The 274714-nt window shown below is 59.4% G+C and overlaps 19 protein-coding genes across 35 annotated transcripts in view; 9 read left to right on the top strand and 10 right to left on the bottom strand.

The window, feature by feature from the left end:
• The first annotated feature begins 142906 nt into the window (after positions 1-142906).
• Positions 142907-144724, top strand: LOC146764925 (zinc finger HIT domain-containing protein 2-like). The gene has a single exon (XM_085564017.1). The coding sequence runs from the start codon at positions 143090-143092 to the stop codon at positions 144275-144277; it is 1188 nt and encodes a 395-aa protein (XP_085420143.1). The 5' UTR covers positions 142907-143089; the 3' UTR covers positions 144278-144724.
• A 339-nt stretch (positions 144725-145063) lies between these two features.
• LOC116184685 (delta(14)-sterol reductase TM7SF2-like) lies at positions 145064-149351 on the bottom strand. Its single transcript, XM_085564018.1, has 10 exons — positions 149297-149351; positions 148720-148898; positions 148311-148350; positions 147958-148122; positions 147530-147627; positions 146907-147020; positions 146397-146559; positions 146062-146142; positions 145858-145980; positions 145064-145519 (listed from the first exon to the last, which is right to left on the bottom strand). The coding sequence occupies exons 1-10, from the start codon at positions 149349-149351 to the stop codon at positions 145365-145367; spliced, it is 1173 nt and encodes a 390-aa protein (XP_085420144.1). The 3' UTR covers positions 145064-145364.
• Positions 149352-149586: 235 nt separating this feature from the next.
• Positions 149587-151942, bottom strand: LOC144248420 (sororin-like). 2 transcript variants are annotated; one of them, XM_085564019.1, is made up of 5 exons: positions 151863-151942; positions 151519-151598; positions 151258-151287; positions 150878-151147; positions 149587-149964 (listed from the first exon to the last, which is right to left on the bottom strand). In XM_085564019.1, exons 1-5 carry the CDS (start codon positions 151909-151911, stop codon positions 149884-149886), a joined length of 510 nt encoding a protein of 169 aa, XP_085420145.1. In that variant the 5' UTR covers positions 151912-151942; the 3' UTR covers positions 149587-149883. The 2 variants fall into 2 exon arrangements, with proteins under 2 accessions (XP_085420145.1, XP_085420146.1); XM_085564020.1 differs by lacking the exon at positions 151258-151287.
• LOC146764924 (zinc finger protein-like 1) lies at positions 151914-154993 on the top strand. Its single transcript, XM_085564021.1, has 8 exons — positions 151914-152039; positions 152299-152406; positions 152626-152737; positions 153225-153418; positions 153521-153584; positions 154088-154177; positions 154260-154368; positions 154753-154993. Exons 2-8 carry the CDS (start codon positions 152305-152307, stop codon positions 154919-154921), a joined length of 840 nt encoding a protein of 279 aa, XP_085420147.1. The 5' UTR covers positions 151914-152039; positions 152299-152304; the 3' UTR covers positions 154922-154993.
• Positions 154994-155312: 319 nt separating this feature from the next.
• LOC146764923 (EGF-containing fibulin-like extracellular matrix protein 2) lies at positions 155313-161240 on the bottom strand. 4 transcript variants are annotated; one of them, XM_085564013.1, is made up of 11 exons: positions 161167-161239; positions 160837-160933; positions 160593-160641; positions 159565-159804; positions 159275-159394; positions 158478-158594; positions 158252-158371; positions 157188-157301; positions 156734-156866; positions 156341-156524; positions 155313-155778 (listed from the first exon to the last, which is right to left on the bottom strand). In XM_085564013.1, the coding sequence occupies exons 2-11, from the start codon at positions 160927-160929 to the stop codon at positions 155533-155535; spliced, it is 1416 nt and encodes a 471-aa protein (XP_085420139.1). In that variant the 5' UTR covers positions 160930-160933; positions 161167-161239; the 3' UTR covers positions 155313-155532. The 4 variants fall into 4 exon arrangements, with proteins under 4 accessions (XP_085420139.1, XP_085420141.1, XP_085420140.1 ...); XM_085564015.1 differs by lacking the exon at positions 159275-159394 and having other exon boundaries at positions 161167-161240; XM_085564014.1 differs by lacking the exon at positions 157188-157301.
• A 278-nt stretch (positions 161241-161518) lies between these two features.
• LOC110480980 (acidic fibroblast growth factor intracellular-binding protein) lies at positions 161519-169150 on the bottom strand. The gene is made up of 11 exons (XM_085563666.1): positions 169082-169150; positions 168266-168352; positions 167742-167940; positions 166344-166470; positions 165877-165977; positions 165142-165275; positions 164249-164357; positions 163327-163390; positions 162850-162936; positions 162658-162755; positions 161519-162409 (listed from the first exon to the last, which is right to left on the bottom strand). Exons 2-11 carry the CDS (start codon positions 168348-168350, stop codon positions 162340-162342), a joined length of 1074 nt encoding a protein of 357 aa, XP_085419792.1. The 5' UTR covers positions 168351-168352; positions 169082-169150; the 3' UTR covers positions 161519-162339.
• A 2523-nt stretch (positions 169151-171673) lies between these two features.
• LOC144248421 (autophagy-related protein 2 homolog A-like) lies at positions 171674-189381 on the bottom strand. The gene is made up of 24 exons (XM_085563665.1): positions 189151-189381; positions 188591-188792; positions 188035-188122; positions 187606-187702; positions 186912-187054; positions 186228-186394; positions 185312-185460; positions 184733-184862; positions 183492-183646; positions 182592-182672; positions 181922-182028; positions 181193-181282; positions 180258-180328; positions 179693-179772; positions 179247-179459; positions 177476-177673; positions 176806-177002; positions 176384-176483; positions 175418-175606; positions 173735-173842; positions 172935-173229; positions 172412-172481; positions 172148-172230; positions 171674-171795 (listed from the first exon to the last, which is right to left on the bottom strand). Exons 1-23 carry the CDS (start codon positions 189379-189381, stop codon positions 172209-172211), a joined length of 3183 nt encoding a protein of 1060 aa, XP_085419791.1. The 3' UTR covers positions 171674-171795; positions 172148-172208.
• LOC146764922 (autophagy-related protein 2 homolog A-like) lies at positions 189382-197082 on the bottom strand. Its single transcript, XM_085563664.1, has 14 exons — positions 196804-197082; positions 196328-196478; positions 195984-196103; positions 195492-195597; positions 194794-194908; positions 194545-194643; positions 193594-193690; positions 192669-192797; positions 192140-192222; positions 191863-191911; positions 190824-191004; positions 190310-190439; positions 189519-189632; positions 189382-189450 (listed from the first exon to the last, which is right to left on the bottom strand). Exons 1-14 carry the CDS (start codon positions 197080-197082, stop codon positions 189382-189384), a joined length of 1722 nt encoding a protein of 573 aa, XP_085419790.1.
• A 716-nt stretch (positions 197083-197798) lies between these two features.
• Positions 197799-201827, top strand: LOC110480983 (ARF like GTPase 2). 6 transcript variants are annotated; one of them, XM_085564004.1, is made up of 7 exons: positions 197799-197877; positions 198989-199095; positions 199869-200031; positions 200473-200553; positions 200869-201067; positions 201181-201231; positions 201352-201827. In XM_085564004.1, exons 1-5 carry the CDS (start codon positions 197813-197815, stop codon positions 201008-201010), a joined length of 558 nt encoding a protein of 185 aa, XP_085420130.1. In that variant the 5' UTR covers positions 197799-197812; the 3' UTR covers positions 201011-201067; positions 201181-201231; positions 201352-201827. The 6 variants fall into 6 exon arrangements, with proteins under 6 accessions (XP_085420130.1, XP_085420132.1, XP_085420133.1 ...); XM_085564006.1 differs by having other exon boundaries at positions 198989-199099; positions 200869-200952; positions 201107-201231; XM_085564007.1 differs by lacking the exon at positions 201352-201827 and having other exon boundaries at positions 198989-199099; positions 200869-201076; positions 201190-201283.
• Positions 201828-201978: 151 nt separating this feature from the next.
• Positions 201979-205082, bottom strand: LOC110480997 (uncharacterized). Its single transcript, XM_085563663.1, has 6 exons — positions 204889-205082; positions 203431-204217; positions 203303-203331; positions 203114-203164; positions 202581-202647; positions 201979-202208 (listed from the first exon to the last, which is right to left on the bottom strand). Exons 1-6 carry the CDS (start codon positions 205080-205082, stop codon positions 202104-202106), a joined length of 1233 nt encoding a protein of 410 aa, XP_085419789.1. The 3' UTR covers positions 201979-202103.
• A 2119-nt stretch (positions 205083-207201) lies between these two features.
• On the top strand, positions 207202-210438 carry LOC146764921 (uncharacterized). The gene is made up of 4 exons (XM_085563680.1): positions 207202-207684; positions 208616-208729; positions 208844-209028; positions 210026-210438. The coding sequence occupies exons 2-4, from the start codon at positions 208630-208632 to the stop codon at positions 210146-210148; spliced, it is 408 nt and encodes a 135-aa protein (XP_085419806.1). The 5' UTR covers positions 207202-207684; positions 208616-208629; the 3' UTR covers positions 210149-210438.
• Positions 210439-212058: 1620 nt separating this feature from the next.
• LOC146764920 (protein phosphatase 1 regulatory subunit 14B-like) lies at positions 212059-215195 on the top strand. The gene is made up of 4 exons (XM_085563617.1): positions 212059-212274; positions 213404-213487; positions 214196-214228; positions 214820-215195. Exons 1-4 carry the CDS (start codon positions 212059-212061, stop codon positions 214886-214888), a joined length of 402 nt encoding a protein of 133 aa, XP_085419743.1. The 3' UTR covers positions 214889-215195.
• Positions 215196-215250: 55 nt separating this feature from the next.
• Positions 215251-219144, bottom strand: LOC144247942 (peptidyl-prolyl cis-trans isomerase FKBP2). Of its 2 annotated transcripts, XM_077789692.2 has the most exons (6): positions 219115-219144; positions 217696-217842; positions 216716-216828; positions 216225-216271; positions 215863-215898; positions 215251-215464 (listed from the first exon to the last, which is right to left on the bottom strand). In XM_077789692.2, exons 1-6 carry the CDS (start codon positions 219124-219126, stop codon positions 215403-215405), a joined length of 417 nt encoding a protein of 138 aa, XP_077645818.1. In that variant the 5' UTR covers positions 219127-219144; the 3' UTR covers positions 215251-215402. The 2 variants fall into 2 exon arrangements, with proteins under 2 accessions (XP_077645818.1, XP_085419742.1); XM_085563616.1 differs by lacking the exon at positions 216225-216271.
• A 75-nt stretch (positions 219145-219219) lies between these two features.
• LOC144247963 (dnaJ homolog subfamily C member 4-like) lies at positions 219220-223668 on the top strand. Its single transcript, XM_085563615.1, has 7 exons — positions 219220-219255; positions 219914-219957; positions 220522-220615; positions 221473-221603; positions 222173-222385; positions 223106-223186; positions 223584-223668. The coding sequence occupies exons 1-7, from the start codon at positions 219229-219231 to the stop codon at positions 223666-223668; spliced, it is 675 nt and encodes a 224-aa protein (XP_085419741.1). The 5' UTR covers positions 219220-219228.
• A 489-nt stretch (positions 223669-224157) lies between these two features.
• On the top strand, positions 224158-228378 carry LOC116184683 (large ribosomal subunit protein uL11m). 6 transcript variants are annotated; one of them, XM_085563611.1, is made up of 5 exons: positions 224158-224269; positions 224418-224513; positions 224600-224693; positions 226193-226317; positions 227796-228378. In XM_085563611.1, exons 1-5 carry the CDS (start codon positions 224198-224200, stop codon positions 228045-228047), a joined length of 639 nt encoding a protein of 212 aa, XP_085419737.1. In that variant the 5' UTR covers positions 224158-224197; the 3' UTR covers positions 228048-228378. The 6 variants fall into 6 exon arrangements, with proteins under 6 accessions (XP_085419737.1, XP_085419738.1, XP_085419740.1 ...); XM_085563614.1 differs by having other exon boundaries at positions 224164-224335; positions 227537-227968; XM_085563610.1 differs by having other exon boundaries at positions 224165-224335; positions 227796-228065.
• A 2477-nt stretch (positions 228379-230855) lies between these two features.
• LOC146764919 (uncharacterized) lies at positions 230856-238794 on the top strand. The gene is made up of 8 exons (XM_085563745.1): positions 230856-231046; positions 232753-232904; positions 233000-233102; positions 233652-233898; positions 233974-234083; positions 234402-234534; positions 234901-236978; positions 237663-238794. Exons 1-8 carry the CDS (start codon positions 230872-230874, stop codon positions 237689-237691), a joined length of 3027 nt encoding a protein of 1008 aa, XP_085419871.1. The 5' UTR covers positions 230856-230871; the 3' UTR covers positions 237692-238794.
• A 471-nt stretch (positions 238795-239265) lies between these two features.
• LOC146764918 (uncharacterized) lies at positions 239266-244201 on the top strand. Its single transcript, XM_085563866.1, has 2 exons — positions 239266-242625; positions 242967-244201. The coding sequence occupies exons 1-2, from the start codon at positions 240673-240675 to the stop codon at positions 243156-243158; spliced, it is 2145 nt and encodes a 714-aa protein (XP_085419992.1). The 5' UTR covers positions 239266-240672; the 3' UTR covers positions 243159-244201.
• A 1972-nt stretch (positions 244202-246173) lies between these two features.
• On the bottom strand, positions 246174-268145 carry LOC146764917 (neuroblast differentiation-associated protein AHNAK-like). The gene is made up of 5 exons (XM_085563865.1): positions 268097-268145; positions 264403-264489; positions 263573-263726; positions 262644-262810; positions 246174-262001 (listed from the first exon to the last, which is right to left on the bottom strand). The coding sequence occupies exons 3-5, from the start codon at positions 263724-263726 to the stop codon at positions 246189-246191; spliced, it is 16134 nt and encodes a 5377-aa protein (XP_085419991.1). The 5' UTR covers positions 264403-264489; positions 268097-268145; the 3' UTR covers positions 246174-246188.
• Positions 268146-273738: 5593 nt separating this feature from the next.
• LOC146764916 (elongation factor 1-gamma-like) overlaps positions 273739-274714 on the bottom strand; it is a 13482-nt gene continuing 12506 nt past the window's right edge. Inside the window, exon 11 of one of the 2 annotated variants that reach the window (XM_085563749.1) lies at positions 273739-274647. In XM_085563749.1, coding sequence (XP_085419875.1) covers positions 274507-274647 — 141 coding nt within the window. In that variant the 3' untranslated portion in view covers positions 273739-274506. Of the gene's footprint in view, positions 274666-274714 lie in introns of both variants that reach the window. The other variant, XM_085563748.1, reaches the window with a different exon arrangement.

The raw sequence follows: 274714 nt of genomic DNA, 5'->3' as shown, positions 1-274714 counted from the left end.
AAATGGAAAAAGGATGTGCCCAGGGGCCCTTGGCCCTGACTGCAAAAAATCCTTTTATCGAAGGATGGACCCCACACCGAAGTTTTGCCCACCTCAAACTTGTGCTGCCCTGATAGACCCAAGGCAGCCCTACAAACTGACATCAGGAACCTGGACTGCTGAGTTTTCTTTCCCAGGGAAAATGGAAAAAGGATGTGCCCAGGGGCCCTTGGCCCTGACTGCAAAAAATCCTTATATCGAAGGATGGACCCCACACCGAAGTTGTGCCCACCTCAAACTTGTGCTGCACTGATAGACCCAAGGGAGCCCTACAAACTGACATCAGGAACCTGGACTGCTGAGTTTTCTTTCCCAGGGAAAATGGAAAAAGGATGTGCCCAGGGGCCCCTAGCCCTGGGCAGGGACCTCACTGCAAGAAATCCTTATATCGAAGGATGGACCCCACACCGAAGTTGTCCCCACCTCAAACTTGTGCTGCACTGATAGACCCAAGGGAGCCCTACAAACTGACATCAGGAACCTGGACTGCTGAGTTTTCTTTCCCAGGGAAAATGGAAAAAGGATGTGCCCAGTGGCTCCTGGCCCTAACTGCAAAGAATCCTTATATCGAAGGATGGACCCCACACCGAAGATGTCCCCACCTCAAACTTGTGCTGCCCTGATAGACCCAAGGGAGCCCTACAAACTGACATCAGCAACCTGGACTGCTGAGTTTTCTTTCCCAGGGAAAATGGAAAAAGGATGTGCCCGGGGGCCCCTGGCCCTGGGCCCCTGGCCCTGACTGCAAAAAATCCTTATATCGAAGGATGGACCCCACACCGAAGTTGTCCCCACCTCAAACTTGTGCTGCCCTGATACACCCAAGGGAGCCCTACAAACTGACATCAAGAACCTGGACTGCTGAGTTTTCTTTCCCAGGGTAAATGGAAAAAGGAGGTGCCCGGGGGCCCCTGGCCCTGACTGCAAAGAATCCTTATATCGAAGGATGCACCCCACACCAAAGTTGTCCCCACCTCAAACTTGTGCTGCCCTGATAGACCCAAGGGAGCCCTACAAACTGATATCAGGAACCTGGACTGCTGAGTTTTCTTTCCCAGGGAAAATGGCCAAAAGATGCGCCATGGGGCCCCTGGCCCTGACTGCAAAAAATCCTTATATCGAAGGATGGACCCCACACCGAAGTTGTCCCCACCTCAAACTTGTGCTGCCCTCATACACCACAGGGAGCCCTACAAACTGACATCAGGAGCCTGGACTGCTGAGTTTTCTTTCCCAGGGAAAATGGAAAAAGGATGTGCCCAGGGGCCCCTAGCCCTGGGCAGGGACCTCACTGCAAGAAATCCTTATATCGAAGGATGGACCCCACACCGAAGTTGTCCCCACCTCAAACTTGTGCTGCCCTGATAGACCCAAGGGTGCCCTACAAACTGACATCCGGAACCTGGACTGCTAAGTTTTCTTTCCCAGGGAAAATGTAAAAAGGATGTGCCTGGGGGCCCCTGGCCCTGACTGCAAAGAATCCTTATATCGAAGGATGGACCCCACACCGAAGATGTCCCCACCTCAAACTTGTGCTGCCCTGATAGACCCAAGGGAGCCCTACCAACTGACATCAGGAACCTGGACTGCTGAGTTTTCTTTCCCAGGGAAAATGGAAAAAGGATGTGCCCAGGGGCCCCTGGTCCTGGGCCCCTGGCCCTGACTGCAAAAAATCCTTATATCGAAGGATGGACCCCACACCGATGTTGTCCCCACCTCAAACTTGTGCTGCCCTGATACATCCAAGGGAGCCCTACAAACTGACATCAGGAACCTGGACTGCTGAGTTTTCTTTCCCAGGGAAAATGGAAAAAGGATGTGCCCAGGAGCCCCTGCCCCTGACTGCAAAAAATCCTTATATCGAAGGATGGAGCCCACACCGAAGTTGTGCCCACCTCAAACTTGTGCTGCCCTGATAGACCCAAGGGAGCCCTACAAACTGACATCAGCAACCTGGACTGCTGAGTTTTCTTTCCCAGGGAAAATGGAAAAAGGATGTGCCCAGGGGCCCTTGGCCCTGACTGCAAAAAATCCTTATATCGAAGGATGGACCCCACACCGAAGTTGTCCCCACCTCAAACTTGTGCTGCCCTGATAGACCCAAGGGAGCCCTACAAACTGACATCAGGAACCTGGACTGCTGAGTTTTCTTTCCCAGGGAAAATGGAAAAAGGATGTGCCCAGGAGCCCCTGGCCCTGACTGCAAAAAATCCTTATATCGAAGGATGGACCCCACACCGAAGTTGTCCCCACCTCAAACTTGTGCTGCCCTGATAGACCCAAGGGAGCCCTACAAACTGACATCCGGAACCTGGACTGCTGAGTTTTCTTTCCCAGGGAAAATGGAAAACGGATGTGCCCAGGGGCCCCTGGCCAGGACTGCAAAAAATCCTTATATCGAAGGACGGACCCCACACCGAAGTTGTCCCCACTTCAAACTTGTGCTGCCCTGATAGACCCAATGGAGCCCTACAAACTGACATCAGGAACCTGGACTGCTGAGTTTTCTTTCCCAGGGAAAATGGAAAAAGGATGTGCCCAGGGGCCCCTGCCCCTGACTGCAAAGAATCCTTATATCGAAGGATGGACCCCACACCGAAGTTGTCCCCACCTCAAACTTGTGCTGCCCTGATAGACCCAAGGGAGCCCTACAAACTGACATCAGGAACCTGGACTGCTGAGTTTTCTTTCCCAGGGAAAATGGAAAAAGGATGTGCCCAGGGGCCCCTGGCCCTGGGCCCCTGCCCCTGACTGCAAAAAATCCTTATATCGAAGAATGGACCCCACACCGAAGTTGTCCCCACCTCAAACTTGTGCTGCCCTGATACATCCAAGGGAGCCCTTCAAACTGACATCAGGAACCTGGACTGCTGAGTTTTCTTTCCCAGGGAAAATGGAAAAAGGATGTGCCCGGGGGCCCCTGGCCCTGACTGCAAAAAATCCTTATATCGAAGGATGGACCCCACACCGAAGTTGTGCCCACCTCAAACTTGTCCTGCCCTGATAGACCCAAGGCAGCCCTAAAAACTGGCATCAGGAACCTGGACTGCTGAGTTTTCTTTCCCAGGGAAAATGGAAAAAGGATGGGCCCAGGGGCCCCTGGCCCTGGGCAGGGGCCTCACTGCAAAAAATCCTTATATCGAAGGATGGACCCCACACCGAAGCTGTCCCCACCTCAAACTTGTGCTGCCCTGATAGACCCAAGGCAGCCCTACAAACTGACATCAGGAACCTGGACTGCTGAGTTTTCTTTCCCAGGGAAAATGGAAAAAGGATGGGCCCGGGGGCCCCTGGCCCTTGGACGCTGGCCCTGACTGCAAAAAATCCTTATATCGAAGAATGGATCCCACACCGAAGTTGTCCCCACCTCAAACTTGTGCTGCCCTGATAGACCCAAGGGAGCCCTACAAACTGACATCAGGAACCTGGACTGCTGAGTTTTCTTTCCCAGGGAAAATGGAAAAAGGATGTGCCCAGGGGCTCCTGGCCCTGACTACAAAGAATCCTTATATCGAAGGATGGACCCCACACCGAAGATGTCCCCACCTCAAACTTGTGCTGCCCTGATAGACCCAAGGGAGCCCTACAAACTGACATCAGGAACCTGGACTGCTGAGTTTTCTTTCCCAGGGAAAATGGGAATAGGATGTGCCCGGGGGCCCCTGGCCCTGGGCTGGGTCCTCACTGCAAAGAATCCTTATATCGAAGGATGGACCCCACTCCAAAGTTGTCCCCACCTCAAACTTGTGCTGCCCTGATAGACCCAAGGGAGCCCTACAAACTGACATCAGGAACCTGGACTGCTGAGTTTTCTTTCCCAGGGAAAATGGAAAAAGGATGTGCCCAGCGGCTCCTGGCCCTGACTGCAAAGAATCCTTATATCGAAGGATGCACCCCACACCGAAGATGTCCCCACCTCAAACTTGTGCTGCCCTGATAGACCCAAGGCAGCCCTACAAACTGACATCAGGAACCTGGACTGCTGAGTTTTCTTTCCCAGGGAAAATGGAAAAAGGATGTGCCCAGGGGCCCCTGGCCCTGGGCCCCTGGCCCTGACTGCAAAAAATCCTTATATCAAAGGATGGACCCCACACCGAAGTTGTCCCCACCTCAAACTTGTGCTGCCCTGATACATCCAAGGGAGCCCTACAAACTGACATCAGGAACCTGGACTGCTGAGTTTTCTTTCCCAGGGAAAATGGAAAAAGGATGTGCCCAGGGGCCCCTGCCCCTGACTGCAAAAAATCCTTATATCGAAGGATGGACCCCACACCGAAGTTGTCCCCACCTCAAACTTGTGCTGCCCTGATAGACCCAAGGGAGCCCTACAAACTGACATCCGGAACCTGGACTGCTGAGTTTTCTTTCCCAGGGAAAATGGAAAAAGGAGGTGCCCAGGGGCCCCTGGCCCTGACTGCAAAAAATCCTTATATCGAAGGATGGACCCCACACTGAAGTTGTCCCCACCTCAAACTTGTGCTGCCATGATAGACCCAAGGGAGCCCTACAAACTGACATCAGGAACCTGGACTGCTGAGTTTTCTTTCCCAGGGAAAATTGAAAAAGGATGTGCCCAGGGGCCCCTGGCCCTGGGCAGGGGCCTCACTGCAAAAAATCCTTATATCGAAGGATGCACCCCACCCCAAAGTTGTGCCCACCTCAAACTTGTGCTGCCCTGATAGACCCAAGGGAGCCCTACAAACTGACATCAGGAACCTGGACTGCTGAGTTTTCTTTCCCAGGGAAAATGGCCAAAAGATGCGCCCGGGGGCCCCTGGCCCTGACTGCAAAGAATCCTTATATCGAAGGATGGACCCCACTCCAAAGTTGTCCCCACCTCAAACTTGTGCTGCCCTGATAGACCCAAGGCAGCCCTACAAACTGACATCAGGAACCTGGACTGCTGAGTTTTCTTTCCCAGGGAAAATGGAAAAAGGATGTGCCCAGGGGCCTCTTGCCCTGGGCTGGGACCTCACTGCAAAGAATCCTTATATTGAAGGATGGACCCCACACCGAAGTTGTCCCCACCTCAAACTTGTGCTGCCCTGATAGACCCAAGGGAGCCCTACAAACTGACATCCGGAACCTGGACTGCTAAGTTTTCTTTCCCAGGGAAAATGGAAAAAGGATGTGCCCAGGGGCCCCTGGCCCTGACTGCAAAGAATCCTTATATCGAAGGATGCACCCCACCCCAAAGTTGTCCCCACCTCAAACTTGTGCTGCCCTGATAGACCCAAGGCAGCCCTACAAACTGACATCAGGAACCTGGACTGCTGAGTTTTCTTTCCCAGGGAAAATGGAAAAAGGATGTGCCCAGGGGCCCCTGGCCCTGGGCCCCTGGCCCTGACTGCAAAAAATCCTTATATCGAAGGATGGACCCCACACCGAAGTTGTCCCCACCTCAAACTTGTGCTGCCCTGATACATCCAAGGGAGCCCTACAAACTGACATCAGGAACCTGGACTGCTGAGTTTTCTTTCCCAGGGAAAATGGAAAAAGGATGTGCCCAGGGGCCCCTGGCCCTGACTGCAAAAAATCCTTATATCGAAGGATGGACCCCACACCGAAGTTGTCCCCACCTCAAACTTGTGCTGCCCTGATACACCCAAGGGAGCCCTACAAACTGACATCAGGAACCTGGACTGCTGAGTTTTCTTTCCCAGGGAAAATGGAAAAAGGATGTGCCTGGGGGCCCCTGGCCCTGACTGCAAAGAATCCTTATATCGAAGGATGGACCCCACACCGAAGATGTCCCCACCTCAAACTTGTGCTGCCCTGATAGACCCAAGGGAGCCCTACCAACTGACATCAGGAACCTGGACTGCTGAGTTTTCTTTCCCAGGGAAAATGGAAAAAGGATGTGCCCAGGGGCCCCTGGCCCTGGGCCGCTGGCCCTGACTGCAAAAAATCCTTATATCGAAGGATGGACCCCACACCGATGTTGTCCCCACCTCAAACTTGTGCTGCCCTGATACATCCAAGGGAGCCCTACAAACTGACATCAGGAACCTGGACTGCTGAGTTTTCTTTCCCAGGGAAAATGGAAAAAGGATGTGCCCAGGGGCCCCTGGCCCTGGGCCCCTGGCCCTGACTGCAAAAAATCCTTATATCGAAGGATGGACCCCACACCGAAGTTGTCCCCACCTCAAACTTGTGCTGCCCTGATACATCCAAGGGAGCCCTTCAAACTGACATCAGGAACCTGGACTGCTGAGTTTTCTTTCCCAGGGAAAATGGAAAACGGATGTGCTCAGGGGCCCCTGGGCAGGGACCTCACTGCAAAAAATCCTTATATCGAAGGATGGACCCCACACCGAAGTTGTCCCCACCTCAAACTTGTGCTGCCCTGATAGACCCAAGGGAGCCCTACCAAGTGACATCAGGAACCTGGACTGCTGAGTTTTCTTTCCCAGGGAAAATGGAAAAAGGATGTGCCCGGGGGCCCCTGGCCCTGACTGCAAAAAATCCTTATATCGAAGGATGGACCCCACACCGAAGTTGTCCCCACCTCAAACTTGTCCTGCCCTGATAGACCCAAGGCAGCCCTAAAAACTGGCATCAGGAACCTGGACTGCTGAGTTTTCTTTCCCAGGGAAAATGGAAAAAGGATGTGCCCAGGGGCCCCTGGACCTGGGCAGGGGCCTCACTGCAAAAAATCCTTATATCGAAGGATGGACCCCACACCGAAGCTGTCCCCACCTCAAACTTGTGCTGCCCTGATAGACCCAAGGCAGCCCTACAAACTGACATCAGGAATCTGGATCGCTGAGTTTTCTTTCCCAGGGAAAATGGAAAAAGGATGTGCCCGGGGGCCCCTGGCCCTGGGACGCTGGCCCTGACTGCAAAAAATCCTTATATCGAAGGATGGATCCTACACCGAAGTTGTCCCCACCTCAAACTTGTGCTGCCCTGATAGACCCAAGGGAGCCCTACAAACTGACATCAAGAACCTGGACTGCTGAGTTTTCTTTCCCAGGTAAAATGGAAAAAGGATGTGCCCGGGGGCCCCTGGCCCTAACTGCAAAAAATCCTTATATCGAAGGATGGACCCCACACCGAAGTTCTGCCCACTTCATACTTGTGCTGCCCTGATAGACCCAAGGGAGCCCTACAAACTGACATCAGGAACCTGGACTGCTGAGTTTTCTTTCCCAGGGAAAATGGAAAAAGGATGTGCCCAGCGGCCCCTGGCCATGACTGCAAAGAATCCTTATATCGAAGGATGGACCCCACACCGAAGTTGTCCCCACCTCAAACTTGTGCTGCCCTGATAGACTCAAGGGAGCCCTACAAACTGACATCAGGAACCTGGACTGCTGAGTTTTCTTTCCCAGGGAAAATGGAAAAAGGATGTGCCCAGGGGCCCCTGGCCCAAACTGCAAAGAATCCTTATATCGAAGGATGGACCCCACACCGAAGTTGTCCCCACCTCAAACTTGTGCTGCCCTGATAGACCCAAGAGAGCCCTACAAACTGACATCAGCAACCTGGACTGCTGAGTTTTCTTTCCCAGGGAAAATGGAAAAAGGTTGTGCCCAGCGGCTCCTGGCCCTGACTGCAAAGAATCCTTATATCGAAGGATGGACCCCACACCGAAGTTGTGCCCACCTCAAACTTGTGCTGCCCTGATAGACCCAAGGGAGCCCTACAAACTGACATCAGGAACCTGGACTGCTGAGTTTTCTTTCCCAGGGAAAATGGAAAAAGGATGTGCCCAGGGGCCCCTGGCCCTGGGCCCCTGGCCCTGACTGCAAAAAATCCTTATATCGAAGGATGGACCCCACACTGAAGTTGTCCCCACCTCAAACTTGTGCTGCCCTGATACACCCAAGGGAGCCCTACAAACTGACATCAAGAACCTGGACTGCTGAGTTTTCTTTCCCAGAGAAAATGGAAAAAGGATGTGCCCGGGGGCCCCTGGCCCTGACTGCAAAAATTCCTTATATCGAAGGATGGACCCCACACCAAAGTTGTCCCCACCTCAAACTTGTGCTGCCCTGATAGACCCAATGGAGCCCTACAAACTGACATCAGGAACCTGGACTGCTGAGTTTTCTTTCCCAGGGAAAATGGAAAAAGGATGTGCCCAGGGGCCCCTGGCCCTGACTGCAAAGAATCCTTATATCGAAGGATGCACCCCACACCGAAGTTGTGCCCACCTCAAACTTGTGCTGCCCTGATAGACCCAAGGGAGCCCTACAAACTGACATCAGGAACCTGGACTGCTGAGTTTTCTTTCCCAGGGAAAATGGAAAACGGTTGTGCCCAGGGGCCCCTGGCCCTGACTGCAAAAATTCCTTATATCGAAGGATGGACCCCACACCGAAGTTGTCCCCACCTCAAACTTGTGCTGCCCTGATAGACCCAAGGGAGCCCTACAAACTGACATCAGGAACCTGGACTGCTGAGTTTTCTTTCCCAGGGAAAATGGAAAAAGGATGTGCCCAGGGGCCCCTGGCCCTGGGCAGGGCCCTCACTGCAAAAAATCCTTATATCGAAGGATGGAGCCCACACCGAAGTTGTCCCCACCTCAAACTTGTGCTGCCCTGATAGACCCAAGGGAGCCCTACAAACTGACATCAGGAACCTGGACTGCTGAGTTTTCTTTCCCAGGGAAAATGGCCAAAAGATGCGCCCAGGGGCCCCTGGCCCTGACTGCAAAAAATCCTTATATCGAAGGATGGACCCCACACCGAAGTTGTCCCCACCTCAAACTTGTGCTGCCCTGATAGACCCAAGGGAGCCCTACAAACTGACATCAGGAACCTGGACTGCTGAGTTTTCTTTCCCAGGGAAAATGGAAAAAGGATGTGCCCAGGGGCCCTTGGCCCTGACTGCAAAAAATCCTTTTATCGAAGGATGGACCCCACACCGAAGTTTTGCCCACCTCAAACTTGTGCTGCCCTGATAGACCCAAGGCAGCCCTACAAACTGACATCAGGAACCTGGACTGCTGAGTTTTCTTTCCCAGGGAAAATGGAAAAAGGATGTGCCCAGGGGCCCTTGGCCCTGACTGCAAAAAATCCTTATATCGAAGGATGGACCCCACACCGAAGTTGTGCCCACCTCAAACTTGTGCTGCCCTGATAGACCCAAGGGAGCCCTACAAACTGACATCAGGAACCTGGACTGCTGAGTTTTCTTTCCCAGGGAAAATGGAAAAAGGATGTGCCCAGGGGCCCCTAGCCCTGGGCAGGGACCTCACTGCAAGAAATCCTTATATCGAAGGATGGACCCCACACCGAAGTTGTCCCCACCTCAAACTTGTGCTGCCCTGATAGACCCAAGGGAGCCCTACAAACTGACATCAGGAACCTGGACTGCTGAGTTTTCTTTCCCAGGGAAAATGGAAAAAGGATGTGCCCAGGGGCCCCTGGCCCTGACTGCAAAGAATCCTTATATCGAAGGATGCACCCCACACCGAAGTTGTGCCCACCTCAAACTTGTGCTGCCCTGATAGACCCAAGGGAGCCCTACAAACTGACATCAGGAACCTGGACTGCTGAGTTTTCTTTCCCAGGGAAAATGGAAAAAGGATGTGCCCAGGGGCCCCTGGCCCTGACTGCAAAGAATCCTTATATCGAAGGATGCACCCCACACCGAAGTTGTGCCCACCTCAAACTTGTGCTGCCCTGATAGACCCAAGGGAGCCCTACAAACTGACATCAGGAACCTGGACTGCTGAGTTTTCTTTCCCAGGGAAAATGGAAAAAGGATGTGCCCAGGGGCCCCTGGCCCTGACTGCAAAAATTCCTTATATCGAAGGATGGACCCCACACCGAAGTTGTCCCCACCTCAAACTTGTGCTGCCCTGATAGACCCAAGGGAGCCCTACAAACTGACATCAGGAACCTGGACTGCTGAGTTTTCTTTCCCAGGGAAAATGGAAAAAGGATGTGCCCAGGGGCCCCTGGCCCTGGGCAGGGGCCTCACTGCAAAAAATCCTTATATCGAAGGATGGAGCCCACACCGAAGTTGTCCCCACCTCAAACTTGTGCTGCCCTGATAGACCCAAGGGAGCCCTACAAACTGACATCAGGAACCTGGACTGCTGAGTTTTCTTTCCCAGGGAAAATGGAAAAAGGATGTGCCCAGGGGCCCTTGGCCCTGACTGCAAAAAATCCTTTTATCGAAGGATGGACCCCACACCGAAGTTTTGCCCACCTCAAACTTGTGCTGCCCTGATAGACCCAAGGCAGCCCTACAAACTGACATCAGGAACCTGGACTGCTGAGTTTTCTTTCCCAGGGAAAATGGAAAAAGGATGTGCCCAGGGGCCCTTGGCCCTGACTGCAAAAAATCCTTATATCGAAGGATGGACCCCACACCGAAGTTGTGCCCACCTCAAACTTGTGCTGCCCTGATAGACCCAAGGGAGCCCTACAAACTGACATCAGGAACCTGGACTGCTGAGTTTTCTTTCCCAGGGAAAATGGAAAAAGGATGTGCCCCGCGGCTCCTGGCCCTAACTGCAAAGAATCCTTATATCGAAGGATGGACCCCACACCGAAGATGTCCCCACCTCAAACTTGTGCTGCCCTGATAGACCCAAGGGAGCCCTACAAACTGACATCAGCAACCTGGACTGCTGAGTTTTCTTTCCCAGGGAAAATGGAAAAAGGATGTGCCCAGGGGCCCCTGGCCCTGGGCCCCTGGCCCTGACTGCAAAAAATCCTTATATCGAAGGATGGACCCCACACCGAAGTTGTCCCCACCTCAAACTTGTGCTGCCCTGATAGACCCAAGGGAGCCCTACAAACTGACATCAAGAACCTGGACTGCTGAGTTTTCTTTCCCAGGGAAAATGGAAAAAGGAGGTGCCCGGGGGCCCCTGGCCCTGACTGCAAAGAATCCTTATATCGAAGGATGGACCCCACACCGAAGTTGTCCCCACCTCAAACTTGTGCTGCCCTGATACACCCAAGGGAGCCCTACAAACTGACATCAGGAACCTGGACTGCTGAGTTTTCTTTCCCAGGGAAAATGGAAAAAGGATGTGCCCAGGGGCCCCTGGCCCTGGGCCCCTGGCCCTGACTGCAAAAAATCCTTATATCGAAGGATGGACCCCACACCGAAGTTGTCCCCACCTCAAACTTGTCCTGCCCTGATAGACCCAAGGCAGCCCTAAAAACTGGCATCAGGAACCTGGACTGCTGAGTTTTCTTTCCCAGGGAAAATGGAAAAAGGATGTGCCCAGGGGCCCCTGGACCTGGGCAGGGGCCTCACTGCAAAAAATCCTTATATCGAAGGATGGACCCCACACCGAAGCTGTCCCCACCTCAAACTTGTGCTGCCCTGATAGACCCAAGGCAGCCCTACAAACTGACATCAGGAATCTGGATCGCTGAGTTTTCTTTCCCAGGGAAAATGGAAAAAGGATGTGCCCGGGGGCCCCTGGCCCTGGGACGCTGGCCCTGACTGCAAAAAATCCTTATATAGAAGGATGGATCCCACACCGAAGTTGTCCCCACCTCAAACTTGTGCTGCCCTGATAGACCCAAGGGAGCCCTACAAACTGACATCAAGAACCTGGACTGCTGAGTTTTCTTTCCCAGGTAAAATGGAAAAAGGATGTGCCCGGGGGCCCCTGGCCCTAACTGCAAAAAATCCTTATATCGAAGGATGGACCCCACACCGAAGTTCTGCCCACTTCAAACTTCTGCTGCCCTGATAGACCCAAGGGAGCCCTACAAACTGACATCAGGAACCTGGACTGCTGAGTTTTCTTTCCCAGGGAAAATGGAAAAAGGATGTGCCCAGCGGCCCCTGGCCATGACTGCAAAGAATCCTTATATCGAAGGATGGACCCCACACCGAAGTTGTCCCCACCTCAAACTTGTGCTGCCCTGATAGACTCAAGGGAGCCCTACAAACTGACATCAGGAACCTGGACTGCTGAGTTTTCTTTCCCAGGGAAAATGGAAAAAGGATGTGCCCAGGGGCCCCTGGCCCAAACTGCAAAGAATCCTTATATCGAAGGATGGACCCCACACCGAAGTTGTCCCCACCTCAAACTTGTGCTGCCCTGATAGACCCAAGGGAGCCCTACAAACTGACATCAGCAACCTGGACTGCTGAGTTTTCTTTCCCAGGGAAAATGGAAAAAGGTTGTGCCCAGCGGCTCCTGGCCCTGACTGCAAAGAATCCTTATATCGAAGGATGGACCCCACACCGAAGTTGTGCCCACCTCAAACTTGTGCTGCCCTGATAGACCCAAGGGAGCCCTACAAACTGACATCAGGAACCTGGACTGCTGAGTTTTCTTTCCCAGGGAAAATGGAAAAAGGATGTGCCCAGGGGCCCCTGGCCCTGGGCCCCTGGCCCTGACTGCAAAAAATCCTTATATCGAAGGATGGACCCCACACTGAAGTTGTCCCCACCTCAAACTTGTGCTGCCCTGATAGACCCAAGGGAGCCCTACAAACTGACATCAGGAACCTGGACTGCTGAGTTTTCTTTCCCAGGGAAAATGGAAAAAGGATGTGCCCAGGGGCCCCTGGCCCTGGGCCCCTGCCCCTGACTGCAAAAAATCCTTATATCGAAGGATGGACCCCACACTGAAGTTGTCCCCACCTCAAACTTGTGCTGCCCTGATACACCCAAGGGAGCCCTACAAACTGACATCAAGAACCTGGACTGCTGAGTTTTCTTTCCCAGAGAAAATGGAAAAAGGATGTGCCCAGGGGCCCCTGGCCCTGACTGCAAAAAATCCTTATATCGAAGGATGGACCCCACACCAAAGTTGTCCCCACCTCAAACTTGTGCTGCCCTGATAGACCCAATGGAGCCCTACAAACTGACATCAGGAACCTGGACTGCTGAGTTTTCTTTCCCAGGGAAAATGGAAAAAGGATGTGCCCAGGGGCCCCTGGCCCTGACTGCAAAGAATCCTTATATCGAAGGATGCACCCCACACCGAAGTTGTGCCCACCTCAAACTTGTGCTGCCCTGATAGACCCAAGGGAGCCCTACAAACTGACATCAGGAACCTGGACTGCTGAGTTTTCTTTCCCAGGGAAAATGGAAAACGGATGTGCCCAGGGGCCCCTGGCCCTGACTGCAAAAATTCCTTATATCGAAGGATGGACCCCACACCGAAGTTGTGCCCACCTCAAACTTGTGCTGCCCTGATAGACCCAAGGGAGCCCTACAAACTGACATCAGGAACCTGGACTGCTGAGTTTTCTTTCCCAGGGAAAATGGAAAAAGGATGTGCCCAGGGGCCCCTGGCCCTGGGCAGGGGCCTCACTGCAAAAAATCCTTATATCGAAGGATGGAGCCCACACCGAAGTTGTCCCCACCTCAAACTTGTGCTGCCCTGATACACCCAAGGGAGCCCTACAAACTGACATCAGGAACCTGGACTGCTGAGTTTTCTTTCCCAGGGAAAATGGCCAAAAGATGCGCCCAGGGGCCCCTGGCCCTGACTGCAAAAAATCCTTATATCGAAGGATGGACCCCACACCGAAGTTGTCCCCACCTCAAACTTGTGCTGCCCTGATAGACCCAAGGGAGCCCTACAAACTGACATCAGGAACCTGGACTGCTGAGTTTTCTTTCCCAGGGAAAATGGAAAAAGGATGTGCCCAGGGGCCCTTGGCCCTGACTGCAAAAAATCCATTTATCGAAGGATGGACCCCACACCGAAGTTTTGCCCACCTCAAACTTGTGCTGCCCTGATAGACCCAAGGCAGCCCTACAAACTGACATCAGGAACCTGGACTGCTGAGTTTTCTTTCCCAGGGAAAATGGAAAAAGGATGTGCCCAGGGGCCCCTGGCCCTGACTGCAAAAAATCCTTATATCGAAGGATGGACCCCACACCGAAGTTGTGCCCACCTCAAACTTGTGCTGCCCTGATAGACCCAAGGGAGCCCTACAAACTGACATCAGGAACCTGGACTGCTGAGTTTTCTTTCCCAGGGAAAATGGAAAAAGGATGTGCCCAGGGGCCCCTAGCCCTGGGCAGGGACCTCACTGCAAGAAATCCTTATATCGAAGGATGGACCCCACACCGAAGTTGTGCCCACCTCAAACTTGTGCTGCCCTGATAGACCCAAGGGAGCCCTACAAACTGACATCAGGAACCTGGACTGCTGAGTTTTCTTTCCCAGGGAAAATGGAAAAAGGATGTGCCCAGGGGCCCCTGGCCCTGACTGCAAAGAATCCTTATATCGAAGGATGGACACCACACCGAAGTTGTCCCCACCTCAAACTTGTGCTGCCCTGATAGACCCAAGGGAGCCCTACAAACTGACATCAGGAACCTGGACTGCTGAGTTTTCTTTCCCAGGGAAAATGGAAAAAGGATGTGCCCAGGGGCCCCTGGCCCTGACTGCAAAGAATCCTTATATCGAAGGATGCACCCCACACCGAAGTTGTGCCCACCTCAAACTTGTGCTGCCCTGATAGACCCAAGGGAGCCCTACAAACTGACATCAGGAACCTGGACTGCTGAGTTTTCTTTCCCAGGGAAAATGGAAAAAGGATGTGCCCAGGGGCCCCTGGCCCTGACTGCAAAGAATCCTTATATCGAAGGATGCACCCCACACCGAAGTTGTGCCCACCTCAAACTTGTGCTGCCCTGATAGACCCAAGGGAGCCCTACAAACTGACATCAGGAACCTGGACTGCTGAGTTTTCTTTCCCAGGGAAAATGGAAAAAGGATGTGCCCAGGGGCCCCTGGCCCTGACTGCAAAAATTCCTTATATCGAAGGATGGACCCCACACCGAAGTTGTCCCCACCTCAAACTTGTGCTGCCCTGATACATCCAAGGGAGCCCTACAAACTGACATCAGGAACCTGGACTGCTGAGTTTTCTTTCCCAGGGAAAATGGAAAAAGGTTGTGCCCAGGGGCCCCTGGCCCTGGGCAGGGGCCTCACTGCAAAAAATCCTTATATCGAAGGATGGAGCCCACACCGAAGTTGTCCCCACCTCAAACTTGTGCTGCCCTGATAGACCCAAGGGAGCCCTACAAACTGACATCAGGAACCTGGACTGCTGAGTTTTCTTTCCCAGGGAAAATGGAAAAAGGATGTGCCCAGGGGCCCTTGGCCCTGACTGCAAAAAATCCTTTTATCGAAGGATGGACCCCACACCGAAGTTTTGCCCACCTCAAACTTGTGCTGCCCTGATAGACCCAAGGCAGCCCTACAAACTGACATCAGGAACCTGGACTGCTGAGTTTTCTTTCCCAGGGAAAATGGAAAAAGGATGTGCCCAGGGGCCCTTGGCCCTGACTGCAAAAAATCCTTATATCGAAGGATGGACCCCACACCGAAGTTGTGCCCACCTCAAACTTGTGCTGCCCTGATAGACCCAAGGGAGCCCTACAAACTGACATCAGGAACCTGGACTGCTGAGTTTTCTTTCCCAGGGAAAATGGAAAAAGGATGTGCCCAGGGGCCCCTAGCCCTGGGCAGGGACCTCACTGCAAGAAATCCTTATATCGAAGGATGGACCCCACACCGAAGTTGTCCCCACCTCAAACTTGTGCTGCACTGATAGACCCAAGGGAGCCCTACAAACTGACATCAGGAACCTGGACTGCTGAGTTTTCTTTCCCAGGGAAAATGGAAAAAGGATGTGCCCAGTGGCTCCTGGCCCTAACTGCAAAGAATCCTTATATCGAAGGATGGACCCCACACCGAAGATGTCCCCACCTCAAACTTGTGCTGCCCTGATAGACCCAAGGGAGCCCTACAAACTGACATCAGCAACCTGGACTGCTGAGTTTTCTTTCCCAGGGAAAATGGAAAAAGGATGTGCCCAGGGGCCCTTGGCCCTGACTGCAAAAAATCCTTTTATCGAAGGATGGACCCCACACCGAAGTTTTGCCCACCTCAAACTTGTGCTGCCCTGATAGACCCAAGGCAGCCCTACAAACTGACATCAGGAACCTGGACTGCTGAGTTTTCTTTCCCAGGGAAAATGGAAAAAGGATGTGCCCAGGGGCCCCTAGCCCTGGGCAGGGACCTCACTGCAAGAAATCCTTATATCGAAGGATGGACCCCACACCGAAGTTGTGCCCACCTCAAACTTGTGCTGCCCTGATAGACCCAAGGGAGCCCTACAAACTGACATCAGGAACCTGGACTGCTGAGTTTTCTTTCCCAGGGAAAATGGAAAAAGGATGTGCCCAGGGGCCCCTGGCCCTGACTGCAAAGAATCCTTATATCGAAGGATGGACACCACACCGAAGTTGTCCCCACCTCAAACTTGTGCTGCCCTGATAGACCCAAGGGAGCCCTAGAAACTGACATCAGGAACCTGGACTGCTGAGTTTTCTTTCCCAGGGAAAATGGAAAAAGGATGTGCCCAGGGGCCCCTGGCCCTGACTGCAAAGAATCCTTATATCGAAGGATGCACCCCACACCGAAGTTGTGCCCACCTCAAACTTGTGCTGCCCTGATAGACCCAAGGGAGCCCTACAAACTGACATCAGGAACCTGGACTGCTGAGTTTTCTTTCCCAGGGAAAATGGAAAAAGGATGTGCCCAGGGGCCCCTGGCCCTGACTGCAAAGAATCCTTATATCGAAGGATGCACCCCACACCGAAGTTGTGCCCACCTCAAACTTGTGCTGCCCTGATAGACCCAAGGGAGCCCTACAAACTGACATCAGGAACCTGGACTGCTGAGTTTTCTTTCCCAGGGAAAATGGAAAAAGGATGTGCCCAGGGGCCCCTGGCCCTGACTGCAAAAATTCCTTATATCGAAGGATGGACCCCACACCGAAGTTGTCCCCACCTCAAACTTGTGCTGCCCTGATAGACCCAAGGGAGCCCTACAAACTGACATCAGGAACCTGGACTGCTGAGTTTTCTTTCCCAGGGAAAATGGAAAAAGGATGTGCCCAGGGGCCCCTGGCCCTGGGCAGGGGCCTCACTGCAAAAAATCCTTATATCGAAGGATGGAGCCCACACCGAAGTTGTCCCCACCTCAAACTTGTGCTGCCCTGATAGACCCAAGGGAGCCCTACAAACTGACATCAGGAACCTGGACTGCTGAGTTTTCTTTCCCAGGGAAAATGGAAAAAGGATGTGCCCAGGGGCCCTTGGCCCTGACTGCAAAAAATCCTTTTATCGAAGGATGGACCCCACACCGAAGTTTTGCCCACCTCAAACTTGTGCTGCCCTGATAGACCCAAGGCAGCCCTACAAACTGACATCAGGAACCTGGACTGCTGAGTTTTCTTTCCCAGGGAAAATGGAAAAAGGATGTGCCCAGGGGCCCTTGGCCCTGACTGCAAAAAATCCTTATATCGAAGGATGGACCCCACACCGAAGTTGTGCCCACCTCAAACTTGTGCTGCCCTGATAGACCCAAGGGAGCCCTACAAACTGACATCAGGAACCTGGACTGCTGAGTTTTCTTTCCCAGGGAAAATGGAAAAAGGATGTGCCCAGGGGCCCCTAGCCCTGGGCAGGGACCTCACTGCAAGAAATCCTTATATCGAAGGATGGACCCCACACCGAAGTTGTCCCCATCTCAAACTTGTGCTGCACTGATAGACCCAAGGGAGCCCTACAAACTGACATCAGGAACCTGGACTGCTGAGTTTTCTTTCCCAGGGAAAATGGAAAAAGGATGTGCCCAGCGGCTCCTGGCCCTAACTGCAAAGAATCCTTATATCGAAGGATGGACCCCACACCGAAGATGTCCCCACCTCAAACTTGTGCTGCCCTGATAGACCCAAGGGAGCCCTACAAACTGACATCAGCAACCTGGACTGCTGAGTTTTCTTTCCCAGGGAAAATGGAAAAAGGATGTGCCCAGGGGCCCCTGGCCCTGGGCCCCTGGCCCTGACTGCAAAAAATCCTTATATCGAAGGATGGACCCCACACCGAAGTTGTCCCCACCTCAAACTTGTGCTGCCCTGATACACCCAAGGGAGCCCTACAAACTGACATCAAGAACCTGGACTGCTGAGTTTTCTTTCCCAGGGTAAATGGAAAAAGGAGGTGCCCGGGGGCCCCTGGCCCTGACTGCAAAGAATCCTTATATCGAAGGATGGACCCCACACCGAAGTTGTCCCCACCTCAAACTTGTGCTGCCCTGATACACCCAAGGGAGCCCTACAAACTGACATCAGGAACCTGGACTGCTGAGTTTTCTTTCCCAGGGAAAATGGAAAAAGGATGTGCCCAGGGGCCCCTGGCCCTGGGCCCCTGGCCCTGACTGCAAAAAATCCTTATATCGAAGGATGGACCCCACACCGAAGTTGTCCCCACCTCAAACTTGTGCTGCCCTGATAGACCCAAGGGAGCCCTACAAACTGACATCAGGAACCTGGACTGCTGAGTTTTCTTTCCCAGGGAAAATGGAAAAAGGATGTGCCCAGGGGCCCCAGGCCCTAACTGCAAAAAATCCTTATATTGAAGGATGGACCCCACACCGAAGTTGTCCCCACCTCAAACTTGTGCTGCCCTGATAGACCCAAGGGAGCCCTACAAACTGACATCAGGAACCTGGACTGCTGAGTTTTCTTTCCCAGAGAAAATGGAAAAAGGATGTGCCCGGGGGCCCCTGGCCCTGACTGCAAAAAATCCTTATATCGAAGGATGGACCCCACACCGATATTGTCCCCACCTCAAACTTGTGCTGCCCTGATACACCCAAGGGAGCCCTACAAACTGACATCAGGAACCTGGACTGCTGAGTTTTCTTTCCCAGGGAAAATGGAAAAAGGATGTGCCCAGGGGCCCCTGGCCCTAACTGCAAAGAATCCTTATATCGAAGGATGGACCCCACACCGAAGATGTCCCCACCTCAAACTTGTGCTGCCCTGATAGACCCAAGGGAGCCCTACAAACTGACATCAGGAACCTGGACTGCTGAGTTTTCTTTCCCAGGGAAAATGGAAAAAGGATGTGCCCAGTGGCTCCTGGCCCTAACTGCAAAGAATCCTTATATCGAAGGATGGACCCCACACCGAAGATGTCCCCACCTCAAACTTGTGCTGCCCTGATAGACCCAAGGGAGCCCTACAAACTGACATCAGCAACCTGGACTGCTGAGTTTTCTTTCCCAGGGAAAATGGAAAAAGGATGTGCCCAGGGGCCCTTGGCCCTGACTGCAAAAAATCCTTTTATCGAAGGATGGACCCCACACCGAAGTTTTGCCCACCTCAAACTTGTGCTGCCCTGATAGACCCAAGGCAGCCCTACAAACTGACATCAGGAACCTGGACTGCTGAGTTTTCTTTCCCAGGGAAAATGGAAAAAGGATGTGCCCAGGGGCCCTTGGCCCTGACTGCAAAAAATCCTTATATCGAAGGATGGACCCCACACCGAAGTTGTGCCCACCTCAAACTTGTGCTGCCCTGATAGACCCAAGGGAGCCCTACAAACTGACATCAGGAACCTGGACTGCTGAGTTTTCTTTCCCAGGGAAAATGGAAAAAGGATGTGCCCAGGGGCCCCTAGCCCTGGGCAGGGACCTCACTGCAAGAAATCCTTATATCGAAGGATGGACCCCACACCGAAGTTGTGCCCACCTCAAACTTGTGCTGCCCTGATAGACCCAAGGGAGCCCTACAAACTGACATCAGGAACCTGGACTGCTAAGTTTTCTTTCCCAGGGAAAATGGAAAAAGGATGTGCCCAGGGGCCCCTGGCCCTGACTGCAAAGAATCCTTATATCGAAGGATGGACACCACACCGAAGTTGTCCCCACCTCAAACTTGTGCTGCCCTGATAGACCCAAGGGAGCCCTACAAACTGACATCAGGAACCTGGACTGCTGAGTTTTCTTTCCCAGGGAAAATGGAAAAAGGATGTGCCCAGGGGCCCCTGCCCCTGACTGCAAAGAATCCTTATATCGAAGGATGCACCCCACACCGAAGTTGTGCCCACCTCAAACTTGTGCTGCCCTGATAGACCCAAGGGAGCCCTACAAACTGACATCAGGAACCTGGACTGCTGAGTTTTCTTTCCCAGGGAAAATGGAAAAAGGATGTGCCCAGGGGCCCCTGGCCCTGACTGCAAAGAATCCTTATATCGAAGGATGCACCCCACACCGAAGTTGTGCCCACCTCAAACTTGTGCTGCCCTGATAGACCCAAGGGAGCCCTACAAACTGACATCAGGAACCTGGACTGCTGAGTTTTCTTTCCCAGGGAAAATGGAAAAAGGATGTGCCCAGGGGCCCCTGGCCCTGACTGCAAAAATTCCTTATATCGAAGGATGGACCCCACACCGAAGTTGTCCCCACCTCAAACTTGTGCTGCCCTGATAGACCCAAGGGAGCCCTACAAACTGACATCAGGAACCTGGACTGCTGAGTTTTCTTTCCCAGGGAAAATGGAAAAAGGATGTGCCCAGGGGCCCCTGGCCCTGGGCAGGGGCCTCACTGCAAAAAATCCTTATATCGAAGGATGGAGCCCACACCGAAGTTGTCCCCACCTCAAACTTGTGCTGCCCTGATAGACCCAAGGGAGCCCTACAAACTGACATCAGGAACCTGGACTGCTGAGTTTTCTTTCCCAGGGAAAATGGAAAAAGGATGTGCCCAGGGGCCCTTGGCCCTGACTGCAAAAAATCCTTTTATCGAAGGATGGACCCCACACCGAAGTTTTGCCCACCTCAAACTTGTGCTGCCCTGATAGACCCAAGGCAGCCCTACAAACTGACATCAGGAACCTGGACTGCTGAGTTTTCTTTCCCAGGGAAAATGGAAAAAGGATGTGCCCAGGGGCCCTTGGCCCTGACTGCAAAAAATCCTTATATCGAAGGATGGACCCCACACCGAAGTTGTGCCCACCTCAAACTTGTGCTGCCCTGATAGACCCAAGGGAGCCCTACAAACTGACATCAGGAACCTGGACTGCTGAGTTTTCTTTCCCAGGGAAAATGGAAAAAGGATGTGCCCAGGGGCCCCTAGCCCTGGGCAGGGACCTCACTGCAAGAAATCCTTATATCGAAGGATGGACCCCACACCGAAGTTGTCCCCACCTCAAACTTGTGCTGCACTGATAGACCCAAGGGAGCCCTACAAACTGACATCAGGAACCTGGACTGCTGAGTTTTCTTTCCCAGGGAAAATGGAAAAAGGATGTGCCCAGTGGCTCCTGGCCCTAACTGCAAAGAATCCTTATATCGAAGGATGGACCCCACACCGAAGTTGTCCCCACCTCAAACTTGTGCTGCCCTGATAGACCCAAGGGAGCCCTACAAACTGACATCAGCAACCTGGACTGCTGAGTTTTCTTTCCCAGGGAAAATGGAAAAAGGATGTGCCCAGGGGCCCCTGGCCCTGGGCCCCTGGCCCTGACGGCAAAAATTCCTTATATCGAAGGATGGACCCCACACCGAAGTTGTCCCCACCTCAAACTTGTGCTGCCCTGATAGACCCAAGGGAGCCCTACAAACTGACATCAGGAACCTGGACTGCTGAGTTTTCTTTCCCAGGGAAAATGGAAAAAGGATGTGCCCAGGGGCCCCTGGCCCTGGGCAGGGGCCTCACTGCAAAAAATCCTTATATCGAAGGATGCACCCCACACCAAAGTTGTCCCCACCTCAAACTTGTGCTGCCCTGATAGACCCAAGGGAGCCCTACAAACTGATATCAGGAACCTGGACTGCTGAGTTTTCTTTCCCAGGGAAAATGGCCAAAAGATGCGCCCAGGGGCCCCTGGCCCTGACTGCAAAAAATCCTTATATCGAAGGATGGACCCCACACCGAAGTTGTCCCCACCTCAAACTTGTGCTGCCCTGATAGACCCAAGGGAGCCCTACAAACTGACATCAGGAACCTGGACTGCTGAGTTTTCTTTCCCAGGGAAAATGGAAAAAGGTTGTGCCCAGGGGCCCTTGGCCCTGACTGCAAAAAATCCTTATATCGAAGGATGGACCCCACATCCAAGTTGTGCCCACCTCAAACTTGTGCTGCCCTGATAGACCCAAGGGAGCCCTACAAACTGACATCAGGAGCCTGGACTGCTGAGTTTTCTTTCCCAGGGAAAATGGAAAAAGGATGTGCCCAGGGGCCCCTAGCCCTGGGCAGGGACCTCACTGCAAGAAATCCTTATATCGAAGGATGGACCCCACACCGAAGTTGTCCCCACCTCAAACTTGTGCTGCCCTGATAGACCCAAGGGTGCCCTACAAACTGACATCCGGAACCTGGACTGCTAAGTTTTCTTTCCCAGGGAAAATGTAAAAAGGATGTGCCTGGGGGCCCCTGGCCCTGACTGCAAAGAATCCTTATATCGAAGGATGGACCCCACACCGATGTTGTCCCCACCTCAAACTTGTGCTGCCCTGATACATCCAAGGGAGCCCTACAAACTGACATCAGGAACCTGGACTGCTGAGTTTTCTTTCCCAGGGAAAATGGAAAAAGGATGTGCCCAGGAGCCCCTGCCCCTGACTGCAAAAAATCCTTATATCGAAGGATGGAGCCCACACCGAAGTTGTGCCCACCTCAAACTTGTGCTGCCCTGATAGACCCAAGGGAGCCCTACAAACTGACATCAGCAACCTGGACTGCTGAGTTTTCTTTCCCAGGGAAAATGGAAAAAGGATGTGCCCAGGGGCCCTTGGCCCTGACTGCAAAAAATCCTTATATCGAAGGATGGACCCCACACCGAAGTTGTGCCCACCTCAAACTTGTGCTGCCCTGATAGACCCAAGGGAGCCCTACAAACTGACATCAGGAACCTGGACTGCTGAGTTTTCTTTCCCAGGGAAAATGGAAAAAGGATGTGCCCAGGAGCCCCTGGCCCTGACTGCAAAAAATCCTTATATCGAAGGATGGACCCCACACCGAAGTTGTCCCCACCTCAAACTTGTGCTGCCCTGATAGACCCAAGGGAGCCCTACAAACTGACATCCGGAACCTGGACTGCTGAGTTTTCTTTCCCAGGGAAAATGGAAAACGGATGTGCCCAGGGGCCCCTGGCCAGGACTGCAAAAAATCCTTATATCGAAGGACGGACCCCACACCGAAGTTGTCCCCACTTCAAACTTGTGCTGCCCTGATAGACCCAATGGAGCCCTACAAACTGACATCAGGAACCTGGACTGCTGAGTTTTCTTTCCCAGGGAAAATGGAAAAAGGATGTGCCCAGGGGCCCCTGCCCCTGACTGCAAAGAATCCTTATATCGAAGGATGGACCCCACACCGAAGTTGTCCCCACCTCAAACTTGTGCTGCCCTGATAGACCCAAGGCAGCCCTACAAACTGACATCAGGAACCTGGACTGCTGAGTTTTCTTTCCCAGGGAAAATGGAAAAAGGATGTGCCCAGGGGCCCCTGGCCCTGGGCCCCTGCCCCTGACTGCAAAAAATCCTTATATCGAAGAATGGACCCCACACCGAAGTTGTCCCCACCTCAAACTTGTGCTGCCCTGATACATCCAAGGGAGCCCTTCAAACTGACATCAGGAACCTGGACTGCTGAGTTTTCTTTCCCAGGGAAAATGGAAAAAGGATGTGCCCGGGGGCCCCTGGCCCTGACTGCAAAAAATCCTTGTATCGAAGGATGGACCCCACACCGAAGTTGTGCCCACCTCAAACTTGTCCTGCCCTGATAGACCCAAGGCAGCCCTAAAAACTGGCATCAGGAACCTGGACTGCTGAGTTTTCTTTCCCAGGGAAAATGGAAAAAGGATGGGCCCAGGGGCCCCTGGCCCTGGGCAGGGGCCTCACTGCAAAAAATCCTTATATCGAAGGATGGACCCCACACCGAAGCTGTCCCCACCTCAAACTTGTGCTGCCCTGATAGACCCAAGGCAGCCCTACAAACTGACATCAGGAACCTGGACTGCTGAGTTTTCTTTCCCAGGGAAAATGGAAAAAGGATGTGCCCAGGGGCTCCTGGCCCTGACTACAAAGAATCCTTATATCGAAGGATGGACCCCACACCGAAGATGTCCCCACCTCAAACTTGTGCTGCCCTGATAGACCCAAGGGAGCCCTACAAACTGACATCAGGAACCTGGACTGCTGAGTTTTCTTTCCCAGGGAAAATGGGAATAGGATGTGCCCGGGGGCCCCTGGCCCTGGGCTGGGTCCTCACTGCAAAGAATCCTTATATCGAAGGATGGACCCCACTCCAAAGTTGTCCCCACCTCAAACTTGTGCTGCCCTGATAGACCCAAGGGAGCCCTACAAACTGACATCAGGAACCTGGACTGCTGAGTTTTCTTTCCCAGGGAAAATGGAAAAAGGATGTGCCCAGCGGCTCCTGGCCCTGACTGCAAAGAATCCTTATATCGAAGGATGGAGCCCACACCGAAGATGTCCCCACCTCAAACTTGTGCTGCCCTGATAGACCCAAGGCAGCCCTACAAACTGACATCAGGAACCTGGACTGCTGAGTTTTCTTTCCCAGGGAAAATGGAAAAAGGATGTGCCCAGGGGCCCCTGGCCCTGGGCTCCTGGCCCTGACTGCAAAAAATCCTTATATCAAAGGATGGACCCCACACCGAAGTTGTCCCCACCTCAAACTTGTGCTGCCCTGATACATCCAAGGGAGCCCTACAAACTGACATCAGGAACCTGGACTGCTGAGTTTTCTTTCCCAGGGAAAATGGAAAAAGGATGTGCCCAGGGGCCCCTGCCCCTGACTGCAAAAAATCCTTATATCGAAGGATGGACCCCACACCGAAGTTGTCCCCACCTCAAACTTGTGCTGCCCTGATAGACCCAAGGGAGCCCTACAAACTGACATCCGGAACCTGGACTGCTGAGTTTTCTTTCCCAGGGAAAATGGAAAAAGGAGGTGCCCAGGGGCCCCTGGCCCTGACTGCAAAAAATCCTTATATCGAAGGATGGACCCCACACCGAAGTTGTCCCCACCTCAAACTTGTGCTGCCATGATAGACCCAAGGGAGCCCTACAAACTGACATCAGGAACCTGGACTGCTGAGTTTTCTTTCCCAGGGAAAATTGAAAAAGGATGTGCCCAGGGGCCCCTGGCCCTGGGCAGGGGCCTCACTGCAAAAAATCCTTATATCGAAGGATGCACCCCACCCCAAAGTTGTGCCCACCTCAAACTTGTGCTGCCCTGATAGACCCAAGGGAGCCCTACAAACTGACATCAGGAACCTGGACTGCTGAGTTTTCTTTCCCAGGGAAAATGGCCAAAAGATGCGCCCGGGGGCCCCTGGCACTGACTGCAAAGAATCCTTATATCGAAGGATGGACCCCACTCCAAAGTTGTCCCCACCTCAAACTTGTGCTGCCCTGATAGACCCAAGGCAGCCCTACAAACTGACATCAGGAACCTGGACTGCTGAGTTTTCTTCCCAAGGGAAAATGGAAAAAGGATGTGCCCAGGGGCCTCTTGCCCTGGGCTGGGACCTCACTGCAAAGAATCCTTATATTGAAGGATGGACCCCACACCGAAGTTGTCCCCACCTCAAACTTGTGCTGCCCTGATAGACCCAAGGGAGCCCTACAAACTGACATCCGGAACCTGGACTGCTAAGTTTTCTTTCCCAGGGAAAATGGAAAAAGGATGTGCCCAGGGGCCCTTGGCCCTGACTGCAAAGAATCCTTATATCGAAGGATGCACCCCACCCCAAAGTTGTCCCCACCTCAAACTTGTGCTGCCCTGATAGACCCAAGGCAGCCCTACAAACTGACATCAGGAACCTGGACTGCTGAGTTTTCTTTCCCAGGGAAAATGGAAAAAGGATGTGCCCAGGGGCCCCTGGCCCTGGGCCCCTGGCCCTGACTGCAAAAAATCCTTATATCGAAGGATGGACCCCACACCGAAGTTGTCCCCACCTCAAACTTGTGCTGCCCTGATACATCCAAGGGAGCCCTACAAACTGACATCAGGAACCTGGACTGCTGAGTTTTCTTTCCCAGGGAAAATGGAAAAAGGATGTGCCCAGGGGCCCCTGGCCCTGACTGCAAAAAATCCTTATATCGAAGGATGGACCCCACACCGAAGTTGTCCCCACCTCAAACTTGTGCTGCCCTGATACACCCAAGGGAGCCCTACAAACTGACATCAGGAACCTGGACTGCTGAGTTTTCTTTCCCAGGGAAAATGGAAAAAGGATGTGCTCAGGGGCCCCTGGGCAGGGACCTCACTGCAAAAAATCCTTATATCGAAGGATGGACCCCACACCGAAGTTGTCCCCACCTCAAACTTGTGCTGCCCTGATAGACCCAAGGGAGCCCTACAAACTGACATCAGGAACCTGGACTGCTGAGTTTTCTTTCCCAGGGAAAATGGAAAAAGGGGGTGCCCGGGGGCCCCTGGCCCTGACTGCAAGAAATCCTTATATCGAAGGATGGACCCCACACCGAAGTTGTCCCCACCTCAAACTTGTGCTGCCCTGATAGACCCAAGGCAGCCCTACAAACTGACATCAGGAACCTGGACTGCTGAGTTTTCTTTCCCAGGGAAAATGGAAAAAGGATGTGCCCAGGGGCCCCTGGCTCTGGGCAGGGGCCTCACTGCAAAAAATCCTTATATCGAAGGATGGACCCCACACCGAAGCTGTCCCCACCTCAAACTTGTGCTGCCCTGATAGACCCAAGGGAGCCCTACAAACTGACATCAGGAACCTGGACTGCTGAGTTTTCTTTCCCAGGTAAAATGGAAAAAGGATGTGCCCGGGGGCCCCTGGCCCTAACTGCAAAAAATCCTTATATCGAAGGATGGACCCCACACCGAAGTTCTGCCCACTTAAAACTTGTGCTGCCCTGATAGACCCAAGGGAGCCCTACAAACTGACATCAAGAACCTGGACTGCTGAGTTTTCTTTCCCAGGGTAAATGGAAAAAGGAGGTGCCCAGGGGCCCCTGGCCCTGACTGCAAAAAATCTTTATATCGAAGGATGGACCCCACACCGAAGTTGTCCCCAACTCAAACTTGTGCTGCCCTGATACATCCAAGGGAGCCCTACAAACTGACATCAGGAACCTGGACTGCTGAGTTTTCTTTCCCAGGGAAAATGGGAAAAGGATGTGCCCGGGGGCCCCTGGCCCTGGGCTGGGACCTAACTGCAAAGAATCCTTATATCGAAGGATGGACCCCACTCCAAAGTTGTCCCCACCTCAAACTTGTGCTGCCCTGATAGACCCAAGGGAGCCCTACAAACTGACATCAGCAACCTGGACTGCTGAGTTTTCTTTCCCAGGGAAAATGGAAAAAGGATGTGCCCAGCGGCTCCTGGCCCTGACTGCAAAGAATCCTTATATCGAAGGATGGACCCCACACCGAAGATGTCCCCACCTCAAACTTGTGCTGCCCTGATAGACCCAAGGGAGCCCTACAAACTGACATCAGGAACCTGGACTGCTGAGTTTTCTTTCCCAGGGAAAATGGAAAAAGGATGTGCCCAGGGGCCCCTGGCCCTGACTGCAAAAAATCCTTATATCGAAGGATGGACCCCACACCGAAGTTGTCCCCACCTCAAACTTGTGCTGCCCTGATAGACCCAAGGGAGCCCTACAAACTGACATCAGGAACCTGGACTGCTGAGTTTTCTTTCCCAGGGAAAATGGAAAAAGGATGTGCTCAGGGGCCCCTGGGCAGGGACCTCACTGCAAAGAATCCTTATATCGAAGGATGGACCCCACACCGAAGTTGTCCCCACCTCAAACTTGTGCTGCCCTGATAGACCCAAGGGAGCCCTACAAACTGACATCAGGAACCTGGACTGCTGAGTTTTCTTTCCCAGGGAAAATGGAAAAAGGGGGTGCCCGGGGGCCCCTGGCCCTGACTGCAAAAAATCCTTATATCGAAGGATGGACCCCACACCAAAGTTGTCCCCACCTCAAACTTGTGCTGCCCTGATACATCCAAGGGAGCCCTACAAACTGACATCAGGAACCTGGACTGCTGAGTTTTCTTTCCCAGGGAAAATGGAAAAAGGATGTGCCCAGGGGCCCCTGGCTCTGGGCAGGGGCCTCACTGCAAAAAATCCTTATATCGAAGGATGGACCCCACACCGAAGCTGTCCCCACCTCAAACTTGTGCTGCCCTGATAGACCCAAGGGAGCCCTACAAACTGACATCAGGAACCTGGACTGCTGAGTTTTCTTTCCCAGGTAAAATGGAAAAAGGATGTGCCCGGGGGCCCCTGGCCCTAACTGCAAAAAATCCTTATATCGAAGGATGGACCCCACACCGAAGTTCTGCCCACTTAAAACTTGTGCTGCCCTGATAGACCCAAGGGAGCCCTACAAACTGACATCAAGAACCTGGACTGCTGAGTTTTCTTTCCCAGGGTAAATGGAAAAAGGAGGTGCCCAGGGGCCCCTGGCCCTGACTGCAAAAAATCTTTATATCGAAGGATGGACCCCACACCGAAGTTGTCCCCAACTCAAACTTGTGCTGCCCTGATACATCCAAGGGAGCCCTACAAACTGACATCAGGAACCTGGACTGCTGAGTTTTCTTTCCCAGGGAAAATGGGAAAAGGATGTGCCCGGGGGCCCCTGGCCCTGGGCTGGGACCTCACTGCAAAGAATCCTTATATCGAAGGATGGACCCCACTCCAAAGTTGTCCCCACCTCAAACTTGTGCTGCCCTGATAGACCCAAGGGAGCCCTACAAACTGACATCAGCAACCTGGACTGCTGAGTTTTCTTTCCCAGGGAAAATGGAAAAAGGATGTGCCCAGGGGCCCCTGGCTCTGGGCAGGGGCCTCACTGCAAAAAATCCTTATATCGAAGGATGGACCCCACACCGAAGCTGTCCCCACCTCAAACTTGTGCTGCCCTGATAGACCCAAGGGAGCCCTACAAACTGACATCAGGAACCTGGACTGCTGAGTTTTCTTTCCCAGGTAAAATGGAAAAAGGATGTGCCCGGGGGCCCCTGGCCCTAACTGCAAAAAATCCTTATATCGAAGGATGGACCCCACACCGAAGTTCTGCCCACTTAAAACTTGTGCTGCCCTGATAGACCCAAGGGAGCCCTACAAACTGACATCAAGAACCTGGACTGCTGAGTTTTCTTTCCCAGGGTAAATGGAAAAAGGAGGTGCCCAGGGGCCCCTGGCCCTGACTGCAAAAAATCTTTATATCGAAGGATGGACCCCACACCGAAGTTGTCCCCAACTCAAACTTGTGCTGCCCTGATACATCCAAGGGAGCCCTACAAACTGACATCAGGAACCTGGACTGCTGAGTTTTCTTTCCCAGGGAAAATGGGAAAAGGATGTGCCCGGGGGCCCCTGGCCCTGGGCTGGGACCTCACTGCAAAGAATCCTTATATCGAAGGATGGACCCCACTCCAAAGTTGTCCCCACCTCAAACTTGTGCTGCCCTGATAGACCCAAGGGAGCCCTACAAACTGACATCAGCAACCTGGACTGCTGAGTTTTCTTTCCCAGGGAAAATGGAAAAAGGATGTGCCCAGCGGCTCCTGGCCCTGACTGCAAAGAATCCTTATATCGAAGGATGGACCCCACACCGAAGTTGTCCCCACCTCAAACTTGTGCTGCCCTGATACACCCAAGGGAGCCCTACAAACTGACATCAGGAACCTGGACTGCTGAGTTTTCTTTCCCAGGGAAAATGGAAAAAGGATGTGCTCAGGGGCCCCTGGGCAGGGACCTCACTGCAAAAAATCCTTATATCGAAGGATGGACCCCACACCGAAGTTGTCCCCACCTCAAACTTGTGCTGCCCTGATAGACCCAAGGGAGCCCTACAAACTGACATCAGGAACCTGGACTGCTGAGTTTTCTTTCCCAGGGAAAATGGAAAAAGGGGGTGCCCGGGGGCCCCTGGCCCTGACTGCAAGAAATCCTTATATCGAAGGATGGACCCCACACCGAAGTTGTCCCCACCTCAAACTTGTGCTGCCCTGATAGACCCAAGGCAGCCCTACAAACTGACATCAGGAACCTGGACTGCTGAGTTTTCTTTCCCAGGGAAAATGGAAAAAGGATGTGCCCAGGGGCCCCTGGCTCTGGGCAGGGGCCTCACTGCAAAAAATCCTTATATCGAAGGATGGACCCCACACCGAAGCTGTCCCCACCTCAAACTTGTGCTGCCCTGATAGACCCAAGGGAGCCCTACAAACTGACATCAGCAACCTGGACTGCTGAGTTTTCTTTCCCAGGGAAAATGGAAAAAGGATGTGCCCAGGGGCCCCTGGCCCTGACTGCAAAGAATCCTTATATCGAAGGATGCACCCCACCCCAAAGTTGTCCCCACCTCAAACTTGTGCTGCCCTGATAGACCCAAGGCAGCCCTACAAACTGACATCAGGAACCTGGACTGCTGAGTTTTCTTTCCCAGGGAAAATGGAAAAAGGATGTGTCCAGGGGCCCCTGGCCCTGACTGCAAAAAATCCTTATATCGAAGGATGGACCCCACACCGAAGTTGTCCCCACCTCAAACTTGTGCTGCCCTGATACATCCAAGGGAGCCCTACAAACTGACATCAGGAACCTGGACTGCTGAGTTTTCTTTCCCAGGGAAAATGGAAAAAGGATGTGCTCAGGGGCCCCTGGGCAGGGACCTCACTGCAAAAAATCCTTATATCGAAGGATGGACCCCACACCGAAGTTGTCCCCACCTCAAACTTGTGCTGCCCTGATAGACCCAAGGGAGCCCTACAAACTGACATCAGGAACCTGGACTGCTGAGTTTTCTTTCCCAGGGAAAATGGAAAAAGGGGGTGCCCGGGGGCCCCTGGCCCTGACTGCAAAAAATCCTTATATCGAAGGATGGACCCCACACCGAAGTTGTCCCCACCTCAAAATTGTGCTGCCCTGATACATCCAAGGCAGCCCTACAAACTGACATCAGGAACCTGGACTGCTGAGTTTTCTTTCCCAGGGAAAAAGGAAAAAGGATGTGCCCAGGGGCCCCTGGCTCTGGGCAGGGGCCTCACTGCAAAAAATCCTTATATCGAAGGATGGACCCCACACCGAAGCTGTCCCCACCTCAAACTTGTGCTGCCCTGATAGACCCAAGGGAGCCCTACAAACTGACATCAGGAACCTGGACTGCTGAGTTTTCTTTCCCAGGGAAAATGGGAAAAGGATGTGCCCGGGGGCCCCTGGCCCTGGGCTGGGACCTCACTGCAAAGAATCCTTATATCGAAGGATGGACCCCACTCCAAAGTTGTCCCCACCTCAAACTTGTGCTGCCCTGATAGACCCAAGGGAGCCCTACAAACTGACATCAGCAACCTGGACTGCTGAGTTTTCTTTCCCAGGGAAAATGGAAAAAGGATGTGCCCAGCGGCTCCTGGCCCTGACTGCAAAGAATCCTTATATCGAAGGATGGACCCCACACCGAAGATGTCCCCACCTCAAACTTGTGCTGCCCTGATAGACCCAAGGGAGCCCTACAAACTGACATCAGGAACCTGGACTGCTGAGTTTTCTTTCCCAGGGAAAATGGAAAAAGGATGTGCCCAGGGGCCCCTGGCCCTGGGCCCCTGGCCCTGACTGCAAAAAATCCTTATATCGAAGGATGGACCCCACACCGAAGTTGTCCCCACCTCAAACTTGTGCTGCCCTGATAGACCCAAGGCAGCCCTACAAACTGACATCAGGAACCTGGACTGCTGAGTTTTCTTTCCCAGGGAAAATGGAAAAAGGATGTGCCCAGGGGCCTCTGGCCCTGGGCTGGGACCTCACTGCAAAGAATCCTTATATCGAAGGATGGACCCCACACCGAAGTTGTCCCCACCTCAAACTTGTGCTGCCCTGATAGACCCAAGGGAGCCCTACAAACTGACATCAGGAACCTGGACTGCTAAGTTTTCTTTCCCAGGGAAAATGGAAAAAGGATGTGCCCAGGGGCCCCTGGCCCTGACTGCAAAGAATCCTTATATCGAAGGATGCACCCCACCCCAAAGTTGTCCCCACCTCAAACTTGTGCTGCCCTGATAGACCCAAGGCAGCCCTACAAACTGACATCAGGAACCTGGACTGCTGAGTTTTCTTTCCCAGGGAAAATGGAAAAAGGATGTGTCCAGGGGCCCCTGGCCCTGACTGCAAAAAATCCTTATATCGAAGGATGGACCCCACACCGAAGTTGTCCCCACCTCAAACTTGTGCTGCCCTGATACATCCAAGGGAGCCCTACAAACTGACATCAGGAACCTGGACTGATGAGTTTTCTTTCCCAGGGAAAATGGAAAAAGGATGTGCCCAGGGGCCCCTGGCCCTGACTGCAAAAAATCCTTATATCGAAGGATGGACCCCACACCGAAGTTGTCCCCACCTCAGACTTGTGCTGCCCTGATAGACCCAAGGGAGCCCTACAAACTGACATCAGGAACCTGGACTGCTGAGTTTTCTTTCCCAGGGAAAATGGAAAAAGGGGGTGCCCGGGGGCCCCTGGCCCTGACTGCAAAAAATCCTTATATCGAAGGATGGACCCCACACCGAAGTTGTCCCCACCTCAAAATTGTGCTGCCCTGATAGACCCAAGGCAGCCCTACAAACTGACATCAGGAACCTGGACTGCTGAGTTTTCTTTCCCAGGGAAAAAGGAAAAAGGATGTGCCCAGGGGCCCCTGGCTCTGGGCAGGGGCCTCACTGCAAAAAATCCTTATATCGAAGGATGGACCCCACACCGAAGCTGTCCCCACCTCAAACTTGTGCTGCCCTGATAGACCCAAGGGAGCCCTACAAACTGACATCAGGAACCTGGACTGCTGAGTTTTCTTTCCCAGGTAAAATGGAAAAAGGATGTGCCCGGGGGCCCCTGGCCCTAACTGCAAAAAATCCTTATATCGAAGGATGGACCCCACACCGAAGTTGTCCCCACCTCAAACTTGTGCTGCCCTGATAGACCCAAGGGAGCCCTACAAACTGACATCAAGAACCTGGACTGCTGAGTTTTCTTTCCCAGGGAAAATGGAAAAAGGATGTGCCCAGGGGCCCCTGGCCCTGACTGCAAAAAATCCTTATATCGAAGGATGGACCCCACACCGAAGATGTCCCCACCTCAAACTTGTGCTTCCCTGATAGACCCAAGGGAGCCCTACAAACTGACATCAGGAACCTGGACTGCTGAGTTTTCTTTCCCAGGGAAAATGGAAAAAGGATGTGCCCAGGGGCCCCTGGCCCTGACTGCAAAAAATCCTTATATCGAAGGATGGACCCCACACCGAAGTTGTCCCCACCTCAAACTTGTGCTGCCCTGATAGACCCAAGGGAGCCCTACAAACTGACATCAGGAACCTGGACTGCTGAGTTTTCTTTCCCAGGGAAAATGGAAAAAGGATGTGCCCAGGGGCCCCTGGCCCTGGGCCCCTGGCCCTGACTGCAAAAAATCCTTATATCGAAGGATGGACCCCACACCGAAGTTGTCCCCACCTCAAACTTGTGCTGCCCTGATACATCCAAGGGAGCCCTACAAACTGACATCAGGAACCTGGACTGCTGAGTTTTCTTTCCCAGGGAAAATGGAAAAAGGATGTGCCCAGGGGCCCCTGGCCCTGACTGCAAAAAATCCTTATATCGAAGGATGGACCCCACACCGAAGTTGTCCCCACCTCAAACTTGTGCTGCCCTGATACACCCAAGGGAGCCCTACAAACTGACATCAGGAACCTGGACTGCTGAGTTTTCTTTCCCAGGGAAAATGGAAAAAGGGTGTGCTCAGGGGCCCCTGGGCAGGGACCTCACTGCAAAAAATCCTTATATCGAAGGATGGACCCCACACCGAAGTTGTCCCCACCTCAAACTTGTGCTGCCCTGATAGACCCAAGGCAGCCCTACAAACTGACATCAGGAACCTGGACTGCTGAGTTTTCTTTCCCAGGGAAAATGGAAAAAGGATGTGCCCAGGGGCCCCTGGCTCTGGGCAGGGGCCTCACTGCAAAAATTCCTTATATCGAAGGATGGACCCCACACCGAAGATGTCCCCACCTCAAACTTGTGCTGCCCTGATAGACCCAAGGGAGCCCTACAAACTGACATCAGGAACCTGGACTGCTGAGTTTTCTTTCCCAGGTAAAATGGAAAAAGGATGTGCCCGGGGGCCCCTGGCCCTAACTGCAAAAAATCCTTATATCGAAGGATGGACCCCACACCGAAGTTCTGCCCACTTCAAACTTGTGCTGCCCTGATAGACCCAAGGGAGCCCTACAAACTGACATCAAGAACCTGGACTGCTGAGTTTTCTTTCCCAGGGTAAATGGAAAAAGGAGGTGCCCGGGGGCCGCACGCCCTGACTACAAAGAATCCTTATATCGAAGGATGGACCCCACACCGAAGATGTCCCCACCTCAAACTTGTGCTGCCCTGATAGACCCAAGGGAGCCCTACAAACTGACATCAGGAACCTGGACTGCTGAGTTTTCTTTCCCAGGGAAAATGGGAATAGGATGTGCCCGGGGGCCCCTGGCCCTGACTGCAAAAAATCTTTATATCGAAGGATGGACCCCACACCGAAGATGTCCCCACCTCAAACTTGTGCTGCCCTGATAGACCCAAGGGAGCCCTACAAACTGACATCAGGAACCTGGACTGCTGAGTTTTCTTTCCCAGGGAAAATGGGAAAAGGATGTGCCCGGGGGCCCCTGGCCCTGGGCTGGGACCTCACTGCAAAAAATCCTTATATCGAAGGATGGACCCCACTCCAAAGTTGTCCCCACCTCAAACTTGTGCTGCCCTGATAGACCCAAGGGAGCCCTAGAAACTGACATCAGGAACCTGGACTGCTGAGTTTTCTTTCCCAGGGAAAATGGAAAAAGGATGTGCCCAGGGGCCCCTGGCCCTGGGCCCCTGGCCCTGACTGCAAAGAATCCTTATATCGAAGGATGGACCCCACACCGAAGTTGTCCCCACCTCAAACTTGTGCTGCCCTGATACACCCAAGGGAGCCCTACAAACTGACATCAGGAACCTGGACTGCTGAGTTTTCTTTCCCAGGGAAAATGGAAAAAGGATGTGCCCAGGGGCCCCTGGCCCTGACTGCAAAAAATCCTTATATCGAAGGATGGACCCCACACCGAAGATGTCCCCACCTCAAACTTGTGCTGCCCTGATAGACCCAAGGGAGCCCTACAAACTGACATCAGGAACCTGGACTGCTGAGTTTTCTTTCCCAGGGAAAATGGAAAAAGGATGTGCCCAGGGGCCCCTGGCCCTGGGCAGGGGCCTCACTGCAAAAAATCCTTATATCGAAGGATGGACCCCACACCGAAGCTGTCCCCACCTCAAACTTGTGCTGCCCTGATAGACCCAAGGGAGCCCTACAAACTGACATCAGGAACCTGGACTGCTGAGTTTTCTTTCCCAGGGAAAATGGAAAAAGGATGTGCCCAGGGGCCCCTGGCCCTGGGCCCCTGGCCCTGACTGCAAAAAATCCTTATATCAAAGGATGGACCCCACACCGAAGTTGTCCCCACCTCAAACTTGTGCTGCCCTGATACACCCAAGGGAGCCCTACAAACTGACATCAGGAACCTGGACTGCTGAGTTTTCTTTCCCAGGGAAAATGGAAAAAGGATGTGCCCAGGGGCCCCTGGGCAGGGACCTCACTGCAAAAAATCCTTATATCGAAGGATGGACCCCACACCGAAGTTGTCCCCACCTCAAACTTGTGCTGCCCTGATAGACCCAAGGGAGCCCTACAAACTGACATCAGGAACCTGGACTGCTGAGTTTTCTTTCCCAGGGAAAATGGAAAAAGGGGGTGCCCGGGGGCCCCTGGCCCTGACTGCAAAAAATCCTTATATCGAAGGATGGACCCCACACCGAAGTTGTCCCCACCTCAAACTTGTGCTGCCCTGATAGACCCAAGGCAGCCCTACAAACTGACATCAGGAACCTGGACTGCTGAGTTTTCTTTCCCAGGGAAAATGGAAAAAGGATGTGCCCAGGGGCCCCTGGCTCTGGGCAGGGGCCTCACTGCAAAAAATCCTTATATCGAAGGATGGACCCCACACCGAAGCTGTCCCCACCTCAAACTTGTGCTGCCCTGATAGACCCAAGGCAGCCCTACAAACTGACATCAGGAACCTGGACTGCTGAGTTTTCTTTCCCAGGTAAAATGGAAAAAGGATGTGCCCGGGGGCCCCTGGCCCTAACTGCAAAAAATCCTTATATCGAAGGATGGACCCCACACCGAAGTTCTGCCCACTTCAAACTTGTGCTGCCCTGATAGACCCAAGGGAGCCCTACAAACTGACATCAAGAACCTGGACTGCTGAGTTTTCTTTCCCAGGGTAAATGGAAAAAGGAGGTGCCCGGGGGCCCCTGGCCCTGACTGCAAAGAATCCTTATATCGAAGGATGGACCCCACACCGAAGTTGTCCCCACCTCAAACTTGTGCTGCCCTGATAGACCCAAGGGAGCCCTACAAACTGACATCAGGAACCTGGACTGCTGAGTTTTCTTTCCCAGGGAAAATGGAAAAAGGATGTGCCCAGGGGCCCCTGGCCCTGACTGCAAAAAATCCTTATATCGAAGGATGGACCCCACACCGAAGTTGTCCCCAACTCAAACTTGTGCTGCCCTGATACATCCAAGGGAGCCCTACAAACTGACATCAGCAACCTGGACTGCTGAGTTTTCTTTCCCAGGGAAAATGGAAAATGGATGTGCCCAGCGGCTCCTGGCCCTGACTGCAAAGAATCCTTATATCGAAGGATGGACCCCACACCGAAGATGTCCCCACCTCAAACTTGTGCTGCCCTGATAGACCCAAGGGAGCCCTACAAACTGACATCAGGAACCTGGACTGCTGAGTTTTCTTTCCCAGGGAAAATGGAAAAAGGATGTGCCCAGGGGCCCCTGGCCCTGGGCCCCTGGCCCTGACTGCAAAAAATCCTTATATCGAAGGATGGACCCCACACCGAAGTTGTCCCCACCTCAAACTTGTGCTGCCCTGATAGACCCAAGGGAGCCCTACAAACTGACATCAGGAACCTGGACTGCTGAGTTTTCTTTCCCAGGTAAAATGGAAAAAGGATGTGCCCGGGGGCCCCTGGCCCTAACTGCAAAAAATCCTTATATCGAAGGATGGACCCCACACCGAAGTTGTCCCCACCTCAAACTTGTGCTGCCCTGATAGACCCAAGGGAGCCCTACAAACTGACATCAAGAACCTGGACTGCTGAGTTTTCTTTCCCAGGGAAAATGGAAAAAGGATGTGCCCGGGGGCCCCTGGCCCTGACTGCAAAGAATCCTTATATCGAAGGATGGACCCCACTCCAAAGTTGTCCCCACCTCAAACTTGTGCTGCCCTGATACACCCAAGGGAGCCCTACAAACTGACATCAGGAACCTGGACTGCTGAGTTTTCTTTCCCAGGGAAAATGGAAAAAGGATGTGCCCAGGGGCCCCTGGCCCTGACTGCAAAAAATCCTTATATCGAAGGATGGACCCCACACCGAAGATGTCCCCACCTCAAACTTGTGCTGCCCTGATAGACCCAAGGGAGCCCTACAAACTGACATCAGGAACCTGGACTGCTGAGTTTTCTTTCCCAGGGAAAATGGAAAAAGGAGGTGCCCAGGGGCCCCTGGCCCTGACTGCAAAAAATCCTTATATCGAAGGATGGACCCCACACCGAATTTGTCCCCACCTCAAACTTGTGCTGCCCTGATAGACCCAAGGGAGCCCTACAAACTGACATCAGGAACCTGGACTGCTGAGTTTTCTTTCCCAGGGAAAATGGAAAAAGGATGTGCCCAGGGGCCCCTGGCCCTGGGCACCTGGCCCTGACTGCAAAAAATCCTTATATCGAAGGATGGACCCCACACCGAAGTTGTCCCCACCTCAAACTTGTGCTGCCCTGATACATCCAAGGGAGCCCTACAAACTGACATCAGGAACCTGGACTGCTGAGTTTTCTTTCCCAGGGAAAATGGAAAAAGGATGTGCCCAGGGGCCCCTGGCTCTGGGCAGGGGCCTCACTGCAAAAAATCCTTATATCGAAGGATGGACCCCACACCGAAGCTGTCCCCACCTCAAACTTGTGCTGCCCTGATAGACCCAAGGCAGCCCTACAAACTGACATCAGGAACCTGGACTGCTGAGTTTTCTTTCCCAGGTAAAATGGAAAAAGGATGTGCCCGGGGGCCCCTGGCCCTAACTGCAAAAAATCCTTATATCGAAGGATGGACCCCACACCGAAGTTCTGCCCACTTCAAACTTGTGCTGCCCTGATAGACCCAAGGGAGCCCTACAAACTGACATCAAGAACCTGGACTGCTGAGTTTTCTTTCCCAGGGTAAATGGAAAAAGGAGGTGCCCGGGGGCCCCTGGCCCTGACTGCAAAGAATCCTTATATCGAAGGATGGACCCCACACCGAAGTTGTCCCCACCTCAAACTTGTGCTGCCCTGATACACCCAAGGGAGCCCTACAAACGGACGTCAGGAACCTGGACTGCTGAGTTTTCTTTCCCAGGGAAAATGGAAAAAGGATGTGCCCAGGGGCCCCTGGCCCTGACTGCAAAAAATCTTTATATCGAAGGATGCACCCCACACCGAAGTTGTCCCCAACTCAAACTTGTGCTGCCCTGATACATCCAAGGGAGCCCTACAAACTGACATCAGGAACCTGGACTGCTGAGTTTTCTTTCCCAGGTAAAATGGAAAAAGGATGTGCCCGGGGGCCCCTGGCCCTGGGCTGGGACCTCACTGCAAAGAATCCTTATATCGAAGGATGGACCCCACTCCAAAGTTGTCCCCACCTCAAACTTGTGCTGCCCTGATAGACCCAAGGGAGCCCTACAAACTGACATCAGCAACCTGGACTGCTGAGTTTTCTTTCCCAGGGAAAATGGAAAAAGGATGTGCCCAGGGGCCCCTGGCCCTGACTGCAAAGAATCCTTATATCGAAGGATGGACCCCACACCGAAGATGTCCCCACCTCAAACTTGTGCTGCCCTGATAGACCCAAGGGAGCCCTACAAACTGACATCAGGAACCTGGACTGCTGAGTTTTCTTTCCCAGGTAAAATGGAAAAAGGATGTGCCCAGGGGCCCCTGGCCCTGGGCCTCTGGCCCTGACTGCAAAAAATCCTTATATCGAAGGATGGACCCCACACCGAAGTTGTCCCCACCTCAAACTTGTGCTGCCCTGATAGACCCAAGGGAGCCCTACAAACTGACATCAGGAACCTGGACTGCTGAGTTTTCTTTCCCAGGTAAAATGGAAAAAGGATGTGCCCGGGGGCCCCTGGCCCTAACTGCAAAAAATCCTTATATCGAAGGATGGACCCCACACCGAAGTTGTCCCCACCTCAAACTTGTGCTGCCCTGATAGACCCAAGGGAGCCCTACAAACTGACATCAGGAACCTGGACTGCTGACTTTTCTTTCCCAGGGAAAATGGAAAAAGGATGTGCCCGGGGGCCCCTGGCCCTGACTGCAAAGAATCCTTATATCGAAGGATGGACCCCACACCGAAGATGTCCCCACCTCAAACTTGTGCTGCCCTGATACACCCAAGGGAGCCCTACAAACTGACATCAGGAACCTGGACTGCTGAGTTTTCTTTCCCAGGGAAAATGGAAAAAGGATGTGCCCAGGGGCCTCTGGCCCTGGGCTGGGACCTCACTGCAAAGAATCCTTATATCGAAGGATGGACCCCACACCGAAGTTGTCCCCACCTCAAACTTGTGCTGCCCTGATAGACCCAAGGGAGCCCTACAAACTGACATCAGGAACCTGGACTGCTAAGTTTTCTTTCCCAGGGAAAATGGAAAAAGGATGTGCCCAGGGGCCCCTGGCCCTGACTGCAAAGAATCCTTATATCGAAGGATGCACCCCACCCCAAAGTTGTCCCCACCTCAAACTTGTGCTGCCCTGATAGACCCAAGGCAGCCCTACAAACTGACATCAGGAACCTGGACTGCTGAGTTTTCTTTCCCAGGGAAAATGGAAAAAGGATGTGTCCAGGGGCCCCTGGCCCTGACTGCAAAAAATCCTTATATCGAAGGATGGACCCCACACCGAAGTTGTCCCCACCTCAAACTTGTGCTGCCCTGATACATCCAAGGGAGCCCTACAAACTGACATCAGGAACCTGGACTGCTGAGTTTTCTTTCCCAGGGAAAATGGAAAAAGGATGTGCCCAGGGGCCCCTGGCTCTGGGCAGGGGCCTCACTGCAAAAAATCCTTATATCGAAGGATGGACCCCACACCGAAGCTGTCCCCACCTCAAACTTGTGCTGCCCTGATAGACCCAAGGCAGCCCTACAAACTGACATCAGGAACCTGGACTGCTGAGTTTTCTTTCCCAGGGAAAATGGAAAAAGGATGTGCCCAGGGGCCCCTGGCCCTAACTGCAAAAAATCCTTATATCGAAGGATGGACCCCACACCGAAGTTGTCCCCACCTCAAACTTGTGCTGCCCTGATAGACCCAAGGGAGCCCTACAAACTGACATCAAGAACCTGGACTGCTGAGTTTTCTTTCCCAGGGAAAATGGAAAAAGGATGTGCCCAGGGGCCCCTGGCCCTGACTGCAAAAAATCCTTATATCGAAGGATGGACCCCACACCGAAGTTGTCCCCACCTCAAACTTGTGCTGCCCTGATAGACCCAAGGGAGCCCTACAAACTGACATCAGCAACCTGGACTGCTGAGTTTTCTTTCCCAGGGAAAATGGAAAAAGGAGGTGCCCAGGGGCCCCTGGCCCTGACTGCAAAAAATCCTTATATCGAAGGATGGAGCCCACACCGAAGTTGTCCCCACCTCAAACTTGTGCTGCCCTGATAGACCCAAGGGAGCCCTACAAACTGACATCAGGAACCTGGACTGCTGAGTTTTCTTTCCCAGGGAAAATGGAAAAAGGATGTGCCCAGGGGCCCCTGGCCCTGGGCCCCTGGCCCTGACTGCAAAAAATCCTTATATCGAAGGATGGACCCCACACCGAAGTTGTCCCCACCTCAAACTTGTGCTGCCCTGATACATCCAAGGGAGCCCTACAAACTGACATCAGGAACCTGGACTGCTGAGTTTTCTTTCCCAGGGAAAATGGAAAAAGGATGTGCCCAGGGGCCCCTGGCCCTGACTGCAAAAAATCCTTATATCGAAGGATGGACCCCACACCGAAGTTGTCCCCACCTCAAACTTGTGCTGCCCTGATACACCCAAGGGAGCCCTACAAACTGACATCAGGAACCTGGACTGCTGAGTTTTCTTTCCCAGGTAAAATGGAAAAAGGATGTGCCCGGGGGCCCCTGGCCCTAACTGCAAAAAATCCTTATATCGAAGGATGGACCCTACACCGAAGTAGTCCCCACCTCAAACTTGTGCTGCCCTGATAGACCCAAGGGAGCCCTACAAACTGACATCAAGAACCTGGACTGCTGAGTTTTCTTTCCCAGGGAAAATGGAAAAAGGATGTGCCCAGGGGCCCCTGGCCCTGACTGCAAAAAATCCTTATATCGAAGGATGGACCCCACACCGAAGATGTCCCCACCTCAAACTTGTGCTGCCCTGATAGACCCAAGGGAGCCCTACAAACTGACATCAGGAACCTGGACTGCTGAGTATTCTTTCCCAGGGAAAATGGAAAAAGGAGGTGCCCAGGGGCCCCTGGCCCTGACTGCAAAAAATCCTTATATCGAAGGATGGACCCCACACCGAAGTTGTCCCCACCTCAAACTTGTGCTGCCCTGATAGACCCAAGGGAGCCCTACAAACTGACATCAGGAACCTGGACTGCTGAGTTTTCTTTCCCAGGGAAAATGGAAAAAGGATGTGCCCAGGGGCCCCTGGCCCTGGGCCCCTGGCCCTGACTGCAAAAAATCCTTATATCGAAGGATGGACCCCACACCGAAGTTGTCCCCACCTCAAACTTGTGCTGCCCTGATACATCCAAGGGAGCCCTACAAACTGACATCAGGAACCTGGACTGCTGAGTTTTCTTTCCCAGGGAAAATGGAAAAAGGATGTGCCCAGGGGCCCCTGGCCCTGACTGCAAAAAATCCTTATATCGAAGGATGGACCCCACACCGAAGTTGTCCCCACCTCAAACTTGTGCTGCCCTGATACACCCAAGGGAGCCCTACAAACTGACATCAGGAACCTGGACTGCTGAGTTTTCTTTCCCAGGGAAAATGGAAAAAGGGTGTGCTCAGGGGCCCCTGGGCAGGGACCTCACTGCAAAAAATCCTTATATCGAAGGATGGACCCCACACCGAAGTTGTCCCCACCTCAAACTTGTGCTGCCCTGATAGACCCAAGGGAGCCCTACAAACTGACATCAGGAACCTGGACTGCTGAGTTTTCTTTCCCAGGGAAAATGGAAAAAGGGTGTGCCCGGGGGCCCCTGGCCCTGACTGCAAAAAATCCTTATATCGAAGGATGGACCCCACACCGAAGTTGTCCCCACCTCAAACTTGTGCTGCCCTGATAGACCCAAGGCAGCCCTACAAACTGACATCAGGAACCTGGACTGCTGAGTTTTCTTTCCCAGGGAAAATGGAAAAAGGATGTGCCCAGGGGCCCCTGGCTCTGGGCAGGGGCCTCACTGCAAAAAATCCTTATATCGAAGGATGGACCCCACACCGAAGCTGTCCCCACCTCAAACTTGTGCTGCCCTGATAGACCCAAGGCAGCCCTACAAACTGACATCAGGAACCTGGACTGCTGAGTTTTCTTTCCCAGGTAAAATGGAAAAAGGATGTGCCCGGGGGCCCCTGGCCCTAACTGCAAAAAATCCTTATATCGAAGGATGGACCCCACACCGAAGTTCTGCCCACTTCAAACTTGTGCTGCCCTGATAGACCCAAGGGAGCCCTACAAACTGACATCAGGAACCTGGACTGCTGAGTTTTCTTTCCCAGGGAAAATGGAAAAAGGAGGTGCCCGGGGGCCCCTGGCCCTGACTGCAAAGAATCCTTATATCGAAGGATGGACCCCACACCGAAGTTGTCCCCACCTCAAACTTGTGCTGCCCTGATACACCCAAGGGAGCCCTACAAACTGACATCAGGAACCTGGACTGCTGAGTTTTCTTTCCCAGGGAAAATGGAAAAAGGATGTGCCCAGGGGCCCCTGGCCCTGACTGCAAAAAATCTTTATATCGAAGGATGCACCCCACACCGAAGTTGTCCCCAACTCAAACTTGTGCTGCCCTGATACATCCAAGGGAGCCCTACAAACTGACATCAGGAACCTGGACTGCTGAGTTTTCTTTCCCAGGGAAAATGGGAAAAGGATGTGCCCGGGGGCCCCTGGCCCTGGGCTGGGACCTCACTGCAAAGAATCCTTATATCGAAGGATGGACCCCACTCCAAAGTTGTCCCCACCTCAAACTTGTGCTGCCCTGATAGACCCAAGGGAGCCCTACAAACTGACATCAGCAACCAGGACTGCTGAGTTTTCTTTCCCAGGGAAAATGGAAAAAGGATGTGCCCAGCGGCTCCTGGCCCTGACTGCAAAGAATCCTTATATCGAAGGATGGACCCCACACCGAAGATGTCCCCACCTCAAACTTGTGCTGCCCTGATAGACCCAAGGGAGCCCTAGAAACTGACATCAGGAACCTGGACTGCTGAGTTTTCTTTCCCAGGGAAAATGGAAAAAGGATGTGCCCAGGGGCCCCTGGCCCTGGGCCCCTGGCCCTGACTGCAAAGAATCCTTATATCGAAGGATGGACCCCACACCGAAGTTGTCCCCACCTCAAACTTGTGCTGCCCTGATACACCCAAGGGAGCCCTACAAACTGACATCAGGAACCTGGACTGCTGAGTTTTCTTTCCCAGGTAAAATGGAAAAAGGATGTGCCCGGGGGCCCCTGGCCCTAACTGCAAAAAATCCTTATATCGAAGGATGGACCCCACACCGAAGTTGTCCCCACCTCAAACTTGTGCTGCCCTGATAGACCCAAGGGAGCCCTACAAACTGACATCAGCAACCTGGACTGCTGAGTTTTCTTTCCCAGGGAAAATGGAAAAAGGATGTGCCCAGGGGCCCCTGGCCCTGACTGCAAAAAATCCTTATATCGAAGGATGGACCCCACACCGAAGTTGTCCCCACCTCAAACTTGTCCTGCCCTGATAGACCCAAGGCAGCCCTAAAAACTGGCATCAGGAACCTGGACTGCTGAGTTTTCTTTCCCAGGGAAAATGGAAAAAGGATGGGCCCAGGGGCCCCTGGCCCTGGGCAGGGGCCTCACTGCAAAAAATCCTTATATCGAAGGATGGACCCCACACCGAAGCTGTCCCCACCTCAAACTTGTGCTGCCCTGATAGACCCAAGGCAGCCCTACAAACTGACATCAGGAACCTGGACTGCTGAGTTTTCTTTCCCAGGGAAAATGGAAAAAGGATGTGCCCGGGGGCCCCTGGCCCTGGGACGCTGGCCCTGACTGCAAAAAATCCTTATATCGAAGGATGGATCCCACACCGAAGTTGTCCCCACCTCAAACTTGTGCTGCCCTGATACACCCAAGGGAGCCCTACAAACTGACATCAAGAACCTGGACTGCTGAGTTTTCTTTCCCAGGGAAAATGGAAAAAGGATGTGCCCAGGGGCTCCTGGCCCTGACTACAAAGAATCCTTATATCGAAGGATGGACCCCACACCGAAGATGTCCCCACCTCAAACTTGTGCTGCCCTGATAGACCCAAGGGAGCCCTACAAACTGACATCAGGAACCTGGACTGCTGAGTTTTCTTTCCCAGGGAAAATGGAAAAAGGATGTGCCCAGGGGCCCCTGGCCCTGACTGCAAAAAATCCTTATATCGAAGGATGGACCCCACACCGAAGATGTCCCCACCTCAAACTTGTGCTGCCCTGATAGACCCAAGGGAGCCCTACAAACTGACATCAGGAACCTGGACTGCTGAGTTTTCTTTCCCAGGGAAAATGGAAAAAGGATGTGCCCGGGGGCCCCTGGCCCTGACTGCAAAAAATCCTTATATCGAAGGATGGACCCCACACCGAAGTTGTCCCCACCTCAAACTTGTCCTGCCCTGATAGACCCAAGGCAGCCCTACAAACTGGCATCAGGAACCTGGACTGCTGAGTTTTCTTTCCCAGGGAAAATGGAAAAAGGATGGGCCCAGGGGCCCCTGGCCCTGGGCAGGGGCCTCACTGCAAAAAATCCTTATATCGAAGGATGGACCCCACACCGAAGCTGTCCCCACCTCAAACTTGTGCTGCCCTGATAGACCCAAGGCAGCCCTACAAACTGACATCAGGAACCTGGACTGCTGAGTTTTCTTTCCCAGGGAAAATGGAAAAAGGATGTGCCCGGGGGCCCCTGGCCCTGGGCTGGGTCCTCACTACAAAGAATCCTTATATCGAAGGATGGACCCCACTCCAAAGTTGTCCCCACCTCAAACTTGTGCTGCCCTGATAGACCCAAGGGAGCCCTACAAACTGACATCAGGAACCTGGACTGCTGAGTTTTCTTTCCCAGGGAAAATGGAAAAAGGATGTGCCCAGCGGCTCCTGGCCCTGACTGCAAAGAATCCTTATATCGAAGGATGGACCCCACACCGAAGATGTCCCCACCTCAAACTTGTGCTGCCCTGATAGACCCAAGGGAGCCCTACAAACTGACATCAGGAACCTGGACTGCTGAGTTTTCTTTCCCAGGGAAAATGGAAAAAGGATGTGCCCAGGGGCCCCTGGCCCTGGGCCCCTGGCCCTGACTGCAAAAAATCCTTATATCAAAGGATGGACCCCACACCGAAGTTGTCCCCACCTCAAACTTGTGCTGCCCTGATAGACCCAAGGGAGCCCTACAAACTGACATCAGGAACCTGGACTGCTGAGTTTTCTTTCCCAGGGAAAATGGAAAAAGGGGGTGCCCGGGGGCCCCTGGCCCTGACTGCAAAAAATCCTTATATCGAAGGATGGACCCCACACCGAAGTTGTCCCCACCTCAAACTTGTGCTGCCCTGATAGACCCAAGGCAGCCCTACAAACTGACATCAGGAACCTGGACTGCTGAGTTTTCTTTCCCAGGGAAAATGGAAAAAGGATGTGCCCAGGGGCCCCTGGCTCTGGGCAGGGGCCTCACTGCAAAAAATCCTTATATCGAAGGATGGACCCCACACCGAAGCTGTCCCCACCTCAAACTTGTGCTGCCCTGATAGACCCAAGGCAGCCCTACAAACTGACATCAGGAACCTGGACTGCTGAGTTTTCTTTCCCAGGTAAAATGGAAAAAGGATGTGCCCGGGGGCCCCTGGCCCTAACTGCAAAAAATCCTTATATCGAAGGATGGACCCCACACCGAAGTTGTCCCCACCTCAAACTTGTGCTGCCCTGATAGACCGAAGGCAGCCCTACAAACTGACATCAGGAACCTGGACTGCTGAGTTTTCTTTCCCAGGGAAAATGGAAAAAGGATGTGCCCAGGGGCCCCTGGCTCTGGGCAGGGGCCTCACTGCAAAAAATCCTTATATCGAAGGATGGACCCCACACCGAAGCTGTCCCCACCTCAAACTTGTGCTGCCCTGATAGACCCAAGGCAGCCCTACAAACTGACATCAAGAACCTGGACTGCTGAGTTTTCTTTCCCAGGGAAAATGGAAAAAGGATGTGCCCGGGGGCCCCTGGCCCTGACTGCAAAGAATCCTTATATCGAAGGATGGACCCCACTCCAAAGTTGTCCCCACCTCAAACTTGTGCTGCCCTGATACACCCAAGGGAGCCCTACAAACTGACATCAGGAACCTGGACTGCTGAGTTTTCTTTCCCAGGGAAAATGGAAAAAGGATGTGCCCAGGGGCCCCTGGCCCTGACTGCAAAAAATCCTTATATCGAAGGATGGACCCCACACCGAAGATGTCCCCACCTCAAACTTGTGCTGCCCTGATAGACCCAAGGGAGCCCTACAAACTGACATCAGGAACCTGGACTGCTGAGTTTTCTTTCCCAGGGAAAATGGAAAAAGGAGGTGCCCAGGGGCCCCTGGCCCTGACTGCAAAAAATCCTTATATCGAAGGATGGAGCCCACACCGAAGTTGTCCCCACCTCAAACTTGTGCTGCCCTGATAGACCCAAGGGAGCCCTACAAACTGACATCAGGAACCTGGACTGCTGAGTTTTCTTTCCCAGGGAAAATGGAAAAAGGATGTGCCCAGGGGCCCCTGGCCCTGGGCCCCTGGCCCTGACTGCAAAAAATCCTTATATCGAAGGATGGACCCCACACCGAAGTTGTCCCCACCTCAAACTTGTGCTGCCCTGATATATCCAAGGGAGCCCTACAAACTGACATCAGGAACCTGGACTGCTGAGTTTTCTTTCCCAGGGAAAATGGAAAAAGGATGTGCCCAGGGGCCCCTGTCCCTGACTGCAAAAAATCCTTATATCGAAGGATGGACCCCACACCGAAGTTGTCCCCACCTCAAACTTGTGCTGCGCCGATACACCCAAGGGAGCCCTACAAACTGACATCAGGAACCTGGACTGCTGAGTTTTCTTTCCCAGGGAAAATGGAAAAAGGATGTGCTCAGGGGCCCCTGGGCAGGGACCTCACTGCAAAAAATCCTTATATCGAAGGATGGACCCCACACCGAAGCTGTCCCCACCTCAAACTTGTGCTGCCCTGATAGACCCAAGGCAGCCCTACAAACTGACATCAGGAACCTGGACTGCTGAGTTTTCTTTCCCAGGTAAAATGGAAAAAGGATGTGCCCGGGGGCCCCTGGCCCTAACTGCAAAAAATCCTTATATCGAAGGATGGACCCCACACCGAAGTTCTGCCCACTTCAAACTTGTGCTGCCCTGATAGACCCAAGGGAGCCCTACAAACTGACATCAGGAACCTGGACTGCTGAGTTTTCTTTCCCAGGGTAAATGGAAAAAGGAGGTGCCCGGGGGCCCCTGGCCCTGACTGCAAAGAATCCTTATATCGAAGGATGGACCCCACACCGAAGTTGTCCCCACCTCAAACTTGTGCTGCCCTGATACACCCAAGGGAGCCCTACAAACGGACGTCAGGAACCTGGACTGCTGAGTTTTCTTTCCCAGGGAAAATGGAAAAAGGATGTGCCCAGGGGCCCCTGGCCCTGACTGCAAAAAATCTTTATATCGAAGGATGCACCCCACACCGAAGTTGTCCCCAACTCAAACTTGTGCTGCCCTGATACATCCAAGGGAGCCCTACAAACTGACATCAGGAACCTGGACTGCTGAGTTTTCTTTCCCAGGGAAAATGGAAAAAGGATGTGCCCGGGGGCCCCTGGCCCTAACTGCAAAAAATCCTTATATCGAAGGATGGACCCCACACCGAAGTTGTCCCCACCTCAAACTTGTGCTGCCCTGATAGACCCAAGGGAGCCCTACAAACTGACATCAAGAACCTGGACTGCTGAGTTTTCTTTCCCAGGGTAAATGGAAAAAGGAGGTGCCCGGGAGCCCCTGGCCCTGACTGCAAAAAATCCTTATATCGAAGGATGGACCCCACACCGAAGTTGTCCCCACCTCAAACTTGTGCTGCCCTGATACACCCAAGGGAGCCCTACAAACGGACGTCAGGAACCTGGACTGCTGAGTTTTCTTTCCCAGGGAAAATGGAAAAAGGATGTGCCCAGGGGCCCCTGGCCCTGACTGCAAAAAATCTTTATATCGAAGGATGCACCCCACACCGAAGTTGTCCCCAACTCAAACTTGTGCTGCCCTGATACATCCAAGGGAGCCCTACAAACTGACATCAGGAACCTGGACTGCTGAGTTTTCTTTCCCAGGTAAAATGGAAAAAGGATGTGCCCGGGGGCCCCTGGCCCTAACTGCAAAAAATCCTTATATCGAAGGATGGACCCCACACCGAAGTTGTCCCCACCTCAAACTTGTGCTGCCCTGATAGACCCAAGGGAGCCCTACAAACTGACAACAGGAACCTGGACTGCTGAGTTTTCTTTCCCAGGGAAAATGGAAAAAGAATGTGCCCGGGGGCCCCTGGCCCTGACTGCAAAGAATCCTTATATCGAAGGATGGACCCCACACCGAAGTTGTCCCCACCTCAAACTTGTGCTGCCCTGATACACCCAAGGGAGCCCTACAAACTGACATCAGGAACCTGGACTGCTGAGTTTTCTTTCCCAGGGAAAATGGAAAAAGGAGGTGCCCAGGGGCCCCTGGCCCTGACTGCAAAAAATCTTTATATCGAAGGATGGACCCCACACCGAAGTTGTCCCCACCTCAAACTTGTGCTGCCCTGATAGACCCAAGGGAGCCCTACAAACTGACATCAGGAACCTGGACTGCTGAGTTTTCTTTCCCAGGGAAAATTGAAAAAGGATGTGCCCAGGGGCCCCTGGCCCTGGGCAGGGGCCTCACTGCTAAAAATCCTTATATGGAAGGATGCACCCCACACCAAAGTTGTGCCCACGTCAAACTTGTGCTGCCCTGATAGACCCAAGGGAGCCCTACAAACTGACATCAGGAACCTGGACTGCTGAGTTTTCTTTCCCAGGGAAAATGGAAAAAGGGTGTGCCTGGGGGCCCCTGGCCCTGACTGCAAAGAATCCTTATATCGAAGGATGGCGCCCAGACCGAAGTTGTCCCCACCTCAAACTTGTGCTGCCCTGATAGACCCAAGGGAGCCCTACAAACTGACATCAAGAACCTGGACTGCTGAGTTTTCTTTCCCAGGGAAAATGGAAAAAGAATGTGCCCGGGGGCCCCTGGCCCTGACTGCAAAGAATCCTTATATCGAAGGATGGACCCCACACCGAAGTTGTCCCCACCTCAAACTTGTGCTGCCCTGATACACCCAAGGGAGCCCTACAAACTGACATCAGGAACCTGGACTGCTGAGTTTTCTTTCCCAGGGAAAATGGAAAAAGGAGGTGCCCAGGGGCCCCTGGCCCTGACTGCAAAAAATCTTTATATCGAAGGATGGACCCCACACCGAAGTTGTCCCCACCTCAAACTTGTGCTGCCCTGATAGACCCAAGGGAGCCCTACAAACTGACATCAGGAACCTGGACTGCTGAGTTTTCTTTCCCAGGGAAAATTGAAAAAGGATGTGCCCAGGGGCCCCTGGCCCTGGGCAGGGGCCTCACTGCTAAAAATCCTTATATGGAAGGATGCACCCCACACCAAAGTTGTGCCCACGTCAAACTTGTGCTGCCCTGATAGACCCAAGGGAGCCCTACAAACTGACATCAGGAACCTGGACTGCTGAGTTTTCTTTCCCAGGGAAAATGGAAAAAGGGTGTGCCTGGGGGCCCCTGGCCCTGACTGCAAAGAATCCTTATATCGAAGGATGGCGCCCAGACCGAAGTTGTCCCCACCTCAAACTTGTGCTGCCCTGATAGACCCAAGGGAGCCCTACAAACTGACATCAAGAACCTGGACTGCTGAGTTTTCTTTCCCAGGGTAAATGGAAAAAGGATGTGCCCAGGGGCCCCTGGCCCTGGGCCCCTGGCCCTGACTGCAAAAAATCCTTATATCGAAGGATGCACCCCACACCGAAATTGTGCCCACCTCAAACTTGTGCTGCCTTGATAGACCCAAGGGAGCCCTACAAACTGACATCAGGAACCTGGACTGCTGAGTTTTCTTTCCCAGGGAAAATGGAAAAAGGAGGTGCCCAGGGGCCCCTGGCCCTGACTGCAAAAAATCTTTATATCGAAGGATGGACCCCACACCGAAGTTGTCCCCACCTCAAACTTGTGCTGCCCTGATAGACCCAAGGGAGCCCTACAAACTGACATCAGGAACCTGGACTGCTGAGTTTTCTTTCCCAGGGAAAATTGAAAAAGGATGTGCCCAGGGGCCCCTGGCCCTGGGCAGGGGCCTCACTGCTAAAAATCCTTATATGGAAGGATGCACCCCACACCAAAGTTGTGCCCACGTCAAACTTGTGCTGCCCTGATAGACCCAAGGGAGCCCTACAAACTGACATCAGGAACCTGGACTGCTGAGTTTTCTTTCCCAGGGAAAATGGAAAAAGGGTGTGCCTGGGGGCCCCTGGCCCTGACTGCAAAAAATCCTTATATCGAAGGATGGCGCCCAGACCGAAGTTGTCCCCACCTCAAACTTGTGCTGCCCTGATAGACCCAAGGGAGCCCTACAAACTGACATCAAGAACCTGGACTGCTGAGTTTTCTTTCCCAGGGTAAATGGAAAAAGGATGTGCCCAGGGGCCCCTGGCCCTGGGCCCCTGGCCCTGACTGCAAAAAATCTTTATATCGAAGGATGCACCCCACACCGAAATTGTGCCCACCTCAAACTTGTGCTGCCTTGATAGACCCAAGGGAGCCCTACAAACTGACATCAGGAACCTGGACTGCTGAGTTTTCTTTCCCAGGGAAAATGGAAAAAGGATGTGCCCAGGGGCCCCTGGACCTGGGCAGGGACCTCACTGCAAAGAATCCTTATATCGAAGGATGGACCCCACACCGAAGTTGTCCCCACCTCAAACTTGTGCTGCCCTGATAGACCCAAGGGAGCCCTACAAACTGACATCAGGAACCTGGACTGCTGAGTTTTCTTTCCCAGGGAAAATGGAAAAAGGAGGTGCCCAGGGGCTACTGGCCCTGACTGCAAAAAATCCTTATATCGAAGGATGGACCCCACACCGAAGTTGTCCCCACCTCAAACTTGTGCTGCCATGATAGACCCAAGGGAGCCCTACAAACTGACATCAGGAACCTGGACTGCTGAGTTTTCTTTCCCAGGGAAAATGGAAAAAGGATGTGCCCAGGGGCCCCTGGCTCTGGGCAGGGGCCTCACTGCAAAAAATCCTTATATCGAAGGATGGACCCCACACCGAAGCTGTCCCCACCTCAAACTTGTGCTGCCCTGATAGACCCAAGGCAGCCCTACAAACTGACATCAGGAACCTGGACTGCTGAGTTTTCTTTCCCAGGTAAAATGGAAAAAGGATGTGCCCGGGGGCCCCTGGCCCTAACTGCAAAAAATCCTTATATCGAAGGATGGACCCCACACCGAAGTTGTCCCCACCTCAAACTTGTGCTGCCCTGATACACCCAAGGGAGCCCTACAAACTGACATCAAGAACCTGGACTGCTGAGTTTTCTTTCCCAGGGTAAATGGAAAAAGGAGGTGCCCGGGGGCCCCTGGCCCTGACTGCAAAGAATCCTTATATCGAAGGATGGACCCCACACCGAAGTTGTCCCCACCTCAAACTTGTGCTGCCCTGATACACCCAAGGGAGCCCTACAAACTGACATCAGGAACCTGGACTGCTGAGTTTTCTTTCCCAGGGAAAATGGAAAAAGGATGTGCCCAGGGGCCCCTGGCCCTGACTGCAAAAAATCTTTATATCGAAGGATGCACCCCACACCGAAGTTGTCCCCAACTCAAACTTGTGCTGCCCTGATACATCCAAGGGAGCCCTACAAACTGACATCAGGAACCTGGACTGCTGAGTTTTCTTTCCCAGGGAAAATGGGAAAAGGATGTGCCCGGGGGCCCCTGGCCCTGGGCTGGGTCCTCACTGCAAAGAATCCTTATATCGAAGGATGGACCCCACTCCAAAGTTGTCCCCACCTCAAACTTGTGCTGCTCTGATAGACCCAAGGGAGCCCTACAAACTGACATCAGCAACCTGGACTGCTGAGTTTTCTTTCCCAGGGAAAATGGAAAAAGGATGTGCCCAGCGGCTCCTGGCCCTGACTGCAAAGAATCCTTATATCGAAGGATGGACCCCACACCGAAGTTGTCCCCACCTCAAACTTGTGCTGCCCTGATAGACCCAAGGGAGCCCTACAAACTGACATCAGGAACCTGGACTGCTGAGTTTTCTTTCCCAGGGAAAATGGAAAAAGGATGTGCCCAGGGGCCCCTGGCCCTGGGCCCCTGGCCCTGACTGCAAAAAATCCTTATATCGAAGGATGGACCCCACACCGAAGTTGTCCCCACCTCAAACTTGTGCTGCCCTGATAGACCCAAGGGAGCCCTACAAACTGACATCAGGAACCTGGACTGCTGAGTTTTCTTTCCCAGGGAAAATGGAAAAAGGATGTGCCCGGGGGCCCCTGGCCCTAACTGCAAAAAATCCTTATATCGAAGGATGGACCCCACACCGAAGTTGTCCCCACCTCAAACTTGTGCTGCCCTGATAGACCCAAGGGAGCCCTACAAACTGACATCAAGAACCTGGACTGCTGAGTTTTCTTTCCCAGGGAAAATGGAAAAAGGATGTGCCCGGGGGCCCCTGGCCCTGACTGCAAAGAATCCTTATATCGAAGGATGGACCCCACTCCAAAGTTGTCCCCACCTCAAACTTGTGCTGCCCTGATACACCCAAGGGAGCCCTACAAACTGACATCAGGAACCTGGACTGCTGAGTTTTCTTTCCCAGGGAAAATGGAAAAAGGATGTGCCCGGGGGCCCCTAGCCCTGACTGCAAAAAATCCTTATATCGAAGGATGGACCCCACACCGAAGTTGTCCCCACCTCAAACTTCTACTGCCCTGATAGACCCAAGGCAGCCCTACAAACTGACATCAGGAACCTGGACTGCTGAGTTTTCTTTCCCAGGGAAAATGGAAAAAGGATGTGCCCAGGGGCCCCTGGCCCTGGGCAGGGGCCTCACTGCAAAAAATCCTTATATCGAAGGATGGATCCCACACCGAAGTTGTCCCCACCTCAAACTTGTGCTGCCCTGATAGACCCAAGGGAGCCCTACAAACTGACATCAAGAACCTGGACTGCTGAGTTTTCTTTCCCAGGGAAAATGGAAAAAGGATGTGCCCGGGGGCCCCTGGCCCTGACTGCAAAAAATCCTTATATCGAAGGATGGACCCCACACCGAAGTTGTCCCCACCTCAAACTTGTGCTGCCCTGATACATCCAAGGGAGCCCTACAAACTGACATCAGGAACCTGGACTGCTGAGTTTTCTTTCCCAGGGAAAATGGAAAAAGGATGTGCCCGGGGGCCCCTGGCCATGACTGCAAAAAATCCTAATATCAAAGGATGGACCCCACACCGAAGTTGTCCCCACCTCAAACTTGTGCTGCCCTGATACACCCAAGGGAGCCCTACAAACTGACATCAGGAACCTGGACTGCTGAGTTTTCTTTCCCAGGGAAAATGGAAAAAGGATGTGCCCAGCGGCTCCTGGCCCTGACTGCAAAGAATCCTTATATCGAAGGATGGACCCCACACCGAAGTTGTGCCCACCTCAAACTTGTGCTGCCCTGATACACCCAAGGGAGCCCTACAAACTGACATCAGGAACCTGGACTGCTGAGTTTTCTTTCCCAGGGAAAATGGAAAAAGGAGGTGCCCAGGGGCCCCTGGCCCTGACTGCAAAAAATCCTTATATCGAAGGATGGACCCCACACCGAAGTTGTCCCCACCTCAAACTTGTGCTGCCCTGATAGACCCAAGGGAGCCCTACAAACTGACATCAGGAACCTGGACTGCTGAGTTTTCTTTCCCAGGGAAAATTGAAAAAGGATGTGCCCAGGGGCCCGTGGCCCTGGGCAGGGCCCTCACTGCAAAAAATCCTTATATGGAAGGATGCACCCCACACCAAAGTTGTGCCCACCTCAAACTTGTGCTGCCCTGATACACCCAAGGGAGCCCTACAAACTGACATCAGCAACCTGGACTGCTGAGTTTTCTTTCCCAGGGAAAATGGAAAAAGGAGGTGCCCAGGGGCCCCTGGCCCTGACTGCAAAAAATCCTTATATCGAAGGATGGACCCCACACCGAAGTTGTCCCCACCTCAAACTTGTGCTGCCCTGATAGACCCAAGGGAGCCCTACAAACTGACATCAGGAACCTGGACTGCTGAGTTTTCTTTCCCAGGGAAAATGGAAAAAGGATGTGCCCAGGGGCCCCTGGCCCTGACTGCAAAAAATCCTTATATCAAAGGATGGACCCCACACCGAAGTTGTGCCCACCTCAAACTTGTGCTGCCCTGATAGACCCAAGGGAGCCCTACAAACTGACATCAGGAACCTGGACTGCTGAGTTTTCTTTCCCAGGGAAAATGGAAAAAGGATGTGCCCAGGGGCCCCTGGCCCTGACTGCAAAAAATCCATATATCGAAGGATGGACCCCACACCGAAGTTGTGCCCACCTCAAACTTGTGCTGCCCTGATAGACCCAATGGAGCCCTACAAACTGACATCAGGAACCTGGACTGCTGAGTTTTCTTTCCCAGGGAAAATGGAAAAAGGATGTGCCCAGGGGCCCCTGGCCCTGACTGCAAAAAATCCTTATATCGAAGGATGGACCCCACACCGAAGTTGTCCCCACCTCAAACTTGTGCTGCCCTGATACACCCAAGGGAGCCCTACAAACTGACATCCGGAACCTGGACTGCTGAGTTTTCTTTCCCAGGGAAAATGGAAAAAGGATGTGCTCAGGGGCCCCTGCGCAGGGACCTCACTGCAAAAAATCCTTATATCGAAGGATGGACCCCACACCGAAGTTGTCCCCACCTCAAACTTGTGCTGCCCTGATAGACCCAAGGGAGCCCTACAAACTGACATCAGGAACCTGGACTGCTGAGTTTTCTTTCCCAGGGAAAATGGAAAAAGGATGTGCCCGGGGGCCCCTGGCCCTGACTGCAAAAAATCCTTATATCGAAGGATGGACCCCACACCGAAGTTGTCCCCACCTCAAACTTGTGCTGCCCTGATAGACCCAAGGCAGCCCTACAAACTGACATCAGGAACCTGGACTGCTGAGTTTTCTTTCCCAGGGAAAATGGAAAAAGGATGTGCCCAGGGGCCCCTGGCTCTGGGCAGGGGCCTCGCTACAAAAAATCCTTATATCGAAGGATGGACCCCACACCAAAGCTGTCCCCACCTCAAACTTGTGCTGCCCTGATAGACCCAAGGGAGCCCTACAAACGGACGTCAGGAACCTGGACTGCTGAGTTTTCTTTCCCAGGGAAAATGGAAAAAGGATGTGCCCAGGGGCCCCTGGCCCTGACTGCAAAAAATCTTTATATCGAAGGATGCACCCCACACCGAAGTTGTCCCCAACTCAAACTTGTGCTGCCCTGATACATCCAAGGGAGCCCTACAAACTGACATCAGGAACCTGGACTGCTGAGTTTTCTTTCCCAGGTAAAATGGAAAAAGGATGTGCCCGGGGGCCCCTGGCCCTAACTGCAAAAAATCCTTATATCGAAGGATGGACCCCACACCGAAGTTGTCCCCACCTCAAACTTGTGCTGCCCTGATAGACCCAAGGGAGCCCTACAAACTGACATCAAGAACCTGGACTGCTGAGTTTTCTTTCCCAGGGAAAATGGAAAAAGAATGTGCCCGGGGGCCCCTGGCCCTGACTGCAAAGAATCCTTATATCGAAGGATGGACCCCACACCGAAGTTGTCCCCACCTCAAACTTGTGCTGCCCTGATACACCCAAGGGAGCCCTACAAACTGACATCAGGAACCTGGACTGCTGAGTTTTCTTTCCCAGGGAAAATGGAAAAAGGAGGTGCCCAGGGGCCCCTGGCCCTGACTGCAAAAAATCTTTATATCGAAGGATGGACCCCACACCGAAGTTGTCCCCACCTCAAACTTGTGCTGCCCTGATAGACCCAAGGGAGCCCTACAAACTGACATCAGGAACCTGGACTGCTGAGTTTTCTTTCCCAGGGAAAATTGAAAAAGGATGTGCCCAGGGGCCCCTGGCCCTGGGCAGGGGCCTCACTGCTAAAAATCCTTATATGGAAGGATGCACCCCACACCAAAGTTGTGCCCACGTCAAACTTGTGCTGCCCTGATAGACCCAAGGGAGCCCTACAAACTGACATCAGGAACCTGGACTGCTGAGTTTTCTTTCCCAGGGAAAATGGAAAAAGGGTGTGCCTGGGGGCCCCTGGCCCTGACTGCAAAGAATCCTTATATCGAAGGATGGCGCCCAGACCGAAGTTGTCCCCACCTCAAACTTGTGCTGCCCTGATAGACCCAAGGGAGCCCTACAAACTGACATCAAGAACCTGGACTGCTGAGTTTTCTTTCCCAGGGAAAATGGAAAAAGAATGTGCCCGGGGGCCCCTGGCCCTGACTGCAAAGAATCCTTATATCGAAGGATGGACCCCACACCGAAGTTGTCCCCACCTCAAACTTGTGCTGCCCTGATACACCCAAGGGAGCCCTACAAACTGACATCAGGAACCTGGACTGCTGAGTTTTCTTTCCCAGGGAAAATGGAAAAAGGAGGTGCCCAGGGGCCCCTGGCCCTGACTGCAAAAAATCTTTATATCGAAGGATGGACCCCACACCGAAGTTGTCCCCACCTCAAACTTGTGCTGCCCTGATAGACCCAAGGGAGCCCTACAAACTGACATCAGGAACCTGGACTGCTGAGTTTTCTTTCCCAGGGAAAATTGAAAAAGGATGTGCCCAGGGGCCCCTGGCCCTGGGCAGGGGCCTCACTGCTAAAAATCCTTATATGGAAGGATGCACCCCACACCAAAGTTGTGCCCACGTCAAACTTGTGCTGCCCTGATAGACCCAAGGGAGCCCTACAAACTGACATCAGGAACCTGGACTGCTGAGTTTTCTTTCCCAGGGAAAATGGAAAAAGGGTGTGCCTGGGGGCCCCTGGCCCTGACTGCAAAGAATCCTTATATCGAAGGATGGCGCCCAGACCGAAGTTGTCCCCACCTCAAACTTGTGCTGCCCTGATAGACCCAAGGGAGCCCTACAAACTGACATCAGGAACCTGGACTGCTGAGTTTTCTTTCCCAGGGAAAATTGAAAAAGGATGTGCCCAGGGGCCCCTGGCCCTGGGCAGGGGCCTCACTGCAAAAAATCCTTATATCGAAGGATGCACCCCACCCCAAAGTTGTGCCCACCTCAAACTTGTGCTGCCCTGATAGACCCAAGGGAGCCCTACAAACTGACATCAGGAACCTGGACTGCTGAGTTTTCTTTCCCAGGGAAAATGGCCAAAAGATGCGCCCGGGGGCCCCTGGCACTGACTGCAAAGAATCCTTATATCGAAGGATGGACCCCACTCCAAAGTTGTCCCCACCTCAAACTTGTGCTGCCCTGATAGACCCAAGGCAGCCCTACAAACTGACATCAGGAACCTGGACTGCTGAGTTTTCTTCCCAAGGGAAAATGGAAAAAGGATGTGCCCAGGGGCCTCTTGCCCTGGGCTGGGACCTCACTGCAAAGAATCCTTATATTGAAGGATGGACCCCACACCGAAGTTGTCCCCACCTCAAACTTGTGCTGCCCTGATAGACCCAAGGGAGCCCTACAAACTGACATCCGGAACCTGGACTGCTAAGTTTTCTTTCCCAGGGAAAATGGAAAAAGGATGTGCCCAGGGGCCCTTGGCCCTGACTGCAAAGAATCCTTATATCGAAGGATGCACCCCACCCCAAAGTTGTCCCCACCTCAAACTTGTGCTGCCCTGATAGACCCAAGGCAGCCCTACAAACTGACATCAGGAACCTGGACTGCTGAGTTTTCTTTCCCAGGGAAAATGGAAAAAGGATGTGCCCAGGGGCCCCTGGCCCTGGGCCCCTGGCCCTGACTGCAAAAAATCCTTATATCGAAGGATGGACCCCACACCGAAGTTGTCCCCACCTCAAACTTGTGCTGCCCTGATACATCCAAGGGAGCCCTACAAACTGACATCAGGAACCTGGACTGCTGAGTTTTCTTTCCCAGGGAAAATGGAAAAAGGATGTGCCCAGGGGCCCCTGGCCCTGACTGCAAAAAATCCTTATATCGAAGGATGGACCCCACACCGAAGTTGTCCCCACCTCAAACTTGTGCTGCCCTGATACACCCAAGGGAGCCCTACAAACTGACATCAGGAACCTGGACTGCTGAGTTTTCTTTCCCAGGGAAAATGGAAAAAGGATGTGCTCAGGGGCCCCTGGGCAGGGACCTCACTGCAAAAAATCCTTATATCGAAGGATGGACCCCACACCGAAGTTGTCCCCACCTCAAACTTGTGCTGCCCTGATAGACCCAAGGGAGCCCTACAAACTGACATCAGGAACCTGGACTGCTGAGTTTTCTTTCCCAGGGAAAATGGAAAAAGGGGGTGCCCGGGGGCCCCTGGCCCTGACTGCAAGAAATCCTTATATCGAAGGATGGACCCCACACCGAAGTTGTCCCCACCTCAAACTTGTGCTGCCCTGATAGACCCAAGGCAGCCCTACAAACTGACATCAGGAACCTGGACTGCTGAGTTTTCTTTCCCAGGGAAAATGGAAAAAGGATGTGCCCAGGGGCCCCTGGCTCTGGGCAGGGGCCTCACTGCAAAAAATCCTTATATCGAAGGATGGACCCCACACCGAAGCTGTCCCCACCTCAAACTTGTGCTGCCCTGATAGACCCAAGGGAGCCCTACAAACTGACATCAGGAACCTGGACTGCTGAGTTTTCTTTCCCAGGTAAAATGGAAAAAGGATGTGCCCGGGGGCCCCTGGCCCTAACTGCAAAAAATCCTTATATCGAAGGATGGACCCCACACCGAAGTTCTGCCCACTTAAAACTTGTGCTGCCCTGATAGACCCAAGGGAGCCCTACAAACTGACATCAAGAACCTGGACTGCTGAGTTTTCTTTCCCAGGGTAAATGGAAAAAGGAGGTGCCCAGGGGCCCCTGGCCCTGACTGCAAAAAATCTTTATATCGAAGGATGGACCCCACACCGAAGTTGTCCCCAACTCAAACTTGTGCTGCCCTGATACATCCAAGGGAGCCCTACAAACTGACATCAGGAACCTGGACTGCTGAGTTTTCTTTCCCAGGGAAAATGGGAAAAGGATGTGCCCGGGGGCCCCTGGCCCTGGGCTGGGACCTAACTGCAAAGAATCCTTATATCGAAGGATGGACCCCACTCCAAAGTTGTCCCCACCTCAAACTTGTGCTGCCCTGATAGACCCAAGGGAGCCCTACAAACTGACATCAGCAACCTGGACTGCTGAGTTTTCTTTCCCAGGGAAAATGGAAAAAGGATGTGCCCAGCGGCTCCTGGCCCTGACTGCAAAGAATCCTTATATCGAAGGATGGACCCCACACCGAAGATGTCCCCACCTCAAACTTGTGCTGCCCTGATAGACCCAAGGGAGCCCTACAAACTGACATCAGGAACCTGGACTGCTGAGTTTTCTTTCCCAGGGAAAATGGAAAAAGGATGTGCCCAGGGGCCCCTGGCCCTGACTGCAAAAAATCCTTATATCGAAGGATGGACCCCACACCGAAGTTGTCCCCACCTCAAACTTGTGCTGCCCTGATAGACCCAAGGGAGCCCTACAAACTGACATCAGGAACCTGGACTGCTGAGTTTTCTTTCCCAGGGAAAATGGAAAAAGGATGTGCTCAGGGGCCCCTGGGCAGGGACCTCACTGCAAAGAATCCTTATATCGAAGGATGGACCCCACACCGAAGTTGTCCCCACCTCAAACTTGTGCTGCCCTGATAGACCCAAGGGAGCCCTACAAACTGACATCAGGAACCTGGACTGCTGAGTTTTCTTTCCCAGGGAAAATGGAAAAAGGGGGTGCCCGGGGGCCCCTGGCCCTGACTGCAAAAAATCCTTATATCGAAGGATGGACCCCACACCAAAGTTGTCCCCACCTCAAACTTGTGCTGCCCTGATACATCCAAGGGAGCCCTACAAACTGACATCAGGAACCTGGACTGCTGAGTTTTCTTTCCCAGGGAAAATGGAAAAAGGATGTGCCCAGGGGCCCCTGGCTCTGGGCAGGGGCCTCACTGCAAAAAATCCTTATATCGAAGGATGGACCCCACACCGAAGCTGTCCCCACCTCAAACTTGTGCTGCCCTGATAGACCCAAGGGAGCCCTACAAACTGACATCAGGAACCTGGACTGCTGAGTTTTCTTTCCCAGGTAAAATGGAAAAAGGATGTGCCCGGGGGCCCCTGGCCCTAACTGCAAAAAATCCTTATATCGAAGGATGGACCCCACACCGAAGTTCTGCCCACTTAAAACTTGTGCTGCCCTGATAGACCCAAGGGAGCCCTACAAACTGACATCAAGAACCTGGACTGCTGAGTTTTCTTTCCCAGGGTAAATGGAAAAAGGAGGTGCCCAGGGGCCCCTGGCCCTGACTGCAAAAAATCTTTATATCGAAGGATGGACCCCACACCGAAGTTGTCCCCAACTCAAACTTGTGCTGCCCTGATACATCCAAGGGAGCCCTACAAACTGACATCAGGAACCTGGACTGCTGAGTTTTCTTTCCCAGGGAAAATGGGAAAAGGATGTGCCCGGGGGCCCCTGGCCCTGGGCTGGGACCTCACTGCAAAGAATCCTTATATCGAAGGATGGACCCCACTCCAAAGTTGTCCCCACCTCAAACTTGTGCTGCCCTGATAGACCCAAGGGAGCCCTACAAACTGACATCAGCAACCTGGACTGCTGAGTTTTCTTTCCCAGGGAAAATGGAAAAAGGATGTGCCCAGGGGCCCCTGGCTCTGGGCAGGGGCCTCACTGCAAAAAATCCTTATATCGAAGGATGGACCCCACACCGAAGCTGTCCCCACCTCAAACTTGTGCTGCCCTGATAGACCCAAGGGAGCCCTACAAACTGACATCAGGAACCTGGACTGCTGAGTTTTCTTTCCCAGGTAAAATGGAAAAAGGATGTGCCCGGGGGCCCCTGGCCCTAACTGCAAAAAATCCTTATATCGAAGGATGGACCCCACACCGAAGTTCTGCCCACTTAAAACTTGTGCTGCCCTGATAGACCCAAGGGAGCCCTACAAACTGACATCAAGAACCTGGACTGCTGAGTTTTCTTTCCCAGGGTAAATGGAAAAAGGAGGTGCCCAGGGGCCCCTGGCCCTGACTGCAAAAAATCTTTATATCGAAGGATGGACCCCACACCGAAGTTGTCCCCAACTCAAACTTGTGCTGCCCTGATACATCCAAGGGAGCCCTACAAACTGACATCAGGAACCTGGACTGCTGAGTTTTCTTTCCCAGGGAAAATGGGAAAAGGATGTGCCCGGGGGCCCCTGGCCCTGGGCTGGGACCTCACTGCAAAGAATCCTTATATCGAAGGATGGACCCCACTCCAAAGTTGTCCCCACCTCAAACTTGTGCTGCCCTGATAGACCCAAGGGAGCCCTACAAACTGACATCAGCAACCTGGACTGCTGAGTTTTCTTTCCCAGGGAAAATGGAAAAAGGATGTGCCCAGCGGCTCCTGGCCCTGACTGCAAAGAATCCTTATATCGAAGGATGGACCCCACACCGAAGTTGTCCCCACCTCAAACTTGTGCTGCCCTGATACACCCAAGGGAGCCCTACAAACTGACATCAGGAACCTGGACTGCTGAGTTTTCTTTCCCAGGGAAAATGGAAAAAGGATGTGCTCAGGGGCCCCTGGGCAGGGACCTCACTGCAAAAAATCCTTATATCGAAGGATGGACCCCACACCGAAGTTGTCCCCACCTCAAACTTGTGCTGCCCTGATAGACCCAAGGGAGCCCTACAAACTGACATCAGGAACCTGGACTGCTGAGTTTTCTTTCCCAGGGAAAATGGAAAAAGGGGGTGCCCGGGGGCCCCTGGCCCTGACTGCAAGAAATCCTTATATCGAAGGATGGACCCCACACCGAAGTTGTCCCCACCTCAAACTTGTGCTGCCCTGATAGACCCAAGGCAGCCCTACAAACTGACATCAGGAACCTGGACTGCTGAGTTTTCTTTCCCAGGGAAAATGGAAAAAGGATGTGCCCAGGGGCCCCTGGCTCTGGGCAGGGGCCTCACTGCAAAAAATCCTTATATCGAAGGATGGACCCCACACCGAAGCTGTCCCCACCTCAAACTTGTGCTGCCCTGATAGACCCAAGGGAGCCCTACAAACTGACATCAGGAACCTGGACTGCTGAGTTTTCTTTCCCAGGTAAAATGGAAAAAGGATGTGCCCGGGGGCCCCTGGCCCTAACTGCAAAAAATCCTTATATCGAAGGATGGACCCCACACCGAAGTTCTGCCCACTTAAAACTTGTGCTGCCCTGATAGACCCAAGGGAGCCCTACAAACTGACATCAAGAACCTGGACTGCTGAGTTTTCTTTCCCAGGGTAAATGGAAAAAGGAGGTGCCCAGGGGCCCCTGGCCCTGACTGCAAAAAATCCTTATATCGAAGGATGGACCCCACACCAAAGTTGTCCCCACCTCAAACTTGTGCTGCCCTGATACATCCAAGGGAGCCCTACAAACTGACATCAGGAACCTGGACTGCTGAGTTTTCTTTCCCAGGGAAAATGGAAAAAGGATGTGCCCAGGGGCCCCTGGCTCTGGGCAGGGGCCTCACTGCAAAAAATCCTTATATCGAAGGATGGACCCCACACCGAAGCTGTCCCCACCTCAAACTTGTGCTGCCCTGATACACCCAAGGGAGCCCTACAAACTGACATCAGGAACCTGGACTGCTGAGTTTTCTTTCCCAGGGAAAATGGAAAAAGGATGTGCCCAGGGGCCTCTGGCCCTGGGCTGGGACCTCACTGCAAAGAATCCTTATATCGAAGGATGGACCCCACACCGAAGTTGTCCCCACCTCAAACTTGTGCTGCCCTGATAGACCCAAGGGAGCCCTACAAACTGACATCAGCAACCTGGACTGCTGAGTTTTCTTTCCCAGGGAAAATGGAAAAAGGATGTGCCCAGGGGCCCCTGGCCCTGACTGCAAAGAATCCTTATATCGAAGGATGCACCCCACCCCAAAGTTGTCCCCACCTCAAACTTGTGCTGCCCTGATAGACCCAAGGCAGCCCTACAAACTGACATCAGGAACCTGGACTGCTGAGTTTTCTTTCCCAGGGAAAATGGAAAAAGGATGTGTCCAGGGGCCCCTGGCCCTGACTGCAAAAAATCCTTATATCGAAGGATGGACCCCACACCGAAGTTGTCCCCACCTCAAACTTGTGCTGCCCTGATACATCCAAGGGAGCCCTACAAACTGACATCAGGAACCTGGACTGCTGAGTTTTCTTTCCCAGGGAAAATGGAAAAAGGATGTGCTCAGGGGCCCCTGGGCAGGGACCTCACTGCAAAAAATCCTTATATCGAAGGATGGACCCCACACCGAAGTTGTCCCCACCTCAAACTTGTGCTGCCCTGATAGACCCAAGGGAGCCCTACAAACTGACATCAGGAACCTGGACTGCTGAGTTTTCTTTCCCAGGGAAAATGGAAAAAGGGGGTGCCCGGGGGCCCCTGGCCCTGACTGCAAAAAATCCTTATATCGAAGGATGGACCCCACACCGAAGTTGTCCCCACCTCAAAATTGTGCTGCCCTGATACATCCAAGGCAGCCCTACAAACTGACATCAGGAACCTGGACTGCTGAGTTTTCTTTCCCAGGGAAAAAGGAAAAAGGATGTGCCCAGGGGCCCCTGGCTCTGGGCAGGGGCCTCACTGCAAAAAATCCTTATATCGAAGGATGGACCCCACACCGAAGCTGTCCCCACCTCAAACTTGTGCTGCCCTGATAGACCCAAGGGAGCCCTACAAACTGACATCAGGAACCTGGACTGCTGAGTTTTCTTTCCCAGGGAAAATGGGAAAAGGATGTGCCCGGGGGCCCCTGGCCCTGGGCTGGGACCTCACTGCAAAGAATCCTTATATCGAAGGATGGACCCCACTCCAAAGTTGTCCCCACCTCAAACTTGTGCTGCCCTGATAGACCCAAGGGAGCCCTACAAACTGACATCAGCAACCTGGACTGCTGAGTTTTCTTTCCCAGGGAAAATGGAAAAAGGATGTGCCCAGCGGCTCCTGGCCCTGACTGCAAAGAATCCTTATATCGAAGGATGGACCCCACACCGAAGATGTCCCCACCTCAAACTTGTGCTGCCCTGATAGACCCAAGGGAGCCCTACAAACTGACATCAGGAACCTGGACTGCTGAGTTTTCTTTCCCAGGGAAAATGGAAAAAGGATGTGCCCAGGGGCCCCTGGCCCTGGGCCCCTGGCCCTGACTGCAAAAAATCCTTATATCGAAGGATGGACCCCACACCGAAGTTGTCCCCACCTCAAACTTGTGCTGCCCTGATAGACCCAAGGCAGCCCTACAAACTGACATCAGGAACCTGGACTGCTGAGTTTTCTTTCCCAGGGAAAATGGAAAAAGGATGTGCCCAGGGGCCTCTGGCCCTGGGCTGGGACCTCACTGCAAAGAATCCTTATATCGAAGGATGGACCCCACACCGAAGTTGTCCCCACCTCAAACTTGTGCTGCCCTGATAGACCCAAGGGAGCCCTACAAACTGACATCAGGAACCTGGACTGCTAAGTTTTCTTTCCCAGGGAAAATGGAAAAAGGATGTGCCCAGGGGCCCCTGGCCCTGACTGCAAAGAATCCTTATATCGAAGGATGCACCCCACCCCAAAGTTGTCCCCACCTCAAACTTGTGCTGCCCTGATAGACCCAAGGCAGCCCTACAAACTGACATCAGGAACCTGGACTGCTGAGTTTTCTTTCCCAGGGAAAATGGAAAAAGGATGTGTCCAGGGGCCCCTGGCCCTGACTGCAAAAAATCCTTATATCGAAGGATGGACCCCACACCGAAGTTGTCCCCACCTCAAACTTGTGCTGCCCTGATACATCCAAGGGAGCCCTACAAACTGACATCAGGAACCTGGACTGATGAGTTTTCTTTCCCAGGGAAAATGGAAAAAGGATGTGCCCAGGGGCCCCTGGCCCTGACTGCAAAAAATCCTTATATCGAAGGATGGACCCCACACCGAAGTTGTCCCCACCTCAGACTTGTGCTGCCCTGATAGACCCAAGGGAGCCCTACAAACTGACATCAGGAACCTGGACTGCTGAGTTTTCTTTCCCAGGGAAAATGGAAAAAGGGGGTGCCCGGGGGCCCCTGGCCCTGACTGCAAAAAATCCTTATATCGAAGGATGGACCCCACACCGAAGTTGTCCCCACCTCAAAATTGTGCTGCCCTGATAGACCCAAGGCAGCCCTACAAACTGACATCAGGAACCTGGACTGCTGAGTTTTCTTTCCCAGGGAAAAAGGAAAAAGGATGTGCCCAGGGGCCCCTGGCTCTGGGCAGGGGCCTCACTGCAAAAAATCCTTATATCGAAGGATGGACCCCACACCGAAGCTGTCCCCACCTCAAACTTGTGCTGCCCTGATAGACCCAAGGGAGCCCTACAAACTGACATCAGGAACCTGGACTGCTGAGTTTTCTTTCCCAGGTAAAATGGAAAAAGGATGTGCCCGGGGGCCCCTGGCCCTAACTGCAAAAAATCCTTATATCGAAGGATGGACCCCACACCGAAGTTGTCCCCACCTCAAACTTGTGCTGCCCTGATAGACCCAAGGGAGCCCTACAAACTGACATCAAGAACCTGGACTGCTGAGTTTTCTTTCCCAGGGAAAATGGAAAAAGGATGTGCCCAGGGGCCCCTGGCCCTGACTGCAAAAAATCCTTATATCGAAGGATGGACCCCACACCGAAGATGTCCCCACCTCAAACTTGTGCTTCCCTGATAGACCCAAGGGAGCCCTACAAACTGACATCAGGAACCTGGACTGCTGAGTTTTCTTTCCCAGGGAAAATGGAAAAAGGATGTGCCCAGGGGCCCCTGGCCCTGACTGCAAAAAATCCTTATATCGAAGGATGGACCCCACACCGAAGTTGTCCCCACCTCAAACTTGTGCTGCCCTGATAGACCCAAGGGAGCCCTACAAACTGACATCAGGAACCTGGACTGCTGAGTTTTCTTTCCCAGGGAAAATGGAAAAAGGATGTGCCCAGGGGCCCCTGGCCCTGGGCCCCTGGCCCTGACTGCAAAAAATCCTTATATCGAAGGATGGACCCCACACCGAAGTTGTCCCCACCTCAAACTTGTGCTGCCCTGATACATCCAAGGGAGCCCTACAAACTGACATCAGGAACCTGGACTGCTGAGTTTTCTTTCCCAGGGAAAATGGAAAAAGGATGTGCCCAGGGGCCCCTGGCCCTGACTGCAAAAAATCCTTATATCGAAGGATGGACCCCACACCGAAGTTGTCCCCACCTCAAACTTGTGCTGCCCTGATACACCCAAGGGAGCCCTACAAACTGACATCAGGAACCTGGACTGCTGAGTTTTCTTTCCCAGGGAAAATGGAAAAAGGGTGTGCTCAGGGGCCCCTGGGCAGGGACCTCACTGCAAAAAATCCTTATATCGAAGGATGGACCCCACACCGAAGTTGTCCCCACCTCAAACTTGTGCTGCCCTGATAGACCCAAGGGAGCCCTACAAACTGACATCAGGAACCTGGACTGCTGAGTTTTCTTTCCCAGGTAAAATGGAAAAAGGATGTGCCCGGGGGCCCCTGGCCCTAACTGCAAAAAATCCTTATATCGAAGGATGGACCCCACACCGAAGTTCTGCCCACTTCAAACTTGTGCTGCCCTGATAGACCCAAGGGAGCCCTACAAACTGACATCAAGAACCTGGACTGCTGAGTTTTCTTTCCCAGGGTAAATGGAAAAAGGAGGTGCCCGGGGGCCGCACGCCCTGACTACAAAGAATCCTTATATCGAAGGATGGACCCCACACCGAAGATGTCCCCACCTCAAACTTGTGCTGCCCTGATAGACCCAAGGGAGCCCTACAAACTGACATCAGGAACCTGGACTGCTGAGTTTTCTTTCCCAGGGAAAATGGGAATAGGATGTGCCCGGGGGCCCCTGGCCCTGACTGCAAAAAATCTTTATATCGAAGGATGGACCCCACACCGAAGATGTCCCCACCTCAAACTTGTGCTGCCCTGATAGACCCAAGGGAGCCCTACAAACTGACATCAGGAACCTGGACTGCTGAGTTTTCTTTCCCAGGGAAAATGGGAAAAGGATGTGCCCGGGGGCCCCTGGCCCTGGGCTGGGACCTCACTGCAAAAAATCCTTATATCGAAGGATGGACCCCACTCCAAAGTTGTCCCCACCTCAAACTTGTGCTGCCCTGATACACCCAAGGGAGCCCTAGAAACTGACATCAGGAACCTGGACTGCTGAGTTTTCTTTCCCAGGGAAAATGGAAAAAGGATGTGCCCAGGGGCCCCTGGCCCTGGGCCCCTGGCCCTGACTGCAAAGAATCCTTATATCGAAGGATGGACCCCACACCGAAGTTGTCCCCACCTCAAACTTGTGCTGCCCTGATACACCCAAGGGAGCCCTACAAACTGACATCAGGAACCTGGACTGCTGAGTTTTCTTTCCCAGGGAAAATGGAAAAAGGATGTGCCCAGGGGCCCCTGGCCCTGACTGCAAAAAATCCTTATATCGAAGGATGGACCCCACACCGAAGATGTCCCCACCTCAAACTTGTGCTGCCCTGATAGACCCAAGGGAGCCCTACAAACTGACATCAGGAACCTGGACTGCTGAGTTTTCTTTCCCAGGGAAAATGGAAAAAGGATGTGCCCAGGGGCCCCTGGCCCTGGGCAGGGGCCTCACTGCAAAAAATCCTTATATCGAAGGATGGACCCCACACCGAAGCTGTCCCCACCTCAAACTTGTGCTGCCCTGATAGACCCAAGGGAGCCCTACAAACTGACATCAGGAACCTGGACTGCTGAGTTTTCTTTCCCAGGGAAAATGGAAAAAGGATGTGCCCAGGGGCCCCTGGCCCTGGGCCCCTGGCCCTGACTGCAAAAAATCCTTATATCAAAGGATGGACCCCACACCGAAGTTGTCCCCACCTCAAACTTGTGCTGCCCTGATACACCCAAGGGAGCCCTACAAACTGACATCAGGAACCTGGACTGCTGAGTTTTCTTTCCCAGGGAAAATGGAAAAAGGATGTGCCCAGGGGCCCCTGGGCAGGGACCTCACTGCAAAAAATCCTTATATCGAAGGATGGACCCCACACCGAAGTTGTCCCCACCTCAAACTTGTGCTGCCCTGATAGACCCAAGGGAGCCCTACAAACTGACATCAGGAACCTGGACTGCTGAGTTTTCTTTCCCAGGGAAAATGGAAAAAGGGGGTGCCCGGGGGCCCCTGGCCCTGACTGCAAAAAATCCTTATATCGAAGGATGGACCCCACACCGAAGTTGTCCCCACCTCAAACTTGTGCTGCCCTGATAGACCCAAGGCAGCCCTACAAACTGACATCAGGAACCTGGACTGCTGAGTTTTCTTTCCCAGGGAAAATGGAAAAAGGATGTGCCCAGGGGCCCCTGGCTCTGGGCAGGGGCCTCACTGCAAAAAATCCTTATATCGAAGGATGGACCCCACACCGAAGCTGTCCCCACCTCAAACTTGTGCTGCCCTGATAGACCCAAGGCAGCCCTACAAACTGACATCAGGAACCTGGACTGCTGAGTTTTCTTTCCCAGGTAAAATGGAAAAAGGATGTGCCCGGGGGCCCCTGGCCCTAACTGCAAAAAATCCTTATATCGAAGGATGGACCCCACACCGAAGTTCTGCCCACTTCAAACTTGTGCTGCCCTGATAGACCCAAGGGAGCCCTACAAACTGACATCAAGAACCTGGACTGCTGAGTTTTCTTTCCCAGGGTAAATGGAAAAAGGAGGTGCCCGGGGGCCCCTGGCCCTGACTGCAAAGAATCCTTATATCGAAGGATGGACCCCACACCGAAGTTGTCCCCACCTCAAACTTGTGCTGCCCTGATACACCCAAGGGAGCCCTACAAACTGACATCAGGAACCTGGACTGCTGAGTTTTCTTTCCCAGGGAAAATGGAAAAAGGATGTGCCCAGGGGCCCCTGGCCCTGACTGCAAAAAATCCTTATATCGAAGGATGGACCCCACACCGAAGTTGTCCCCAACTCAAACTTGTGCTGCCCTGATACATCCAAGGGAGCCCTACAAACTGACATCAGCAACCTGGACTGCTGAGTTTTCTTTCCCAGGGAAAATGGAAAATGGATGTGCCCAGCGGCTCCTGGCCCTGACTGCAAAGAATCCTTATATCGAAGGATGGACCCCACACCGAAGATGTCCCCACCTCAAACTTGTGCTGCCCTGATAGACCCAAGGGAGCCCTACAAACTGACATCAGGAACCTGGACTGCTGAGTTTTCTTTCCCAGGGAAAATGGAAAAAGGATGTGCCCAGGGGCCCCTGGCCCTGGGCCCCTGGCCCTGACTGCAAAAAATCCTTATATCGAAGGATGGACCCCACACCGAAGTTGTCCCCACCTCAAACTTGTGCTGCCCTGATAGACCCAAGGGAGCCCTACAAACTGACATCAGGAACCTGGACTGCTGAGTTTTCTTTCCCAGGTAAAATGGAAAAAGGATGTGCCCGGGGGCCCCTGGCCCTAACTGCAAAAAATCCTTATATCGAAGGATGGACCCCACACCGAAGTTGTCCCCACCTCAAACTTGTGCTGCCCTGATAGACCCAAGGGAGCCCTACAAACTGACATCAAGAACCTGGACTGCTGAGTTTTCTTTCCCAGGGAAAATGGAAAAAGGATGTGCCCGGGGGCCCCTGGCCCTGACTGCAAAGAATCCTTATATCGAAGGATGGACCCCACTCCAAAGTTGTCCCCACCTCAAACTTGTGCTGCCCTGATACACCCAAGGGAGCCCTACAAACTGACATCAGGAACCTGGACTGCTGAGTTTTCTTTCCCAGGGAAAATGGAAAAAGGATGTGCCCAGGGGCCCCTGGCCCTGACTGCAAAAAATCCTTATATCGAAGGATGGACCCCACACCGAAGATGTCCCCACCTCAAACTTGTGCTGCCCTGATAGACCCAAGGGAGCCCTACAAACTGACATCAGGAACCTGGACTGCTGAGTTTTCTTTCCCAGGGAAAATGGAAAAAGGAGGTGCCCAGGGGCCCCTGGCCCTGACTGCAAAAAATCCTTATATCGAAGGATGGACCCCACACCGAATTTGTCCCCACCTCAAACTTGTGCTGCCCTGATAGACCCAAGGGAGCCCTACAAACTGACATCAGGAACCTGGACTGCTGAGTTTTCTTTCCCAGGGAAAATGGAAAAAGGATGTGCCCAGGGGCCCCTGGCCCTGGGCACCTGGCCCTGACTGCAAAAAATCCTTATATCGAAGGATGGACCCCACACCGAAGTTGTCCCCACCTCAAACTTGTGCTGCCCTGATACATCCAAGGGAGCCCTACAAACTGACATCAGGAACCTGGACTGCTGAGTTTTCTTTCCCAGGGAAAATGGAAAAAGGATGTGCCCAGGGGCCCCTGGCTCTGGGCAGGGGCCTCACTGCAAAAAATCCTTATATCGAAGGATGGACCCCACACCGAAGCTGTCCCCACCTCAAACTTGTGCTGCCCTGATAGACCCAAGGCAGCCCTACAAACTGACATCAGGAACCTGGACTGCTGAGTTTTCTTTCCCAGGTAAAATGGAAAAAGGATGTGCCCGGGGGCCCCTGGCCCTAACTGCAAAAAATCCTTATATCGAAGGATGGACCCCACACCGAAGTTCTGCCCACTTCAAACTTGTGCTGCCCTGATAGACCCAAGGGAGCCCTACAAACTGACATCAAGAACCTGGACTGCTGAGTTTTCTTTCCCAGGGTAAATGGAAAAAGGAGGTGCCCGGGGGCCCCTGGCCCTGACTGCAAAGAATCTTTATATCGAAGGATGGACCCCACACCGAAGTTGTCCCCACCTCAAACTTGTGCTGCCCTGATACACCCAAGGGAGCCCTACAAACGGACGTCAGGAACCTGGACTGCTGAGTTTTCTTTCCCAGGGAAAATGGAAAAAGGATGTGCCCAGGGGCCCCTGGCCCTGACTGCAAAAAATCTTTATATCGAAGGATGCACCCCACACCGAAGTTGTCCCCAACTCAAACTTGTGCTGCCCTGATACATCCAAGGGAGCCCTACAAACTGACATCAGGAACCTGGACTGCTGAGTTTTCTTTCCCAGGTAAAATGGAAAAAGGATGTGCCCGGGGGCCCCTGGCCCTGGGCTGGGACCTCACTGCAAAGAATCCTTATATCGAAGGATGGACCCCACTCCAAAGTTGTCCCCACCTCAAACTTGTGCTGCCCTGATAGACCCAAGGGAGCCCTACAAACTGACATCAGCAACCTGGACTGCTGAGTTTTCTTTCCCAGGGAAAATGGAAAAAGGATGTGCCCAGGGGCCCCTGGCCCTGACTGCAAAGAATCCTTATATCGAAGGATGGACCCCACACCGAAGATGTCCCCACCTCAAACTTGTGCTGCCCTGATAGACCCAAGGGAGCCCTACAAACTGACATCAGGAACCTGGACTGCTGAGTTTTCTTTCCCAGGTAAAATGGAAAAAGGATGTGCCCAGGGGCCCCTGGCCCTGGGCCTCTGGCCCTGACTGCAAAAAATCCTTATATCGAAGGATGGACCCCACACCGAAGTTGTCCCCACCTCAAACTTGTGCTGCCCTGATAGACCCAAGGGAGCCCTACAAACTGACATCAGGAACCTGGACTGCTGAGTTTTCTTTCCCAGGTAAAATGGAAAAAGGATGTGCCCGGGGGCCCCTGGCCCTAACTGCAAAAAATCCTTATATCGAAGGATGGACCCCACACCGAAGTTGTCCCCACCTCAAACTTGTGCTGCCCTGATAGACCCAAGGGAGCCCTACAAACTGACATCAGGAACCTGGACTGCTGACTTTTCTTTCCCAGGGAAAATGGAAAAAGGATGTGCCCGGGGGCCCCTGGCCCTGACTGCAAAGAATCCTTATATCGAAGGATGGACCCCACACCGAAGATGTCCCCACCTCAAACTTGTGCTGCCCTGATACACCCAAGGGAGCCCTACAAACTGACATCAGGAACCTGGACTGCTGAGTTTTCTTTCCCAGGGAAAATGGAAAAAGGATGTGCCCAGGGGCCTCTGGCCCTGGGCTGGGACCTCACTGCAAAGAATCCTTATATCGAAGGATGGACCCCACACCGAAGTTGTCCCCACCTCAAACTTGTGCTGCCCTGATAGACCCAAGGGAGCCCTACAAACTGACATCAGGAACCTGGACTGCTAAGTTTTCTTTCCCAGGGAAAATGGAAAAAGGATGTGCCCAGGGGCCCCTGGCCCTGACTGCAAAGAATCCTTATATCGAAGGATGCACCCCACCCCAAAGTTGTCCCCACCTCAAACTTGTGCTGCCCTGATAGACCCAAGGCAGCCCTACAAACTGACATCAGGAACCTGGACTGCTGAGTTTTCTTTCCCAGGGAAAATGGAAAAAGGATGTGTCCAGGGGCCCCTGGCCCTGACTGCAAAAAATCCTTATATCGAAGGATGGACCCCACACCGAAGTTGTCCCCACCTCAAACTTGTGCTGCCCTGATACATCCAAGGGAGCCCTACAAACTGACATCAGGAACCTGGACTGCTGAGTTTTCTTTCCCAGGGAAAATGGAAAAAGGATGTGCCCAGGGGCCCCTGGCTCTGGGCAGGGGCCTCACTGCAAAAAATCCTTATATCGAAGGATGGACCCCACACCGAAGCTGTCCCCACCTCAAACTTGTGCTGCCCTGATAGACCCAAGGCAGCCCTACAAACTGACATCAGGAACCTGGACTGCTGAGTTTTCTTTCCCAGGGAAAATGGAAAAAGGATGTGCCCAGGGGCCCCTGGCCCTAACTGCAAAAAATCCTTATATCGAAGGATGGACCCCACACCGAAGTTGTCCCCACCTCAAACTTGTGCTGCCCTGATAGACCCAAGGGAGCCCTACAAACTGACATCAAGAACCTGGACTGCTGAGTTTTCTTTCCCAGGGAAAATGGAAAAAGGATGTGCCCAGGGGCCCCTGGCCCTGACTGCAAAAAATCCTTATATCGAAGGATGGACCCCACACCGAAGTTGTCCCCACCTCAAACTTGTGCTGCCCTGATAGACCCAAGGGAGCCCTACAAACTGACATCAGCAACCTGGACTGCTGAGTTTTCTTTCCCAGGGAAAATGGAAAAAGGAGGTGCCCAGGGGCCCCTGGCCCTGACTGCAAAAAATCCTTATATCGAAGGATGGAGCCCACACCGAAGTTGTCCCCACCTCAAACTTGTGCTGCCCTGATAGACCCAAGGGAGCCCTACAAACTGACATCAGGAACCTGGACTGCTGAGTTTTCTTTCCCAGGGAAAATGGAAAAAGGATGTGCCCAGGGGCCCCTGGCCCTGGGCCCCTGGCCCTGACTGCAAAAAATCCTTATATCGAAGGATGGACCCCACACCGAAGTTGTCCCCACCTCAAACTTGTGCTGCCCTGATACATCCAAGGGAGCCCTACAAACTGACATCAGGAACCTGGACTGCTGAGTTTTCTTTCCCAGGGAAAATGGAAAAAGGATGTGCCCAGGGGCCCCTGGCCCTGACTGCAAAAAATCCTTATATCGAAGGATGGACCCCACACCGAAGTTGTCCCCACCTCAAACTTGTGCTGCCCTGATACACCCAAGGGAGCCCTACAAACTGACATCAGGAACCTGGACTGCTGAGTTTTCTTTCCCAGGTAAAATGGAAAAAGGATGTGCCCGGGGGCCCCTGGCCCTAACTGCAAAAAATCCTTATATCGAAGGATGGACCCTACACCGAAGTAGTCCCCACCTCAAACTTGTGCTGCCCTGATAGACCCAAGGGAGCCCTACAAACTGACATCAAGAACCTGGACTGCTGAGTTTTCTTTCCCAGGGAAAATGGAAAAAGGATGTGCCCAGGGGCCCCTGGCCCTGACTGCAAAAAATCCTTATATCGAAGGATGGACCCCACACCGAAGATGTCCCCACCTCAAACTTGTGCTGCCCTGATAGACCCAAGGGAGCCCTACAAACTGACATCAGGAACCTGGACTGCTGAGTTTTCTTTCCCAGGGAAAATGGAAAAAGGAGGTGCCCAGGGGCCCCTGGCCCTGACTGCAAAAAATCCTTATATCGAAGGATGGACCCCACACCGAAGTTGTCCCCACCTCAAACTTGTGCTGCCCTGATAGACCCAAGGGAGCCCTACAAACTGACATCAGGAACCTGGACTGCTGAGTTTTCTTTCCCAGGGAAAATGGAAAAAGGATGTGCCCAGGGGCCCCTGGCCCTGGGCCCCTGGCCCTGACTGCAAAAAATCCTTATATCGAAGGATGGACCCCACACCGAAGTTGTCCCCACCTCAAACTTGTGCTGCCCTGATACATCCAAGGGAGCCCTACAAACTGACATCAGGAACCTGGACTGCTGAGTTTTCTTTCCCAGGGAAAATGGAAAAAGGATGTGCCCAGGGGCCCCTGGCCCTGACTGCAAAAAATCCTTATATCGAAGGATGGACCCCACACCGAAGTTGTCCCCACCTCAAACTTGTGCTGCCCTGATACACCCAAGGGAGCCCTACAAACTGACATCAGGAACCTGGACTGCTGAGTTTTCTTTCCCAGGGAAAATGGAAAAAGGGTGTGCTCAGGGGCCCCTGGGCAGGGACCTCACTGCAAAAAATCCTTATATCGAAGGATGGACCCCACACCGAAGTTGTCCCCACCTCAAACTTGTGCTGCCCTGATAGACCCAAGGGAGCCCTACAAACTGACATCAGGAACCTGGACTGCTGAGTTTTCTTTCCCAGGGAAAATGGAAAAAGGGTGTGCCCGGGGGCCCCTGGCCCTGACTGCAAAAAATCCTTATATCGAAGGATGGACCCCACACCGAAGTTGTCCCCACCTCAAACTTGTGCTGCCCTGATAGACCCAAGGCAGCCCTAAAAACTGACATCAGGAACCTGGACTGCTGAGTTTTCTTTCCCAGGGAAAATGGAAAAAGGATGTGCCCAGGGGCCCCTGGCTCTGGGCAGGGGCCTCACTGCAAAAAATCCTTATATCGAAGGATGGACCCCACACCGAAGCTGTCCCCACCTCAAACTTGTGCTGCCCTGATAGACCCAAGGCAGCCCTACAAACTGACATCAGGAACCTGGACTGCTGAGTTTTCTTTCCCAGGTAAAATGGAAAAAGGATGTGCCCGGGGGCCCCTGGCCCTAACTGCAAAAAATCCTTATATCGAAGGATGGACCCCACACCGAAGTTCTGCCCACTTCAAACTTGTGCTGCCCTGATAGACCCAAGGGAGCCCTACAAACTGACATCAGGAACCTGGACTGCTGAGTTTTCTTTCCCAGGGAAAATGGAAAAAGGAGGTGCCCGGGGGCCCCTGGCCCTGACTGCAAAGAATCCTTATATCGAAGGATGGACCCCACACCGAAGTTGTCCCCACCTCAAACTTGTGCTGCCCTGATACACCCAAGGGAGCCCTACAAACTGACATCAGGAACCTGGACTGCTGAGTTTTCTTTCCCAGGGAAAATGGAAAAAGGATGTGCCCAGGGGCCCCTGGCCCTGACTGCAAAAAATCTTTATATCGAAGGATGCACCCCACACCGAAGTTGTCCCCAACTCAAACTTGTGCTGCCCTGATACATCCAAGGGAGCCCTACAAACTGACATCAGGAACCTGGACTGCTGAGTTTTCTTTCCCAGGGAAAATGGGAAAAGGATGTGCCCGGGGGCCCCTGGCCCTGGGCTGGGACCTCACTGCAAAGAATCCTTATATCGAAGGATGGACCCCACTCCAAAGTTGTCCCCACCTCAAACTTGTGCTGCCCTGATAGACCCAAGGCAGCCCTACAAACTGACATCAGCAACCAGGACTGCTGAGTTTTCTTTCCCAGGGAAAATGGAAAAAGGATGTGCCCAGGGAACCCTGGCCCTGACTGCAAAGAATCCTTATATCGAAGGATGGACCCCACACCGAAGATGTCCCCACCTCAAACTTGTGCTGCCCTGATAGACCCAAGGGAGCCCTAGAAACTGACATCAGGAACCTGGACTGCTGAGTTTTCTTTCCCAGGGAAAATGGAAAAAGGATGTGCCCAGGGGCCCCTGGCCCTGGGCCCCTGGCCCTGACTGCAAAGAATCCTTATATCGAAGGATGGACCCCACACCGAAGTTGTCCCCACCTCAAACTTGTGCTGCCCTGATACACCCAAGGGAGCCCTACAAACTGACATCAGGAACCTGGACTGCTGAGTTTTCTTTCCCAGGTAAAATGGAAAAAGGATGTGCCCGGGGGCCCCTGGCCCTAACTGCAAAAAATCCTTATATCGAAGGATGGACCCCACACCGAAGTTGTCCCCACCTCAAACTTGTGCTGCCCTGATAGACCCAAGGGAGCCCTACAAACTGACATCAGCAACCTGGACTGCTGAGTTTTCTTTCCCAGGGAAAATGGAAAAAGGATGTGCCCAGGGGCCCCTGGCCCTGACTGCAAAAAATCCTTATATCGAAGGATGGACCCCACACCGAAGTTGTCCCCACCTCAAACTTGTCCTGCCCTGATAGACCCAAGGCAGCCCTAAAAACTGGCATCAGGAACCTGGACTGCTGAGTTTTCTTTCCCAGGGAAAATGGAAAAAGGATGGGCCCAGGGGCCCCTGGCCCTGGGCAGGGGCCTCACTGCAAAAAATCCTTATATCGAAGGATGGACCCCACACCGAAGCTGTCCCCACCTCAAACTTGTGCTGCCCTGATAGACCCAAGGCAGCCCTACAAACTGACATCAGGAACCTGGACTGCTGAGTTTTCTTTCCCAGGGAAAATGGAAAAAGGATGTGCCCGGGGGCCCCTGGCCCTGGGACGCTGGCCCTGACTGCAAAAAATCCTTATATCGAAGGATGGATCCCACACCGAAGTTGTCCCCACCTCAAACTTGTGCTGCCCTGATACACCCAAGGGAGCCCTACAAACTGACATCAAGAACCTGGACTGCTGAGTTTTCTTTCCCAGGGAAAATGGAAAAAGGATGTGCCCAGGGGCTCCTGGCCCTGACTACAAAGAATCCTTATATCGAAGGATGGACCCCACACCGAAGATGTCCCCACCTCAAACTTGTGCTGCCCTGATAGACCCAAGGGAGCCCTACAAACTGACATCAGGAACCTGGACTGCTGAGTTTTCTTTCCCAGGGAAAATGGAAAAAGGATGTGCCCAGGGGCCCCTGGCCCTGACTGCAAAAAATCCTTATATCGAAGGATGGACCCCACACCGAAGATGTCCCCACCTCAAACTTGTGCTGCCCTGATAGACCCAAGGGAGCCCTACAAACTGACATCAGGAACCTGGACTGCTGAGTTTTCTTTCCCAGGGAAAATGGAAAAAGGATGTGCCCGGGGGCCCCTGGCCCTGACTGCAAAAAATCCTTATATCGAAGGATGGACCCCACACCGAAGTTGTCCCCACCTCAAACTTGTCCTGCCCTGATAGACCCAAGGCAGCCCTACAAACTGGCATCAGGAACCTGGACTGCTGAGTTTTCTTTCCCAGGGAAAATGGAAAAAGGATGGGCCCAGGGGCCCCTGGCCCTGGGCAGGGGCCTCACTGCAAAAAATCCTTATATCGAAGGATGGACCCCACACCGAAGCTGTCCCCACCTCAAACTTGTGCTGCCCTGATAGACCCAAGGCAGCCCTACAAACTGACATCAGGAACCTGGACTGCTGAGTTTTCTTTCCCAGGGAAAATGGAAAAAGGATGTGCCCGGGGGCCCCTGGCCCTGGGCTGGGTCCTCACTACAAAGAATCCTTATATCGAAGGATGGACCCCACTCCAAAGTTGTCCCCACCTCAAACTTGTGCTGCCCTGATAGACCCAAGGGAGCCCTACAAACTGACATCAGGAACCTGGACTGCTGAGTTTTCTTTCCCAGGGAAAATGGAAAAAGGATGTGCCCAGCGGCTCCTGGCCCTGACTGCAAAGAATCCTTATATCGAAGGATGGACCCCACACCGAAGATGTCCCCACCTCAAACTTGTGCTGCCCTGATAGACCCAAGGGAGCCCTACAAACTGACATCAGGAACCTGGACTGCTGAGTTTTCTTTCCCAGGGAAAATGGAAAAAGGATGTGCCCAGGGGCCCCTGGCCCTGGGCCCCTGGCCCTGACTGCAAAAAATCCTTATATCAAAGGATGGACCCCACACCGAAGTTGTCCCCACCTCAAACTTGTGCTGCCCTGATAGACCCAAGGGAGCCCTACAAACTGACATCAGGAACCTGGACTGCTGAGTTTTCTTTCCCAGGGAAAATGGAAAAAGGGGGTGCCCGGGGGCCCCTGGCCCTGACTGCAAAAAATCCTTATATCGAAGGATGGACCCCACACCGAAGTTGTCCCCACCTCAAACTTGTGCTGCCCTGATAGACCCAAGGCAGCCCTACAAACTGACATCAGGAACCTGGACTGCTGAGTTTTCTTTCCCAGGGAAAATGGAAAAAGGATGTGCCCAGGGGCCCCTGGCTCTGGGCAGGGGCCTCACTGCAAAAAATCCTTATATCGAAGGATGGACCCCACACCGAAGCTGTCCCCACCTCAAACTTGTGCTGCCCTGATAGACCCAAGGCAGCCCTACAAACTGACATCAGGAACCTGGACTGCTGAGTTTTCTTTCCCAGGTAAAATGGAAAAAGGATGTGCCCGGGGGCCCCTGGCCCTAACTGCAAAAAATCCTTATATCGAAGGATGGACCCCACACCGAAGTTGTCCCCACCTCAAACTTGTGCTGCCCTGATAGACCGAAGGCAGCCCTACAAACTGACATCAGGAACCTGGACTGCTGAGTTTTCTTTCCCAGGGAAAATGGAAAAAGGATGTGCCCAGGGGCCCCTGGCTCTGGGCAGGGGCCTCACTGCAAAAAATCCTTATATCGAAGGATGGACCCCACACCGAAGCTGTCCCCACCTCAAACTTGTGCTGCCCTGATAGACCCAAGGCAGCCCTACAAACTGACATCAAGAACCTGGACTGCTGAGTTTTCTTTCCCAGGGAAAATGGAAAAAGGATGTGCCCGGGGGCCCCTGGCCCTGACTGCAAAGAATCCTTATATCGAAGGATGGACCCCACTCCAAAGTTGTCCCCACCTCAAACTTGTGCTGCCCTGATACACCCAAGGGAGCCCTACAAACTGACATCAGGAACCTGGACTGCTGAGTTTTCTTTCCCAGGGAAAATGGAAAAAGGATGTGCCCAGGGGCCCCTGGCCCTGACTGCAAAAAATCCTTATATCGAAGGATGGACCCCACACCGAAGATGTCCCCACCTCAAACTTGTGCTGCCCTGATAGACCCAAGGGAGCCCTACAAACTGACATCAGGAACCTGGACTGCTGAGTTTTCTTTCCCAGGGAAAATGGAAAAAGGAGGTGCCCAGGGGCCCCTGGCCCTGACTGCAAAAAATCCTTATATCGAAGGATGGAGCCCACACCGAAGTTGTCCCCACCTCAAACTTGTGCTGCCCTGATAGACCCAAGGGAGCCCTACAAACTGACATCAGGAACCTGGACTGCTGAGTTTTCTTTCCCAGGGAAAATGGAAAAAGGATGTGCCCAGGGGCCCCTGGCCCTGGGCCCCTGGCCCTGACTGCAAAAAATCCTTATATCGAAGGATGGACCCCACACCGAAGTTGTCCCCACCTCAAACTTGTGCTGCCCTGATATATCCAAGGGAGCCCTACAAACTGACATCAGGAACCTGGACTGCTGAGTTTTCTTTCCCAGGGAAAATGGAAAAAGGATGTGCCCAGGGGCCCCTGTCCCTGACTGCAAAAAATCCTTATATCGAAGGATGGACCCCACACCGAAGTTGTCCCCACCTCAAACTTGTGCTGCGCCGATACACCCAAGGGAGCCCTACAAACTGACATCAGGAACCTGGACTGCTGAGTTTTCTTTCCCAGGGAAAATGGAAAAAGGATGTGCTCAGGGGCCCCTGGGCAGGGACCTCACTGCAAAAAATCCTTATATCGAAGGATGGACCCCACACCGAAGCTGTCCCCACCTCAAACTTGTGCTGCCCTGATAGACCCAAGGCAGCCCTACAAACTGACATCAGGAACCTGGACTGCTGAGTTTTCTTTCCCAGGTAAAATGGAAAAAGGATGTGCCCGGGGGCCCCTGGCCCTAACTGCAAAAAATCCTTATATCGAAGGATGGACCCCACACCGAAGTTCTGCCCACTTCAAACTTGTGCTGCCCTGATAGACCCAAGGGAGCCCTACAAACTGACATCAGGAACCTGGACTGCTGAGTTTTCTTTCCCAGGGTAAATGGAAAAAGGAGGTGCCCGGGGGCCCCTGGCCCTGACTGCAAAGAATCCTTATATCGAAGGATGGACCCCACACCGAAGTTGTCCCCACCTCAAACTTGTGCTGCCCTGATACACCCAAGGGAGCCCTACAAACGGACGTCAGGAACCTGGACTGCTGAGTTTTCTTTCCCAGGGAAAATGGAAAAAGGATGTGCCCAGGGGCCCCTGGCCCTGACTGCAAAAAATCTTTATATCGAAGGATGCACCCCACACCGAAGTTGTCCCCAACTCAAACATGTGCTGCCCTGATACATCCAAGGGAGCCCTACAAACTGACATCAGGAACCTGGACTGCTGAGTTTTCTTTCCCAGGGAAAAAGGAAAAAGGATGTGCCCGGGGGCCCCTGGCCCTAACTGCAAAAAATCCTTATATCGAAGGATGGACCCCACACCGAAGTTGTCCCCACCTCAAACTTGTGCTGCCCTGATAGACCCAAGGGAGCCCTACAAACTGACATCAAGAACCTGGACTGCTGAGTTTTCTTTCCCAGGGTAAATGGAAAAAGGAGGTGCCCGGGAGCCCCTGGCCCTGACTGCAAAAAATCCTTATATCGAAGGATGGACCCCACACCGAAGTTGTCCCCACCTCAAACTTGTGCTGCCCTGATACACCCAAGGGAGCCCTACAAACGGACGTCAGGAACCTGGACTGCTGAGTTTTCTTTCCCAGGGAAAATGGAAAAAGGATGTGCCCAGGGGCCCCTGGCCCTGACTGCAAAAAATCTTTATATCGAAGGATGCACCCCACACCGAAGTTGTCCCCAACTCAAACTTGTGCTGCCCTGATACATCCAAGGGAGCCCTACAAACTGACATCAGGAACCTGGACTGCTGAGTTTTCTTTCCCAGGTAAAATGGAAAAAGGATGTGCCCGGGGGCCCCTGGCCCTAACTGCAAAAAATCCTTATATCGAAGGATGGACCCCACACCGAAGTTGTCCCCACCTCAAACTTGTGCTGCCCTGATAGACCCAAGGGAGCCCTACAAACTGACATCAAGAACCTGGACTGCTGAGTTTTCTTTCCCAGGGAAAATGGAAAAAGGAGGTGCCCAGGGGCCCCTGGCCCTGACTGCAAAAAATCTTTATATCGAAGGATGGACCCCACACCGAAGTTGTCCCCACCTCAAACTTGTGCTGCCCTGATAGACCCAAGGGAGCCCTACAAACTGACATCAGGAACCTGGACTGCTGAGTTTTCTTTCCCAGGGAAAATTGAAAAAGGATGTGCCCAGGGGCCCCTGGCCCTGGGCAGGGGCCTCACTGCTAAAAATCCTTATATGGAAGGATGCACCCCACACCAAAGTTGTGCCCACGTCAAACTTGTGCTGCCCTGATAGACCCAAGGGAGCCCTACAAACTGACATCAGGAACCTGGACTGCTGAGTTTTCTTTCCCAGGGAAAATGGAAAAAGGGTGTGCCTGGGGGCCCCTGGCCCTGACTGCAAAGAATCCTTATATCGAAGGATGGCGCCCAGACCGAAGTTGTCCCCACCTCAAACTTGTGCTGCCCTGATAGACCCAAGGGAGCCCTACAAACTGACATCAAGAACCTGGACTGCTGAGTTTTCTTTCCCAGGGAAAATGGAAAAAGAATGTGCCCGGGGGCCCCTGGCCCTGACTGCAAAGAATCCTTATATCGAAGGATGGACCCCACACCGAAGTTGTCCCCACCTCAAACTTGTGCTGCCCTGATACACCCAAGGGAGCCCTACAAACTGACATCAGGAACCTGGACTGCTGAGTTTTCTTTCCCAGGGAAAATGGAAAAAGGAGGTGCCCAGGGGCCCCTGGCCCTGACTGCAAAAAATCTTTATATCGAAGGATGGACCCCACACCGAAGTTGTCCCCACCTCAAACTTGTGCTGCCCTGATAGACCCAAGGGAGCCCTACAAACTGACATCAGGAACCTGGACTGCTGAGTTTTCTTTCCCAGGGAAAATTGAAAAAGGATGTGCCCAGGGGCCCCTGGCCCTGGGCAGGGGCCTCACTGCTAAAAATCCTTATATGGAAGGATGCACCCCACACCAAAGTTGTGCCCACGTCAAACTTGTGCTGCCCTGATAGACCCAAGGGAGCCCTACAAACTGACATCAGGAACCTGGACTGCTGAGTTTTCTTTCCCAGGGAAAATGGAAAAAGGGTGTGCCTGGGGGCCCCTGGCCCTGACTGCAAAGAATCCTTATATCGAAGGATGGCGCCCAGACCGAAGTTGTCCCCACCTCAAACTTGTGCTGCCCTGATAGACCCAAGGGAGCCCTACAAACTGACATCAAGAACCTGGACTGCTGAGTTTTCTTTCCCAGGGTAAATGGAAAAAGGATGTGCCCAGGGGCCCCTGGCCCTGGGCCCCTGGCCCTGACTGCAAAAAATCCTTATATCGAAGGATGCACCCCACACCGAAATTGTGCCCACCTCAAACTTGTGCTGCCTTGATAGACCCAAGGGAGCCCTACAAACTGACATCAGGAACCTGGACTGCTGAGTTTTCTTTCCCAGGGAAAATGGAAAAAGGAGGTGCCCAGGGGCCCCTGGCCCTGACTGCAAAAAATCTTTATATCGAAGGATGGACCCCACACCGAAGTTGTCCCCACCTCAAACTTGTGCTGCCCTGATAGACCCAAGGGAGCCCTACAAACTGACATCAGGAACCTGGACTGCTGAGTTTTCTTTCCCAGGGAAAATTGAAAAAGGATGTGCCCAGGGGCCCCTGGCCCTGGGCAGGGGCCTCACTGCTAAAAATCCTTATATGGAAGGATGCACCCCACACCAAAGTTGTGCCCACGTCAAACTTGTGCTGCCCTGATAGACCCAAGGGAGCCCTACAAACTGACATCAGGAACCTGGACTGCTGAGTTTTCTTTCCCAGGGAAAATGGAAAAAGGGTGTGCCTGGGGGCCCCTGGCCCTGACTGCAAAGAATCCTTATATCGAAGGATGGCGCCCAGACCGAAGTTGTCCCCACCTCAAACTTGTGCTGCCCTGATAGACCCAAGGGAGCCCTACAAACTGACATCAAGAACCTGGACTGCTGAGTTTTCTTTCCCAGGGTAAATGGAAAAAGGATGTGCCCAGGGGCCCCTGGCCCTGGGCCCCTGGCCCTGACTGCAAAAAATCTTTATATCGAAGGATGCACCCCACACCGAAATTGTGCCCACCTCAAACTTGTGCTGCCTTGATAGACCCAAGGGAGCCCTACAAACTGACATCAGGAACCTGGACTGCTGAGTTTTCTTTCCCAGGGAAAATGGAAAAAGGATGTGCCCAGGGGCCCCTGGACCTGGGCAGGGACCTCACTGCAAAGAATCCTTATATCGAAGGATGGACCCCACACCGAAGTTGTCCCCACCTCAAACTTGTGCTGCCCTGATAGACCCAAGGGAGCCCTACAAACTGACATCCGGAACCTGGACTGCTGAGTTTTCTTTCCCAGGGAAAATGGAAAAAGGAGGTGCCCAGGGGCTACTGGCCCTGACTGCAAAAAATCCTTATATCGAAGGATGGACCCCACACCGAAGTTGTCCCCACCTCAAACTTGTGCTGCCATGATAGACCCAAGGGAGCCCTACAAACTGACATCAGGAACCTGGACTGCTGAGTTTTCTTTCCCAGGGAAAATGGAAAAAGGATGTGCCCAGGGGCCCCTGGCTCTGGGCAGGGGCCTCACTGCAAAAAATCCTTATATCGAAGGATGGACCCCACACCGAAGCTGTCCCCACCTCAAACTTGTGCTGCCCTGATAGACCCAAGGCAGCCCTACAAACTGACATCAGGAACCTGGACTGCTGAGTTTTCTTTCCCAGGTAAAATGGAAAAAGGATGTGCCCGGGGGCCCCTGGCCCTAACTGCAAAAAATCCTTATATCGAAGGATGGACCCCACACCGAAGTTGTCCCCACCTCAAACTTGTGCTGCCCTGATACACCCAAGGGAGCCCTACAAACTGACATCAAGAACCTGGACTGCTGAGTTTTCTTTCCCAGGGTAAATGGAAAAAGGAGGTGCCCGGGGGCCCCTGGCCCTGACTGCAAAGAATCCTTATATCGAAGGATGGACCCCACACCGAAGTTGTCCCCACCTCAAACTTGTGCTGCCCTGATACACCCAAGGGAGCCCTACAAACTGACATCAGGAACCTGGACTGCTGAGTTTTCTTTCCCAGGGAAAATGGAAAAAGGATGTGCCCAGGGGCCCCTGGCCCTGACTGCAAAAAATCTTTATATCGAAGGATGCACCCCACACCGAAGTTGTCCCCAACTCAAACTTGTGCTGCCCTGATACATCCAAGGGAGCCCTACAAACTGACATCAGGAACCTGGACTGCTGAGTTTTCTTTCCCAGGGAAAATGGGAAAAGGATGTGCCCGGGGGCCCCTGGCCCTGGGCTGGGTCCTCACTGCAAAGAATCCTTATATCGAAGGATGGACCCCACTCCAAAGTTGTCCCCACCTCAAACTTGTGCTGCTCTGATAGACCCAAGGGAGCCCTACAAACTGACATCAGCAACCTGGACTGCTGAGTTTTCTTTCCCAGGGAAAATGGAAAAAGGATGTGCCCAGCGGCTCCTGGCCCTGACTGCAAAGAATCCTTATATCGAAGGATGGACCCCACACCGAAGTTGTCCCCACCTCAAACTTGTGCTGCCCTGATAGACCCAAGGGAGCCCTACAAACTGACATCAGGAACCTGGACTGCTGAGTTTTCTTTCCCAGGGAAAATGGAAAAAGGATGTGCCCAGGGGCCCCTGGCCCTGGGCCCCTGGCCCTGACTGCAAAAAATCCTTATATCGAAGGATGGACCCCACACCGAAGTTGTCCCCACCTCAAACTTGTGCTGCCCTGATAGACCCAAGGGAGCCCTACAAACTGACATCAGGAACCTGGACTGCTGAGTTTTCTTTCCCAGGGAAAATGGAAAAAGGATGTGCCCGGGGGCCCCTGGCCCTAACTGCAAAAAATCCTTATATCGAAGGATGGACCCCACACCGAAGTTGTCCCCACCTCAAACTTGTGCTGCCCTGATAGACCCAAGGGAGCCCTACAAACTGACATCAAGAACCTGGACTGCTGAGTTTTCTTTCCCAGGGAAAATGGAAAAAGGATGTGCCCGGGGGCCCCTGGCCCTGACTGCAAAGAATCCTTATATCGAAGGATGGACCCCACTCCAAAGTTGTCCCCACCTCAAACTTGTGCTGCCCTGATACACCCAAGGGAGCCCTACAAACTGACATCAGGAACCTGGACTGCTGAGTTTTCTTTCCCAGGGAAAATGGAAAAAGGATGTGCCCGGGGGCCCCTAGCCCTGACTGCAAAAAATCCTTATATCGAAGGATGGACCCCACACCGAAGTTGTCCCCACCTCAAACTTCTACTGCCCTGATAGACCCAAGGCAGCCCTACAAACTGACATCAGGAACCTGGACTGCTGAGTTTTCTTTCCCAGGGAAAATGGAAAAAGGATGTGCCCAGGGGCCCCTGGCCCTGGGCAGGGGCCTCACTGCAAAAAATCCTTATATCGAAGGATGGATCCCACACCGAAGTTGTCCCCACCTCAAACTTGTGCTGCCCTGATAGACCCAAGGGAGCCCTACAAACTGACATCAAGAACCTGGACTGCTGAGTTTTCTTTCCCAGGGAAAATGGAAAAAGGATGTGCCCGGGGGCCCCTGGCCCTGACTGCAAAAAATCCTTATATCGAAGGATGGACCCCACACCGAAGTTGTCCCCACCTCAAACTTGTGCTGCCCTGATACATCCAAGGGAGCCCTACAAACTGACATCAGGAACCTGGACTGCTGAGTTTTCTTTCCCAGGGAAAATGGAAAAAGGATGTGCCCGGGGGCCCCTGGCCATGACTGCAAAAAATCCTAATATCAAAGGATGGACCCCACACCGAAGTTGTCCCCACCTCAAACTTGTGCTGCCCTGATACACCCAAGGGAGCCCTACAAACTGACATCAGGAACCTGGACTGCTGAGTTTTCTTTCCCAGGGAAAATGGAAAAAGGATGTGCCCAGCGGCTCCTGGCCCTGACTGCAAAGAATCCTTATATCGAAGGATGGACCCCACACCGAAGTTGTGCCCACCTCAAACTTGTGCTGCCCTGATACACCCAAGGGAGCCCTACAAACTGACATCAGGAACCTGGACTGCTGAGTTTTCTTTCCCAGGGAAAATGGAAAAAGGAGGTGCCCAGGGGCCCCTGGCCCTGACTGCAAAAAATCCTTATATCGAAGGATGGACCCCACACCGAAGTTGTCCCCACCTCAAACTTGTGCTGCCCTGATAGACCCAAGGGAGCCCTACAAACTGACATCAGGAACCTGGACTGCTGAGTTTTCTTTCCCAGGGAAAATTGAAAAAGGATGTGCCCAGGGGCCCGTGGCCCTGGGCAGGGCCCTCACTGCAAAAAATCCTTATATGGAAGGATGCACCCCACACCAAAGTTGTGCCCACCTCAAACTTGTGCTGCCCTGATACACCCAAGGGAGCCCTACAAACTGACATCAGCAACCTGGACTGCTGAGTTTTCTTTCCCAGGGAAAATGGAAAAAGGAGGTGCCCAGGGGCCCCTGGCCCTGACTGCAAAAAATCCTTATATCGAAGGATGGACCCCACACCGAAGTTGTCCCCACCTCAAACTTGTGCTGCCCTGATAGACCCAAGGGAGCCCTACAAACTGACATCAGGAACCTGGACTGCTGAGTTTTCTTTCCCAGGGAAAATGGAAAAAGGATGTGCCCAGGGGCCCCTGGCCCTGACTGCAAAAAATCCTTATATCAAAGGATGGACCCCACACCGAAGTTGTGCCCACCTCAAACTTGTGCTGCCCTGATAGACCCAAGGGAGCCCTACAAACTGACATCAGGAACCTGGACTGCTGAGTTTTCTTTCCCAGGGAAAATGGAAAAAGGATGTGCCCAGGGGCCCCTGGCCCTGACTGCAAAAAATCCATATATCGAAGGATGGACCCCACACCGAAGTTGTGCCCACCTCAAACTTGTGCTGCCCTGATAGACCCAATGGAGCCCTACAAACTGACATCAGGAACCTGGACTGCTGAGTTTTCTTTCCCAGGGAAAATGGAAAAAGGATGTGCCCAGGGGCCCCTGGCCCTGACTGCAAAAAATCCTTATATCGAAGGATGGACCCCACACCGAAGTTGTCCCCACCTCAAACTTGTGCTGCCCTGATACACCCAAGGGAGCCCTACAAACTGACATCCGGAACCTGGACTGCTGAGTTTTCTTTCCCAGGGAAAATGGAAAAAGGATGTGCTCAGGGGCCCCTGCGCAGGGACCTCACTGCAAAAAATCCTTATATCGAAGGATGGACCCCACACCGAAGTTGTCCCCACCTCAAACTTGTGCTGCCCTGATAGACCCAAGGGAGCCCTACAAACTGACATCAGGAACCTGGACTGCTGAGTTTTCTTTCCCAGGGAAAATGGAAAAAGGATGTGCCCGGGGGCCCCTGGCCCTGACTGCAAAAAATCCTTATATCGAAGGATGGACCCCACACCGAAGTTGTCCCCACCTCAAACTTGTGCTGCCCTGATAGACCCAAGGCAGCCCTACAAACTGACATCAGGAACCTGGACTGCTGAGTTTTCTTTCCCAGGGAAAATGGAAAAAGGATGTGCCCAGGGGCCCCTGGCTCTGGGCAGGGGCCTCGCTACAAAAAATCCTTATATCGAAGGATGGACCCCACACCAAAGCTGTCCCCACCTCAAACTTGTGCTGCCCTGATAGACCCAAGGGAGCCCTACAAACGGACGTCAGGAACCTGGACTGCTGAGTTTTCTTTCCCAGGGAAAATGGAAAAAGGATGTGCCCAGGGGCCCCTGGCCCTGACTGCAAAAAATCTTTATATCGAAGGATGCACCCCACACCGAAGTTGTCCCCAACTCAAACTTGTGCTGCCCTGATACATCCAAGGGAGCCCTACAAACTGACATCAGGAACCTGGACTGCTGAGTTTTCTTTCCCAGGTAAAATGGAAAAAGGATGTGCCCGGGGGCCCCTGGCCCTAACTGCAAAAAATCCTTATATCGAAGGATGGACCCCACACCGAAGTTGTCCCCACCTCAAACTTGTGCTGCCCTGATAGACCCAAGGGAGCCCTACAAACTGACATCAAGAACCTGGACTGCTGAGTTTTCTTTCCCAGGGAAAATGGAAAAAGAATGTGCCCGGGGGCCCCTGGCCCTGACTGCAAAGAATCCTTATATCGAAGGATGGACCCCACACCGAAGTTGTCCCCACCTCAAACTTGTGCTGCCCTGATACACCCAAGGGAGCCCTACAAACTGACATCAGGAACCTGGACTGCTGAGTTTTCTTTCCCAGGGAAAATGGAAAAAGGAGGTGCCCAGGGGCCCCTGGCCCTGACTGCAAAAAATCTTTATATCGAAGGATGGACCCCACACCGAAGTTGTCCCCACCTCAAACTTGTGCTGCCCTGATAGACCCAAGGGAGCCCTACAAACTGACATCAGGAACCTGGACTGCTGAGTTTTCTTTCCCAGGGAAAATTGAAAAAGGATGTGCCCAGGGGCCCCTGGCCCTGGGCAGGGGCCTCACTGCTAAAAATCCTTATATGGAAGGATGCACCCCACACCAAAGTTGTGCCCACGTCAAACTTGTGCTGCCCTGATAGACCCAAGGGAGCCCTACAAACTGACATCAGGAACCTGGACTGCTGAGTTTTCTTTCCCAGGGAAAATGGAAAAAGGGTGTGCCTGGGGGCCCCTGGCCCTGACTGCAAAGAATCCTTATATCGAAGGATGGCGCCCAGACCGAAGTTGTCCCCACCTCAAACTTGTGCTGCCCTGATAGACCCAAGGGAGCCCTACAAACTGACATCAAGAACCTGGACTGCTGAGTTTTCTTTCCCAGGGAAAATGGAAAAAGAATGTGCCCGGGGGCCCCTGGCCCTGACTGCAAAGAATCCTTATATCGAAGGATGGACCCCACACCGAAGTTGTCCCCACCTCAAACTTGTGCTGCCCTGATACACCCAAGGGAGCCCTACAAACTGACATCAGGAACCTGGACTGCTGAGTTTTCTTTCCCAGGGAAAATGGAAAAAGGAGGTGCCCAGGGGCCCCTGGCCCTGACTGCAAAAAATCTTTATATCGAAGGATGGACCCCACACCGAAGTTGTCCCCACCTCAAACTTGTGCTGCCCTGATAGACCCAAGGGAGCCCTACAAACTGACATCAGGAACCTGGACTGCTGAGTTTTCTTTCCCAGGGAAAATTGAAAAAGGATGTGCCCAGGGGCCCCTGGCCCTGGGCAGGGGCCTCACTGCTAAAAATCCTTATATGGAAGGATGCACCCCACACCAAAGTTGTGCCCACGTCAAACTTGTGCTGCCCTGATAGACCCAAGGGAGCCCTACAAACTGACATCAGGAACCTGGACTGCTGAGTTTTCTTTCCCAGGGAAAATGGAAAAAGGGTGTGCCTGGGGGCCCCTGGCCCTGACTGCAAAGAATCCTTATATCGAAGGATGGCGCCCAGACCGAAGTTGTCCCCACCTCAAACTTGTGCTGCCCTGATAGACCCAAGGGAGCCCTACAAACTGACATCAAGAACCTGGACTGCTGAGTTTTCTTTCCCAGGGTAAATGGAAAAAGGATGTGCCCAGGGGCCCCTGGCCCTGGGCCCCTGGCCCTGACTGCAAAAAATCCTTATATCGAAGGATGCACCCCACACCGAAATTATGCCCACCTCAAACTTGTGCTGCCTTGATAGACCCAAGGGAGCCCTACAAACTGACATCAGGAACCTGGACTGCTGAGTTTTCTTTCCCAGGGAAAATGGAAAAAGGATGTGCCCAGGGGCCCCTGGACCTGGGCAGGGACCTCACTGCAAAGAATCCTTATATCGAAGGATGGACCCCACACCGAAGTTGTCCCCACCTCAAACTTGTGCTGCCCTGATAGACCCAAGGGAGCCCTACAAACTGACATCCGGAACCTGGACTGCTGAGTTTTCTTTCCCAGGGAAAATGGAAAAAGGAGGTGCCCAGGGGCTACTGGCCCTGACTGCAAAAAATCCTTATATCGAAGGATGGACCCCACACCGAAGTTGTCCCCACCTCAAACTTGTGCTGCCATGATAGACCCAAGGGAGCCCTACAAACTGACATCAGGAACCTGGACTGCTGAGTTTTCTTTCCCAGGGAAAATGGAAAAAGGATGTGCCCAGGGGCCCCTGGCTCTGGGCAGGGGCCTCACTGCAAAAAATCCTTATATCGAAGGATGGACCCCACACCGAAGCTGTCCCCACCTCAAACTTGTGCTGCCCTGATAGACCCAAGGCAGCCCTACAAACTGACATCAGGAACCTGGACTGCTGAGTTTTCTTTCCCAGGTAAAATGGAAAAAGGATGTGCCCGGGGGCCCCTGGCCCTAACTGCAAAAAATCCTTATATCGAAGGATGGACCCCACACCGAAGTTGTCCCCACCTCAAACTTGTGCTGCCCTGATACACCCAAGGGAGCCCTACAAACTGACATCAAGAACCTGGACTGCTGAGTTTTCTTTCCCAGGGTAAATGGAAAAAGGAGGTGCCCGGGGGCCCCTGGCCCTGACTGCAAAGAATCCTTATATCGAAGGATGGACCCCACACCGAAGTTGTCCCCACCTCAAACTTGTGCTGCCCTGATACACCCAAGGGAGCCCTACAAACTGACATCAGGAACCTGGACTGCTGAGTTTTCTTTCCCAGGGAAAATGGAAAAAGGATGTGCCCAGGGGCCCCTGGCCCTGACTGCAAAAAATCTTTATATCGAAGGATGCACCCCACACCGAAGTTGTCCCCAACTCAAACTTGTGCTGCCCTGATACATCCAAGGGAGCCCTACAAACTGACATCAGGAACCTGGACTGCTGAGTTTTCTTTCCCAGGGAAAATGGGAAAAGGATGTGCCCGGGGGCCCCTGGCCCTGGGCTGGGTCCTCACTGCAAAGAATCCTTATATCGAAGGATGGACCCCACTCCAAAGTTGTCCCCACCTCAAACTTGTGCTGCTCTGATAGACCCAAGGGAGCCCTACAAACTGACATCAGCAACCTGGACTGCTGAGTTTTCTTTCCCAGGGAAAATGGAAAAAGGATGTGCCCAGCGGCTCCTGGCCCTGACTGCAAAGAATCCTTATATCGAAGGATGGACCCCACACCGAAGTTGTCCCCACCTCAAACTTGTGCTGCCCTGATAGACCCAAGGGAGCCCTACAAACTGACATCAGGAACCTGGACTGCTGAGTTTTCTTTCCCAGGGAAAATGGAAAAAGGATGTGCCCAGGGGCCCCTGGCCCTGGGCCCCTGGCCCTGACTGCAAAAAATCCTTATATCGAAGGATGGACCCCACACCGAAGTTGTCCCCACCTCAAACTTGTGCTGCCCTGATAGACCCAAGGGAGCCCTACAAACTGACATCAGGAACCTGGACTGCTGAGTTTTCTTTCCCAGGGAAAATGGAAAAAGGATGTGCCCGGGGGCCCCTGGCCCTAACTGCAAAAAATCCTTATATCGAAGGATGGACCCCACACCGAAGTTGTCCCCACCTCAAACTTGTGCTGCCCTGATAGACCCAAGGGAGCCCTACAAACTGACATCAAGAACCTGGACTGCTGAGTTTTCTTTCCCAGGGAAAATGGAAAAAGGATGTGCCCGGGGGCCCCTGGCCCTGACTGCAAAGAATCCTTATATCGAAGGATGGACCCCACTCCAAAGTTGTCCCCACCTCAAACTTGTGCTGCCCTGATACACCCAAGGGAGCCCTACAAACTGACATCAGGAACCTGGACTGCTGAGTTTTCTTTCCCAGGGAAAATGGAAAAAGGATGTGCCCAGGGGCCCCTGGCCCTGGGCAGGGGCCTCACTGCTAAAAATCCTTATATGGAAGGATGTACCCCACACCAAAGTTGTGCCCACCTCAAACTTGTGCTGCCCTGATAGACCCAAGGGAGCCCTACAAACTGACATCAAGAACCTGGACTGCTGAGTTTTCTTTCCCAGGGAAAATGGAAAAAGGCTGTGCCCACGGGCCCCTGCCCCTGACTGCAAAAAATCCTTATATCGAAGGATGGATCCCACACCGAAGTTGTCCCCACCTCAAACTTGTGCTGCCCTGATAGACCCAAGGGAGCCCTACAAACTGACATCAAGAACCTGGACTGCTGAGTTTTCTTTCCCAGGGAAAATGGAAAAAGGATGTGCCCGGGGGCCCCTGGCCCTGACTGCAAAAAATCCTTATATCGAAGGATGGACCCCACACCGAAGTTGTCCCCACCTCAAACTTGTGCTGCCCTGATACATCCAAGGGAGCCCTACAAACTGACATCAGGAACCTGGACTGCTGAGTTTTCTTTCCCAGGGAAAATGGAAAAAGGATGTGCCCGGGGGCCCCTGGCCATGACTGCAAAAAATCCTAATATCAAAGGATGGACCCCACACCGAAGTTGTCCCCACCTCAAACTTGTGCTGCCCTGATACACCCAAGGGAGCCCTACAAACTGACATCAGGAACCTGGACTGCTGAGTTTTCTTTCCCAGGGAAAATGGAAAAAGGATGTGCCCAGCGGCTCCTGGCCCTGACTGCAAAGAATCCTTATATCGAAGGATGGACCCCACACCGAAGTTGTGCCCACCTCAAACTTGTGCTGCCCTGATACACCCAAGGGAGCCCTACAAACTGACATCAGGAACCTGGACTGCTGAGTTTTCTTTCCCAGGGAAAATGGAAAAAGGAGGTGCCCAGGGGCCCCTGGCCCTGACTGCAAAAAATCCTTATATCGAAGGATGGACCCCACACCGAAGTTGTCCCCACCTCAAACTTGTGCTGCCCTGATAGACCCAAGGGAGCCCTACAAACTGACATCAGGAACCTGGACTGCTGAGTTTTCTTTCCCAGGGAAAATTGAAAAAGGATGTGCCCAGGGGCCCGTGGCCCTGGGCAGGGCCCTCACTGCAAAAAATCCTTATATGGAAGGATGCACCCCACACCAAAGTTGTGCCCACCTCAAACTTGTGCTGCCCTGATACACCCAAGGGAGCCCTACAAACTGACATCAGCAACCTGGACTGCTGAGTTTTCTTTCCCAGGGAAAATGGAAAAAGGAGGTGCCCAGGGGCCCCTGGCCCTGACTGCAAAAAATCCTTATATCGAAGGATGGACCCCACACCGAAGTTGTCCCCACCTCAAACTTGTGCTGCCCTGATACACCCAAGGGAGCCCTACAAACTGACATCAGGAACCTGGACTGCTGAATTTTCTTTCCCAGGGATAATGGAAAAAGGATGTGCCCAGGGGCCCCTGGCCCTGACTGCAAAAAATCCTTATATCAAAGGATGGACCCCACACCGAAGTTGTGCCCACCTCAAACTTGTGCTGCCCTGATAGACCCAAGGGAGCCCTACAAACTGACATCAGGAACCTGGACTGCTGAGTTTTCTTTCCCAGGGAAAATGGAAAAAGGATGTGCCCAGGGGCCCCTGGCCCTGACTGCAAAAAATCCATATATCGAAGGATGGACCCCACACCGAAGTTGTGCCCACCTCAAACTTGTGCTGCCCTGATAGACCCAATGGAGCCCTACAAACTGACATCAGGAACCTGGACTGCTGAGTTTTCTTTCCCAGGGAAAATGGAAAAAGGATGTGCCCAGGGGCCCCTGGCCCTGACTGCAAAGAATCCTTATATTGAAGGATGCACCCCACACCGAAGTTGTCCCCACCTCAAACTTGTGCTGCCCAGATAGACCCAAGGCAGCCCTACAAACTGACATCAGGAACCTGGACTGCTGAGTTTTCTTTCCCAGGGAAAATGGAAAAAGGATGTGCCCAGGGGCCCCTGGCCCTGGGCTGGGACCTCACTGCAAAGAATCCTTATATCGAAGGATGGACCCCACACCGAAGTTGTCCCCACCTCAAACTTGTGCTGCCCTGATACATCCAAGGGAGCCCTACAAACTGACATCAGGAACCTGGACTGCTGAGTTTTCTTTCCCAGGGAAAATGGAAAAAGGATGTGCCCAGGGGCCCCTGGCCCTGACTGCAAAAAATCCTTATATCGAAGGATGGACCCCACACCGAAGTTGTCCCCACCTCAAACTTGTGCTGCCCTGATACACCCAAGGGAGCCCTACAAACTGACATCCGGAACCTGGACTGCTGAGTTTTCTTTCCCAGGGAAAATGGAAAAAGGATGTGCTCAGGGGCCCCTGCGCAGGGACCTCACTGCAAAAAATCCTTATATCGAAGGATGGACCCCACACCGAAGTTGTCCCCACCTCAAACTTGTGCTGCCCTGATAGACCCAAGGGAGCCCTACAAACTGACATCAGGAACCTGGACTGCTGAGTTTTCTTTCCCAGGGAAAATGGAAAAAGGATGTGCCCGGGGGCCCCTGGCCCTGACTGCAAAAAATCCTTATATCGAAGGATGGACCCCACACCGAAGTTGTCCCCACCTCAAACTTGTGCTGCCCTGATAGACCCAAGGCAGCCCTACAAACTGACATCAGGAACCTGGACTGCTGAGTTTTCTTTCCCAGGGAAAATGGAAAAAGGATGTGCCCAGGGGCCCCTGGCTCTGGGCAGGGGCCTCGCTACAAAAAATCCTTATATCGAAGGATGGACCCCACACCAAAGCTGTCCCCACCTCAAACTTGTGCTGCCCTGATAGACCCAAGGCAGCCCTACAAACTGACATCAGGAACCTGGACTGCTGAGTTTTCTTTCCCAGGGAAAATGGAAAAAGGATGTGCCCGGGGGCCCCTGGCCCTGACTGCAAAAAATCCTTATATCGAAGGATGGACCCCACACCGAAGTTCTGCCCACTTCAAACTTGTGCTGCCCTGATAGACCCAAGGGAGCCCTACAAACTGACATCAGGAACCTGGACTGCTGAGTTTTCTTTCCCAGGGAAAATGGAAAAAGGATGTGCCCAGGGGCCCCTGGCCCTGGGCCCCTGGCCCTGACTGCAAAAAATCCTTATATCGAAGGATGGACCCCACACCGAAGTTGTCCCCACCTCAAACTTGTGATGCCCTGATAGACCCAAGGGAGCCCTACAAACTGACATCAGGAACCTGGACTGCTGAGTTTTCTTTCCCAGGGAAAATTGAAAAAGGATGTGCCCAGGGGCCCCTGGCCCTGGGCAGGGGCCTCACTGCTAAAAATCCTTATATGGAAGGATGCACCCCACACCAAAGTTGTGCCCACCTCAAACTTGTGCTGCCCTGATAGACCCAAGGGAGCCCTACAAACTGACATCAGGAACCTGGACTGCTGAGTTTTCTTTCCCAGGGGAAATGGGAAAAGGATGTGCTCAGGGGCCCCTGGCCCTGACTGCAAAAAATCCTTATATCGAAGGATGGACCCCACACCGAAGTTGTCCCCACCTCAAACTTGTGCTGCCTTGATAGACCCAAGGGAGCCCTACAAACTGACATCAGGAACCTGGACTGCTGTGTTTTCTTTCCCAGGGAAAATGGAAAAAGGATGTGCCCAGGGGCCCCTGGCCCTGACTGCAAAAAATCCTTATATCGAAGGATGGACCCCACACCGAAGTTGTCCCCACCTCAAACTTGTGCTGCCCTGATACATCCAAGGGAGCCCTACAAACTGACATCAGGAACCTGGACTGCTGAGTTTTCTTTCCCAGGGAAAATGGAAAAAAGTTGTGCCCAGGGGCCTCTGGCCCTGGGCTGGGACATCACTGCAAAGAATCCTTATATCGAAGGATGGACCCCACACCGAAGTTGTCCCCACCTCAAACTTGTGCTACCCTGATAGACCCAAGGGAGCCCTACAAACTGACATCCGGAACCTGGACTGCTAAGTTTTCTCTCCCAGGGAAAATGGAAAAAGGATGTGCCCGGGGGCCCCTGGCCATGACTGCAAAAAATCCTTATATCAAAGGATGGACCCCACACCGAAGTTGTCCCCACCTCAAACTTGTGCTGCCCTGATAGACCCAAGGCAGCCCTACAAACTGACATCAGGAACCTGGACTGCTGAGTTTTCTTTCCCAGGGAAAATGGAAAAAGGATGTGCCCAGGGGCCCCTGGCTCTGGGCAGGGGCCTCACTGCAAAAAATCCTTATATCGAAGGATGGACCCCACACCGAAGCTGTCCCCACCTCAAACTTGTGCTGCCCTGATAGACCCAAGGCAGCCCTACAAACTGACATCAGGAACCTGGACTGCTGAGTTTTCTTTCCCAGGTAAAATGGAAAAAGGATGTGCCCGGGGGCCCCTGGCCCTAACTGCAAAAAATCCTTATATCGAAGGATGGACCCCACACCGAAGTTGTCCCCACCTCAAACTTGTGCTGCCCTGATACACCCAAGGGAGCCCTACAAACTGACATCAAGAACCTGGACTGCTGAGTTTTCTTTCCCAGGGTAAATGGAAAAAGGAGGTGCCCGGGGGCCCCTGGCCCTGACTGCAAAGAATCCTTATATCGAAGGATGGACCCCACACCGAAGTTGTCCCCACCTCAAACTTGTGCTGCCCTGATACACCCAAGGGAGCCCTACAAACTGACATCAGGAACCTGGACTGCTGAGTTTTCTTTCCCAGGGAAAATGGAAAAAGGATGTGCCCAGGGGCCCCTGGCCCTGACTGCAAAAAATCTTTATATCGAAGGATGCACCCCACACCGAAGTTGTCCCCAACTCAAACTTGTGCTGCCCTGATACATCCAAGGGAGCCCTACAAACTGACATCAGGAACCTGGACTGCTGAGTTTTCTTTCCCAGGGAAAATGGGAAAAGGATGTGCCCGGGGGCCCCTGGCCCTGGGCTGGGACCTCACTGCAAAGAATCCTTATATCGAAGGATGGACCCCACTCCAAAGTTGTCCCCACCTCAAACTTGTGCTGCCCTGATAGACCCAAGGGAGCCCTACAAACTGACATCAGCAACCTGGACTGCTGAGTTTTCTTTCCCAGGGAAAATGGAAAAAGGATGTGCCCAGCGGCTCCTGGACCTGACTGCAAAGAATCCTTATATCGAAGGATGAACCCCACACCGAAGTTGTCCCCACCTCAAACTTGTGCTGCCCTGATAGACCCAAGGGAGCCCTACAAACTGACATCAGGAACCTGGACTGCTGAGTTTTCTTTCCCAGGGAAAATGGAAAAAGGATGTGCCCAGGGGCCCCTGGCCCTGGGCCCCTGGCCCTGACTGCAAAAAATCCTTATATCGAAGGATGGACCCCACACCGAAGTTGTCCCCACCTCAAACTTGTGCTGCCCTGATAGACCCAAGGGAGCCCTACAAACTGACATCAGGAACCTGGACTGCTGAGTTTTCTTTCCCAGGGAAAATGGAAAAAGGATGTGCCCGGGGGCCCCTGGCCCTAACTGCAAAAAATCCTTATATCGAAGGATGGACCCCACACCGAAGTTGTGCCCACCTCAAACTTGTGCTGCCCTGATAGACCCAAGGGAGCCCTACAAACTGACATCAAGAACCTGGACTGCTGAGTTTTCTTTCCCAGGGAAAATGGAAAAACGATGTGCCCGGGGGCCCCTGGCCCTGACTGCAAAGAATCCTTATATCGAAGGATGGACCCCACTCCAAAGTTGTCCCCACCTCAAACTTGTGCTGCCCTGATACATCCAAGGGAGCCCTACAAACTGACATCAGGAACCTGGACTGCTGAGTTTTCTTTCCCAGGGAAAATGGAAAAAGGATGTGCCCAGGGGCCCCTGGCCCTGGGCAGGGGCCTCACTGCTAAAAATCCTTATATGGAAGGATGCACCCCACACCAAAGTTGTGCCCACCTCAAACTTGTGCTGCCCTGATAGACCCAAGGGAGCCCTACAAACTGACATCAGGAACCTGGACTGCTGAGTTTTCTTTCCCAGGGAAAATGGAAAAAGGGTGTGCCTGGGGGCCCCTGGCCCTGACTGCAAAGAATCCTTATATCGAAGGATGGCGCCCAGACCGAAGTTGTCCCCACCTCAAACTTGTGCTGCCCTGATAGACCCAAGGGAGCCCTACAAACTGACATCAAGAACCTGGACTGCTGAGTTTTCTTTCCGAGGGAAAATGGAAAAAGGATGTGCCCAGGGGCCCCTGGCCCAGGGGCCCTGGCCCTGACTGCAAAAAATCCTTATATCGAAGGATGGACCCCACACCGAAGTTGTCCCCACCTCAAACTTGTGCTGCCCTGATACATCCAAGGGAGCCCTTCAAACTGACATCAGGAACCTGGACTGCTGAGTTTTCTTTCCCAGGGAAAATGGAAAAAGGATGTGCCCAGGGGCCCCTGCCCCTGACTGCAAAAAATCCTTATATCGAAGGATGGACCCCACACCGAAGTTGTCCCCACCTCAAACTTGTGCTGCCCTGATAGACCCAAGGGAGCCCTACAAACTGACATCAGGAACCTGGACTGCTGAGTTTTCTTTCCCAGGGAAAATGGAAAAAGTATGTGCTCAGGGGCCCCTGGGCAGGGACCTCACTGCAAAAAATCCTTATATCAAAGGATGGACCCCACACCGAAGTTGTCCCCACCTCAAACTTGTGCTCCCCTAATAGACCCAAGGGAGCCCTACAAACTGACATCAGGAACCTGGACTGCTGAGTTTTCTTTCCCAGGGAAAATGGAAAAAGGATGTGCCCGGGGGCCCCTAGCCCTGACTGCAAAAAATCCTTATATCGAAGGATGGACCCCACACCGAAGTTGTCCCCACCTCAAACTTCTACTGCCCTGATAGACCCAAGGCAGCCCTACAAACTGACATCAGGAACCTGGACTGCTGAGTTTTCTTTCCCAGGGAAAATGGAAAAAGGATGTGCCCAGGGGCCCCTGGCCCTGGGCAGGGGCCTCACTGCAAAAAATCCTTATATCGAAGGATGGATCCCACACCGAAGTTGTCCCCACCTCAAACTTGTGCTGCCCTGATAGACCCAAGGGAGCCCTACAAACTGACATCAAGAACCTGGACTGCTGAGTTTTCTTTCCCAGGGAAAATGGAAAAAGGATGTGCCCGGGGGCCCCTGGCCCTGACTGCAAAAAATCCTTATATCGAAGGATGGACCCCACACCGAAGTTGTCCCCACCTCAAACTTGTGCTGCCCTGATAGACCCAAGGGAGCCCTACAAACTGACATCAGGAACCTGGACTGCTGAGTTTTCTTTCCCAGGGAAAATGGAAAAAGGATGTGCCCGGGGGCCCCTGGCCATGACTGCAAAAAATCCTAATATCAAAGGATGGACCCCACACCGAAGTTGTCCCCACCTCAAACTTGTGCTGCCCTGATACACCCAAGGGAGCCCTACAAACTGACATCAGGAACCTGGACTGCTGAGTTTTCTTTCCCAGGGAAAATGGAAAAAGGATGTGCCCAGGGGCTCCTGGCCCTGACTGCTAAAAATCCTTATATGGAAGGATGCACCCCACACCAAAGTTGTGCCCACCTCAAACTTGTGCTGCCCTGATAGACCCAAGGGAGCCCTACAAACTGACATCAGGAACCTGGACTGCTGAGTTTTCTTTCCCAGGGAAAATGGGAAAAGGATGTGCCCGGGGGCCCCTGGCCCTGGGCTGGGTCCTCACTGCAAAGAATCCTTATATCGAAGGATGAACCCCACTCCAAAGTTGTCCCCACCTCAAACTTGTGCTGCCCTGATAGACCCAAGGCAGCCCTACAAACTGACATCAGCAACCTGGACTGCTGAGTTTTCTTTCCCAGGGAAAATTGAAAAAGGAGGTGCCCAGGGGCCCCTGGCCCTGACTGCAAAAAATCCTTATATCGAAGGATGGACCCCACACCGAAGTTGTCCCCACCTCAAACTTGTGCTGCCCTGATAGACCCAAGGGAGCCCTACAAACTGACATCAGGAACCTGGACTGCTGAGTTTTCTTTCCCAGGGAAAATTGAAAAAGGATGTGCCCAGGGGCCCGTGGCCCTGGGCAGGGGCCTCACTGCAAAAAATCCTTATATGGAAGGATGCACCCCACACCAAAGTTGTGCCCACCTCAAACTTGTGCTGCCCTGATACACCCAAGGGAGCCCTACAAACTGACATCAGCAACCTGGACTGCTGAGTTTTCTTTCCCAGGGAAAATGGAAAAAGGAGGTGCCCAGGGGCCCCTGGCCCTGACTGCAAAAAATCCTTATATCGAAGGATGGACCCCACACCGAAGTTGTCCCCACCTCAAACTTGTGCTGCCCTGATAGACCCAAGGGAGCCCTACAAACTGACATCAGGAACCTGGACTGCTGAGTTTTCTTTCCCAGGGAAAATGGAAAAAGGATGTGCCCAGGGGCCCCTGGCCCTGACTGCAAAAAATCCTTATATCGAAGGATGGACCCCACACCGAAGTTGTGCCCACCTCAAACTTGTGCTGAGCTGATAGACCCAAGGGAGCCCTACAAACTGACATCAGGAACCTGGACTGCTGAGTTTTCTTTCCCAGGGAAAATGGAAAAAGGATGTGCCCAGGGGCCCTTGGCCCTGACTGCAAAAAATCCATATATCGAAGGATGGACCCCACACCGAAGTTGTGCCCACCTCAAACTTGTGCTGCCCTGATAGACCCAATGGAGCCCTACAAACTGATATCACGAACCTGGACTGCTGAGTTTTCTTTCCCAGGGAAAATGGAAAAAGGATGTGCCCAGGGGCCCCTGGCCCTGACTGCAAAGAATCCTTATATTGAAGGATGCACCCCACACCGAAGTTGTCCCCACCTCAAACTTGTGCTGCCCAGATAGACCCAAGGCAGCCCTACAAACTGACATCAGGAACCTGGACTGCTGAGTTTTCTTTCCCAGGGAAAATGGAAAAAGGATGTGCCCAGGGGCCCCTGGCCCTGGGCTGGGGCCTGACTGCAAAGAATCCTTATATCGAAGGATGGACCCCACACCGAAGTTGTCCCCACCTCAAACTTGTGCTGCCCTGATACATCCAAGGGAGCCCTACAAACTGACATCAGGAACCTGGACTGCTGAGTTTTCTTTCCCAGGGAAAATGGAAAAAGGATGTGCTCAGGGGCCCCTGGCCCTGACTGCAAAAAATCCTTATATCGAAGGATGGACCCCACACCGAAGTTGTCCCCACCTCAAACTTGTGCTGCCCTGATAGACCCAAGGGAGCCCTACAAACTGACATCCGGAACCTGGACTGCTGAGTTTTCTTTCCCAGGGAAAATGGAAAAAGGATGTGCTCAGGGGCCCCTGCGCAGGGACCTCACTGCAAAAAATCCTTATATCGAAGGATGGACCCCACACCGAAGTTGTCCCCACTTCAAACTTGTGCTGCCCTGATAGACCCAAGGGAGCCCTACAAACTGACATCAGGAACCTGGACTGCTGAGTTTTCTTTCCCAGGGAAAATGGAAAAAGGATGTGCCCGGGGGCCCCTGGCCCTGACTGCAAAAAATCCTTATATCGAAGGATGGACCCCACACCGAAGTTGTCCCCACCTCAAACTTGTGCTGCCCTGATAGACCCAAGGCAGCCCTACAAACTGACATCAGGAACCTGGACTGCTGAGTTTTCTTTCCCAGGGAAAATGGAAAAAGGATGTGCCCAGGGGCTTCTGGCTCTGGGCAGGGGCCTCGCTGCAAAAAATCCTTATATCGAAGGATGGACCCCACACCGAAGCTGTCCCCACCTCAAACTTGTGCTGCCCTGATAGACCCAAGGCAGCCCTACAAACTGACATCAGGAACCTGGACTGCTGAGTTTTCTTTCCCAGGGAAAATGGAAAAAGGATGTGCCCGGGGGCCCCTGGCCCTAACTGCAAAAAATCCTTATATCGAAGGATGGACCCCACACCGAAGTTCTGCCCACTTCAAACTTGTGCTGCCCTGATAGACCCAAGGGAGCCCTACAAACTGACATCAGGAACCTGGACTGCTGAGTTTTCTTTCCCAGGGAAAATGGAAAAAGGATGTGCCCAGGGGCCCCTGGCCCTGGGCCCCTGGCCCTGACTGCAAAAAATCCTTATATCGAAGGATGGACCCCACACCGAAGTTGTCCCCACCTCAAACTTGTGATGCCCTGATAGACCCAAGGGAGCCCTACAAACTGACATCAGGAACCTGGACTGCTGAGTTTTCTTTCCCAGGGAAAATTGAAAAAGGATGTGCCCAGGGGCCCCTGGCCCTGGGCAGGGGCCTCACTGCTAAAAATCCTTATATGGAAGGATGCACCCCACACCAAAGTTGTGCCCACCTCAAACTTGTGCTGCCCTGATAGACCCAAGGGAGCCCTACAAACTGACATCAGGAACCTGGACTGCTGAGTTTTCTTTCCCAGGGAAAATGGGAAAAGGATGTGCCCAGGGGCCCCTGGCCCTGACTGCAAAAAATCCTTATATCGAAGGATGGACCCCACACCGAAGTTGTCCCCACCTCAAACTTGTGCTGCCTTGATAGACCCAAGGGAGCCCTACAAACTGACATCAGGAACCTGGACTGCTGTGTTTTCTTTCCCAGGGAAAATGGAAAAAGGATGTGCCCAGGGGCCCCTGGCCCTGACTGCAAAAAATCCTTATATCGAAGGATGGACCCCACACCGAAGTTGTCCCCACCTCAAACTTGTGCTGCCCTGATACATCCAAGGGAGCCCTACAAACTGACATCAGGAACCTGGACTGCTGAGTTTTCTTTCCCAGGGAAAATGGAAAAAAGGTGTGCCCAGGGGCCTCTGGCCCTGGGCTGGGACATCACTGCAAAGAATCCTTATATCGAAGGATGGACCCCACACCGAAGTTGTCCCCACCTCAAACTTGTGCTGCCCTGATAGACCCAAGGGAGCCCTACAAACTGACATCCGGAACCTGGACTGCTAAGTTTTCTCTCCCAGGGAAAATGGAAAAAGGATGTGCCCGGGGGCCCCTGGCCATGACTGCAAAAAATCCTTATATCGAAGGATGGACCCCACACCGAAGTTGTCCCCACCTCAAACTTGTGCTGCCCTGATAGACCCAAGGGAGCCCTACAAACTGACATCAGGAACCTGGACTGCTGAGTTTTCTTTCCCAGGGAAAATGGGAAAAGGATGTGCCCGGGGGCCCCTGGCCCTGGGCTGGGTCCTCACTGCAAAGAATCCTTATATCGAAGGATGAACCCCACTCCAAAGTTGTCCCCACCTCAAACTTGTGCTGCCCTGATAGACCCAAGGGAGCCCTACAAACTGACATCAGGAACCTGGACTGCTGAGTTTTCTTTCCCAGGGAAAATGGAAAAAGGATGTGCCCAGCGGCTCCTGGCCCTGACTGCAAAGAATCCTTATATCGAAGGATGGACCCCACACCGAAGTTGTGCCCACCTCAAACTTGTGCTGCCCTGATAGACCCAAGGGAGCCCTACAAACTGACATCAGGAACCTGGACTGCTGAGTTTTATTTCCCAGGGAAAATGGAAAAAGGAGGTGCCCAGGGGCCCCTGGCCCTGACTGCAAAAAATCCTTATATCGAAGGATGGACCCCACACCGAAGTTGTCCCCACCTCAAACTTGTGCTGCCCTGATAGACCCAAGGGAGCCCTACAAACTGACATCAGGAACCTGGACTGCTGAGTTTTCTTTCCCAGGGAAAATTGAAAAAGGATGTGCCCAGGGGCCCGTGGCCCTGGGCAGGGGCCTCACTGTAAAAAATCCTTATATGGAAGGATGCACCCCACACCAAAGTTGTGCCCACCTCAAACTTGTGCTGCCCTGATACACCCAAGGGAGCCCTACAAACTGACATCAGGAACCTGGACTGCTGAGTTTTCTTTCCCAGGGAAAATGGAAAAAGGAGGTGCCCAGGGGCCCCTGGCCCTGACTGCAAAAAATCCTTATATCGAAGGATGGACCCCACACCGAAGTTGTCCCCACCTCAAACTTGTGCTGCCCTGATAGACCCAAGGGAGCCCTACAAACTGACATCAGCAACCTGGACTGCTGAGTTTTCTTTCCCAGGGAAAATGGAAAAAGGATGTGCCCAGGGGCCCCTGGCCCTGACTGCAAAAAATCCTTATATCGAAGGATGGACCCCACACCGAAGTTGTGCCCACCTCAAACTTGTGCTGCCCTGATAGACCCAAGGGAGCCCTACAAACTGACATCAGGAACCTGGACTGCTGAGTTTTCTTTCCCAGGGAAAATGGAAAAAGGATGTGCCCAGGGGCCCCTGGCCCTGACTGCAAAAAATCCATATATCGAAGGATGGACCCCACACCGAAGTTGTGCCCACCTCAAACTTGTGCTGCCCTGATAGACCCAAGGGAGCCCTACAAACTGACATCAGGAACCTGGACTGCTGAGTTTTCTTTCCCAGGGAAAATGGAAAAAGGATGTGCTCAGGGGCCCCTGCGCAGGGACCTCACTGCAAAAAATCCTTATATCGAAGGATGGACCCCACACCGAAGTTGTCCCCACCTCAAACTTGTGCTGCCCTGATAGACCCAAGGGAGCCCTACAAACTGACATCAGGAACCTGGACTGCTGAGTTTTCTTTCCCAGGGAAAATGGAAAAAGGATGTGCCCGGGGGCCCCTGGCCCTGACTGCAAAAAATCCTTATATCGAAGGATGGACCCCACACCGAAGTTGTCCCCACCTCAAACTTGTGCTGCCCTGATAGACCCAAGGCAGCCCTACAAACTGACATCAGGAACCTGGACTGCTGAGTTTTCTTTCCCAGGGAAAATGGAAAAAGGATGTGCCCAGGGGCCCCTGGCCCTGGGCCCCTGGCCCTGACTGCAAAAAATCCTTATATCGAAGGATGGACCCCACACCGAAGTTGTCCCCACCTCAAACTTGTGCTGCCTTGATAGACCCAAGGGAGCCCTACAAACTGACATCAGGAACCTGGACTGCTGTGTTTTCTTTCCCAGGGAAAATGGAAAAAGGATGTGCCCAGGGGCCCCTGGCCCTGACTGCAAAAAATCCTTATATCGAAGGATGGACCCCACACCGAAGTTGTCCCCACCTCAAACTTGTGCTGCCCTGATACATCCAAGGGAGCCCTACAAACTGACATCAGGAACCTGGACTGCTGAGTTTTCTTTCCCAGGGAAAATGGAAAAAAGGTGTGCCCAGGGGCCTCTGGCCCTGGGCTGGGACATCACTGCAAAGAATCCTTATATCGAAGGATGGACCCCACACCGAAGTTGTCCCCACCTCAAACTTGTGCTGCCCTGATAGACCCAATGGAGCCCTACAAACTGACATCAGGAACCTGGACTGCTGAGTTTTCTTTCCCAGGGAAAATGGAAAAAGGATGTGCCCAGGGGCCCTGGCCCTGGGACCCTGGCCCTGACTGCAAAAAATCCTTATATCGAAGGATGCACCCCACACCGAAGTTGTCCCCACCTCAAACTTTTGCTGCCCTGATACATCCAAGGGAGCCCTACAAACTGACATCAGGAACCTGGACTGCTGAGTTTTCTTTCCCAGGGAAAATGGAAAAAGGATGTGCCCAGGGGCCCCCTGCCCTGACTGCAAAAAATCCTTATATCGAAGGATGGACCCCACTCCAAAGTTGTCCCCACCTCAAACTTGTGCTGCCCTGATAGACCCAAGGGAGTCCTACAAACTGACATCAGGAACCTGGACTGCTGAGTTTTCTTTCCCAGGGAAAATGGAAAAAGGATGTGCCCGGGGGCCCCTGGCCCTGACTGCAAAAAATCCTTATATCGAAGGATGGACCCCACACCGAAGTTGTCCCCACCTCAAACTTGTGCTGCCCTGATAGACCCAAGGGAGCCCTACAAACTGACATCAGGAACCTGGACTGCTGAGTTTTCTTTCCCAGGGAAAATGGAAAAAGGATGTGCCCGGGGGCCCCTGGCCATGACTGCAAAAAATCCTAATATCAAAGGATGGACCCCACACCGAAGTTGTCCCCACCTCAAACTTGTGCTGCCCTGATAGACCCAAGGGAGCCCTACAAACTGACATCAGGAACCTGGACTGCTGAGTTTTCTTTCCCAGGGAAAATTGAAAAAGGATGTGCCCAGGGGCCCCTGGCGCTGGGCAGGGACATCACTGTACAGAATCCTTATATCGAAGGATGGACCCCACACCGAAGTTGTCCCCACCTCAAACTTGTGCTGCCCTGATAGACCCAAGGGAGCCCTACAAACTGACATCAGGAACCTGGACTGCTGAGTTTTCTTTCCCAGGGAAAATGGGAAAAGGATGTGCCCGGGGGCCCCTGGCCCTGGGCTGGGTCCTCACTGCAAAGAATCCTTATATCGAAGGATGAACCCCACTCCAAAGTTGTCCCCACCTCAAACTTGTGCTGCCCTGATAGACCCAAGGGAGCCCTACAAACTGACATCAGGAACCTGGACTGCTGAGTTTTCTTTCCCAGGGAAAATTGAAAAAGGATGTGCCCAGCGGCTCCTGGCCCTGACTGCAAAGAATCCTTATATCGAAGGATGGACCCCACACCGAAGTTGTGCCCACCTCAAACTTGTGCTGCCCTGATAGACCCAAGGGAGCCCTACAAACTGACATCAGGAACCTGGACTGCTGAGTTTTCTTTCCCAGGGAAAATGGAAAAAGGAGGTGCCCAGGGGCCCCTGGCCCTGACTGCAAAAAATCCTTATATCGAAGGATGGACCCCACACCGAAGTTGTCCCCACCTCAAACTTGTGCTGCCCTGATAGACCCAAGGGAGCCCTACAAACTGACATCAGGAACCTGGACTGCTGAGTTTTCTTTCCCAGGGAAAATTGAAAAAGGATGTGCCCAGGGGCCCGTGGCCCTGGGCAGGGGCCTCACTGCAAAAAATCCTTATATGGAAGGATGCACCCCACACCAAAGTTGTGCCCACCTCAAACTTGTGCTGCCCTGATACACCCAAGGGAGCCCTACAAACTGACATCAGGAACCTGGACTGCTGAGTTTTCTTTCCCAGGGAAAATGGAAAAAGGAGGTGCCCAGGGGCCCCTGGCCCTGACTGCAAAAAATCCTTATATCGAAGGATGGACCCCACACCGAAGTTGTCCCCACCTCAAACTTGTGCTGCCCTGATAGACCCAAGGGAGCCCTACAAACTGACATCAGCAACCTGGACTGCTGAGTTTTCTTTCCCAGGGAAAATGGAAAAAGGATGTGCCCAGGGGCCCCTGGCCCTGACTGCAAAAAATCCTTATATCGAAGGATGGACCCCACACGGAAGTTGTCCCCACCTCAAACTTGTGCTGCCTTGATAGACCCAAGGGAGCCCTACAAACTGACATCAGGAACCTGGACTGCTGTGTTTTCTTTCCCAGGGAAAATGGAAAAAGGATGTGCCCAGGGGCCCCTGGCCCTGACTGCAAAAAATCCTTATATCGAAGGATGGACCCCACACCGAAGTTGTCCCCACCTCAAACTTGTGCTGCCCTGATACATCCAAGGGAGCCCTACAAACTGACATCAGGAACCTGGACTGCTGAGTTTTCTTTCCCAGGGAAAATGGAAAAAAGGTGTGCCCAGGGGCCTCTGGCCCTGGGCTGGGACATCACTGCAAAGAATCCTTATATCGAAGGATGGACCCCACACCGAAGTTGTCCCCACCTCAAACTTGTGCTGCCCTGATAGACCCAATGGAGCCCTACAAACTGACATCAGGAACCTGGACTGCTGAGTTTTCTTTCCCAGGGAAAATGGAAAAAGGATGTGCCCAGGGGCCCTGGCCCTGGGACCCTGGCCCTGACTGCAAAAAATCCTTATATCGAAGGATGCACCCCACACCGAAGTTGTCCCCACCTCAAACTTGTGCTGCCCTGATAGACCCAAGGGAGTCCTACAAACTGACATCAGGAACCTGGACTGCTGAGTTTTCTTTCCCAGGGAAAATGGAAAAAGGATGTGCCCGGGGGCCCCTGGCCCTGACTGCAAAAAATCCTTATATCGAAGGATGGACCCCACACCGAAGTTGTCCCCACCTCAAACTTGTGCTGCCCTGATAGACCCAAGGGAGCCCTACAAACTGACATCAGGAACCTGGACTGCTGAGTTTTCTTTCCCAGGGAAAATGGAAAAAGGATGTGCCCGGGGGCCCCTGGCCATGACTGCAAAAAATCCTAATATCAAAGGATGGACCCCACACCGAAGTTGTCCCCACCTCAAACTTGTGCTGCCCTGATAGACCCAAGGGAGCCCTACAAACTGACATCAGGAACCTGGACTGCTGAGTTTTCTTTCCCAGGGAAAATTGAAAAAGGATGTCCCAGGGGCCCCTGGCGCTGGGCAGGGACATCACTGTACAGAATCCTTATATCGAAGGATGGACCCCACACCGAAGTTGTCCCCACCTCAAACTTGTGCTGCCCTGATACACCCAAGGGAGCCCTACAAACTGACATCAGGAACCTGGACTGCTGAGTTTTCTTTCCCAGGGAAAATGGAAAAAGGATGTGCCCGGGGGTCCCTGGCCCTGACTGCAAAGAATCCTTATATCGAAGGATGGACCCCACACCGAAGTTGTCCCCACCTCAAACCTGTGCTGCCCTGATAGACCCAAGGGAGCCCTACAAACTGACATCAGGAACCTGGACTGCTGAGTTTTCTTTCCCAGGGAAAATGGAAAAAGGATGTGCCCAGGGACCCCTGGCCCTGACTGCAAAAAATCCTTATATCGAAGGATGGACCCCACACCGAAGCTGTCCCCACCTCAAACTTGTGCTGCCCTGATAGACCCAAGGGAGCCCTACAAACTGACATCAGGAACCTGGACTGCTGAGTTTTCTTTCCCAGGGAAAATGGAAAAAGGATGTGCCCAGGGGCCCCTGGCCCTGGGCCCCTGGCCCTGACCTCAAAAAATCCTTATATCGAAGGATGGACCCCACACCGAAGCTGTCCCCACCTCAAACTTGTGCTGCCCTGATAGACCCAAGGGAGCCCTACAAACTGACATCAGCAACCTGGACTGCTGAGTTTTCTTTCCCAGGGAAAATGGAAAAAGGATGTGCCCAGGGGCCCCTGGCCCTGGGCAGGGGCCTCAATGCAAAAAATCCTTATATCGAAAGATGGACCCCACAGCGAAGTTGTCCCCACCTCAAACTTGTGCTGCCCTGATAGACCCAAGGCAGCCCTACAAACTGACATCAGCAACCTGGACTGCTGAGTTTTCTTTCCCAGGGAAAATTGAAAAAGGATGTGCCAGGGGGTCCCTGGCCCTGACTGCAAAGAATCCTTATATCGAAGGATGGACCCCACACCGAAGTTGTCCCCACCTAAAACTTGTGCTGCCCTGATACACCCAAGGGAGCCCTACAAACTGACATCAGCAACCTGGACTGCTGAGTTTTCTTTCCCAGGGAAAATGGAAAAAGGATGTGACCAGGGGCCCCTGGCCCTGGGCCCCTGGCCCTGACTGCAAAAAATCCTTATATCGAAGGATGGACCCCACACCGAAGTTGTCCCCACCTCAAACTTGTGCTGCCCTGATAGACCGAATGGAGCCCTACAAACTGACATCAGGAACCTGGACTGCTGAGTTTTCTTTCCCAGGGAAAATGGAAAAAGGATGTGCCCAGGGGCCCCTGGCCCTGACTGCAAAATATCCTTATATCGAAGGATGGACCCCACACCGAAGCTGTCCCCACCTCAAACTTGTGCTGCCCTGATAGACCCAAGGGAGCCCTAAAAAAACTGACATCAGGAACCTGGACTGCTGAGTTTTCTTTCCCAGGGAAAATGGAAAAAGGATGTGCCCAGGGGCCCCTGGCCCTGGGCCCCTGGCCCAGACTGCAAAAAATCCTTATATCGAAGGATGGACCCCACACCGAAGTTGTCCCCACCTCAAACTTGTGCTGCCCTGATACATCCAAGGGAGCCCTACAACCTGACATCAGGAACCTGGACTGCTGAGTTTTCATTCCCAGGGAAAATGGAAAAAGGATGTGCCCAGGGGCCCGTGCCCCTGACTGCAAAAAATCCTTATATCGAAGGATGGACCCCACACCGAAGTTGTGCCCACCTCAAACTTGTGCTGCCCTGATAGACCCAAGGGAGCCCTACAAACTGACATCCGGAACCTGGACTGCTGAGTTTTCTTTCCCAGGGAAAATGGAAAAAGGATGTGCCCGGGGGCCCCTGGCCCTAACTACAAAAAATCCTTATATCGAAGGATGGACCCCACACCGAAGTTGTCCCCACCTCAAACTTGTGCTGCCCTGATAGACCCAAGGGAGCCCTACAAACTGACATCAGGAACCTGGACTGCTGAGTTTTTTTTCCCAGGGAAAATGGAAAAAGGATGTCCCCAGGGGCCCCTGGCCCTGACTGCAAAAAATCCTTATATCGAAGGATGGACCCCACACCGAATTTCTGCCCACGTCAAACTTGTGCTGCCCTGATAGACCCAAGGGAGCCCTACAAACTGACATCAGGAACCTGGACTGCTGAGTTTTCTTTCCCAGGGAAAATGGAAAAAGGATGTGCCCAGGGGCCCCTGGCCCTGACTGCAAAAAATCCTTATATCAAAGATGCACCCCACACCGAAGTTGTCCCCACCTCAAACTTGTGCTGCCCTGATAGACCCAAGGGAGCCCTACAAACTGACATCAGGAACCTGGACTGCTGAGTTTTCTTTCCCAGGGAAAATGGAAAAAGGATGTGCCCGGGGCCCCTGGCCCTGACTGCAAAAAATCCTTATATCGAAGGATGGACCCCACACCGAAGTTGTCCCCACCTCAAACTTGTGCTGCCCTGATACATCCAAGGGAGCCCTACAAACTGACATCAGGAACCTGGACTGCTGAGTTTTCTTTCCCAGGGAAAATGGACAAAGGATGTGCCCAGGGGCCCCTGGCCCTGGGCAGGGACCTCACTGCATAGAATCCTTATATCGAAGGATGGAACCCACACCGAAGCTGTCCCCACCTCAAACTTGTGCTGCCCTGATAGACCCAAGGGAGCCCTACAAACTGACATCAGGAACCTGGACTGCTGAGTTTTCTTTCCCAGGGAAAATGGAAAAAGGATGTGCCCGGGGGCCCCTGGCCCTGACTGCAAAGAATCCTTATATCGAAGGATGGACCCCACACCGAAGTTGTCCCCACCTCAAACTTGTGCTGCCCTGATAGACCCAAGGGAGCCCTACAAACTGACATCAGGAACCTGGACTGCTGAGTTTTCTTTCCCAGGGAAAATGGAAAAAGGATGTGCCCAGGGGCCCCTGGCCCTGGGCAGGGATATCACTGCAAAGAATCCTTATATCGAAGGATGGACCCCACACCGAAGTTGTCCCCACCTCAAACTTGTACTGCCCTGATAGACCCAAGGGAGCCCTACAAACTGACATCAGCAACCTGGACTGCTGAGTTTTCTTTCCCAGGGAAAATGGAAAAAGGATGTGCCCAGGGGCTCCTGGCCCTGACTGCAAAAAATCCTTATATCGAAGGATGGACCCCACACCGAAGCTGTCCCCACCTCAAACTTGTGCTGCCCTGATACACCCAAGGGAGCCCTACAAACTGACATCAGGAACCTGGACTGCTGAGTTTTCTTTCCCAGGGAAAATGGAAAAAGGATGTGCCCAGGGGCCCCTGGCTCTGGGCAGGGGCCTCGCTGCAAAAAATCCTTATATCGAAGGATGGACCCCACACCGAAGCTGTCCCCACCTCAAACTTGTGCTGCCCTGATAGACCCAAGGCAGCCCTACAAACTGACATCAGGAACCTGGACTGCTGAGTTTTCTTTCCCAGGGAAAATGGAAAAAGGATGTGCCCGGGGGCCCCTGGCCCTAACTGCAAAAAATCCTTATATCGAAGGATGGACCCCACACCGAAGTTCTGCCCACTTCAAACTTGTGCTGCCCTGATAGACCCAAGGGAGCCCTACAAACTGACATCAGGAACCTGGACTGCTGAGTTTTCTTTCCCAGGGAAAATGGAAAAAGGATGTGCCCAGGGGCCCCTGGCCCTGGGCCCCTGGCCCTGACTGCAAAAAATCCTTATATCGAAGGATGGACCCCACACCGAAGTTGTCCCCACCTCAAACTTGTGATGCCCTGATAGACCCAAGGGAGCCCTACAAACTGACATCAGGAACCTGGACTGCTGAGTTTTCTTTCCCAGGGAAAATTGAAAAAGGATGTGCCCAGGGGCCCCTGGCCCTGGGCAGGGGCCTCACTGCTAAAAATCCTTATATGGAAGGATGCACCCCACACCAAAGTTGTGCCCACCTCAAACTTGTGCTGCCCTGATAGACCCAAGGGAGCCCTACAAACTGACATCAGGAACCTGGACTGCTGAGTTTTCTTTCCCAGGGGAAATGGGAAAAGGATGTGCCCAGGGGCCCCTGGCCCTGACTGCAAAAAATCCTTATATCGAAGGATGGACCCCACACCGAAGTTGTGCCCACCTCAAACTTGTGCTGCCTTGATAGACCCAAGGGAGCCCTACAAACTGACATCAGGAACCTGGACTGCTGTGTTTTCTTTCCCAGGGAAAATGGAAAAAGGATGTGCCCAGGGGCCCCTGGCCCTGACTGCAAAAAATCCTTATATCGAAGGATGGACCCCACACCGAAGTTGTCCCCACCTCAAACTTGTGCTGCCCTGATACATCCAAGGGAGCCCTACAAACTGACATCAGGAACCTGGACTGCTGAGTTTTCTTTCCCAGGGAAAATGGAAAAAAGGTGTGCCCAGGGGCCTCTGGCCCTGGGCTGGGACATCACTGCAAAGAATCCTTATATCGAAGGATGGACCCCACACCGAAGTTGTCCCCACCTCAAACTTGTGCTGCCCTGATAGACCCAATGGAGCCCTACAAACTGACATCAGCAACCTGGACTGCTGAGTTTTCTTTCCCAGGGAAAATGGAAAAAGGATGTGCCCAGGGGCCCTGGCCCTGGGACCCTGGCCCTGACTGCAAAAAATCCTTATATCGAAGGATGCACCCCACACCGAAGTTGTCCCCACCTCAAACTTTTGCTGCCCTGATACATCCAAGGGAGCCCTACAAACTGACATCAGGAACCTGGACTGCTGAGTTTTCTTTCCCAGGGAAAATGGAAAAAGGATGTGCCCGGGGGCCCCCGGCCCTGACTGCAAAAAATCCTTATATCGAAGGATGGACCCCACACCGAAGTTGTCCCCACCTCAAACTTGTGCTGCCCTGATAGACCCAAGGGAGTCCTACAAACTGACATCAGGAACCTGGACTGCTGAGTTTTCTTTCCCAGGGAAAATGGAAAAAGGATGTGCCCGGGGGCCCCTGGCCCTGACTGCAAAAAATCCTTATATCGAAGGATGGACCCCACACCGAAGTTGTCCCCACCTCAAACTTGTGCTGCCCTGATACACCCAAGGGAGCCCTACAAACTGACATCAGGAACCTGGACTGCTGAGTTTTCTTTCCCAGGGAAAATGGAAAAAGGATGTGCCCGGGGGCCCCTGGCCATGACTGCAAAAAATCCTAATATCAAAGGATGGACCCCACACCGAAGTTGTCCCCACCTCAAACTTGTGCTGCCCTGATAGACCCAAGGGAGCCCTACAAACTGACATCCGGAACCTGGACTGCTGAGTTTTCTTTCTCAGGGAAAATGGAAAAAGGATGTGCCCAGGGGCCACTGGCCCTGGGCAGGGACATAACTGCAAAGAATCCTTATATCGAAGGATGGACCCCACACAGAAGTTGTCCCCACCTCAAACTTGTGCTGCCCTGATAGACCCAAGGGAGCCCTACAAAGTGACATCAGGAACCTCGACTGCTGAGTTTTCTTTCCCAGGGAAAATGGAAAGAGGATGTGCCCGGGGGCCCCTGGCCATGACTTCAAAAAATCCTAATATCAAATGATGGACCCCACACCGAAGTTGTCCCCTCCTCAAACTTGTGCTGCCCTGATAGACCCAAGGGAGCCCTACAAACTGACATCAGGAACCTGGACTGCTGAGTTTTCTTTCCCAGGGAAAATTGAAAAAGGATGTGCCCAGGGGCCCCTGGCGCTGGGCAGGGACATCACTGTACAGAATCCTTATATCGAAGGATGGACCCCACACCGAAGTTGTCCCCACCTCAAACTTGTGCTGCCCTGATACACCCAAGGGAGCCCTACAAACTGACATCAGGAACCTGGACTGCTGAGTTTTCTTTCCCAGGGAAAATGGAAAAAGGATGTGCCCGGGGGTCCCTGGCCCTGACTGCAAAGAATCCTTATATCGAAGGATGGACCCCACACCGAAGTTGTCCCCACCTCAAACTTGTGCTGCCCTGATAGACCCAAGGGAGCCCTACAAACTGACATCAGGAACCTGGACTGCTGAGTTTTCTTTCCCAGGGAAAATGGAAAAAGGATGTGCCCAGGGGCCCCTGGCCCTGACTGCAAAAAATCCTTATATCGAAGGATGGAACCCACACCGAAGCTGTCCCCACCTCAAACTTGTGCTGCCCTGATAGACCCAAGGGAGCCCTACAAACTGACATCAGGAACCTGGACTGCTGAGTTTTCTTTCCCAGGGAAAATGGAAAAAGGATGTGCCCAGGGGCCCCTGGCCCTGGGCCCCTGGCCCTGACTGCAAAAAATCCTTATATCGAAGGATGGACCCCACACCGAAGCTGTCCCCACCTCAAACTTGTGCTGCCCTGATACACCCAAGGGAGCCCTACAAACTGACATCAGCAACCTGGACTGCTGAGTTTTCTTTCCCAGGGAAAATGGAAAAAGGATGTGCCCAGGGGCCCCTGGCCCTGGGCAGGGGCCTCAATGCAAAAAATCCTTATATCGAAAGATGGACCCCACAGCGAAGTTGTCCCCACCTCAAACTTGTGCTGCCCTGATAGACCCAAGGCAGCCCTACAAACTGACATCAGGAACCTGGACTGCTGAGTTTTCTTTCCCAGGGAAAATTGAAAAAGGATGTGCCAGGGGGTCCCTGGCCCTGACTGCAAAGAATCCTTATATCGAAGGATGGACCCCACACCGAAGTTGTCCCCACCTCAAACTTGTGCTGCCCTGATAGACCGAAGGGAGCCCTACAAACTGACATCAGGAACCTGGACTGCTGAGTTTTCTTTCCCAGGGAAAATGGAAAAAGGATGTGACCAGGGGCCCCTGGCCCTGGGCCCCTGGCCCTGACTGCAAAAAATCCTTATATCGAAGGATGGACCCCACACCGAAGTTGTCCCCACCTCAAACTTGTGCTGCCCTGATAGACCGAATGGAGCCCTACAAACTGACATCAGGAACCTGGACTGCTGAGTTTTCTTTCCCAGGGAAAATGGAAAAAGGATGTGCCCAGGGGCCCCTGGCCCTGACTGCAAAATATCCTTATATCGAAGGATGGACCCCACACCGAAGCTGTCCCCACCTCAAACTTGTGCTGCCCTGATAGACCCAAGGGAGCCCTAAAAAAACTGACATCAGGAACCTGGACTGCTGAGTTTTCTTTCCCAGGGAAAATGGAAAAAGGATGTGCCCAGGGGCCCCTGGCCCTGGGCCCCTGGCCCAGACTGCAAAAAATCCTTATATCGAAGGATGGACCCCACACCGAAGTTGTCCCCACCTCAAACTTGTGCTGCCCTGATAGACCCAAGGGAGCCCTACAAACTGACATCAGGAACCTGGACTGCTGAGTTTTCTTTCCCAGGGAAAATGGAAAAAGGATGTGCCCAGGGGCCCGTGCCCCTGACTGCAAAAAATCCTTATATCGAAGGATGGACCCCACACCGAAGTTGTGCCCACCTCAAACTTGTGCTGCCCTGATAGACCCAAGGGAGCCCTACAAACTGACATCAGGAACCTGGACTGGTGAGTTTTCTTTCCCAGGGAAAATGGAAAAAGGATGTGCCCGGGGCGCCTGGCCCTGACTGCAAAAAATCCTTATATCGAAGGATGGACCCCACACCGAAGTTGTCCCCACCTCAAACTTGTGCTGCCCTGATACATCCAAGGGAGCCCTACAAACTGACATCAGGAACCTGGACTGCTGAGTTTTCTTTCCCAGGGAAAATGGAAAAAGGATGTGCCCAGGGGCCCCTGGCCCTGGGCAGGGACCTCACTGCATAGAATCCTTATATCGAAGGATGGAACCCACACCGAAGCTGTCCCCACCTCAAACTTGTGCTGCCCTGATAGACCCAAGGGAGCCCTACAAACTGACATCAGGAACCTGGACTGCTGAGTTTTCTTTCCCAGGGAAAATGGAAAAAGGATGTGCCCGGGGGCCCCTGGCCCTGACTGCAAAGAATCCTTATATCGAAGGATGGACCCCACACCGAAGTTGTCCCCACCTCAAACTTGTGCTGCCCTGATAGACCCAAGGGAGCCCTACAAACTGACATCAGGAACCTGGACTGCTGAGTTTTCTTTCCCAGGGAAAATGGAAAAAGGATGTGCCCAGGGGCCCCTGGCCCTGGGCAGGGACATCACTGCAAAGAATCCTTATATCGAAGGATGGACCCCACACCGAAGTTGTCCCCACCTCAAACTTGTGCTGCCCTGATAGACCCAAGGGAGCCCTACAAACTGACATCAGCAACCTGGACTGCTGAGTTTTCTTTCCCAGGGAAAATGGAAAAAGGATGTGCCCAGGGGCTCCTGGCCCTGACTGCAAAAAATCCTTATATCGAAGGATGGACCCCACACCGAAGCTGTCCCCACCTCAAACTTGTGCTGCCCTGATAGACCCAAGGGAGCCCTACAAACTGACATCAGCAACCTGGACTGCTGAGTTTTCTTTCCCAGGGAAAATGGAAAAAGGATGTGCCCAGGGGCCCCTGGCCCTGGGCAGGGGCCTCAATGCAAAAAATCCTTATATCGAAGGATGGACCCCACAACGAAGTTGCCCCCACCTCAAACTTGCGCTGCCCTGATAGACCCAAGGGAGCCCTACAAACTGACATCAGGAACCTGGACTGCTGAGTTTTCTTTCCCAGGGAAAATTGAAAAAGGATGTGCCAGGGGGTCCCTGGCCCTGACTGCAAAGAATCCTTATATCGAAGGATGGACCCCACACCGAAGTTGTCCCCACCTCAAACTTGTGCTGCCCTGATAGACCCAAGGGAGCCCTACAAACTGACATCAGGAACCTGGACTGCTGAGTTTTCTTTCCCAGGGAAAATGGAAAAAGGATGTGCCCAGGGGCCCGTGCCCCTGACTGCAAAAAATCCTTATATCGAAGGATGGACCCCACACCGAAGTTGTGCCCACCTCAAACTTGTGCTGCCCTGATAGACCGAATGGAGCCCTACAAACTGCAATCCGGAACCTGGACTGCTGAGTTTTCTTTCCCAGGGAAAATGGAAAAAGGATGTGCCCAGGGGCCCCTGGCCCTGACTGCAAAATATCCTTATATCGAAGGATGGACCCCACACCGAAGCTGTCCCCACCTCAAACTTGTGCTGCCCTGATAGACCCAAGGGAGCCCTAAAAAAACTGACATCAGGAACCTGGACTGCTGAGTTTTCTTTCCCAGGGAAACTGGAAAAAGGATGTGCCCAGGGGCCCCTGGCCCTGGGCCCCTGGCCCAGACTGCAAAAAATCCTTATATCGAAGGATGGACCCCACACCGAAGTTGTCCCCACCTCAAACTTGTGCTGCCCTGATAGACCCAAGGGAGCCCTACAAACTGACATCAGGAACCTGGACTGCTGAGTTTTCTTTCCCAGGGAAAATGGAAAAAGGATGTGCCCAGGGGCCCGTGCCCCTGACTGCAAAAAATCCTTATATCGAAGGATGGACCCCACACCGAAGTTGTGCCCACCTCAAACTTGTGCTGCCCTGATAGACCCAAGGGAGCCCTACAAACTGACATCCGGAACCTGGACTGCTGAGTTTTCTTTCCCAGGGAAAATGGAAAAAGGATGTGCCCGGGGGCCCCTGGCCCTAACTACAAAAAATCCTTATATCGAAGGATGGACCCCACACCGAATTTGTCCCCACCTCAGACTTGTGCTGCCCTGATAGACCCAAGGGAGCCCTACAAACTGACATCAGGAACCTGGACTGCTGAGTTTTTTTTCCCAGGGAAAATGGAAAAAGGATGTCCCCAGGGGCCCCTGGCCCTGACGGCAAAAAATCCTTATATCGAAGGATGGACCCCACACCGAATTTCTGCCCACGTCAAACTTGTGCTGCCCTGATAGACCCAAGGGAGCCCTACAAACTGACATCAGGAACCTGGACTGCTGAGTTTTCTTTCCCAGGGAAAATGGAAAAAGGATGTGCCCGGGGCGCCTGGCCCTGACTGCAAAAAATCCTTATATCGAAGGATGGACCCCACACCGAAGTTGTCCCCACCTCAAACTTGTGCTGCCCTGATACATCCAAGGGAGCCCTACAAACTGACATCAGGAACCTGGACTGCTGAGTTTTCTTTCCCAGGGAAAATGGAAAAAGGATGTGCCCAGGGGCCCCTGGCCCTGGGCAGGGACCTCACTGCATAGAATCCTTATATCGAAGGATGGAACCCACACCGAAGCTGTCCCCACCTCAAACTTGTGCTGCCCTGATAGACCCAAGGGAGCCCTACAAACTGACATCAGGAACCTGGACTGCTGAGTTTTCTTTCCCAGGGAAAATGGAAAAAGGATGTGCCCGGGGGCCCCTGGCCCTGACTGCAAAGAATCCTTATATCGAAGGATGGACCCCACACCGAAGTTGTCCCCACCTCAAACTTGTGCTGCCCTGATAGACCCAAGGGAGCCCTACAAACTGACATCAGGAACCTGGACTGCTGAGTTTTCTTTCCCAGGGAAAATGGAAAAAGGATGTGCCCAGGGGCCCCTGGCCCTGGGCAGGGACATCACTGCAAAGAATCCTTATATCGAAGGATGGACCCCACACCGAAGTTGTCCCCACCTCAAACTTGTGCTGCCCTGATAGACCCAAGGGAGCCCTACAAACTGACATCAGCAACCTGGACTGCTGAGTTTTCTTTCCCAGGGAAAATGGAAAAAGGATGTGCCCAGGGGCTCCTGGCCCTGACTGCAAAAAATCCTTATATCGAAGGATGGACCCCACACCGAAGCTGTCCCCACCTCAAACTTGTGCTGCCCTGATACACCCAAGGGAGCCCTACAAACTGACATCAGCAACCTGGACTGCTGAGTTTTCTTTCCCAGGGAAAATGGAAAAAGGATGTGCCCAGGGGCCCCTGGCCCTGGGCAGGGGCCTCAATGCAAAAAATCCTTATATCGAAGGATGGACCCCACAACGAAGTTGCCCCCACCTCAAACTTGCGCTGCCCTGATAGACCCAAGGGAGCCCTACAAACTGACATCAGGAACCTGGACTGCTGAGTTTTCTTTCCCAGGGAAAATTGAAAAAGGATGTGCCAGGGGGTCCCTGGCCCTGACTGCAAAGAATCCTTATATCGAAGGATGGACCCCACACCGAAGTTGTCCCCACCTCAAACTTGTGCTGCCCTGATAGACCGAAGGGAGCCCTACAAACTGACATCAGGAACCTGGACTGCTGAGTTTTCTTTCCCAGGGAAAATGGAAAAAGGATGTGCCCAGGGGCCCGTGCCCCTGACTGCAAAAAATCCTTATATCGAAGGATGGACCCCACACCGAAGTTGTGCCCACCTCAAACTTGTGCTGCCCTGATAGACCCAAGGGAGCCCTACAAACTGCAATCCGGAACCTGGACTGCTGAGTTTTCTTTCCCAGGGAAAATGGAAAAAGGATGTGCCCAGGGGCCCCTGGCCCTGACTGCAAAATATCCTTATATCGAAGGATGGACCCCACACCGAAGCTGTCCCCACCTCAAACTTGTGCTGCCCTGATAGACCCAAGGGAGCCCTAAAAAAACTGACATCAGGAACCTGGACTGCTGAGTTTTCTTTCCCAGGGAAAATGGAAAAAGGATGTGCCCAGGGGCCCCTGGCCCTGGGCCCCTGGCCCAGACTGCAAAAAATCCTTATATCGAAGGATGGACCCCACACCGAAGTTGTCCCCACCTCAAACTTGTGCTGCCCTGATACATCCAAGGGAGCCCTACAAACTGACATCAGGAACCTGGACTGCTCAGTTTTCTTTCCCAGGGAAAATGGAAAAAGGATGTGCCCAGGGGCCCGTGCCCCTGACTGCAAAAAATCCTTATATCGAAGGATGGACCCCACACCGAAGTTGTGCCCACCTCAAACTTGTGCTGCCCTGATAGACCCAAGGGAGCCCTACAAACTGACATCAGGAACCTGGACTGCTGAGTTTTCTTTCCCAGGGAAAATGGAAAAAGGATGTGCCCAGGGGCCCCTGGCCCTGACTGCAAAAAATCCTTATATCAAAGGATGCACCCCACACCGAAGTTGTCCCCACCTCAAACTTGTGCTGCCCTGATAGACCCAAGGGAGCCCTACAAACTGACTTCAGGAACCTGGACTGCTGAGTTTTCTTTCCCAGGGAAAATGGAAAAAGGATGTGCCCAGGGGCCCCTGGCCCTGACTGCAAAAAATCCTTATATCGAAGGATGGACCCCACACTGAAGTTGTCCCCACCTCAAACTTGTGCTGCCCTGATAGACCCAAGGGGGCCCTACAAACTGACATCAGGAACCTGGACTGCTGAGTTTTCTTTCCCAGGGAAGATTGAAAAAGAATGTGCCCAGGGACCCCTGGCCCTGGGCTAGGTCCTCACTTCAAAAAATCCTTATATCGAAGGATGGAGCCCAGACTGAAGTCCCCACCTCAAACTTGTGCTGCCCTGATAGACCCAAGGGAGCCCTACAAACTGACATCAGGAACCTGGACTGCTGAGTTTTCTTTCCCAGGGAAAATGGCCAAAGGAAGTGCCCAGGGGCCCCTGGTCTTGGGCCCCTGGCCCTGACTGCAAAAAAACCTTATATCGAAAGATGGACCCCACAGCGAAGTTGTCCCCACCTCAAACTTGTGCTGCCCTGATAGACCCAAGGGAGCCCTACAAACTGACATCAGGAACCTTGACTGCTGAGTTTTCTTTCCCAGGGAAAATGAAAAAGGATGTGCCCAGGGGCCCCTGGCCCCGACTGCAAAGAATCCTTATATCGAAGTATGGACCCCACATCGAAGTTGTCCCCACCTCAAACTTGTGCTGCCCTGATAGACCCAAGGGAGCCCTACAAACTGACATCAGGAACCTGGACTGCTGAGTTTTCTTTCCCAGGGAAAATGGAAAAAGGATGTGCCCAGGGGCCCCCGGGCAGGGACCTCACTGCAAAAAATCCTTATATCGAAGGATGGACCCCACACCGAAGTTGTCCCCACCTCAAACTTGTGCTGCCCTGATACATCCAAGGGAGCCCTACAAACTGACATCAGGAACCTGGACTGCTCAGTTTTCTTTCCCAGGGAAAATGGAAAAAGGATGTGCCCAGGGGCCCGTGCCCCTGACTGCAAAAAATCCTTATATCGAAGGATGGACCCCACACCGAAGTTGTGCCCACCTCAAACTTGTGCTGCCCTGATAGACCCAAGGGAGCCCTACAAACTGACATCCGGAACCTGGACTGCTGAGTTTTCTTTCCCAGGGAAAATGGAAAAAGGATGTGCCCGGGGGCCCCTGGCCCTAACTGCAAAGAATCCTTATATCGAAGTATGCACCCCACACCGAAGTTGTGCCCACCTCAATCTTGTGCTGCCCTGATAGACCCAAGGGAGCCCTACAAACTGACATCAAGAACCTGGACTGCTGAGTTTTCTTTCCCAGGGAAAATGGAAAAAGGATGTGCCCGGGGGCCCCTGGCCCTGACTGCAAAGAATCCTTATATCGAAGGATGGACCCCACACCGAAGTTGTCCCCACCTCAAATTTATGCTGCCCTGATAGACCCAAGGCAGCCCTACAAACTGACATCAGGAACCTGGACTGCTGAGTTTTCTTTCCCAGGGAAAATTGAAAAAGGATGTGCCCAGGGGCCCCTGGCCCTGACTGCAAAAAATCCTTATATCGAAGGAAGGACCCGAAACCGAATTTCTGCCCACGTCAAACTTGTGCTGCCCTGATACATCCAAGGGAGCCCTACAAACTGACATCAGGAACCTGGACTGCTGAGTTTTCTTTCCCAGGGAAAATGGAAAAAGGATGTGCCCAGGGGCCCCTGGCCCTGGGCAGGGACCTCACTGCATAGAATCCTTATATCGAAGGATGGAACCCACACCGAAGCTGTCCCCACCTCAAACTTGTGCTGCCCTGATAGACCCAAGGGAGCCCTACAAACTGACATCAGGAACCTGGACTGCTGAGTTTTCTTTCCCAGGGAAAATGGAAAAAGGATGTGCCCGGGGGCCCCTGGCCCTGACTGCAAAGAATCCTTATATCGAAGGATGGACCCCACACCGAAGTTGTCCCCACCTCAAACTTGTGCTGCCCTGATAGACCCAAGGGAGCCCTACAAACTGACATCAGGAACCTGGACTGCTGAGTTTTCTTTCCCAGGGAAAATGGAAAAAGGATGTGCCCAGGGGCCCCTGGCCCTGGGCAGGGACATCACTGCAAAGAATCCTTATATCGAAGGATGGACCCCACACCGAAGTTGTCCCCACCTCAAACTTGTGCTGCCCTGATAGACCCAAGGGAGCCCTACAAACTGACATCAGCAACCTGGACTGCTGAGTTTTCTTTCCCAGGGAAAATGGAAAAAGGATGTGCCCAGGGGCTCCTGGCCCTGACTGCAAAAAATCCTTATATCGAAGGATGGACCCCACACCGAAGCTGTCCCCACCTCAAACTTGTGCTGCCCTGATAGACCCAAGGGAGCCCTACAAACTGACATCAGCAACCTGGACTGCTGAGTTTTCTTTCCCAGGGAAAATGGAAAAAGGATGTGCCCAGGGGCCCCTGGCCCTGGGCAGGGGCCTCAATGCAAAAAATCCTTATATCGAAGGATGGACCCCACAACGAAGTTGCCCCCACCTCAAACTTGCGCTGCCCTGATAGACCCAAGGGAGCCCTACAAACTGACATCAGGAACCTGGACTGCTGAGTTTTCTTTCCCAGGGAAAATTGAAAAAGGATGTGCCAGGGGGTCCCTGGCCCTGACTGCAAAGAATCCTTATATCGAAGGATGGACCCCACACCGAAGTTGTCCCCACCTCAAACTTGTGCTGCCCTGATAGACCCAAGGGAGCCCTACAAACTGACATCAGGAACCTGGACTGCTGAGTTTTCTTTCCCAGGGAAAATGGAAAAAGGATGTGCCCAGGGGCCCGTGCCCCTGACTGCAAAAAATCCTTATATCGAAGGATGGACCCCACACCGAAGTTGTGCCCACCTCAAACTTGTGCTGCCCTGATAGACCGAATGGAGCCCTACAAACTGCAATCCGGAACCTGGACTGCTGAGTTTTCTTTCCCAGGGAAAATGGAAAAAGGATGTGCCCAGGGGCCCCTGGCCCTGACTGCAAAATATCCTTATATCGAAGGATGGACCCCACACCGAAGCTGTCCCCACCTCAAACTTGTGCTGCCCTGATAGACCCAAGGGAGCCCTAAAAAAACTGACATCAGGAACCTGGACTGCTGAGTTTTCTTTCCCAGGGAAACTGGAAAAAGGATGTGCCCAGGGGCCCCTGGCCCTGGGCCCCTGGCCCAGACTGCAAAAAATCCTTATATCGAAGGATGGACCCCACACCGAAGTTGTCCCCACCTCAAACTTGTGCTGCCCTGATAGACCCAAGGGAGCCCTACAAACTGACATCAGGAACCTGGACTGCTGAGTTTTCTTTCCCAGGGAAAATGGAAAAAGGATGTGCCCAGGGGCCCGTGCCCCTGACTGCAAAAAATCCTTATATCGAAGGATGGACCCCACACCGAAGTTGTGCCCACCTCAAACTTGTGCTGCCCTGATAGACCCAAGGGAGCCCTACAAACTGACATCCGGAACCTGGACTGCTGAGTTTTCTTTCCCAGGGAAAATGGAAAAAGGATGTGCCCGGGGGCCCCTGGCCCTAACTACAAAAAATCCTTATATCGAAGGATGGACCCCACACCGAATTTGTCCCCACCTCAGACTTGTGCTGCCCTGATAGACCCAAGGGAGCCCTACAAACTGACATCAGGAACCTGGACTGCTGAGTTTTTTTTCCCAGGGAAAATGGAAAAAGGATGTCCCCAGGGGCCCCTGGCCCTGACGGCAAAAAATCCTTATATCGAAGGATGGACCCCACACCGAATTTCTGCCCACGTCAAACTTGTGCTGCCCTGATAGACCCAAGGGAGCCCTACAAACTGACATCAGGAACCTGGACTGCTGAGTTTTCTTTCCCAGGGAAAATGGAAAAAGGATGTGCCCGGGGCGCCTGGCCCTGACTGCAAAAAATCCTTATATCGAAGGATGGACCCCACACCGAAGTTGTCCCCACCTCAAACTTGTGCTGCCCTGATACATCCAAGGGAGCCCTACAAACTGACATCAGGAACCTGGACTGCTGAGTTTTCTTTCCCAGGGAAAATGGAAAAAGGATGTGCCCAGGGGCCCCTGGCCCTGGGCAGGGACCTCACTGCATAGAATCCTTATATCGAAGGATGGAACCCACACCGAAGCTGTCCCCACCTCAAACTTGTGCTGCCCTGATAGACCCAAGGGAGCCCTACAAACTGACATCAGGAACCTGGACTGCTGAGTTTTCTTTCCCAGGGAAAATGGAAAAAGGATGTGCCCGGGGGCCCCTGGCCCTGACTGCAAAGAATCCTTATATCGAAGGATGGACCCCACACCGAAGTTGTCCCCACCTCAAACTTGTGCTGCCCTGATAGACCCAAGGGAGCCCTACAAACTGACATCAGGAACCTGGACTGCTGAGTTTTCTTTCCCAGGGAAAATGGAAAAAGGATGTGCCCAGGGGCCCCTGGCCCTGGGCAGGGACATCACTGCAAAGAATCCTTATATCGAAGGATGGACCCCACACCGAAGTTGTCCCCACCTCAAACTTGTGCTGCCCTGATAGACCCAAGGGAGCCCTACAAACTGACATCAGCAACCTGGACTGCTGAGTTTTCTTTCCCAGGGAAAATGGAAAAAGGATGTGCCCAGGGGCTCCTGGCCCTGACTGCAAAAAATCCTTATATCGAAGGATGGACCCCACACCGAAGCTGTCCCCACCTCAAACTTGTGCTGCCCTGATACACCCAAGGGAGCCCTACAAACTGACATCAGCAACCTGGACTGCTGAGTTTTCTTTCCCAGGGAAAATGGAAAAAGGATGTGCCCAGGGGCCCCTGGCCCTGGGCAGGGGCCTCAATGCAAAAAATCCTTATATCGAAGGATGGACCCCACAACGAAGTTGCCCCCACCTCAAACTTGCGCTGCCCTGATAGACCCAAGGGAGCCCTACAAACTGACATCAGGAACCTGGACTGCTGAGTTTTCTTTCCCAGGGAAAATTGAAAAAGGATGTGCCAGGGGGTCCCTGGCCCTGACTGCAAAGAATCCTTATATCGAAGGATGGACCCCACACCGAAGTTGTCCCCACCTCAAACTTGTGCTGCCCTGATAGACCGAAGGGAGCCCTACAAACTGACATCAGGAACCTGGACTGCTGAGTTTTCTTTCCCAGGGAAAATGGAAAAAGGATGTGCCCAGGGGCCCGTGCCCCTGACTGCAAAAAATCCTTATATCGAAGGATGGACCCCACACCGAAGTTGTGCCCACCTCAAACTTGTGCTGCCCTGATAGACCCAAGGGAGCCCTACAAACTGCAATCCGGAACCTGGACTGCTGAGTTTTCTTTCCCAGGGAAAATGGAAAAAGGATGTGCCCAGGGGCCCCTGGCCCTGACTGCAAAATATCCTTATATCGAAGGATGGACCCCACACCGAAGCTGTCCCCACCTCAAACTTGTGCTGCCCTGATAGACCCAAGGGAGCCCTAAAAAAACTGACATCAGGAACCTGGACTGCTGAGTTTTCTTTCCCAGGGAAAATGGAAAAAGGATGTGCCCAGGGGCCCCTGGCCCTGGGCCCCTGGCCCAGACTGCAAAAAATCCTTATATCGAAGGATGGACCCCACACCGAAGTTGTCCCCACCTCAAACTTGTGCTGCCCTGATACATCCAAGGGAGCCCTACAAACTGACATCAGGAACCTGGACTGCTCAGTTTTCTTTCCCAGGGAAAATGGAAAAAGGATGTGCCCAGGGGCCCGTGCCCCTGACTGCAAAAAATCCTTATATCGAAGGATGGACCCCACACCGAAGTTGTGCCCACCTCAAACTTGTGCTGCCCTGATAGACCCAAGGGAGCCCTACAAACTGACATCAGGAACCTGGACTGCTGAGTTTTCTTTCCCAGGGAAAATGGAAAAAGGATGTGCCCAGGGGCCCCTGGCCCTGACTGCAAAAAATCCTTATATCAAAGGATGCACCCCACACCGAAGTTGTCCCCACCTCAAACTTGTGCTGCCCTGATAGACCCAAGGGAGCCCTACAAACTGACTTCAGGAACCTGGACTGCTGAGTTTTCTTTCCCAGGGAAAATGGAAAAAGGATGTGCCCAGGGGCCCCTGGCCCTGACTGCAAAAAATCCTTATATCGAAGGATGGACCCCACACTGAAGTTGTCCCCACCTCAAACTTGTGCTGCCCTGATAGACCCAAGGGGGCCCTACAAACTGACATCAGGAACCTGGACTGCTGAGTTTTCTTTCCCAGGGAAGATTGAAAAAGAATGTGCCCAGGGACCCCTGGCCCTGGGCTAGGTCCTCACTTCAAAAAATCCTTATATCGAAGGATGGAGCCCAGACTGAAGTCCCCACCTCAAACTTGTGCTGCCCTGATAGACCCAAGGGAGCCCTACAAACTGACATCAGGAACCTGGACTGCTGAGTTTTCTTTCCCAGGGAAAATGGCCAAAGGAAGTGCCCAGGGGCCCCTGGTCTTGGGCCCCTGGCCCTGACTGCAAAAAAACCTTATATCGAAAGATGGACCCCACAGCGAAGTTGTCCCCACCTCAAACTTGTGCTGCCCTGATAGACCCAAGGGAGCCCTACAAACTGACATCAGGAACCTTGACTGCTGAGTTTTCTTTCCCAGGGAAAATGAAAAAGGATGTGCCCAGGGGCCCCTGGCCCCGACTGCAAAGAATCCTTATATCGAAGTATGGACCCCACATCGAAGTTGTCCCCACCTCAAACTTGTGCTGCCCTGATAGACCCAAGGGAGCCCTACAAACTGACATCAGGAACCTGGACTGCTGAGTTTTCTTTCCCAGGGAAAATGGAAAAAGGATGTGCCCAGGGGCCCCCGGGCAGGGACCTCACTGCAAAAAATCCTTATATCGAAGGATGGACCCCACACCGAAGTTGTCCCCACCTCAAACTTGTGCTGCCCTGATACATCCAAGGGAGCCCTACAAACTGACATCAGGAACCTGGACTGCTCAGTTTTCTTTCCCAGGGAAAATGGAAAAAGGATGTGCCCAGGGGCCCGTGCCCCTGACTGCAAAAAATCCTTATATCGAAGGATGGACCCCACACCGAAGTTGTGCCCACCTCAAACTTGTGCTGCCCTGATAGACCCAAGGGAGCCCTACAAACTGACATCCGGAACCTGGACTGCTGAGTTTTCTTTCCCAGGGAAAATGGAAAAAGGATGTGCCCGGGGGCCCCTGGCCCTAACTGCAAAGAATCCTTATATCGAAGTATGCACCCCACACCGAAGTTGTGCCCACCTCAATCTTGTGCTGCCCTGATAGACCCAAGGGAGCCCTACAAACTGACATCAAGAACCTGGACTGCTGAGTTTTCTTTCCCAGGGAAAATGGAAAAAGGATGTGCCCGGGGGCCCCTGGCCCTGACTGCAAAGAATCCTTATATCGAAGGATGGACCCCACACCGAAGTTGTCCCCACCTCAAATTTATGCTGCCCTGATAGACCCAAGGCAGCCCTACAAACTGACATCAGGAACCTGGACTGCTGAGTTTTCTTTCCCAGGGAAAATTGAAAAAGGATGTGCCCAGGGGCCCCTGGCCCTGACTGCAAAAAATCCTTATATCGAAGGAAGGACCCGAAACCGAATTTCTGCCCACGTCAAACTTGTGCTGCCCTGATAGACCCAAGGGAACCCTAGAAACTGACATCAGGAACCTGGACTGGTGAGTTTTCTTTCCCAGGGAAAATGGAAAAAGGATGTGCCCGGGGGCCCCTGGCCATGACTGCAAAAAATCCTAATATCAAAGGATGGACCCCACACCGAAGTTGTCCCCACCTCAAACTTGTGCTGCCCTGATAGACCCAAGGGAGCCCTACAAACTGACATCAGCAACCTGGACTGCTGAGTTTTCTTTCCCAGGGAAAATGGAAAAAGGATGTGCCCAGGGGCCCCTGGCCCTGACTGCAAAAAATTCTTATATCGAAGGATGGACCCCACACCGAAGTTGTCCTCACCTCAAACTTGTGCTGCCCTGATAGACCCAAGGGAGCCCTACAAACTGACATCCGGAACCTGGACTGCTGAGTTTTCTTTCCCAGGGAAAATGGAAAAAGGATGTGCCCGGGGGCCCCTGGCCATGACTGCAAAAAATCCTAATATCGAAGGATGGACCCCACACCGAAGTTGTCCCCTCCTCAAACTTGTGCTGCCCTGATAGACCCAAGGGAGCCCTACAAAGTGACATCAGGAACCTCGACTGCTGAGTTTTCTTTCCCAGGGAAAATGGAAAAAGGATGTGCCCGGGGGCCCCTGGCCATGACTGCAAAAAATCCTAATATCGAAGGATGGACCCCACACCGAAGTTGTCCCCTCCTCAAACTTGTGCTGCCCTGATAGACCCAAGGGAGCCCTACAAACTGACATCAGGAACCTGGACTGCTGAGTTTTCTTTCCCAGGGAAAATGGAAAAAGGATGTGCCCAGGGGCCACTGGCCCTGGGCAGGGACATCACTGCAAAGAATCCTTATATCGAAGGATGGACCCCACACAGAAGTTGTCCCCACCTCAAACTTGTGCTGCCCTGATGGACCCAAGGGAGCCCTACAAACTGACATCAGGAACCTGGACTGCTGAGTTTTCTTTCCCAGGGAAAATGGAAAAAGGATGTGCCCGGGGGCCCCCGGCCATGACTGCAAAAAATCCTAATATCGAAGGATGGACCCCACACCGAAGTTGTGCCCACCTCAAACTTGTGCTGCCCTGATAGACCCAAGGGAGCCCTACAAACTGACATCCGGAACCTGGACTGCTGAGTTTTCTTTCCCAGGGAAAATGGAAAAAGGATGTGCCCGGGGGCCCCTGGCCCTGACTGCAAAGAATCCTTATATCGAAGGATGGACCCCACACCGAAGTTGTCCCCACCTCAAATTTATGCTGCCCTGATAGACCCAAGGCAGCCCTACAAACTGACATCAGGAACCTGGACTGCTGAGTTTTTTTTCCCAGGGAAAATGGAAAAAGGATGTGCCCAGGGGCCCCTGGCCCTGACTGCAAAAAATCCTTATATCGAAGGATGGACCCCACACCGAATTTCTGCCCACGTCAAACTTGTGCTGCCCTGATAGACCCAAGGGAGCCCTACAAACTGACATCAGGAACCTGGACTGGTGAGTTTTCTTTCCCAGGGAAAATGGAAAAAGGATGTGCCCAGGGGCCCCTGGCCCTGACTGCAAAAAATCCTTATATCAAAGGATGCACCCCACACCGAAGTTGTCCCCACCTCAAACTTGTGCTGAGCTGATAGACCCAAGGGAGCCCTACAAACTGACATCAGGAACCTGGACTGCTGAGTTTTCTTTCCCAGGGAAAATGGAAAAAGGATGTGCCCAGGGGCCCCTGGCCATGACTGCAAAAAATCCTTATATCGAAGGATGGACCCCACACCGAAGTTGTGCCAACCTCAAACTTGTGCTGCCCTGATAGACCCAAGGGAGCCCTACAAACTGACATCAGGAACCTGGACTGCTGACTTTTCTTTCCCAGGGAAAATGGAAAAAGGATGTGCCCGGGGCCCCCGGCCCTGACTGCAAAAAATCCTTATATCGAAGGATGGACCCCACACCGAAGTTGTCCCCACCTCAAAGTTCTGCTGCCCTGATACATCCAAGGGAGCCCTACAAACTGACATCAGGAACCTGGACTGCTGAGTTTTCTTTCCCAGGGAAAATGGAAAAAGGATGTGCCCAGGGGACCCTGGCCCTGGGCAGGGACCTCACTGCAAAGAATCCTTATATCGAAGGATGGAACCCACACCAAAGCTGTCCCCACCTCAAACTTGTGCTGCCCTGATAGACCCAAGGCAGCCCTACAAACTGACATCAGGAACCTGGACTGCTGAGTTTTCTTTCCCAGGGAAAATGGAAAAAGGATGTGCCCAGGGGCCCCTGGCCCTGGGCAGGGACATCACTGCAAAGAATCCTTATATCGAAGGATAGACCCCACACCGAAGTTGTCCCCACCTCAAACTTGTGCTGCCCTGATAGACCCAAGGGAGCCCTACAAACTGACATCAGCAACCTGGACTGCTGAGTTTTCTTTCCCAGGGAAAATGGAAAAAGGATGTGCCCAGGGGCTCCTGGCCCTGACTGCAAAGAATCCTTATATCGAAGGATGGACCCCACACCGAAGTTGTCCCCACCTCAAACTTGTGCTGCCCTGATAGACCGAAGGGAGCCCTACAAACTGACATCAGGAACCTGGACTGCTGAGTTTTCTTTCCCAGGGAAAATGGAAAAAGGGTGTGCCCAGGGGCCCCCGGGCAGGGACCTCACTGCAAAAAATCCTTATATCGAAGGATGGACCCCACACCGAAGTTGTCCCCACCTCAAACTTGTGCTGCCCTGATACATCCAAGGGAGCCCCACAAACTGACATCAGGAACCTGGACTGCTGAGTTTTCTTTCCCAGGGAAAATGGCCAAAGGATGTGCCCAGGGGCCCCGGGTCCTGGGCTGGGACCTGACTGCCAGGAATCTCTATATCGAAGGATGGAGCCCAGACCAAAGTTCTCCCCACATCAAACTTGTGCTGCCTTGATAGACCCAAGGGAGCCCTACAAACTGACATCAGCAACCTGGACTGCTGAGTTTTCTTTCCCAGGGAAAATGGCCAAAGGAAGTGCCCAGGGGCCCCTGGTCTTGGGCCCCTGGCCCTGACTGCAAAAAAACCTTATATCGAAGGATGCGCCGCAGACCAATGCTGTCCCCAACTCAAACTTGTGCTGCCCTGATAGACCCAAGGAAGCCCTACAAACTGACATCAGGAACCTTGACTGCTGAGTTTTCTTTCCCAGGGAAAATGAAAAAGGATGTGCCCAGGGGCCCCTGGCCCCGACTGCAAAGAATCCTTATATCGAAGTATGGACCCCACATCGAAGTTGTCCCCACCTCAAACTTGTGCTGCCCTGATAGACCCAAGGGATCCCTACAAACTGACATCAGGAACCTGGACTGCTGAGTTTTCTTTCCCAGGGTAAATGGCCAAAGGATGTGCCCAGGTGATCCCCCAAACCCTGTTCAAAGTACTCACCGTCCTTCCATGAGACAGCCCTGGGAGCCCCCCATAAACTCCTCTTCTCCAGCAGCTGCATGCAAAAGCAGGATGAGGCAAAGCCTCGCTCTTAACCTCCCCCCAGAGGGACCCGCCCCTCTTCCTCATCATCTTAACAGCTCACACCTGTGTCTGCTCTGAGCCCTCATCAAGTTAGCAGCTCACACCTCTGGCTGCTCTGAGCCCTCATCAACTTAACAGCTCACACCTGCCACTGTTGCCACTCTCCAACAGCATCTCTTGGTCTCTCCCTCTCCAGCACACAGCCCACTTCTCACAGACACAGATCCAACAAAACTCTGCTACAGGTGTCGGCTTTTCTTAATCCACCTGGTTACACGATTAAAACACATACATGCATTGATGGTCATTGAGAGAAAGCTTTTTCCTGGAGAAAACAATCCTTTTGCCAGCACACTTTGATACACCTTCGGAAAAAGCAGAATCTGCACCAACTCCTAAGACCCCTGCAGAGGAACCCAGCCCTGCCTGGGAAACCCAAAGCAGCAGACCTCGAAAAAGGAGGGGAAAAGTCAAGCTTGGAGCGGAAAAAGAGGATAGAACTACAGCAGGCTTTAAAAATGCCTGCACAGAGCAATAGTGGGAACCAGACACATTTATTCTTTCCTTGCTTTCTGCGATTACATAAATAGGAAGTAAGAACACGTTAAAAAAAAGGCAGAGCTAGGATTTTACAGGACTTTATTTTGGCAGGTTGCATGACAAACACCTCTTCCGGGACTGCGATGCCTTTTGGGGAATGTTAGAGAAGAGACGCAAAGGCCGGGAGCCCTTTTTGTTCCCTTCAGGACCTGCAGACATTTTCCCTGGGAAAGAAAACTCAGCAGTCCAGGTTCCTGATGTCAGTTTGTAGGGCTCCCTTGGGTCTATCAGGGCAGCACAAGTTTGAGGTGGGGACAACTTCGGTGTGGGGTCCATCCTTCGATATAAGGATTTTTTGCAGTGAGGTCCCAGCCCAGGGCCAGGGGCCCCTGGGCACATCCTTTTGCCATTTTCCCTGGGAAAGAAAACTCAGCAGTCCAGGTTCCTGATGTCAGTTTGTAGGGCTCCCTTGGGTCTATCAGGGCAGCACAAGTTTGAGGTAGGGATAACTTCTGTGTGGGGTCCATCCTTCGATATAAGGATTTTTTGCAGTGAGGTCCCAGCCCAGGGCCAGGGGCCCCTGCGCACATCCTTTTTCCATTTTCCCTGGGAAAGAAAACTCAGCAGTCCAGGTTGCTGATGTCAGTTTGTAGGGCTGCCTTGGGTCTATCAGGGCAGCACAAGTTTGAGGTGGGGACAACTTCGGTGTGGGCTCCATCCTTCGATATAAGGATTCTTTGCAGTCAGGGCCACGGGCCCAGGGCCGGGGGCTCCTGGGCACATCCTTTTTCCATTTTCCCTGGGAAAGAAAACTCAGCAGTCCAGGTTCCTGATGTCAGTTTGTAGGGCTCCCTTGGGTCTATCAGGGCAGCACAAGTTTGAGGTGGGGACAACTTCGGTGTGGGGTGCATCCTTCGATATAAGGATTTTTTGCAGTCAGGGCTAGGGGCCCCTGAGCACATCCTTTGACCATTTTCCCTGGGAAAGAAAACTCAGCAGTCCAGGTTCCTGATGTCAGTTTGTAGGGCTCCCTTGGGTGTATCAGGGCAGCACATGTTTGAGGTGGGGACAACTTCGGTGTGGGGTGCATCCTTCGATATAAGGATTTTTGGCAGTCAGGGCCCAGCCCAGGTCCAGGGGCCCCTGGGCACATCCTTTGGCCATTTTCCCTGGGAAAGAAAACTCAGCAGTCCAGGTTCCTGATTTCAGTTTGTAGGGCTCCCTTGGGTGTATCAGGGCAGCACAAGTTTGAGGTGGGGACAACTTCGGTCTGGGCTCAATCCTTCGATATAAGGATTCTTTGCAGTCAGGGCCAGGGGCCCCTGGGCACATCCTTTTTCCATTTTCCCTGGGAAAGAAAACTCAGCAGTCCAGGTTTCCTGATGTCAGTTTGTAGGGCTCCCTTGGATCTATCAGGGCAGCACAAGTTTGAGGTGGGTGCGGTTTGGGCCTGGATTGTATTTTTCTATGTTCATATTTCCTGCACTCAGCTGCCCACCCAGGACCGCGTGGTGCTCTGTGTGAAGTCCATCTCTTTTCTCTAGGAAAGCATGCTCGCCAGTCCCGGTTCCTGAAGTCAGTTTTCGATTTTTGCTTGGGTTCATCAAGGCAACCCCTCATCGACATGAAAGCAGCTTGGGTCCACAACACATCCTTCTCCATTCAGATTTTAAAGGGGCAACCCTTTTTTCATGGCTTCTGGCTCTTGGACTCTGTCGCTGGCCCTATTCTGTGTGAAACATGGCTCTCCCTCTTCACTTCCTGATGTCAATTTTGAGGAGGTCCTTGTCTCTTCCAGGACAGGCAGAATTCTTGCTGTCAGCAGTTTTGCTGCTGGATAAATCCTGTGCCATTCAGAACAAAAAGATGTAGAAAGTCACCTGGGGCCACAGGCCTTGTGACCCAACCTCTGCCCTTTTTCCGTGTAAAACCTACCTCACCCTCCCTGTGTGTTGATGTGTGTTCACTGGAGGCGTGCTGCTCTCCAAAGGCAGTGAGAGTTCCTGGTGTTGGCAGCTGGTGTCTGCAAGAAATCATTCACTGTTTGCAATTTTGGAAGCACAATTCCTTTTTGGCCAGGGGAAAGACTGTTAATTATCTTGGCAATGAAAATCTGGCACCGCATTGTTGAAGGGTCTGGCAAAGGCCTGCGTAGGGAAGGGAACACCCCACAGGACCTTTCTTCACCTCATCCCCCACTCCTAGGTGTAGCAGCTCCCTGTGTGAGCAGCTGCTTTCAGTGCAGCTACCTGGGCACACCTGCACAGGGAGCTGCTAATCCAGAGGGGCTAACAGGGGTATCCCAAGTGTCCCTCCAGGAGCTATGGCTGGAACATCCAGCAGGGATCGGGGAGCAGCCGGACCCACCCGGGCACGAGCATCCCTTTGAGAAAATGCCGAGGGAAGAGCCCTCTTGCCAAGGGGCAGCACCTGAGCAGGCCGGGCAGCATGTGGGGTTCCACGGGAGAGCTTTCAACTTTCCCCTTTTATTGTGTCAGTCCCTCCTTAGAACCCCCAGACCTTCCACAGCGCTCCCAGAAAAATGAGGGGTTATGGAGAGAAAAGGGGTTTAAATTGTGGGAAAAAGCTTCCTTTTCCATTATTTCTTGTGTTCAAATCATGAGGGAATCCATTTCCCCTGCAATTTGTAATGCATGGTGTATTCAAGATATATTCAAGTATTGTTTATAGAAAGATTTTTTTGTTTTTGTTTTTGTTTTTATTTGGTTAGAGGCAGGGCATTAATGGAAAAAATATGAATATACATTTTATTTTGATATTGTTCTAAATATGGAAATATATATTCAATGTATACAGATATATATAAAAATATAAAATAGAAATAAAAATAGTATTAGGAAGAGATAGACTATAAATAGCACCATACATCAATCTACATTTAAAATGTAAATTTGACTATAAATGCGAAAAATAGAAATAAATTTAAATGGAGTTTAAATAAAGGGTTTTTTAAAAAGATTTTTACTTGGATAGAGTCAGGTTTTTATTTTAATCAATATAAACCTTTTAGAACTCTAAATCTAACTATAGAAATATGTAAGCAATCTATTAAGATATGTATAAAATCTAAAATATAATAAAATATAATAAATGGAATAAATGTAAGGAATTATGAAAATACAATTATATATAAATATACATTATAAATCCGAATGTGAATATAAATGTGAAAAATGTAAAAATAAACTCTATTGAAATACAGTTTAAGAGGAAAGGTTTTTTCTTTTGCTTCCTATCGGGTCAGAGGCAGGTTTTTTGTTCCGTTCTTTCCCGCGCGGATCTTTGGGGCATTCGCTGCTGACGGCGCAGTGCTGCCGCCGTGTGGGCAGAGAGCGGCACTGCAGCCCGCCGCCCGCGGCCGCCATCTTGGGAGGGGCTTGGCGCGGACTCGCTTGACCTTCTCGAGAGGGCGCGAAAACGAGAACGTTGAAATTCGAGGACCCGTGGCTGTTTTTACACTGCCTGAATTGCCCGCACCGCCGGCGCCCCGCGACGAGATTTCCCGCGGCGGTTCGGGTGTCGTGCACACGGGCTGTGGGGTCAGGAGCGCCGCGAGCGTGCGGGTTTTTGGCGGGAGCCGACAGGCATCGGCAAAAAACGCCTGTCACCATCAAGGTCCCCACGGACCGCCATCTTGTCGCGGACTCACTTGACAAGTGCTGCCGCCTTGTGGACACAGGGCGGTACTGCAGCCCCGCAGCCAGCGCGACCCCGAAACCATCGGGACGGGGCGGGAGGGGCCAGAGCGGCGGCGAGCGGCGAGCGGGGCGGTGTCCGAGTGAGGGCGGCTGCCGCCGTCCGTTCCAGAACGCTTTGTGCCTTTCTGCCCCGCGCCGGCCGCTCCCCGGGACCCCCCAAAAATAACCGGGACCCCCCAAAAATAACCGAGACCCCCCGGTCCCGCAGGGAGAAGGCGCTGGCGCTGACCGGGAACCGGGGAGTGGAACCGGCCATGGACGGATGAGGGGGGACCCCAAAAACAGCCCCGGGACCCCCCAAAATACCCAGCGGGATCCCCCAAAAACACCCCCGGGACCACAAAAAAAAACCACCCGGGACTCCGAAATCCCCCTGGGACCCCCAAAATCCCCCATGGGACCCCAAAATTATCCCCAGGACACCTAAAATTCCACCTAGGATGCCCAAAAACCCCTTGAGACCCACACAATTCCCTTCAGAACCCCAAAATCCCCCCTGGGACCCCAAAAATTCCCATCAGGGTCCCCGAAATTCCTCCTGGGACCCCAAAAATCCCACTGACACCCCCAAAATTCCCTTCAGGACCCCAAAGCCCCCCCTGGGACCCCCAGAATTCTACTCGGGACCCCCAAAATTCCTCCCAAAAACCACCTGAGACCCTCAAAATTCTCCCCAGGACTCCAAAACCCCCCCTGGGACTCCCAAAATTCCCTTCAGGGACCACAAAACACCCCCTGGTACCCCCAAAATTCTACTCGGGACCCCCAAAATTCCTCCTGGGACACCCAAAACCCCCTGAGAGCCCCAAAATTCCCTTCAGGACCCCAAACCCTCCCCAGGACCCACAAAATTCTACTCGGGACCCCCAAAATTCCTCCCGAAAACCACCTGAGATGCTCAAAATTCTCCCCAGGACTCCAAAACCCCCCCTGGGACTCCCAAAATTCCCATCAGGGACCACAAAACACCCCCTGGGACCCCAAAAATTCCCTTCAGGGTCCCCAGAATTTATCCTGGGATGCCCAAAATTCCCATCAGGGTCCCCGAAATCTACCTGGGACCCCCAAAATCCCCCATGGGACCCCAAAATTATCCGCAGGACACCTAAAATTCCACCAAGGATGCCCAAAAACCCCCTGAGACCCCCACAGTTCCCTTCAGAACCCCAAAATCCCCCCTAGGACCCCAAAAATTCTACTCGGGACCCCCAAAATTCCTCCTGGGACACCCAAAAAATTCCATGAGACCCCCAAAATTCCCTTCAGGACCCCAAACCCTCCCCAGGACCCCCAAAATTCTACTCGGGATCCCCAAAATTCCTCCCGAAAACCCCCTGAGACCCTGAAAATTCTCCCCAGGACTCCACAAGCCCCCCTGGGATGCCCAAAATTCCCATCAGGGTCCCTGAAATTCCTCCTGGGACCCCAAAAACCCCACTGAGACCCCCAAAATTCCCTTCAGGACCCCGAAGCCCCCCCTGGGACCCCCAGAATTCTACTCGGGACCCCCAAAATTCCTCCCCAAAACTCCCTGAGACCCTCAAAATTCTCCCCAGGACTCCAAACCCCCCCCGGGACTCCCAAAATTCCCTTCAGGACCCCAAAAACCCTCCTGGGATGCCCAAAATTCCCATCAGGGTCCCCGAAATCCGCCTGGGACCCCCCCAAAACTCCTTGAGACCCCCAAAATTCCCTTCAGGACCCCAACCCCCCCCCCCCCCAGGACCCACAAAATTCTACTTGGGACCCCCAAAATTCCTCCTGCGACACCCAAAACCCCCTGAGAGCACAAAAATTCCCTTCAGGACCCCAAACTCGCCCCTGGGACTCCCAAAATTCCCATCAGGGACCACAAAACACCCCCTGGGACCCCCAAAATTCCTTTCAGGGCCCCCGAAATTCCTTCTGGGACCCCCCCAAAACTCCATAAGACCCCCAAATTTCCCTTCAGGACCCCAAACCCTCCCCAGGACCCTCAAAAGTCTACTCGGGACCCCCAAAATTCCTCCCGAAAAACAGCCACGGGTCCTCGAATTTCAACGTTCTCGTTTTCGCGCCCTCTCGAGAAGGTCAAGCGAGTCCGCGCCAAGCCCCTCCCAAGATGGCGGCCGCGGGCGGCGGGCTGCAGTGCCGCTCTCTGCCCACACGGCGGCAGCACTGTGCCGTCAGCAGCGAATGCCCCAAAGATCCGCGCGGGAAAGAACGGAACAAAAACCCTGCCTCGGACCCGATAGGAACCGAAAGAAAAAACCTTTCCTCTTAAACTGCATTTCAACAAAGTTTATTTTTACATTTTTCACATTTATATTCACATTCGGATTTATAATGTATATTGATATATAATTGTATTTTCACAATTCCTTACATTTATTCCACTTATTATATTTTATATTTTTATACATATCTTAATAGATTGCTTACATATTTCTATAGTTAGATTTAGAGTTCTAAAAGGTTTATATTGATTAAAATAAAAACCTGACTCTATCCAAGTAAAAATCTTTAAAAAAACCCCTTTATTTAAACTCCATTTAAATTTATTTCTATTTTTCGCATTTATAGTCAAATTTACATTTTAAATGTAGATTGATGTATGGTATTATTTATAGTCTATCTCTTCTTAATACTATTTTTATTTCTATTTTATATTTTTATATATATCTGTATACATTGAATATATATTTCCACATTTAGAACGATATCAAAATAAAATGTATATTCAATTTTTTTCCATTAAAGCCCTGCCTCTAACCAAATAAAAACAACAAAAAAAGCCCTTTCTATAAATGATACTCGAATATTTATATCTTTTTTCATCATTATAGTCACATTTGCATTTCTGCTTTATATTGATGTCTTTATTAAAGTATATATAATTTTTTATTTAAATTCTATTTTGTACATACTGCTAATACTTATATTTACTCACCTTTGAATTTTTATATAGATCTTAACGTATTTAGGATATATTTCTATACAAAGATTTCTAATTCTATTTTATTTTTATTCATAATTTTTATAATAAAACCCCTACCTACTACCAAATAGAAAATAAAATCCCCTTTATTTTAAACTATATTTAAATATTTCTTTATTTCTATTATTGTTTTTTACAAGTACTTATATATTCTATCACAATATATCAAAGTACTATATGTCGATATATAATATTTATGACGTGTAATGTGTTGTAATAAGACATATACAGTAAAATATGCATTATGTACTATATTGATTCCATTATTTTGTAATTTTTATATTTATATATCCACATGTATTAATGATACATCTCTATATGGATATTTAATTATATAATTATATAATTATATCTATATGGATATTTTATTATATAAGTCCTGTCCCACTGGGAGGCTTCCGGTGTGGTCTCGCTGTCAGGCTTGCTGTGCTGCTGTTGTTGGGGTGAAAAGGGAAAAGGCTGCTTAGGGTGAGGTTAGGGCTGGGTGAGGGGTGCTGTACCTGTACCCTAACTTGCCTCCTAAGCTGTACGCTGTAGCCCTGATCCCCACTGGACTGTCCAGCCCTCAGACCCTCTCCCTTCACCCCTGACCCCTCCCTCTGCCCCCAGCCCTCAGGCTCTGGCTGTCACCCTCGAACCCCCCTTTGCCCCTAAAGCCACCTCTCCTCTGCCCCTCAGCCCCTGTGTGCCACCCTTAATCCCTCTCCTCTGCCCCTCAGCCCCCAGCTTCTCTGTGTCACCCTCCAGCTGCCCCTGCCCCCCTCAGCATCTCTCTGTCACCCACTGTCCCCTCCCCTGTTCCCCCCTCAGGCCCAGCCTCTGTCACCCTCAAGCCCCACAGTGCCCCTCAAGCTGCCCCTCAGCCTCTATGCCATGAAAAGACCCTAAAAACCCATAAAAATGCCCTAAAAAACCCCTCAACTTCAAAATGTCTTAAAACCCCCACAGAAACATAAAAATAGCCTCAGAATTCCCTTAAAATACAATAAAATTACCCTGCTTTAAAAAGCCCCTAAAAATCCCCATAGAACCTTTAAAAATCCCTAAATATTCCTAAAAATAGCCCCAAAATCCTTAAAATACACTAAGACCCTAAAAAACCATAAAACTTCCCTCAAAACACCTAAAAATACCCTAGTCCTAAGAGTCCTCCACATACCTCCGATAGTCCTTAAAAAAACCCTAAAAATTTTTAAATACTCCTAAAAAAGCCCCAGGAACACCCAAAAAACGCCCCCTAAAAATTCTATTAGTACTAAGAAAGCCCTTAAAGTACCTTAAAAAAAAATCTTTTAAAAACCCTGAAAAAACCCTAAAAGTAGCCTAAACGTTCCCAGAAAGTTCCTAAAAAGCTCCTGTGAGAAAATCCCTCAAATATCCTTTAAAAACACTAAATAAAAAACCTAAAGAAGCGCTTACTCCCCAACCCCTACGAGTTGCTCTCTAACCAGCAAACGCCATCCCAACCTTTTAATTAAAGTCACTGTCTGCAGCTTCTGGGAGGGGTCTGGGGCTGTCCCAGCATTGGGGGCAGTGCCCGCAGCTGCTGCTGGGGAAAGCTGCTGTTCCAGGGGTGCTGTTTGGGGTGGGTTTAGGGCTGGCTCACCTGTCACCCTCAGGCACCCCCACTTTGTCCTCAAGGCACCCTCAGCCTCTCAGCCTCCTTGTGTCACCCTCTGGGTCCCCACCGCAGCCTCTCAGTGTCCCTGTGCCACCCTGGAGCCCCCTTTTACCCCTACAGACCCTTCTGCCCCTCAGCCTCCTTGTGTCCCCCTCCAGCTCCCCACCGCAGCCTCTCAGGGTCCCTGTGCCCCCTTTTTACCCCTCCAGACCCTGCTGCCTCTCAGCTGCCCCCACCCTCTGTGCCACCCTCCAGCCCCCTGCCCTCAGCCCCAGGTCTCTTTGTGACACCGTCTGGGAGTCCCGGGCACCCCTCTGGCTGCCCTGGCAGGTCTGGGACCCTGGCAGGGCTCAGGAACCCCCTGGACAGAGCCCCCAGAGACACTGGCTGTGATCTCTGGCCATGGAAAAGAGTTTTCAATCTTACAGCATGAAGTACCAGCTCTGAGTGTTTGATATCAGTAATAATTAGTGTGGAACGGGTGCAAAAGTAGAATTTTAGGAATCTAGATTAGGGGTTCAAAGGAGGCAAGATGGAGGAAATTGGGTGTGCCTTGTCCTTTTTCTCCTTCTTCATGCCCTCCATGTCTCACTGTGGTGTTGGCATTTTTCTGTTGGTTCAGGCTGGGGACACACTGTCCAACGTAGGTGACAGATATTGGCACGTTCTTGTAAATGCAGCCCGGGGAGTTTCTGGTATTGAATGTTGGTAACATCCCACTGAGGGCAGAGCCCCACACGCTGCCCTGCAGGACAGAGCTGGGCAGGGCAGCAGAACATGTGAGAGATCAACAGAATAAACAAATTTGAAAACCAGCAGAGACTAATTATGACCCCTTCTTTGGCAGCGGGGCTCAGAGACTTTCTACGATCTCGGAATCATCAATGCCACAGATTCCCACAGAACCCTGCAGCCCACAGACGTCGTCCCTGCCTGTTTTATTTCGGTGCTGTCCTCCATCCAGGGCTGCACTATCCCCACGAGTTCGGGCTCCCATGTGGGGCTGCAGGGAGCCAGAGGTGGGCGGTGGGGGCAGTGAGGGATGGGGCAGGGGCGGGATGGAGAGGAGTGACGGGTGGAGAGAGGGTGGGAGAGGGGCAAGGTGAGCTGGAAGAACAGACAGGGGTGAGAGGGGGAGACAGGGACAGAGAGGAACAGGGCTGAGGAGAAGATGTAAATTTGGAGGGGGCACCCCATACATCCCAGACCAAAGCTGCACCAAAATACAATCCTGGTTGCCGGGGAAAGCCAAGCACCTGCCGCAAACTGGCATCAGGAACCTGGGCTGGCGAGTTTTCTTTCCCAGGGAAAAGGGCCGGAATTTGTGTTCAGGACCCTGTAGCCCTGAGTTGGTAGTTGCCTTCAAAAAATCTGAATGGCGCAGGATTTGTCCCAGAGCCAACCTGCCACCACCTCGAACTCGTGGTGCCTTGACAGTCCCAAGCGCATCCTGATTATAATGAGCCCGGCGACAAACAGGGCTCTGTGATAAACTGCCACCCCCGAGGGTGCCGAGAAGGCAGCGCCGTCCTTCCCCCTCAGCTGTCACCCAGAGCATCGCCTGCTCCGGCCCCTCGGGTCCGGGAGCTCCGTGACAGCGCGCTAATCAGCGGAGCGTTAATTAGATCGCTTTAGCGAGCCGGGGCTGTTCCGGCGGCCGGCGGCGAAAAGAGCCGACTGCCTCCGGAAACGCCCGAATGGCGGAGAGCGCCGGCCGCCGAAAGGGGGCCGAGCGTGGACGGAAACACCCGATCGAGGGCGGAAAAGCCCGAGTGGCGCAAAGTGACCGAGGGGCGGGGAGCTCCGGCCTGCGAGCCCTGATTGGCCGATCGCCCCGGGGGGCGGGGCGCGCCTGGCCGCGGCGCGGCGCGGCGGCGGCGCGGGCTCAGACGCGGCGATGGCGGCGGCCGGGCCGGGCGCTCCGTGCGGGCTCTGCAGCGCTCCCGCCGCCCCCTACACGTGCCCGCGCTGCCACGGCCGCCTCTGCTCCCTGCGCTGCTACCGCGCCCACGGCCCCTGCGCCGAGGCCTTTTACCGCGACCAGGTTCTTGAGGCGCTGCGCGCTGAGCGCAGCTCGCCGCCGAGCCCCGCGCTGCCCGCGCTGCGCGGAGGACGCGAGCCCGGGGATGCAGCGCGGCCTGCGAGCCGCGGGCTGTGGGAGCGGCTCGGCGAGGCGGAGCGCGACGGGTTCCGGCGGCTGCTGAGCTCCGGGGAGGCCGCGGCGCTGCTGCCGCCGTGGCGGCCGTGGTGGTGGCGCGGCCGGGGGCGAGTGGAGGAGCTCGGGGACGGCTCGGGGGCCGAGGGGGAGGAGGAGGAGGGCGGCGAGGGTCGGCCCGGCCCCGCGCCGCCCGTGCCGGCCGCGGTGCCGCCGCTGAGCGCGCTCCGCGCCGCCGCCCCGTCGCCGCTGGTGCGGTTCCAGCTGCCGAACGCGCTGTTCGGGTACGCCTTCGCGCTGAGCCTGCACGGCGGGGACGAGGCGCTGCTCCCCGAGCTCCCCGACGCCGCCGTCGCCGCCTCGGCCGCGCTGCGCGGCCGCCGCCCCTTCGCCAGCACGGCCGAGGCGCTGCTGAGCGCCCGGCGCGACGCCCGCGCCGCGGGGCTGCCCCTCAGCCCCCTCGGCGACAGCGGGGCGCTCCTGGCCGTGGCGCAGCTGCTGGAGGGGCGCGACGGCCGCGACCCCGGCGCCGACGTGGCAGCGGCTCTGTGGCACCTGTGGCGGCTGCTGAGAGCGGGGGCGCGGGCGCTGCCGCCCCCCGAGCGGAGCCGCTTCCGAGGGGCCCGCAGGAAGGTGGGCTTCCTGCTGAGCTGGAGCCGCGGGGCCACCGAGGAGCTCGCCCAGCTCGCCCGGGAGGCGCGGGAGGTTCACGCCGAGGTGGCCGCGGAGGAGGCGGCGGTGGCCCAAATCAGGGAGGGGCTGGAGAAGGTCTGGGGGGGCCCCCGGCCGCCCCCCAGGGAGGAGCGGACGCCCTGGCTGGTCACGGACGGGGCCCGCGTGGAGAGGGATGAGGAGCTTCTCGGGGGTCCCCCGGCTGTCGGTACTGACAAGGGGGTGCGGGGCCGGCAGCTGATCGAGGAGCTGGACTGAGATGGGCAGACCCCAAGGAAACAGCCCCGGGAGAGAAGCAGCCGGTTAAGGGACGGGACTGATGGACGTCCGGAGAACCCGGCCCGGGAAAGCTGCTCCTTAAGGAGTAGGACTAACGAAGGTCCAAGGAAACCGTGCCTGCCGTGACTCATTAAGCGATGGCACCAAGGAGATCCCGGCTCATTAAGGGCTGGACTAAGCAACGTCCAGGAAACCAGTCCAAGAAATGACACTCTTTAAGAACAGGACACACCAAGGGAGGGGATTAACGGGACCCCGGGGAAGTGGATTCAGGAGAGAACCTGCTCATCGGTGATCCAGACTGAGGCAGACCCAACGAAACGGGCCCAGAACCGCTCGTTAAGGGCCAGGACTAACGAACATCCCACAAAACAGGCCTAGGAATGACGCTCATTAGGGATGGGACTAACAAGAGATTAAATACCATTTGGAGAGATCTAGAATTAATTAATGGTCTGGGCTAACAGAGGGCCCAGGAAAGCGGCCCGGGAAAGCTGTGCAGTAAGGGATGGATGAGAGTAACTGGATCCCAAAGAAACCATTGACCCTTCTTGTCGATGACCTGCCTAACAAGCTCCTTGCGATAATTAATGAGTGTGGGCACTGGTTTATGAACAGGGCACTACTTATTAGAAGTGGGTGCTGATGGATGTGGGCATTTATTCATGAAGGAGGCAGTGATAAGTGAAGGGGAAAACTAGTTAATGAAGGGGGGCACTAATGAACACGGCCATTAACAAAGAAAAGAAGGGCAGACCCCAAGACTCAATGACAAGATTTTTTTTTTTCCTTTATCCACAGTAATGGGGCTGTGAAACCCCCTGTGACCTGGGGGGCCCTCAGCAGCTAGGGGCGTCCCAAGGGGGTCCCTCAGTTGATTTGAGAGGTCCGTGAATTTGGGAGTGTCAGTAAATGGTTGGGGGTGGGAGTTTGGGGGGGTCCTGAAGGCGTCGCAGTAGATGGGGGGGTGAGCTTGGGTGTTCCACAGGCAACGTGGATAATCCCAGGAGGGTCCCAAGGAGTCCCTCTGTGGATCTTGGGGTCGCGGGGGGTCTTAGAGGAACCCTCAGTAGACGAGGGGCAGCAGCCGGTGGGGGACACGCTGGCACAGGCCCCCCCAGGCCCCCCCAAAGCGGCGCCGCTGCCGCCGCTCCCCCACGAGTGCTCGGAGCTCGCGGAGCACGGCCCCCGCCAGCAGCAGCAGCAGCGGCGGGGACAGCCCTGGAGGGACACGGGGGTCAGGGCCCAGGGCTGGGGGGCTCTTGGGCAGCGGGGAGGGTCTGGGTGTTGGGGAAGGGAGCGGGGAGGACCCAGGTGTTTGGGGGGAGATGCCCAGGAGGTGCCAGTGGGGCAGGGACAGGACATCTGGTGTTTGCGAAGGTCAGGGGAGGTCCCAATGTCGGGGGGCTGCAGGGTGGGGGGAGGTATTTTGGGGTGTTCAGCATGTCTGCGAGGGTTTGGAGGGGCTCGGGTGTCTGGGAGGGCTCAGGAGGGACACAGGGTTTTGGAGGGATTCCAGCTAAGGAGGGGTGCCCCAGCAGGGTGAGGTGGGGTCTCACCGCAGGGGAGGGTCCAGCCCAAGGCCATCAGCAGCTCCCCGAGGTCATCGGGGCGTCGCACGAGCCCCCACCAGCCCCCTGCCAGCAGCACCTGCCCTGTGGCCGTGGGGACTGTGGGGAGACCTGGGAGGGAAATGGGAGTCTCTGGGGTCCCAGATTTGGGGATCCTCAGCGGTTTGGGTGTCCAGGGCTTGGGGGTCTCACCGGCCACTCGAGGGTCTCGGGGGTCACGGCTGAAGAGGCTCCTCTGGGTGGTGGCACCGTGGAAGATCCACAGCCCCAGGGCTGGGGGAGAAGGGGAGGGGGATGTCAGGGCACTCCAGACTACCCGAGACTCCTCCGAGCTCCTCACTGACACCCCCCAAATCCCCCCAGTTCCCCCTGAACCCACCCCACCCCCATTCGGCCCTGCTGCCCCCCCCATTCCCCCAGTTAATCCCAGTGCTCCCATGAACCCCAGTTCCCCCCAGTTCCCCCCCAAATCTGCTCCAGTGCTCCCCAGTCCCTGCCCAACTCCCCCAGTGCTCCCCTGTGCCCACCGTAGAGCCCCCCACAGGCAGCCCCCCCGGCTCCCCCCAGCCTGTTTTGGGGTCTTCGCAGGAGCAGCAGTGCCGGGAGGGGACCCCCAAAAGGGCCCCAGGCCAGAGCCCCGAAGAGTCCCAGGAAGCCCCCGGGGCTGGGGGGGGAATTCCTGCTCAGCTCCTGGGGAAGGGGAAGAGGTGAGAGCCCACAACCCCCCTCCCCAAAACACACCTCACCGCCCGGGGGGACCCCAAAACCCCCCGGAGACCCCACAGACGCTCCCACTGCCCCCATACAGCCCCCGGAGCCCTCCCGTGTCCTCCCACCCCCCCCGCAGCCCCCCAGCCCTGCCTCCCCCACCGGGTCCCCCTGGCGGGGGGGTTCCCTTTGCCCTGGGGGTCCCCCCTTGTCTCCCCTGGGGAAGTTTCCCCCCCGTGCCCCTCGACCCCCCCCATGTGTGGTTTCCCCTCGCTCACCCCCCCAAACCCGTGCGGTCCCCTCCACATCCCCCCCACCGCGCCCCCCACCCTGAGGCGCCGCAGCACCGGGACCCCCTGAGCGGCCGCCACGAGCACGAGGGGCAGCGACGGGGACCCCCAGAGCCGCTGCTGCTCCCCCAGAGCTGCCGCCAGCACCAGCAGCTGGGGGGACATCGGGGACACGGTGGGGGCAAAGGGGGAGGCAAAGGCAGGGGGACACAGACGGGGAACAACGGGGGGAAGAGCCCGTTAACCTCCCGGGCCCGCCTCTTCTCCCAGTGCTCCCAGTCCCTCCCAGTTTGCCCGCAGCAGGCCCAGGCCCCCCACCCCTCCGTTCTCCCCAGTACCCCCCGCACCCACCCAGTGTCCCCCAGGTGTTCTCCCAGTCCCCTGCCAGTGCCCACCCACTCTTCCCCCAAGCCCCTTCCAGTCCCCCTGCAGCTCTCCCAGTTCCCCCCAGTCGCTCCCAGTGCCCCCCAGTCGCTCCTAGTCGCTCCCAGTTCCCTCCAGTCACTCCCAGTCGCCCCCAGTGCCCCCCAGTTCCCCTCAGTCACCCCCCAGTCACTCCCAGTTCCTCCCAGTCGCTCCCAGTTCCCTCCAGTTGCTCCCAGTTCCTCCCAGTCGCCCCCAGTGCCCCCCAGTTCCCTCCAGTCGCTCCCAGTGCCCCGTACCCAGGCGCAGAGCCCGACCCGCTCCCAGTGCAGACTCTCGGGGGGCTCCAGCGGGGACCCCGGTTCTGCCCCCACAAAGAATTCATACACAAGGTGTCCTGGAGGGGGAGGGGGCGCAGCCTCAGTGCCCAGACACCCAGTGCCCCCCCGGACACCCAGAGCCCCCCCGGATGACCAGAGCCCCCCCGGATGACCAGAGCCCCCCTGGATGCCCAGAGCCCCCCCGGACACCCAGAGCCCCCCCGGACACCCAGAGCCCCCCCGGATGCCCAGAGCCCCCCCGGACGCCCAGAGCCCCCCAGCCTGGCCCCCCAGCACCCACCGCCACCCCCGAGCCCCCCAATCCCCTCCCACAGACCCCCCACTTGCCATGACCCCCCCAATCCCCTCCCCAGCCCCCCAAATCCCCTCCCCAGGCCCCCGCTCACCGGTGCCCCCCCCCCGCAGTCGCCGCCGCGCGAGGAGGACGAGCCCGAGGCCGAAGGCGACGCTGGACGCGGCCGCCGCCAGCGGGGGGAGGAGGGGGCACAGGGGGGGCAGGGGGACCCCCAGGGCCAGAGCCCCCCCCAGCGCCCCCCCCAGCGCCAGGAGCCCTGAGCCAGCGGCAGGGAGAGCTGCGACCCCCGAAGGGACGCCCGAGCCCCCAGCCCACCCCCAACCCCCCAAAAGGACCCTGGGCCACCCCCCCGAGTCCCACCAGGACCCCCGACCCCTCCGAGGGACCCTGGGCTCGGACCCCCACCCAGCCCCCCCAGAGGGGCCCCCAGGGACCCCCACTCACAGCCGAGGTCCCGCAGGGGTCCTGGGGTGTCACCGGGGCTCTGGGGACAGCAGAGTCACCCTGACCCCCCGCCCTGACCCCCTAGACCCACCGGGACCCCCCCCCCCCACTCCCCTCCTCAGTGTCTGCAGAACCCTGGAACCACCCAAGCCACCCCCACCGTGCCCCCACCCCCCAAATCTCCCACCCCACAAATCCCCCCAAATACTCCAAGCGCCCCAAAATTCCTGCATCCCCATATCCCCCTCATATCTCCCACCCCCCAAATTTCCCAAGCCCCCCCAAATCCCCCCCAAATCGTCCAAGTCCCCCCAAATTCCCACATCCCCCCCAAATCCCCCTCATATTCCCCACCCCCCAAAACCCCCCATGCCCCTCGAATCCCCAAGCCCCCGTGCCCCCCACTCACCCTCGGGGGTCTGCAGCAGCTCCCGAGCGCATGCGCGCCCACCCAGGCGAGGACGAGCGCCAGGGCGGGGGCCGTGGGCAGGGCCAGGGCGGGGGTCCCCCAGCCCTCCCCCTCCCCCACGCAGGCGCTGACGACCCCCACCAGCCCCAGCGGCAGCAGCAGCGTCAGAGCCCCCGCGCCTGGGGGGGGCGGGTGAGACCCCACCCCAAAAAGGGACCCAGGGACCCCCCAAGGAAAGGGGCCTGGGTGTGTCCCCCTCCCCAAAAAAGGGTCACTCCCCCCCCACCCCCACAAGGGGTCTGAGGGCCGGGTGCCCCCTTTCCCCCAAAAGGGGTCCCCAGACTCCCAACCCCTCCCAAAGGGGACCCCAGCCCCCCAAAAGAGGACCCCAGACTCCCAGCCCCTCCCAAAGGGGACCCCAGCCCCCCAAAAGGGGACCCCAGACTCCCAGCCCCTCCCAAAGGGGACCCCAGGCTCTCGACACCCCCAGCCCCCAAAGGCATCAGGAGCTCCCTTCCCCCTCCCCAAAAAGTGACCCAGTTGTGCCCCCACTCCCCAAAACTGAACCCCCCCTTACCCCAGGGCCCCCCAAATTCCAGCTCGGGGGTGGGAGGTGCTCGGGGGGGCTCCATGGCTGGGGGAGGGACGAGGGGATTTTGGGGGGATTTTGGGGGGATTTTGGGGGTCCGGGGCGCGCAATCTCCGCCTCTGGGGGCGTGGCTTGGCGATGACCACGCCTCCCAGGTGGGTGATGTCATCGTGCCGCGCGCGGATTGGCTGCAGCGCCGCCCCGCCCCCCTTAAAGAGACAGTAACCCTTTTCTGGTGTTCTGTGACGTCACGAGTTACGTCATCACACGGCAGACCCACGACAAAAACTCGTTTAATGGGCAACAAACGGGGGGCGGGGTGGGGGCTGACAGCTCCGGGGGTCCCACACATGTGGGGCCCCTCCCCCCCCACGGGGGTCTCACCTCAGGGTCCCACAGGGCAGGAGAGGGGTTCTGCATGGGGGGTCCCCGCACAAGGACCCCCCAGTCCCGAGGGTCCCGTGGGGGTCCCGTGGGGGTCCCCAGGCGTCTCTCTGGCCTGGAGAGGTCCCACAGGGGTCTGGAGGGTCCCCCGAGGGTCCCTCCTGCACGGGGGGGCCCCAGGGGTCTCGGGGTCACTCCACGACGAGCGGGAACCTCTCGGCCTCCTCGAACTGCGCGTTCATGGAGGAGGCCCAGGCCTCGAGCTCCGACAGCTGCGGGGGCACGGGGAAGCTGGGGGGCACTGGGGAATGGGGGGCACTGGGGAATGGGGGTACGGGAATAGGGCCACGGGAATGCGGGGCACTGGGGAATGGGGGCACGGAGGAATGGGGGGCACTGGGGAATGAGGGTACGGGAATGGGGGCACGGGGATGGGGGCACGGGGGAATGGGGGGCACTGGGGAATGAGGGTACGGGAATGGGGGGCACTGGGGAATGGGGGGCACGGGGATGGGGGGCACGGGAATGGGGCCACGGGAATGGGGGGCACTGGGGAATGAGGGTACGGGGGAATGGGGGGCACTGGGGAATGGGGGCATGGGGGAATGGGGGCACGGGGATGGGGGCACTGGGGAATGGGGGCACGGGGATGGGGGGCACTGGGGAATGAGGGCACAGGGGAATGGGGGGCACTGGGGAATGGGGGCACGGGGATGGGGGGCACTGGGGAATGAGGGCACAGGGGAATGAGGGTATGGGAATGGGGGCAGTGGGGGCACAGGGATGGGGGGCACTGGGGAATGGGGGGCACTGGGGAATGGGGGCACGGGGATGGGGGGCACTGGGGAATGGGGGGCACTGGGGAATGAGGGTATGGGAATGGGGGCAGTGGGGGCACAGGGATGGGGGGCACTGGGGAATGGGGGGCACTGGGGAGTCAGTGGGGGAAAAGGGGGGCTGAGGGGAGCAGCAGGGCAGGGGGGAGGGTCAGGGGGGTGAGGGTCCCACAGATCCATGGGGGGGTCTGGGGATGCTGAGGGGGTCGTGGACTCCTGGCACTTTAGGGGGGCATTTTAGGGGTCTGGGGGGGGGGGTAAATAGGGGCACTGAGGGGTCACAGGGGAGTCCTGGTGGCACAGGGGGGGCACAGAAGGGTCCCGGGGGGTCCCAGGGTGCATCACTCACGTCAATGGGCGTCACCTTCTTCTTCCTCCTGCGCTCAGGGCGGCCGCTGATGCCGGGCAGGTCGAGGGGGGGGATCTGGGGGGGCTCGGGGGGCAGATTGAGGGGGAGGGGGCTCAGCGGGGACCCCCCCAGCCCCCGCGGGGTGCCCCCCCCCGGCTCCAGGCGGCTGTAGGAGCGGCGGACGCGGGAGGCAATGGGGGAGGGGAGCGGGGAGAGGGGAGGGCAGGGGGACGGGGAGGGGCAGGGGTCGTTCTCCTTCTGGGCCTGCAGCTGTGGAGGGGGGCAGGGGGGGTCAGCGTGGGGGAGGGAAGGGCAGGGTGGGGTCCCGGCCTTACCGGGACCCCCCCATCCCCACCGCAGCCCCCTCCCCCCCAACACACCCGGGGGCTCCGTCGGGGTCGGTCCAAGTCCTGTGGGGGAGGGGAGAGGGTCTGTGAGCCCCCAAACCGGGACGCCCCCCCGAAAACCCCGGGACCCCCCCCCAAACCCTGGGGCTCCTGGAACACCCCCCAGGACCCCCCACAACCCACTGGGACCTCCCTCTTCATGCCCCTGAGAGCCCCCAGCCCCTAGGACCCCCCCCAAACCCCTTGGGGACCCACCCCCCGACGCCCAGAACCGTCCCCCAGCCCCCCACTCACCGGGCTGTGGGGTGGGGGTCCCCAGGGGGGGCCACCCCGGGGCGACGAGACCACCAAGCGCTCGGAGCTGTGTCGCGGCACTGCGGGGGCAAAGGTGCGGGGCGTGGTGGGGGGCGAGGGTCGCGACCCCCGGGACCGCCCCAGGGACACTCCAAACCCCGCAGAGCCCCCCCAGAGCCGCAGGACGGACACCCCCGGCCCACAGCCCTGCCCGTGAACCGACCCCAGCCCCAAATTCCCTCGGGGTCCCCCCAAGGCGCCCCCAGCCCCACCCCCGCCCCAAATCCCCCTCGGGACCAGCCCACCCCCAAATGTCACCCACGGGACCCCCCGGCCCCCCTCACCCCTCGGAGTCGCCCCCGCCGAGCGCCGCCCGCCCGCGGCTCCCGCCATGGCCGTTCGAACGGCCGGAAGTGGCGTCACGCCGCGCGCCGCAGCAGCCCGGCCGCGCTTCCGGTGACGTCACCCAGGGGCGCCGCACCCGGAAGCGCCAGCGGGGCAGCGCGGTCGCCATAGGAACGGTGAGGGGGGGTTTGGGGGGATTTGGGGGATCCAAGGAGGGTCCGGGGGGATCCCGTGGGTCCGGGGGTCCCGGGGGTCCCGTGGGTCCGGGGGGATCCCGTGGGTCCGGGGGTCCCGTGGGTCCGGGGGGATCCCGTGGGTCCGGGGGTCCCGTGGGTCCGGGGGTCCCGTGGGTCCGGGGGTCCCGGGCAGCGGCAGCTCCTCCGGGGGGCTCGGGAGCCCCCGGTCCCCCCGACTTGCCGGCTCGGCGCCGCCCAGGCCGCCATGGGGCTGTGCAAGTGCCCGAAGCGCCGGGTGACCACGCTCTTCTGCTTCGAGCACCGCGTCAACGTCTGCGAGAGCTGCCTGGTCAGCGCGCACCCCAAGGTGGGGCGGGGGCTCTGGGGGCTCTGGGGGCTTCGGGGGGCTGGGAAGGTTCGGGGGGCTCGGGGGGACTCTGGGGGGGCACTGGGGGGGATTCAGCGGGCTCTGCGGGGCTGGGGAAGGTTTGGGGGTCTCAGCGGGGCTGTGGGGGTCCCGGGGCTCTCAGCGGGGCTGTGGGGGTCCCGGGGTGCCCCGCTGCCCGCTGAGCGCCGTGTCTCGCAGTGCATCGTGCGGTCGTACCTGCAGTGGCTGCAGGACAGCGACTACAGCCCGCAGTGCCCGCTGTGCCGGGCGCCGCTGGGCGAGCGCGACACCGTCCGGCTGGCCTGCTACGGTGGGCAGGGGGCACAGGGGTCCTGGGGGCTTGGGGGGTCCTGGGGGGGTCTTGGTGGGCACCGTCCAGCTGGCCTGCTACGGTGGGCGGGGGCACGGGGGGTCAGGGGGTCCTGGGGGGTCCTGGGGGCACCGTCTGGCTGGCCTGCTATGGTGGGCAGGGGGCACGGGGTTCCTGGGGGCTCGGGGGGTCCTAAGGGGGTCCTGGTGGGCACCGTCCAGCTGGCCTGCTATGGTGGACGGGGGTCCTGGGGGGCACCATGAGGCTGGGCACGGCGAGTTCTGGGGGGCTCGGGGGGTTCTGGCCTGCTATGGTGGCCGGGGGGCACGGGGGGTTCTGGGGGTCCCGGGGGTCTGGGGAGGGCTCGGGGGGCACCGTGCGGCCGGCCTGCTAGGGTGGGTGGGGGTCCCAGGGGGCTCGGGGGTCCTGGGGGCCCGGGGAGGGCTCGGGGGGTCCCGGGTGCCCCTGACCCTCCCCCTGCCCCCAGACGTGTTCCACTGGCCGTGCCTGGCGGCGTGGGCGCGGGCGCTGCCCCCCAGCACGGCCCCCGCTGGGCACCGCTGCCCCCAGTGCGGGGGGCCGCTCTTCCCGCCCCCCAACCTGCAGGGCCCCGTGGCCGAGGCGCTGCGGGCGCGGCTCCGGACGGCGCCGTGGGCCCGGCCCGGCCTGGGGCTGCCGCTGGTGAGTGCCGGGGTGGGCACGGCTCCCGGGGGGTCCCCACACCGCCCCGGAACTGCCCAGGGTGCCCCAAACCCCGCCCTGAAACGCTCCAAACCCCCCCAGATCGAGGACTCGGAGGAGCTGCCGGAGCCCGAGACCTCCACGGAGCCCGACGGGGGCTGGGACGGTGCGGGGCTGCCCCAAAAACACCCCCAGGAGCACCCCTGGGACCCTGCAGAGCCCCTGGGGAGCACCCCCGCGTTTCTGCCCGGGAAGCTGAGCCCCCCCAGCATCCCAAAACCCACCAGAGACCCTCCGAGATGATCCCTGTGTACCCCAATTCCTCCTCTGAGAGCCCCAAATTCCCCCTGGGACTAGGCAACTGCTCTGGAACCCCCCAAAAACCTTCCCAGGACCCCCAAAATCCTCCCAGGCACCCTGACCCCCCAGAAACCCTCCAAGGACCCCCAAAATTTTCCCTGGAACCCTGACCCCCCAAAAACCCTCCCAGGACCTCCAAAATCCTCCCTGGAGGCCCATCCCTCCCCCAAAGCGGCTCGATGGGACCCCAAAACCCTCTGGGACACCTCAACCCCCACCCCCCCAATCCTTCCTGGCGCACCCCAACCCCTTGAAGCCCCCCCGGGTCCTGCCCGGGGCAGCCCCCGATGCCCAGCTCTGTGCCCGCAGCCCCCCTGGCGCCGCCCCAGCCCCCCCCGAGCCCCCCAGCCCCCCACGCCGTCGTCCACATGGGGGGCGAGACCCCGACGCTGCACGCCGGTGAGTCTGGGGGCTTCGGGGGGCACCGCTGGGGGTCCCCCGGCCCGGGCTGGTTTTTAGGGTCCCCGTGCTCTGCCCCCAGGCTCTGCCCCACGGAAGCCCCTGGGGGGCCGTGAGGCCCGGAGCCCCCCCGACCACGACGAGGACAAATACCGGCGGCGGCCGCTGGCCTGGCTGCCCCCCAAGCTCAGGTGGGGCTGGGGGGGACCCGGGGGACGCTTGGGGGGGTCACTCTGAGGGTGGCATGGGGTGCCTTTGGGAGATCCCTTTGGGGGGTCCCTTTGGGGGTTCCTTCAGGGGTCCCTGGGCTCCCTTTGGGGGGTCTCTGGGTCCCTTTGGGGGTCCCTGGGTCCCTTCAGGGGTCCCTGGGCTCCCTTAGGGGGGTCCCTGGGTCCCTTCAGGGGTCCCTGGGCTCCCTTTGGGGGGTCCCTGGGTCTCTTCAGGGGTCTCTGGGTCCCTTCAGGGGTCCCTGGGCTCCCTTTGGGGGGTCTCTGGGTCCCTTCAGGGGTCCCTGGGTCCCTCTGGGGGTCCCTGGGTCCCTTTGGGTCCCCCCCTCTCTGACCCCTCCCCTGCAGGTGCCGCGCGCGCGGGGCCCCGCGGCGCCCCCTGCTGGCGCTGTGCCTGGGCGGGGCCGCGGCCTTCGCGCTGCTGCTGCTCCTATTGGCCAGCCTGGGCAGGGGCGGGGCCGACTCCGACCCCGCCCTCGAGCCGCTCAACAACCCCCACGTGCGGGTGGGGCACTGACCACGCCCCCGGGGCGGGGCCGGGGCGGGCGTGGCAAATAAAGGGCGCCCCCCTGTGGGGAGGGAGGCAGAAGCGTCTGTGTGACTCTTGGGGGGCAACAGTCCCCCCCAGTTCTTCCCAGTCCCTCCCAGTATATCCCAGTCTCTCCCAGTTCCCTCCAGTCCCTTCCAGTCCCTCTCAGTATATCCCAGTCCATCCCAGTTCCTCCCAGTCCCTCCCAGTTCCCTCCAGTCCCCCCCAGTTCCCTCCAGTCCCCCCCAGTCCCTCCCAGTCCCTCCCAGTTCCCTCCAGTCCCCCCCAGTCCCTTCCAGTTCCCTCCAGTCCCCCCCAGTCCCTTCCAGTCCCCCCCAGTCCCTCCCAGTCCCCCCCATTTCTCCGCACACCACACTGCTTGGCGCTGACTCTCATTCTTTGTTCCCAAACCGGGGGTCCCCGACAGTTCTTTGGGGGTTGGGGGATCCCTTCGGGAACTTGGGGCGCCCAGGGAACAAATTCGGGGGTCCCAGGCAGGGCGAGGGTCAGCCCGGGCAGGTTTTGGGGGCCCCAGGGCACACCTGGGGCTCCCGGGGGGTGTCTGGGGGGTCCCAGTGGAGGTTTCGGGGGTGTCCCCCCTAGAATGGGTGGGCACCCATGGACAGGTGGAGGCGGAGCAAAGCCAGGCCACGCCCAGCAGGGGGCGGGTCCCACGCGCCGGGGGGCGGGGCCTCGGCGGCGGGGGGCGGGGCCTCGGCGGCGGGGGGCGGGGCCTGCGGCGGGGGGCGGGGCCCCGGCCGGAGCAGCTCCACCTCCAGCAGCAGCTGCCGCGGGCCCGCCAGGGGGCGCACCAGCTCCAGCAGCGAGCTGTGATTGGTCAGCGCCTGCGGGGGGCGGGGTCACACAGCGCCCCCCAGAATTCCCACCGAGCCCCCCAGAATTCCCACCGAGCCCCCCAAGATTCCCACCGAGCCCCCAGAATTCCCACCGAGCCCCCCAAAATTCCCACCGAGCCCCCCAGAATTCCCACCGAGTCCCCCAAGATTCCCACCGACCCCCCCAAATTCCCACCGAGCTCTCCCAAACACGGCCAAAGACACCCAAGGGACCCCGGGCAGCTCCCGGCCCCCAAACTCCCCCACAGCCCCTCCCACCTCCCTCCAGACCCCCCAAAAATCGCCTCAAAGCTGCCCCAGACTCCCCCAAATTCCCTCATACCGCCCCCAAAATCCGTCCCAGCCACCCCGGTTCCTGCCGAGCCCCACCTCAAGCCCCCCAAAATCCCTCTGAGCCTCCCCAAAATCCCTCCGAGCCTCCCCAAAATCCCTCCAAGCCCCCCAGAATCCCTCCGAGCCTCCCCAAAATCCCTCCGAGCCTCCCCCAAAATCCCTCCGAGCCCCCCCAAAATCCCTCCGAGCCCCCCAACTCCCTCCCAGGCCCTGGTACCCGCAGGCGGAAGGTGCCAGGGGGGCCCCCCCGCAGCCGCAGCCTCTGGGGGTCCCCCGGGGGGTGCTGGAGCTGGAAAATGCCGGTGGGGACGTCGGGGATGTGGGGCAGGGCCAGGAAGCGATGCAGGAGCCAGCGGGGCCGGGGGGCACAGCCGGGACCCCCCCTGGGGCACACGCAGGTCCTGCCGGCCCAAGGAGGGGCATGGGGGGGATCCCCAAACCCGGGACCCCCCCCCGAGACCCCCAAACCTCCCCGGAGCTCTCGGGGCCCCCCAGTGGGGTTACAGGGACCCCCGGGATGGGGCAAGGAGGAGACCCCCCCGATTTTGGGGGCGCACGGAGGGGCCGGCAGCCCTCCCCGGGGTTTTGGGGTGCACGAGGGGGTCCTTACCCATTGCTGCGGGGGTGGGGGGCGTAGGGCCCCCGGCAGAGCTCGCGGGGGACGCAGAGGTGCCCCCCAAAAGTGTTGAGGCAGCTCTGGGCCCCCCCGCACTCGTGGGAGCCCTCGGCACACTCGTCCCGGTCTGGAGGGGAAAGGGGGGCGCTTTGGGGGAGGCTGAGCCCCCGCAGTGCCCCACAGCCCCCCCACCCTGACCACAGCCCCCCCAGATCACCCCCAGAGGCCCCACAGAGCCCCCAGCCCCCCCCACCCATCACAAACTGCTCCTGTTCTGCCCTGGACGCCCCCCAAACGGCCCCACAGCCCCCCCAAAGCTCCCAAACCCCCCAAAACCCCCAAACGGCCCCACAGCCCCCCCAAAGCTCCCAAACCCCCCCAAAACCCCCAAACGGCCCAAAACCCCCAAACGGCCCCACAGCCCCCGGCGCGCCCCCCGGCCCCGTACCCCGGCAGAGCCCCCCCTCCTGCGCGTAGCCGGGGGGGCAGAGGCAGCTGAAGCCCCCCGGGAGGTTCTGGCAGCGGTGCTGGCACGGGACCCCCCCACGGCACTCGTCCACATCTGGGAGACCCCCGGGGGGGCAGAGAGACCCCGGGGGGACAGAGAGACCCCGGGGGGAGCAGAGAGACCCCGGGGGGGGCAGAGAGACCCCGGGGGGACAGAGAGACCCCGGGGGGACAGAGAGACCCCGGGGGGGACAGAGAGACTCGGTGAGACCCGGCCGGGGGGACATGGAGCCACCCCCACCCCAAGGTGACCCCCGAGGGTCCCTCGGCCCCGCCCCGGCCCCGCCCGTGCCACACCTGCCCGGCAGGGGGCGGGGCCGGGGCTCTGGGGGCGTGTCCACACTCGGTGGGCGTGTCCCTATCCCGGCTGGGCGTGTCCACACCTGGCCGTGTCCCACCTGGCCGTGTCCCACGCCTGGGCGTGTCCCACACCTGGCCGTGTCCCACCTGGGCATGTCCCACACCTGGCTGTGTCTCACACCTGGCCGTGTCCCACACCTGGCCGTGTCCCACACCTGGTAGTGTCTCACACCTGGCCGTGTCCCACCCGGGCGTGTCCACACCTGGCCGTGTCCCACACCTGGCCGTGTCCCACACCCGGGCATGTCCCACACCCGGGCATGTCCCACACCTGGCCATGTCCACACCTGGCCGTGTCCACACCTGGCCGTGTCCCACCCGGGCGTGTCCCACACCTGGCCGTGTCCCACACCTGGCCGTGTCTCACACCTGGCCGTGTCCCACCCGGGCGTGTCCCACACCTGGCCGTGTCTCACACCTGGCCGTGTCCCACCCGGGCGTGTCCCACACCTGGCCGTGTCTCACACCTGGCCGTGTTTCACACCTGGCCGTGTCCCACCCGGGCGTGTCTCACACCTGGCCGTGTCCCACACCTGGCCGTGTCCCACACCTGGCCATGTCCCACCCGGCCGTGTCCCACCCGGGCATGTCCCACACCCGGCCGTGTCCACACCTGGCCGTGTTGCACGCCTGCCCGCGCCTTACCGTGGCAGCGGTGCCCGTCGGCGCCCAGGACGAAGCCGGGCCGGCAGCGGCAGCGGAAGGAGCCGAAGGTGTTGAGGCAGAGCTGGGAGCAGCGGGCGCCCATGGAGCACTCGTCCACGTCTGGGGGCAGGGGTGGCTTCGGGAGGGGGCCCGGGGGCGCCCCCAGCCCCGAGAGCGCGGGGGAGGGTCTCCCCGCCGTGCCGGGGGGGTCGGGGGGGGCTCTGACCGAGGCAGGAGCGGCCGTCGGGGCCGAGGCTGAAGCCGGCGTGGCAGCGGCAGGCGAAGGCTCCGGGGGAGTTGGCGCAGCTGTGCTGGCACCAGCGGAACTGGCACTCGTCCTCATCTGCACCAGAAACGCCCAAACCCACCCCAAAACTGCCTCCTGAACACCCCCGGGGACCCACACCCAGAGGTCATTCCTGTCTGCACCAGAAACACCCAAAAACACCCCAAAACCACCCTATGAACATCCCCAGGGACCCACACCCAGCACTCGTCTTCATCTGCTCCAGAAACACCCAAATCCACCCCAAAAACGCCCTGTGAGCACCCCTGGGGACCCACACCCGGGGGTCATTGCTGTCTGCAGCAGAAACACCCAAAAATACCCCAAACCTGCCCAAAAATGCCCCCGGGGACCCACACACGGAGGTCATTGCTGTCTGCACCAGAAACACCCAAACCGGCTCAAACCAGCCCAAACCAGCTCAAACCCAGCCCAAACCAGCCCAAACCCAGCCCAAACCAGCCCAAACCGGCCCAAACCAGCTCAAACCCAGCCCAAACCGGCCCAAACCCAGACCAAACCGGCCCAAACCAGCCCAAACCAGCCCAAACCCAGCCCAAACCAGCCCAAACCAGACCAAACCCAGCCCAAACCAGCCCAAACCCAGCCCAAACCAGCCCAAACCGGCCCAAACCAGCCCAAACCGGCCCAAACCCAGCCCAAACCGGCCCAAACCCGCCCAAACCAGCCCAAACCCGCCCCCCGCGCCCCCCGCGCCCCCGGTGCCCCGCACTGACCCACGCACTCGGGGGGCCGGTGCCGGTAGCCGGGGGGGCAGCGGCACTCGAAGCCCCCCGGGAGGTTGATGCAGTCCTGGCTGGGCCGGCACGGGGGGGGCCCCGCGCACTCGTCCACGTCTGGGGGGGCACAGAGGGGGGCGGAGCTCCGGGACCCCCCGGGACCCCCAAAATGACCCCACAGCCCCGCCCCCACCCGTGAACCCCCCACCCCCACCCTTCCAAACCACGCCCCCCTCAACAAAGCCCCGCCCGCTGATTTGCATACGCGTGGCCACGCCCCTCCTCACCTGCGCAGGCGCCGTCGGGGGCGGGGCCGAAGCCGGGGGGGCAGCGGCGGGCGGGGGGCGGGGCCGGGCGCGGCGGGGGCGGGGCCGGGGGCGGGGCCGGGGGCGGGGCCGGGCCCGGGGCGGGGCCGGGGCGGAGCAGCGCGGCCGAGCGGGGCAGGCACAGGTACCCCCCGAAATGGTTCAGGCACTTCATGGAGCCCCGGCACGGCCGCGGCCCCTCCGCCGCGCACTCGTCCACGTCTGGGGGCCGGGGGGACGGTCAGAGCGGAGCCCCGGAACGGCCCCGCGCCCCCCGACTCAAATCAGCCTGAGCGGGACCCCCGGGAACGGCCCCGCGGACCCCCGACACAGCCTGAGTGGGACCCCGCGCCCCCCGACTCAAATCAGCCTGAGCGGGGCCCCGCGGACCCCCCGACTCAAATCAGCCTGAGCGGGACCCCACGGACCCCCCGACACAGCCTGAGCGGGGCCCCGCGGACCCCCCGAAACAGAATTAGAGGGACCCCCGGAAACGGCCCCACGGACCCCCCAAATCAGCCTGAGTGGGACCCCACGGACCCCCCAAATCAGCCTGAGTGGGACCCCACGGACCCCCGACTCAAATCAGTCTGAGAGGGGCCCCGCGGACCCCCCAAATCAGTCTGAGAGGGGCCCCGCGCCCCCCGCCCCACATCAGCCCCAAGATCTCCCCGAACGCCCCCCGAGCCCCCCCAGGACGCTGCCCGGGACCCCCAACCGCTCCTCCCCAGCCCCCCCCCCACGAGAGGGGCTCAACGCGCCCCCCTGAAATAACCCCGGACCCCCCTAAACACCCCTGGGGGGGGGGGCAGCGAGAAGGGACACCCGACCCCCCCCAGACACCCTGAGAGCCCCAAAAGCCCCCAAAAGATCCCCGGGGGGCGGGGGGACAGCACCTCCGAACACCTCCCGGGGACCCCAAAACCCAGGGAGCCTCCGCGCCGCCCCCACAAACCGGGGACCCTGGAACCCCCCCGCGGGTTGGGGACCCCCCAGATCCCCTCGCCCACCTTTGCAGTGCTCGGTTTCGGGGTCCCACTCGTACCCATCGCTGCACTCCTGGGGGGGCGAGAGAGAGGGGGTCACCCCCCCCCGACCACCCCGCAGTGTCCCCCCCCGCCCCGCCCCCACCCCCCCACAACTCCAGAAGTTTGGGACTGGGGGAGGGGCAAGGAGATTTTTTGGGGGGGGGAGAGAAGTTTTGGGGGGGGGACCAGGACCCCCCCGAGCCCCCCCAAATCTCCCCTTCCCCACCGCGTAATCCTCGGGCTCCTCCAGGTCCGGGGGGGCCGCGGGGGCCACGGTGGCGCCGAGGAAGAGGAGGAGGAGCAGCGAGGGGGGGCCCATGGCGCTGGGGGGGGGCAGGGGGTCACCCCAAACTCTGCGACCCCCCCAGAGGGGCCCAGCCCCCTCCTGGGAGCCCCCCATCCCCCATGCCCGGGACGCCCCTCCCCCAACAAAGCCCCCTCCGGGGCCTGGGGGGGAGGGGCGTCTCTGTGGGGGAGGGGCGTCTCGGGGGGCTCCCCGCCGTGGGAGGGGTTGGGGGGCGCCCCCCCCCCCCAAAATCCCCGCGGCCTCACTTACCTCTCTCAGCTCTGGCCCCTCCCCCCAGGCTCCAAAGCTCCTCCCCTCCCCCAAAATCGGCCCCGGAGCGCGGGAGAGCCCCTCCCCCACCCCCAGTGCCCCTCCCCCACCCCCCAGTGCCCCTCCCCCACCCCAGTGCCCCTCCCCCACCCCTCAGTGCCCCTCCCCCACCCCCCAGTGCCCCGCCCCCCTGAAGATCTGGGGACCCCCACACTTCCCTCTCCTCATTTTCAGATTTTGGGCCCCCCCCAGCCCCTCGCTGAGATTTGGGGACCCTCCCATCCCAAACCCGCCCCTCTCCCGAAATTTCGGGGACCCCTCACGTCCCCCCCACAAACGCCCCCAGCTGAGCTCAGTTTCCAGCTCTTTATTGCACCCCCGACTTTTGGGGTCCCGAGGTTTGGGGTTCTCCCCCATTTTGGGGAGTCCCGATTGCCAGAGACCCCCGATTTTGGGGAGTCTCCATGAGGTTAAGTTGGGAGGTTCTGGTTTTGGGGATGTCCCGGTTTTGGGGATCACCCCTTTTTTGGGGTCCCCCCCCATTCCGAATGTCCCAGTATTTGGGGCGTTGCCTCTCCTGGATCCTCTGCATTTGGGGCGTCCCGGCGCTCGCGGTTCTCCAAACCCCAAACACTCAAATTTTGGGGCGCTGGTCCTCCATCCCGTCGGGCTTTTGGGAGCCCCGCTCCTTTCTGGGGTCCCACATTTGGACCCCAATCTTTGGGGTGTCGAGCTTTGGGGTGCAGCTCCCGGATCCTTTCCTTTCCCAGGGGCGTCGCATTCTCGGGGCGCCCCATTCTGGGGGCTGTGTCCGTTTTTGGGGGGTCGTTTTTGGGGTGCCACTTTTGGGGTTGTGTCCTTTTGCGGCTGTGTCCATTCCCGGGCCCGGGCCTGTTTTTGGGCACTGTTCCCGTTTTTGGGCGCTGTTCCCGATTTCGGGGCGCTGTGCCCGATTTCGGGGCGCTGTGCCAGTTCTCGGGGCGCCGTGCCCGTTCTCAGGGCGCCGTGCCCGATTTCGGGGCGCCGTGCTCGATTTCGGGGCGCCGTGCCCGTTCTCGGGGCGCCGTGCCCGATTTCGGGGCGCCGTGCCCGTTCTCGGGGCGCCGTGCCCGATTTCGGGGCGCCGTGCCCGTTCTCGGGGCGCCGTGCCCGATTTCGGGGCGCCGTTCGCCGTCAGTCGTGGTACATGCGCAGCAGGCAGGCGGTGATGGCGGCCATGTAGCGCTCCCAGAGCGCCTGGTGCCTGCGGGACGGGGACCTTTGGGGGTCCCTCGCTTTTGGGGAACCCCCCGGCGCTTCACAGCCCCCCAGCCCCCTTTGGGCACTTCTAGGGCTCCCCGAAAGGCTGCCGGGGGAACATTCGGGGGGATTTGGGGGGGTTTTGGGGTCTCACCTGAAGCCCGGCAGGTTTTTGGGGGGTTTGGGGGTTTTGGGGTCTCACCTGAAGCCTGGCAGGTTCCGGGGGGGTTTGGGGGGGTTTTGGGGTCTCACCTGAAGCCCGGCAGGTTTCGGGGGGCTGCCGTGTAGTGCGTCAGGAAGAGCCGCAGGTCCCCCGGGCTCCACTTGTCGGAGCGGCAGGGCTCGATCACCTGCGGGGACCCCGGACGCAGCCGGATTTTGGGGGGGTCCCGACCCAGGAGTCCCGGGGACTTCCTGGGCCCCCGTTCTCGGGGTCCCCCTCACCTTCTCCACCAGGTCCACGAAGAAATCCCGAACGTCGCGGGCGTGGGTCAACTTCCCCCCGACGTTCACCAGCGCCCGGGACAGCGCCTGGGGGCACGGGGGGCGTTGGGACCCCCAAACCCGGGGGGGCTCCCCGAGCCCCTCCCAAGGGGCCACCCGGCACTTCGGGGGCGCCAGGACTTTGTGGAACCCCAAAAACCAGGAGCCCCCTCCCAGGACCCCCTGAGCCCCCCAGAAAGGAGACCCAGGACCTCGGGGGGCTCTCTTGGGGACCCCCCCCCCCATCCCCAAATCCCCTCCCGGTGCTGGGAACCCCCCCGCCCACCCATCCTCCCCCCACAAACGTGCAGGGGGATCCTCCAGGATTTTGGGAGGGGTCCCAGGATTTTGGGGGAGGCCCCTCCCCCTCCAAGCAGCCCCCAGGGATTTTGGGAGACCCCTCCCCCCTGAGGACACCCCGTTTTTGGGGGGGTTCACCTTGAAATTGGCCTCGAGCTCGTTGTAGACCGAGATCTTCCCCCGCAGGGCCGAGCACACCAGGCTGGGGGGAGGGGGCGGTTGGGGGGGCCCGGGGACCCCCGGAACCACGACCCACCCCAGGGCCCAGGCAGCCCCTCCCGCACCCCAACAGCAGAGCCGGAGGTCCCAGGGTTTGGGGGGGCGCTGGGGCTTCTGGGGAGATTGTGAGGGGTCCCATGGAATTTGGCAGGACCCAGAGACTTGGGGGACCCACCCCGTTTTGGGGCACCCAGGAGTCGGGGGGTGCCCCTTTTGCAGAGAGCCCGGTTCTGGGGCGCCCCATGGAGTTTGGGGTGCTCGTTTTTGGGCTGTCCCCATTGCAGGGGACAGCTCCTTGGGGGTGTCCCCATCCCAGGGGTGTCCCCATTTCAGGGTGTCCCCATCCCAGGGGTGTCCCCATTTCGGGCTGTCCCCATCCCGGTGGTGTCCCCATTGGGGCTGTCCCCATCACAGGGGTGTCCCCATTTCAGGGTGTCCCCATCCCGGGCTGTCCCCATCCCAGGGGAGTCCCCATTTGGGGGTGTCCCCATTTCGGGGTGTCCCCATCCCGGTGGTGTCCTCATTGGGGCTGTCCCCATCACAGGGCTGTCCCCATCCCAGGGGTGTCCCCATTTCGGGGTGTCCCCATTTCGGGGTGTCCCCATTTTGGGGTGTCCCCATGGGGCTGTCCCCATCCCAGGGGTGTCCCCGTCCCAGGGGAGTCCCCATTTGGGGGTGTCCCCATTTTGGGGTGTCCCCATGGGGCTGTCCCCATCCCGGGCTGTCCCCATCCCAGGGGTGTCCCCATCCCAGGGGTGTCCCCATTTCGGGGTGTCCCCATTTGGGGGTGTCCCCATTTCGGGGTGTCCCCGTGGGGCTGTCCCCGTCCCGGCGGTGCCACCTCTTGTGCTGGTCCAGCAGGTCCTTGTCGGCCACCAGCACCTTCAGCTCCTTCAGGTCCTGCAGGAAGGACTTGGGCAGGTCCCCGTCGGGCTCGGCCGCCTCGGGCGCTGCGGGCGGACAGCGGGGGCAGGGTCAGGGGTCAGCGGGGTCAGCGGGGTCAGGGGTCAGCGGGGTCAGGGGTCAGCGGGGTCAGGGGTCAGAGGGAGCAGGGGTCAGGGACAGCGGGGTCACGGGGCTGTGGGACAGGGGGACACCCCCGGGGACACTGCAGGGCTGGCACGGCCACAGGGACACTGGGGACGTGTCCAGGGTCCCCAGAGAGGGACACCCCCGGGGTCACCGGGGTCAGGAGCGCGCTGGGACACGGATGGGGGTGTCCCGGGGGTGTCCCAGGGGTGTCCCCCGTGTCCCCAGGCTGTCCCCCGTGTCCCCTGGGGCTGTCCCCGGTGTCCCTGGTGTCCCCAGGCTGTCCCCGGTGTCCCCAGGCTGTCCCCGTGTCCCCTGGGGCTGTCCCCGTGTCCCCTGGGGCTGTCCCCAGGCTGTCCCAGGCTGTCCCCGGTGTCCCCTGGGGCTGTCCCCGGTGTCCCCTGGGGCTGTCCCCGTGTCCCCAGTGTCCCCTGGGGCTGTCCCCGGTGTCCCCTGGGGCTGTCCCGGTGTCCCTGGTGTCCCCCGGCTGTCCCCGGTGTCCCCTGGGGCTGTCCCCGTGTCCCCCAGCTGTCCCCGTGTCCCCCGGTTGTCCCCCGTGTCCCCCGGGGCTGTCCCCGGTGTCCCCTGGGGCTGTCCCCGGTGTCCCCCGTGTCCCCTGGGGCTGTCCCCGTGTCCCCCGGCTGTCCCCCGTGTCCCCCGGGGCTGTCCCCGTGTCCCCCGGCTGTCCCCGTGTCCCGGGCGCACCCAGGGCGCCCTGGCTCCAGTGTGCCATCATGCTCTGGGCGCAGGCGGCGAAGTCGCCGAAGCTCAGGAACTGCAGGCGCCGCTTGCCGGTCTCGAAGCGGCTGTTGGCGAAGAAGACGATGGCGGCGTAGTCCCTGCGGGGGGGACGGGGGTCAGGGGGTCCCCGACCTCCCAGGGAACCCCCAAACCCCCCAAACCCTGAAACCTCACAAAACCCCAAAACTGCTGAAACCTCGAAACCCCCTCCAAAGCCCTTAAACTCCCCAAAAACTCCCCAAAACCCCCCATAGCCCCAAAATCCCCCTAACTCCAAAACCACCCAAACCCCGTAAAATCCCCAAAATCCCCCCAAACCCCACCAGAACACCTAAACCCCCCCAAAACCCCTAGAACTCCTAAAACTAAAACCCCCAAACCTCCCCAAACCCCTAAAACTCCCCTGAACCCGCACAAAACCACCAAAATCCCCCCTAACCCCAAAACCACCCAAACCCCATAAACCCCCCAAAATCCCCGCAAGACCCCTAAAACCCCCAACCCCCCCAAAACCCCCCCAAAACCCTAAACCACTCCGACACCCCTCCCCAAATTCCCAAACCCCCCCAACCGTGGGAGCGTTTGCTGGGCCCTCAGAGCCCCCCCGGGCCCCCCCGGCAGCCCCAGGGGCCCTCAGCACCCTTGGGTGGCCCCAGCCCCCCAGGGGCAGCCCCCAGCCCCACTCGGCCCCCGACCCACCGGGCGAGGGGCGGGGGCAGCAGGAAGAGCTGCTGGATGTTCTCGGCCAGGGGCCCCCGCAGCTCCTCCACGGCCTTGAAGACCCTCTTGAAGTTGTCAAACTGGGGGGGCAGGGGGGGTCAGCGCCCCAAAACCCCCCAGGGCCCCCCCCGCACCCCAAATGCCCCCAGGACCTGAAAATCCCCCTTGAACGCCCCCCAAGCTCCCCAGTAGGGCCAGACCCCCCCCATCAGCCAAGGCCCTGAACTTCTGGGGTTTTCCCCGTTTTTCGTTTTTTCCTTGTTTCCCTTTGCCCTCGTTTTTCAGATTCCCTCCCCCACTTTTTGGGACTTCCCTCCCCCCAGCTTTTGGGGTTTCTCCCCCATTTCCTTTCCCCCCCCCGGTTTTTGGGATTTCCCTCCCCGTTTCTGGGGATTTCCCCCTGCTTTTCCTGGGGTTTTTCCCTCCGCCCCGGTTTCGGGTCCCACCTGGCGGCGGCAGCTGCGGATCCCGACCCCGGTGCGGGCGCTGACCTCGTCCAGCTCCTTCTTGGTGCCCTTGGAGAGCTTCTTGCCCAGCAGCTCCCGGGCCAGGGCCTCGTCGAAGGCATAGTACCTGGGGGGACCCCGAAACCGGGGAGAAAACCCCAAAATCGGGGGGCAAATGAGGGAGAAACCCCGACAATGGTGAGAAAACCCCAAAAACGGGGGGATAAACCCCAAAACAGGGGGGAAACCTGAAAAATGGGGGGAGAAAACCCCAAATAGGGGGGAAACCTCAAAAATTCAAGGGGCCCCAAAACTGAGGGAATCCCCAAAACCCTGCACCAAGCCCCAAAATCTGCTCCCGAAACTCCGAAACCGCACCCGACAGCTGGAGCTGCTTCCCCAGTGCTCCCAGCCCTCCCAGTGCTCCCAGTGCCCCCCATTCCCCCATTCCCCCCATTCCCCCATTCCCATTCCCCCATTCCCAGTCCCCCCATTCCCCCATTCCCCCGTTCCCATTCCCAGTCCCCTCATTCCCATTCCCCCATTCCCCCCATTCCCATTCCCATTCCCATTCCCCCATTCCCCCCATTCCCATTCCCATTCCCATTCCCCCATTCCCATTCCCATTGCCCCATTCCCCATTCCCATTCCCACTCCCATTCCCATTCCCATTCCCCATTCCCCCCAGTCCCCCCATTCCCCATTCCCCCCATTCCCCATTCCCCCCATTCCCCCATTCCCATTCCCATTCCCCCGTTCCCACTCCCATTCCCATTCCCATTTCCCCATTCCCATTCCCATTCCCATTCCCATTCCCCCCATTCCCCCATTCCCATTCCAATTCCCATTCCCATTCCCACTCCCATTCCCATTCCCATTCCCATTCCCATTCCCATTCCCCCCATTCCCACTCCCATTCCCATTCCCATTCCCATTCCCATTCCCATTCCCATTCCCATTCCCATTCCCACTCCCATTCCCATTCCCATTCCCATTCCCATTCCCATTCCCATTCCCATTTCCCCATTCCCATTCCCATTCCCCCCATTCCCATTCCCATTCCCATTCCCATTCCCCCCATTCCCATTCCCATTCCCATTCCCATTCCCATTCCCATTCCCCCATTCCCATTCCCATTCCCATTCCCCCACTCCCCCATTCCCATTCCCATTTCCACTCCCATTCCCATTCCCATTTCCCCATTCCCATTCCCCATTCCCATTCCCATTCCCATTCCCATTCCCACTCCCATTCCCATTCCCATTTCCCCATTCCCATTTCCCCATTCCCATTCCCATTCCCATTTCCCCATTCCCATTTCCCCATTCCCATTTCCCCATCCCCATTCCCATTCCCACTCCCATTCCCACTCCCATCCCCATTCCCATTCCCCCGTACCGCTGCACGAGCAGCGCCTGCCGCTCGGGGGGGATCTGGAAGAGCAGCTGCTGCAGCAGGCGCGGCGGCGCGTGCAGGAGCCGCTCCAGCATCTGGAAGGTTCTGTAGTGGTCGCGGGTGTCGCTCTGCAGCACGGCCACCGAGGTGCCCTCGCGCTCCAGCACGCCGCCCCGCAGGCGGCGCGCCACCGCCTCGGCCACTGCGGGAGCGCGGCCGTCAGGGGACAGGGGACGGGGGACAGGGGACAGCCAGGGGACAGCCAGGGGACAGGGGACAGCCAGGGGACACTGAGACAGCCAGGGGACAGGGGACGGGGGACAGGGGACAGCCAGGGGACAGCCAGGGGACAGCCAGGGGACACTGAGACAGCCAGGGGACAGCCAGGGGACAGCCAGGGGACAGGGGACAGCCAGGGGACACTGAGACAGCCAGGGGACACGGGACGGGGGACAGGGGACAGCCAGGGGACACTGGGGACACGGGGACATGGGGACACGGGGACACGGGGGACCCCGGGGCCGTACCCGAGTGCCCGTCCAGCCAGAGCCGGTACACCTCCTCGTCGATCAGCGTCGTGTTCCCCACGAACACGTCCAGGTCGCTGCTCATCCCTGCGGGGCAGAGGTGCCAGCGTCAGCAGGGTCACCGTGTCACCGTGTCACCGTGTCCCCAGGGTCACCGTGTCACCGTGTCCCCCGTGTCACCGTGTCCCCAACGTCAGCAGGGTCACCGTGTCACTGTGTCCCCAGCGTCACGACTGTCACAGTGTCCCCGGTGTCACAGTGTCACAGTGTCCCCGGTGTCACGGTGTCCCCGGTGTCACAGTGGCCCCGCGGCCCCAGACACGCTGGCAGGGAGACACCAACCCCAAACTGGGCCAAACTGGGACCCCAGGCCCAAACTGGGACCCCAGACCCAAACTGGGACCCCAGACCCAAACTGGGACCCCAGGCCCAAACTGGGACCCCAGGCCCAAACTGGGACCCCAGACCCAAACTGGGACCCTCCAGACCCAAACTGGGACCCCCCAGACCCAAACTGGGACCCCAGACCCAAACTGGGACCCCCCCAGACCCAAACTGGGACCCCAGACCCAAACTGGGACCCCCCAGACCCCAAACTGGTACCCCAGACCCAAACTGGGACCCTCCAGACCCAAACTGGGACCCCAGACCCAAACTGGGACCCCAGACCCAAACTGGGACCCCCCAGACCCAAACTGGGACCCCAGACCCAAACTGGGACCCCCCAGACCCAAACTGGGACCCCCCAGACCCAAACTGGGACCCCAGACCCCAAACTGGGCCGTACCGGCCCTCCCCCGCCCCTCCCCCACCCACCGGCGCCGTCCCGCGCGCTCCCTCCGCGGCGCAGAGCGGTGACGTCACGTGTACCGGATGTGACGTCACGGAGGGGCGCGGCCGCGCCGCTCCGGCCCCTCCCGCTTCCGGCCCTCCCGGCCCCCCCAGTAAAAACCAGTAAAACCAGTAAAACCAGTAAATACCAGTAAAACCGGTCCCTGTCCCAGCCCCCAGGTCCAGTCCCAGTAAGAACCAGTAAAACCAATAAGAACCAGTAAAACCAATAAGAACCAGTAAGACCAATTAAACCAGTAAGAACCAGTAAAACCAGTAAAACCAGTAAGAGCCGTCTCTCCCAGTTTATTGGGGGTGGGGTCGCGGGGGGGGCCGGGGCCCCCCCAGTCCCTCGGTGGGGGCGGGGCTGGTCCTGGAGCTGGGGAGGCGCTGGGGAGAGAAGGGGGGAACTGGGATGGACTGGGAGGGACTGGGAGGGACTGGGAGGGACTGGGATGGACTGGGAATGGACTGGGGGGGACTGGGATGGACTGGGGGAGACTGGGATGGACTGGGATGGACTGGGAGGGACTGGGAGGGACTGGGATGTACTGGGATGGACTGGGATGTACTGGGATGTACTGGGATGTACTGGGATGGACTGGGAGGCACAAGCACCCCCCAGAACCACCAGGGTGAACTGGCCCCCCCAACCCCAAACTGGGACCCCCCAGACCCAAACTGGGACCCCAGACCCAAACTGGGACCCACCAGACCCCAAACTGGGACCCCAGACCTAAACTGGGACCCCAGACCCAAACTGGGACCCCCTGACCCAAACTGGGACCCCAGACCCAAACTGGGACCCCTGACCCAAACTGGGACCCACCAGACCCCAAACTGGGACCCCAGACCCAAACTGGGACCCCAAACCCAAACTGGGACCCCCCGACCCAAACTGGGACCCCAGACCCAAACTGGGACCCACCAGACCCCAAACTGGGACCCCAGACCCCAAACTGGGACCCCCCGACCCAAACTGGGACCCCTGACCCATACTGCCCCCCCCATACTGGTCCATACTGGTCCGTACTGGGAGCCGCCGGTGCCGCGGGAGCCGGGGGGGGCCCGGGGGGGCCACGAGTCCGAAAAGGGCCTCGGCCAGAGCCTGGGGGTCAAAGGTCACAGCCGGACCCCAGACCCCGGGGGGTCGGGGGGGTCGGGAGATATTTAGGGGATTTTGGGGAGATTTTGGGGGATTTTTGGGGGGGATTTGGGGATTTTGGGGGGAATTTAGGGGATATTTTGGGTTGATTTTGGGGGGTATTTGGGAGATATCCTGGGGATATTTGGGGGATATTTTAGGGGTATTTGGGGGATATTTGGGGGATATTTGGGGGATATTCCGGAGGATATTTTGGGGGGTATTCGGGAGGATATTTGGGGGATATTCGAGGGGATATTTGGGGGATATTTGGGGGATATTTGATGGATATTTCGGGGACATCTGGGGGATATTTCAGGGATATTTGGGGGATATCTGGGGTATATTTCGGGGATATCTGGGGGATATTTAGGGGATATTTTAGGGATATTTGGGGGTATCCGGGGGATATTTCGGGGCTCTCTGGGGGATATTCTGGGGGTCTGGGGCGCGGTCCCACCTGCAGCGCCCGCAGCAGCCGCGTGCCCAGCCCCAGCACGGCCCCGGCCGAGGCGGCGCCGAGCGCGGAGACCCCACGGGCGACCCCACGGGTGACGCTCCCGGGACCCCCCCCCGGCAGCGGCGGCAGCAGCAGCTCCCGGAGAGCCCGCCCTGGGGGGACAGGAGGGTACTGGGGGCACTGGGGGCACTGGGGGGACTGGGAGGGGACTGGGAGGGACTGGGAGGGACTGGGAGGGACTGGGAGGGGATTGGGAGGAACTGGGGGGGAACTGGGAGGGGATTGGGAGGGACTGGGGGGAACTGGGAGGGACTGGGGGGGACTGGGAGGGACTGGGAGGGACTGGGAGGGGATTGGGAGGAACTGGGAGGGACTGGGAGGGGATTGGGAGGGACTGGGAGGGGATTGGGAGGAACTGGGGGGGAACTGGGAGGGGCTGGGGGGGACTGGGAGGGACTGGGAGGGGATTGGGAGGAACTGGGGGGGAACTGGGAGGGGCTGGGGGGGACTGGGAGGGACTGGGAGGGACTGGGGGGGACTGGGAGGGACTGGGAGGGGACTGGGAGGGACTGGGAGGGGATTGGGAGGAACTGGGGGGGAACTGGGAGGGGCTGGGGGGGACTGGGAGGGACTGGGAGGGGATTGGGAGGAACTGGGGGGGAACTGGGAGGGGCTGGGGGGGACTGGGAGGGACTGGGAGGGACTGGGGGGGACTGGGAGGGACTGGGAGGGGACTGGGAGGGACTGGGAGGGGATTGGGAGGAACTGGGAGGGGATTGGGAGGAACTGGGGGGGAACTGGGAGGGACTGGGATGGACTGGGGAGGGATTGGAAGGATAACGAGGGCACTGGGGACAGGGGGACATTGGGGCCACTGGGGATACTGGTGCCACTGGGGACAGGGGGACACTGGGGACAGGGGGACACTGGTGCCACTGGCACAGGGGCCAGCGGTGCCAGCGGCGCCACTCACAGAGCTGCAGCACGGCGTGCACCGGTGCCACCCCGCCCAGCAGCCCCGGCAGCTGGTGACACCGAATGTCCCGGAGCCACTCGGACACGGCGTAGGACACGACCCGGCCCAGCCCCAGCAGCCTGGGGGACAGGGGGACACGGGGGGACACGGCACGGCGAGTCTGGGGTCACGCAGAACCCCAGGCCCCCACCGGCCCCTTTGTCCCATGTCCACCCCAGTGTCCCCCCCTGTCCCCAGTGGCCCCCAGTGCCCCCCAGTGCCCCCCAGTGTCCCTCTTGTTCCCAGTGCCCACCCGACCCCTCTGTCCCCATTGTCCTCCCGGTGCCCCCCATTGTCCCCCCAGTATCCCCCAGTATCCCCCACTGTCCCCCCGTGTCCCTGTGTCCCGCTGTCCCCCCGTGTCCCCGTGTCCCCCCGTGTCCCCCCGTGTCCCCGTGTCTCCCTGTCCCCCTGTCCCCGTCCCCGCCGCACCCCTGGCGGTGGCAGAGCCGCTTCAGCCGCAGTTGGGAGCAGTTCAGCCGCGCCAGCCCGATCAGGATCCCGGCCAGGGCGCCCTGGGACACGGGGACAGGGGGACAGGGAGGGACAGGGAGGGACACGGGGGGGACACGGGGACATGGGGACGGGGGACAGGGAGGGGACACAGAGAGGGGACAGCGCGGGGTCATTGGGGAATGGTGGCACCGGGACACGGCCACGGCTGTCACCCCCTGTCACCCCCTGTCACCCCCTCACCTGCTCCATGGTGACGCGCTTGCCGCGGTAATCCAGCCAGACGGGGACATCGGCCATGAAACGGAACTCGCTGGGGACAGAGGGACAGGGACAGGGACAGACAGACAGGGACAGGGATGGGGACAGGGACACACGGACAGGGACAGGGGAACAGGGACAGGGACAGAGGGACAGGGACAGGGGAACAGGGACAGGGACAGACGGACAGGGACAGGAAGAGCGCCATCAGCCTGGGACAGCCCAGTCCCCCCCAGTCCTCCCAGTTCCCTCCCAGTTCCCTCCCAGTCCCCCCCAGTCCCCCCCAATCCCTCCCAGTTCCCCCCAGTCCCCCCAGTTCCCTCCCAGTCCATTCGCAGTCCCCCATAATCCCCCCCAGTCCCTCCCAGTCCCCCCAGTTCCCTCCCAGTCCCCCCCAGTCCCCCCCAATTCCCTCCCAGTTCCCCCCAGTGCCCCCAGTTCCCCCCCAGTCCATTCCCAGTCCCCCATAATCCCCCCCAGTTCCCCCCAGTGCCCCCAGCCCCACCGGAAGTAGATCGGGGGTGTCTCCGTTTGGGGGTCCCACTCCGGGGGCGGCTCCGGCCGGGGGGGGTCCCCGACCCCGGGGGGGCCTGCAGGAGGAGGGGGGGAGGGGAACAGTGAGGGGACCCCCAAAGCCGGGAGCCCCTCCCCCCCAGCCCCTCCCCCCCCAGGGCCCTCCCCCAGCCCAGCCCCTCCCCCCCGGCCGCGGTACCGGGCGGGGGTCCCGGGGGGGGTCCCGGGGGGGGGCTCAGGTGGGCGAGGAAGGCGCCGGCGAAATCCCTGAGGAAGATCAGCGCGTCCTGGGGGGAGGGACAGCGTGAGACCCCCAAAACACCCCAAAAACACCCCGAGACCCCAAAACACTCCAACAACACCCCAAAAACACCACAGAGACCCCAAAACACCCCAAAACCACCCCAGAACACCCCAAAAACATCCTGAAAACACCCCAAAACACCCAGAGACCCCAAAACACCCCAAAACCACCCCAGGACACCCCAAAAACACCCTGAAAACACCCCAAAACACCCAGAGACCCCAAAACACCCCAAAACCACCCCAGGACACCCCAAAAACACCCTGAAAACACCCCAAAACCACACAGAGAGCCCAAAAACACCTCAGAGACCCCCAAAACACCCCAAAAACACCTCAGAGACCCCCCAAAGACCCCCGGTAAAACACCCCCGAGACCCCCACCCCCCCGAATACCCCAAAACCAGCCCCCGACCTCCCCGAGGACCCCCCCAAACCACCCCGAAGACCCCGGACCCCCTCGCCACGCCCCCCCAGCCCCCAGCCCACCTGGTCGACGTGCAGGCGCAGCGGGGTCAGCGTCACCCTGAGGCAGCACTCGGGGACCCCCCCGGGGGGGGGCGGCTGCGGCAGCACCCGCAGGGCCTTGAGGCAGAGCTGGGGGGCAGGAATTGGGGGGCAGGAATTGGGGGCAGGAATGGGGGGCAGGGATTGGGGGGAGGAATTGGGGGCAGGAATTGGGGGGAGGAATTGGGGGCAGGAATTGGGGGGAGGAATTGGGGAAAGGAATTGGGGGGAGGAATTGGGGAAAGGAATTGGGGGCAGGAATGGGGGGCAGGGATTGGGGGCAGGAATTGGGGGGCAGGAATGGGGGGCAGGGATTGGGGGGCAGGAATTGGGGGGCAGGATTGGGGGGCAGGAATTGGGGGGCAGGAATGGGGGGCAGGAATGGGGGGCAGGAATTGGGGGGAGGAATTGGGGAAAGGAATTGGGGGCAGGAATTGGGGGGAGGAATGGGGGGCAGGAATTGGGGGGCAGGAATGGGGGGCAGGAATGGGGGGCAGGGAGGGGAGTCAGGAAAGGGGGGGGTCAGTTTTGGGGTGGTTTGGGTTGGGGGGAAGATTTGGGGTCTCGGATTTGGGGTCTCGGATTTGGGGTCTCAGATTTGGGGTTCCATCCCAGGGTCTCATCCCGGGATCCCACATTTGGGGTCAGATTTGGGGGTCTCAGATCTGTGGGGTCCCAGCCTCGGGTACCAGCCCCGGTCCCGGGCCCGGCTGAGGTTTGGGGGTCCCGGTCCGGGCCCGGCTGAGGTTTGGGGGTCCCGTTCCCAGTCCCACCCCTGGGCCCGGCTGAGGTTGGAGGTCCCACCCCCGGGCCCGGCTGAGTTTGGGGGTCCCGGCCTGGCTGAGGTTCGGGGGTCCCAGGCCCGGCTGAGGTTTGGGGGTCCCAGCCTGGCTGAGGTTTGGGGGTCCCGTTCCCCGTCCCACCCCCGGGCCCGGCTGAGTTTGGGGGTCCCAGCCTGGCTGAGGTTCGGGGGTCCCGTTCCCAGTCCCACCCCTGGGCCCGGCTGAGGTTTGGGGGTCCCGGCCCGGCTGAGGTTTGGGGGTCCCGTTCCCAGTCCCACCCCTGGGCCCGGCTGAGGTTTGTGGGTCCCACCCTTGGGCCCGGCTGAGGTTTGGGGGTCCCACCCCCGGGCCCGGCTGAGGTTCGGGGGTCCGGGCCCGGCTGAGTTTTGTGGGTCCCACCCTTGGGCCCGGCTGAGGTTTGGGGGTCCCACCCCCGGGCCCGGCTGAGGTTCGGGGGTCCGGGCCCGGCTGAGTTTGGGGGTCCCAGGCCCGGCTGAGGTTTGGGGGTCCCACCCCCGGGCCCGGCTGAGTTTGGGGGTCCCAGGCCCGGCTGAGGTTTGGGGGTCCCACCCCCGGGCCCAGCTGAGGTTTGGGGGTCCCGGCCTGGCTGAGTTTGGGGGTCCCGGCCCGGCTGAGTTTGGGGGTCCTGGCCCGGCTGAGGTTTGGGGGTCCCACCCCCGGGCCCGGCTGAGTTTGGGGGTCCCGGCCCGGCTGAGTTTGGGGGTCCCGGCCCGGCTGAGGTTTGGGGGTCCCGCTCCCGGGCCCGGCTGAGTTTGGGGGTCCCGTTCCCCGTCCCACCCCCGGGCCCGGCTGAGGTGGGGGTCCCGGCCCGGCTGAGTTTGGGGGTCCCGGCCCGGCTGAGGTGGGGGTCCCGCTCCCGTACCGTGGGGGGCCGCGGGCCGGGCGCGGCGCGGGGGTGCCGGCTCAGGAACGGGGGCGCGCCGGGGCCGCCCAGGCGGTCGCGCAGCTCCAGCTCCGGCACCAGCAGCACCAGGCGGGAGGTGGGCGCCTCCCCCGCGCCCCCCGCGCGCCCCCCGGGCTCGGCCGCGTACGTCTCGTGCTGCAGGCACACCTGGGGGCACGGGGCGCTGGGGGCACGCGCGCCCCGAAATCCCCCCGTCGAGTCCCAAACCCCCCATAAACACACCCCAAAATCCCCCCGTAGAGTCCCAAAATCCCCCCAATGCACCCCAAAATCCCCCCAATGCACCCCAAAACCCTCCCTTAGAGCCCCAAAACCCCCCATAAACACACCCCAAAATCCCCCCAACGCACCCCAAAATCCTCCCTTAGAGCCCCAAAACCCCCCATAAACACACCCCAAAGTCCCCCCCCCTGTAGAGTCCCAAAACCCCCCCCGAGACCCCGTCAGACCCTCCCAGCCTCACCTTGCCCAGGTGTGCCCAGGTGCCCCCGGCCCCTCACCTTGCCCAGGTGCCCCCAGGTGCCCCCAGCCCCTCACCTTGCCCAGGTGTACCCAGGTGCCCCCAGCCCCTCACCTTGCCCAGGTGCCCCCAGCCCCTCACCTTGCCCAGGTGTGCCCAGGTGCCCCCAGGTGCCCCCGGCCCCTCACCTCGCCCAGGTGCCCCCAGCCCCTCACCTTGCCCAGGTGCCCCCAGGTGCCCCCAGCCCCTCACCTTGCCCAGGTGCCCCCAGGTGCCCCCGGCCCCTCACCTTGCCCAGGTGTGCCCAGGTGTGCCCAGGTGTGCCCAGGTGCCCCCAGCCCCTCACCTTGCCCAGGTGCCCCCAGCCCGTCACCTTGCCCAGGTGTGCCCAGGTGCCCCCAGCCCCTCACCTTGCCCAGGTGCCCCCAGCCCCTCACCTTGCCCAGGTGCCCCCAGCCCCTCACCTTGCCCAGGTGCAGCTCCATCAGCTGGTCCGGGACCCTCCCGGGGCCCCCCCGGCAGCGCCACCGCGGGGGGGCGGGGCCAGCGCTGCGGGGGCGGGGCCTGCGGGGCGGGGTCAGCGCGGCCACGCCCACTGCCGGCCACGCCCACTGCCCGGCCACGCCCACTGCCCGGCCACGCCCACTGCCCGGCCACGCCCACTGCCCGGCCACGCCCACCTGAGCCCCTCCCCACCCATGGGTGTGTCCCACCCCAGGTGTGTCCCCACCCCACCCCTGGCTGTGTCCCCCCAGGTATCCCCTCCCCTCCCCAGGTGTGTCCCCTCCCCTCCCCTCCCCTCCCCTCCCCTCCCCTCCCCAGGTGTGTCCCCTCCCCTGCCCTCCCCTCCCCTCCCCTCCCCTCCCCAGGTGTGTCCCGGCCTCACCTGGGCGGGGCGGGGCCGAAGTCGCGCCCCCCGCAGAGCGCCCAGGTGAGGCTGAGGTCGCGCAGGACGAGGCGGGCGCGGGGCGGGGGCAGCCCCGGGGGGGGGCGCAGCCGGTCCCGCTCCCCCCGCGGGGCCCCGAAATGGCCGGGCCGGAGGCGCAGCGGCCCCGGGGCCAGCCAGCGCAGCCGGGGCGCGGCCTGGGGACCCCGAAACGTCACCCGGGACCCCCAGTGTCACCCACAGACACCCGTGTCACCCACAGACACACCCGTGTCACCCACTGACACCCGTGTCACCCACTGACACCCCAATGTCACCCACAGACACCCCAGTGTCACCCACAGACACCCCAATGTCACCCACTGACACCCCAGTGTCACCCGGGGCCAGCCAGCGAAGCCGGGGCGCGGACTGGGGACCCCGAAACATCACCCGGGACCCCCAGTGTCACCCACAGACACCCGTGTCACCCACTGACACCCCAATGTCACCCACTGACACCCGTGTCACCCACAGACACCCCAGTGTCACCCGGGGCCAGCCAGCGCAGCCGGGGCGCGGCCTGGGGGGCAAACGTCAGCTGGGACCCCCAAATATCACCCACAGACACCCCAAAGTCACCTGAGACCCCCCAGACTCCACCCAGGACCCCCCAGGACCCCCCACTCACCATCTCGGGGGTCTCGGGGGCCTCGAGCACGCAGAACCCCTCGGGGTCGGGGTCGGGGTCGGGGTCAGGGTCAGGGTCGGGGTTGGGGTCCAGGTCGGGGTCGCCCCCCTGGGGGGGCTCAGGGGGGGCCCGGGCGGAGCCCCCCCCCTCCCCCGGGAACAGGTACAGGGACACGGGGGGGGCCGGGGGGGGCGGGGCCTGGGCTGGGGGCAGAGGGGGGGTCAGAGCCCCCCCGACCCCAAAGAGCCCCCCCGGACCCCACAGAGCCCCCCCGACCCCACAGAGCCCCCCCGGACCCCACAGAGCCCCCCCGACCCCACAGAGCCCCCCCGACCCCACAGAGCCCCCCCGGACCCCACAGAGCCCCCCCGACCCCACAGAGCCCCCCCGGACCCCACAGAGCCCCCCCGACCCCACAGAGCCCCCCCGACCCCACAGAGCCCCCCCGGACCCCACAGAGCCCCCCCGGACCCCAAAGAGCCCCCCCGGACCCCAAAAAAAACCCCCGACCCCAAAGAGCCCCCCTCGACCTCAAAGAGCCCCCCCAGACCCCCCCTCTACACCCCAAGACCCCACAGAGCCCCCCCAGACCCCAAAGAACCCCCCCGGACCCCAAAGAGCCCCCCCAGACCCTGAACCCCCTCCCAAGCCCAAAACGCCCCCCCAGGCCCTGCCCCACCCCCCAAAATCCCCCCCTCACCGGGGGTCCGGGGGTCCCCGGGGGGGGTCCCGGGGGGGTCCCTCAGGGCGTCCGTCAGGTCCTGCTGGTTGATGGGGGCGGCCTGGGGGGGGCAGCGATTTGGGGGGGCACCGGGGGTCCCCATCTGCCCCCAGCCCCATTTGGAGTCCCTTTCAACCCCCCAGCCCCATTTCCCCCCCCAGCCCCATTTCCCCCAGCCCCATTTCCCCCCAGCCCCATTTTTCTCCCCCAGCCCCATTTCCCCCCCCAGCCCCATTTCCCCCAGCCCCATTTCCCCCAGCCCCATTTTAACCCCCCCAGCCCCATTTCCCCCCCCAGCCCCATTTTAACCCCCCCAGCCCCATTTCCCCCCCCAGCCCCATTTTAACCCCCCCAGCCCCATTTGCCCCCCCAGCCCCATTTCCCCCAGCCCCATTTTAACCCCCCCAGCCCCATTTTTCTCCCCCAGCCCCATTTCCCCCAGCCCCATTTCCCCCAGCCCCATTTTAACCCCCCCAGCCCCATTTTAACGCCCCCAGCCCCATTTTAACCCCCCCAGCCCCATTTTCCCCCCCAGCCCCATTTCCCCCAGCCCCATTTCCCCCAGCCCCATTTTAACCCCCCCAGCCCCATTTCCCCCCCAGCCCCATTTTCCCCCCCAGCCCCATTTCCCCCAGCCCCATTTTAACGCCCCCAGCCCCATTTCCCCCCCCAGCCCCATTTCCCCCAGCCCCATTTCCCCCAGCCCCATTTCCCCCCCAGCCCCATTTTAACCCCCCCAGCCCCATTTCTGCCCCCAGCCCCATTTTAACCCCCCCAGCCCCATTTTCCCCCCCCAGCCCCATTTCCCCCAGCCCCATTTCCCCCCAGCCCCATTTTAACCCCCCCAGCCCCATTTTCCCCCCCCAGCCCCATTTCCCCCCAGCCCCATTTCCCCCCCAGCCCCATTTCCCCCCAGCCCCATTTCCCCCCCCAGCCCCATTTCCCCCAGCCCCATTTTAACCCCCCCAGCCCCATTTTAACCTCCCCAGCCCCATTCCCCCCCAGCCCCATTTTAACCCCCCCAGCCCCATTTTTCTCCCCCAGCCCCACCTGCTCTCCCCCCGGGGGGGGCTCTCCCGGTCCCGGGGGTCTCTCCGGCGGCGCCCCCGGGGCGGGGCCGGGCCGGGGCCCGGGCGGGGGTCCCGGGGGGGGTCCCGGGGGGGTCCCCAGGTGCTGCAGCAGCCGGGCCAGGGCGGCGGCGCTGTCGGCGCAGGTGCGGCCCCGCAGCCGGGCGGGCGCCACCAGCAGCTCCTCGGGGGGGCCCTGCGGGTGGGGGGGGGGGCTGAGACCCCCGAGCCCCCCCGAGCCCCCCCGAGCCCCCCCAAACCCTCCCGCTCCCCCCGCCCCTCCCTGAACCCCCAAAACGCCCCCAAAGCCCCCCCAGCCCCAGCGGCTGCTGAGGGCGGAGGGGGGCACCCCAAATCCCAGCGGCCCCCCAAACCCCCCCAGCCCCCCCAGCCCCCCAAAGCCCCCCCAAAGCCCCCGGCCCCACTCACCGCCCCCCCCTCGCCGTCCTCCCCCCGCCGGGGGCTCAGGAGCAGCTCCAGGAAATCGATGTCGAGCACGGACACGAAATCTGGGGGGGCCGGGGGACCCCGGTGACCCCGGTGACCCCGGGGTGACCCCAGGGTGACCCCAGGGTGACCCCCCAGATCCGGACTGGGGTCCCCATTTAGGGGTCCCCATTTCAGGGGTCTCATTCTGGGGGGTCCCATTTCGGGGGTGTCACTTGGGGTCCCCTTTTGGGGTCCCATTTTGGGGGTCCCATTTCAGAGATCTCATTTGGGGTGTCATTTTGGGCTCCCATTTTGGGCAGGGTCCCATTCTGGGGTCCCCATTTCAGGGGTTCTGTTTGGGGGTCCCATTTCTGGGGTCCATTTTGGGGGGTCCCATTTCGGGGGTTCTGTTTGGGGGTTCTGTTTGGGGGTCCCATTTCAGGGGTCCCATTTCGGGGTCCCATTTTGGGGGGTCCCATTTTGGGGGTCCATTTCAGGGGTCCCATTTCGGGGGTCCCATTTCGGGGGTCCATTTTGGGGGGTCCCATTTTGGGGGTCCCGTTACCCCTCTGCAGCTCCAGCGCCGCCTCCCCGCAGCGCTCGCTCAGGAACACGGAGCCGTCGTCCACCAGCAGCCTGGGGGGGTGGGGGTCAGCACCCCAAAAACCCCAAAACCCCCCAAAAAACCCCCAAAAACACCCCTGGGATCACCAAAACCCCCAAAACCACCGCTGGGATCACCAAAACACCCCAAAAAAACCCCAAAAACACCCCTGGGATCACCAAAACCCCCAAAACCACCGCTGGGATCACCAAAACCCCCCAAAAAAACCCCAAAAACACCCCTGGGATCACCAAAACCCCCAAAACCACCGCTGGGATCACCAAAACCCCCAAAAAAACCCCAAAAACCCCCCTGGGATCACCAAAACCCCCCAAAAACACCCCTGGGATCACCAAAACCCCCAAAACCACCGCTGGGATCACCAAAACCCCCCAAAAAACCCCCAAAAACACCCCTGGGATCACCAAAACCCCCAAAAACACTGCTGGGATCACCAAAACCCCCCAAAAAACCCCCAAAAACACCCCTGGGATCACCAAAACCCCCAAAAACACTGCTGGGATCACCAAAACCCCCCAAAAAACCCCCAAAAACACCCCTGGGATCACCAAAACCCCCCTGGACCCCTAAAAGCCTCCCCCGGACCCCCCAAAAGCCCCCCAAAACCACCCTCGTGATCCCCAAAAACCTCCCTGCACCCCCAAATAACCCCCCCACGACCCCCAAATAACGCCCCCAGGACCCCCAAACCCCCCCGGGACCTCCCCCAAAAACCCCAAGACCCCCGAGAGCCCCAAAATCCTCTCAGTGCCTCCCCCAGTCCCAAAACACTCCTGGGAAACCTCCCAAAGCCGCCCCGGGGACCCCAAAACGCGCCCGGGGCCCCCCCAGACCCCCGGGGCCCCCCCAGACCCCCGGGGCCCCCCCAGACCCACCGGAGGGCGGCCGGGGGGGGCTCGGGGCCGCTGCCCCAGGTCAGGCTCAGCATCTCGGCCGTCAGCAGCACCCGCAGGGGCAGCGGCGGCCTGGGCGCCCCGAAACGGTCACCCCAAAAACGGGGCACCCCAAAACGGTCACCCCAAAACGGGTCACCCCAAAGGATGAGGGACTCCCTTCCCCCCTCCCCAAACACCCAAACTGGGGTCAGCCCATCCCTCCCCGAAACCCCCCCAGTTTTGGGATCACCCCCCCTCTCAGAACCCCGGTTTTGGGGTCACCCCCCCATTTTGGGGTCACCTCCCTCCCAGGATCCCCGTTTCGGGGTCACCCCCCCTTCTCCGGGGATCCCTATTTTGGCCTCCCCTGTTCTTGGGGTGCCCCCCCGTTTTTGGGGTCCCTGCCCTGTTTTTGGGTGCCCTCCCCCCATTTTTGGGGTGTCCCCCCTGTTTTTGGGTGCCCCCCAGTTTTTGGGGTGCCCCTCCCTTTTTTGGGCTGCCCCCCCCATTTTTAGGGTCCCTCCCCCGTTTTTGGGGTGCCTCCAGCCCCATTTTTGGGTGCCCCCCCGTTTTTGGGGTGCCCCCCCCGTTTTTTGCATTGCTCCCCCATTTCTGGGGTGCCCCCAGCCCCATTTTTGGGTGCCCCCCCGTTTTTGGGGTGCCCCCAGCCCCATTTTTAGGGTCCCTCCCCCGTTTCTGGGGCCCCCCGCCCCGTTTTTGGGGTCCCACCTGTAGTCGAGGCCGCAGCGCTGCAGGTGCAGGTGCAGCTGGGTCAGGGGGGTGGGGGCCGTGTACCCCAAAACCGGCTCGTCCTCCAGGGCCAGCAGGGCCAGCAGCTGCGGGACCCCAAAAGTCACCCCAAGAACCGTGGGGGGAAAAAGGAAAGAGTCAAAAACGGGGAATTCCCAAAATCCCTCCCAAAAACAGGAACGAACTGAGGCGTAAAACCACAAAACCCCAAAAAGAAACAAAAATGGGAAATTTTCAAAATCCCTCCCAAAAACGGGAACGAACTGAGGCGTAAAACCACAAAACCCCAAAAAGAAACAAAAATGGGAAATTTTCAAAAGCTTTCCCAAAATGGGAATGAACAAAAGAACTCTAAAAGCACAAACCCTCAGAAAAAAATAAAACAAAATAAAATGAAATGAAATGAAATGAAATGAAATAAAATAAAATAAAATAAAATAAAATAAAATAAAATAAAATATAAAATAAAAACTAAAACCAGGAAATCCCCCGAGAGAAAGCCCAACCACCCCAAAAGGGGCTGGGACCCCCCAGAAGGCACCGGGACCCCCCGAAGGCGCCGGGACCCCCCAAACAGGGCCGGGACCCCCCGAAGGCGCCGGGACCCCCCCGAAGGCGCCGGGACCCCCGGCCCGTCGGGGTCTCTCACCTGGCTGTACCAGGGGGTGCAGGGGGGGTCGGGGCGGTGCCGCAGCATCACCCCCTCGAGGGCCACGGCCACCTCCAGCTCCTGGGGACGCCAGGGGGACATTGGGGGGGACGCCGGGGGTGTCCCCAGCCCCCCGGTGTCCCCAAAGTCCCCCCACGTCCCCTCAGCCCCCCCGTCCCCAATCCCTGTCCCCGTCCCCACCTCGGTGTCCCCCTGTCCCCCATCCCCAATTCCTGGTCCCATGTCCTCACCTTGGTGTCCCCTGTCCCCTCGTCCCTGTCCTGTGACCCCCACTACTGTCCTTGTCCCCACCTTGATGTCCCCGTGTCCCTGTCCCCTGTCCTGTCCCCGTCCCCGTGCCCACCTTGGTGTCCCCAATCCCCGTCCCCAATCCCTGTCCCCGTGTCCCCCCTTTGTCCCCCATGTCCCCAATCCCCGTCCCCCCTTTGCTGTCCCCATCCCCACTTTGGTGTCCCTATCCCCAATCCCTGTCCCCCTGTCCCCCCTTTGTCCCCTGTGTCCCCCCTTTGTCCCCGTGCCCACCTTGGTGTCCTCCCTTTGTCCCCCGTGTCCCCCCCTGTCCCTGTCCCCCCTTGGTGTCCCCGTGCCCACCTTGGTGTCCCCTGTCCCTGTCCCTGTCCCCCCTTTGTCCCCCGTGTCCCCCCTTGTCCCCGTGCCCACCTTGGTGTCCCCAATCCCCATCCCCAATCCCTGTCCCCCGTGTCCCCCCTTTGTCCCCCATGTCCCCTTGGTGTCCCCGTGCCCACCTTGGTGTCCCCTGTCCCCGTGTCCCCCCTTTGTCCCCGTGCCCACCTTGGTGTCCCCAATCCCTGTCCCTGTCCCCCCTTTGTCCCCCGTGTCCCCCCGTCCCCGTGCCCACCTTGGTGTCCCCGTGCCCACCTTGGTGTCCCCGCGGGGTCCCAGCCGGGTGCCCAGGGCCATCGCCAACATCCGGGGTGGGGGGGGGACCCCGGGGGGGGGCGCGGGCTCCTCCCAGGGCACCAGGGTGGGCAGCGGGGGGGGGCGCGGCCCCTCCCCCCCCTCGGGCACCGGGCCTGGGGGGCACGGGGGGAGGGGCTGGGGCCCGACACGGCACCCCAGAAACGGGGACACCCCCAAAAACCGGGACACCCCCCCAGAAACGGGGACACCCCCCCCAGAAACTGGGGATCCCCCCAGAAACCGGGACACCCCCCCAGAAACTGGGGATCCCCCCAGAAACGGGGACACCCCCAAAAACCGGGACACCCCCCCAGAAACGGGGACACCCCCCCCAGAAACTGGGGATCCCCCCAGAAACCGGGACACCCCCCCAGAAACTGGGGATCCCCCCAGAAACGGGGACACCCCCAAAAACCGGGACACCCCCCCAGAAACTGGGGATCCCCCCAGAAAACGGGGATCCCCCCAAAAACCGGGACACCCCTCAGAAACGGGGACACCCCCAAAAACCAGGACACCCCCCCAGAAACGGGGACACCCCCAAAAACCAGGACACCCCCCCAGAAACCGGGACACCCCCCCAGAAACTGGGGATCCCCCCAGAAACGGGGACACCCCCAAAAACCAGGACACCCCCCAGAAACGGGGATCCCCCCAGAAACGGGGACACCCCCTTCCACCCCGTTATTGGGAAGTTTTCGGGCAGTTTTTGGGGCAGATTTGGGGCAGTTTTGGGGCAGTTTTGGGGCAGTTTTTGGGGCAGTTTTTGGGGCAGATTTGGGAAGTTTTTGGGGCAGATTGGGGAAGTTTTGGGGCAGTTTTCGCACAGTTTTTGGGGCAGTTTTGGGGCAGTTTTTGGGGCAGTTTTTGGGGCAGTTTTGGGGCAGTTTTGGGGCAGTTTTCGCACAGTTTTTGGGGCAGTTTTGGGGCAGTTTTTGGGGCAGTTTTTGGGGCAGTTTTGGGGCAGTTTTTGGGGCAGTTTTGGGACATTTTGGGGCAGTTTTTGGGGCAGATTTGGGCAGTTTTTGGGGCAGATTGGGGAAGTTTTGGGGCAGTTTTCGCACAGTTTTTGGGGCAGTTTTAGGGCAGTTTTTGGGGCAGTTTTTGGGGCAGTTTTGGTACATTTTGGGGCAGTTTTTGGGGCAGATTTGGGCAGTTTTGGGTGTCTTAGGGCAGTGCTGGCCCCCCGTTTCGGGTACCGTGCAGCAGGACGAGGCTCCGGGCGTCGGCGCAGGCCCAGGAGCGGCCCCGGACCCCCCCCGGGCGGGGGAGGACGCAGAGCCGCCCCTCGCCCACCTCCAGCACCAGCTGCGAGCCGGGGACCCCCCCCTGGGGACACCCAAAAACGGTCACACCCTGACCCCCCCCGTGGGGACACCCCAAAAACAGTCACACCCTGACCCCCCCCCCTGGGGACACCCCAAAAACAGTCACACCCCGCCCCTCCCCACTGGGGACACCCCAAACACGGTCACACCCTGAACCCCCCCTGGGGACACTTGGGACCCCCAGGGTGACATTTGGGGACCCCATGGGGGCACTTGGGGACCCTAGGGTAGCACTGAGGACCCCAAGATGACCCTGGGGACCCCAGGGTGACATCTGGGGACCCCCGGGTGCCATTTGAGACCCCAGGGTGGCACTGGGACCCCGGGGGTGGCACTGGGACCCCAGGGGTGGCACTGGGACCCCAGGGTGACATCTGGGGACCCCTGGGTGCCATTTGAGACCCCAGGGTGGCACTGGGACCCCGGGGTGCCCCCGCCCCGTGGCCTCACCGCGGGGGGACCCTCGGCGGTGACGCGCCCCCAGGACACGGTGACCAGGACGGCGCCGCCGCTCCGGGGGGGCCCGGGGGGGTCCTGCGGGGACCCCCCGGAGCCTTCGTCCCCCTCCTCGTCCTCATCCTCATCGTCCTCGTCAGAGTCTGGGGACAACGGGGGGTCAGGGACACCCAGGGACACCCAGGGACACCCAGGGGTGCCCAGGGACAACCAGGGACACCCAGGGGCGCCCAGGGGCACCCAGGGACACCCAAAGACACCCAGGGACACCCAGGGGCGCCCAGGGGACACCCGGGGACACCCAGGGGACACCCAGAGACACCCAGGGGACACCCAGGGACAAGCAGGGGACAACCTGGGGACACCCAGGGGCACCCAGGGGCACCCAGAGACACCCAGGGGCGCCCAGGGACACCCAGGGGACACCCAGGGGCCACCCAGGGGAGACCCGGGGACACCCAGGGGAGATCCAGCGACACCCAGGGGCGCCCAGGGGCACCCAGGGGCACCCAGGGGACACCCAGGGGACACCCGGGGACACCCAGGGATACCCAGGGGAACCCAGGGGCACCCGGGGACACCCAGGGGCACCCAGGGACACCCAGGGACACCCAGGGACACCCAGGGGACACCCAGGGATACCCAGGGGACACCCAGGGATACCCAGAGACACCCGGGGACACCCAGGGACACCCAGGGACACCCAGGGGAGACCCAGCGACACCCAGGGGACACCCAGAGGCACCCAGGGGAGACCCAGCGACACCCAGGGGACACCCAGGGGCACCCAGGGGCACCCAGGGGACACCCAGGGGAGACCCAGCGACACCCAGGGGTGCCCAGGGGCACCCAGGGGACACCCAGGGACACCCATGGGCCAGCCCGGATTTTGGGGGTCCCGGGGTCTCACCTGTGCCCAGCGCCGACCTGCAGGGCCGGAAGGGGGCGGGGCCTTGAGGAGGGGCGGGGCCTCCGGAGTGGGCGGGGCCAGCCGAAGGGGCGTGGTCTCCGGAGGGGGCGGGGTCTCCGGAGGGGGCGGGGCCAGCCGGCTCCCACAGCAGGAGGTCGTTGTTGATCCTGGGGGGGGTCGGGGGGTCCAGGGGGGGTCCATGGGGCCCCTGGAGACCCCCCAGCCCCAGGTGTGTGCCCACGTGTGCCCAGGTGTGTGCCCAGGTGTGCCCACGTGTGCCCCCAGGTGTGCCCAGGTGTGCCCAGGTGTGTCCCCAGGTGTGCCCAGGTGAGTGCCCAGGTGTGCCCAGGTGTGCCCAGGTGAGTGCCCAGGTGTGCCCAGGTGTGCCCAGGTGTGCCCCCAGGTGTGTGCCCAGGTGTGCCCAGGTGTGCCCCCAGGTGTGCCCCCAGGTGTGCCCAGGTGTGCCCAGGTGTGTCCCCAGGTGTGTCCCCAGGTGTGCCCAGGTGTGCCCCCAGGTGTGCCCCCAGGTGCCCCCAGGTGTCCCCAGGTGTGCCCCCAGGTGTGTGCCCAGGTGTGCCCAGGTGTGTCCACCCCTCAACTGCGGTGGCTCAGGAGCCCCGCTTCGGTCACCTGTCCCCCCCCTGTCCCCTCCCCTCCCCTCCCTCCCCCCCTCCCCTCCCCCACCTGCTGTAGAGGCGCTGCAGGAGCCCCCCCGGGCTCAGGCTCAGCTGCGCTCGCGGCAGCGCCACCCGCAGGCTCCAGGGGGCGGCGCCCAGGGCCCCCCCCACGAACGCCCCCAGCTCCTCGGGGGTCCCGGGCAGCACCAGCTGCGGGAGGGGCGGCTGTGGGGGGCCGGGGGGACCCCGAGACCCCCCGAGACACCCCGGGGAATGGGGAACCCCCCGAGACCCCCCGAGACCGCCTGGGGAATGGGGAACCCCCCGAGACCCCCAGGGGAATGTGGGGACCATGAGACCCCCCGGGGAATGGGGAACCCCCCGAGACCCCCCGGGGAACGGGGAACCCCCCGAGACCCCCCGGGGAACGGGGAACCCCCCGAGACCCCCCGAGACCGCCCGGGGAATGGGGGGACCATGAGACCCCTCCAGGGAATGGGGAACCCCCCAAGACCCCCCAGGGAATTGGGGGACCCTGAGACCCCCCAGGGAATTGGGGAACCCCCCGAGACCCTCCAAGACGCCCCCGGGGAATTGGGAGACCCTGAGACCCCCCAGGGGAATTTGGGGAACTCCCGAGCCCCACCCCAGGGGATTTTGGGACTGCCGGGGGATTTTGGGTCCCCCCGGAGTTCGGGGTCCCCCCGGGCATTTTGTGCCCCCCGGGGATTTTGGGGTCCCCCCGGATTTCGGGGTCGCACCTCACGGCTCTCGTAGATGCTGCGCCGGGCCGAGAAGGGGCTCGGGGGGGGCGCGGGGGGGTCCCGCGGGGGGGGCGGGGCCACCGTCACCTCCAGCCTGGGGGGGGAGGGGGGTCAGCGTGGGGGGGACCCCCAAATCCCCCCCACCGACCCCTGGGGGAGCGGCACCCCCAAAAACGGACCCCGGGCACCCCCCAGGAGCCAAAAATACCCCCCAGGACCCCTCAAAACCCATCACGACCCCCCAAGAACCCCCCGGGGCTCCCAAGGACCCTTCAGGGCTCCCAACGACCCTCGAGAACACCCCCAGACCCCCCGAGCCCCCCCTAAGAACCCCCCAGGGACCCCCCAGGAACCCCCCAGGACCCTTCAGGGCTCCCAAGGACCCCCCAGGACCCCCCCAGCCCCCCCAAACCCCCCCCTGCTCACGTGGGGACGCAGCGGGTGCCCCCCGGGCCGGGCCCCGGCTCGGCGCGCAGGCAGGGCAGGGTCCCCATGTCCTCGGCCTCGTACGTCACTGGGGGCCGGGACACGGGGGTCACAGGGGTCATGGGGGTCATGGGGGGTCATGGGAGTCACGGGGGGTCACGGGGGTCATGGGGGTCACGGGGGGGCATGGGGGGTCACACGGGGGTCACGGGGGGTCATGGGGGTCACGGGGAGGTCACACGGGGGTCACGCGGGGGGTCATGGGAGGTCATGGGGGGGCATGGGGGGTCACACGGGGGTCACGGGGGGTCACACGGGGGGGTCACGGGGGGTCACAGGGGGTCATGGTGGTCACGGGGGGTCACAGGGAGGTCACAGGGAGGTCACACGGGGGTCACAGAGGGTCATTGAGGGTCACTGGGGTCACGAGGAGGTCACATGGGGGTCACTGGGAGGTCACGGGGGGTCACGGGAGGGTCACGGGGGTCACGAGGAGGGCACACGGGGCTCACGGGGGGTCACGCCCCGGCCCCTGTCCCCCGTCCCCCCCGCTCACCTTGCAGGTGCTCGCAGGCCAGGGCCCCGCCCCCCGGCCCCGCCCAGCCGCGGGGTCTCCCGAGCCGCAGCCGGAGGCTCTCGGGGCGGCGCCGGGGCGGGGGGGCGCGGGCGGGCGCGGGGCGCAGGTCGGTCAGCGGCAGCCACAGCCGCAGCTCCGCCCCCGGCGCCGCCCACCGCAGCAGCGGCCACGCCCCCCGCGCCTGGCAGAGACACGCCCACCGTCAGCCCCGCCCTCGGCCACGCCCACCCTGCAAGCCCCGCCTCTCGGCCACGCCCACCCGACAAGCCCCGCCCCTCGGCCACGCCCACCCGGTAAGCCCCGCCCCTCGGCCACGCCCACCCGACAGGCCACGCCCACTCGGTAAGCCCCGCCCCTCGGCCACGCCCATTCCCTGAGCCACACCCACTGAGCAGGCCACACCCACCAAACAGACCACACCCACTGACCAAGCCCCTCCCCTCAGCCCCTCCCCTCAGCCCCACCCATCGAAGTCCCTCCCATCCCAACCCCCACTGCCACACCCACCCAAGCCCCTCCCTCTACCCAGCCCCACCCACCTCTCCCGTGGGCGTGTCCTCTCCGGTGGGCGTGTCCTGGCCGTGGGCGTGGCCGAAGATGGCGTCGAGGGCGGGGCCGAGGCGCTCGAGCAGCCCCAGGTCCAGCTCGGCCTGGGGGGGGCTCAGCTCCACCCCCACCTCCAGCGGGGGGGCGGGGCCCTGGGGGGGAGGGGGGGATTGGGGGTCTGGGGGGGCGGGGCAGCCCCGGGGACCCCAAAACCCCGCCCCCATTCACAATGCCCCGCCCCCATTCCCAAAAACCCATTCCCAAAACCCCGCCCCATTCCCAAACCCCGCCCCCTTCCCAAACCCCGCCCCCTCCCCAAATCCTGCAGGGGGGGCAGTGGGGCCCCCCCTCCCCCACTCACCTGGGGGAGGGGCGGGGCCTCGGGGGGGGCGTGGCCGGGCGGGCCCCAGCGGAGGCGGAGCACGGGCTGGGCGGGGGCGGGGCCGGCGGCCGCGGGGGCGGGGAAGCGCAGGACCTGGGGGCGGGGCCAGCGATGGGCGGGGCGACCATGCCCAGACAGGCCCCGCCCCTCCGAGCGAGCCCCGCCCCTACAGCCACGCCCATTTCCCACCTCCTCGATGGCCACGCCCACCCCCGAGCCACGCCCACCTCGGAGCCACGCCCACCCCCGAGCCACGCCCACCCCCGAGCCACGCCCACCCCCGAGCCACGCCCACCCCCGAGCCACGCCCACCATCTCTTCTTTTTAGACCCCCACAGCCCCACCCATCTTTACCCCCGCCCTAGCCCCGCCCACCCTTAGCCCCGCCCACCTTTGGCCCCGCCCACCTCTGGCCCCGCCCACCCTTGGCACCGCCCACCTTTGTCCACACCCTTGGCCCCGCCCACCCTTGGCCCCTTCCACCCCTGGCCCCTCCCACCCTTGGCCCCTCCCACCCCTGGCACCGCCCACCCTTAGCCCCGCCCACCCTTGGCCTTGCCCACCCCTGGCCCCATCCACCCTTAGCCCCGCCCACCCTTGGCCTTGCCCACCCCTGGCCCCATCCACCCTTAGCCCCGCCCACCCTTGGCTCCGCCCACCTTTAGCTCCGCCCACCCTTGGCCCCGCCCACCCCTGGCCCCGCCCACCTTTAGCTCCTCCCACCCCTGGCCCCGCCCACCCCTGGCCCCGCCCACCCTGGCCCCGCCCACCTGCAGGCGGGGCGGCCGCGCCCCCGGCAGCTCCTCCAGCAGCTCCAGGCGGGCGAGGGACAGAGACCCCCGGGGAGCCCCCCCGGGACCCCCCGAAAACAGCCCCAGCTGCGCCCCCCCCGCGCTCAGCCTGAAAAGGGGCGGGGCAGAGAGGGGCGGGGTCAGAAAAGGGGCGGGGTCATTAAAAAGGGGCGTGGTCATTAAAGGGGGCAGGGTCATTTAAAGGGGCGTGGTCATTTAAAGGGGCTGGGTCATTAAAAATGGGCGGGGTCATTAAAAATGGGCGGGGTCATGAAAATGGACGGGGTCATTACAAAGGGGCGGGGTTAGAAAAGGGGCCATGATCATTAAAAAGGGGCGTGGTCATTGAAAGGGGTGTGGTCATTAAAAGGGGCGTGGTCATTAAAGGGGGCATGGTCATTAAAGGGGGCAGGGTCATTAAAGGGGGCAGGGTCATTTAAAGGGGCGGGGTCAGCAAACGGGGGGGGGGGACGTGGGGGGGGCGGGGCCGTACCTGAGGTGGGGGAAGGGCAGGGCGTGGTCCCAGGCCGGGTGGGCGTGGCCGCCGCAGAGCTCCGCCCACAGGCGCTGGTGGGCGGGGCTGGGGGCCCCGCCCTGCTCGGGCAGGACGGCCGTGACGGAGCCCAGGGTCACCTGCAGCCGCAGCCCCCCCCTCGGCACGGGGGGACCCCGGCCTGGCGCCGCGTCAGGGACCCCCCGGACACCCCCAGAAACCCGGGGAGCCCCGGGACACCCCCAGGGACACCCACAGAGACCCCCAGACACCCCCAGGGACACCCCCGAACCCCCGGGGACCCGCCCAGACACCCCCGAAACCCCGGGGAGCCCCGGGACACCCCCAGGGACACCCCCAGGGACACCCACAGAGACCCCCGGACACCCCCAGGGACACCCCCGAACCCCCGGGGACCTCCCCAGGGACCCCACCAGGGACCCCCGGACACATCCAAACCCCCAGGACACCCACAAACCCCTGGGGACCCACCCAAGGACCCTGGTACACCCCCAAACCTCCGGGGACCCCCGGGACACCCCTGAACCCCCAGGGACCTCCCCAGGGACCCCACCAGGGACACCCCCGAACCTCCAGGGACCCCCAGGACACCCACAGGGACACCCACAGAGACCCCCGGACACCCCCAAACCCCCAGGGACCCACCCAGGGACCCCCAGACACATACAAATCCCTGGGGACACCCCCCAGTGACCCCCCCAGGGACCCACCCAGGGACCCCGGGACACTCCCGAACACCTTGGGACCCACCCAGGGACCCCCCCCGGGACACCTCCAAACCCCCAGGGACACCCACAAACCCCCGGGGACCCACCAGGACCCCCTGGACCCCTGAGACCCCCCTGGGACCCCCCCAGGACCCCCCCAGGGACCCCCGGACCCATCCAAACCCCCAGGACACCCCCAAACCCCCAGGGACCCACCCAGGGACCCCTGGGACACCCCCAAACCCCTGGGAACACCCCCGAGACCCCCCCAGGGACCCCCCCAGGGACCCCCCCAGGGACCCCAGACTCACCTGGGGGGGCGCAGCTGTGGGGGGAGGGGCGGCGGCGCCGGGGGCTGCCCTGCTGGGGTGGGGGGAGGGGTCAAACCAAGAGATTCCCCCCACAAAAATCAGCCCCCCATCCCCTTTCAGGACCCCCCGCTGAACCCCCCAAAATCCCCCCCCAGGCCCAGTGACCCCCCCCCAAAACCCCCCCAGAAAAAACCCAGGGGATTTTATCCCTCAGGACCCCAAAAAGCCCCAAATTCCCCCCAAATCCCCCCAAATCCCCCTAGACCCCCCCACTCACCGCAGGGCTGGGGGAGGGGCTGGCCCCGGGGGGGGTCGTGCTCTCGTCCCCCCCCAGGGACCCCGTCATGGAGTAGAACATCTCTGGGGGGGAGAGGAGGTGAGGACCCCCAAAAACCCCAAAATCCCCCTCAGAGCCCCCCAGACACCCGAAATCCCCACCCAGCCCCCCCAAAACCCCCTCTGGACCCCCAAAACCCCCCCCGAGCCCCCCCAACCACTGCCCTGAGCCCCCCCAGACCCCAAAATCCACCCCAGAGCCCCCCGGCTCCCCCAGCCCCCCAAAATCCACACCTGAGCCCCCCAAAATCCACCCCAGAGCCCCCCCGGCTCCCCCAGCCCCCCAAAATCCACACCTGAGCCCCCCAAAATCCACCCCGGAGCCCCCCCAACCCCTCCAGGCCCCCCAAAATCCGCCCCAAAGTCCTCCAGACCCCCCCAGCCCCCCAAAATCCACCCCTCAGCCCCCCCAGCCCCCCAAAATTCCCCTCAGAGCCCCCCACAATGCACCCCAGCCCCTCCCCCCTCACCGCCGTCGGGGTCCCCCCCGGGGGGGCTCGGGGGGTCGCGCCCCCCCCGCAGCCCCCGGCTCAGCTCCCGCTCGATCAGCGCCAGGTCCTGGGGGCCCAGGGGGCGGCTGCGGCCCCCCGGGGGGGGATCTGGGGGGCAGAGCCCGAAATCAGACCAAAAACGGCCCAAAATGACACCCGCCACCCCAAAATAACACCCCAAAACACCCCAAAATACACCAAAATACACCAAAACACACCAAAACACCCCAGAATACCCCAGAATAACACACAGCGCCAGGTCCTGGGGGCCCAGGGGGCGGCTGCGGCCCCCTGGGGGGGGATTTGGGGGGCAGAGCCCGAAATCAGCCCAAAAACGGCCCAAAAATGGCCCAAAATGACACCCACCGCCCCAAAATACCCCAAAACATCCCAAAATACACCAAAATACCCCAGAATACCCCAGAATAAGGCACAGCGCCAGGTCCTGGGGGCCCAGGGGGCAGCTGCGTACCCCTGGGGGGGGATCTGGGGGGCAGAGCCCAAAATCAGACCAAAAACGGCCCAAAATTACACCCACCACCCCAAAATACCCCAAAACATCCCAAAATACCCAAAAATACCCCCAAATACCCCAGAATACCCCAGAATAAGGCACAGCGCCAGGTCCTGGGGGCCCAGGGGGCTGGGGGGGCACAGACTAAATCAGCCCAAAATAACACACAGCACCCCAAAAATACCCCAAAATAACACAGAGCATCCCAAAACATCCCAAAATAACTCCAAGCCCCCCCAAACCCGCCCCCAAAATACCCCACGGCGCCCCAGAGGATTCAGGGGGTCAGGGAGACCCCCAAGGCCCCACGAGGGACCCCCAACCTCCTCCAGCCGCTCCCCCCCGGGTTTGGGGTCCCCCTGGTTTCGGGGTGCCGGGGGGGGGTCTCACCGGGGGGGTCCAGGGCCCCCAGCAGCCCCCGCAGGACCCCCAGCAGGGGCGGGGGCAGCAGCAGGTGCAGGGACCCCGCGCTCCCCTCCAGCTCCACCTGGGGACGGGACGGTCAGACCCCGGAAACGGCCCAGAAACAGCCCAAAAACAGCCCAAAAACCCCAAAACCACCCCAAAAACCCCGAAACGGGACCCCAAAAACCCCAAAACCACCCCAAAAACCCCGAAACGGGACCCCAGAAACAGCCCAGAAACAGCCCAAAAACAGCCCAAAAACCCCAAAACCACCCCAAAAACCCTGAAACAAGCCCCCAAAAACCCCAAAACCACCCCAAAAACCCCGAAACGGGACCCCAAAAACCCCAAAACTACTGCAAAAACCCCGAAACGAGCCCCCAAAAACCCCAAAACCACTGCAAAAACCCCGAAACGGGACCCCAAAAACCCCAAAACCACCCCAAAAACCCCGAAACGGGACCCCAAAAACCCCAAAACCACCCCAAAAACTCCGAAACGAGACCCCAGAAACAGCCCAAAAACAAGATCCCAAAACCACCCCAAAACCACCCCAAAAACCCCAAAACGAGACCCCAAAAACCCCGAAACGAGACCCCAGAAAAAGCCCAAAAACAGCCCAAAAATGAGACCCCAAAAACCCCAAAACCACCCCAAAAACCCCGAAACGAGACCCCAAAAACCCCAAAACGAGACCCCAGAAACAGCCCAAAAACAGCCCAAAAACGAGACCCCAAAAACCCCGAAACGGGACCCCATCCTCCCAATGCCCCCCGGTATCCCCAGTATCCCTTCCCAGTCCCCCCAATATCTCCCCCCAGTCCCCCCAGTCCCTCCCAGTCCCCCCCAGTCCCCCCAGTATCTCCCCCCAGTCCCCCCAGTCCCCCCAGTATCTCCCCCCAGTCCCCCCAGTCCCCCCAGTCCCCCCAGTCCCACCGCCGGCCCCGCCGCTCTCTCGCTCTGCCTCAGGCGCAGCCGCAGCTCCGCAGGGCCCGGGAGCAGCGCCCCCAGCAGGGCGGCGGGGGAACTGCAGGGCTGGGGACAGAGAGGGGACACGCGTGGGACACGGGTGGGACACGGGTGGGACACGGGTGGGACACGGACACGCACACGCAGGTGGCACAGGTGGCACACAGAGGTGGCACAGGTGGCACAGGTGGCACAGGTGCCACGGGTGCCACGTACCTGTGCCCCAGGTGGGGCCGGCTCCGCCCACAGCAGCCGCAGGTCCTGCAGCCGCAGCCGCTTCTGCAGCACGGGGGGGGCGCCGGGACCCTCCCCCACGTCCTCGTACTCCACCCTGGGGACAGCCACAGCTGAGACACCTGGGCACACCTGGGACACACCTGGGGCACACCTGGGACACACCTAGGCACACCTGGGCACACATGGGACACCTGGGACACACCTGGGCACACCTGGGACACACCTGGGCACCCCCAGTCCCTCCCCCGGGCACACCTGGGCACACCTGGGACACACCCGGGACACACCTGGGACACACCTGGGCACGCCTGGGACACACCTGGGCACACCTGGGACACCTGGGACACACCTGGGCACACCTGGGACACACCCGGGCACACCCGGGCACACCTGGGCACACCCGGGCACACCTGGGACACACCTGGGACACACCTGGGACACACCCGGGCACACCTGGGACACACCTGGGACACACCTGGGACACACCCGGGCACACCTGGGACACACCTGGGCACATCTGGGACACACCTGGGCACACCCAGCCCCTCCACCGGGCACACCTGGGACACACCTGGGCACACCTGGGCACGCCTGGGCACATCTGGGACACACCTGGGCACACCCAGCCCCTCACCCGGGCACACCTGGGACACACCTGGGCACGCCCAGCCCCTCACCTGGGCAGGTGCAGCTCCAGGGCCGCCCCCGGGCCCCCCCCGGGCTGCGGGGGCAGCTCCAGGCGCAGCTCGGTGTCCTCCAGCTGCACCTGCAGCCGCCGCAGCACTGCGGGGACAGACGGACACGGGGACAGACATGGGGACAGACAGACATGGGGACAGACCAGGGGGACAGGCAGGGACAGACGGACACGGGGACAGACGGGGGGACGGGAGACAGGGACAGAGGGACATGGGACAGGGGGAACATTGGGGAGAGGGCGGTCAGTGGGGACAGTGGGGGCCGTCTGTCCCCCTGTCCGTCCCTCTGTCCCTGTCCCTCCGTCTGTCCCCCTGTCCGTCCCTCTGTCCCCATCCCCCCTCTGTCTCCCTGTCCCTCCATCTCTCTGTCTGTCCCCCTGTCCGTCCGTACCTGCCTCGATGCCCGTGGCCAGCTCCCCCCGCCCCTGTCTGTCAGTCTGTGTGTCCCCCTGTCCGTCTGTCCGTCCGTACCTGCCTCGATGCCCGTGGCCAGCGCCTCCAGCCCCTCCAGCGGCTCCTCCTGGGGGGGGTCCTGGCCCTGCTCTGACCCCCCCGGGGGGGGCGACCCCGGCCCCGGCGACCCCGGCGGGCCTGGGGGGGCACGGGGGGGTCAGGGTGACACTGGCTGGATCAGGGGGTTGTCCCAGGTGGGTCAGGGGGTTGTCCCGGGTGGGTCAGGGGGGTGTCCCGGGGATCCCGGGGGTCCCGGGGGTTGTCCCGGGGGTCCCGGGGGTCCCGGGGGGGTCCCGGGGGGTCCCGGGTGGGTCAGGGGGTTGTCCCGGGGGTCCCGGGGGTCCCGGGGGTCTCGGACTCACGGGGCCGCAGCACGAGGCGCAGCCGCTGCAGCCGCAGCCGCAGGGGCTCGGAGCCCAGCGCGGCCCAGGGCACCGAGACCGTCACCGAGCCCAGGTCGCCCTCGCGCAGCTCCAGCGGCGCCCCCGACGCCCGCAGCAGCTCGTCCACGGCCTGGGGAAGGCGGGCGGGCCGGGACCGGCCTCGAATCAGCCCCAAATCACCCGAAACCAGCCCCAAATCACCCGAATCAGCCCCAAATCACCCGAATCAGCCCCAAATCACCCAAAACTGGCCCAAAATCACCCCAAACCAGCCCCACATCACCCCAAACCAGCCCCAAATCACCCGAAACCGGCCGAAAATCAGCCCAAAACCAGCCCGGGAACAGTCCCGGGACCGGCCCCAAATCAGCCCAAACCAGCCCCAAATCACCCCAAACCAGCCCAAAATCACCCCAAAACCAGCCCAAAATCACCCGAAACCATCCCCAAATCACCCGAATGAGCCCCAAATCACCCGAAACCAGCCCGGGAACGGCAGCCCCCGCAGGCTCCCGGTGCCCGGTCCCCCCGTTATCCCCCCGGTATCCCCCGGTGCCGCGGACCGCCGGGCGCAGCCGCAGCCCCCGCAGGCTCCCGGTGCCGCCGCGCAGGTCCAGCCCGAGCTGCTCCAGCCGCAGCGGCTCCTCCAGGAACGGCCCCAGGCAGCGCTGGAGCGCGGCCCGGGCGGCGCGGGCCGGCAGCGCCCCGGGCCAGCCCCGCGCCCGCCGCGACATCCCCGGGAAGCGGGGCGGGACCGGAACGGGACCGGGAACGGGGCAGGGAGCGGGACCGGGAACGGGGCAGGGAACGGGGCAGGGAACGGGGCAGGGAACGGGACCGGGAACGGGGCAGGGAGCGGGGCAGGGAACGGGACCGGGAACGGGGGACGGGGAACGGGAGTTAGAACGGGAACGGGGCAGGGAACGGGGGACGGGAGCGGGGAACGGGACCGGGGAACGGGACCGGGAGCGGGGCAGAGAACGGGGGACGGGAGCGGGGAACGGGAGTTAGAACGGGAACGGGGCAGGGATCCGGGACAGGGACCGGGAGAGGAACGGGGACAGGAACCGGGACAGGGACAGGAACGGGACAGGAACGGGGAACGGACAGGGGCAGGGGCCGGGGCAGGGACGGGGACAGGAGGCGGGAACGGGAACGGACAAGGACAGGAACGGGGAACGGGGCCGGGAGCGGCTCCGGGCGCGGTTCCGGCACCGGCAGCTCCGCTCGGCGCCGCTTCCGGCCCCGCCCCGCCGCTGCCATTGGCTGACGGGGTTTGATTGACAGCCGTCTGCCGGGAGCGGCGCCCCGCCGGCCAATCAGCGCGCGGCTCCTCCGGGCCGCCAGGGGGCGCCGCGCGGCGGGGCCGGCGGCGGAAGCGGCGCGCGCGGGGGGGCGGGGCTCGGGGCGGGGCTCGGCCAATGAGCGAGCCGCGCGCGCGCGGGGGGGCGGGGCCGCGCCGCCATGGGGCTGCTGACCATCCTGAAGAAGCTCCGCGAGAAGGAGCGAGAGCTGCGGCTGCTCGTGCTGTGGGCGGGGCCGGGCGGGGCGGGGCGGGGCGGGGCCGGGCCGAGGGGCGGGGCCGGGCCGAGGGGCGGGGCCTGCGGGTTCCGGGGGGCGGGGCTTAGGAGGGTGGGGTCGGTGGGGGAGGGTTCTCAGGGGGTGTGGTCAGGTTGGGGCACATAGGGGCGGGGCTTAGGAGGGCGGGGTACGGTGGGGAGGGGTCTCAGGGGGTGTGGCACATGGGGGCGGGGCTTAGGAGGGTGTGGGGGTCTCAGGGTGTGGGCAGGGTGGGGCACATGGGGGCGGGGCTTAGGAGGGTGGGGCAGTTGAGGGGCGGGGCTTAGGAGGGCGGGGCAGGGTGGGGAGGGGTCTCTGAGGGTGTGGCCCGTGGGGGCGGGGCTTAGGAGGGCGGGGTACGGTGGGGGAGGGGTCTCAGGGGGTGTGGTCAGGGTGGGGCCGGTGGGGGAGGGGCCTAGGAGGGCGGGGTACGGTGGGGGAGGGGTCTCAGGGGGTGTGGTCAGGGTGGGGCACATGGGGGCGGGGCTTAGGAGGGCGGGGTATGGTGGGGAGGGGTCTCAGGGGGTGTGGCACATGGGGGCGGGGCTTAGGAGGGTGTGGGGGTCTCAGGGTGTGGGCAGGGTGGGGCACATAGGGGCGGGGCTTAGGAGGGTGGGGCAGGCTGGGGAGGGGTCTCTGAGGGTGTGGCCCGTGGGGGCGGGGCTTAGGAGGGTGGGGCGTGGTGGGGAGGGGTCTCAGGGGGTGTGGCACATGGGGGCGGGGCTTAGGAGGTTGGGGCAGGTGAGGGGAGGGGCTTAGGAGGGCAGGGTACGGTGGGGAGGGGTCTCAGGGGGTGTGGCACATGGGGCGGGGCTTAGGAGGGTGTGGGGGTCTCAGGGTGTGGCCGTGGGGGCGGGGCTCAGGGGGTGGGGTCGGTGGGGGAGGGGCTTAGGAGGGCGGGGTACGGTGGGGAGGGGTCTCAGGGTGTGGCCGTGGGGGCGGGGCTCAGGGGGTGGGGTCGGTGGGTGTGGCTATGGGCGGGGCTAGGGGCGGTGTGGGTGTGGCTGTTGTTGGGGGCGTGTCCCGGGTGGAGGGGCGGGGTCCCGGGCAGGGCGTGTCCTGAGGCCCCGCCCCTCGCAGGGGATTGGACAACGCCGGGAAGACGACGCTGCTGAAGCGGCTGAACGGGGAGGACGTGGGGGGCACCTCCCCCACCCTGGGCTTCAACATCAAAACCCTGGAGCACCGCGGGTGGGGGAGGGGCTGTGGGGAGGGGCTGCGGGGAGGGGCTGCGGGGAGGGGGAGGGGCCGCGGGGAGGGGGAGGGGCTGTGGGGAGGGGGAGGGGCTGCGGGGAGGGGTAGGGACTGTGGGGGAGGGGCCGCGGGTGGGGAGGGGCTGTGGGGAGGGGGAGGGGCTGTGGGGAGGGGCTGTGGGGAGGGGCTGCGGGGAGGGGGAGGGGCCGCAGGGAGGGGGAGGGGCTATTGGGTGGGGGAGGGGCCATGCTGCTCAACCTGATGACCCCTGTGACCTCCCCATGACCCCTGTGCCCGCCTGTGACCTGTGACCCCACACTGACCCCTGTGTGACCCCTGACCCCCGTGTGACCCCTGGCAGGTTCCAGCTTCACGTGTGGGACATGGGCGGGCAGCGCTGACCCCTGTGTGACCCCTGTGACCCCTGTGTGACCCCTGACCCCCGCGTGACCCCTGGCAGGTTCCAGCTGCACGTGTGGGACGTGGGCGGGCAGCGCTGACCCCTGTGTGACCCCTGTGACCCCTGTGTGACCCCTGACCCCCGCGTGACCCCTGGCAGGTTCCAGCTGCACGTGTGGGACGTGGGCGGGCAGTGCTGACCCCTGTGTGACCCCTGTGACCCCTGTGTGACCCCTGACCCCCGTGTGACCCCTGGCAGGTTCCAGCTGCACGTGTGGGACGTGGGCGGGCAGCGCTGACCCCTGTGTGACCCCTGTGTGACCCCTGTGTGACCCGTGTGTGACCCCTGACCCCCTCGTGACCCCAGGTTCCAGCTGCACGTGTGGGACGTGGGCGGGCAGCGCTCCCTCCGCTCCTACTGGCGCAATTACTTCGAGAGCACGGACGCGCTGCTCTGGGTGGTCGACAGCAGCGACCGGCAGCGCCTGCGGCTGTGCGCCCGCGAGCTGCGAGCCCTGCTCCGCGAGGAGGTGACACGGGACACGGACACGGGACACGGGGACACGGGGACAGGGACACGGGGACACGGGGACAGGGACACGGGACACGGGGACACGGGGACAGGGACACGGGGTGACCCCCAGCGCCTGCAGCTGTGCGCCCGCGAGCTGCGAGCCCTGCTCCGCGAGGAGGTGACACAGGACACGGACACGGGACACGGGGACACGGGGACACGGGGACAGGGACATGGACACGGGACACGGACACGGGGGGGACACAGGACAGGGACACGGGGACACAGGGGGGGACACGGGGGGGACACGGGGACAGGGACACGAGACACGGGGGGGACACGGGGACAGGGACACGGGACACGGACACGGGGACACGGGGGGGACACGGGGACACGGGGGGGACACGGGGACACGGGGGGGACACGGGGACAGGGGCTGACCCCGCTGCCCCCCCAGCGCCTGGCCGGGGCCGCCCTGCTGGTGTTCGCCAACAAGCAGGACCTGCCGGGGGCGCTGCCGGCCGCCGACATCCGGGAGGTAACCCTGAAAATCCCCCCAAAAACCCCCCTAAAACACCCGGGAGAGACCTCAAAAACCCCCCCCAAGAACCCCCCCAAAAACCCCCCCTAAAACACCCGGGAGGGACCCCAAAACCCCCCCCAAAAACCCCCCCAAAAACCCCCGGGAGGGACCCCAAAAACCTCCCAAGGGACCCCCCCACCAGGGACCCCCAACCCTGGGACCCCCCAAAATCTGGGTCAGCCCCGAATCCCCCAGCCCGTGGGGGGCGTGGCTGACCCCGTGACCCCGCCGTGACCCCACCATGACCTCTGACCCCTGCCCCCGCCCCAGGCCCTGGAGCTGGACTCGATCCGCAGCCACCGCTGGCGCCTGCAGGGCTGCTCGGCCTTCACGGGGCGCGACCTCCTGCCCGGCCTGGACTGGCTGCTGGACGAGCTGGGGGCGCGGCTCTGCCCCCTCGACTGACCACTGACCACCAGAGTGACCACTGACCCTGAGTGACCACCCTGAGTGACCGACAGACTGACCCCGAGTGACCCCCGTGCCCCCCAGTGCCCTCCTGCCCGGCCTGGACTGGCTGCTGGACGAGCTGGGGGCGCGGCTCTGCCCCCCCGACTGACCACGAGTGACCACTGACCACCCTGAGTGACCACTGACCCTGAGTGACCACCCTGAGTGACCGACAGACTGACCCTGAGTGACCACTGACCCTGAGTGACCACCCTGAGTGACCGACAGACTGACCCTGAGTGACCACTGACCACTGACCACCCTGAGTGACCGACAGACTGACCCTGAGTGACCACTGACCACCAGAGTGACCACTGACCCTGAGTGACCACCCTGAGTGACCGACAGACTGACCCCGAGTGACCCCCGTGCCCCCCAGTGCCCTCCTGCCCATCCTGGACTGGGTGCTGGATGAGCTGGGGGCGCGGCTCTGCCCCCCCGACTGACCACGAGTGACCACTGACCACCCTGAGTGACCACTGACCCTGAGTGACCACCCTGAGTGACCGACAGACTGACCCCGAGTGACCACTGACCCTGAGTGACCCCTGTACCCCCCCGAGTGACCACTGACCCTGAGTGACCACCCTGAGTGACCGACAGACTGACCCTGAGTGACCACTGACCACCCTGAGTGACCACCCTGAGTGACCGACAGACTGACCCTGAGTGACCACTGACCACCCTGAGTGACCACCCTGAGTGACCGACAGACTGACCCCAAATGACCCGGGGGTCGCGGGGTCGTGGCCGGAGCCAATAAAGCCGCTGGACACGTGGGGGTGCCTCATGTGGAGAGACCCCGAAACGGGGCTGGGGGATGGGGGGCGGTTTTGGGGAGCTTTGGGGGAATTTGGGGTTCCTGGGGCGGTTTTGGGGAGCTTTGGGGGAATTTGGGGTTCCTGGGGCGGTTTTGGGGAGCTTTGGGGCATTTTTGGGTCAGTTTTTGGTTATTTTGGGGCGCTCCGAAGGACTCGGCCTGGCGGGGGTGGGGGAGGGGTCTCAGCGCTTTATTGAGGGGTGGGGGATGGGCGGGGGGTGGGGGGTGGGGGCGCTCAGGGCCCCGCCCCCCCCGGGGGGTCCCTGAAGGCGGGGGGGGGCAGCAGCGGCCCCTCCCCCCCCTCCTCCTCCTCATCCTCGGCCCCGCCCAACGCGGCCACCTGGGGGGGAGGGGACACCGGGGTCACCGCGGGGTCATGGGGTCACCGCGGGGTCACCGCGGGGTCACCGGGGGGTGTCACCCCCTCCCCCACCGTGCCACCCCCCCATTGTCCCCTCCCCCCGTTCAGGTCCCCCCAGCCCCGCCCAGTGCCCCTCCCCCACCGTGTCCCCAAAATCGGCCCGGGACCCCAAAACCACAAAAATTCACCCCAAAATCAGCCCGGGACCCAAAACCGCCCCAAAATCCAACCCGGGACCCCCAAACCCGCCCAAGCTCATCCCGGACCCCCCAAAATCCCCAAATGTCCCCCCAAAATCCCAAAAATCCCCCCAAAATCCCCCAAATCCCCCAAACCCCCGTCCCCCCTCACCAGCCCCCGCAGGCGCCGCTCCAGCCGCAGCGTCCGGAGCTGGGAGAGATCGAAATCGGCCCGGAGCCTGCGGGGAAACTGGGAGCACTGGGAGGGACTGGGAGCCAAACTGGGAGCACTGGGAGGGGCTGGGAGCCAAACTGGGAGCACTGGGAGGGGCTGGGAGCCAAACTGGGGCCAAACTGGGAGCACTGGGAGGGGCTGGGAGCCAAACTGGGAGCACTGGGAGGGGCTGGGAGCCAAACTGGGAGCACTGGGAGGGGCTGGGAGCCAAACTGGGGCCAAACTGGGAGCACTGGGAGGGGCTGGGAGCCAAACTGGGAGCACTGGGAGGGACTGGGAGCCAAACTGGGAGCACTGGGAGGGACTGGGAGCCAAACTGGGGACAAACTGGGAGCACTGGGAGCCAAACTGGGAGCACTGGGAGGGACTGGGAACAGACCGGGGCCAAACTGGGAGCACTGGGAGGGGCTGGGAGCCAAACTGGGAGCACTGGGAGGGACTGGGAACAGACAATCCCCCTCCCCCCTCACCTGTCCATCCGCTCCCGCAGCTCGTTCAGCTCCGCCCGCACCGGGGGGGCCCTGGGGGGGAAGAGGACCCCAAAACTGAACCCAAAACCCCCCAAATTTAACCCAAAACCACAAAACTGAACCCAAAACCCCCAAAGTGACCCCAAATCCCCCAGATTTACCCCAAAACCGCCCCGCAGCCGCACTCACCCCCTCGCTCCGGCGGCCGCTCCCGGCACCTGCGGGGACAGCGCGGTCACCGGGGGGCACAGGTGGGACCCCCCCACAGGTGACACAGGTGTGTCCCCCCAGGTGTGTCCCCCCAGGTGTGTCCCTACCTGTCCCTCCTCCTCCTCCTCCTCCTCCTCCTCCATCCCGGGGGGGCCCCCCGAGCTTGGCCGGTCCCGGGGGGGGTCCCGGTGCCGGTTCCGGGGGTCCCGGGGGAGGTCCCAGAGGGGTTCCCGGGGGGTCTCCCGGTTGGGGTCCCGGAGGTCCCGCAAGTCCCGGTGCGGGTCCCGCAGGTCCCGGTGCCGCTCCCAGGGGTCCCGGTGCTGCTCCCAGGGGTCCCGGTGCGGGTCCCGGGGGTCCCGGAGGGGCTCCCGGGGCTCCCGCAGGTCCCGGGGGTCCCGGGGGCCCCAGTGCTGGTCCCGGGGGTCCCGGTGCGGGTCCCGGAGCTGGTCCCGCAGGTCCCGGGGGTCCCGGTGCGGGTCCCGGGGGTCCCGGTGCTGGTCCCGGGGGTCCCGGTGCGGGTCCCGGAGCTGGTCCCGCAGGTCCCGCAGGTCCCGGGGGTCCCGGGGGTCCCGGTGCGGGTCCCGGAGCTGGTCCCGCAGGTCCCGGGGGTCCCGGTGCTGGTCCCGGGGGTCCCGGTGCGGGTCCCGGGGGTCGCGGCCGCAGCCGAGCGCGCGGAGCTCGGCGGGGCTCAGCACGCTGCGGGTCAGCTCGTCCAGGAACCGGGAGAACCGGGGCCCCCCCCGGCGCCCCCCCAGCGCCTCCAGCGAGCGGCAGCGGCGGGGGGAGCCCGCCCGGGACCCCCGCCCGCCCCGCGGGTCCCCGGGGCCGCCCCCGGGCGCGGCGCGGCGGGCGGGGGGCGCCGGGGGGGGGTCCCGGGGGCCCAGCCCCTCGTGGCTGCGGCTCAGCCCCCGGCCCCGCAGCCGCGACCCCCGCCCCACGCCGGGGTCCCCGGGCCGGGGGGCGGCCCCGCGGCGCCCCGAGCCCCCCCCGGAGGAGGAGGAGGAGGAGGAGGACGGGGCGGAGGAGGAGGAGGAGCAGGGCGAGGCGGACGGGGAGGACGGGGGGATGCCCGGGGGGGGTCCCGGGGGGGTGAAGAAGCGCTCGAGGAGCTGCAGCTTCCCCGGGGGCACCGGCGACCCCCGGGACCCCCCCGGGACCCCCCCGGCCCGCGGGGCCCGCCGGGGGGGGCGGGGCCGCGGCGGCGACCCCCGGGGGGACCTCCCGCTCATCCCGGACCCCCCGGGACCCCCGAACCCCCGGGACCCCCCGGGACACCCCCGGGATCCCCCTGGACCCCCCGGGACCCCCCTGGACCCCCCGGGACCCCCCAAACCCCCGGGACCCCCCGGGATCGCCCCCGCCCGGATCCGGCTCCGGGTCTTACGCCCGTGCCTGTCCCGGCTCCGGTTCGGCTCTAATCCAGCGCCGGGCTTTGAGCCGAGCCCGGCCCGGTTCTGGTTCCTAATGCGGATCCCGTCACTGCTCCGGTTCCAGGCTTTGATCCGGGTCGGGTCGGGTCGGTTCGGGCCGGATCCGGGTCAGGCTCCGGTCCTGCTCAAATCCACCCCCGGGGCCGGTTCTGGTCCCTAGCCCGGCTCCGCTCCGTGATCCAGTCCCGGGCTTTGATCCGCTCCGGGTCCGGCTCCAGTCCGGGTTGTGCCGATGTCCGGTCCCGGTCCCGGTCCGGTCCGGTCCGGTCCGGTCCGGTCCCGATCCGGTCCCGATCCGGTGCCGGCTCTTTATAGCGGCCCGAGAGCATCGCCGGGTCACGTGACCCCCCCATTCCCCCCCCATCCCACGGGACTGGGATGGACTGGGACAAACTGGGACGGACTGGGATGGACTGGGACAAACTGGGACGGACTGGGATGGACTGGGACAAACTGGGATGGACTGGGACAAACTGGGACAAACTGGGATGGACTGGGACAAACTGGGACGGACTGGGACAAACTGGGACAAACTGGGACAAACTGGGATGGACTGGGACAAACTGGGATGGACTGGGACAAACTGGGATGGACTGGGATGGACTGGGACAAACTGGGACGGACTGGGACAAACTGGGACAAACTGGGACAAACTGGGACAAACTGGGATGGACTGGGACAAACTGGGATGGACTGGGACAAACTGGGATGGACTGGGATGGACTGGGACAAACTGGGATGGACTGGGACAAACTGGGACAAACTGGGACAAACTGGGATGGACTGGGACAAACTGGGACAAACTGGGATGGACTGGGACAAACTGGGACAAACTGGGACAAACTGGGATGGACTGGGACAAACTGGGATGGACTGGGATGGACTGGGACAAACTGGGATGGACTGGGATGGACTGGGATGGACTGGGACAAACTGGGATGGACTGGGACAAACTGGGACAAACTGGGATGGACTGGGATGGACTGGGACAAACTGGGATGGACTGGGACAAACTGGGATGGACTGGGATGGACTGGGACAAACTGGGACAGACTGGGATGGACTGGGACAAACTGGGACGGACTGGGACAAACTGGGATGGACTGGGACAAACTGGGACAAACTGGGATGGACTGGGACAAACTGGGACGGACTGGGACAAACTGGGACAAACTGGGATGGACTGGGGGGCACTGGGGACACTGGGGACACTGCTTCTGGCTGTACTGGTGTCTGCACTGGTTATACTGGTGTCTGTACTGGGGTCTGTATTGGTCATACTGGTGTCACTGGGGTCTGCACTGGTGCCTTTACTGGTCATACTGGTGTCACTGGTGTCTGCACTGGTCATACTGGTGTCACTGGGGTCTGCACTGGTTATACTGGTGTCACTGGTCTCTGTACTGGTCATACCGGTGTCACTGGGGTCTGCACTGGTCATACTGGTGTCACTGGGGTCTGTACTGGTTATACTGGTGTCACTGGGGTCTGTACTGGTGTCACCGCTGTCCCCTCACCGCCCCTCCCCCCAGCCGGGCCAAGGGCGTCGCGGTCACTCCCAGTCGATACTGGGAGGGTCCCAGTCCAAACTGGGAGGGTGCCAATCCATACTGGGAGGGTCCAAATCCAAACTGGGAGGGTCCAAATCCAAACTGGGGGGTCCCAATCCATACTGGGAGGGTCCCAATCCATACTGGGAGGGTCCCAGGCCAAACTGGGAGGGTCCCAATCCATACTGGGAGGGTCCCAATCCATACTGGGAGGGTCCCAGTCCATACTGGGAGGGTCCCAATCCATACTGGGAGGGTCCCAGTCATACTGGGAGGGTCCCAGTGCAGCCCCAGGGCGTTTCCATGAGGCAGCGGCCGCGGGGGGGGCCGGGGGGGCCGGACCATTGAGGGGCTGGGGGGGTTCGGGGGTCAGGGAGCGATTTTGGGGGGATTTGAGGGATTTTGGGCGGTTTTCAGGGATTTGGGGGAGTTTTGAGGGAATTTTGGGGGGGTTGAAGGATTTCGGGGGAATTTCGGGGATTTCAGGGGGTTTTGAGGGATTTGGGGGGGATTTGGGGGATTTCTGGGGGTTTTGAGGGGTTTTTGAGGGATTTCAGGGGGATTTCTGGGGGTTTTGAGGGCTTTTGGGGTGTTTTGAGGGATTTCTGGGCGTTTTGAGGGATTTCAGGGGGTTTTGAGGGATTTGGGGGAGTTTTGAGGGATTTCTGGGGGTTTTGAGGGATTTGGGGGAGTTTTGAGGGCTTTTGGGGTGTTTTAAGGGATTTCAGGGGGTTTTGAGGGATTTCTGGGGGTTTTGAGGGATTTCAGGGGGTTTTGAGGGATTTCAGGGGGTTTTGAGGGATTTTGGGGAGTTTTGAGGGATTTCTGGGGGTTTTGAGGGATTTGGGGGAGTTTTGAGGGATTTCAGAGGTTTTTGAGGGATTTCAGGGGGTTTTGAGGGATTTCTGGGGGTTTTGAGGGATTTCAGAGGGGTTTTGAGGGATTTGGGGGAGTTTTGAGGGATTTCTGGGGGTTTTGGGGCTCCGGGGCGGTCGGGTCCATTTGGGGGTCCCGGGGGGGGGTCTGTGACCATTGGGACGCCGTTCGGGGGCACTTTTTGGGGTCAGGGGCGACTTGAAGCTCAGGGCGGATTTTAGGGGTGATTTTGGGGAGGCCGCGGGGCGGTTTTGGGGCAAAGGCGATTTTTTTTGGGTTCAATTTCGGCCGTTTCTTGTTTTCCCCCCCCCGAGCCGCTCGGTGGCTCCGCCCCCTTTTCCCGCCGCCGCCATCTTGGCCGCGGGCACGCGAGGCCACGCCCACTCGCGGGCAGCGCCGGGGGCGGGGCCGCGGCTGTGACGCCGGGGGGAGCCCCGGCGCTGATTGGCCGGCGGCGCTGTCAATCAGCGGGTGACGCGGCCGGGCCGAGCGCGGCGGAGCCGAGGTTGGGGGGGGGGAGGGGCGGATTTGGGGGTCCCCAAAGGGGGGGGAGGGGCCGGGGGGGACCCCCGGGGGGGGAGAGGCCGGGGGGGCGCGGGGGGTGGGGCGGACACGCGGGTTGGGGGCGGGGAGGGAGGTTTTGGGGATCCCCGGTGGGGGAGGGGCGGTTTTGGGGTGTCCCGGGTGGGGGAGGGGCGGTTTTGGGGATCCCATTGGGGGAGGGGCGGTTTTGGGGTGCCCCCATTGGGGGAGATTCCTGTTCGGGGGGGACCCCGGCAGTTTTGGGGTGCCGCGAGTTCGGGGGGGGTTGGGGGGCGGTTTTGGGGTGCCGGGTGGGGGAGGGGCACTTCCGGGTACCAAAGGTCACGGGGGGCGGAGCTTGGGGTCGTTAATTGGGCGGGGGGGGGGTGCGCTAATTATCGGGGACCCCAATGGGGGGGGGGCGGCTTTGGGGTTCGGGGCTGCGCCGGGGGGGATTTGGGGTGAATTTGGGGTTTTTGGGGGGGCTTGGGCTCTCTGGGGCTGAATTTGGGGTCTCGGGGGGTAATTCTGGTGAATTTGGGGTCTCGGGGGGGTAATTCTGGTGAATTTGGGGTCTCTGGGGGGAGTTCTGGTGAATTTGGGGTCTCGGGGGCTGAATTTGGGGTCTCGGGGGGGAGTTCTGGTGAATTTGGGGTCTCGGGGGGAGTTCTGGTGAATTTGGGGTCTCGGGGGGAGTTCTGGTGAATTTGGGGTCTCGGGGGGGAGTTCTGGTGAATTTGGGGTCTCGGGGGCTGAATTTGGGGTCCCGGGGGGGAGTTCTGGTGAATTTGGGGTCTCGGGGGCTGAATTTGGGGTCCCGGGGGGGAGTTCTGGTGAATTTGGGGTCTCGGGGGGTAATTCTGGTGAATTTGGGGTCTCGGGGGTCCCCGGCTCTCAGCCCCCCGCCCCCCCAGCCCCCTCCCCGCGGATGCTCCGGCTGGACGAGACCCCCGAGGACCGCGGCTCCCCTCCCCCCTCGCCCTGGGGGGGCTCCCCCTCCCCCAGCCAGCCCGGGACCCCCTCCCCAGGTTAGAGACCCCCCCCCACCCAAACCCCCCCCCCGGGGGGACCCCAAACCCCCCCGGGGGGGCCGGGGCTGCCCCCCCCCGTTCCGGGGGTCCCTGACGCCCCTCCCCCCGCAGAGGCGCGGCCCCGGCTGCTGTCGGAGCGGGGGGGGGCGGGGGGCGCCGGGGACCCCCCGGGCGGGGCCGGCCCCGGGGACCCCCCCCCGGCCCGCGGCCGCTCCCGCTCCGCCCCGCCCGTGCTCTGGGCGGCGCAGCGCTACGGGCGGCGGCTGCGGCGGATGAGCGACGAGTTCCAGCTCCAGGTGGGACACGGGGACACCGGGGGCACTGGGGGCGTTGGGGACACCTGGGGGGGTTGGGGGGATTGGGGACACCGGGGGAATTGGGGACACCGGGGGGACTGGGGGGATTGGGGGGATTGGGGACACCTGGGGGGATTGGGGGGATGGGGGACACCTGGGGGGATTGGGGGGATTGGGGACATCGGGGGGGATTGGGGACACCGGGGGGGTTGGGGGGACTGGGGGGATTGGGGACACCGGGGGGACTGGGGGCGTTGGGGGGATTGGGGACACCGGGGGGATTGGGGGGATTGGGGACACCGGGGGGGATTGGGGACATCGGGGACATCGGTGTACCATGGACAGTGGGGACATTGGGGACAGGACATTTGGGGACAGGGGACATTGGGGTGGCAGGGGTTATTGGGGTACAGGGGACACTGGGGACACTCTGGGGACAGTGGGGACATCGGGGGGATTGGGGTACAGGGGACATTTGGGACACTGGGGACACCTGAGGACATCAAGGACATTGGGGACATCGGGGACACCTGGGGGGATTGGGGGCATTGGGGTCACAGAGGTCACAGAAGTTATTGGGGTGAAGGGGACCTTGGGGACACTTGGGGGGGATTTGGGGACACTGGGGACATCAGGGGTCACAGGGGGTTATTGGGGACACTCTGGGGACATTAGGGACCCCGGGGGGGGTCGGTGACACCAGGGAGGGGTCGGTGACATTTGGGGGGGGGGTCGGTGACATCGGGGAGGGGTCGATGACATTTGGGGGGGTCGACGACATTTGGGGGGGGGTCGGTGACACATTGGGGAGGGGTCGGTGACACATTGGGGGGGGTCGGTGACATTTGGGGGGGGGTCGGTGACATTTGGGGGGGGTCGGTGACATTTGGGGAGGGGTCGATGACATTTGGGGGGGGTCGGTGACATTTGGGGGGGGTCGGTGACCCCGGGGTGACCCCGCGGACCCCCCCGGTGACAAACCCCCCCCTCCCCCCAGGTGCTGCCGCGGCCCCGCAGCGTCGGGGGGGCCCCGCCGGGGGCGGGGGGCTGGCGCGAGACCCTCCGGGCCTGGTGGGGGTCCCGGCGGCCCCGCCCCGCCCCCCCCGGGCCCCCGCCCTGAGCCCCCCCCCCAAAAACCTCATTTGGGGCGGGGGGCCCTGAAATGCTGCAGGGAATGGGGGGGGGGGCAATAAAAATGTGGGGTTTTTGTAGAAAATTTGAGGGGGTTTTGGGTTTTTTTGGGGGGGGTTGAATCAAGGGACCCCCCCCCGGGTTAATGGGAGCGACCCCCAAAATTGGGGAGGGGGGCTGGAATGAGACCCCCCCCAAAAAACAAAGGAAAGAAGGAGGAAAAGGAGGAGGAACCCGCCTGAAAGAAAATCCTCCAAAATTAAAGAAAATCCTCCAAAATGACAGAAAATCCTCCGAAATTACAAAGAATTCTCCAAAATGACAGAAAATCCTCGAAAATGACAGAAAATCCTCCAAAATCCACGGGAGGTGCCACCAAATTAAACCTGAACACCCCCAAAATGAGGGAGGGGGGGTCTCAAAAATGACCCCCAGACCGAAAGAGAAGAGGGGGAGCCCCCAAAATGGGGGGGTTGGGATGAATTTGGGCGCCCCCTCCCCAAATCCTGCGGTGTGCCCCAAAATCCCCCAAAACCCCCCAAAATTCCCCACACACACCCAGGGCCGTCCCAGCACCCCCGAGGCCTCCCAAACCCCCCAAATTCTCCCAAAATCCCCCAAACCCCCCAAATTCCCCCAAATTCCCCCAAATTCCTGTCCGGGGACCCCGAAACGGCCCGAAATGAGCCCAAAACGGCCCGAAATGAGCCCAAAATGGGCCCAAAACAGCCCAAAACCTCCCGGCGGCTCCGGGACGGGACCGGAACCGAACCCGGGACCGGCTCCGGGCGCGGCGCCGCCCTCGCTGCAGGCGGGGGCGTGGCCATTAACCAGGTAATTAACGGGGGCGGGGCGATTAACCAGGTAATTAACGGGGGCGTGACCATTAACCAGGTAATTAACGGGGGGCGTGGCCATTAACCAGGTAATTAACGGGGGGCGGGGCCATTAACCAGGTAATTAACGGGGGCGTGGCCATTAACCAGGTAATTAACGGGGGCGGGGCCATTAACCAGGTAATTAACGGGGGCGTGGCCATTAACCAGGTAATTAACGCGGGGGGCGGGGCCATTAACCAGGTAATTAACGGGGGCGTGGCCATTAACCAGGTAATTAACGGGGGCGGGGCCTGACCGGGTGTGTCCGACCGGGGCGGTCCCGCCGACCGGGAAAGGGGCGTGGGCGTGTCCCGGTGGGCGTGTCCCGTGTCCCGGTGGGCGGGGCCCGTCCCGGTGGGCCCGTCCCGGTGGGCGGGGCCGTGTTCGGTGGGCGGGGTCGTGTCCCGGTGGGCGGGGATATGCAGATTAGAGTGGCCGTGGGCGTGTCCCGTGTCCCGGTGGGCGTGTCCTGTGTCCCGGTGGGCGGGGCCCGTCCCGGTGGGCGTGTCCCGGTGGGCGTGTCCCGTGTCCGGTGGGCGTGTCCGGTGTCCCGGTGGGCGTGTCCCGTGTCCCGGTGGGCGTGTCCCGTCCCGGTGGGCGTGTCCCGTGTCCCGGTGGGCGTATCCCGTCCCGGTGGGCGGGGCCCGTGTCCGGTGGGCGGGGCTGTGTCCCGGTGGGCGGGGCCGTGTCCCGGTGGGCGTGTCCCGTCCCGGTGGGCGGGGCCGTGTCCCGGTGGGCGTGTCCCGTGTCCCGGTGGGCGTGTCTCGTGTCCGGTGGGCGGGCCCGTCCCGGTGGGCGTGTCCCGTCCCGGTGGGCGTGTCCCGTGTCCCGGTGGGCGTGTCCCGGTGGGCGGGCCCGTCCCGGTGGGCGTGTCCCGTCCCGGTGGGCGGGGCCCGTCCCGGTGGGCGGGGCCCGCGGACACAAAGGCGCCCCCGCGGCGGCTCCGGTGGCGGCGCGCGCACCGGGCGGGGGCGTGGCCGCCCCGGCGGGGGCGTGGCCGCTTCCGCTCGGCGCTCCCGGGATGGCGGCGCCGCGCGGCGGCCCCGGGCCCCCCCCGGCCGCCCCCGGCCCGGCCGGGCCCCGCGTCTGCTTCGCGCCCGCGGCGGCGGCGGCGGCGGAGGGCGCGGGGCGGGGCCGCGGGCGGGTCACGGTGCGCTACGACCGGCGCGAGCTCCGCAAGCGGCTCCACCTCGAGGAGTGGATCCTGCGGCAGCTCACGGCGCTCTACGACTGCCCGGTACCGGCGGCGGCGGGGCGAGCGGAGGGACCGGCACCGGGGACAGCGGGGACAGGGGAGGGACCGGCACCGGGGAGGGACCGGCACCGGCTCCGGGGAGGGGCCGGGGACACGGGAGGGACCGGCACCGGGGAGGGGCCGGGGAGGGACCGGGACCGGGGACACGGGAGGGACCGGCACCGGGGAGGGACCGGCTCCGGGGAGGGACCGGCACCGGGGACACGGGAGGGACCGGCACCGGGGAGGGACCGGGGAGGGACCGGGGAGAGACCGGGACCGGGGAGGGACCGGCACCGGGGAGGGACCGGGACCGGGGAGGGGCCGGGGACACGGGAGCGACCGGGACCGGGGAGGGACCGGGGACAGCGGGGAGAGGGGAGGGACCGGCACCGGGGAGGGACCGGGACCGGGGAGAGACCGGGACCGGGAACAGGGGAGGGACCGGGACCGGGGAGAGACCGGCACCGGGAACAGGGGAGGGACCGGCACCGGGGAGGGACCGGGACCGGGGAGAGACCGGCACCGGGAACAGGGGAGGGACCGGCACCGGGGAGGGACCGGGACCGGCACCGGGGACAGCGGGGAGAGGGGAGGGACCGGCACCGGGAACACGGCGGGACCGGCTCCAGAACCGGCTCCAGGACCGGGGACACGCGGGGACACGGGGACAGGGGCGGCTCCGGGACCCCAAAATCATCCCCAAAATCAACCCCAAATCCATCCCAAAATCACTCACAAAATCACCCCAAAACTGTCCCAAAATCTTCCCAAAACTGTCCCAAAATCACCCGAAAAATCACCCCAAAACTATCCCAAAATCTTCCCAAAACTGTCCCAAAATCACCTCCAAATCCATCACAAAATCACCCCAAAATCACCCACAAAATCACCTCAAAACTCTCCCCAAAACTGTCCCCAAAACAATCCCAAATCCATCCCAAAACCAGCCCCAATCCACCCCAAACTCCCCAAATCCACCCCAAACTCTCCAAGTCCCCCCAAACTCCCCAAATCCACCCCAAACTCCCCAAATCCCCCCAAACTCCCAAAATCCCCCCAAACTCCCCAAATCCCCCCAAACTCCCCAAATCCCCCCAAAATCCCCCAATCCCCCCAAACTCCGGGGCAGGAGGAGGAGATCCCGGAGCTGGAGATCGACGTGGACGAGCTGCTGGACATGGAGAGCGACGGCGCGCGCAGCGCCCGCGTGCAGGTACGGCCCGAAAGCCCAAAATGGCCCAAAATGGCCCAAAATGGCCCAAATCCGGTCCAAAATTGTCCAAAATCGGCCCCAAATTGTCCCAAAATGTCCCAAATCAGCCCAAATCGGCCCCAAATTGTCCCAAAATTGTCCCAGAATCGCCCAAAACCAGCCCAGAATTGTCCAAAATCAGCCCAAAATCACCCAAAATCACCCCAAAATCACCCAAGAGCAGCCCAAAATTGTCCAAAACCAGCTCAAAACCCACCTAGAATGGTCCGAAACCTGCCCAAAATCGTCAAAAATCAGCCCCAAGCACCCCAAAACCATCCCCAAAACCACCCCAAAATCCTGTGAAACCACCCCAAACCGCCCGAACCCACGAAAAATACCCCCAAAGTTACCCCAAAGATCGCTGCAAATCAACCCAAAAACAACGCCAAAAATCACCACGAGTCCCTGGCGAGGTCCGCCCCCAAACGATCCCAAAATCGCCCCAAATCACCCCAAAATCGCCCCCAAATTAACCCCAAAATCCCTTAAAATCCCTTGGGCTCCCTCCCAGGAGCACCCCCAAAAATCCTCCCCAAAATCTGCCCAAACCCCCCAAAAATCCCCCAAAAATCCCCCAAAATCCGGGTGTGGCTGGGGGGGGGGGGGGGGTTGAGGGACCCCCCCCAAATTTTGGGGACCCCAAATCCTGACCCCCCTCCCCCCCAGGAGATCCTCGTGGACTGTTACAAACCCACCGAGGTGAGCCTGGCTTGGGGGGATTTGGGCATTTTTGGGGGGTTTTGGGGCTTTTTGGGGACTTTGGGGCATTTTGGGGGGTTTCAGGGGTTCTGGGGACTTTGGGGGAATTTTTAGGGGAGATTTGGGGGGGAGTTTTGGGAGAGATCCCCCAAAAATCTGGGGGGAAATTCAGGGATTTTTGGGAAGGAATTTGGGAAAGTTTTGGGGGGATCTTGAGGAGGTTTTGGGAAGGAATTTTGGGGATTTTTGGGAGGGATTTTTGGGAAGGTTTTGGGGGAAATATCAGGGATTTTGGGAGGGAATTTGGAGAGGTTTTGTGGAGATTTTGGGAAGGAATTTGGGGAGGTTTTGAGGGGAATTTTGGGGAAGGAATTTGGGGAGGTTTTGGGGGGAATTTTGGGAGGGAATTTGGGGGGATTTTTGTGAAATTTTGGGGGGAATTTTGGGAGGGGTCTTCAGGAAATTGGGATTTTGGGGGGTGCATTCCCCCTGAATTTGGGGCGACTTTTGATTTTTGGGGGATTTTGGGCTGGGGAATTTGGGGATCCCCGAAGGATTTTGGGGTCCCCCTGACCCCCCTTTCCCCCCCAGACGTTCGTGGGGGATCTCCTGGAGAAGATTCGGGGGATGCAGAAACTCAACACCCCCCAGAAGAAATGACCCCAAAATCCGGGGGAACCCCCCAAAATCCGGGGGAACCCCCCAAAATCCGGGGGAACCCCCAAACCTCGGGGGGGACCCCCCAGTCTCACCCCCCGCCCCAATTTCGGGGGACTCCTCAATTTTTGGGGTCCCCCCCTGCAGCGATAATCACTCCCCCCCTCCCCCACTGGTTTTGGGGGGTCCTGGGAGGGATTTGGGGGGAATTTGGGGGTTTTGGGGGGTTTTTTTAGGTTTTTTTTAAATTTTGGGGTGGGGGGTTTGGGGTTGTTTTTATATGGGTTTAATAAAAGCAGCTTTGACATTTTCGGGGCTGGCCCCGTTTTGGTCCTTTCCCACCCCAAAAAAACCCCAAAAAAACCTTCGGCTTAACCCTTTATTGACCCCCAAAACTCGGGGGTTCCCCCACAAAAAGTCCCGAAGAAAACCGAGGGGGGGACCCCAAAATCCTGGGTTTGAAGGGGGGAGGGATTGGGGGAAATTTGGGGGAAATTCAGGGGGTTTTGGGGTCCCCCTAAAGCTCCGGGCGCCGCTCGATCTTCAGCAGCTCCACCTCGAAAATCAGCACGGCCCCCCCTAAAAACGGGGGGTCAGCACCCCAAAATCCCCAAAAATCCCCCCAAAATCATCATGAAATCACCCTGAAATCACTCCAAAAATCCCCCCAAATCCCTCCCAAAATCACCCTGAAATCACCCTCAAAAATCATCCAAATATCCCCCCAAAATCACCCTGAAATGACCCCAAAATCACCCTCAAAATCCCCCCAAAAATCATCCCAAAATCCCCCCAAAATCACCCCGAAATTACTCCAAAAATCATCTTTAAATTCAACCCAAAACCACCCAAAAAATCATCCCGAAATCCCCAAAAAAATCACCCCGAAATTATCCCAAAAATCCCCCCAAATCCCTCCCGAACCCCAAAATCCCCAACTTTCACCCCAAAATCCCCGTGGGGGGGGCAGGGCTCACCTGGGATTTTTGGGGGGGCCCCTCGGTCGCCGTAACCTGGGGGGGATGGGCAGGGTCAGGGGGGTCTTTTGGGGTTCTCCCCCAAATTTTGGGGTTTTCCCCCAATTTTTGGGGTTTTCCCGCCATTTTTGGGTCCCTTTTTTTGGTTTTTTTCCCCTTTCCCCCAGTTTTTGGGATCCTCCATTTTCGGGATGTTCCCCCCATTTTTAGGGTCCCCCTCCCCCATTTTTGGGTTTTTTTGGTTTTTTTTTTCCCCTTTCCCCCAGTTTTTGGGTCTCCCTTCTCCCAGGTTTTTGGGATTTCCCCCCCACCCCAATTTTGGGGGTTTTTTCCCCATTTTGGGGTCGGTTTTGGGGTCTCACCCAGCTCCGGGGGGATCACGAGCTTCCTCTTCTCCCCCTCGCACATCCTGCGGGCCAAAATCCCGGGAATTTCACCCAAAATCCTGGAATCCCAAAACTCTGGGAATTCCCCCAAAATCCTGGGAATTCTCTCCAAAATTCCGGGAATTCCCCCCAGAATCCCGGGAATTTCCCCCTCCCCCATTCATGAGGGTCCCAGTGCCCCTCCCAGTGCTCCCAGTTCAGTGTCAGTGCAGGTCAGGGGTCACTCGGGGTCACTCAGGGGTCAGGGGTCACTCAGGGGTCACTCGGGGGTCAGAGGTCACTCACCCCAGCAGCCCCTGGTCCCAGCCCTTGATGAGCTGGGCAGTGCCAGTCTGGGGGTCAGTGCAGGTCAGGGGTCACTCAGGGGTCACTCAGGAGTCACTCGGGGTCACTCAGGGGTCAGGGGTCACTCAGGGGTCACTCAGGGGTCAGGGGTCACTCGGGGTCAGGGGTCAGAGGTCACTCACCCCAGCAGCCCCTGGTCCCAGCCCTTGATGACCTGCCCGGTGCCCAGCGAGAACACGAACGGCTGCTCCCGCCCGCGGCTGCTGTCGAAGGGGGTCCCGTCCTCCAGCGTGCCCTGCCAGTACAAACCAGTATGGACCAGTATGGACCGGCACGGACCGGTGTGAACCAGTATAAACCAGTATGGACCGGCACGGACCGGTGTGAACCAGTATAAACCCGTATAAACCAGTATGGACCAGTATAAACCAGTATGGACCAGCATGGACCGGTGTGAACCAGTATAAACCAGTATGGACCGGCATGGACTGGTGTAAACCAGTATAAACCAGTATGGACCAGTATGGACCGGCACGGACCGGTGTGAACCAGTATAAACCAGTATGGACTGGCACGGACCGGTGTGAACCAGTATAAACCAGTATGGACCGGTATGGACCAGTGTGAACCAGTATAAACCAGTAGGGACCGGTACGGACCGGTATAAACCCGTATAAACTAGTATAACCAGTATAATCATACCGAGTAGTGCAGGGTGAGCACGTCTCCCCGCTCCCAGTGTAACCAGTATAACCAGTATAACCAGTATCACCAGTGTAACCAGTATAACCAGTATAACCAGTATAACCAGTACCGAGTAGTGCAGGGTGAGCACGTCTCCCCGCTCCCAGTATAACCAGTATAACCAGTATAACCATACCGAGTAGTGCAGGGTGAGCACGTCTCCCCGCTCCCAGTGTAACCAGTATAACCAGTATAACCAGTATAACCAGTGTAACCAGTATAACCAGTATAACCATACCGAGTAGTGCAGGGTGAGCACGTCTCCCCGCCGCGATCTCTCCCCGCAGCGCTCCCAGTGTAACCAGTATAACCAGTATAACCAGTATAACCAGTATAACCATACCGAGTAGTGCAGGGTGAGCACGTCTCCCCGCTCCCAGTGTAACCAGTATAACCAGTATAACCAGTATAACCATACCGAGTAGTGCAGGGTGAGCACGTCTCCCCGCCGCGATCTCTCCCCGCAGCGCTCCGGCCGCCGCCTCACCCCGATCTGGACCTTGCGGGGCTCCCCCGCCTGGGGGCGCTCGGGGGGCAGCGCCAGCGCCAGCGCCAGCAGCAGCCACTGCGGGCGCAATGAGCGGCAATTAGCGGCAATTAGCGGCAATTAACAGCAACGCATGGAATTTACTGTCCTTTACTGTCGTTTGTTGTCGTTTGTTGTCGTTTATTGTCGTTTATTGTCGTTTATTGTCCTTTATTGTCACCCCGAGAGTCCCCGGCAGTGCCCGCAGCAGCCACTGGGGGGCGGCAGAGAGAACGTCATTTAGCGTCAATGTCATTTATTGTCAATTAATGTCAATTATTGCCATTTACTGTCAATTATTGCCGTTTATTGTCACTATAGTGCTATTTATTGCCACTTATTGTAATTTAATGTCATTTATTGTAATTTATTGCCATTTAATGTCACTTATTATCACTATGGCGCCATTTATTATCATTTATTGTCATTTAATGTCATTTATTTTCATTTATTGCCATTTATTTTTATTTATTGCCATTTATTTTTATTTATTGCCATTTATTGTCATTTAATGTCATTCATTGTCACCCTGAGTGTCCCTGACAGCGCCAGCGCCAGCCGCAGCCACTGCGGGCACAATTAACATTAATTAATGGCAATTACCAGCAATGAATATAATTAATTGTCATTTATTGCCACTTATTTATTGTCATGTATTGTCGCTTTACAGTCATTTATCGCCATTTTCATGTTACCTGCGGTCCCTTTTGGTCCCTTTCGGTCCCTTTCGGTCACTTTTGGTCCCTTTTTGTCACTTTTTGTCTCTTTTTTTGTCACTTTTTGTCCCCCCCGGTCCCCCCACTAGGGGGCGCTGTCACCGGGCGCGCCCGTGACGTCACCGCCGCCGCGCCGATGACGTCACGGAACCCAAAAAACGGCCCCGCCCCCGGGACCCCCAAATCCGCCTCGGGACCCCCAAATCCCCCCCGGGACCCCCAAATCCGCCTCGGGACCCCCAAAATCCGCCCCGGGACCCCCAAATCCCCCCCCGGGACCCCCAAATCCGCCCCAGGACCCCCAAATCCGCCCCTCCCCCCCCAAATCCGCCCCTCCCCCCCCAAATCCCCCACCGGGACCCCCAAATCCGCCCCTCCCCCCCCAAATCCGCCTCGGGACCCCCAAATCCCCCCCCGGGACCCCCCAAATCCGCCCCTCCCCCCCCAAATCCGCCCCGGGACCCCCCAAAATCCGCCCCTCCCCCCCAAATCCGCCCCGGGACCCCCAAATTCGCCCCTCCCCCCCCAAATCCCCCCCCGGGACCCCCAAATCCGCCCCGGGACCCCCAAATCCGCCCCTCCCCCCCCCCGGCACCTCCGCCGCCATCGCGGCGCCCTCGGGATCACGTGACCGCCGCCGCGCCGCGCTCCGTGCCCTGATTGGCCGCCGGGCGGTCACGCGGCGGCCCCGGAAGCGGAAGCGGCGGCGATGGCGGCGCGGCGCGCGGTCGCCATGGTAACGGCGGGGCCGGGGGCGCTCCTTAATGAGTTCATTAAGCCCCGGCTCGCCGCTAATTAGCGCCGCCCCGCGCCTGGTCCGCATGGAGAGCTTCCCCCGGGCTGCGGGGCTCGGGACGGCGTTAATTGGCGCTAATTAGTGCTGAGGGGGAAATTAGCCGTGTTAGGGGGTAATTAACGCTAATTAGCGCGGCGCGGTGCGGCCGCAGCTGCCGGACATCAGCCGGCGCTAAATAAGTGGTCAATGCTTTGCTAACTCATGATCAGCGGTAATTAAGGGCCTAATTAACGTTAATTAACAGGTGGTTTGTCGGTAATTAATCACCGATAATTCCCCGTGTGATTAGCAGGAGTTCGTGGCGTTATTAATAATCATTAGGGGCTTAGGGGTTGTTAATAGCCTAAACAAAGGCAATTAATATGTTAATTAGCAATAATTAAGAACCTTGCGGGTGGGAGTTGTTGAGTTAATTACTGAGTTAATTGTTGAGGTAATTAGTGTCCTGATTAACGGTAATTAACGCCTGTTGCTCACACAACAACAATTGTCGGGTCTTGCAGTTAATTTGTGGCTAATTAAGGGTTAATGTATGGCTAACGAAGGGTTAATGAAAGGTTAATTAAGCGTTAATTGCTAATTAAAGTGTTAATTGCAGGGGCTCTGGGCCGCCCCTCCACCCTGGAGGGGCCTCGGCAGCAGGTGAGACCAAAACGACCCAAAATGGCCCAAAATTGGCCCAAAATTGGCCCAAAATGGCCCAAAATTGGCCCAAATAGATCGAAACGTCCCCAAAATGTCCCCAAATACCCAAAACTTCCCCCAAAAACCCTCCAAAATGTCCTAAAAATGCCCCAAATGTGCCAAAATTCCCCTAAAATCCCCAAATGTCCCAAAATTCCCCTAAAATCCCCCAAATTGCCCCAATAATGCTCCAGAATTCCCACAAAATCCCTGAAACTGCCCGAAAATCCCCCAAAGAAACCCCAAAATATCCCAAACTGCCCCAAAACATCCCAAAAATCCTGAACATCCCCAAAAAAAACCCAAATGCCCCAAAATCCCCCCGAAATGCCCCAGACTGCCCCAAATATTGAAAAACTGCCCCAAAAGCGCTCCAAAATCCTCCAATCTGGCCCCAAAAATGCCCCCCCAAAAAACCACAAAATATCCCGAAAAGGGCCCAGAATGTCCCAAAATCCCCCAAAAAAGCCCCAAAATCCCCGAAAATGCCCGAAAACGCCCAAAGTGCCCCAAATCCCCCAGGCCCGGCCCCCCTGACCCCCACTCGGTGCTGGGGGTCCGGCCCGGGGCCTCCCCCCGAGAGATCCGGGCGGCGTTCCTGCAGCGCTGCAAGGAGGTGGGACTGGGACGGACTGGGATATACTGGGAGGGACTGGGAGGGACTGGGAGGGACTGGGACGGACTGGGATATACTGGGAGGGACTGGGAGGGACTGGGATATACTGGGAGGGACTGGGAGGGACTGGGATGGACTGGGAATGGAACTGGGATATACTGGGACGGACTGGGATATACTGGGAGGGACTGGGAGGGACTGGGAGGGACTGGGGGGGACTGGGAATGGGATTGGGGGGGACTGGGATGGACTGGGAGGGACTGGGACGGACTGGGATATACTGGGAGGGACTGGGATGGACTGGGAGGGACTGGGACGGACTGGGAGGGACTGGGAATGGGACTGGGACGGACTGGGAGGGACTGGGACAGACTGGGATGGACTGGGAATGGGACTGGGATATACTGGGAGGGACTGAGGGGGACTGGGAATGGGATTGGGGGGGACTGGGATATACTGGGAGAGACTGGGAGGGACTGGGATGGACTGGGATGGAGTGGGATGGACTGGGAGGGGATTGGGGAGGACTGGGATGGACTGGAAGGGACTGGGAGGGAACTGGGAGGGACTGGGAGGGAACTGGGAGGGACTGGGACGGACTGGGATGGACTGGGAGGGACTGGGATGGACTGGGGGGACTGGGACAAACTGGGATGGACTGGGGGGAACTGGGGGGAGCTGGGATGAACTGGGATGAACTGGAATGAACTGGGACAAACTGGGATGAACTGGGATGGACTGGGGGGAGCTGGGATGAACTGGGACGAACCGGGGGGAACTGGGAGCCCCTGGGACCCTACCAAGTGTCCTGGGGGGGGTCTCGGTTTTGGGGACCCCTCCCCAGCCCTGCCCCCCAGGTTCACCCCGACGGGGACCCCTCGGACCCCTCCCGCCACGGCCGCTTCCTGCGCCTGGCCGAGGCCTACGCGGCCCTGAGGGACCCCCGGGGCGCCCCCGGGACCCCCCCCGGGCCCGGGACCCCCCCCAGGTAACGGGGCTGGGGGCGAGGGGGGGCCTGGGGGGATTTGGGAGGGGTCTCACAGGGACTGGAGGGGTTTGGGGGGAGTCCCTGAGGGACTGGGGGGGTCCCTGGGAGTACTGGGAGGGTCCCTGAGGGTCCTGTGGAGTTCTGGGGGGTCCTGGGTGGGTCCCGAGGGTCCTGGAGGGTCCCTGAGGGTCCTGGGGGGTCCTGGGAGGGGTCTTGGGGGATTATGGGGAGGCCTAAGTGGTCCCTGGGAGTTGGGGGGAGGTCCCAGGGGGTCCCTGAGTGTTGGGGGTGGTCCTGGGGGGGTTCCTGGGGGTCCTGGGGGGTCCTGGGGGGTCCTGGAGGGTCCCTGGAGGGTCCTAGGGGGATTCCTGGTGGTTCTGGGGGATCCTGGGGGAGTCCCGGGGGTCCCGGGGGGGTTTCTAGGGGGGTCCCACGGGTCTATGGTGGTTCTGGGGGGGTCCCTGGGGGTTCTGGGGGGTCCTGGGGGGGTCCCGGGGGGTTTCTAGGGGGGTCCCGAGGGTCCCTGGCGGTTGGGGGTCCCGGGGGTCCCAGCGGTGCCGTGTCCCCAGCGGGGCCAGCCCCGGCTGGGAGCAGAACCGGCGGCACTGGGAGGAGAACCGGCGGCACTGGGAGGAGAACCGGCGGTACTGGGAGGAGAACCGGCGGTACTGGGAGCAGTTCCGAGCCCCCCGGGACCCCCCCCGAGCCCCCCACCGCCGCCTCCTGGGGCTGCTCCTGCTGCTGATGGCCCTGGGGGGGCTGGCCCACGCGCTGGCCTACAGGTGGGACCCCGAAATGGGGCTGGGGGCTCGGGAACGGGGCTGGGGGCTCGGAAATGGGGCTGGGGGCTGAGGAACGGGGCTGGGGGATGTGAAAATGGGGCTGGGGGCCGCAAAAATGGGGCTGGGAACCCCAAAAATGGGGCTGGGGGCTCGGGAACGGGGCTGGGGGCTCGGAAATGGGGCTGGGGGCTGTGAAAATGGGGCTGGGGGCTCGGGAACGGGGCTGGGGGCTGTGAAAATGGGGCTGGGAACCCCAAAAACAGGGCTGGGAACCCTGAAAATGGGGCTGGGGGCTCGGGAACGGGGCTGGGGGCTCCAAAATTGGGGCAGGGGGCTCGGAAATGGGGCTGGAGATCCCAAAATTGGATTCTAAAATGGGTCTGGGGTTGGGGCGATGCCCCTGGATTTGGGGTGATCTTGGGGCGGCTTTGGGTGAATTTGGGGCAGTTTGGGGTGATTTTGGGTGATTTTGGGGCGGGTTTGAGTGATTTTGGGGCAGTTTGGGGTCATTTTGGGATGGTTTTGGGTGATTTTGGGGCGGTTGGGGGTGATTTTGGGGCGGTTTTGGGCGGTTTGGGGCGGTTTGGGGTGATTTTGGGATGGTTTGAGGTGATTTTGGGGGGGTTTGGGGTGATTTTGGGGTGGTTTGGGGTGATTTTGGGGCGGTTTGGGGTGATTTGGGGTGATTTGGGGTGATTTTGGGCTGGTTTTGCCCCCCAGGTACGTGGCCGGGGCTCACGCCGCCTTCCTGGACGAGCGGGACCGGGAGCTGCGCGCGGCCTACGAGAGAGCCCGGAGCCGGTGGGGGTCGGGATTGGGGGTCCGGGGGGGGTTTGGGGGTCCCGGGGGGTCCCGGGGGGGTCCCGGGGGGGGTTTGGGGGTCCCGGGGGGGTCCCGGGGGGGGTTTGGGGGTCCCGGGGGGGTCCCGGGGGGTCCCGGGGGGGGTTTGGGGGTCCCGGGGGGTCCCGGGGGGGGTTTGGGGGTCCCGGGGGCCTGGGGGCTTTACAGGGATTTTGGGGGGGCTCAGTTGGGGGTTAAAGGGGGTTGGGGGGGTCCCGGGGGGTCTGAGGGGTCCTTCGGGGACTGGGGGGTTTCGGGGACATTTGGGGGTCGCTGGGGAGGGGGAGGGGGTGAGGAGGGGTCGTGGGGGGGGGTCTCCGTCCCCTCCCCCCCGTGACCTCTGACCCCTGACCCGCAGGGCGGGGTCGCACGAGGAGCTGGTGAGGCGGCTGCGGGAGAGGGGGAGGGGCCGGGGAGGGGGAGGGGGAGGGGAGGGGTCCTGACCCTCCCCCCCCACCACCTCCGGCCCCTCCCCCCCGCGCTCGGCCGGGAGCCCCGAGGTGAGGCTGGGGTGGGGGAGGGGCGGGGATCCCCGGGTGGGGGAGGGGCGGGGATCCCCCGGGTGGGGGAGGGGAGGGGATCCCCCGGGTGGGGGAGGGGCGGGGATCCCCCCGGTGGGGGAGGGGCGGGGATCCCCCGGTGGGGGAGGGGCGGGGATCCCCGGGTGGGGGAGGGGCGGGGATCCCCCGGGTGGGGGAGGGGCGGGGATTCCCCCGGTGGGGGAGGGGCGGGGATCCCCCGGGTTCCCCAAGCCCCGCCCACCCGCCCTGAGGCCACGCCCCCTCCCCGCAGGAGTTTTCGCGCCCATTTTTGGCCCCGCCCCTTCCCCCTCACGCTCGTTCCCTCCCCCTTTTCGGCCACGCCCCCTTCGCGCCGCTATTGGCTCCCCGCGGCCCCGCCCCTCGCTCCCGCGCCTCCCATTGGCTGCGCGGCGCCCTTCGTCCCACGTGACCGGCGGTCCCTGGCGCCGTCATGTCGCGGGCGGCGCGCTCGGTGCGGGCGGCGGCCGCGGCCAGGCCGGGCCCGGCGGCGGCGCCGCGGCCGGTGCGGATCATCATCCCGGCGGGCGGGGCCGCCCCGGGGCCGCCGCTGGGGCCGCTGCTGGGGCAGGTGCGGGGGGCCCGGGCGGGTTCGGGGCCGTCCCGGTGCCCCCGCGGCCCGGGCCGACCCGTCCCCGCCGCTGCTTCCCCAGCGCGGCGTCCCCATCGCCGCCTTCTGCAAAGACTTCAACGAGCGCACCCGGGACGTCAAGGCCGGGGTCCCGCTGCGGGTCCGGCTGCTCGTGCATGTGAGTGGGGGGGACACCGGGACCCCCGTGACCCCCCGGTGACCCCCGGTGACCCCCGTGACCCCCGATCCCCCCGATCCCCCCAGCCTGACCGGAGCTACTCGCTGAGCATCGGGACCCCCCCCACCTCCTACTTCCTCAAGGCCGTGGCCGGAGTGGAGAAAGGATCGGCCAGACCCGGTCAGGGGCGCTTTGGGGCTCCTGGGGGGAATTGGGGTCCTGGGGGGAATTTGGGGCTCCGGGGGGGGGAATTGGGGGTCCTGGGGGGGAATTTGGGGTCCTGGGGGGAATTTGGGGCTCCGGGGGGGGGAATTGGGGGTCCTGGGGGGGAATTTGGGGCTCCTGGGGGGAATTCGGGGTCCTAGGGGGGAATTGGGGGTCGTGGGGGGGATTTGGGGCTCCTGGGGGGGAATTGGGGGTCCTGGGGGGGAATTGGGGGTCTTGGGGGGGAATTGGGGGTCCTGGGGGGGAATTGGGGGTCCTGGGGGGGAATTTGGGGCTCCGGGGGGGGAATTGGGGGTCCTGGGGGGAATTTGGGGCTCCTGGGGGGGAATTGGGGCTCCTGGGGGGGAATTGGGGGTCCTGGGGGGGAATTGGGGGTCCTGAAGGGGAACTGGGGCTCCTGGGGGGGAATTGGGGGTCCTGGGGGGGAATTGGGGGCTCCTGGGGGGATTTTGGGTTATTTGGGGGGATTTTAGGGGGGGATTTGGTGTTCCTGAGAGGGATTTTGGGGCTCTTGGAAGGGTTTCAGGGTTCCCGAAGGGGATTTTGGGGTTCCTGGGGGGGAACTGGGGGATCCTGAGAGAGAACTTGGGATCCTCAGTGAGAATTTGGGGTGCTGGGGGGGAATTTGGGCATCCTGGGGGGGCTGGAGGAGTCCTGAGGGGGAATTGGGGATCATGGAGGGGAATTGGGGGGTCCTGGGGGGGTTTTGGGGGTTCCTGGGGGATTTGGGGTTCCTGGGGGTGATTTTAGCGGGGATTTTGGGGTTCCTGGGGGGATTTGGGGTTCCTGGGGGGATTTTAGCGGGGATTTGGGGGTTCCTGAGGAGGATTTTGGGGGTTCCTGGGGGGATTTTGGGGATCCTGCCCCTCACAGCGCACCCCCAGGCCACGAGCCGGCCGGGCTGCTGTCGCTGGCGCAGCTCCATGGGGGGATTTGGGGGTTCCTGAGGAGGATTTTGGGGTTCCTGGGGGGATTTTGGGGGTTCCTGAGGAGGATTTTGGGGTTCCTGGGGGGATTTTGGGGATCCTGCCCCTCACAGCCCACCCCAGGCCACGAGCCGGCCGGGCTGCTGTCGCTGGCACAGCTCCATGGGGGGATTTTGGGGTTCCTGGGGGGATTTTGGGGGTTCCTGGGGGGATTTTGGGGTTCCTGAGGAGGATTTTGGGGTTCCTGGGGGGGCTCTGCCCTCACTCACCTCACCCCAGGCCACGAGCCGGCCGGGCTGCTGTCCCTGGCGCAGCTCCATGGGGGGATTTGGGGGTTCCTGGGGGGATTTTAGCGGGGATTTTGGGGTTCCTGAGGAGGATTTTGGGGGTTCCTGGGGGGATTTGGGGGTTCCTGGGGGGATTGGGGGTTCCTGGGGGGATTGGGGGTTCCTGGGGGGATTTGGGGGTTCCTGCCCCTCACAGCCCACCCCAGGCCACGAGCCGGCGGGGCTGCTGTCCCTGGCGCAGCTCTTCGAGGTGGCCGTGGCCAAGCAGAGGGACCCGGCGCTGGCCGCCCGCGGGACGCCGCTGCCCGCCCTGCTGGGCTCGCTGCTGGGCTCGGCCCGCAGCCTCGGCCTGCGCGTGGTGCCCAGGTGGGACACGGGCCGGGCCCCCAAAACTGACCCCAAACTGAGCCTGGGACCCCAAAACTGACCCCAAACTGAGCCTGGGACCCCAAAACTGACCCCGAACAGCCTGGGACCCCAAAACTGACCCCAAACTGAGCCTGGGACCCCTAAAACTGACCCCAAACTGAGCCTGGGACCCCAAAACTGACCCCAAACTGAGCCTGGGACCCCTAAAACTGACCCCAAACTGAGCCTGGGACCCCTAAAACTGACCCCAAACTGAGCCTGGGACCCCCAAAAACTGACCCCAAACTGAGCCTGGGACCCCAAAACTGACCCCAAACTGAGCCTGGGACCCCAAAAACTGACCCGGAACAGCCTGGGACCCCAAAACTGACCCCAAACTGAGCCTGGGACCCCAAAACTGACCCAGAACACCCTGGGACCCCCCAAAACTGACCCGGAACAGCCTGGGACCCCAAAACTGACCCCAAACTGAGCCTGGGACCCCAAAACTGACCCGGAACAGCCTGGGACCCCAAAACTGACCCCGAACAGCCTGGGACCCCAAAACTGACCCAGAACACCCTGGGACCCCCAAAAACTGACCCGGAACAGCCTGGGACCCCAAAACTGACCCAGAACAGCCTGGGACCCCTAAAACTGACCCAGAACAGCCTGGGACCTCCAAAAACTGACCCAGAACACCCTGGGACCCCCGAAAACTGACCCAGAACATCCTGGGACCCCAAAAACTGACCCAGAACACCCTGGGACCCCCGAAAACTGACCCAGAACATCCTGGGACTCCTAAAACTGACCCAGAACAGCCTGGGACCCCAAAACTGACCCGGAACAGCCTGGGACCCCTAAAACTGAGCCTGGGACACGAAAACTGACCCAGAACAGCCTGGGACCCCCAAAACTGAGCCTGGGACCCCCAAAACTGACCCGGAACAGCCTGGGACCCCAAAACTGACCCCAAACTGAGCCTGGGACCCCAAAACTGACCCCGAACAGCCTGGGACCCCAAAACTGACCCCAAACTGAGCCTGGGACCCCAAAACTGACCCGGAACAGCCTGGGACCCCAAAACTGACCCCAAACTGAGCCTGGAACCCCAAAAACTCACCCCAAAAACCAACCCTGAGACCTCCAAAAGCTGACCCCTGACCCCCGGGCTGACCCCGCAGGCCGTGGCCGAGGCCCAGCCTGACCCCTGACCCTTGACCTTTGCCCCCAGGCTGACCCCGCAGGCCGTGGCCGAGGCCCAGCCTGACCCCTGACCCTTGACCTTTGCCCCCAGGCTGACCCCGCAGGCCGTGGCCGAGGCCCAGCCTGACCCCTGACCCTTGACCTTTGCCCTCTGCTCCCAGGCTGACCCCGCAGGCCGTGGCCGAGGCCCAGCCTGACCCCTGACCCTTGACCTTTGCCCCCAGGCTGACCCCGCAGGCCGTGGCCGAGGCCCAGCCTGACCCCTGACCCTTGACCTTTGCCCCCAGGCTGACCCCGCAGGCCGTGGCCGAGGCCCAGCGCCGCCGCCGGGAGCTGCAGGCCGCCGCGGCCGCCGCGGCCGGGCAGGAGGAGGACGAGGGGGGCGCCCGGAGGAAGTGACCCAAAAAACCCAAAAATACCCAAAAAACCCCAAAATCCCCAATAAAGAGCTCCCCCCACAGCCCCGCCTGCCTGGAGTTTTTGGGGAGCGCCTCGGGCCTTCGTCATCGGCGTCCTCCCCTTCCTCATCCTCACCCTAATCCCTGCCCCATCCTCCTCCATTCTCCATCTTCCTCATCCTCCTCCTCATCCTCATCTTCCTCCTCACCTTCCTCATCCTCACCCCAATCCCTGCCCCATCCTCCTCCTTCATTCTCCATCTTCCTCATCCTCCTCATCCTCATCTTCCTCCTCCCCTTCCTCATCCTCACCCCAATCCCTGCTCCATCCTCCTCTTTCATTCTCCATCTTCCTCATCCTCCTCCTCATCCTCCTTCATCCTCCCTCATCTTCCTCCTCCATCCTCATCCTCACCCCAATCCCTGCCCCATCCTCCTTCATCATCCTCCTTCATTCTTCCACATCTTCCTCATCCTCACCCCAATCCCTGCCCCTTCCTCCTCCTTCATTCTCCATCTTCCTCATCCTCCTCATCCTCATCTTCCTCCTCACCTTCCTCATCCTCACCCCAGTCCCTGCCCCTTCCTCCCTCCTCATCCTCCTTCATCTTCCTCCTCCATCCTCATCCTCACCCCAATCCCTGCCTCATCCTCCTTCATCATCCTCCATTCTTCCACATCTTCCTCCTCATCCTCCTCCTTCCTCCCCTTTATCCTCCCTCATCTTCCTCCCTCATCCCCCCCCCTCCCTCCTCATCCTCCCCCCCCAAAAAAACGCCGCCGTTGCCATGGAAACACCGCGGGGGGGGGGGGCGCAGGGGGATCCCCGGGAATTCGGGGAGAAACTCGGGAATTTTGGGGTGGAGGGAGTCGGGAATTTTGGGGAGAAACTCGGGAATTCTGGTGGGGGGGGAGTCGGGAATTTTGGGGATAGATTCGGGAATTTCGGGCTGGATTCGGGAATTTCGGGGGGGGGGGGAGCCGCGTATATTTTGGGGGGGCATTGGCGAATCTTGGGGAGAAACTGGGGAATTTCGGGGCCGGATTCGGGAATTCTGGGGGGAAACTGGGGAATTTCGGGGCCGGATTCGGGAATTCTGGGGGGAAACTGGGGAATTTCGGGGCCGGATTCGGGAATTTCGGGAATTCCGGGGCCGGGGGGGTCCCGCCGCCCCCGGGGGCTCGCGGATCGGGGCTGGGGGAGGGGTCCCGGCGCGGCCCCGCCCCCCGCGCTATTTTGGGCTCCCCGCGCTATTTTTGGCTCCGCGGCTTCGGCGCCCAAATTTGGCAGCGGCGGAGCGGGGGGGGAGGGGCGGGGGGCGGGGCCGGGGGCGCCCGCGGGGGGGGAGGGGCGGCGCCGGGGGTTCCCAGCGGCCCGGGGGGGGAGGGGCGGCTCCGGTCCGCCCCCCACGCCTGTCCGGGGTCCCTCCGGCCGCGCCGACCCCCGGTGGTCACTCTGACCCCCCGGTGGTCACTCTGATCCCCACTGTGGTCACTTGGAGCTTCCTGTGGTCACTCTGAGCTGTCTGTGGTCACTCCAACACCCCGGTGGTCACTCTGATCCCCACTGTGGTCACTCTGAGCCCCGGTGGTCACTCTGACCCCCCCGGTGGTCACTCGGAGCCTCCTGTGGTCACTCCGAGCCCCCTCCGGCCGAGCTGACCCCTCTCCCTCCCCCCACTGAGTGACCCTCCCCACCTGGAGCCCCCCGAGTGCTGCTCCCTCCCCCCACAGCCCCATTGCCTGCTCCATCTCCCCACGGACCCTTCACTGGTTCCTCCATCTCCCCACGGACCCCTGCAGCTCCTCCATCTCCCCATTGATTCCTCCATCTCCCCATTGATTCCTCCATCTCCCCACGGACTCTTCCATCTCCCCATTGACTCCTCCATCTCCCCATTGATTCCTCCATCTCCCCACGGACTCTTCCATCTCCCCATTGGCTCCTCCAGCTGCTCCATCTCCCCACCGACCCCTCATTGGCTCCTCCATCTCTCCCTCGACCCTCTCTCTCTCTCTCCCTCCATCCCTCGAGCTCCTCCATCTCCCCATTGACCCCTCATTGCCTGCTCCATCTCCCCACCGACCCCTCCAGCCACCTCCATCTCCTCCATCTCCCCACAGCCCCCATCGACTCCTCCATCTCCCCCATCTCCCCACAGCCCCCATCGACTCCTCCATCTCCCCGCTGACCCCTCATTGACTCCCCCATCTCCTCATTGCCTCCTCCAGCTCCTCCCTCTCCCCATTGACCCCTCATTGCCTCCCCCATCTCCCCCATCTCCCCACCGACCCCTCATTGCCTCCCCCATCTCCCCCATCTCCCCACAGCCCCCATCGACTCCTCCATCTCCCCATTGACCCCTCATTGACTCCCCCATCTCCCCACCGACCCCTCATTGCCTCCCCCATCTCCCCACAGCCCCCCATTGCCTCCCCCATTTCCCCATTGCCTCCCCCATCTCCCCCATCTCCCCACAGCCCCCATTGCCTCCTCCATCTCCCCATTGACCCCTCATTGACTCCCCCATCTCCCCACAGCCCCCATTGCCTCCTCCATCTCCCCACCGACCCCTCATTGCCTCCTCCCTCTCCCCACAGCCCCCATCACCTCCCCCATCTCCCCACAGCCCCCCATTGCCTCCCCCATTTCCCCATCGACTCCCCCATCTCCCCCCCGACCCCTCCCTCTCCCGCTGCCCCCCTTCCCCGCTCTCCCCCACCCTGGGCCTGCCCCTCCCCTGCCCTCCCCCGCCCCGCCCCTCTCCCCGCTCCATCTCCAATTTCGGTGCGATCCGCCGCCCCTCCCGCCGCTCGTGCGTCACCGTCAGCGCTGACGCGGCCCCGCGCCCCCCCGGGCCCGGTGTTCCCCCCGGCCGGGGGGCGGCCCGGGCCGGTGACGCGGCGCTGACGCGGGGCCGCGGGCGCATAAAGCGGCGGCCCCGGGCGGCGGCGCGGGCGGAGGATGCTCCGCTCCACCAAAGGCGCCTCCAAGGCGCGGCGGGACCAGATCAACGCGCAGATCCGCGCCCTGCGCGACCTCCTCCCGCTGCCCGACGGGGACCGGCCGCGCCTCTCCTACCTGCACGTCATGGCGCTCGCCTGCATCTACACCCGCAAGGGAGCCTGCCTGCGGCCAGGTGCGCGCCGGGACCGAGCGGGGACCGGGAGGGACCGGGAGGGGACCGAGCCGGGACCGAGCCGGGACCGAGCGGGGACCGGGAGGGAGCGGGGACCGAGCGGGGACCGAGCCGGGAGCGAGCCGGGAGCGAGCCGGGAGCGGGGACCGAGCGGGGACCGAGCGGGCACCGAGCAGGAGCGGGGACTGAGCGGGAACCGAGCTGGGACCGGGGACAGAGCGGGGACCAGGAGGGAGCGGGGACCGAGCGGGGACCGAGCCGGGAGCGGGGACCGAGTGGGGATCGGGAGGGAGCGGGGACCGAGCGGGAACCGAGCAGGAGCGGGGACCGAGCGGGGACCGAGCGGGAACCGGGAGGGAGCGGGGACCGGGAGGGAGCGGGGACCAAGCGGGAACCGGAGACCGAGTGGGGACCGGGAGGGGACCAGGATGGCAGCGGGGACCGGGAATGGAGTGGGGATGCAGCGGGGAACAGGAGCGAGGATGGAGCCGGGATCGGGGATAGAGCGAGGATAGAGCGGGGATGGAGCCGGGATCGGGGATGGAGCGGGGATGGACCGGGGATGGAGCCGGGATCGGGGATGGAGCGGGGATGGAGCCGGGATCGGGGATGGAGCGGGGATGGACCGGGGATGGAGCCGGGATCGGGGATGGAGCGGGGATGGAGCCGGGATCGGGGATGGAGCGGGGATGGAGCCGGGATCGGGGATGGACCGGGGATGGAACCGGGATCGGGGATAGAGCGGGGATGGACCGGGGATGGAGCCGGGATCGGGACCGGGATGGCAGCGGGAACCGGGGACGGAGCGGGGACAGCACCGGGATGCAGCCGGGAACGGGACCGGGATGGCAGCGGGGCCCGGGATTGAGTAGAGAACGGCAACGGGATGGGACCCGCTCCAGGGATGGCACCGGGATGGGAGCGGGGACCGGGGCGTGGACCGGGGACAGGGACCGGGACCGAGACAAGGACAGGGACAGGGACCGGGGCCGGGGCCGGTGCAGCACCGCGGAGAGCGGCCGGAGGTTCCCGTTCAGCACCGCGGAGAGCGGCGGGGACCGGGCGGGGCAGCGGGACAGGGACCGGGACGGGTGACAGGGACCGGGATTGGGAACCGGGATCGGTGACAGGGACCGGGATCGGTGATAGGAAGCGGGATTGGGAACCGGGATCGTGACAGGGACCGGGATCGGTGATAGGAACCGGGATTGGGAACCGGGATCAGTGACAGGGACCGGGATCGGTGATAGGAAGCGGGATCGGGAATCGGGACCGGGATCTGTGACAAGGACTGGGATCAGTGACAGGAACCGGGATCGGTGACAGGAACCGGGATTGGGGATCAGAACCGAGATTGGGAACCGGGATCGTGACAGGGACCGGGATCGGTGACAGGAACCGGGATTGGAGATCAGAACCGAGATTGGGAACCGGGATCGGTGACAGGAACCGGGATCGGGAATCGGGACCGCGATTGGGGACAGGGACCGGGATTGGGGATCAGAACCGGGATTGGGAACTGGGATCGTGACAGGGACCGGGACCGGGAATCGGGACCGGGACCGGGAATCGGGAGCGGAACCGGCCGCACACCGGGAGGGCTCCGGTGCCAGCGGCGGCTCCGCGGGTGACGCTTCGGGGCCGCAGGGGCAGCGCCGGAGCGCCGGGCGGGCGCTGACCGCTGTCCCCGCGTGTCCCCACGCCAGGCCCGAGCCGGGGGGCGCCCCTGGAGCTGCTGGGGGGGCCGGAGCTCGCCGACCTGGTGGCCTCGCTGCCCGGCTTCCTGCTGGCCGTGACCCGCGAGGGGAAGCTGGTGGGGGTCACCGACAACGTGGCGCAGCACCTGGGCCACTCCATGGTGAGCGCTGGGCCGGGCGGGGGTCCCGGGGGGCGCTGGGGGTCCCGGCGGTGCCGGGGGCTCACCCCGGCCTCCCTCCCTCCCTGCCCCCCCAGGTGGACCTGGTGGCACAAGGGGACAGCATCTACGACCTGCTGGACCCCGCCGACCACCCCCTGGTGCGGCACCAGCTGAGCCTGCCCGGGCCCCCCCAGGCAGGTGGGTGGGGGGCTGCGGGGTCTGGGGGGGTCCGGGGGGTCTGGGGGGTCTGGGGGAGCGGGGAGGGAAGGGACAGGACAGATGGAGAGATACTGGGATGGACAGGACAGAGGGATGGACAGAGGGGTGGACAGTAGGACAGAGGGATGGACAGAGGGACAGAAGGGTGGACAGAGGGACAGAGGGATGGACAGAGGGGTGGACAGAGGGAGAGAGGGGTGGACAGAGAAGTGGACAGAGGGACAGAGGGATGGACAGAGGGACAGAGGGGTGGACAGAGGAGTGGACAGAGGGACAGAGGGATGGACAGAGGGACAGAGAAGTGGACAGCAGCACAGAGGGATGGACAGAGGGGTGGACAGAGGGACAGAGGGATGGACAGAGGGACAGAGGGATGGACAGCAGCACAGAGGGGTGGACAGAGGGATGGACAGAGGGACAGAGGGGTGGACAGAGGGACAGAGGGGTGGACAGAGGAGTGGACAGAGGGACAGAGGGGTGGACAGAGGGGTGGACAGCAGCACAGTGACCGCCGCCCCTCTCCCCCAGAGCGCCTCTTCCGCTGCCGCTTCACCACCTCGCGCGCCTCGCGCCGCCCCAGCGCCGGCCGCAAGCTGGTGCTGCTGCGGGGGCGCTTCCAGGAGCCCCCCGGGCCCCCCGGCGCCGCCCCCGCGCTCTTCGTGGCCTTCTGCGCCCCCCTGGACCCCCCGCCCTGGCCCTGCCCCGACTGCCTCCTGCTGCCGGCCTTCCAGAGCCGCCACGCCCGCGACCTGGCGCTGCTCGACGTCTCGGACAGGTGGGACGGGCGGGCCGGGGTCCCGAGCGCCCGGCTCGGGGGGACGCGCGAGTGACCCCGGCCCGGTGTCCGCAGTGTCCTGGTGCACCTGGGCTACGGCCGGGCTGAGCTGCTGGGCCGCTCCTGGTACCGCCTGCTGCACCCCGAGGACCTCGGCCACGTCGCCCGCCAGCACCTGCGCCTCGGTCAGTGCCCCGGGTGTCCTCTGGGTGTCCTCTGGGTGTCCTGGGGTGTCCCCAGAGGGTCCTCTGGGTGTCTGCGGGGTGTCGTCGGGGTGTCCCTGGTGTCCCCGGGGTGTCCTCTGGGTGTCCCGGGGTGTCCCCAGGGTGTCCCCAGGATCCCCAGGGTGTCCCCAGGGTGTCCCTGTGCCCTCCTGGCCTGTCCCTGCCATTCCCTGTCCCCGCTGACCCCTCCCTGTCCCCGCTGACCGCTCCTGTCCCCACTGACCCCTCCCTGTCCCCACTGACCCCCCGTGTCCCCGCTGACCCCCCGTGTCCCCACAGCCGCCGCGGGGCCGGAGGCTCGGGCCGAGCTGGTGACGCGGCTGCAGCGCAAGGACGGCCTGGGCTGGACGTGGGTCTACGCCCGCCTGCGGCCGGAGGGGCCGGCCCTGCTCGCCCACAACTTTGTCATCAGGTCAGTGCCCAGCGGGCAGCGGGCAGCGGGCAGTGGTCAGCACTCAGTGGTCAGTGGTCAGTGCTCAGTGGTCATCAATCAGTGCTCAGCACTCAGAGGTGGGTGCCCAGTGGTCAGTGGTCAGTGCCCAGTGGTCAGTGGTCAGTGGTCAGCACTCAGAGGTGGGTGCCCAGTGGTCAGCAGTCAGTGCTCAGTGGTCAGTGGTCAGTTCTCAGTGGTCAGTGGTCAGTGGTCAGCATCCAGTGGTCAGCACTCAGCAGTCAGTGGTCAGCATCCAGTGGTCAGCACTCAGCGGTCAGCGGGTCCTGGCCACCCTCGGGGCCGGCCGCTGGCCGCAGTGCCGCTGACCACCGTGTCCCCCCGCAGCGAGGCTGAGGCCTGGTGCCTGCGGCAGCAGCTGGCGGCCGAAGCCCCCCCGGGACCCCCGGAGCCGTTCGGGCCCGGCCTCGACTTCCCCGGCAGCGACCTCGGCCTGGACCTCGGCCTGGGGCCCGGCCTGGGCGATGACGTCGGAGCCATCGGCCTGGCGGTCAGCGTGGGACACGGCCCTGCGGCCACCGCTGACCACAGCCTGGCGGTCAGCGTGGGACACGGCCCTGCGGCCACCGCTGACCACAGCCTGGCGGTCAGTGTGGGACACGGCCTCGGACACAGCCTCGGACACAGCCCTGCGGCCACCACTGACCCTGGCCTTGGGGCCACCATCGGCCACGGCCTCGGAGCTGCCCTGGGCAGTGGCGTGGAGCCCGGCCTGGGGCCTGGCCTCGGACACAGCCCTATGGCCACCACTGACCACAGCCTGGCGGTCAGCCTCGGACACAGCCTTGGACATGGTGCTGCGGCCACCACTGACCACAGCCTGGCGGTCAGCCTCGGACACAGCCTTGGACATGGTGCTGCGGCCACCACTGACCACAGCCTGGCGGTCAGCCTCGGACAAAGCCTTGGACATGGTGCTGCGGCCACCACTGACCACAGCCTGGCGGTCAGCCTCGGACACAGCCTTGGACACAGCCCTGCGGCCACCACTGACCCCGGCCTCGGAGCCACCATTGGCCACGGCCTTGGAGCTGCCCTGGGCAGCGGCGTGGAGCCCGGCCTGGGGCCCGGCCTCGGACACGGCCTCGGACACGGCCTGGGAGCCAACGCTGCGGCCACTGTGGACCCTGGACTTGGGGCCACCATCGGACACGGCGCCGTGGCCGCCGCTGACCCCGGCCTTGCCCCGAACGTCGGCCACGGCCTCGGCTCGGACGCCGGCATCGGCCTGGGCGTGGGAGGCGCCCTCAGGGTGGACATCGGCGCCGACCTCGGGACTGACCTCGGGGAGGACGGTGCGGCCGCGGTGACCGCCGGCATCGGGGCCGGCGTGGCCCTCGGCCTCGGGCCCGACCTCGGGGCCGGCGTGGGGCTGGGCCTCGGCGCCGCCGCGCTGCCGCCGGACATCGGAGTGACCGCCGGGGCCGGACTCGGCCTGGGAGCCGCCCTGGGAGCCAGCGCGGGATCAACGCTCCCGCCCGGCGCCGGACTGGCCGTGGGAGCCGGCGCCGGCCTCGGACACAACAACGGCCTCGGACACAACTCCGGCCTCGGACACAACTCCAGCCTTGGACACAACTCTGGCCTGGGACACAACTCCGGCCTTGGACACAACTCCGGCCTCGGACACAACTCTGGCCTTGGACACAATGCTGGACTCGGACAAAATTCTGGACTCGGACACAATGCTGGCTTTGGTCACAACCCCGATCTTGGTCACAACCCCGGCCTCGGACACAACAGCAGCCTTGGACACAATGTTGGCCTTGGTCACAACCCTGGACTCGGACACAGTTCCAGCCTCGGACACGGCGCCGGGCTCGGACACGACGCCGGGCTCGGACACGACGCCGGGCTCGCCGTCGGCCTGGCGGCCGGAGCACCGCTGGGGCCGGGGCTGGACGCTGGCCCGGCCGTGGGCGCCACGCTGCCGCCGGGCGGCCCCGGCCCCGCGCTCGGCTTCGCCCTGGGCGCCCCCATGGCCGCGCCGCGCCCCCCGCTCGGGCCGGGCCGCCCGGGGCTGGGGGTCCCCGAGACCCCCGCGGGCGGCACCGAGACCTGGACCCCCCCCTACACGCCGCGGCAGGCGCCGCCCTTCGCCTTCGGGCCCCCCGAGCCCCCCGAGGCCGAGAAGCTCCCGCCGAGCCCCGAGAGCCCGGGCGGGGTCCCCGGGGGTCCCCCCGGCGCTCTGCTGACCCCCGAGACGTCGCCGCCGCCGCCGCCCGCGGCCCCGGCCGCGCCCGCGCTGCGCCGGCTGCTGCTGCGGGGGCTGGCGGCCATCGCCGCCCGCGGACCCCCGGCCGGAGACCCCCGGCCCCGGCCGCCCCCGCCCCGGTCGCCCCGCGACCCCTTCCATGAGTTGTATCAACTCCCCCAGAGCCGCCTCCAGGACGCCTTCCGCAAAGGTGGGCGCCGAGCGGGGGTCCCGGGGGGCTTGGGGGGCTTGGAGGGGTCCCGGGGGTCCCGGGGGCTTGGGGGGGTCCCGGGGGTCCCGGGGGTCCCGGGGGCTTGGATGGGTGCTGGGTGGTCCCGGAGTCTCCGGGGCTTTTGGGGCGGGTTTTGGGTGGGTTTTGGGGCGGCTTTTCGGGGCTTTTGGGTTTTATTCTGGCGGGTTTTGGGGGTTTTTTTCGGTGGTTTTTGGGGGGTTTTAGGGGTGGTTTTTGGGGCAACTTTTCAGGGGTTTTGGGTTTTATTCTGGCGGGTTTTGGAGGGTTTTTGAAGTGGTTTTTGGAGGCTTTCTGAGGTGGTTTCCAGGGTGGTTTTGGGGGGGTTTTAGGGCGGTTTTCAAAGTGGTTTTGGGGCAGTTTTTTGGAGGGTTTTTGAGGTGGGTTTTGGGGCAGTTTTGGGGTTTTTTTTTCGTTGGTTTTTGGGGCGGTTTTTGGCACGTTTCTTGGGGGGTTTTGGAAGGGTTTTTGTGAGGTTTTAGGGTGATTTTGGTGGTTTTTAAAATGGTTTTTGCGGGGTTTTGGGGCAGGTTTTGAAGTGTTTTTTGGGTTTTTTTTTTGGAGCGATTTTTGGGGTGTTTCAGGCGCGGTTTTTGGGGGCATTTCGGGGTGTCCCTGACGTGTCCCTCTCTCTGTCCCCCGCAGCCGGAAGCCAGCGCGCCCCGTCGTTCTGAACTAAGTCTGTGACGCGACTTGCCCCCAGTATGGCATATTGTCATTGTCACCCCGGCCCGGCCAGCGCCCCCCGGCCCGGCCGCCCCCGCCGCCCCCCGGGGCCGCTCGTGCTAATTTAACTCGTAACGAGTCTCTAAGGTAATTGGGGGGGGGCTGGTGGCCCCCCCTCCCCCAGCCCGGACGCCTGGGGACCGTCCCTCGTGTCCCCTCCCCCCCCCACACCTCGTCCCCTCCCCCCGCGCCAGGACCCGTCGCCAAAATTATTTTGGGTCGCTGGGGTGGGGGCTGGGACCCCCCCCCGTCCCCTCCCCCAGCCCGGGGTGTCCCTGTCCCTTTGTCACCCCCCTGGTCCCTGTCACCTCCCCCCAACCCCCAGCCCCGCCCCCACCTCGGGCTCTGCGTTTTTGGCAGAGCCCCCCCCCCAAAAAAAAAACCTGTGTCCCCTCCCCCCCCGTGGGTGTCACCCTCAATGTCCCCAAACGCGGGGGACCGAGGCACGATGTGGCTTGATGTCCCCAAAGTCCCCAATGATGTCCCCAAGGTCCCTAGTGATGTCCCCAAGGATGTCCCCGATGTCCCCAAGGATGTCCCCAAAGTCCCCATGATGTCCCCAAGGATGTCCCCGACACCCCCGAGCCCCTGGGGCTGAGGCACAATGTGGCTCGGTGTCCCCAATGTCCCCAAGCCCCTCCAAGGGACATCCTGGCCTGATGTCCCCAACGTCCCCAATGTCCCCAATGTCCCCAATGTCCCCAACGCCCCCAATGTCCCCAATGTCCCCAACGCCCCCAATGTCCCCAATGTCCCCAACGCCCCCGCCCCGCACACGTCGCAGCGCGATGTCACCGAGCCCACGGCGCCGTCCCCAGCTCCGTGTCCCCGACGTCCCCAGGGGCACCCGGGACCCGCTCGTCACCCGCACCAAGGACTGACACACCCCGGTGTCCCCGGTGTCCCCGGTGTCCCCAACCCACGGACTGAGCCTGTCGCGACCCGGCGTCCCCAGTGATGTCCCCGGTGTCCCCGATGATGTCCCCGGTGTCCCCAAAGTCCCCCGACGATGTCCCCGGTGTCCTCCCGGCAATAAAAACGTGTCCCCCGATGTCCCCGCGCCTGCGGCTGCTCCTTCCCGGGAACCGGGGAAATTTGGGGAGGGGGACAGAGGTTGGGGGGCGGGGGGGACGCAGGAATTGGGGACAACTCGGGGGTTTGGGGGGGGACACAGAAACTCGGGGGGGAGGGTCCAGGATTGGAACGAGACGGGAATTTGGGGGGGACGATGGAATTTGGGAGAGATGCCGGGAATTTGGGGGGGGTTTGGGGGAATTTAGGGGGGATTTGGAGGGGATTTCGGGGGGGATTTGGGGGATTTTTGGGGGGATTTTGGGGGGATTTTGGGTGGGATTTAGGGGATTTTTGGGGCGATTTGGAGGATTTTTGGGGGGATTTTTGGGGGGGATTTTGGGTGGGATTTGGGGGATTTTTGGGGCGATTTGGGGGGATTTGTGGAGATTTGGGGGGATTTGGGGGCTCCGGGGTCTCGCCGGAGCCGCCTGGCCCCGCCCCCAGCGCAGAGGCCACGCCCACAAGCCTCAAACCACGCCCCCGGAGCGAGAAACTGGGCTCGTGACGTCACGGGTCTAATCTGCATAACCCCGCCCCGTTGTGCCGAGGCCACGCCTCCTCCGCCCCGCGCATGCGCAGCCCCTCCCGGCGCCGGCGCATGGCGGTGAGTCCCGGACTGGTCCCAGCGACCCCAAACTGGGACCAGTGACCCCAAACTGGAACCAGTGACCCCAGACTGGGACCGGAGACCCCAGACTGGGACCGGAGACCCCAAACTGGGAGCGACCCCCTCGGAACTGGGTCCTGACCCTCCTCCCCACCCCCAAACTGGTCCCAGCGACCCCAAACTGGTTCCAGTAACCCCAGACTGGGACCGGAGACCCCAAACTGGGACCAGTAACCCCAGACTGGGACCGGAGACCCCAAACTGGGAGCGACCCCCTCGGAACTGGGTCCTGACCCTCCTCCCCACCCCCAAACTGGTCCCAGTAGCCCCGTACTGGTCCCAGTAGCGCTGTACTGGTTCCAGCATGCCGGACTGGTCCCGGCTCCGCGCCGGCCCCGGGGACCCCCAGACCCTTCCCAGTGACCCCCAAAATCCTCCCAGTAACCCCCAGTATCCCCCAGTCCCGCCCAGTGCCCCCCTCTGAGCCCTCCCAGTGACCCCCAGTAGCTCCCAGTCCCCCCAGTCTCCACCCCCAGTCCCTCCCAAACCCCTCCCCATCCCCCCAGTGCCCCCCAATCCCCCCCAGTCTCCCATCCCAGTGCCCCCCAGTACCCCCCAATCCCCCCCAGTCTCCCATCCCAGTCACTCCCAGTGCCCCCAGTGCTCCTCAATCCCTTCCCAGTCCCCTCCCAGTCCCTCCCAGTGCCCCCAGTGCCCCCCAAACCCCCCAATTCCCATCCCAGTGCCCCCCAGTACCCCCCAATCCCCCCCAGTCTCCCATCCCAGTCCCTCCCAGTGCCCGCCAATCCCCCCAATCTTCCCTCCCAATCCCTCCCAGTGCCCCCCACTCCCCCAATCTCCCCTCCCTGTCCCTCCCAGTCCATCCCAGTCCCTCCCAGTCCCTCCCAGTGCCCCCCAGTGCCCCTCAATCCCTTCCCAGTCCCTCCCAGTCCATCCCAGTCCCTCCCAGTCCCTCCCAGTGTCCCCCAGTGCCCCTCAATCCCTTCCCAGTCCATCCCAGTCCCTCCCAGTGCCCCCCAGTGCCCCTCAATCCCTTCCCAGTCCATCCCAGTCCCTCCCAGTGCCCCCCAGTGCCCCCCAGTCCCCTCCCAGTCCCTCCCAGTCCATCCCAGTCCATCCCAGTCCCTCCCAGTGCCCCCCAGTGCCCCTCAATCCCTTCCCAGTCCATCCCAGTCCCCCCCAGTGCCCCCCAGTCCCCCCAGCCCCCGGCCCCCGTCGCCCCCGGCCATGGGGCGGCTGCTGGGGGGCTGCCTGTGGCTGCTGGGGGGGCTGGCGCTGCTGCAGACCCTCTACCTGCGGGGGCTGCCCCGGCCGCGCCCCCCGCCCGCCGCCCCCCGCCGCCCCCCCCGGGGGGTGCTGGACGCTTCTGGAACCTTCCGCGTGTACTGGGACGTGCTGGGGGCGCCCCCGGGCTGGGCGCGCAGCCCCCGGCCCGAGCTGGTGCTGGCCACGCACGGGACCCCCGGGCGGGCGGCGGCGGCGCTGGGGGGCGGCTGGGGGGGCCCGCTGGCGCTGGCGGTTTTTGGGGAGCCCCGCCGGGGGCTGCGGGAGCTGCTGGCGGCGCTGGGGGGTCCCTGCCGGGCCCTGCGCGGCCGCCTCCGCCTGCAGCTGGTGCTGGCGGCGGCGGGACCCCCGCCCCAATTCGGGGCGCGCCCCCCGGCCGGGCCCGGCGGCTGCCGGGGGGCGCTGGCGCGGCTGGCGGCCGCCGACCCCCCCAGCTACAGCCTGGGGGTGCCGTACCCCGGGAACCTGCTGCGGAACGTGGCCTGGCAGGGGGCGGCCGGCGGCGGCCCCGCGCCGCGACCCCCGGCCCAGCTCTGGGGGCGCTTCGTGCTCCTGGTGGATGCGGACGTGGTGCCCAGCCCGGGGCTGCGCGAGGCTTTCCTGGAGATGCTGAGGGACGGGGGGCTGGACCCCCGGAACTGGGGGGGACAGGGGGGGATGGACCTCCGGATCTGGGGGGGACAGGGGGGGATGGACCCCCGGAACTGGGGGGGACAGGGGGGGATCGACCCCCAGAACTGGGGGGGACAGGGCGGGATGGACCCCCAGAACTGGGGGGGACAGGGCGGGATGGACACCCAGAACTGGGGGGGACAGGGCGGGATGGACACCCAGAAATGGGGGGGACAGGGGGGGATGGACACCCAGAAATGGGGGGGACAGGGGGGGATGGACCCTCGGAACTGGGGGGGACAGGGGGGGATGGACCCCCAGAAATGGGGGGGACAGGGGGGGATGGACCCCCAGAACTGGGGGGGACAGGGGAACCCCAGAGCTTTGGGGGCTCCTGGTGGCCTGAGTGACCCCAATGCTCTGAGTGACCCCAAAACCCTCAGTGACCCCCACGCCCTGAGTGACCCCAATATCCCAGGCCACCCCAATGCCCTGATTGACCCCCACACCCTGAGTGACCCCAAAACCCTGAGTGACCCCCATGCCCTGAGTGGCCCCAATGCCCTGATTGACCCCCACACCCTGAGTGACCCCAAAACTCTGAGTAACCCCCATGCTCTGAGTGACCCCAATGTCCCAGGCCCCCTCAACGCCCTGAGTGACCCCCACGGCCAGAGTGACCCCAAAACCCTGAGTGACCCCCACGCCCTGAGTGGCCCCCATGGCCAGAGTGACCCCAATGCTCTGAGTGACCCCCACGGCCAGAGTGACCCCAAAACCCTGAATGACCCCCACGCCCTGAGTGACCCCAATGCTCTGAATGACCCCCATGGCCTGAGTGACCCCAATATCCCAGGCCACCCCAATGCTCTGATTGACCCCCACGCCCTGAGTGGCCCCCACTCCCTGAGTGACCCCCACTCCCTGAGTGACCCCAATGCTCTGAATGACCCCCACGCCGCGGAGCCGCCCTGGGCCCGGGCTCTCTTCGTGCTGCCGGCCTTCGAGGTGCGGGCGCGGCGGCGGCCGCCGGGCTCCAAGGCGGAGCTGCTGCGGCTGTGGGCGGCGGGCGAGGCGCGCCCGTTCTACGCCGCGCTGTGCCCGCGCTGCCAGGCCCCCACCGACTTCGGCCGCTGGCGGGCGCTGCCCGCGGGGCCCCGGCTGCGTGTGGCCTACGAGGCGGCCTGGAGGGACCCCTGGGAGCCGTTCTTCGTGGCCCCCGCCCGCGGCGTGCCCCCCTTCGACGAGGGCTTCCTCCAGTACGGCTTCAACCGCATCAGCCAGGTCTGACGGGGTCTGGGGGGGCCTCGGGGGGCGTGGGGTGGCCCTGCTGGCCTTGGGGTGGTCATGGGGTGGCCCTGGTGGCCTTGGGGTGGTCATGATGGCCTTGGGGTGGCCTCAGGGGTCATGGGGTGGTCTTAGGGGCTGTGGGGTGGTCGTGATGGCTGTAGGGTGGTCTGGGGGTCATGGGTGACCATGGGGTGGTTGTGGGGTGGTCATGGTGGTTGTGCTGTCCTTGGGGTGATCTTGGGGGCCTTGGGGTGCTCTGGGGATTTTGTGGGGGGGTCTCTGGGGTTGCTCTGGGGGGTCTCCAGGGTCTCACAGGGACCCCTCCGCGCCCCCAGGCCTGCGAGCTGCACGTGGCTGGGTTCCGCTTCGCGGTGCTGGACGGGGCCTTCGTCACGCACCGGGGGCTGAAGGAGCCGGGCCGGTTCCACCGCAGCCGCGAGGCCGAGCTGGGCCAGAACCGGCGCCGCTTCCGCGCCTTCCGCCGGCGCCTGCGCCAGCGCTACCCCGGCTCCGCCCGCCGCTGCTGAGCCCCGGGGACACCTGGGGACACCTAGGACTCTCCAATGGACACCTGGGGGCACCTGGGACAGCTGGGGGACACCTGGGACAGCTGGGGGACACCTGAGAACCCCCGAGGGACACCTGGGAACCCCCAGTGGACACCTGGGGACACACCTGGGACCCCCCAATGGACACCTGGGGTCCCTCCGTGGACACCTGGGACACTGGGGACACACCTGGGAACCCCCAGCAGACACTTGAAGGATCTGCTGTAAACACCTGGGGACACCTGACACAGCTGGGGACCGGCCGGGACACCTGGAACACACCTGGGACACCTGAGGACCCTCCAATGGACACCTGGGACCCCCCAATGGACACCTGGGGCCCCTCCGTGGGGGTGACCGAAGTAAGAACCAGTGCAGACCAGTAAGAACCAGTGCAGACCAGTGCCCCGCAGCAAACTACATCTCCCAGCATGCACCGGCTGCCAACATGGCCGAACTTCCGCTCCTATTTGAAAAAAAACACAGCTCCCAGGATGACTCGGAAACAACATGGCCGCCCAGCAACTTCCGGTTTTGCTGGTTAAAAAGCCGAACTTCAGTTCCCATCATGCATCAGAAGGGCGCGGCCGGAAGTGGCGGTCATTTATGGGACTACAGCTCCCGTGATGCACCGGGGGAAGTAACCGACTTCCGGCCCCTGTGCCTGAAATGGCGGCCGTGCGCAGCAGCGCCCCCTGGCGGGCAGCCGGGTCAAATTTGGGGAGGGGGCGTGGCCTGGGAAGGGGGAGGGGCAAAAGGGGGATTTTGGGGGGGGGCAATGGGAGGAGGGGCAATCCCAAATTTGGGAAGGGCGGGGCCGCGGTGGGGGGAGGGGAACTGAAATTCCAGGCGGGGGGAGGGGCAGGATCCCAAATTTTTTGGGGGGGGGGGGCTGGGGGTTGTGACCCCCAAATCCAGGGGGAGGCTCCGATTGGACGGCGACACCCCGAATTTGGGGGGCAAGAAGAGCCCGGAGCGCGGCATCGCGGTTAATAAACGATTTTTATTCTTTGCCATTTCCACCCCGGTTCGACTCCCGTTAATTCGCCGTTAAAGTGCTGCAAAGGGAACAGGTTTCGGTCTCCTGGGGTCGCTTTTTTTATTATTTTATAAATCTTTCATTTATTTAACCTTTCCCCCCCCCCCAAAAACAACAAAAAAAAATTCCTCATAAACAAAACTTTTTTTTTTTTTAATCCCGGGACGCCTGACGCACCTTTGGACTTTGGGGCAGAACAAGAGAGAAACGGGCGCTTTTATCAAGTTATGGTACAAAGGGTGTAACAAATAAACAGAAAAGCAGCCACAAAACAGCTAAAAAAAATAAAAAAGGGAAATAAAGCTGAGGGAAAAGCTCGGGAGCGGCCCCGGGCTGGCTCCGTTCCCCCGGAGTCATTCGAGCTCCGGGTCTTGTGCCTCGGATTCCATTTCCCACTCTCCGTTCCAGAGGTCAGAGCTGTGCTTTTTTGGTTTATTTTTATTAATAAATCCACTTTCCCCGCTTTATTTTATTAACAAACCCGTGCTTTTGGTGTGTTTTTATTAGTAAATCCAGGCTTTGGGCTTATTTTAGTAATAAATTCATGGGTTTGGTTTATTTTATTAATAAATCCATTTTTTTTCTTGTTTATTCTGCTCAATAAGAACACTTTTTTTTGTTTATTCTGCCCAATAAATCCTTTTTTTTTTTTAGTTTATTTCTTGGGATAAATCCATTTAATTTTATTTTTAAATAGATCTCCTTTTCTTTGGTTTATTTTCTTAACAGATATAATTTAATCTGTTAATTATTTTATTTAATTCATTTTTATCTCCATTTCTTTAATAAATCTTTTATTAATGGATCCACATTTTTACTTTGGGTCTTTTTTTAGTAATTCTATTTCACTTGCTTCTTTCTTTGGTAAATCCACTTCTTTTGCTTTGTTTTTTTTCTAATATATCCACCTTTCTGGTTAGATTTTATTAAATAAATCCACAGTTTTGGCTGTTTTCTTAAATAAAAAATCCACAGCTTTGGTTTAATTTCTTGCACAAACCAAAAAGCCAAAATTTTTGAATTAAATCCGTTGACCTAACAGAATCTTCAGCCCTAAAAAAAAAAAAAAAAAAAAAAAAAAAAAGCCAAAAAAATGAAAAAGGTGGAAACGAAGGGGGCAAAAAAACGACAGGAAAAAAACACGCAAAAAAAAAAAAAAAAAAAGAAAAAAGACCAAGAAAAAAGATTTTAAAAAAAATTCATTTCCACGAACCAAACACTGGAAATATTTGGGAGGATGGGGGGGGGAGGAGGCAGGAAAAAAAACCCAATAAAAATACAAAAAAAAAACCAAAAAAAAAAGGAAAAGGATTAATGGGGAGAGAAGAAGTGAAGCTGTCGGCACGAGGGGGGACCCCAAAATCCGAGGGGGAGCGACCCCCAGCCCCTCCCCCCCTCTGTACACACGGGGGTCCCTCCGTGCCGGCCTATGTACAAAAAAACCCCCGGGGTCACCCCTGACACCCTGGGGTCACCCCTGACACCCTGGGGTCACCCCAACCACCCTGGGGTCACCCCTGAGCACCCTGGGGTCACCCCTGAGCACCCTGGGGTCACCTCAGACCACCCCGGGGTCACCCCCAGACCACCCTGGGGTCACCCCTGAGCACCCAGGGGTCACCCCTGACACCCAGGGGTCACCCCCAGACCACCCCGGGGTCCCCCCGACCACCCTGGGGTCACCCCAGAGCACCCAGGGGTCACCCCTGACTGCCCTGGGGTCACCCCAGAGCACCCAGGGGTCACCCCTGACACCCTGGGGTCACCCCGACCACCCTGGGGTCACCCCTGACTGCCCTGGGGTCACCCCAACCACCCTGGGGTCACCCCAGAGCACCCAGGGGTCACCCCTGACACCCTGGGGTCACCCCTGAGCACCCCGGGGTCACCCCCAGACCACCCCGGGGTCACCCCAGAGCACCCAGGGGTCACCCCCAGACCACCCCGGGGTCCCCCCGAGCACCCCGGGGTCACTCCTTGCGTTTGGCCACCGCCAGCTCCAGGCCGGGCAGGCGGAGGCCGGCGCGGGCGACGCCCTCGGAGGACGAGGCCGAGCCCAGGCGGGACTCGGGGGCCGCCGGCGCCGCCGCCCCGTCCTCGTCGCCGGCCGTCACCTCGTAGCAGCCCTTGGCCTTGGAGCCGATGCCCCCGAAGGTCCCGAATTTGCTCCTGGGCTGCCTGCCGGCGTCCGGCTCGGCCGCGGGCTCGTCGCCGAAGGACGACGAGCGCGGCCGCGGCTTCCTGCTGCGGAACAGCGAGAATTTCCCCTTGGCCGCCGGCGCCTCGGCCTCCGCCTCGCCCTCGGCCGGGCCCAGGCTGGCCTTGGAGCTCTTGAGGTCGCCCCTGGAGCCGGACACCGAGCCCGAGGCCTCGGGGCCGCCCGCGGTGCCGCCGCCGCGCCCCTTCTGCTTGGAGAAGTTGAATTTGGGCATCTTGAGCTTGGATTTCTTCAGCCTCGCCTCGGCCTCGTCCGGCTCCGGCTCGGCCGCGTCGGCGCCGGGGAAGTCGACGTCCACCCCGACCTCGCGGCCCTTGGCCTCGGGCTCGGAGAAGACGAATTTCGGCATCCGCAGCTTGGGGAAGGAGACTTTGACCTGGCCGCCCTCGGCGCACAGCTTGGAGGCGTGGAAGGTTCCGGAACCGGCGCCGAGCGACGGCGGCGACGCCCCGGCCCCGCCTTTGACCTTCGGCCCCTTCACGTTGACGTTCAATCCCGGGCCGGACGCTTCCAGGGCCGGAGCCTCCAGGTGGACGCCCACCCCCGCGTGAGGGGCTTCTGCGCTGACCTTTGGCCCTTTGATGTCGCCGGCCACGTCCACGTTTGGTCCTTTCAGCCTCAGGTCGACGTCCGGCGCGCAGAATTTCGGCCCTTTCAGTTCCGCCTCGGCGCCTTCCAGCCCCAGGCCGGAGCCCTTCGGCCCCGCCTTGACCTGGGGGCCCTCCAGAGCGACCCCCGCGTCCCCCCCGTCCACGCCGGGGCTGGAGATGCTGAACTGGGGCAGCTTCAGGGACGGCAGCTTGATGGTGCCCCCCAAAATTTCGAAGCCGGAGTCGTCTGCCGGCGCCTGGGGGGATTTGACGCCGACGTCTCCTTTCAACTTTGGTCCTTTCACGCTGACATCCAAATCCGGGCCGGAGACGTCCAGCGAGGGCCCCTGGAGGTCCAGGGTGGCCCCCGGGGACTGGACGGAGCCGGGGACGCCGCCCTTGACCTCCAGCGCCGGGGGCGTCACCGTGGGCAGCTTCACCTTCCCGCCGAGGCCGCCGAGGTCCAGGCCGAGGCCGGGCCCTTCCGCCAAGCCCGAAATGTCCAAATCTCCCTTTAACTTTGGTCCTTTCAGGTTCCCCTCCAGCTCGGGACTGGAGATCTGGGGCCCTTTGAGCTTCACCTCCGCATCTGGCATTTCCAGCCCCAAACCCGTTCTGCCCCCCTTGGGCCATCCCAGGTTCACCTCGGGACCTTCCAGTTGTGCTCCGGCAAGGCCGACTTCACCTTTCAGCTTTGGTCCTTTCACGCCGACGTCGACGTCCGGCACGGCGGCCGAGGGGACGGCGACGTCGATCCCGGGCCCCTTCAGGTCCCCCCCGATTCTCGCGTCCCCCGCGCCCACCTGGACCCCGGGCAGTTTGAACTTTGGGCTCTTCAGGCTCACGTCAGGACCTTCAACACCCGCGTTGAGGCTCGGGCCCTTGAGGTCGCCCTTGACCTCCAGCTCGCCCTCGACTTTTGGGACCCCCACCGAGGCCTCCCCGCGGAATTTGTGCGATTTGAGGTCAAACTCAACGTCCGGGAAGGAGATCTTCCCAAACATGGGTTTCTTGCCTTTGGGGGACTTCATGGCGGCGTCGGGGCCGGCGACGTTGAGCTCCGCGTCCAGCTCGGCCCCCGCCGCGTTCACCTCGAACGCCCCCTTCTTCCCCTTCACTTTGGGGCCGCTCATGTGGATTTTGGGCATCTTGAACTTGCTCTTCTTCCCCTTCCCGGCCTCAGGGGACTCCACGTTCAGCTCGGCCTCGGGTAGATCCAGCTCCGCCTTGGGGCTTTTCATTCCGAACCCAAATTTGGACTTTTTGAACTTGGGAGCTTTGATGTTGGCTTCTGGGACCTCGACGCTCAGGTCAGGACACTCCACATCGACTTCAGGGCCTTTGACCCCGAATTCGGGGCCTTTGAGGTCGACCTCGGGGCCTTTCAGGTGACCTTCCACCTTTGGGGTGGAAATGTCAAAGCCGCCCTTGGTTTTGTGGCCTTTCAGGTTCAAATCTATCTCGGGCATGGAGATTTTGGGGACGTTCACGTGCATTTCGGGCATTTTCAGTTTAGGACCTTTCACTTTGCCCTCCAGACCTTCAACGTTGACCTCTGGCAGGCTGAGATCAACCTTGGGGCCAGACAGATCCACCTCGGCCTTCGGCAAGTTGACGTCCACGTCAGGAGCTTCGCCCTTAAAGCCAAATTTGGGCATTTTCATTTTGGGCAGCTTCACTTTTCCCTCCAGACCATCGACGTCGACCGCCGGGCCCTCAATGTCTACTTTGGGACCTTTGATGTCCACCTCGGGGCCCTTCAGACCCGCCTCGAGACTGGGGCCGTGCAGGTCAGCGTCACCTTTGACCTTCAGGCCCTTCAGGTTCAGGTCGATGTCGGGCATGGAGATCTGGGGGGTCTTGACATGAATTTCGGGCATCTTGACCTTGGGCCCTTCCAAGGTCACATCTGGCGCCTGAATGTCCACCTTGGGTCCCTTGAGGTCAACATCTGGGCACTGCAGGTTCCCCTCCAGCTTGGGGACGGAGACATCGATGTCCCCCTTGACCTTGGGGCCCTTGAGGTTGAAGTCAACATCAGGCATGGAGATCTTGGGGGCCTTGATGTGCATCTCGGGCATCTTGAACTTGGGACCTTTGATCTTCCCCTCTGGCCCCTCAATGTCCACACTCGGCATCTCCACGTCCACCTTGGGGCCGGACACATCCAGGTCTCCTTTTGGGAGGTTCACCTCCACCTCGGGGCCTTCACCCTTCAGCCCAAATTTGGGCATCTTGAATTTGGGCAGCTTGAATTTCCCCTCGGGGCCGTGAATGTCCACATCGGGTGCCTCAATGTCCACTTTGGGGCCTTTGATGTCCAGGTCAGGCCCCTTCAGGTCCCCTTCCAGCTTGGGGACGGAGACATCGACGTCCCCCTTGACCTTGGGGCCCTTGAGGCTGAAGTCAACGTCGGGCATGGAGATCTTGGGGGCCTTGATGTGCATCTCGGGCATCTTGAACTTGGGACCTTTGATCTTCCCCTCGGGACCTTCCAACTCAACATCGGGGAGATCAACATCGACCTTGGGGGCTTTGATGTCGATGTCTGGGGCTTTCAGGTCACCCTCGAGCTTTGGGACGGAGACATCGACGTCCCCCTTCAGCTTGGGACCTTTGAGGTTGAAGTCAACGTCAGGCATGGAGATCTTGGGGGCCTTGATGTGCATCTCGGGCATGGAAAATTTGGGACCTTTGGCTTTCCCATCCACGCTCAGCTCAGGAGCCTCCACGTCCATGCTGGCGCCCGAAATGGAGACGTCGCCCTTGGGGAGGGTCAGGTCCGCGTCCACCCCGTCCCCTTTGAACCCGGGCATGGAGAATTTGGGCATCTTGAACTTGGGCAGTTTGAATTTGCCCTCGGGGCTGTCAATGGTGACGTCGGGGGCAGAGACGTTGACCTCGGGACCTTTCAGCTCTCCTTCCACACTGGGCAGGGACACGTCCACGTCACCCTTGACCTTTGGGCCTTTCAGGTTCAGGTCGATGTCGGGCATGGAGATCTTGGGGGCCTTGATGTGCATCTCGGGCATCTTGAACTTGGGGCCTTTGATCTTCCCCTCTGGCAACTCCACATCCACCTCTGGGCCTTCAATGTCCACCTTGGGGCCACTCACATCCAGGTTTCCTGTCGGGAGGTTCACGTCCACCTCAGGACCTTCTGCCTTCACCCCGGGCATCCCAAATTTGGGCATTTTGAACTTGGGGAACTTTATTTTCCCTTCTGGGCCATGAATGTCCACGTCAGGGGCTTCAATGTCCACCTTGGGGCCCTTGAGGTCGACATCTGGGCACTGCAGGTTCCCCTCCACCTTGGGCACTGAGACATCGATGTCGCCCTTGACCTTGGGGCCCTTTAGGTTGAAGTCAACGTCGGGCATGGAGATCTTGGGGGCTTTGATGTGCATCTCGGGCATCTTGAACTTGGGGCCTTTGATCTTCCCCTCGGGACCTTCCAGCTCAACATCGGGGAGATCAACATCGACCTTGGGGGCTTTGATGTCGATATCTGGGGCTTTCAGGTCACCTTCCACCTTGGGAAGGGAAACATCAACATCTCCCTTGACCTTGGGCCCCTTCAGGTTCAGGTCGATGTCGGGCATGGAGATCTTGGGGGTCTTAAAGTGCATCTCGGGCATCTTGAACTTGGGGCCCTTCACCTTCCCCTCTGGGAGATCAATGTCCACCTCTGGACCTTCAATGTCCACCTTGGGGCCGCTCACATCCAGGTTTCCTGTCGGGAGGTTCACGTCCACCTCGGGACCTTCTGCCTTCACCCCGGGCATCCCAAATTTGGGCATCTTGAACTTGGGCATCTTGAATTTCCCCTCAGGGCCGTGAATGTCCACGTCTGGCACATCAACGTCCACCTTGGGGCCCTTGATTTCAATTTCGGGGCCTTTCAGGTCACCTTCCAGTTTTGGAGCAGAGACATCAACATCCCCCTTCAGTTTGGGGCCTTTGAGGTTGAAGTCAACATCGGGCATGGAGATCTTGGGGGCCTTGATGTGCATCTCGGGCATCTTGAACTTGGGACCTTTGATCTTCCCCTCGGGACCTTCCAGCTCAACATCGGGGAGGTTGACATCGACTTTGGGGCCTTTGATGTCCAATTCTGGGCCCTTCAGGTCACCCTCCAGGTTGGGGACAGAGACATCAACATCTCCTTTTAATTTGGGGCCCTTCAGGTTGAGATCGAAGTCAGGCATGGAGATCTTGGGGGCCTTGAAGTGCATCTCGGGCATCTTGAACTTGGGGCCTTTGATCTTCCCATCAGGGCCCTCAACTTGAACATCTGGCGCTGAAACATCGAATTCGGGGCCTTTCACGTCCACCTTTGGCCCCTTCAGGTCACCTTCCATGCTCGGCAGTGACACGTCCACGTCTCCCTTCACTTTGGGCCCCTTGAGGTTCAGATCGAAGTCAGGCATGGAGATCTTGGGGGCCTTGATGTGCATCTCGGGCATCTTGAACTTGGGACCTTTGATCTTCCCCTCCGGACCTTCCAGCTCAACATCGGGGAGATCAACATCGACCTTGGGGGCTTTGATGTCCAGGTCAGGCCCCTTCAGGTCACCTTCCACCTTGGGAAGGGAAACATCAACATCTCCCTTGACCTTGGGCCCCTTCAGGTTCAGGTCGATGTCGGGCATGGAGATCTTGGGGGTCTTAAAGTGCATCTCGGGCATCTTGAACTTGGGGCCCTTCACCTTCCCCTCTGGGAGATCAATGTCCACCTCTGGACCTTCAATGTCCACCTTGGGGCCGCTCACATCCAGGTTTCCTGTTGGGAGGTTCACGTCCACCTCGGGACCTTCTGCCTTCACCCCGGGCATCCCAAATTTGGGCATCTTGAACTTGGGCATCTTGAATTTCCCCTCAGGGCCGTGAACGTCCACGTCTGGCACATCAACGTCCACCTTGGGGCCCTTGATGTCCAGGTCAGGCCCCTTGAGGTCCCCTTCCACCTTGGGGATTGAGACATCGACGTCCCCCTTCACTTTGGGGCCTTTGAGGTTGAAGTCAATGTCAGGCATGGAGATCTTGGGGGCCTTGATGTGCATCTCGGGCATCTTGAACTTGGGGCCTTTGATCTTCCCCTCGGGCCCTTCAATGTCCACCTCTGGAGCTTCAATGTCCACTTTGGGGCCTTTGATGTCCACGTCCGGCAAGCTCAGGTCCCCTTCGATTTTTGGTGCAGACAGATCAACGTCCACCCCGCCTTTGACCTTGGGACCTTTCAGGTGGAGGTCCAGGTCTGGCATGGAGAGGTTGGGAGCTTTGATGTTCATCTCGGGCATTTTAAATTTGGGGCCTTTGATTTTTCCTTTCGGACCTTCCACGTCGATGTCGGGAACTTCCACGTCCACCTTGGGTCCTTTCAGGTCCACACTGGGCAGGGACATGTCCACGTCCCCCTTGACCTTGGGGCCCTTCAGGTTCAGGTCGATGTCGGGCATGGAGATCTTGGGGGCCTTGATGTTCATCTCGGGCATCTTGAACTTGGGACCTTTGATCTTCCCCTCGGGCCCCTCAATGTCCAGTTCTGGACCCTCAATGTCCACTTTGGGCCCGGACACGTCCAGTTCTCCTGTTGGCAGGTTCACGTCCACCTCTGGCCCCTCCCCTTTAAACCCAGGAACACCAAATTTGGGCATTTTAAACTTGGGCATCTTGAGTTTCCCCTCCGGGCCGTGAACGTCCACATCGGGGGCCTCGATGTTGACCTTGGGGCCCTTGATGTCCACCTCAGGTCCTTTCAGCTCCCCTTCCAATTTGGGAGTGGACAGGTCAAGCTCCCCCTTCATTTTGTGCCCCTTCAGGTTCAGCTCCACGTCCGGCATCGAGACTTTGGGTGAAGAAATGTTCAGAAAAGGCATTCTGAATTTGGAGCCTTTGGATTTTCCCTGGAGATCCAAATCCGGAGCTTGGACCTCGACCTTCGGGCCGGACAGTTCAACCTCAGGCTTTTTAAGCTTCACGTCCACCTCGGGGCTTTGAACTTTTGGGCCAGAAAAGCCAAACTTGGGAAGTTTAAACCTGGATTTTTTAGCTTTTCCATCCAGGTCAACCTTTGGCCCCTCCAGCTCAAGCTCTGGCCCTTTGATGTCCAGCTTGGGGCCTTTCAGCTCACCCTCGACCTTGGGAAGAGAAGCGTCGAGGTCACCTTTGAGTTTGGGGCCTTTCAGGTTGAGGTCGATGTCGGGCATGGAGATCTTGGGGACGTTGAACTGCAGCTCCGGCTTCTTGAACTTGGGGCCCTTCAGTTTCCCTTCGGGGCCTTCAATGTCCAGCTCAGGGACAGAAACGTCCACCTTCGGACCCGAAATGTTGACCTCGGCCTCGGGGAGGTTCACGTCCACCTCGGGGCCTTCCACTTTTGGGCCAGAAAAGCCGAATTTGGGCATCTTGAACTTGGGCATTTTAATTTTCCCTTCTGGGCCATGAACGTCCACATCGGGTGCCTCAATGTCCACTTTGGGGCCTTTGATGTCCAGGTCAGGCCCCTTCAGGTCCCCTTCCAGCTTGGGGATGGAGACATCGACGTCCCCCTTGACCTTGGGGCCCTTCAGGCTGAAGTCGACGTCGGGCATGGAGATCTTGGGGGCCTTGATGTGCATCTCGGGCATCTTGAACTTGGGACCTTTGATCTTCCCCTCGGGACCTTCCAACTCAACATCGGGGAGATCAACATCGACCTTGGGGGCTTTGATGTCGATGTCTGGGGCTTTCAGGTCACCCTCGAGCTTTGGGACGGAGACATCAACATCCCCCTTCAGTTTGGGACCTTTGAGGTTGAAGTCAACGTCAGGCATGGAGATCTTGGGGGCCTTGATGTGCATCTCCGGCATCTTGAACTTGGGGCCTTTGATCTTCCCCTCTGGCAACTCCACATCCACCTCTGGGCCTTCAATGTCCACCTTGGGGCCACTCACATCCAGGTTTCCTGCTGGGAGGTTCACGTCCACCTCGGGACCTTCTGCCTTCACCCCGGGCATCCCAAATTTGGGCATCTTGAACTTGGGCATCTTGAATTTCCCCTCGGGGCCGTGAACGTCCACATCTGGCACATCAACGTCCACCTTGGGGCCCTTGATGTCCAGTTCAGGCCCCTTCAGGTCACCCTCCAGCTTTGGAGCAGAGACATCGATGTCCCCCTTCATTTTGGGGCCCTTGAGGCTGAAGTCAACATCGGGCATGGAGATCTTGGGGGCCTTGATGTGCATCTCGGGCATCTTGAACTTGGGACCTTTGATCTTCCCCTCGGGACCTTCCAACTCAACATCGGGGAGATCAACATCGACCTTGGGGGCTTTGATGTCGATGTCTGGGGCTTTCAGGTCTCCCTCAACCTTTGGAAGGGAGACATCAACATCCCCCTTCAGTTTGGGGCCTTTGAGGTTGAAGTCAACATCGGGCATGGATATTTTGGGGGTCTTAAAGTGCATCTCGGGCATCTTGAACTTGGGGCCCTTCACCTTCCCTTCTGGGAGATCGATGTCCACCTCTGGACCTTCAATGTCCACCTTGGGGCCACTCACATCCAGGTTTCCTGTCGGGAGGTTCACGTCCACCTCGGGACCTTCTGCCTTCACCCCGGGCATCCCAAATTTGGGCATCTTGAACTTGGGCATTTTAATTTTCCCTTCTGGGCCATGAATGTCCACGTCAGGTGCCTCAATGTCCACCTTGGGGCCCCTGATGTCCAGTTCAGGCCCCTTCAGGTCACCCTCCAGCTTTGGAAGGGACACGTCCACGTCCCCCTTGACCTTGGGGCCCTTCAGGCTGAAGTCGACGTCCGGCATGGAGATCTTGGGGGCCTTGATGTGCATCTCGGGCATCTTGAACTTGGGACCTTTGATCTTCCCCTCAGGACCTTCCAGCTCAACATCGGGGAGATCAACATTGACCTTGGGGGCTTTGATGTCGATATCTGGGGCTTTCAGGTCACCTTCCACCTTGGGAAGGGAAACATCAACATCTCCCTTGACCTTGGGGCCCTTGAGGTTCAGGTCGATGTCGGGCATGGAGATCTTGGGGGCCTTGATGTGCATCTCGGGCATCTTGAACTTGGGCCCTTTGATCTTCCCCTCCGGCCCCTCAATGTCCACACTTGGCATCTCCACGTCCACCTTGGGGCCGGACACATCCAGGTCTCCTTTTGGGAGGTTCACGTCCACCTCGGGGCCTTCACCCTTCAGCCCAAATTTGGGCATCTTGAATTTGGGCAGCTTGAATTTCCCCTCAGGGCCGTGAATGTCCACATCGGGTGCCTCAATGTCCACTTTGGGTCCTTTGATGTCCAGGTCAGGCCCCTTCAGGTCCCCTTCCAGCTTGGGGACGGAGACATCGACGTCCCCCTTGACCTTGGGGCCCTTCAGGTTCAGATCGAAGTCGGGCATGGAGATCTTGGGGGCCTTGATGTGCATCTCGGGCATCTTGAACTTGGGACCTTTGATCTTCCCCTCGGGACACTCCAGCTCGACGTCGGGGAGGTCCACATTGACCTTGGGAGCTTTGATGTCAATGTCTGGGGCTTTCAGGTCTCCCTCAAGCTTTGGAGCAGAGACATCGACGTCGCCCTTCACTTTGGGGCCCTTCAGGTTGAGGTCGATGTCGGGCATGGAGATCTTGGGGGCTTTGAAGTGCATCTCGGGCATCTTGAACTTGGGGCCCTTCAGTTTCCCCTCAGGACACTCGAGGTCAACGTCGGGAAGGTCGACATCAACTTTGGGGCCTTTGATGTCCAGTTCAGGCCCTTTCAGGTCCCCTTCCAGCTTTGGAGCAGAGACATCGACGTCCCCCTTGACCTTGGGGCCCTTCAGGTGGAGATCAAAGTCGGGCATGGAGATCTTGGGAGCCTTGAAGTGCATCTCGGGCATCTTGAACTTGGGACCTTTGATCTTCCCCTCGGGACACTCCAGCTCCACGTCGGGAACCTCCACGTCCACTTTTGGACCTTTCAGTGACACCTCCGGCCCTTTCATGTCCCCTTCGAGCTTTGGCACGGACACATCGACGTCACCTTTGACCTTGGGGCCCTTCAGGTTGAGATCGAAGTCGGGCATGGAGATCTTGGGGGCTTTGAAGTGCATCTCGGGCATCTTGAACTTGGGGCCCTTCACCTTCCCCTCTGGGAGATCGATGTCCACGTCAGGAGCTTCAATGTCCACCTTGGGGCCTTTGATATCCACGTCTGGGCCTTTCACGTCACCTTCCAGTTTGGGGGTGGAAATGTCCACGTCCCCCTTCAGTTTTGGGCCTTTCAGGTTGAGGTCGATGTCGGGCATGGAGATTTTGGGGGTTTTGAAGTGCATCTCGGGCATCTTGAACTTGGGGCCCTTCAGCTTCGCTTCGGGACACTCCAGCTCGACGTCGGGGAGGTCCACATCGACTTTGGGGCCTTTGATGTCAACATCTGGGGCTTTCAAATCTCCCTCAATTTTTGGGACGGACACGTCCACGTCTCCCTTCACTTTGGGGCCTTTGAGGTTCAGGTCAAAGTCGGGCATGGAGATCTTGGGGGCCTTGATGTGCATCTCGGGCATCTTGAACTTGGGACCTTTGATCTTCCCCTCAGGGCCCTCCAGTTCGATGTCAGGGACATCCACGTCCACTTTGGGTCCTTTCAACTCCAGATCCGGCACTTTCACGTCACCTTCTACTTTTGGGGCAGACACGTCCACTTCTCCCTTCACTTTGGGACCTTTCAGGTTCAGGTCAACATCAGGCAGCGAAAATTTCGGCGCCTTGATGTTCATCTCCGGCATCTTGATCTTGGGTCCCTTCCACTTCCCCTCGGGACCTTCAACGTCCACGTCAGGAACGTCCACATCCACCTTTGGACCTTTAATGTTCACATCCGGACCTTTCAGGTCGCCCTCCAATTTGGGGACGGAGACATCCACACCGCCCTTGACCTTGGGGCCCTTGAGGTTCAGATCAATGTCGGGCATGGAGATCTTGGGGGCCTTGATGTGCATCTCGGGCATCTTGAACTTGGGCCCTTTGATCTTCCCCTCCGGCCCCTCAATGTCCACACTCGGCATCTCCACGTCCACCTTGGGGCCGGACACATCCAGGTCTCCTTTTGGGAGGTTCACGTCCACCTCGGGGCCTTCACCCTTCAGCCCAAATTTGGGCATCTTGAATTTGGGCAGCTTGAATTTCCCCTCAGGGCCGTGAATGTCCACATCGGGTGCCTCAATGTCCACTTTGGGGCCTTTGATGTCCAGGTCAGGCCCCTTCAGGTCCCCTTCCAGCTTGGGGACGGAGACATCGACGTCGCCCTTGACCTTGGGGCCCTTCAGGTTCAGATCAAAGTCAGGCATGGAGATCTTGGGGGCCTTGATGTGCATCTCGGGCATCTTGAACTTGGGGCCTTTGATCTTCCCCTCGGGACCTTCCAACTCAACATCAGGGAGATCAACATCGACCTTGGGGCCTTTGATGTCCAGGTCAGGCCCCTTCAGGTCACCTTCCACCTTGGGAAGGGAAACATCAACATCTCCCTTGACCTTGGGCCCCTTCAGGTTCAGGTCGATGTCGGGCATGGAGATCTTGGGGGTCTTAAAGTGCATCTCAGGCATCTTGAACTTGGGGCCCTTCACCTTCCCCTCTGGGAGATCGATGTCCACCTCTGGACCTTCAATGTCCACCTTGGGGCCGCTCACATCCAGGTTTCCTGTCGGGAGGTTCACGTCCACCTCGGGACCTTCTGCCTTCACCCCGGGCATCCCAAATTTGGGCATTTTGAACTTGGGCATCTTGAATTTCCCCTCAGGGCCATGAACGTCCACGTCTGGCACATCAACGTCGACCTTGGGGCCCTTGATGTCCAGGTCAGGCCCCTTGAGGTCCCCTTCCAGCTTGGGGATTGAGACATCGACGTCCCCCTTCAGTTTGGGACCTTTGAGGTTGAAGTCAACATCGGGCATGGAGATCTTGGGGGCCTTGATGTGCATCTCGGGCATCTTGAACTTGGGGCCTTTGATCTTCCCCTCTGGCAACTCCACATCCACCTCTGGACCTTCAATGTCCACCTTGGGACAACTCACATCCACGTTTCCTGCTGGGAGGTTCACGTCCACCTCGGGACCTTCTGCCTTCACTCCGGGCATCCCAAATTTGGGCATCTTGAACTTGGGCATCTTGAATTTCCCCTCGGGGCCGTGAATGTCCACATCAGGTGCCTCTATGTCCACCTTGGGGGCCTTGAGGTCAATTTCTGGACCCTTCACGTCACCCTCGAGCTTAGGGACAGAGACATCAACATCTCCCTTCAGTTTTGGACCCTTGAGATTCAAATCGATGTCAGGCATGGAGATCTTGGGGGTCTTAAAGTGCATCTCGGGCATCTTGAACTTGGGGCCCTTCACCTTCCCTTCTGGGAGATCAATGTCCACCTCTGGACCTTCAATGTCCACCTTGGGGCCGCTCACATCCAGGTTTCCTGCTGGGAGGTTCACGTCCACCTCGGGACCTTCTGCCTTCACCCCGGGCATCCCAAATTTGGGCATTTTGAACTTGGGCATCTTGAATTTCCCCTCAGGGCCGTGAACGTCCACATCTGGCACATCAACGTCCACCTTGGGGCCTTTGATGTCCAGCTCAGGCCCCTTGAGATCACCCTCCAGCTTTGGAAGGGACACGTCCACGTCACCCTTGACCTTGGGGCCTTTGAGGTTGATGTCCACGTCAGGCATGGAGATCTTCTGGGTCTTGATGTGCATCTCGGGCATCTTGAACTTGGGGCCTTTGATCTTCCCCTCGGGCCCTTCCAAATCCACGCTCGGCACCTCCACGTCCACTTTCGGCCCTTTAACATCGACTTCTGGAGCTTTCAATTCCCCTTCCACCTTGGGGAGGGACACGTCCACCTCTCCCTTCACTTTGGGTCCCTTCAGGTTCAGGTCCACGTCGGGCATGGAGATTTTGTGGGATTTGAGGTTCAGCTTCGGCATCCGGAATTTGGGACCTTTCCATTTCCCTTCCGCTCCTCCGACGTCCACCTCCGGCCCCTCAATGTCCACCTCCGGCCCCTCAATGTCCACCTCTCCTTTGGGCAGGCTCACGTCCACCTCGGGCCCCTCCAGCTTGGGGCCGGACACGTTGAAATGAGGCAATTTCATTTTGGGCATTTTCACTTTGGCCTCTGGACCCTCCAGGTGGACATCGGGGACCTCCACGTCCACCTTGGGCCCCTTGATGTCACCCTCGGCCTTGGGGAGGGACACGCCCACCTCCCCCTTCACTTTGTGTCCCTTCAGGTTCAAATCCACGTCCGGCATCGAGATTTTGGGGGATTTGATGTTCAGTTTCGGCATCTTGAATTTGGGGCCTTTCATCTTCCCTTCTGGACCTTCCAAGTCCACCTCGGGCACCTCAACATCCAACTTGGGACCTTCCACATCCAACTTGGGACCTTCCACATCCAACTTGGGACCTTTCACGTCCATTTTGGCACCTTCCACGTCCACTTTGGGGCCTTTCACGTCGATTTTCGGGCCCTTCAGCCCGGAAATTCCGGCGTCCCCTTTCAGTTTTGGGGCCTTCAAGCCCAGATCCACGTCCGGCATGGAGAGTTTTGGGCTCTGAACGTTGAGGTCGGGCATTTTGAACTTCAGGCCTTTCCCTTTGACCTCCGGCCCTTCCAGGTCCACGCTGGGGACGTCCATGTCCACCTTGGGGGTGGAAATGTCCACCTCCCCCTTCGGGAGCGTCACCTCCAGCTCGGGGCTCTCTCCCTTCACCCCAAATTTGGGCATTTTCAGCTTGGGGAACTTCAGCTTGCCCTCGGGGCCTTGGACGTCCAAATCTGGGGCTTCAACCTCCACCTTGGGGCCTTTGATCTCCACTCCGGGGGTTTTCAGCTCCCCTTCCAGTTTTGGGGTGGAAACGTCCAAATCCGCCTTGACTTTGGGCCCTTTGAGGTTCAGGTCGATGTCAGGCATGGAGATCTGGGGGGTTTTGATGCCCACCTCGGGCACCTTCACCTTGGGGCCCTTGATGTCCACGCTCGGGACCTCGACGGCGACGCCGGGACCCGAAACGTCCACGCTGCCCTTGGGAAGGGCCACCTCGAGCTCGGGGCTCTCTCCCTTCACCCCAAACTTGGGCATTTTCAGCTTGGGGAACTTCAGCTTGCCCTCGGGGCCTTGGACGTCCAAATCTGGGGCTTCAACCTCCACCTTGGGGCCTTTGATGTCCACTTCGGGGCCCTTCAAACCCGGCACGGGCACGTCCAGGTTGCCGCTGGCCTTGGCACCGTTGAGGGTCAGGTCGACGTCCGGCACGGAGATTTTGGGGGCTTTGAGGTGCATTTCAGGCCCCTGGATGCCCAAACTCGGTGCCTCAACGTCCACCTTGGGGCCGCACACCTCCACGCCGCCCTTCGGGAGGTTCACGTCCACCTCGGGACCTTCTGCTTTGACCCCGGGCATCCCAAATTTGGGCATTTTGAATTTGGGCATCTTGAATTTTCCCTCGGGGCCGTGAACGTCCACTTCAGGTGCGTCAACGTCCACCTTGGGGCCCTTGATGTCCACGCTTGGGACGCTGATGTCCACCTTGGGGACGGAGACCTCCACCCCCGCTTTGGGAAGGGTCACGTCGACGCTGGGGGTCTCTCCCTTCACCCCAAATTTGGGCATTTTCAGCTTGGGGAACTTCAGCTTGCCCTCGGGCCCCTGGATCTCCATTTCTGGGCTCCCAACCTCGACTTCGGGGCCTTTGATGTCCACTCCGGGGGTCTTCAGCTCCCCTTCCAGTTTTGGGGTGGAAACATCCAGATGTCCCTTCGCTCCGGGCCCTTTGAGGCTCAGGCCGACGTCGGAGACTTGGGGGGTCTTGATGCTCATCTCGGGCATCTTCACCGCGGGGCCTTTGACGTCCACTCCGGGCACCTCCACCCCGATCTGGGGCCCTTTAAGGTCCAGCTGGGGCCCCCTGAATTCGCCCCCCACGCTCGGCACGGATGCGTCCACTCCTCCCTTCAGCCCCTTCAGGCCAACGTCCACCTCCACGCCCTTCAGGCCACGGCCCGGCCCGGCCACGTCCACCTCGGGGCCCTTGGCGTCCACCCTGGGGCAGAGTCCTTTGAGGTCCCCTTCCCCTCTGGGGCCCTTCAGGTTCAGGTTCACGTCCGACAGCGAAATTTGGGGCGTTTCCACCTTCTTGAAGGCCGGACCCTTCCATTCTCCCTCCAGGCCCGCCTCGGGGACGGCCACGCCCTTGGGGACGTCCGCGGCGGCGCCGTCGGCCTGGGCGGCGAATTTGGGGAAGGTCAAGTGCGGGATTTGGATTTTCCCCTTGGCGCCGTCCGGGGCCTCCACGCCGGCGACGTCCGGCGGAGGGGAGGGGACCTCGGCGGCGCCTTTGGCCGCCGCATCCACCTGCGGCGCCGCGGCTTCGCCGCCGGCCTGGAACCCGAATTTGGGGATTTTTAACGTCGGGATCTTGATCGTCCCCACGTCCACGGGTGGCGAGGAGCCGCTGACCTCCCCCTGCGGGCACGGAGCCCCGCCGGACACGTGGCCCTGCCCGTCCAGCCCCGCGGCGTGGAACGACCCGTCCAGCTCTCCAAACTGTCCGTTGGCCTCGACGCGGGGCGACCCCGGGAAGCCCTTCCAGCCCGGGAGGGATTTTCCAGTTTCTCCACCAGGAATTTGGCTCTGGGGCTGCAGGTGAAGCCCCTCAGGTGTCCCGGGTGGGTCCCCCAGCCCCGCTCGGACCCCGGCGCCGGACGTCGTGCCGAACTCCGGCGCGGGGATGCAGACGTTGAAATCGGGGCCGCCGATGACGGCGAGGTCGCCGTCGTGGCTGGTGACGTCCACGGTGTAGGCGGTGACCCTGCGGGTGACCGTGATGGTCCTGCTCTGCGTCCCGCCGGCCTCGGCCTCCGGCCCCTCCTCGGACCTGAGCCGCGGCTTGATCTTGGTGGTGTAGATGCGCTGGTACTCCTCATCATCGCCGCTCTGCGGAGGAGACGCTGCCGGTGAGCGCTGGACGTGCTTCCTCCCCATCCTCATCCTCATCCCCATCCTCATCCTCATCCTCATCATCCTCATCCTCATCCTCATCCCCATCCTCATCCTCATCGTCATCCTCATCCTCATCCCCATCCTCATCCTCATCCTCATCCTCATCATCCTCATCCTCATCTCCGTTGTCATCCCCATCCTCACCCTCATCCTTATCTTCCCCTCATCCCCATCCTCGTCCTTGTCCTCATCTTCATTTTATCCTTATTTTCATCCTCATCCTCATCCTCTTCCCCATCTTTGTCCTCATCCTCATCTTTTTTCTCATCCTTATTCCCATTCTCATCCCCATCCTCATCGTCATTCTCATCCTTATTTTCATCCTCATCTTCGTCCTCATTCCCATCCTCATCTTCGTTCTCATCCTCATCCTCCCCCATCCTCACCCTCACCTTCATCACCCTCACCTTCATCACCCTCACCTTCATCCTTATCTTCCCCTCATCCCCATCCTCATCCTCCCCCATCCTCATCCTCCTCCATCCTCATCCTCACCCTCACCACCCTCGCCTTCACCCCTCTCTCCCCCCGATCCCCGTCCTCCCGTCCTTCCTCCCGCTCCTCCTCCTCGCTCACCAGCACGACCTCGGGGCTGCCGGGCGCGGCGGCCGCCTGCGGCGAGCGGTCGCCGCGGCGCTGCAGCCGCAGCCCCAGCGTGTGCTGGCCCAGGCTCTGCAGCAGCTGCGCCGCCTCCCCCGACTGCAGCTTGTCGAAGTAGACGGTGGCGCTGACGATCTGATCCCCTGGGGGGACGGGGGACAGCGGGTCAGGGGGCTGGGGTGGGGGGACACCGGCGGGGACCCCCCGGCCCTGCCCCGAGCGACCGCGGGGACATCGCCCACGGGTGTGGGACGGTGAGGTGCCACCAAAACAACCCCAAAATCCCATTTTCAACCCCAAAACTCTGCGGGAAAAATCCCATCCCCACTGTGAGTGGCCGTGGGGTCATCGCCCATAGGCACAGAGGCAGAAGTGCCTGAGGTGCCACCAAAACAACCCCAAAATCCCATTTTCAACCCCAAAACTCTGAGGGAAGAGCCCCCTGTCCCCACTGTGAGTGGCTGTGGGGTCATCACCCTCAGAAGTGCCTGAGGTGCCACCAAAACAACCCCAAAAATCCCATTTTGAGCCCCAAAATTCAGGGAAGAACCCCCCCGTCCCCACTGTCAGTGACTCCCCCATGGGTGACGGAGCCAGAAGCTCCTGAGATGCCACCAGGACACCCCCAAGTCCCCAAAACTGCAATTTCACCCCCCAAATCCTCGGGCTGGGGCAGGATTTGGACCCCCAGCACTCGAACTGCAGGGTCACCACCCATGGGAACGGAGCCAGAAGCTCCTGAGATGCCACCAGGACGCCCCCAAGTCCCCAAAACTCCAATTTCACTCCCCAAACCCTCGGGCTGGGGCAGGATTTGGACCCCCAACGCTTGAACCACGAGGCCAGAAGCTCCTGAGATGCCACCAGGAGGCCGCAGGGTCCCAGAGCCGCCCGGGCGCGCCCACCTTCCTGGACCACGCCCATGCGGGCGGCCGGCGAGTTCTGCTGCACGCGCCGGACGAAGACGCCGTCGTCGGTCTGGGCGATGGTGATGCCGTGGGAGCCGCTGCCCTGCCAGTTGGGCAGGAGGATCTCCCGCGTCTCCTCCTCGCGCTCCATCTGCGCCGGACACGGGGTCAGGGGTCAGCACGGGGCCGGGCGGGGTCAGGGGTCAGGGGTCGGGGTCAGCATGGGGCTGGATGGGGTCAGGGGTCAGCGTGAGGGTGGACACGGGGCTGGGGTCATGGGGAGGGATGGACGGGGTCAGGGGTCAGGACAGGGGTGGACATGGTTTGGGGTCAGGGGACGGATGGACACGGTTTGGGGTCAGGGGACGGATGGACACGGTTTGGGGTCATGGGGACGGATGGACACGGTTTGGGGTCATGGGGAGGGATGGACACGGTTTGGGGTCGGGGCAGGGATGGACACGGTTTGGGGTCGGGGGACAGATGGACACGGTTTGGGGTCGGGGCAGGGATGGACACGGTGTGGGGTCAGGGGACGGATGGACACGGGGCTGGGGTCATGGGGAGGGATGGACGGGGTCAGGGGTCAGGGCAGGGATGGACACGGTTTGGGGTCGGGGCAGGGGTGGACACGGTTTGGGGTCAGGGGAGGGGTGGACACGGTTTGGGGTCGGGGCAGGGATGGACACGGTTTGGGGTCAGGGCAGGGGTGGACACGGTTTGGGGTCAGGGGAGGGGTGGACGCGGGTTTGGCGCCGTGGCTGCGGCCAGGCCGGAGCGGCCGGAGTGGCCGGAGCGGCCGGAGTGGCCGGAGAGGCCCCACTGACCTCGGTGGGGTCCCGGTCCTGGTCCCGGTCCCAGGAATCCTCGGCCTCGCTCGGGAACCTCGCGGCGGCTCCGGGGTCAGCTCCGGCCTGGAGGGGACATCGGGGCGTGGTGGGACACGGGGGCACCCATGGGACACCCCCGGGACACCCCCGGGACACCACCGGGACATCGGGGACACCCATGGGACACCCCCGGGACACCCATGGGACATCGGGGCGTGGTGGGACACGGGGGCACCCATGGGACACCCCATGGGACACGGGGGCACCCCTGGGACACCCCCGGGACATCAGGGACACCCCCGGGACATCGGGGACACCCATGGGACACCCCTGGGACATCGGGGTGTGGTGGGACACGGGGGCACCCATGGGACACCCCGGGGACCCGTCCCCTGTCCCCTGTCCCCTCTCCTCTTCTGAAGTTTTGAGGGAATTTCTCCGTTTTCAGAGAATTTCGGGTCGGTATTTTTGGGGTTTTTTTTGGAGGGATTATTTTTTTTGGAGGGGGGGGCACCTGAGGGGGGGGGTGTGCACCTGTAGGGGTGCCCCCCCCCACCCTGGGTGTCCCCCCCGCCCCGGGGTGTCCCCGAACTCCGGGAGGCTCCGGGAGGCTCCGGGAGGCTCCGGCCGGACTGGTTGGTGACTCAGACCGGGCGGGGGGGGACCGGGGCTGACTCAGAGCGGGGAGGGAACCGGGGGAACCGGGGGGGAACCGGGGGGGGACCCGGGGCTGACTCAGAGCGGGGAGGGAACCGGGGGGAACCGGGGGGAACCGGGGGGGAACCGGGGGGGGACCCGGGGCTGACTCAGAGCGGCCCCGAGCGCTGGGAGGGGCCCCGAAATCCGCCCGAATTCGCCTTTTCCAGGAGTTCCCCCCATTTCCCACCGTCCCCCCCATTTCCCCGGGGTCCCCCCGCGGCTCGGGGGGTGACACGGACCCCCCCGGTGACACCGGGGACAGCTCGGTGTCCCCGCAGCAATGCCGCCCCCCCTCCCCCCGCCGCGCTATTTTTGGGGTGCAAACCACGTGCGCGCTATTTTTAGCAGCCTGTCCCCCCCCTCCGACCCCTCCCCCGCCCCCAAAAACCGCGGAGGGACGGGGGGGGGTGGGGGGGGATGGGATGTCACCCGTGTCACCCCGGCCACGCCACCGGGGTCCCCACGGGGGGGGCACGGGGTCCCCAGCCCTGGGTGGCGTTTGGGGACACGGGGACGCTGATGGGGACCCCCCGGGCGCGGATTTGGGACCCCCGGGTGCAGATTTGGGACCCCCGGGTTCGGTTTGGGGAACCCGGGGTTCGGTTTGGGGACCCCCGGGTTCGGTTTTGGGACCCCCGGGTTCGGTTTTGGGACCCCCGGGTGCAGATTTGGGACCCCCGGGTTCGGTTTTGGGACCCCCGGTCCGGTTTTGGGACCCCCCCCCCGGTTCGGTTTTGGGACCCCCGGTTCGGTTTTGGGACCCCGGGTCCGGTTTTGGGACCCCCCCCCGGTTCGGTTTTGGGACCCCCCTCGGGTGCGATTTTGGGGCCCCCCTGCCCCCCCCGTGTTTGCTCGGGGGCCACAAGGTCACAAATGTCCCCCCACCCCCGGGACCCCCGGGACCCCCGGGGCGGGGCCGGTGACGCCGGGCCCGGGAGGCTCCCGGGAAACGGCGAATCCCGGAAAACATTCCCAAAAACCGGGGGAGAACCGGGAAAAACCGGGGGAGCAGCGGGGGAAAACCGGGGGAGCAGCGGGGGAACGGGGCAGAGACGGCGGAGCGGGACGAGGCGGCGGCGGAGGCGGAGCGGGCGCGGCCCGCGGCCGGGCCGGTACCGGTCGGACCGGCTGGAGCGAGAGTCCCGCGGGCGGCGGGCCCGCGGAGCCGGGAGGGTCCCGGACCGGTTCCACCGGGCCCTGCCCGGACGCTGCCCGCGGCCACGCGCGGCGCCGCCGGGACCTCCGCGTGTCCCGGCCCCGCCCGGGCCGCTCCCCAAAACCCCCCGAAAAACGGGGAGACCCCAAAAACGCCGCGAGGTGTTCGGGGGGGGGGGAGCCGCCCCCGCCCCAAATCAAATCCGGGGGTCCCCGGGGGGGTGGGGCCACCGGGGTGAGGGGGGGTCCCCAGAAAGGGGGATCCCCAAAATGGGGGGGGTCCCCAAAACGGGGGTGTCCCCAATGGGGGGGATCCCCAAAATGGGGGTGTCCCGAATGGGGGGGGTCCCCAATGGGGGTGTCCCAACGGGGGGGGTCCCCAAAACGGGGTGTCCCAAGGGGGGGGATCCCCAAGGGGGGGGTCCCCAAAATAGGGTTGCCCCCAAAATGAGGGTCCCCAAGGGGGGTGTCCCAACGGGGGGGGGTCCCCAATGGCGGGGGTTCCCAAAATGGGGTGTCCCCAAAATGGGGGTCCCCAAGGGGGGTGTCCCAAGGGGGGTGTCCCCACGGGGGAGGGGTCCCCAAAATGGGGGTGTCCCCAAAATGGGGGTCCCCAGGGGGGGTGTCCAAGGGGGGCAGAGGGGAAGTGGCGCCGGGAGCGGCCGCGCCCCAAAAACCGCAGCGGGGGGGGAAGGGGGGGATCCCGCGCCCCTCCCCCTCCCCGAGCCCCTCCCCCCCCCCGGCCCCTCCCTCGGGGCTTGGGGGGGGGTTGGGTTTGGGATTCCCAAAATCAAACCCCCCCCCCGCCAGAAGCGCCGCCCCCGCGCTGAAACCGGCGCTGATGAGCGTTAATTACCGAGCCCTCATTAACCCGGCGCCCACGCGCGGCCGCGCCCTCGCGGGATCCCGGGGATCCCCCGCCCCAAATTCGGCACCGGGACCCCCCTCGGGTCCCCCCGGCCCGGGCGGGGCCCGGGGGGGGGAGGGGAGCCGCGGCCCCGCCCCCACCGGGGACTCCCCGGGCGCGGCCGGGGGGGGCGGGGGGCCACGCCCTGAGCGCGGCCGGGACCCCCGGGACCCCCGGGACCCCCCCGGGACCCCCGGGACCCCTCCGGGAACCCTCCGGGAACCCCCGGGACCCCCCCGGGACACCCCGGGACACCCCCGGGACCCCCCGGGACCCCCGGGACCCCCCGGGACCCCTCCGGGAACCCCCGGGAACCCCCGGGACCCCCCCGGGAACCCCCCGGGACACCCCCGGGACCCCCCCGGGAACCCCTCCGGGAACCCCCGGGACCCCCCGGGACCCCCCCCCGGGCCCCCGGAGCCGTCACGGGACGCGCGTGGGTTCCCCCCCGCCACACCCGCGGAGCTCGCGGCGCTCCCGGAGCCCCCCGGGAGAAACGGAGCCCCGGGGGTCCCGGAGCCCCCCCGGGACCCTCAGCGGACCGCCCCGCACCCCCGGGACACCCCCGGGCCACTCTCGGCACCACCGGGACCCACTCCCGGCGCTCCCGGAGCCCCCCGGGCCCGTCCCGGGACCACCGCGTCCCGCCCTGCGCCGCCCCGGGGCTCCCGGAGCCCCCCGGGACTCCCTCGGACACTTCCCGACCCCCCCCGGCAACTCCCGGGACCACCGGAACCGCCCCGGGACCCACGCGGGACCGTCCCGGGTGCCCCGCTCGCCCCGCCCGGAGCCGCCGCCCGTCGCGGCGGTCCCGGTCCCGTCCCGGTCCCGTCCCGGTGCGATCCCGGTGCCGCCCCGGTGCGGTCCCGGTCCCGTCCCGGTCCCGTCCCGGTGCGGTCCCGGTCCCGTCCCGGTGCCGCCCCGCGGTACCTGCGCGCTGCGGGCTCAGCGGCCGGGCCGGGCCATGCCCGGTCCGGGTCCTGGCGCGGTGCCGGTGCCGGTGCCGGCGGTCCCGGAGCGGCCCCGGCGGGTCCGTGCGGAGTGGCCGCGCCCGGGCGGCTCCCGGCTCTTGTAGGGCGGCGGAGCCTCCCCCGCCCCGCGGGGAGGGCCCGGCCCGGCCCGGCCCCGGGACAGGGAGCGGCCCGGGACGGCCCCGGAGCGGCCCCGGCGCGGGAGCGGCCGCGGTTCGGCTCCGGCCGGGCCGGGCCGGGCCGGGGCGGGTCCGGGCTGGTCCCGGGTCTGAGCCCGGGTTGGTCCCGGTTCTGGTCCCGGGTCTGGGCCCGGGCTGGTCCCGGTTCTGGGTCCCGGTTCTGAGCCCGGGCTGGTCCCGGTCCTGAGCCCGGGTTGGTCCCGGTTCTGGGTCCCGGTTCTGGGCCCGGGTTGGTCCCGGTTCTGAGCCCAGGTTGGCCCCGGTTCTGGTCCCGGGTTGGTCCCGGGCTGGTCCCGGTTCTGGTCCCGGTCCTGAGCCCGGGTTGGTCCCGGTCCTGGTCCCGGGCTGGTCCCGGTTCTGGTCCCGATCTGATCCCGGTTCTGACCTCGAGCTGGTCCCGGTTCTGGTCGCAGTTTGGTCTCGGTCTGATCCCAGTTCTGAGCCCGGTCTGATCCGGGTCTGGTCCCGGTTCTGTTCCCGGTTCTGGTCCCGGTCTGATCCCGGTCCTGGTCCCGATCCCGTCCCAGTTCCGAGCCTGGACCCTCTCCCGGGATGGTTCTGACCCCGATCCCGGTCCCGGTTCTCATGCGGATCCGGTCCCGGTTCTGATCCCGGTCCCGGTCCAACCTCAGTCCTGCTCCCGTTCCCGAGCTCATCCCGGTCCTGGTCCTGACCCGGTCCCGGCTCCAATCCCGGTCCTGGTCCCAATCCCGGTTCGGGTCCCTGTCCCGGTTCGGGTCCCGGTTCCGTTCCGGTCCCGGTCCCTGTCCCGGTTCGGGTCCCGGTCCCGGTTCCGGTTCCACGGGACAATCCCGGACCGGGACCCCTCCCCCCCCAGCCCCGCCCCCCCGGTAACCCCCCGAGGGGGGGGAGGGGAATCCCCAAAAACCCAAAAGTGACCCCGGACCCCAAAAACCCCCAGACCCAAAAACCCCCAGACCCAAAAACCCCCAGACCCAAAAATCCCGAACCCCAAAAATCCCAGAAATGGAACTGGGGGATACTGGGAGCACTGGGGGGATACTGGGGGGATACTGGGGGATACTGGGGGGCACTGGGGGGGCACTGGGGGGACTGGGGGGATACTGGGGGGATACTGGGGGGGCACTGGGGGGATACTGGGGGATACTGGGGGGGCACTGGGGGGATACTGGGGGATACTGGGGGGGCACTGGGGGATACTGGGGGGGCACTGGGGGGATACTGGGGGATACTGGGGGGGCACTGGGGGATACTGGGGGGGCACTGGGGGGATACTGGGGGATACTGGGGGGATACTGGGGAGGCACTGGGGGATACTGGGGGGATACTGGGGGATACTGGGGGGCACTGGGGGATACTGGGGGATACTGGGGGATACTGGGGGGGCACTGGGGGATACTGGGGGGGCACTGGGGGGATACTGGGGGATACTGGGGGATACTGGGGGGCACTGGGGGATACTGGGGGATACTGGGGGATACTGGGGGATACTGGGGGGGCACTGGGGGGGCACTGGGGGGATACTGGGGGGCACTGGGGGGATACTGGGGGGCACTGGGGGGGGCACTGGGGGGATACTGGGGGGCACTGGGGGATACTGGGAGCACTGGGGGGCACTGGGGGGCACTGGGGGATACTGGGGGATACTGGGGGGCACTGGGGGGATACTGGGGGGCACTGGGGGGCACTGGGGGGACTGGGGGGGGCACTGGGGGGATACTGGGGGGCACTGGGGGGCACTGGGGGCAGTCGGGACCCTCAGGTGCTGCTCCCAGTTTGGCCCAGTCCATACTGGGAGCCGCAATCTCCCCAAAATCTGGGACTGTCCCCACCTTGAACCCCCGAATTCCCCCAAATTCCCTCAAATTCTCCCAAATTCCCCCAAATTCCCTCAAATTCTCCCAAATTCTTCCAAACTCTCCCAAATTCTTCCAAATTCTCCCCAATTCTCCTAAATTCCCTCAAATTCTCCCAAAATTCTCCCAAATTCCCTCATAATTTCCCCAAATTTCTCCCTAAAATCTCCAAAATTCTCCCCAAATTCCCCTTCCCGTCTCTCTTTCCCCGCCTGCGGCTCTGGGGCTGCTCCCGGTGGGACCGGGGCTGATTTGGGTCCATTTGGGTCCATTTTGGTCCATTTTGGGTCCATTTGGGTCCATTTGGGTCCATTTTGGGTCTATTTGGGTCCATTTGGGTCTATTTGGGTCCATTTTGGTCCATTTTGGGTCCATTTGGGTCCATTTTGGGTCTATTTGGGTCTATTTGGGTCCATTTTGGGTCTATTTGGGTCCATTTTGGTCCATTTTGGGCCGATTTGGGTCCATTTGGGTCCATTTTGGGTCCATTTGGGTCCATTTTGGTCCATTTTGGGCCGATTTGGGTCCATTTGGGTCCATTTTGGGTCCATTTGGGGCCGTTCCCGGTGGTACCGGGGCCGGTCCCGGGGCTGTCCCAGGGCGGTACCGGGACCGTTCTGGGGCCGTTCCCGGGGCCCTTTTGGGGCCGGTTCCGGGACCATTCCCGGTTGGGATTTGGGGCCGGTTCCGGGGCTGTTCCCGAGCGGAACCGGGCCCGATCCCGGGGCGGTTCTGGGCCCGATCCCGGCCCGTTCTGGGCCCGATCCCGGGGCGGTTCTGGGCCCGATCCCGGGGCTGTTCTGGGTCCATTCCCGGGACCGATCCCGGCCCGTTCTGGGACCGTTCCCGGCCCGTTCTGGGCCCGATCCCGGCCCGTTCGGAGGCGGTTCTGGGTCTATTCCCGGGCCCGTTCTGGGGCCGCTCCCGGGGCCGCTCCCGGAGCCTCCGGTGCCAAATCCCGGCGCATTCCCGAGCGCTGCCTCATCCCCCCGCCCCTCCCGGGGCCCCGCGGCACGGCGGGGGGGGCGGGGGACACCGGGAACAGCGGGAACAGCGGGAACAGCGGGAATACCGGGAACACCGGGAATACCGGGAACAGCGGGGACACTGGGGACACCGGGAACACCGGGGACACCGGGAACAGCGGGGACAGCGGGAACACCGGGGACACCGGGAACAGCGGGGACACCGGGGACAGCGGGGACACCGGGGACACCGGGGGACACCGGGAACAGCGGGAATACCGGGGACAGCGGGGACAGCGGGGACACCGGGACCACCCGCGACCCCCGCCCGGCCCGGGGGTCCCCGCGGGGCTGGGGCTGCCCCCCCCCCCTCCCGTCCCAAAAATCCCGGGCGGATTTTGGGGGGCGTCCGCGGTCCCCTCCAGATGTGGCGGCACCGCTGGAAAGGGACCGGGGGGGGGGTGGGGACACCGGGGACCCCCGGGGCGGGGGAGGGGACGTTGGGGATTTTGGGATTTTGGGATGTTTGTTTGGGATTTTGGGATGTTTGGGATTTTGGGATGTTTGTTTGGGATTTTGGGATGTTTGGGATTCCGCGCTGGCCCGGGGCCGCCGGGGGCGGGGGGGGCGCGGCGACAACGGGGGGGCGGCAGGGGGGTGTGGGGCACCCCGGGACTGCCGGAGCATTCCCGAGGAATTCCCGAGCAATTCCCGGAGCATTCCCGAGGAATTCCCGAGCAATTCCCGGAGCATTCCCGAGGAATTCCCGAGCAATTCCCGGGGAGCCGCGGGACCGGGACCGGGACCGGGCCGGCGGCTCCGGTGCCACCCCCGGGCCGCTCTGGCGGCCCCTGGAGCTCGCCCTGGCACATCTGGTGGCGCTTCGGTGGCACCGGGAACATTCGGTGGCACCGGGGACATTCGGTGACACCGGGGACACCGGGGACATTCGCTGGCACCGGGGACATTCGGTGGCACCGGGGACATTCGGTGACACCGGGGACACCGGGGACATTCGCTGGCACCGGGGACATTCGGTGGCACCGGGGACATTCGGTGACACCCGGGGACATTCGGTGGCACCGGGGAACATTCGGTGGCACCGGGGAACATTCAGTGACACCCGGGGACATTCGGTGACACCGGGGCGCGGCCCCGGCCCGGCAGCGCCGCGGGATCCCCGGGCGGGGCCGCCACGCCTGGGCCGGTGTCCCCGGTGTCCCCCCGGTGTCCCCTCCCGGTGTCCCCCCGGTGTCCCCTCCCGGTGTCCCCTCCCGGTGTCCCCGGTGTCCCCCCGGGGGTGACTCAGGAGGGCGCGGCCGCGGAAAGGCGGAAACTGGGAGGAACTGGGATGGACTGGGGGGAACTGGAGCTGAACTGGGATGGACTGGGAGGGAACTGGAGCTGAACTGGGAGGAACTGGGATGGACTGGGAGGAACTGGAGCTGAACTGGGAGGAACTGGGATGGACTGGGAGGAACTGGAGCTGAACTGGGAGGAACTGGGAGGGAACTGGGAGGAACTGGGAGGGACTGGGATGGACTGGGAGGAACTGGGAGGAACTGGGAGGGAACTGGGAGGAACTGGGAGGAACTGGGGAGGAACTGGGACTCAGCTGGAACCAAACTGGAATTAAACTGGGATCAAACTGGGGCTGAACTGGGAGGAACTGGGAGGGAACTGGGAGGAACTGGGGCTGAACTGGGAGGAACTGGGATGGACTGGGAGGAACTGGGGCTGAACTGGGACTCAGCTGGAACCAAACTGGAATTAAACTGGGACCAAACTGGGATCAAACTGGGGCTGAACTGGGAGGAACTGGGACTGAAGTGGGACTGAGCTGGGACCAAACTGGGACTGAACTGGGACTGAACTGGGATTAAACTGGGACTGAACTGGGATTAAACTGGGACTGAACTGGGACCAAACTGGGATTAAACTGGGATCAAACTGGGACTGAACTGGGATTAAACTGGGACTGAACTGGGACCAAACTGGGATTAAACTGGGATCAAACTGGATCCAGACTGGGACCAAACTGGGATTAAACTGGGACTGAACTGGGATTAAACTGGGATCAAACTGGGACTGAACTGGGACTGAACTGGGACCCAACTGGATCCAGACTGGGGCCGAACTGGGACCAAACTGGGATTAAACTGGGGCTGAACTGGATCCAGATGTGGCCGCGGGGGTGGGGGAGGGGCGCGGCCACATCTGGCGCTGGGGGGGGGGAGGGGAGGCCCAGGAAGGAAGCGGGGGGAGGGGCGGGCCCCAAACTGGTTTTGGTGGCCGTTACTGGTTTATACTGGGACCGCCCCTCCCCCAGCCCCAATCAAATCTCAGCCCCCCAGACGTGGGGGGGAATTCCCAGAAAATTCCGGAATTTCTGCCCCAAATCCGCCGGCATTTGGGATTTTTTGGGGACAACGGGGCTGGGATCGCCCCGGGACCCCCCAAAATTCCAGGAGCGCTCCCGGTTCTCCCCCCGAGCGGAGATTTTGGGGGAGTTTATGGAAAATTCGGGATTCCGGATCATCTCCTGGAGCCCTCGGGACCCTCTGGAATGGCCCAAAACGCCCCAAATCCACCCCAAAAAAACCCCAAACCACTCCGGAGTCTCGTCCTCTCCCAGATTCTTTATTGGATCGGGGCTGGAGGGCCCCGAAATCCCGGGGTTTCAGCCCAAAATTCCAGGGGGAATCTTGCCGTGCTTGAAGGGCCCCGAAATCCTGGGATTTGAGCCCAAAATCCTGGGATTTGAGCCCAAAATCCTGGGATTTCAGCCCAAAATCCTGGGATTTCAGCCCAAATTTCACTTGAAGATCCTGAAGTGGTTGAAGGGCCCTGAAATCCTGGGATTTGAGCCCAAAATCCTGGGGTTTGAACCTGAATTCACTTTCAGATCTCCAAGGGCCCTGAAACCCGGGGATTTGAGCCCAAAATCCTGGGATTTGAGCCCAAAATCCCGGGATTTCAGCCCAAATTCACTTGAAGATCTTGCCCTGGTTGAAGGGCCCCAAACCCGGGGATTTGAGCCCCAAAATCCCGGGATTTCAGCCCAAATTCACTTGAAGATCTTGCCCTGGTTGAAGGGCCCCAAACCCGGGGATTTGAGCCCCAAAATCCCGGGATTTCAGCCCAAATTCACTTGAAGATCTTGCCCTGGTTGAAGGGCCCCAAACCCGGGGATTTGAGCCCCAAAATCCCGGGATTTCAGCCCAAATTCACTTGAAGATCTTGCCCTGGTTGAAGGGCCCCAAACCCGGGGATTTGAGCCCCAAAATCCCGGGATTTCAGCCCAAATTCACTTGAAGATCTTGCCCTGGTTGAAGGGCCCCAAACCCGGGGATTTGAGCCCCAAAATCCCGGGATTTCAGCCCAAATTCACTTGAAGATCTTGCCCTGGTTGAAGGGCTTGCCCACGTGCTGGAACTCGCCCTCCCAGCTGAAATATTCCGTCACCAGCGTCCGGCACTCGGCGCTCTCGGGGTCCAGCTTGCGCCAGGTGTAGGACTCGTAATCCACCTGCCAGTCCGGGCACAGCTGGGAAATGGGGCAAAAAACAGGGAAAATGGGAATTGTTAAAAAAAAT

Source organism: Lonchura striata, chromosome 31 (genome assembly GCF_050655825.1).
Source record: "Lonchura striata isolate lonStrDom1 chromosome 31, ASM5065582v1, whole genome shotgun sequence".
Classification (NCBI taxonomy): domain Eukaryota; kingdom Metazoa; phylum Chordata; class Aves; order Passeriformes; family Estrildidae; genus Lonchura; species Lonchura striata.
This window is presented reverse-complemented; position numbering and strand designations above follow the sequence as displayed.

Coding starts and splice junctions, on each gene's coding strand:
- LOC146764925 (XM_085564017.1), top strand. CDS start 143,090: ATGGCGGCGGCCGGGCCGGGCGCTCCGTGCGGGCTCTGCAGCGCTCCC.
- LOC116184685 (XM_085564018.1), bottom strand. CDS start 149,351: ATGGAGCCCCCCCGAGCACCTCCCACCCCCGAGCTGGAATTTGGGGGG. Junction 147,021..147,529: donor GGGTCGGGCTCTGCGCCTGG/GTACGGGGCACT, acceptor ATGTCCCCCCAG/CTGCTGGTGCTGGCGGCAGC. Junction 146,143..146,396: donor TGCCTGTGGGGGGCTCTACG/GTGGGCACAGGG, acceptor CTTCTCCCCCAG/CCCTGGGGCTGTGGATCTTC.
- LOC144248420 (XM_085564019.1), bottom strand. CDS start 151,911: ATGGCGGGAGCCGCGGGCGGGCGGCGCTCGGCGGGGGCGACTCCGAGG. Junction 151,288..151,518: donor GACCCCCACCCCACAGCCCG/GTGAGTGGGGGG, acceptor CCTCCCCCACAG/GACTTGGACCGACCCCGACG. Junction 149,965..150,877: donor AGAAGGTGACGCCCATTGAC/GTGAGTGATGCA, acceptor GTGCCCCCGCAG/CTGTCGGAGCTCGAGGCCTG.
- LOC146764924 (XM_085564021.1), top strand. CDS start 152,305: ATGGGGCTGTGCAAGTGCCCGAAGCGCCGGGTGACCACGCTCTTCTGC. Junction 152,407..152,625: donor TGGTCAGCGCGCACCCCAAG/GTGGGGCGGGGG, acceptor CGTGTCTCGCAG/TGCATCGTGCGGTCGTACCT. Junction 154,369..154,752: donor TGGCTGCCCCCCAAGCTCAG/GTGGGGCTGGGG, acceptor CCTCCCCTGCAG/GTGCCGCGCGCGCGGGGCCC.
- LOC146764923 (XM_085564013.1), bottom strand. CDS start 160,929: ATGGGCCCCCCCTCGCTGCTCCTCCTCCTCTTCCTCGGCGCCACCGTG. Junction 158,372..158,477: donor CGACGGCCGCTCCTGCCTCG/GTCAGAGCCCCC, acceptor CCCTGCCCCCAG/ACGTGGACGAGTGCTCCATG. Junction 155,779..156,340: donor CTGGCACCTTCCGCCTGCGG/GTACCAGGGCCT, acceptor CGCCCCCCGCAG/GCGCTGACCAATCACAGCTC.
- LOC110480980 (XM_085563666.1), bottom strand. CDS start 168,350: ATGAGCAGCGACCTGGACGTGTTCGTGGGGAACACGACGCTGATCGAC. Junction 166,471..167,741: donor CAGGCGCTGCTCGTGCAGCG/GTACGGGGGAAT, acceptor GGGTCCCCCCAG/GTACTATGCCTTCGACGAGG. Junction 162,756..162,849: donor TCGTGGACCTGGTGGAGAAG/GTGAGGGGGACC, acceptor GGGTCCCCGCAG/GTGATCGAGCCCTGCCGCTC.
- LOC144248421 (XM_085563665.1), bottom strand. CDS start 189,381: ATGGGGGCGGGGTTTTGGGGTCCCCGGGGCTGCCCCGCCCCCCCAGAC. Junction 188,123..188,590: donor GGCCTGCGAGCACCTGCAAG/GTGAGCGGGGGG, acceptor CCCGGCCCCCAG/TGACGTACGAGGCCGAGGAC. Junction 173,230..173,734: donor TGCGCCTGCACGTCGACCAG/GTGGGCTGGGGG, acceptor CCCTCCCCCCAG/GACGCGCTGATCTTCCTCAG.
- LOC146764922 (XM_085563664.1), bottom strand. CDS start 197,082: ATGTCGCGGCGGGCGCGGGGCTGGCCCGGGGCGCTGCCGGCCCGCGCC. Junction 195,598..195,983: donor GGCCACGGGCATCGAGGCAG/GTACGGACGGAC, acceptor CTGTCCCCGCAG/TGCTGCGGCGGCTGCAGGTG. Junction 191,005..191,862: donor CCACAGCTGCGCCCCCCCAG/GTGAGTCTGGGG, acceptor ACGCGGCGCCAG/GCCGGGGTCCCCCCGTGCCG.
- LOC110480983 (XM_085564004.1), top strand. CDS start 197,813: ATGGGGCTGCTGACCATCCTGAAGAAGCTCCGCGAGAAGGAGCGAGAG. Junction 200,032..200,472: donor GAGCCCTGCTCCGCGAGGAG/GTGACACGGGAC, acceptor CTGCCCCCCCAG/CGCCTGGCCGGGGCCGCCCT. Junction 200,554..200,868: donor CGGCCGCCGACATCCGGGAG/GTAACCCTGAAA, acceptor CCCCCGCCCCAG/GCCCTGGAGCTGGACTCGAT.
- LOC110480997 (XM_085563663.1), bottom strand. CDS start 205,082: ATGCTCTCGGGCCGCTATAAAGAGCCGGCACCGGATCGGGACCGGATC. Junction 203,165..203,302: donor GCGGCCGCCGGAGCGAGGGG/GTGAGTGCGGCT, acceptor CTTCCCCCCCAG/GGCCCCCCCGGTGCGGGCGG. Junction 202,209..202,580: donor AGCGGCGCCTGCGGGGGCTG/GTGAGGGGGGAC, acceptor CCTCCCCCCCAG/GTGGCCGCGTTGGGCGGGGC.
- LOC146764921 (XM_085563680.1), top strand. CDS start 208,630: ATGCTCCGGCTGGACGAGACCCCCGAGGACCGCGGCTCCCCTCCCCCC. Junction 208,730..208,843: donor GCCCGGGACCCCCTCCCCAG/GTTAGAGACCCC, acceptor CTCCCCCCGCAG/AGGCGCGGCCCCGGCTGCTG. Junction 209,029..210,025: donor GCGACGAGTTCCAGCTCCAG/GTGGGACACGGG, acceptor CCCTCCCCCCAG/GTGCTGCCGCGGCCCCGCAG.
- LOC146764920 (XM_085563617.1), top strand. CDS start 212,059: ATGGCGGCGCCGCGCGGCGGCCCCGGGCCCCCCCCGGCCGCCCCCGGC. Junction 212,275..213,403: donor CGGCGCTCTACGACTGCCCG/GTACCGGCGGCG, acceptor ACTCCGGGGCAG/GAGGAGGAGATCCCGGAGCT. Junction 214,229..214,819: donor ACTGTTACAAACCCACCGAG/GTGAGCCTGGCT, acceptor TTTCCCCCCCAG/ACGTTCGTGGGGGATCTCCT.
- LOC144247942 (XM_085563616.1), bottom strand. Junction 216,829..217,695: donor TGCTCACCCTGCACTACTCG/GTATGGTTATAC, acceptor TTGTACTGGCAG/GGCACGCTGGAGGACGGGAC. Junction 215,899..216,715: donor TGGGACCAGGGGCTGCTGGG/GTGAGTGACCTC, acceptor CATCCCCCCCAG/GTTACGGCGACCGAGGGGCC.
- LOC144247963 (XM_085563615.1), top strand. CDS start 219,229: ATGGCGGCGCGGCGCGCGGTCGCCATG. Junction 220,616..221,472: donor TCCTGCAGCGCTGCAAGGAG/GTGGGACTGGGA, acceptor CCTGCCCCCCAG/GTTCACCCCGACGGGGACCC. Junction 223,187..223,583: donor TACGAGAGAGCCCGGAGCCG/GTGGGGGTCGGG, acceptor CCTGACCCGCAG/GGCGGGGTCGCACGAGGAGC.
- LOC116184683 (XM_085563610.1), top strand. CDS start 224,198: ATGTCGCGGGCGGCGCGCTCGGTGCGGGCGGCGGCCGCGGCCAGGCCG. Junction 224,514..224,599: donor GGGTCCGGCTGCTCGTGCAT/GTGAGTGGGGGG, acceptor CGATCCCCCCAG/CCTGACCGGAGCTACTCGCT. Junction 226,318..227,795: donor GGCCTGCGCGTGGTGCCCAG/GTGGGACACGGG, acceptor CTTTGCCCCCAG/GCTGACCCCGCAGGCCGTGG.
- LOC146764919 (XM_085563745.1), top strand. CDS start 230,872: ATGCTCCGCTCCACCAAAGGCGCCTCCAAGGCGCGGCGGGACCAGATC. Junction 233,899..233,973: donor CTGCTCGACGTCTCGGACAG/GTGGGACGGGCG, acceptor CGGTGTCCGCAG/TGTCCTGGTGCACCTGGGCT. Junction 236,979..237,662: donor CCAGGACGCCTTCCGCAAAG/GTGGGCGCCGAG, acceptor TGTCCCCCGCAG/CCGGAAGCCAGCGCGCCCCG.
- LOC146764918 (XM_085563866.1), top strand. CDS start 240,673: ATGGGGCGGCTGCTGGGGGGCTGCCTGTGGCTGCTGGGGGGGCTGGCG. Junction 242,626..242,966: donor GCTTCAACCGCATCAGCCAG/GTCTGACGGGGT, acceptor CCGCGCCCCCAG/GCCTGCGAGCTGCACGTGGC.
- LOC146764917 (XM_085563865.1), bottom strand. CDS start 263,726: ATGGAGCGCGAGGAGGAGACGCGGGAGATCCTCCTGCCCAACTGGCAG. Junction 262,811..263,572: donor CATGGGCGTGGTCCAGGAAG/GTGGGCGCGCCC, acceptor CCGTCCCCCCAG/GGGATCAGATCGTCAGCGCC. Junction 262,002..262,643: donor GCAGCCCCGAGGTCGTGCTG/GTGAGCGAGGAG, acceptor TCTCCTCCGCAG/AGCGGCGATGATGAGGAGTA.